General features: G+C 37.8%; 1 protein-coding gene across 5 annotated transcripts; it reads left to right on the forward strand.

The window, feature by feature from the left end:
- The first annotated feature begins 53,116 nt into the window (after nt 1-53,116).
- On the forward strand, nt 53,117-240,126 carry LOC134627645 (protocadherin-9). Of its 5 annotated transcripts, none has more exons than XM_063473931.1 (5): nt 53,117-53,885; nt 54,392-57,528; nt 108,028-108,129; nt 184,152-184,353; nt 237,856-240,126. In XM_063473931.1, exons 2-5 carry the CDS (start codon nt 54,493-54,495, stop codon nt 238,224-238,226), a joined length of 3,711 nt encoding a protein of 1,236 aa, XP_063330001.1. In that variant the 5' UTR covers nt 53,117-53,885; nt 54,392-54,492; the 3' UTR covers nt 238,227-240,126. The 5 variants fall into 5 exon arrangements, with proteins under 5 accessions (XP_063330001.1, XP_063330020.1, XP_063330011.1 ...); XM_063473950.1 differs by having other exon boundaries at nt 184,278-184,353; XM_063473941.1 differs by lacking the exon at nt 108,028-108,129.
- Nucleotides 240,127-288,358: the final 48,232 nt, after the last annotated feature.

The raw sequence follows: 288,358 nt of genomic DNA on the forward strand, positions 1-288,358 counted from the left end.
CAGACCCAGGACACGGTGGAGAGATTATATCTCTCGGCTAGCCTGGGAACACCTTGGTGTTCCCCCGAACAAACTGGAGGAGGTGGCTGGGGAGAGGGAAGTCTGGGCTTCTCTGCTTAGGCTGCTACCCGGCTCCGGATAAGCGGAAGAGAATGAATGGATGGATGGATAGATGGATAGATAGATGGATTGATGTACACTGTATAATCATTTCACCCTAGAAAAATAAGTTCAAAGAAATCATTAAAAACCTAAAATGACCTTGACATTCACACCCATTATATGTAAACTTATGACCACAACTGCACACACGTTATAAAACATTCAGTTCAGGGCAATTCCTGATAAGTTTCAGTGATGTAATCTAAGCACATTAATAAGATGTATGTGCAATTCAGAAGCTAGGTTTATTTTAGTATTAAGGATAATCTAAGATTAGTTTAACTCATTGAGATCTAGCTCCAAGAATGTAGCAGCTATTTTATTTAACACACCTGAGGTGTGTTAAATAAAAAGACAAATGGATGATACTTACTGAAAGACGTGACATAAAAGGACCAAACTTGTGAAATTGGTTATATGCTTTTATTTACTGTATTTTTTTCTTTTTGTGCAGCTAATAGATGCCATTAAGAATTGCCATAAATCTTGATAAACAAACAATTTTTAATGATACTGTGGATGTTTTTTTTTTAATTTTAAACTCTGAGACTCGAATGTAAAGTAGAGAGAGAAAAAACAAGAGCTAGTTTAGACCATATAGAAAAATAAAATCAGAAGAAAAAGTGTGAAAGCAGATTTCTATGGAAGCCCGTTTCTGCCACAAAAAAACAAAGGATCCTTAACTCGAAATTTCGAGTTATCTTTCTCGAAATTTCCACTTATTTTCTCAAAATTTCGACTTAGCAACTCGAAATTTCAAGAAAAATAACTCAAAATTTCGAGTTAGCTCTGCCAATCAGTAATCGACGTGTATGACGTCATTTCCTTGTTACCCGGAAACTGAAACCCTCAGCTACAAATGCTACAGATGTGCTAACAGTATTACAGATACCGATCATGAATTCACAAATTGCTGAGTATTTTCAGCGTGGCTTCACAAATGAGGAGATTCTTGCGTTATTAGCTGAATCACATGGCATTACTATCAGCCTTCGTACACTTGAAAGGATTTTACACAACAACCGACTTTGGCGCAGAAAGAACAAAACAGAGGTGGGAGAGGTGGCAGCTTTTATACAAGCACAATTGGCAACCTCAGGACAGTGTCATGGATATCGTTGGATGCACCAGAAGTGTTGGATGAATGGCATTGTTACTGACAGAGAAACCGTTCGTCTTCTGCTCCGTTTATTCGATGGAGAAGGTGTGGATTTGAGGTCATGTAGACGACTGCGGAGGCCAGTGTATCATAGCAGAGGCCCCAACTATGTGTGGCATATCGACGGCTACGATAAGCTGAAGCCATTTGGGATTGCAATCAGTGGATGCATTGACGGCTTTTCAAGGAGTGTTATATGGCTAGATGCTTACAAGACAAATAATGACCCCAGAGTAATTGCTGGCTACTTCCTGGATGCCGTGATTCAACATGGTGGTTGCCCTGATCGAGTGAGATTAGATCTAGGAACACAAAACGTCCACCGATTTTTGCACTTTACAGACAATGAACCAGAAAGAGAGCACGTCATATTTGGAGCAAGTACAGGAAATCAACGCATTGAAAGATGGTGGCTAATCTTATGAAGCCAGTGTATCCAGTACTGGATTTAACTATTTGACAAACTAAGAGAGGATGGCCACTTCTCAGACTCTTTCTTGGACAAATCATTGGTCCAGTTCTGTTTTCTTCACATTATACAGGTGAGTTTACATAGGTGATTGTGTAAACGACATGTATTGTAACTGACTGTTTAATTTGTAACAACACACACGGTCTTTGCACATTATAGAAACATCAGATATATTAAAGTACACGTGAAAAGTAGAGTGCTTTTTTTTTTAAACTGTTTTTGTAAAAAAATAAATTTCAACATATATATCAAGGAACACAATTATACATTATAACAGATTGATGATTTATATGTGTTTAGGCCTGTGTCTGTACTCAAAACTAAGTGAATAAGTATAAGTAATAAGTATATATATATATATATATATATATATATAGAGAGAGAGAGAGAGAGAGAGAGAGAGAGAGAGAGAGAGAGAGAGAGAGAAGCTACATTAATGGTGTGTAAGCTAAGAAAATCAATGTAGAAGTTAGTTGTGCTTTTGTACATTAACATTTCCATATTGTATGCCTTTTTTGCTGCTGACACTTTTTATATATACTGACTGTTTTCCTGATTATTGGCACTATAATTATATATATTTTTTAGCATATGGATAACCTAACTGAGTGAGATTTATGGACCTATATTTTTTTCAGATTGCTCCTCAGAATAAAAAAAATCCAGAAATTACCAAAATGAAAGATGTAATTTGTTTCATTGAACACTTTATTATAAAACACAGATCTTTTGCCATCATCTTATCTTAAAACAAAATAACAACTGTACTGTATTTACAGTAACACAAAAAACCTTAAAGTATTCTTATAAAAATCAAATTGCAAGCACAAGACTTGGAAAAAGTAAGACGCTACACATAAGAAAAATATGCCATATTTTGTGCAAAAATTCAAGTATTAACAAAATAACAAACTTTCTAAAAACAGAGAATGGGACAAGAAAAAGAGACTGAGGATAATATGGCAAGATCTGATAACAATATCCTACAATTACTTAAAGAATAGGAACAGTGTGGTCTAAAACCACTATGAAGCAAATACATTAGGCTCGAAAATGAAAACAGAAATATGGGAAAATATCTTTTAAATAACTACCCCATCTGCTATGCAGTTTAAAAAAAGGGGGCTATGATAAACAAGACTTTTTTCCATTACAAAAATCAGGAAAAGGCAACCAAAAAATCAACCCTCAGCTAAGCAATTGCTGATTTCACAGAAATCCAAAATAAAAGCATATAGGTGTGCCTTATGGCCATTCAATTTAGCAAAAGTCACCATAACCCAGATGGCTAAACAGAACTGTACGAACATAACTGTATTAAAATACTATGATATAATAAAACCTGACTTGTAAACTGTAAAATGTGTGCACAATGATAAAACATGTAGGAGATATTACATATATTTCCTACATGTACTACATACTACATATTGCAGGGGTCTCAATCTCTAATTTTCTGGTGAGCCACTAGAATACATGTCATCTTGTGACATTACATTAATAAAATTTGACAAATTAAAATTAACCTAATGCATTTTTTAAGTTGATTTTGGATTCAAATAATAGAAAAATTGAATAAAAGGTGGGAAAACTGCTTTGATTGTTCACATGCACACATGCTGACTGAGGAAATGGGAATGCTTATAAATGGTCTCCAGACTGCCACTTTGAGACCTCTGCAGAAATGCATTTTACATGTGTTTAGAAAAATATTGCCTCAGTTGTAATAAGAAAACACACAAACAAAAAGAAGTACCTCAAACTGGATTACAGTGGTATTTCACCACAGAGTCTTTCTTGGAACTCAGTTTTTAAACACCTGAAACCTTTGATGTAACATTCACATGGGAACACTTTAGTTTTAGTTCACAACTCAAATATAATCTGTTGTAAAACACCCGTGGCTTTTAAGCCATTGTCCGTGAATCAAACCTTTAGATAATGTCCATGACCCACACATTTGATTCCAACACACTGTTCATCTCCGATCTGAAGTCAGGATAGCTGTCATAATTTATCGACAGCTCCAGTACACATCCACATGTGTGTGCCACAGGCCGTCTCTGAAAACCTTTAAGTTCGTTAAACCCAGTGATGATGTTCTTTCCACGATGTAACTCTGAACCTGTACAAAACCTGAGGAGCAAACACAAATGTTCCTTCTCAGCATTCTTCACATATGTAGTTAGATATTTCTGAATCAGCTTCTGGTGAGCCGCCATTGTTTCAGGGAAAGTGAGACACTTGAGAACTTTTCTCACATTTGGTTGGAGGGTTTCATAAACTGAAGATAGATCACAAAGGCTTTCCCATGCAGTGCTGAGTGTTCTTGCCCACTGTTCAATAACCAGTAACATCATAGCACCCACCCAGCTGTATAGAAACTCCGTCATGCTAGCTAGTACCCAGTACGAAAAAGTCAGCATAATGAAAATAAACTCCACCTAAACTTGGTTTATATCTGACCCAGATAGACTGCAGGTCATAACTTCTTACCTGAAGTTCAGTTCACCTGACACTCGGACCGGCGGCCGCCTCGGGTCTCTGCTCCTCCTGCCTCCCCTTTCCCTCATCCACCTGCTGGCCTCCACCACTTGCTAATGTTACTGAATCTGTGGAAGCTCCGCGATAGCCACCGCAAGAAGTAGCGAATAACGAGCCTATCTAAATCCCAGTAACGATTAACGCGTTCCTGATTTTGGCATAACAACTAGTTACCGTGCTCGTTACCACAATAATAACGTAGTTACTGTAATGCGTTACTTAATAACGCGTTAGTCCCTACACTGGACTTATGACACCGGCATCAATCTAAAGATGGAAAAATTATTTAATTTATTAAAACAACCAGCCTTGAAAATACAATCCTATTTTTAACTTAAAAACAATGAGGAAAAGTTGCATTTCAACCAGTATCTTGTTGGAATTAAGTACCTTCTCATTCTCCAAGGTCTGTATAATTTCCTCAGAGACTTCTCTTTGTTTCAAGAATTCCATCAAGTCTCCCATGCTGTAAGGAAGGATGTAAATTAAAAATACCTATTATAAAGCCACCATATTATCATCAAAGTATCTGGGCCTACATTATGAGCTATGGTGGAGAAGTAGGAATTGCATTTTTAAGTGTCCATTTGCACTGTAACTACAATCTGCATCACAATACAGTTAATCCCACATTTTCTCAGTTGTCTGGTTACATTTTTATTGGTTTTGTTCCTTATTTATGTAGTTTTCAGTCATATTCCCTGTTTTGGGTGATTCGTGATTCTGTTTTTTACAGTGCTGTACACTTAGTATTTACGCATGCTTTCAGCAAAACGTCGTCTTAAATAAGTTTCATCAGACGTAACAGGTGTCATTAGCGTGTAACAGAAACCTTGTAGGTACCTTTGCACCCTCACGTTGCATTCTATTCAACTTTGTATGTAACAATCGCTGTCACACCGTTGTTGTATACCTTTTATCCAATTATCATTTGTAGGAAGACATTCAAAGCTGAAGAACCTGGCGCCAATTTGTTGTTATACGGTAGCTCACGACACGATCCAGTTTTGGGTGTGCACCCCTTTGAGCCATATCCTTCTGGGTAACAAGGAAATGTTTTTTTTTTAGTGGCGGAAATGGGCTTCCTCAGATTTCAACTGGAAAATTGGGAAATGCAAATGCACAAAGAGTCTGAAAGATAATTTCTATACTTTTTTATTGCTACGTTTTCTGTGAGTTCATATAAGTAGCTAATATAGGTTGACTTTAATTTCTGAAAATAGCCTAATTATAATTACACTATAGACCATTATGCTGATCACAAGTTGTGTCATCCAAGAATTGTAATTTTCAGCATTTTTTTCTTTCCTTTTATTGATGGCTATATCATTAAGCTGAACAGGATTATGTTTTATGTGGGTAAGCACCATAGTTACTTCACCATTACCTTAATTACACGTACAGTTGATTGGTCTGAGAGGGCGTAAAGATTAAAAGTGCCAGGGAATCTAAGTGTGGGTGGCAATGATATAGTGGGGGCATCTAATGCTAGAAAAACCCTGCATTTTCTAATTTATCTGCTTTCAAAAAGCAACCGCTTTAAAAAAGGCACTGACCGGCATGTCCTGAGGCTGGAGTGTACATTTCTACAGTTAAACCAGCTAGAACAGCTAGACTGGATCTCATTGTTATTTTCATGGCCATATGTTCCTGTTGAATAGAGGCCAAGTGTGTTTGAGGGAAATTATACTTTACAGACTTGTTTTGGAAATCAAAGGTTACATTAAAAATGAATAAAAACAAACAAATGAACAATAAAAGAAAATACATATGCCTTCACAGTCCACTTTCACTGAACAATTCAGATTTTTTTTTCCTGAATAACAAGTAAAATAATTGGGAGAAAAAAGTAGATGATGGTACAAGAAACAACAACAAATATGATAATGGCATGTGGACCACATGTTTTAGTACTTCTTGTGAGAAGAGACATCCCTCACCGAGGCGAATGTTAAAATTAGCATCTTGAAAGTAGGAGGTCTAAATGTTCACGGGGTTTTCATGGATCTGCACTCCACCTCTATAGTGAGTTTAAGTTTGCCATTAATCTAAACACACTGGATATACTAAATAAACCACATTAAATTCGCGGACTTCTAACCCTAACCCTCTTCTATGTCACCTTGCCTGTGTTATTAAGATTGTTATACTTTAATATGCCTTGTGTCAAAATTTAGGTCATGTAAATGCTTATGGTGAGAACTGTTCTCTGTTGTAAGCATTTCTGAGTCTCTACAAACATACCTTCAACATGGAAATTATTACATTATGTCATGCATCTTAATTTAGTGCTAGAATAACTAAAATTGCATATGCATTGCCATGGTTACCGTGCGGCTACTGTGGTGGGGCAAAATGCTTTTCGTTTTAGCAATTTCTGCCTTTGAACTCACCAGTTACCTTATTAAATCATAAACTCTCATAAAGCTGCAGGGTACACTTGTTAAATTAGCTTAAGTTAGTGTGGACCACCAAATGCAGCCTACTAGACAGCATGCAGTGTTTGCTAACATTTAGGCAATAAGATATATGCAGAGCTACGTACCAATAAAGTACGAATGCAGTTTAGATGCCGAATAAAGACACTTTTTCTCTCTCGCAGAAAACTCAACAAATGAATACTGATTTTATCTCATTAAAAAATGTTTAACTAGAAACACGATGAAAAAACATTTTACACTCAGTGTGTACAATGAATGGGAGGCTTCAAGTTATCATAAGAAAAGCAACTGCAAAACTCAGTTATTATAAAGTTTTATTGTTATTTGGTGCAGCTGAACCTTGAAAAACATTTAAACATGCTGAGGACTGTGACTTTTATCCCATATCACTCTCACTGAAACCATTTTAGAAATGTATCTTTAACAGTGTGTGCTAAGAGCAAGCAAAGCTTCTTTCAATACTCCTATGGGCCCCTGGCTGCTAAAACAAGAATAAAATTGAATCACGGATAAATATTCTCCCTTAAGGAGATGAATTTGAAAACAGCCATTTACCACCAAACTATGCACAAAACATCATTGCAAATGCAAGAAAATAACTAACTGCAGAGAAGAAAACAAGCATATCAGCATTACAATAGGCCTACTTTGTAATGGATATTCTTGTGCTATTCTCTAAAGGTATGCTGATTAACTATTAACTGTCATCAGAAAAACATGAAAATACAATCACCTTACAGACAAAAGCACAGCCAGGTAAGAAGAGTCAGACTTTAATCTGGCATGCTCTCTATGTCTGTTTGCTGAAGGTTGTGGTGTTCCAGGGCCAGCAGGAATTCACACAAGAAAATAACATATCGTATTTCCCCTCCCTTTCACACAACTCTATCTTTTTGTTTATTATTCGAACAGTGTAATAAGAATTCTAGTTAATTTGCAAAACCTCTCATTCTGTCTGTTTTGCCTAATATTCAGCATGCAGATCTGGAGGTTTAATACGTAACACTTGTGTATACACCACGTTAATTGCCATGTCATTTATCAAAAAAGCAAAAGAATTCAAATTGCTAGTTCTTCACTGAAAGAACTCATTCAGTTGCTTTTGTAGCAAAAGGGACTGTGAAAAGACTCAGATAAAGAATCTCAGGTATATTTCTAATGGCTAAGATATGATGCTATAATTACATTTAATCATAGCATGGGTTAGAATGGCTTTCAGTTTCACTCGTTTGCTAAATGGAATATGGAAAGTCAATCACCACTAAAATGTTAATGCAGCAGGTACACCAACACAATTATCCTCTAAGATAATGACTGCAGACTCTTACTCTGCATGAACAGCAGTGATGGATAAATGTAAAATAGGAAGTTTTACTGCAGATATTGTGTCTACCTATGCCTTCAGCCAGTGTCTGTCTCGGTATTAGTTTAACTGCTTCCAACATACAATTAATTAATGAGAGTATTAAATGCAGTCCCACTGGAACACTCAGCCACTATGGGAATGAACTCAATTTTCCTTTCCATATATGGGCTGGTAATAGGAGAAAGGGTCTTAGATTATCTCTAACCTAAGTAAAACTGCAGACACACTCGTGCATAGTCAAAGTCAATTAACTTTATGGGTCTTCAGTGTAGAGGTATAACTGTGGTGCAATTAGAGTGGCCATCTCGGGGCATCAGGTACTACTGTTCTGTCTGATGTTGCTGGTGACACAGAAATATATGTGTATCTCCCAGAGATAGATATTTTTAAACAAATCATCCAAACAGTCCAAAAGAAACTTAGCTTTGTTTGACTGAAATTACAGGCAGACAGGAAAATAGTAACACACTGGTTGGGGCTGGAGGGCAACAGCCAAGAACTGACGGGACTAAATTGACAATAAACCTGCCTAAACACCTCAGGTGAGATTCAATTCAATTCAATTTTATTTATATAGCGCCAAATCACAACAAAAGTCGCCTCAAGGCGCTTTATATTGTACAGTAGATAGCACAATAATAAATACAGAGAAAAACCCAACAATCATACGACCCCCTATGAGCAAGCACTTTGGCGACAGTGGGAAGGAAAAACTCCCTTTTAACAGGAAGAAACCTCCGGCAGAACCAGGCTCAGGGAGGGGCGGCCATCTGCTGCGACCGGTTGGGGTGAGAGAAGGAAAACAGGATAAAGACATGCTGTGGAAGAGAGACAGAGATTAATAACAGATATGATTCAATGCAGAGAGGTCTATTAACACATAGTGAGTGAGAAAGGTGACTGGAAAGGAAAAACTCAATGCATCATGGGAATCCCCGGCAGCCTATGTCTATTGCAGCATAACTAAGGGAGGATTCAGGGTCACCTGGTCCAGCCCTAACTATATGCTTTAGCAAAAAAGGAAAGTTTTAAGCCTAATCTTGAAAGTAGAGATAGTGTCTGTCTCCCGAATCCAAACTGGAAGCTGGTTCCACAGAAGAGGGGCCTGAAAACTGAAGGCTCTCCCTCCCATTCTACTTTTAAATACTCTAGGAACAGCAAGTAGGCCTGCAGAGCAAGAGCGAAGTGCTCTAATAGGGTGATATGGTACTACAAGGTCATTAAGATAAGATGGGGCCTGATTATTTAAGACCTTGTATGTGAGGAGCAGGATTTTAAATTCAATTCTGGATTTAACAGGAAGCCAATGAAGGGAAGCCAATACAGGAGAAATATGCTCTCTCTTTCTAGTCCCTGTCAGTACTCTTGCTGCAGCATTTTGGATTAGCTGAAGACTTTTCAGTGAGTTTTTAGGACATCCTGATAATAGTGAATTACAGTAGTCCAGCCTGGAAGTAATAAATGCATGAACTAGTTTTTCAGCATCACTCTGAGACAGGATATTTCTAATTTTAGAGATGTTGCGCAAATGGAAGAAAGCAGTCTTACATATTTGTTTAATATGTGCGTTGAAGGACATATCCTGGTCAAAAATGACTCCAAGGTTCCTCACAGTGTTACTGGAGGCCAAGGTAATGCCATCCAGAGTAAGAATCTGGTTAGATACCATATTTCTAAGATTTTCAGGGCCGAGTACAATAACCTCAGTTTTATCTGAATTAAGAAGCAGAAAGTTAGCGGCCATCCAGGTCTTTATGTCTTTAAGACATTCCTGCAGTTTAACTAATTGGTGTGTGTTACCTGGCTTCATGGATAGATAGAGCTGCGTGTCATCTGCATAGCAGTGAAAATTTATGCTATGTCTTCTAATGATGCTGCCTAGGGGAAGCATGTATAATGTAAATAGAATTGGTCCTAGCACTGAACCCTGTGGAACACCATAATTGACCTTAGTGTGTGAAGAGGACTCTCCATTTACTTGAACAAATTGGAGTCTATTAGATAGATATGATACAAACCACTGCAGCACAGTACCTGTAATACCTACAGCATGTTCTAATCGCTCTAATAGGATATTATGATCAACAGTATCAAACGCTGCACTAAGGTCTAGCAGGACAAGCACAGAGATGAGTCCACTGTCAGAGGCCATAAGAAGATCATTTGTAACCTTCACTAAAGCTGTTTCTGTGCTGTGATGAGCTCTGAAACCTGACTGAAACTCTTCAGATAAGCCATTCCTCTGCAGATGATCTGTTAGCTGTTTGACAACTACTCTTTCAAGGATTTTTGATATGAAAGGAAGGTTGGAGATTGGCCTATAATTAGCTAAGACAGCTGGGTCTAGAGATGGCTTTTTAAGTAAAGGTTTAACTACAGCCAGCTTGAAGGCCTGTGGTACATAGCCGATTATTAGAGATAAGTTGATCATATTTAAGATTGAAGAATTAATTAATGGCAGGACTTCTTTGAGCAGTTTTGTAGGAATGGGGTCTAAAAGACACGTTGATGGTTTGGAGGAATTAATTATTGAAGTTAACTCAGAAAGATCAATTGGAGAAAAAGAGTCTAACTTATGGCAGCTCTTATAAATATTATAGTATACACATAGGTCTGATTGGGGATTGAAAATGTGTGTGCGTGTGTGTGTGCGTAAGTCAGGTTAATGGAATTGAAAGGAGCTGCTAGGGGCACCTGGAAGTTGTATAGCAGGAGACAAGATGGAAAATCACAAAATAGTCAGGATCTTAGAAAGTTTTGGTTGTGTCATGACCCCAGTTGTGATTTAGTTGTTTGAGGAAGTCTAAACTTAACCTCAGCTCATGCTGGAATGGTCACAGAATCCTAGATATATGACAGCATATTATCTTCATATTTTTCATGTCTACAGCCAGTGCTGTTAGGTGCCAGGTTATGGCATTAATGAGACAGGTATGTCACCCCCAACTCTGCATTAATCAGTTTGCAGGGTTACTGTTGTGAAGGAGCATATTCTAACCCAAATCACAATATTTTACTAACCTTAAAAGATATGGGTAGATTTTAGTTTCAAAATGTAACCAGTCAGTGAAAACAAGGTCACACAAAAAACACAGGTCTTACCTTGACTCAGCACACAGGCAGTCTAACTCATGAATGCCCAGGCTTTGCGCTAATAGCGCCTATTATTGTTATTTGTAGCTATCTTAGGTTGTCATGTCTCAGTGCTAAATTATACCAGGGTTTTAAAAATTGTTATGATGCCATTCCTTGTGGTGCTATCCAGTTATGGATATAATTAAAATTTTATGTTTTCAAGAATTTTAATACTGACTAAAGTGTTGTCTAATTTAAGTATTCTAAGCAACAGAAACCCACAGGTACAACATTACAGCACATATAAAGATGGTCATAGACAAGTGCTAGTAACCTACACAATGTAATTTTTTTATTGTGTGCATCTGTGCATATTTACTGTAAATGATCCACTGTTTTTTCACTTCCGTGCAAATATGTTGACATTAGTGTTTTTTTATGGGACTATATCTTCAGTCCAATAGCACTTGTGTTTTGTCTCGCATTTTATCTTTTCAGTCTTGTCTCTCCCGGCAGCAGTCTCATCATTTAATTGTTGTGCCTGCATGATTCACCGTGTTGCCTAGCACTGTCACTTTTACAGATAGCCTTTCTTCCTCTGTCCCTTTATCTTTCTCTCTGTCTCTCTCTCTGACACACAAAAACATAAACACACACCCCACATATTTACATTGGTAATTATTCATATCTTGTCTTTATCTGTATTTAGATTTTAGAGTCTGCACAACTTTGAGCCTGTTTGTTAAAAGCTCTTTTAACTTGATGAATAAAATCTAATCAATGCAGAATATTGCAGGTACTTGAAGACTCAGAGACTCATACTAAATAGAAATACAATGAGTTTTCCACTAAGTCTAACTTGAAAAACATCTGCTTGTTTACTTTTTACTTCCTCATCATCTAAAAATTAAGATTGGCATAATGAATATAAACAAATCAGTCAATACAAAGCCAAAAATGATGCGATTAACTTTTTGCGATTAACAGTTTGGGTACAAACAAAGAAAATCAAGCTATATTTTAAAGCTACATTTTTATGCAAATAATAATGAGAGCCTTGTTTGTCTCTTTTATCCATTTTTTTTAACTTAGTCATTCTTTTTGAGATGACAAACATTAGGACACATTCATAAAAATACCCTCTATCTTTTTAAGATAACTTTTAAGAAACTTAGCCAGAGATGTGGCTAACTGCACACAGATATTATCGGATGTCCATTGCATGCTTTTTGTGGCAATTTATAATGTCAGAAATTTGATGTAATTTCCAGAAATTTGTAAAAAAAGAAGTGGCTCAGCTTCAATTTTGCACTCGAAGTAAATTATGAGTTGATGACAGGATTGGATATAGTAACAAATTAAAATCATTATTATAGGATATGGCAAGTTTTTAAATCTGTTTATCTCTAGCAGTAAATTTGAACAAATAATAAATATTGAATAAATAGAGACGTAGCTTAATTATTTAAAAAATACACACAGACAAGGTTTGCTTTATTTAGTTAACTTAAGTCAGCTAATGTTACAGCTCTGAATAGCTCAACAGACATTGTTTCATAGCAGTGTTTCAAAAAATGCTATGTTGTTTAGCTTTTAATGTTGACGTGGTAAATTAATTGAATCCCGATGATTTTGGTACTTCGAGGTAAGTAAACTGACCGACCAACTTTCATGTCGAGAATGACAAAAGGCCCTTTTCTAGACTTTAGCGTTTTGAGACTTTTATCTTGTAATGTTTTTTATTTTTTAAAATGTCCTACATATAACATATTGCATTTGCCACCTGTGAAGCAGATGTTACGTGTTTTTTTTTCTTTTTTCTAGTTCCATTCAGTCTGCAGTGGTACAACAACATATGGTAGCCTCAGGCTGAGGGAGGGAAAAAATAAACTTCACACTGAATAAAATTTTAACGTATCAGTTACATATGTTTAATTTTTAAGAAAATATAAACGTAGTGATAATGCAGTGACATGGCACACTGTTAAAAATTTTGATTACAATGAAAGACGAACATTCTTTTTATATTTTTAAATAATTAACGGTGAGAAACAAATAAATCTTATTCCACAATTTAATTAAGTTATAATTAAAGCTAATGAAATACAGAATGGCACCATTTGAGGCAATATTCTGTAAAGCAACAAACATTTACATACAAATGCTGTATAGTACAGGGCAGCAATACAATAGATTGCAATTTAGATTACAATTTCATAAGATTTTTTCGAATATGCTTGTGCATAATGATATAAGATTATATCAAGCACTAAACAAACATATTCATAGGCTCCCAAGGGCACTATGCAATCTGTTCCAGAGCTGTAATGATGAGGTAGGGAAGACAGAAAAACACAAGGTTGCAGTTTACAATTTGAAATACTGATGAATTACAGGTCAACAACCTCTCACTTCTTGTATGGGTGGACACACAGAGGATAAGACAGGAGAATGGGCTGGGGGCAGTTATGCTGTACAGTGTAATCTGTGCTTACCAGTGCAGCTCTCTGTGGCAGGGAGCAAATAAATCTGCCAAGCAGCAGTAGATTCATAAAATCCCTCAGGTGGCTCTGTTCATTTATCTACATTTTCCAGGGCTTCCAGCTGCCAAAAGCAGGTGGCATACTTTGGCTTGGAAATTGACTGTTTTAAAGATGTAGAGCTGTTTAAATGGGTGGGAGAGCAGACAGGGAGATGCTGCTATGGCTTTAAAGGGAGGCAGTGGGGTATAGGTGACAAGGTCATATGGTGAAGGGTATCAAGGATGTGGGAGTTCCTTGCTGTAACATTAAAAGGACTTACATCAAATTTGTCTCATTCAAAAGATAAATTGAAATTTAAATGCCCTCATTTCTAATTTTCTCCCCTCCAATTCAATTTTGAGATGGGCGGCACACCCATTCAGTTAAAGGCATAGCCTTTGGGGGGTAGTGGGTGGGGATGGGATGGGTTGTGGCAGAGTAAGGGAGAGGCAGAATGAGCGTATGCCACAAGATAAGAAATTATAGATGGAAGCAATCAGGAGATCTATTTCCTCTTCTTCCTTTCTTGGCTTGCTGCAAATATGATGTGGCAAAGAAGGAAATTAAGAGTTACTGTGATGCACCTCATTGCAGCTAGCACTTGTTTGGGAGGTCTTATGCTTCTTGGGATTGGACTTAGGCCTCAAAGAGCTGCTGGCCAACACACACTTACAGCTTGATTCACATTAATCCACTGCTAACCTAAAAAACAGCATCTACAAGTTAGATATTTTAGATATCAACAAATTACTTTAAAACCAATTGAGAAAAATCACTTTTTTCTTCTTTTTTTTTTTACACATAAACACACATTCTCGTGTGTGTTAAAAATAATAGTAATCTGCAAAGCTCTTTTTTGGATGTTGGCTGCCTTTTGTTCTGTTCCTAATCAATATGATCCCACACTGCTTCAATAATGTTGATTATTGGGTTCTGGGGAGGCCAATCCATGACTCATAGTGGTCATTTGTGTTTTTCCATCCAGGTATGCTTTTACTGTGTTGGCAGCATATCTGGGATCATTGTCACCCTGAACAACGAAGCTATTATCAGTCACATTCCAGATGGTACTGCATGGTGAATCAAAATCTGACGGTACTTTTCTGTGTTCATAATTCCATGAATTTTAACAAGATTCCAACATGAGTTGATGAACTGTAGCCCCAAACCATGACACACCCTCTACTGTGCTTTAGTGGAGCTGCCTTTCATACAAGAGTATTTTTTTTTCCTTTTTCTTAAGGACATGACTTTTTAAATCCTTTGTTCTTCACTTGTCCACTTTCCAGCACACCAGGACACCACTAAACAAGCAAAGGCATACCAAATGTTTAGCTTATTGTTCTTCAGGAAACACCTTGTTGTTGCAAATGTAATATTGTATACCTGTTAAACAGTGTCATCATTGATGTTTTACATAGATTCAGCTAATTTTGTGATTTTGTGACTGGGTGCCTTTGCCTAAGGATACATTTAAAATAGGTTATTTTCTAAGTTTGGTGCCTTTTTTGTGCTTGAATGAGTCTTGGGTTAGAACAGTAAGTGGTATAAACAACAACAACAAAATCCAGTGAAAAGCTTCAGATACAGTAAAAGGACTGGACTGAAAATAAGTGGAAAAGCAGTCGATGTCCAGACTTTTGAGAAAGCCTTGAGAAGTATTGCTTAGGACCACATGAGAAAGAGAAAATGAACAAAGACTGCCTCCTTCGATTTAAAAAAAAATGAGGGGTGGCTCAAGACATTAGCACAGTACGGTCCATTGCTGAGCAGTATTAAGACAAATTGGGTACTAGGAATTTTGCCATAAACTGAAATTTTGGAAATGTTTAACTTTTAACCAGATGATGTCATTAGATAAAAAGTAAATAAATACATTATCAAATTAGGTTAATATAGTTTATTTCTTTAAAATTAATATAGTTAATTACATTAAAAGATGCTGATATATACATATAATCCTGGGCCAAAGTGTTGGGTCATCTGGCTGAGAGACTACGTATGTTACCTGATGACATTAAATAACATTACTTTTAGAGGAAAATAATAAAAGGGACTCAGAGCTTTTTAACTAGCCCTTTTACTTCTTTTCAGGATGATGCTAATTCATGTATTTAGTAAATTTCACATAACATTTAATTAAGACTCGCCTCTAGAGTGAGGTCAAGTCTTGCAATGATACAATGAAATCTGCAATGCATGAACATTCACGTTTGGTTCTCAGTGCTTTTGCATTTAATTGCAGCTCCATTTGAATTCAACTGTGGTTCTACTTTGCTCTCAGTTGCCTTGAAACAGAATGAAGTACGAGGCGTAATGAAAAGAGCACAAGCAAACATGGATATGAGTTTTCAAACAGCCTTGCTCTCTCTTTCTTTTTCCAAGAGAGCTTAAAGATTGACATGAATAACTTTAATGGTTTTCTCTCCCCGCTCTTAAGGAAATGATGGAATACATACAGCACACAAGGAGAAACACTGATCAAAGCCATTCATGCTTCCCACCACGCAGTATAGCATAAAATCATCAAGAAATTAGACAAATTCATGATCTTCTATTTCAAATATGAATGTGTTCTGAGGTCTATTTACTGAGGTGTGAAAATATGTCTTCTCGTGCTTTTTCTGTTAAGTGAAGTAGAGTATCACCATCTGCCTAAAATGTCCCTGGATATCTCTGGTTCTTGATAAACTCTCTCAACACTGAAGGCATTATGCAGGAAACCAGTGTGATTACACATCATTAGAGGTAGTGCAATGCTGCTGACTATATTTTTTAAGAGCAGGTCAGGGGTAAGTAACAAGGAGAAAAGTGCTGAATTGGCAGATTTATTCCTATGCATGTGGTCAAGTCTTGCAGCATTGCATCATGTCCACTTTGACTCTTTTGCATTTTTTCCCCAGAAAAATGCATTCATAGCAATATCTTCTTTTTTGGAGGGGATCTTTTCAAAAACATTATAGCTACTAAGATATTGTTAAAAACTTTAAACATTCATTGTGGGATGGTTAAATAATCAGTTTATATTAGTGTACAACATTCCTCACTTAAAAACTAGGTGAGTTTTGGACTCTGTCAGTGTTATTAATAAGGTTTAGATTTGAAAAGCTGATTTGCTTATGGCAGACAACAGTGCCAGTACCATATAAAAGGCATGTTTATGGCCTATCCACCCTCAGAAGCCGAAAAAGTAATGTTAATAATTACTACTAATAAAAGAAACCTATAATTCTAAGATGAATTTTAATATAATAAATAACTTCACAATAGCATTTAAGACTGATGCCCACTTAGCAGGATCTGCTGTCATCTTCCACATTGTCTAAAGAAGGAATCCAGCTGACGTTTTAGAAATGGCTAAGCTCTATTTGTCTCCAGACAGCAGACCTCTGAGGTTATTGTCTTTTTCTGCAGGATCATGTCATGTCATAAGGGCAGTAACCTTTAGACAACAAATCTTACGGTTGGATGGGGTTGGGGTTTGGAGAGTTGCAGAGGAGGCAATTTTCTGCAGTTGATTGCTGGGACTGGGCATGGTATCATATGTAGCTTGGATTAGGAAACTCATTCAGGCTTGGAGCACATGTCAATCCAGTTCATCTTGATGATTCCCTCCCATGTTGTCCAGTACCCTTCTGACTAGCAGCACTACTCCTGCTGTCAACCTGTTGGCTCTTATCTATCTTTTCCAGACCTTCAGAAATGTGATGAAACACTGTGGTTGACATATGCTTGTGTGGGGCTCTGCTGTACTGTATACAGCCAGGACATACGCTAACAAGGGGATTCTCCCTCTATACACTCTCACAGTAAGACAAAGTCTTTTCAAGATGTCTGCCGGATTAATCGGTTGGAACGATCTTGGCCCAGCAAGAAGTTTTTTTCAGTTTTCTTAAAAATCAAGTTTGTGCCAGTTACTATTTGGAGAATGATGGTTACACCATATATGTAGCTACCTAATGTTAGCTATGTTTTGAATTTGACTACTTGCAGTACAACCTGCAACTATAAATGAAGTTGTGGAGGTGGCACATCCTATTACTATAATCTTTGTTGGGGGTGATACCACCTGATTAATACTTCCATGAAGAACATTATGGTGGAAACTGGGATGTAGTGTTGTAGAGGATATTAAGTAATTTGGGACAAACGCAGGCATTCTCTAAGCCCAGACAGCAAGTCTGAGCCAGTTCATTTAGTCCGTGTGGATGTGCTCTCAGATGATGATGGAGTGTTTTATAAAATCTGGCACTCCAGCAGATGTGTCATATGTTCTATCTTCAGAGTCTCTCAAAAGGCTAGTTCTGCATCAAGCTTGTTGATTTAGAATAAATGGAAGAATGACCTTGATCATCCCAAGTGCTGTCAACAGACTCCACCAGAAAGTCCAGTATAATAACTTGTACTGTATGGAATACCATTTGGCCCTAAAGTCAAACAAAATCTAGCTTTGTATACCATGCCCCTGGTTTCATTCAGTGTTGTTAACAAGGTATCAAACTGTGTCACTAGCAGTGAGGCATCAAAGCCTAGTGCTCTCGGAGGCACATCCCACATTACTGCAAGAAATTATTGGGGGGAGGGCCATACTGATTCATATTGCCCAGCCATCACCATTACCATTTTCACACTAGTTCCAGAGATATGTCTTTTCTTCATATTACACTCGGCCTGTCATACCACCGTTCCTGAAATTAATAAATCATTCAAATATACACAACTGACTTAGCTTTTGTGCATGTGTGTATTTATGAATTTTATTTTGTAATTTTGAGGAGGCAATTTTTTAAAATTCACATTTTCATACCTCCTGGTGCTGTCCAGGAGGTATCAATGATCTGATCAAGAGATTCTTCCAGACTTGAGGGAGGGAAAGTGGGGATGAATGCTCTGGGCATGAAAGTCCCACCAAGACTCTTAGTCGTGAGTTAAAATAACAACAAATTATGTAAAAGTTAAGCCAAGTCTACATTAATGAACCTGTGGCTTGATAGCTGAATAGAGGAATTAATTCAATAAAAGCAATCTTATTTTAGTTAGATTTATTGAAAATAACCTGTCACGTTTACAAAATGTTTTATATGTTTTCCGGCTTTAATGTTTATTACATCAAATACTTTATAATCTCTACAGTATGGATAACTAGTAGTTAGCATTATTGTCAAAATTGCTACTTAGAGAAGCATACATTTTAAAGCTCTGTGTCTAATTCTTCTGATTCTTGTAGTACCAGCAATATAGAGAAACAGCTGCAAACAGTGTGTTAGAATTTCAGTGGAAAACCGATTAAGCTAAATGACTGCCTGGATGTCCAATTATTTTTTTTAGCTCTACAATCTTAGGGAGGAAATTGCAATATCATGCGTAGCTGGTACAATATCTTGAACTGAGTTATTTATGAAAATGTGCTCTGACCTGAAGATTATTGCATGGCTTTCTGTGGGAAAATAAAATCGACAGGCATGGAAGCTATCGGTTGAACACTCAATCTGCATTTTGAAACATGTCTCCCAGGATATAAGTGCATGTAATTACAGAGTATATATTCCATGCTTTCTAAACTGGTTTGTCTAAACTGATATTTTATTTATATAGTGTTTGACAGTATTTTAGAAAAGCATAGAAACAAACAAAGACATGCACGAAACGTTTAAAAGTAGAAATATGCATTACAGTTGTGTTAATATAAATACACTCTATGCACATTGTTTGTTTTATACTAACGATTTAACTATGGTTACTAATTTTCCAATTAATTTTCCCCTGCCCGCACAAATGTTCCAATCTGTCACCATCAATCATGATCAGTTTTATAGTGTCTCCTATTGACCCCGTCATCTGGTCTACCTGCTGCTGCCCTTTCATATTCTTTTCATCTCATTAATTTAACAAATTTCAATTGTGTATGTTTTTGACAGGTTTCATTTTCTGTCTGAAATTTTAAATGGTTTTTATCAGTGTGGGATTATTAACCGCCAACTCATGCATATGCGTAAGCCCGAATAAACAATGCAAGGTTAATAACACTCAGTCAGACATTCCGTCACTCCTTCACTCGCAGTTGAGCTTGCAGACATTCACACTTATTAATAAAGACAAGGGTACTTAAAGAAGAATTAAGAGACAAATAGAATAAAAAGAAAAGCTACACACATTTCTGTTCTATGGCATAGCTGGCAAGGCAAACAAGTCAGGGACTAGAGGTTTTGAACTATGCAAAGCCAGATTAATCACCTCGATAGGAGCAATACAATATGCCAGCAATCAATCAAGCTGTGGAATTACCCACTGTGACAGCAATCTATTCTCCTGTTTAGCCTCTTTTGTACATATTAATTCTTGCGGTCAAGCCACCTCCACTCCAATCTGCTCCACTGTGGGAATCCATTTGAGCATTAAAATGTCCTCTGGCTGATATAATTTCAAGGAAAAACATTTTGAATATCTATTTATAACTTAACTTTAAGCAGACTGACAGGCTGTCAATACTGAATGTTATACATAATTAACAACAACAAAAAAGAATGTATATTTCCCCAAGGTTGCTGCTTTCTAACCAAGCCACATGTTTCTCTTGAATGTAAAGTAACAGTTTTGCTGTTAAATTATGATTCTTTTTTTTTTTTTTTTTTTTTTTTTTTGATTTTTCTAATCTGGATACAACTGTGAATTCAACAAACACTATATTGTGGAAATGTTGAATTTTGACTTTGATGATTTTATGCAAAAATGGCTTAGCAAAATCAATTTTTGTTTAACAGTAATGTTATGTGACATCATTAGAACGTAAATCTTATCACTTAAAGTGAAGAAGTTAATTGATATTGCAAAGGAGATCTTATATCTAACAACATCTCAGACAAACTCCTTTGCATGTGAGAGGGATGCAGCTGGGCATGCAATGCTGTAATACTTGCCCAATCTGGAACTGAAACTAAAATGGTCCAAAGAAAAGCTATAAAAAATACAAATTTTTATCTGCAGTCACTATAAAAAGAAATTTCAGTCAGTTCTGAGGCTTTACTTGTCAAAATGTAACATGAAAAATACATATTTATTACCAGGATTTAAAATGAGATAAATGCAACATGTGACATATTACACTGCATCGTTATTTATTTAACAAAAACTAAATCAAAATGCAGTGTATGAAAAACAAAGCATGCCCCATGATACACTAGCTTGTAGAAATACTTTTAATAGTAATAAAATAAAATGAAGTAATTAAAGTAACAGTTAAAAACATTTTCCGTATAAATTTAACAGTCACTCAGATCACTGTGGGGGGAATTTTGTTTCACTCTTCTTTTTAATGTTGCTTCAGTACCTCTTTGCTTACAGTGATTTTTTATTCAAAGCGCTTTCAAGGTTTTGCCACAGCTTTTCAGTCAGGTTTAGGTTTGGACTTTGAGTGGTCCATTGGAACACCTTGATTCTATTCTTTTTCAGAGATTTTGTGTTACGTTTGCTGCTGTGCTTGGGATCATTGTCCTGTGGCATGATCAAACTATGTGCAAGCTGTCAGACACGTGACCTCATATTTGACTCTAGACTACTTTGGTATGCGGAGGAGTTCATGGTTAACTCAATGGCTGCAGGGTGTGCAGTTCCTAATCATCACCCCACCAACACCATGTGTGACAGCTGGCATGGGGTGGTTGTGTTTATGTTTGTTTTTTGCCAAACATGGTGGGTTGCATTATTGCCAACAATCACGACTTTGGTCTTGTCTTTCTACAGGACATTGTTCCAGGAGTCTTGCAGTTTGTTCAGCTGTAACTTTACAAGTCTGAGACATGCTGACATGTTCTTTCAAGAGAAAAGAGACTATTTCCTCTTGAACCCTTCCAAAGAAATCATACTCAGGACCTTTCCAAACAAGTCATACTTTTCTTTTTCTAATTCTACTGTCACAAAGTTTAACAATTAACATACTAACTGAGGCCTATAGAGTCTGAGATGTAGCGTTGAGTTTTTTTGCAATTTCTCTGAGCACTGCATGGTCTGAGCTTGGGGTGAATTTTCTGGGACTTCTACTCCTAAGAAGCATGGCAATTGTCCAGAATGTTTTCCATTTGTGAATAATCTTTCTCTCTCGAATGATGGACTTCAAATTGTTTGGGAATGGCCTCATAATCCTTCCCAGATTGGTGGGCAGCAACAATTGCTTCTTTAACACTATTGCTGATCTCTTTCCTCCCTCACACTGTCATAATGCGCTCCTGAAACCTGCCAAACTAACAAAACTTGTATTTAAAGAGGTTGTCACATTTCCGGATGATTAATTAATTGAGTGCATTTGTTTAACGCCAAATGACTGCTACCTACTGTATGGAAACAGTAAGGGTATACTTAGTTTTCCACACATGTTTCTGCATTTAGACTTAAACATTGCTAAATAAATAGTGACACGGTTTAATATGTTTTGTAGTTTATCAAATTTACCTAATTTCAAGGACAAGATTATTTTTTATTATATTCTGATAACTGAAAACTTAAACCAGGCATACTTTGTACATGGCAGAAGAACTTTCATGGGTTGCAGTTCCCTTCTCTCTACCCTTTTCTTGTTTTTGTATGACTGATTTTGATGTTCTTTGTTCACATATTGTGACACAGATTCAGCTCATATTTCAGGTCCTGACTCAGGACTCAAATTTTTCTTCATGAGATAAATATTAGACTTACTTTCCAAATGTACAAAGCAATAGTTTGGTTGCAGGATCTTCTGTGTCACTAATATTGGCAAAAAATATAAGCATTGTGTTTGGTAATGAACGTTTGCTATATACCAGCACTTTAAAACAAACTGACCAGCTATAGCAAGAGTATATGGTGTTTATAGCCTCTGTGCGTAGTCACATTTTTGAGGAGATGCCATCAGTGGGAGCAAAGAGACACTCTGATGCATAAGTAAGAATCTGACTTCACAGAAGGGCATTGTCATGGGGATATATTTTTTTTCTACGCACACGGATCTTTCGAAGAGCTGACTTGGAAAATGATGGAATTAAAAAGCACCTTGTTCGTTTAGTACTTGTTTGACACAATCACAGATTTAGTATTAAGAATATACGCTAAAGCAACACGGTTTAAAGTGTTGTAGTTTAAATAATGTATGATACTTTTCTCCTCCATATCTCAGGCAGAGAATATCAAACAGAGAATTTCTGATGGACGCAAATAGCACATTTCTCTTATTCATAAGTAAACAAGTGGAATCCATTGATTTTCAAAGGAAGCTGCTTGATTATGTCTTCATTTTTTAAGCATGGTTGATTTTTAAATGAGGTGAGGGAATTTGAAATACAACGGGGAGTCATAGGCTTGTCAAGGTTGCTTGCATGTACACATATATTTGCAGGCTGTGCTTAACGTGGCAAATGGCTTTTGATGCACATTTTGATTTACATAACTTTGGAGGAGGGATGCGGTAAAGGATTCCCTCAGCACCAAAGGACATGGAAGATATTGCGGTGTATTAATGACTGTCTCTTTTCCCCAGCGAAGAATCAAACAGAAATTTCAAGCAGGACACACAGAGAGTGAGGCTGGGCAGGGAGATCTGATAGATTTCAGCATCACACACAGTCTGCCATAGTCTATTACTGAATATGGATATGTCATAGCATGACCTTCTTTTTCAGTTATGCTCTCCTCTCCTTACCCACATTCCAATATATGTGCACAGACATAAATATATCACAACTTGTTGGATTTGAGAAACATCTTCTGAGAAAGCCATGACATACATCTGGTCTTTTAGGGTTGGTCTTGAATCATTTCTGTCATCATACCATCATATATGCAGACACTCAGCTCAGAACCATCTGAAGATCAATAAGGAATGTTTGCATATTCACTCTCCCAGGCATGAGCAGCACAAAGCCCAATAATTTACCCAGACCACATTAGCAGTGAGAAAAGGGCTATGTGTTTTCTTGCTTAGCCATCTGAAACACTGAGGGAATTTATTTTTATTGCCCCTATTAATATCAAACATAACTAATAAGGTGTGATTGTCCTGTGTGCTTATTGTAATAATGATGCAGACACACTGTAATAAAGAGCCTGCTCTCCAAGCAAGGAAAGGCTTGGCTTGCTTTTCAGCTACAGTGTCATTCTTGAATCTGTTTAATACCTGTGAGAATTTGTTACTTCCATAAAGCAGTAAATCAACTGTAACACAGAAGAAAATCTAACAACAAATCAGCTCCCACTGGGAACAAAGTACAACACAGACTTTATAGGGCTGTGTGATAATATGGGACTTATCTTTGTACCTAACCTAAACATGACAAACTATTCCATTATCTGCCATAAGGATCATGCAGTGCAATTGCATGCATGTGCAGCCTGCAGTTAATGTGTGATCACATTATCTCATGCAAGTACATAATAAACATGTTTAAGATGTTCTTCTTCCCTTTGAGTTTCACTGTCTATATCTCTGTCTGTATTCCTTCTTATATTTTGAATGGTCCACCATGTGTTATCTGACCTGACTTTGCCACCGAGAGCTGGATTTTACATGGAACCTGCTTAGATTTAGATTAAGATTTCTATAATAATTATTGGTTAATAAATAAGACCTGACGGAACAAGTATTCAGACCTTTCAGCTAATTATCGCATTACTCTGCCTCTTTGTGTCTTAAAGACCTTTGCACGATTTCAGTATTTAAACAAAGTATTTAAATTAAGTCATCCGAGAAGATTAGAGAAAAAAATATTGTTTGGTGGAAATGCTAACATCCCTGAAGCAAGATATATATTTTTTAAAGAATTAGAAAACCAACATAGTTGGAACACAATAGTTTGATAATGTAACATGGTTTTATTCATCCATCCATCCGCTTATCCTTTTTCAGGGAGCCTATCCCAGCTGGAGCCTATCCCAGCTGTCATAGGGCGAGAGGTACACCCTGGACAGGTCGCCAGTCTGTCGCAGGGCTAACACACAGAGACAGACAACCATTCCCGCATTCACATCTATGGGCAATTTAGATTGATCAATTTACCTATCCCCAATAACTGCATGTCTTTGGATTGTGGGAGGCAGTCGGAGTACCCGGAGAGACCCCACGCAAACACGGGGAGAGCATGCAAACTCCACACAGACAGATCCTGGCCTGATGGTGGAATTGAACTCAAGACCTTGCTGTGTGGCAACAGTGCTAACCACCGTGCCACCATGCTGCCCATGGTTTTGTTATAAACTTTTATTTTTGGAAGCATAATATGGCTAAAACAATTTCTAATGCCTCCAAATTTCACTTAAGTGCAGTGTTTGTGTTGACATAAATTTACTTTCTTTTGACATAATCCTTAATTAATTTCAATTCAATTCATGATCATTCATATAGTGCTAATTCACAACAATAGTCACCTCAAAGTGGTGTACAGGACTGAAGAAAACCCCAAAAATCAAGCAACCCACTGTGAGCAAGCACTTTGAGACAGTGGGAAGAAAAAAACTCCCTTTTGACAGAAAGAAGCCTTTGGCAGAACCAGACTTAGGGAGGAGCAGGCATCTCCTGGGAGGGAGAGCCTTCAGTTTTCAGGCCCCTCTTCTGTGGAACCAGCTTCCAGTTTGGATTCGGGAGACAGACACTATCTCTACTTCTAAGATTAGGCTTAAAACTTTCCTTTTTGGTAAAGCATATAGTTAGGGCTGGACTAGGTGACCCTGAATCCTCCCTTAGTTATGCTGCAATAGACGTAGGCTGCCGGGGGATTCCCATGATGCACTGAGTTTTTCCTTTCCAGTCACCTTTCTCACTCACTCTCTGCATTGAATCATACCTGTTATTAATCTCTGTCTCTCTTCCACAGCATGTCTTTATCCTGTTTTCCTTCTCTCACCCCAACCGGTTGTAGCAGATGGCCCCGCCCCTCCCTGAGCCTGGTTCTGCCGGAGGTTTCTTCCTGTTAAAAGGGAGTTTTTCCTTCCCACTGTCGCCAAAGTGCCTGCTCATAAGCGCTATATAAATGCAATCCATTATTATTATTATATGATTGTTGGGTTTTTCTCTGTATCTATTATTGTACGATCTACTGTACAATATAAAGCGCCTTGAGGCGATTGTTGTTGTGATTTGGCGCTAAATAAATAGAATTGAATTGAATCTGCTATAACTGGTTGGGGATTGAGGAAAGAGAAGACCAAAGTTGAATATGCTGCAGTAGTATATTAACACCTGGGGAATTAAAAAAGGTGAGTGGAGAAGTAGTGCTCAGTGCATCACATGAAGTCCTGGAGCAGTCTATAGCAGCATAATTAAGAGATGGCTAAGGGATACCTGTTCCATGTAACTACAAACTTTATCAAAATGGAAAGTTTTGAGACTAATCTTAAAACGAGAGAGTGTCAGGAGAGGGCCTGAAAGCTGAATCCTTTGCCTCCAATTCTACTTTTAGAAACCCAAGAAGTCGCAAGTAAGTCTGTAGTCTGGGAGCAAAGTGTTCTATTAGGATAATACTATATCTTTAAGGCAGGATGGGACATGAAGCCAATAAAAAAAGTCAATATGGTAGAAACGTGTCTTTCTCATCCCTGTTAGTACTCTTTAAACAGCATTTTGGATTAATTGGAGGCTTTTTAAGGAATTTTTAGAAGAACCTGATAATAATACATTTTAATAGTCCAGCCTAGAAGTATTTAAAACTATTTTTGGGCATACACATTTGTTTAATGTGCATATTGAAGGACATATCTTGATCAAAAAATGACTCCTAGGTTCATCAGAGTGTTTTTGGAGGCCAAGGAAATGCCATCCAAGGATTCAGGTTACCAGACACCTGACACCAGCTTCTTAGAGACGAAGATAATAACCTCAGTATTGTCTGAATTTAGGAGAAGACAATTACAGGACAACCATGCCTTGAGGCCTTTAAGGCATGGCTGTAATTTAACTGATGCAATGTCATCTGCATCTCTTCTTGGACAAATAAAGTTGAGTATTATCTGCAATGAAAATTTATGCAATGTTTTCAATAATATTATCCAAGGGAATGTGATTCATCAGACCAGGCCAACTTCTTCCACTGCTCTGTGGTCCAGATCGGGATGCTCATGGAACACCTCACACCTCACAAGCTCTGAGCCAAATATCTTGCCATAACAATTTGGTCCTCATCAAACTCACCTAAATTCTACTTACCCATTTTTCCTGCTTCTAATAAAGAAACTTTGAGGACAAAATGCTCACTTGCGTGCTAATATATCATCACAACGGAGAATCATTGTTATTCACTTGACCTGTCAGGGATCATATAGTTATGTTTGATTGGTGTATTGTTGTAGATGGCTTACAGCTCTCTACTACAAAAGTCCTTCCTTCAAAAAAATGAAAAAAACAAACAAACAAACAAGAAAGAAACAAAATGCGATGTCAGCATTGTGGTGGCACATGACAAGACCTTGACGTGCAGAGTTTGCATGTTGCCCTGCGCTTTACTGAGGGTCACTCACATAGTTCATTGACATACATATAAGGTTAATTGTTGAATCATTCATGGATGTGAGCTGCAAAGAAAAAATATTCTGTATGAATGCATGGATAAATGTGGCTTGTTAATAACACTAGAAAAGCACTAGATAAATGCAGTCCAAACAGTATGTGTTACTGTGTTACATTTTCAGAAATGTGTGGTAGAATTTGATCTAAAGCACATGAAGTCATAGAAGACGGGTATTTTCTGGTTTTACAGCAGTAATGAAAAATTTCAGATTCCTTTCACCAGTAGTCTGAAATAGATATTTAGTAACAGTTTGTTGGTGTGTGTTAAGGACTGCCCTAAAAAATAAATAATAATAATAAATAAATAAATGATAAATTATGAATCGTACATTAGTTGGCTACAAAGAGAGAAGTATGCTATTCTACCACATTGTACCACAGAACGTCTTAAACAGAAAGTTGAGATAGACTGTGGTCATGCAAACTTTCAGACTTTAAGATGGGAGGCCAAAGGTTCTAATCAATGTCTTTGAACAGTCAGTAATGCTTCCTTTTAAACCGTACCACAGACTCTTAACATTAAAAGATAATTATGGTTATTTCAGCCTGGTATATTTCCCCTAAGTGCAGATATTGTCTGTAGGGATGAATATGTGTGATGACTTGATGGGAAGTTTTTAAAAAATGGCTGACTTCTTACTTTACTTTTGGTAACAGTTTGTTGAGGAATTGTAGGGGATCAAATACTTATTTCACTCAATGACATACAGATCAGCACATAGGTTTTATGTAAATATGACTTTCCATCTGTGTCTTTGGCTTTTGGCTTCTTCTGTTGTCAGACCCCTTCGATAGTTATTCTAGTTTATTTATAATTTTTTTACCTGTAACTACCTACTCAGCAGCTCTATGTATCTATCTTCCACTAGAGTTCTGAAGTCTGTACTTTTGAAGCAAGTCAAGCAACCAACATACTCATATTTGCTATTATTGTTATTGTTGTTCTGATCGATTAAATGAAAAACGTGCTTGCACACTGAAGAAAATACCATAATTAAAATTATAATTTCAATGCTACATGGATGTAATGCATGCACAAAGAAAAAAAAAATGCCATTAAGGACTGATCGCTCTATGTGACATGAAACCCCATGTCACCTAAAAACACTCACCCAAAACCCTTCCTACTAAATCAGTTGCTGTGAAGGCAACTTATAGGATGTTATAATGCTGACAGAAGACCTTGTATTCAAAATAGTGGCACCTCTTAAACTTAAACAAGTCAGCACTGTTAAACCGACTCCTTGGGTCACTGAATCCATCCACAGATTTCCTATAAAACTGAGTACCTGTCGAAAGCCAGGAAACAAGAGGTCCACGAGCTTTATCTGAAGGAACTCTTGTTTACCTATAATAACATGGTGAAAGACGCGAGAGCCTCTTCTATAAATTACTTGCAGGATAAAAAAGGGATCCTAAGGATTCGATACAGTGAAGAGCATAGTTTCTCCTCCAACAGCATGTACATCCATTTTTTCAGATAAGGACCATTATCAGATAAGGAGACCATTATTCCCAAGTTAGAACATCACGGTCTTTCACTGTAAAAGCTAACCAAGGAACTTTGGTTTAATTTTGATCGGTCTTTGCCTTGTGACGCTCGCATAAAGTATCTGGCACACTTTCCATTTAAAAAATATTGCTCAACTCAGTACCATCCCTATTCTTCAAGTTGGATCCTTAGATCAGAAGCTAGAAGTCCTCTTGTGATCCCATGTACCCATCTAAAAACTAAGGGGAATTGTGCTAAACCTTAGCAACAAGATTTTGGAAGAGCTTACCACTTTCTATTCATACCCTTGACTCTGTAGCATCATTTTAAATGAACAACTTAAAACTCATCTATTCAGACAGGCATAATATTGTATTCTGTGTTGCTTAACTTGGTCCATGTGTGTTTATTCTACCCAATTACTTACTAAAAAAAAACTGTGGCTCTTTTTGAGTTATTCTATAATTTCTGTATTAACTACCTCTTAACCCACTGTTGAACTAAATTTTGGAAAAACAGGTCTTTATTTAAACTTCCACTGCAGCCATGACCTCAGTCTGCTCCTCTCTGCTGTAGTCAGGTGGTTTTATTCAGCTTTTTGGCCACCCATTCCTTTTTCGCTGATGAGGCCTTGACACCGGTCACAGCCCTGTAGCTGGGCTCCCTGCACTACACTGTCAATTTCAAGTAGTTCAACCTTTCCTCTTTTTTTTTTTTTTTTTGTTTACCTTCTTCTCTCTGCCTCTTTAGCAGAGCTAATTTGGCAGTGCTTTTTTTCTCTTGTTTTACTAATGGTGAGATGTCTTCATGAACATTTTAAAGAGATTAACCATTAACAGTGTTTTTCATTGTTTTTGCAGTGATTGTGTGAGACAGACTAAGTGCAGTGCAGTCACACTGGGATGCCTCACATTTATCATCATAGTTATCGTGACCTTAATAATATCTCTTTTATGGTGTAGTGTGTAATGTGTGCTGTGATTAATAGCATGTGATTATCTGTTCAGTTTTCATCACAGCACTGAAAAGATTTGCTGAGATGGTAGTTTAAATATGACTCACTTCAGATATTGAGAATGTTTGATTCACAATTTATAGAAAAAAAGTAAAACTATAATAAATTAAGACTTTGCTTTTGTCACCTATGCACAGCATATTCCACATGTTTCCCTACTAACTATTCACTCCTTGTTCCAACTGCAATGCCGCTCAGTCATCAGTAATCACTAATACATGCCGTAGATGGACACAGATGCAATAGGACTCTCTACAGTTTAGTTGAAAGCAGAGGCTGGAGCAGAGGCTGCAGCTCTTATAAGAGATGATTTTGAAACTAGTTAGTTTCTGAGCAGGACACTGAGAGCAAAGAGCCTCAAGGGTTGCTGCTGTGCCTCTTGATTTTCTCCTCCCCTGTCTTTTGGCCTTTTGTTCATCCTCCTCTAATTTGACATCACATTAGTTCGAGATATATAACAATATTTATATATCTCAAGCTTTTCTTTCTTTTGAAGACCAGATCTCCCCTTTCAAAAGCACTTTGTCCTCTAGCGCTGTTTGACATTCTGATTGCAAGTCAAATAACCAATGGGGGGTTTTGAAAGGATGTGAATTACTTCAACTGATGATGTGGTGTCTAACAAGATCAACCAATTTCTCTTCTTATCTTGTCAATCAATAGAACTCTGTAGTGCTTTTCAGAGCCTCCCTTCCTCAGGATGCAAGTTCATTGACTTGTTTTTTCTCCATGTTCTTCTGTCAGCTAAATGGCATTGTGGCATGAGCAGTCGCTCACAAGGAGGCTCAACGAACATCAGGCGCAGAGCACACGCTGAAAAAAATCGTTCTATTAATTAATGGTGTAATTAAGGTTTTGTCATTGACATGGCATGAGCTGACAGGGATGGATGGCGTACTTGGTCCTGCATCAAGCAGTCGCACATTCGATAATGAATGGCAGCTATTACGAGCACGTTTGGGTGGTGATGGGGCCACCTGCAAAGGCTTGGCATCCCCACCTATTCTTGCTCTTTTTCCCTCCCAGAGCTCTTTATCTGTTCCCAACACTTTGGTTTTCCAATTCTGACCTTATCCTTCATTTAGCATGCTCCTAATTTAACACAGTCTCTCCCATTGTGGTCACGCAGACTTACTAGACCCTGCTGTTCTAACTGCCTAAAATTAATACCAGGTAATTTAACCAGAGAAATCCCTTTCTCCTAATATTTTTGTTGGCAATTATTGTCACCTTTTAAAATCCGTTATTTAATTCAAGCTGGGAGAAATGTTCACGTTATTTTAATGCATAGTCCAGCTGTGAAGTCACTGTTCCTGATCAAGACAATCTGTCTCACAGCTTAACACTTAAATGAGCCTGCACAAAAGTGAATTGCTCTTTTTTTAGCTGGATAACTTCCAGCATCAGTCCAGCTGCATGACTTTACCTTAGCAGGATACCATAGATGGCAAAATTACCATTAGTTCTAATTTTAGTCCTAATAATTTATATAACAAAGTAGCTGTAGTTTAAGACAGAACAAAAACCAGACTGTACAGTTACCAGGGCTACGACAAGAAACATTATTGCAAGGCATGGGGTTTTGAGCTGTCAGTCTGAAACCCTAAAAGCAAGACAAGCTATTTTCACCCTCTTTGAAAATGTACATGAATAAGTTGCTTCAGTACACTATAGCAACTCAAAAGGATGTTCAGTGCTGAAGTGCATCAAGAATGTGTCTTGGATGAAATCACATCTAAAGTAATAAAAAGTGGTGCTTTTTACATGCAGCTGTTTTTCGTTATGAGGCTGCTGAAAGCTTCAAATCAACATCAATGGTTCAGGCTTTAATTATTAAAATCAAAAGGATGGCATGTAATATTAAAACATCTTCAGGCACTCCACAGTTGAGGGGTAGGAGGAGGATGGTGGTGGTGGTAGTGGAGGTGAATCTGTTTCAGAGATAAGGCGATATTTTCATTTCCTATCAAGGGTATGATTACATAGGTTTGGAGCTATAGACTACTTTTGAGGACAGTGTAAAAATGGCTCTTCTTGTAATATAGGGGAAGATTTATTAGTTCGCCAGTGATGATCTGAAGAACAGTTTGAATGCTCATTATCCAAATATGTTGGGTAATGAGTATTCAGTGAGCACAGATGTACATATTCACAACCCCACTTGCACCTGTGACACCTTTACCCATCCATTGCATGCTTGTGCAGTGGTGAAAGCAGTGCAAAGACCCCCCCACCCCAAACACACACACACACACACACACACACTCCACCCCACCCCAGTGGGGACAATATGCAAATGCAGTATGGTAAAAACATGGGGCTGCAACTGAAACCTGTGGTGTTAAGAAGCTGTGAGCTGGAGGTGGAAAATGCTGTGCCAAAAAAAGCAACAAGAACAAAAAAATAACAACAGCAAAACAGTAATAAAAAGAAACGTAGGCTTAAAAAAACCTGCAGTACAGAGACTATTTATGATGCTTCAATACCATGCTGCATTATCCTAGCTTAATATGAATGCCTAACTAATACATTTTAAAATCCTCTCTGAATTCGTCTCGGGTACTTCGGAGTTGATTTTTGTCACATCGAAGCCGAAGGAGTATATCCAGACACAATGTCCTACACAAAGGAGATTATACTGTGTACAGTCATTCAATCTTTCATCGATCTTACACACATATAATTCCTCTTCATTATTATCCTTCGAGCCTGGGTCCTCTACCACAGGGCTGGGAGCTTGAGGGTCCTGTTCAGTATCTTTGCTGTTCCCAGGATTGGGCAGCAAAGGGCTGCTTAAATGCCGCAAACTCCTCTGCTCCGCTACTTGGACCGCTAGCACTGGCCATAACTACCGCTTGACAGACTGACCACGCACACCATACACATACTTTTTTTTTCTTTTTCAAATCTTCGAATCACGTGCGTACCGAACCGTGGAGTGGGATCAGTTCGGATTTCGGATCAACTGTGATCCGTTGCACCACTAGTGGATACTGTTCAGGGAGGTTGCTGTGGTCCGCTCTTAGCTCCACTGGCTACTGGGCATTGTTGTTATGTGTTGCATCTTTCTCCTATATGCTCTTCCAGTATTGCAGTGTCTCCAGCCTTGTTGGAGTTGTTGTCATATTGTTCCCCTGCCTTTGAGAATACACCTTGAATGGTTCAGTGGGGGATATCTGGTTTATTCTCCTGGCCTCTAGCCCTCTGGTATACCTCTTCAAGTGGTAGCTAAGACTGTGAGTCTTTGCTTGGCAGTTTCTCAGACCTCGGGGATGAACAGCTTGTTGTATTTGTTAGACACCTCTTTTTTCATCACATGTGTACAGTATATTCATAATCTCTTTTGGGTAGGACATTTTGTGTGTCAATATTTCAATAATATATTTTTACAAAATAAAGAAATACATAAAAACAAGACCTATCTCCAAAAAAGACCTGTGCCATAATTTGTGGAAATATTTCAAGGTGGCTGTTTTCCATTGCAGCTCCTTCCTGTTGTCTTTATTATCGTATTTCTGTGGTAACATTATGTTTAAATGGCCTGAAAACCTATTATGGTACTTTATCATGAAATGCAGGAAGCCTTTGCTATGATACAATAATGTATAGAGTCTGACACTAAATCTTTACCTCAGAGACAAAAAGCGAATTGTCTTATAGACAGCAGAATAACAGATATAGGTTAGGCTTTTATTGCCAGGCCTTTGTGAAGGTTTATCAGTGATAGAAATTAATAATTTCGCCTCAGTGCTGGTGAACAGTGGAACAGTTATCAGCCTCGCAGCTGAGATCAAGCTCATGCATTTCATAGTTCATCATTTTGTCGATGGTTGCACAGGCTTTTTTCATCAGATGCTGCCTGTTTGTCAACATATATCCTTACATTTATGATCATTCAAGATTACCCCTGCTTAGGATTCATGACAAGAAAGCTTGCCATGTGACCTTTCCCTGCATCTTCTGCTGTGTCCTCAAGTGTGTATGTTGTACCAACTCCAAACAAATCTGTCATTCCGCAAATCAATCATTCTCATATAAATTCCACTATCAGCTTGACCTGCCTAAGATGAACTAGAACAAGGAACTAAATTGACTCGAATAGCCTGATCAAAGCATTAGTTTTTTTTTTCTTTTTGAAGATTTAAACAATTTTCATAGTCGGTTGGTTATGATGAGCTAATTTCCATTACACTCCAGATGGTTGTAAACATACACTGAAATAGGGTGTTAGAAATCCTGGGAAAATAATGCCACATTTTCTTAACTAAAATTGACTTCAAATTGTATGCAGCAAGTGCCTTTACCAAGCTAAGTAGAAATATACAAAAAAATGAAGGTATGATGGTGTCAAAAATGAGTCAAACACACAGCCAAAGCCGTTCAAATTTCAATTACTCAGAAGGAGGTAAGAGGAGGATAGAAAAGAAGGATGAAGTGGAATGAGAAAAGAGAAGGTGGGGGTGGGGGGTTGTCACTAAAATGCGAGAGAAGCTATATCAGTCTGATCAGTCATCCGTCCTCCTCCAATCTCCTGATAAAGCAGGTACTGCAGGAGGTGAAACGATGTGTATCAAAACCTCATGAAGATCGATGGCATCCTTCTGCCAGCTTTGAGAGAGACAAAAGAGAATGACTGTGAGAAATAAAAAGGAAAAGACGGCTATCTAAAGTGGTCAACACAAACGTGACAAGAGCAGGGAGACAGAGGAAATTGTGGGCTATTAAAAAGTACGAACAGGAGGAAGGCTTGATTTTTCTGCAGCTTGTTAACACAATGTCAGGTGATGCGGTAAATAAGTCCCAGAGAAATGAGAGAGGGCTATAATCAGAAATTTACAGGATCTTGAGCCAGGTGTGTTTATGTACACAGTTCTTAGGCAAACAGCAGAGCGACAGGTGATATCAGCTCTAAGAGCTTAACAGGCCCGCAGATGTAGAGGTCATGTCTTGGTTTCACAAACAGACACGGACTATAAGAGAGCCTTGATTTCACTCTCGTACTTCACAGAATTTACTCACTTTTCTTTTTACGGTTTAAACTGTGAGTGTACTTTAAGACACTTTAAGAATAACTTGGACTAAAATAAAATATATTTCTTTCAAAGCCAACAGAGGATTAATTAAACAACAAAATGCTATAATAAAAACAATAAAAAAAACAGATGTAAATTATGTCCCTGGAAATATATTTAAATAATGCAAATGCACTTATTTTTAGTGAAAGCCATGCACACTTATCCAACACCACTGTTATCATAGTTAGGAACAAAGACATTCCAGTATAGTATGCCTTAATATGCCTATAATAGATCACAGATGACTTTCATTATACGCCTGCCACGGTTATATGACTCACATCATGAATGGCGACACAGTGACTATTTATTTGCTGTTAAGAGCAAGTATTTTTCATATTCTACAGAGGAAAACATGAACTTATCACATGTGGTGTCAAAACAAATGCTGTTGTGTCTGCGCACACAACGACTAATGTACCATTAAAAGGGCAACCACAAACAAACAGCGAACATGTGAGAAATCCCACAGATGATATTTTTGAACTAGTGATTTTTTAAGATGCAAATTTGTATTAACAGAAAAAAGATCTTTGCTTGTGCAGCCGTGGCATAGGGCTTTTTACACTGAATACATTTTCACATGTGTGAAAAATGAAACTAATGACTGCTCGATTCTATTTAACTGCTTTAGATTCAAGGTCCTGAAATTAAGCATGCCTAGCCACTGTCACACTGTGAATAGAACAGAGCCACCAGCAACACTTTTACTGCCATGTCAAGTCAAGATATGTGCTAAAAGGCCTGTTGTTGTTTCCTATTTGCACAGACAAACTGTCCAAAGCCATCTGCATCAAATAAGTCTCATTACGACCACTCTTCGGCTATGATTAGCTAAACTACTCAGGTGGTACTTTGTGTGAGTTCCCCAAGAGTGAATATCCACAAATGATATGAAGTGGTAGCTAATAAGTCTTAATATTAACAAGCAATACCTCCTTTTACATCCGCATTTCAATTAAGTGTCAAATAGTGAATGCTTAGCTTGAAGAGACTGAAGAGGTGTGATTTCTGAAAGACTTGTTGCACTGTTTATTTGCCTTTTTCAAAAAATAAAAAAAGTTTTCCAATGAGCAACATAACTGACATTATGTAACAAATAAACTGGCCACATTTCATGTTTTGTTACATAATTTTTTAACTTGAACAGAACTTTTACCTTTTCTAGGAAAGTGTCTTTTTGACACTCTTCAGTAGCACTTACATACATCAGACTTCACAGTTTTAATTTTGTATATATACTGCAGGGATTTACACAATGCGTTGCTCATGTGCCATTGACAGTATGATGTATGATTTAGGTACAAGAACCTTCTAGTTTATTGGAGGAAGATAAAGAACAAAATTTTTAAACCAGGCTTTGTCCAACATTTAAACTTGTCTTCTGAAAAGTTTGCATTATTAATGCCATATTTGCATATTTAAGAATTTCAGCAAATTTCAGAAAGATTGTAGAAGAAATACACACACACACACACACACACACAGAAATTAGGTGTCTTTTAATTTCTATTTACTTGCAGTGAAAATAATCACTGAAAAAAGACAGTGGACGAACTGAGTTGGACTGAGAAGAGCACGAAGCAGTGGAACTTTTGTATGATTAACCAGGATCCTCCCCCTCTACACACACACACAGTGATATGAGAATGAGAATAGTCAATTATTAATGCTCATTATATTTACTTTTTCCAGTTCAGTTTATCAACACATGTGCCGTGCAGCTGCTCCCTTGTTGAGGCTGACTGATGATCAGAGGTGGGAGTGGCTGCAGCTGTCGGGGAGGAGCTTCTTAACAGGCCGTGCATCATACCACGAGTTGGATACAAAGAGAAAGGAAACCAAGCAGGGAACAAAGAGTCTGTTACAATCTCAAAACTTGCAGTTGCTCTCTTCTTTGAGTAGCATTTTAGAGAAGTGTGAATCCCACTTTGCAAACTTGTGAAAGTGTTTGTGAAGAAAAATGCATTTAAAGGACAGAGAAATAGGTGTTAAATATTTTAGTACATTACCGAAGACTTCTTGCTGTCAGTCTGGCAGCAGCTTCCCACTGAATAAAACTGGAAATAATTTCTAAAGTGTGCACCAAACTATGTGTTTAAAGTACAAAAGACTTTTGTTGTCTGAGCAATGATTGGATGTCCGCCAGAATAGGCCCAACCGCTCACGTAGCCAGCCACAAGTGATGTGCTCGCTGTTCTTTTTTCATTTTCCTTAGACACTTCACTATCATCTTGTTTGCAAAGTTGCAGGCTTTTGTATTGGGTAATTTTGCCCTAGGACACAAAGATAATGGTCAGCCAGTCAGTCACTCCATGAGATGCATATCAGATGTTTGTAAGGGTTATCAATAGCATTATAATAAGAATCATGTAACATCAACTCAAGGAAGTCCGTTGAATGACACCAGGGACTCAAATACTCTCATTTTGTGCACTGAGTACCCTCGCGTATCATTTTTCAGTGTTGCAGGGATAGTGTAGTGAGGAGGGATATTTTAGCCTAAACAATGATCTAAATTTAACCAGGCAGCAAGTAAAAGCCAAAGTAAAAATAAATGAAAACAAAACAAAAGATACCAAACAGTGCATCCGCCTGTGAAACTTGTGTTACTGCTACCTCTCCTACCCCTGTATGTATATGTTGCTGTTCTTTCAAGCTGCTCTCACCGTCCAGTATTTCTTCCATCATTGTGTCAAGGGTTGGAAGCCAAAGGGCACCTTTTGCATGTCTCTGTGAGGCCAAAAGCTAAAATACAAATGGCAGTATTTGATGTTCTGGAAGGAGAATATGTCGAACAGATGCAAAAAGATTTGTTTTTAAAGCAAAATCATAAAATCTAAATAAAAAACAACATTTACACATTGTATATAATCTACTGGTATATCTATATCCTAAGTTGAAAGCTGATAAATTCTTATTGAGCCCAAGTAAGGTAAGTAATATGGGTTCATATGGGTGTGCAACACATATTGCAAAATGTATCAGCCTCATAATGTTGTTTGTTTATGCAGCTGCATAGTTCAGTTGGTGTAGTTTCTAAATTCTGTACATATTTATTGATTTATGTATTGACTGTAATAATACTGTACTGTGATGTCATGTCCACAAAACAGATACTTTGCTGCCATTCAGTTTCTATAATACAGTATTTAAAAAATGATGTCTCCCAGCTATAACATAAAGATTTCAGAATATGACTGATTATACAGATATAGTTCTCAAATATGTAGTAGTGTTTTACAGATGATACTTCCTCTATTGAATAATAAGGCCTGACCTGCCCTTCACTCTGTGATTCTGGTCCAAAAATGAACAGTATATTCTTCGCGTTATTTTGGTGTTACAAAGGAAGATTTATTTTTTGCGGAGGCAGGCTGGTATTTTGTGGCGTAAATTTGAATTTGAGTTAAAAAGTATTTTCCTGGGTGGGAACAGGTTTGCCTGGGCTGGTTTCCCAGGTAAGGCCTATGTTTTGGAAACACTGATTTGGCATACACAAGCCGCTGGTCAGTTTCCAAGGCACCTAGCCTCAAAACTCACTCTTCACACCTTCCCTCCGCTGCTGTAAAAGCCTAGAGTATTTGCCAAACACAACTAGGCACAGTTGTGGTGGTGATGCTGGATGCGTACAACCACTGATTATGGTAGTTCAACAAAAACATCTCCATATTTATCCATTTTAAACATTGATTTCTATCCCTACTAACACAATAAAAGCAACATTTAAAATTGTAATGTTCCTTCTGAATCCATTAACCCGTCTCTCCTTTCTAGCGTACTTTTTGAGTTTCATTGAGAAATATTTTAATGGCTAAACGGAACCAACGTGGTTGTTATTCCTATGTTTGTGATGATGACATTCATTAACTACAACAAAGTGCAAAAAAATGAAATAAAAAAAAGAATCTTTTAACTTGCGTCTTCATCCTATCACCCCAAATAAACTCAAATGTACTCTATAAGGCTGGATATCTGTGCAGCCTTAAACCTGTTGTGTACCAGGGAGATGAAAGGGGGTGGATGTTTGTCTGCTCAATATTGCAGCAGATCAGCCAGCCACAACACGGATCTGTGTGCAAACACTTCTGTAATAAGAAATTTGTATCTAAGTATACCTCTGCCGTTTCCAACAACAGTCTAATTTCATGGTGTGTCGTGTTTATTCTCTCAAGATGTTTGACCCTTTATGGAACAACTCAAATTTAATTTGTAGCAGGAAGATCCAGAACACTGCAGAGCCACACTGTTAAGCCTCCTATACATGGAAAATCACTGCGAGGGCACAGGGGTCTGGTTTGTCGGAAAAGCAGTTTATTTATAAGGGGATTTGTGCTGATCTGCATATAAACACAAAGGAATGATGAGGCTATTATCCTATCACTAACCTTACTACAATAATATGATTTTAATTACTGTATTGGGTCCCCTGGTTGTATTTAGTACTTAATGGAAATTCATGAGAGCGACTTGGCATCACAATACTAGAATATGTGATGTATTTGATCCTGTATTTTCTATGCTTGCTTAGAAATTAGAAATTAGGTATTAACATTAACTTAAAGTAATAAGGTTTAAAATTGAAACACAGTTGTGGGATGCACTAAAAGACTTTGTTCTTTTACATTGTCTTATAAAGGAAATAAGTAATGCACATGAATCTTGGGTCCACAAACAGTGCAAATAGCTTTAGGCTATTTATTGAAATTTTAACAGTAAAACTAGGACCCAGTTGGATGATCCATCGTGCCGAGTTACCAAAACCAGCACATTTACAACAAATTTTTTTTACCGTTAAATCTGAAATAAATTCAAATCTAACACTACGGATACTACAGTCTTCGTGTATGAGCTGAATGGAAGAGAGGTGGGAGTTAGCTGAGTGGGAGTCAGGGTTATCTCTCTGACCTTTTTATATTGTATTGCAGGTGTCATTTACATATCCTAGGTGATTTTGTTGTAATTGGATAGTGCACAACACATAAAATCCAGATGGAAATGCTTCCAGAAAGCATTAAAAACCTGATTACCAATGCAACCTCAGGATGCTCATTACCATGCAGTCTAATACAGAAAACAGTCTCAAAGATGAGCATAGAGTTGAGTCAACACTTGACCCAAGCAAACAAAATGAACATCAGCAGCTTCACCATAGTATTTTTATTTTTTTGCATTCACGCATCTTAACTGCTGATGTGAAATTACTACTGCATCAGTTGATAACAAGTATTTTGCAGCTTTTCAGATGTGAAGACTTTCTTGCTCTGGGATGATATAATAGAAATGCAATTAATTTTTTTTCACTATTCAGTTCCATGTCCTATTATTTACTATTACTTATTTATGCTTCTAACTTCAATCCTAATGCTGGGTAGAACTCCTTGGTTTTTCATTTTAATGCACTAGGTACCCTATAGTAAGGTTCTTGAGGTAGTGAATGACTTGAACAACAATGAGACATGCTCTGTTTGACTTTGCCACTGAGATACAGTGACAAATCAGAAAATGATGCTGAAGTGATACACCTTGTATCAAAAAAAAAAAGAAAAAAAAAGATGAAGCATCCATATATTGAGTAGACCTGTTAGGATTAAAAGTTTATTGTCATGAAAAGTTCTCTGCTAGTGTTATTGCAATTTCTGCTGTGGCAGCCAAATAGAAAATAGAGGTTTGCTTTTTAACGCATAGTGGTTCTTGTTCTTTTTTCAGTTGCTTCCTTTAAGTCAGGGGTGGGGGAACTCCAGGCCTTAAGGGCCAGTGTCCTGCAGACTTTAGATGTGTCCTAGATCCAACACAGTTGATTTAAATGGCTAAATTACCTCCTCAACATATCTTGAAGTTCTCCAGAGGCCTGGTAATGAATTAATGATTTGGTTTAGGTGTGCTGACCCAGGGTGATATTTAAAATCTGCAGCACACCGGCCCTTGAGGCCTGGAGTTCTCTCGCCCTGCTTTAGGAGATTCCACAGTGGGCTATCTGCTCTCATCATATCCCTAATATTGTTCTTTGTCACACCTACCCTCTGTATGTCCACTACATCTTTGATTTTTTTTTTTTTATTAATTTTATTGCTATGTCTGGTTTCTGCTATCTTATTACTATATGCATATTTGTATTGTACAGCACTTTGGTCTACCAGGTGTGTTTTTAAAGTGCTATATAAATAAATGATGATGATGATGATGATGATGAATATTCTCTGTGGTCATGACCCTGCCTGGCAGCTCATATTAAACATACGTTGTCAAATATATTGACTGTCCCTCCTCTGTACATGTCCAAACAATCTCAGCTTTCCCTTCCTAACTTTGGCTCCAAACTGCTCAACCTCAGCTGTCCCTCTGATATACTCATTTCTAATCTTGTCCATTCTGGCCACTGCCAATAAAAATCTTAATATCTTCAGCTCTGTTTTACAGGTCAGCCTCGTGTCTTTTTGGCAGTGCCACCGTCTCCAAACCATACACCATAGCAGGTCTCAATATCATTTTGTAAATCTTCCCTTTCACTTTTGGTGACAGTCATCTCTACTCACTCCACCCTGCCTGAACTCTCTTCTTCACTTCTCTCGTGCACTGTCTGTTGCTTTGGTTGTTAACCCCAGGTATTTAAACTCATCTGCCTTCATGATTTCTACTCCTTGTATGTTGCCCTTTTGACACCTTCTCATTTATACGGACACGTATTCTGCCTTGTATCTACTGACTTTCATTCCTCTTTTCTCCAGTGCATACCTCTACCTCTCCAATCTCTTTCACCTGCTCTCTACTCTCAGTACAGATCATGCGATTGTCTGCAAAAACCATATACGACAGAGAATCCCTCCTGACGTCATCTGTCAATCTATCAATCACCAAAGCAAAGAAGTCAGAGCTGATTTCTGATAAACTCTATCCATACCTTGTACCTTTTTGTCACTCCTACTGCACGCTTCACCACTGCCTCGATGTGTCCCCATGTCCCTCGCATGTTCTGCACCACCATCATATAATTCTCTGTCACTCATGACTTCCTCATGCTGTACCACAGTTCTTTTCTTGGCACCCTATCGCATGCTTTGTCTAGATCCACAAAGACACAGCAAAGGGCCTTCTGATTTTCTCTATACGTCTATATCAACACTCCCAAAGCAAACATTGCATCTGTAGTGCTCTTTCTGAGCATGAAGCTATGCTGCTGCTCACTTGTCACCCCTCTTCTTAACTGAACTTCAACAGCTCTTTTCTATATTTTTTGAATTGTTATGTATGTCACTCTGTAGTTACTACATCTCTGCACATCATGCTTGTCCTTGAAAACTGGTACCAGTAAGATTCTTCTCTATTCCTCTGGCATGTTCTTACTCTCCAAGATTATGCTAAACAATCTGGCCAAAAAGTCCACTGCCCTTTCTCCAAGACATCTTCACAACTGCACACCTCCACAGTTATGTCATCTGGGCAACCACCTTTTTCAGTCGTCATCCTCATCATAGCTGCCCTCACATTCTCCTTACTAATCCTCAAAACTTTCTGTCCTCCATCTCTCAGGTTCTCTCTTATTTTCTTCACTCATGAGCTCTTGAAAGTACGCCTTCCATTTTCTCAAGACATCTCGTTACTCACTAGTACATTTTCATTTATGTCCTAAATCAACCCAACCCGCTGCACATCCTAAACAGCTTGATCTCTCTGTTCCGTCATCTGATACAAATGCTTTTCCCTTTTGTTACTATCCACAGTGTCCAGCCTCACATGCAACTCACTATTAGAGTTTTCCTTTGCCACTTCTCTCTGGAAGTAGCCTCCCAGTAATCCTGCCCTGCCTACATGTGGTTAGACTTATAAAAAAGTGTGTGCATATGTGTGTACACATTTTTACCCCAAACCATGATAATAGTAGCTAGACGTAACCAAGTATTTGATTCCTAAAGTTAATCTACCAGCATCTAAAAACAAGTGTCCTACACAAGATCTTCAAGTTTAAAGGCTTTTTGTTTGTACACCCACCACGATACTACCAACATCAAAATTTGTCAGTTCATACGCCTTCTTGTCAAGCTATATGTTTTCCACAGCACTGCTTTGTACGTTGGACAATCTCAAACTGGACAAGTGGTGAAAAATTGGGTGAATGGGTAATGATGTTAACTGCTTCCATGTGTGTTATGAAGACAAGGGGTCCTGACCATGACACTTTATGAGGAGTTAGGAGTGAGAATGTGTTGGTAATTTGACTAATTTTCCTGTCTCCATTTCGCATCTGGAGTGTGACTGTAGGTGACAAATGCACTTTTTTCCCATAGTTGTGGCTTGTGTTCCACATGTAACCCAAAGAAGCATGCAGGAGAAACCCACATAAGAAAACTGCAACTAAACTATCAGAATGAACACTGATGAGGGCAGTGGAAGTTATAGTTAACACTAATCTATGCATTGTTTACCTCATTGCCACCACATTCAAAGCATAACTATTAACTATTAACAACCAACCGAAGTGCATTTCTTCTTTACACTGTAGCATCTGTTTCAGAACTGTCCATCCATTCATTTTCTTTACAGCTTATCCAGTTCAGGGTTACAGGGAGTAAGAGGGTGAACCCTATTCCAGCTGTCTGAGAGGTAGGGTACACCCTGGACAGGTCAGCAGTCCATCATAGGGCTAACATAGAGGACAAACAACAGTTTATGTTCAGAGTCACACCTATGGCCAATTTAGACTCATCAGTTAACCTACGAAGCTTGCCTTTGTACTGGAGGAGGAAGGTAGAGTAGCCAGAGATAACTCAGTGAGAACATTCGAACTCCACAAAGAAAGGCTTCAGCCAGCTGATGGAACAGAACCCAGAACCTTCTTGGTATGAGGTGACAGTGCGAACCACTGCACCAATGTGGCACCTTGTTTCTGAACTACTACCCTGAAAATAAGGCCTTTCTGAAAAAACACAGTTTTCAAGCCACTGCTTGAACTACTGTGATGTGTGTAGCACAGGGTTTAGGTATTACTATCACAGTGTCGGTGCTATAGCTACAGTAGATAAGCATCAGGAACTTCTTTTCTCAGAAAGGCTACTGGATAGAAGATGCTTGCATTATTTAAAATAATTGATTATTATAGTCTAAGTCACAGTGCAAGACAGCTGTAATGGCCACAGTTACCATTTCTTATCGAGGTGAGTAAATAGTTTTAACAGTCCTGTCAGCATCAGTCTTGTTATTTATTGCAGATCACTTATCTATGACACAGTTGACAGCGACAACACAAACAGGAAGTCAGCGATATGAGCATTGCTGCAATCCTCCAATCACGACAAGACAGACAAGTAGGCAGGTCTTCATTGTACCTGTTGGCACTGCACTCTAGAAGATGGGCTTCTCCCTGGCCCCTGCAATTGCCATTGCATCAATATCTCCTGTTTAATGAATCTAACAGACTGGAGATAAACAGATCAATTGAAGCTGTCAATGTTGAACTAGTGTTACAAAACAATTTTTGTTTTTTGCATTGAAAGTCTGCCTGAGTATAACTTAACTGCTGTTTCTTGTAAGACCTATTGTGAGATGTATTTCAGCTGAAATAGAAGATGACTACTTGGGAAGATGTTATTTACACTGATCAGAGTTTTAGCTATGGTAGAGACGTATGTCAAGATGACACAGTCAATCTGCCAGCTGGTTTTGTTTGTTCATTCTATTAAAGACCAAGGATTATAGTACTTGTAACATAAATACAATAACTATGTCAAGCATTCTGACATGGTTATTATTACCACCTTAGCATGCTAGCAAAGATTAGCATTCAGCCTAAACACTGAAGTACCCATAGATAGTATAAAAGATGGACAAAGCTTCCGAGTCTGAAGAATAAAAACCAAAGTAGTGTCTCAAACCTGATTTCTATCTGAGAGTCACCAGATGATGATAGTTGTGTTTGACCAAGGCATTTAAACCATATAGAAGTTTACACGCATGCTTTTTTTTTTTTTTTTTTAATTTTTATGATTTTATGGTCCAGGCCACAAATTTTGGGTCACTGTGCAAATAAATACTGTCTTTCAAAAAGAAGGCTTATCAGACATGCTCAATGGTTAATGACTTTTGATGGACAAGTTTATTATTTTTTTGGGATACAAAAAAGTTACAATTTATTACAGTATTATTAAACCAAAAGCATAACTCATTTATACTTAAATAAATTCCACTTTTTTATTCCAGGTGAACTGAAATGGGAACATATTGATTAGATTATATTTCAACTGTCTGACTAAATTTTTAAATAACGAGAAAAAGTCATGGATGATTCAAACAGAACAAAAACCATCCAAAATGAAACTTTCAAGGCATAATGTAATTTTCTGTCCTCTCCAAACAAACTAACACACATCTCTCGTAGGAAAATGTTTTTTGAATGTGAATTCAAAGTAAATAGACAATCTTCTACACAGTTTCCATGTGTAGGCAAATTGCAGGCACAGGGGTTACTTTAACCTTTGAAACTCACATATGACATGAGAGCAGTAAGCCACACGCTATTAACCTCTTAAGCCCCAACGCCCCCTGATACGGGGGCAAAAGGCAGGAGATCAGGTAGGCTTGGGGCTTAAGAGGTTAAGTTCATAAAAAGCATAAGGTCCACATCATTGCACAGAGAGGACTCTCTTTCTTTTGAGAACTTGTGTTAATCATGTGATTATTTAATTCTTCAAGATGTTACTTTTTCCCTCCAAGTTTTCTCGTTAAAAGTTTCCTTGAATCATTTTCTCTGAGAGACACAAAAGGAGAACAATTAGGAAGAAATTTTATCAGATTTCTCTTGTGCTACAGAGTCAACAGTGAGTTGACTGTGGGGTTAAAAAGCTTGTGAGATGCCTAACAATATTCCGTTTTTGTTATGATTTGAACTAGTTATCTTTATTTTTTTGCCAGTGTTGTTGTTTACACTTACAGGTCCAGAAATATATGTATACCTCTTAAAGAACTAGAGGCTGGAAAAAAGATTGCTAAGTGACTGCAGTCTGACAGACAAAACAAACTAAAGGGGGTCATGTAATTCACCGAGTATGCGAGTTTATATTAGGAATGTTTCCAGGGAAGAACACAATTCATTAGTCAACAGTTGTGGTAACATTTTGCTGATGTTTGTGTGTATAAACCATAGGTTGCAATAGAACGTGATCCTCAATTAGTGGAAAAAGGAAACTCATTAGGAAACAATTACAGTCACACATCCGTGCGAATCCCCACTGAGCAGTCTCGCTGCTTGTCCCAGGTTGTGAAATGAAAATCTGAAGATGAAGAAAGTGAAATGCATCACTCTGCACCTGTGATTCCTCTTCCAGATCTCCACCAGCTGCAGCCCATTAACGGCTTGAGGTAAAGGTTAAGTTTAAATATCTATTAAGGATAAAATAGAAAATGGTTTTCGGTGAAAGGTACCTTGTTTAAGTTGTTGCCATCATGACCTGGATACGAGGCAGAAAATAGATCGATGCATGGATGGATGGTTGGAATATTCTGCGCTCTTCTGTGGAACCAGAGAAGAGCAGTGTTTAGATCTCACAGGGTCACTATGCCTGAAAATAGCATTCATGTTGCCTCTAACATCCAAGAATATGGCTTTCTACCTAAGCTTGTGAAGATGTTACACAGGCCAGTGGATCAGTACAATATAGAGTGAAAGAGGTAAATCGCTAGATAAAACATTGATTGGCACAAAGATAGACTTCGAAGACTTCAAGATTTAATATAAATCAGGAGCTACTCATAAAATTTTGCTCCGCCTTGCGAGTTTTCATAGGCGATGTCGGCCACAGTGTATGTGTATTTGTGTATTTGCTCCACGCCAAGTATGGCTTCTTTCAATTGACAAGTCTTTATAGCTGAATGAGACCAGACATGAACATATGAAAAGGCAAGAATTATCCTTCAGGTACCCTCAAAGTTGTCAGTCATGTGGGGTTGCTTGCTATATTCATCATGCAAAAAGGATTTATTGGCAGTCCCCAGCGTCAAACATCACACCATACAGAATGAATAACAACAACACATGACATTATTTTCTTAGCTGAATCTGTGCTTTTGAAAATGTGGACATGAGGGAGAGTGGCATTTTCCATTCTCTGTGTCATCTGCTAAACATTAATTGTATGTTGTCATCTGATTATACCGTATCATTTTGACCAGTGATTTGAATGCTAAGAGCTTGTGTTGCCTGTAAAATGATGTGTAGAGTTACCCTGGCATTTGTTCAACAGAAGCATGCATTAGCATGTGAAGAGGCTAAGAAAAAACAAACAAGAAACAAAGATTTGTAACTTTCCTACCAACAATGTGATTTCTGTGTGTGTAGATTGTTAAATCAACATAGACTTAAGATACAGATACACTAAAACAATATTATGCAACATTGTGTAAAATACAAAGCTATGTATAGTATTGAATAGAATATGACATTTATTCATTTTGAAATAATGAGCATAGTTACCATATGGTTGGAATTTGTCAAGGAGTTTGACATATGGTTAAAAAGTATGCATTCAACAAAGTAGCATTAAATTAAATTGCAGCTGCTGTGAGGTAAATGTGTTAGTCATCTTCTCAGACACATATTTATTGTCAACTTCCACGACAACTTTTAGAATACACAAAAGCCTGTTTTGATTAGCACCGATGGGATATTTACTAGTTTGAAACTGATAAATAACCCATTATATGAATGCCGTAAGAAGAGGTCTGGGTCATTGCTGACAAGCGTCATTTGCTTACGTTTGAGACACAGTTTGTCCTTTTTATTCGCTTCTTCTGTTTTCTCTCCAGTGTCCATTGTCGACATTAGAAATATTCTTTTGCATTTACAGAACAAATCTATGGCACCTCATTCTGAGGTAATGACTCATTCTCTCTTGTAGACCAATGATTAAAACTGATAAGTGGGTGTTTTTTTTTTCTCCTTTTTACATAAAAATCTAGGTGCAACAATTACTGGACACCTACAGGGTGATATTAGCATTTTTCATAGGAGGCTGTATTTTCACTCGTAATGGCTTTATTAACACAAATTCTTTAATGATGACAGGTATTCAGCAGATATAGTGCTATAGCTTGAGATTTAGCAGAGTGTGTGCCTGTATGATGGCTGTCTTCCCTTTAACTTTTCACGATTATTTTTACTATTGTTTTTACAGTGCAATATAAAGTGAAGAAACAAAACTATAAACTGCCTGGTTTTCAAATTTTGTTAATTCTAATTTTCAAATTTCAGCACTTCAGTGGATTTGGTCCAAAAACACAATGTGAATAATACCTGCAAAATATTCTTAAACCTTCTTCACAGTAAAGCCCAATCACACTAATTTAATTCATTTCTGTGTGGGAAAAAAAACAGTGGGGAACCAGTAACACTACCACACCTAACTACCTCGTATCTTACATTTTCATGCAGAACAGAATTAGTATATTACTGGAATAACTGTGCAAATGACAAATTAGCCAGATCCCTTTTGTAAATGTGAAGCCACTTGGCTACTGCATGATAAAAAACTGCCATGTAGAAGTCTGACCTTTAGAATGACACACTAGAGTCTCAGTATGTACAACATGTGGGCATTTTCTTGCCATCCCCTCTCTTCTTCATGAGCTGTCCTCGCTGTCAGAGTCATAATTACTACAAGATATAAATTAGTTCAATGTAGGTTACACTCATGTTGATCCAGACATTTTTTAAAGCTGCAGTTCTCCAAGTATGTACTCGAGTACTGTATGGAATCATTAAATATGTCACAGTTGGCTGGAGTCTAGAAATTTTGCAGCCTGATAAAAGATAAGTGACATCAAACCTCTGAGGAAATGGTATTTAATTGCACAGGGGCTATAAAAATAGTAATCGTGTAGAAATAAACTGACACTTCAAAGCCAGCTTGTGGAGTCCTGCATTTATATATGTAAACGAGTTACTCGGGACAAACAAAAAGAAATCTGAGAATGTAACTCAGGATCACCTGACACATATAGTTAAAGCTTCTACGAATAAAGATGACCTTTGAGTGCAAGATCGCCCATGTCAAAAATATCCAAATCAATTTTATGTGATCTGGAAAAAAAAAGTACTGGTATTTGAGCGCAGTCAAGTATCTTATAACTTTGTATTGCTTCATTCATACTGCACAAGGTCAAATCAGCCTGTGCACTGAGCAGAGAGGGATCTTGCTCGACTCTCTTTCCCTGGTTTGACCAGGATCTATTTCAGCTACTACAGGCAGCCTTCTGGCTTTCACATCAGTAAGAAAAGAGAATGGGAGGGAATGTTTGACCTTTTTCGGTGCACAGTCTGGAAAGTGATATGTGATTCAAATGTGTCAGGGAGAAGAAAAAAATGGGGAGAGACAGAAAGCAAAGGGAGAGAGCAAATTACAGTCCAAGGGAAGGTTTGAAGACAGAAGAGACATTTCTTATAAGGCGTGTCTTGCAACTTCTGACATCTTGAAACTCTAATCCACCTAGAATATCTTTTGTGATCAAACAATGTGTCAATCAATATTCAAGGGATTATCATGAATGGCATTATACCTCCCAAAATGCCAACCATAAGGCAGTAACGGATGTGCTGTGTGCATGAAAATGGTTTTGCAGTAATTAGGAGGGCTCAGTAGCAACTACGGGATATCTTTGGGGTTGCCATATGGTGAATCAAAAAAATTACCTTGAGCAAGCATTTATATTTTAACTCATAAACTCACAGGTGTAAAGTTCTGTCTCAACACAAATCAAAGCACCTTGTTACAGCCTTGTTAAGTGATATAAGGCAAGTTCCCTGGGGGAATTCAAAGATTTGAATACAGTGAAATCTGTTCCAAAGAAAATCATATGCATTTCCTATTCAGTTCACTCGCATGTATTTGGATTTTTAAGTTGGAGATGCCTGATTAGAAGGTCTGATTAGTATTCAGGGTCCACAGCATGTGTGATGCCAATTATCCACCGGGTCATTACCACTCTGGAGAGAAGTCGCACTAGCAAAAGGCATTTAAGGAAAAAGGCCTAAATTTTCATCAGCGGTTGCAGTGGCTCTTTGACAAAGTACAAATGAAACCAGTGTTCTCAGTGGAACAAGAGAAAGAGCGAGCTGAGACAAAATGAAAATTATTGGTTTCTATTTATACAAAACATAGGTACACGACCTCATCTTTGTAAATGCAGCCCAACATTTTGACTTGAGTAACACAAAGTAGTTCCGGCACTGAGTAAAAACCCTCTAAAGACTTGATTATTGCACAAGTCAGTTTCTGCGCACATTTGTTTAGCTGGCAGGTGGTAGAGCGCCTCAAACAGAAGGATTCAGCTTGTGTGATAATAGCCTCACTAATGTTTTGCCTGAGTCAGCTGATTACGTGAACTGCGATGGAAAGCAGTGAAAAATTTCAGCATTCATTAGAGTATGGGGAAAGCATGTTTTTCCAAATAATATAGACGCTTACACTGTGTACCCTGTTCACAGTGTACTGGAAAAGACATCACTGACTGTCAAAGAGCTCTCACACTCTGAGCTGGCCTCTTATTAATACTGCTTCTCACCAACCAGCATAGGTTTTCTCACTTGTACTAGTGAGGGCCATAACAGAAAATTACCCAAATTATGTTTACCCCAATAGTGCTTTTAAAGTTTAAATTTCCCAAATTGTTTCTCCTCCGCATTTCTTTAAATAAAAGGAAGAAGTTTCATATTAAATAATTAAGATGTAATTACAGAAAAACTGCTGCTTAACCCTGCTGATTACAGCCCTCAGCCATGTTTGCTGCTCCTTACTTCTATCAACACAGAAGTTGTGTTTATTACCATCCACCTCCAGCTATACTCAGACCTCCTTTAAGTTTAAATAGATAGATAGATATTACTTGTTTGATCTTATGTTTTGACACACGAAAAATACACATATTTGTTCCTTGTATTATTCATGAAGCCAATTCAAGAGTAAGAACAAGTCAATAAGGTGAATAATCTGATTGACTTCACCTGGTATATGGGGAATCATAGGGCCTAAGGTTTGGACACTTCCCTTAGGCTCTCTCTTCGACGTGAGTTTGTAGGAGGTAAGACCTACATTACATATTAACATATTACATTATTCATCACTTGTCAGTGACTTGACTGGCAGAAACATAAGCTTTAGCTGATTTAAAACAGACTTTATAAGACGATAACAGACTCTAGAGCTTTGGTAGAATTGGAATTATCAGCCATACAGCTACTAACTTTGTCCTTGTCTAGTGTTTATATCACCATCGTGTGACATTTAACACATCTGTGAGGATAAAGACGTTTTACTGAGCCATGGCACAAAATGTCCACATTTCTTGTGTGGAGTTCTGATAGGGTTGGTAATCAATACCAGTGTTTTAACAGTTGCTTCACAATATGGATATTTTTGGCTTTCTGGTTTACTTTTTGTCCAGTACTCCTAATTACTGCTCATTCACCTGCATCACCCACACAGAAACCTTAGAGACTTGACAAAGGTGGAAATTTCTACCAAATCGAAGCATATTTCTCATTTTCCAGATAAAGAAAAAAATAATCCAGGACACACATACCACACAGGTTCCCAGAGAGCAACTAAAGGCAGGTGATGAGTTCCTAATGACTGCAGTTGGCCAGCAGAGCAAGAAAGTGTTTCACCACTACAGACAGTTATGTTGTCACTTTTCTTTCTACATCAGGGTGTCAAGCTTTAAGCTGAAGTGACAGATCACTCCTTTAGCTGCTCTCTTCCAGCTAAGGACAGTGACGGCTGCATCCAGAGGCAGAAAGGTCAGGCCACCAGGTTGGTTGTGCTAATGGACTGCTGACCAGGCAATAAGCCAGCCTCTCAAGAGACATTCGCAGCCTAGTTCTCACCTCAACTGTGCCGGTCTAATGTCCTTTGCATCACTTTCATCACCACTTGCCCAAACTGGGACATATTCTCATTTTGCTTGATTTCCCATTCACACATTGTTTCTTCCTCCTCTGAGCTGCCGATGATGCACTGTGTCATCTTAGTTGTCAAGCTAAGTTGACCCAGGGTTGCGTGGCTGATCATGTTTTAAGACTTGAAGCTCAAATCATGGCTGAGGCATTTGTGAAAGTCCACCTCAAGATGGCAGTGTTCACCACGACAGGCACTGAGCTCAACAGCTTGCCATTTCTCAGCAACAGCAACAGCACTGAGCCCAGGCTTAAATTGAGGGTTATCTCCTGCATTGAAATTAAGTAATGATTGGATGGAAGCAGGTAATAAATGATGTCTGGATCTGTATGGCTCAGTCTGATTTGCATTTTATGAAATTGCTATTTTCTACTTACCTTATAACATTCGGGGCGACTCGGAACAGTTCAGCCTCTTGTTGCTTTGAAACTTGTCACGTAAGGTCATCTGCGTTTATTCCAAAGTCACGCCACAGACTCCTCGGAGCACCACAGCAAGAGGCAGTAAACTTAAAATAAGAAGTGCAATTCACCCGTTAAACAAAGAACTCCGGCCACACGCGGCTTTGTAGCCTTGATGACTAGGATAACTGTCAAGGTTATTTCTTATAAACAAATGCTGACGACTGGCTGCAGGGTGCTAAGTGCGGTGGACGGAGCGTGAATATGCACCCGGCTCAAACATGCTTAGACAACGGATTCTCTGTTTAGAGTGCAATTATAACTGACTCTCACACAAGGCTTGTATTGTATATGCCAGTGTTTATTCTTGGCAAGTCAATATGCACGGGAAACCGCCATAGCGCATCTTTCTAATGTGCTTCAGTCTAGTGGCTTTTATGTCCACCCCAATTAGGCTATTGTAGCCTACCTGACAACAGCCTAACAGGTTGGCGTATGCTTTTGATGCGTCCCTTTAGAGCCAATGAGTGTTATCTGCTTTTATATAATCACACACACACTATAAAAGCTAGAGGACATCCACTATCTCTTTATTCTTTTCTCTCTGTGTCTTTTTTTACACTATCATCAGCAGCAGCTTCATCATCATCATCATCATCGTCATCATCCTCCTCCAGCCCAGCCACGGGGTTTTTGGTTAAGCGTCTCTTCAGCCTGCAGCATCTTCGCGGAGAATCTCACCGCGGACAGCCCTCCGGTTCGCTTTAAGTGACGTGACATCGGGCCAATCCCGTCCTCGCTCGGGTTGCCAACGCCATTGAAAGCGAGGGGCGGTGTCCAATGACGAGGGTCGGCCGGGTGGGGGTGCGGGGTGGTTAGTCGGTGTGGTGTGCATCGCCAACCCCTCCTATGGGTTTACACAGAGTTAGTGCAAGATATTCTGCTCTGGGAGTGAGAGTGCAAGGATAAACGCCACACACACGCTGCGCATCCGTGTCACACTGAGCAGCCGTAACATTAAGGCTGGTGTTTCTAAGTGGGATCGACTCTGAGCTTTTACACCTTTTTTGTTGTTGGTTTTTTTTGTCTTTTTCATAAATGTCCTCGTGATCTTTTTTTTCTTTCTTTTTAACCTTGAGTCTGATTATTGATGGAGCTCCGTGAACTTGAAACATGATGGGACACGCGTGTCTCTTTTTGGGTTCACCTCGTCTGCGCCTTAACCTTCACAGGTAGCCGGGGAGAAAAGGAAAGAAAGAAAGGGGGAAAGACGCCGGTTCTCTCTGGACATGCACAGGAGATGAGCATTGATTTTGGGACCCGTTTAATTGAAGACACCGCAAACCACTGACCACCTTGTTGTGTCTGCTGGAGAGCGACGCTGATCACCGCAATCACCGCAGGTCGCACAATTAGATCCAGTCAATTCCTGAAGTTAAATGGGGGGAAAAGGAACTGCGACATATGCAGCTTCTAATTTACCCCAGTTTCTGCGACCGGCTGCTTTTATTTAAAACCTGTACTTGTGTCTGATTAACCCAGTGCTGCTGGGTGATTGTTGTTATTATTATTTACCTGGAGCCAAAAGCAGATCGACAGAGGAGGATATCTTTACCTGAATGAACTACTGTACTACTGTGGATGAGAAGACTATGAGCTGACATACTCCAGTTTTTCTTCTGTGCTGCAACCGATTTGGGTATGTAATACAAGCATGGGTCTCTTTTGCCCACTAAGAATTCAAAATCTCACTGAGCTTACTTTGTAGGCTTCATTTATGCTTATTCTCTCGTTAAGCAGCCCACTCACAGCCTAAGCTCTTTAATTTTGACAGTTTAAGTGGAAAAATTAATAAGACTGTGTAATGTGTTGTGAAGTTTTGTTGCCGTGGGGGTGTTCGAGGCACCGAAAATTCATAGTGACCGTAAAACGTAGAGGATGTAGAAAGAGAGTAACAGACATTAATGGCTGCTTAAAAGGTTAATGCAGTTTATTTTGGGATTTTCATTTTACTGTTTGAATGAAGTCATGATTTGTGGCTATGTTCAGATTTAAGGGTAAATCCTAAAGAAGAGGGGGGAAAAAAAATATAGTGCATGAATCAGCTGACTGTGAGGAGAGGGACTGGATGATTGTTAATTAAATTTATTTACTGTGCATAATAAAGTTACTTCACTGAAGGGAATCTCTGTCCTGTATTCATAGGTTTATTCGTGGAAGATTCCTGCCAGGAGTCACTGTCTGTAACAACACTGCATAGAAAGAAACCTTTGAGTTTTGAAGGCTGGAAGCATATTAACACTGTTATGGATCTAAAAGACTATTACCTGTTGGGTGCACTGCTTGCCTGCATATGGCTAGATCCTTCAATAGCCCAAGAGCTAATCTACCCCATCAGGGAGGAGTTGCAAGAAAATGTCCTCATTGGGAACATACCAAAGGACCTAAACATTTCCCATACAAATGCTGCCACCGGAACGAGTGCTAATCTTGTGTACCGGCTCGTTTCCAAAGCAGGAGATAACCCACTGGTCCGTGTTCTGAGCAGCACTGGAGAAATATTCACAACATCAAACCGAATTGACAGAGAGAAGTTATGCCCCGGTCCCTCATTTGAGGACAGCGAGTGCTCCTTTGAAATTGAAGTGGTCATCCTGCCTAATGATTATTTCAGGCTGATTAAGATCAAAATAATCGTTAAAGACACAAACGATAATGCCCCCATGTTCCCGTCCCCTGTGATCAACATCTCTATCCCAGAGAACACGCTCATTAACAGCCGCTTTGCTATTCCTTCTGCCACTGACCCAGACACTGGCCCCAACAGTGTCCACAAATACGAGCTGATCAATGGGCAAAGTGCCTTCGGCTTAGACATAGTAGAAACGCCTGAGGGGGAAAAGTGGCCCCAGCTCATTGTGCAGCAGAATCTGGACAGAGAGCAGAAGGACACGTATGTGATGAAGATTAAAGTAGAGGATGGTGGCAGTCCACAGAAATCCAGCACTGCCATTCTCCAGGTTACTGTGACAGATGTCAATGACAACAAACCGGTGTTTAAAGAGAGTCAGATAGAGGTTCATATACCGGAAAACTCCGTTATTGGCACATCTGTAGTGCAGCTCCAAGCTACAGATGCAGACATAGGGGCAAATGCAGAGATACATTATGTATTTGGGACTCAGGTGTCTCCTGCTACAAAAAGACTGTTTGCACTGAATGCAACATCTGGCCTAATTACAGTGCAGAGACCTTTGGACAGGGAAGAAACTGCTATCCATAAGCTCTCTGTTTTAGCTAGTGATGGCAGCTCAAGTCCAGCCAGAGCTACTGTTACCATAAATGTGACTGATGTTAATGACAATCCACCTAATATAGACCTGAGATACATAATCAGTCCCATTAATGGCACTGTTTTCCTCTCAGAGAAGGATCCCATCAATACAAAGATAGCACTCATCACAGTGTCAGACAAAGACACTGACATTAACGGCAAGGTCATTTGTTTCATAGAGAAGGATGTGCCCTTCCATCTAAAAGCTGTGTATGACAACCAGTATCTGTTAGAGACGTCCGCACTGCTTGACTACGAAGGGACAAAGGAATATAACTTTAAAATTGTAGCGTCTGACTCTGGAAAGCCGAGCTTGAATCAGACTGCCTTGGTGAGAGTGAGGCTGGAGGATGAGAATGACAACCCGCCTATTTTTACTCAGCCAGTTATTGAGCTGGCTGTTATGGAAAACAACAAACGTGACTTGTTCCTCACGACTCTTAGCGCCACAGACGAGGACAGTGGGAAAAATGCAGAAATTGTTTATCAGCTGGGACCAAATGCATCATTTTTTGATCTTGACCGTAAAACAGGTGTTCTGACTGCATCCAGGGTTTTTGACCGGGAGGATCAGGATAGGTTCCTCTTCACTGTAACAGCAAGAGATAACGGGACGCCCCCTCTACAAACGCAGGCAGCCGTTATTGTAACCGTGCTGGATGAAAATGATAACAACCCCAAGTTCACACATAACCACTTCCAGTTCTTTGTGTCAGAGAATCTTCCTAAGTACAGTACTGTGGGGGTGATAACTGTGACAGATTCAGATGCCGGAGAAAATGCTGCTGTTTCTCTTTCTATTCTGAATGACAATGAGAACTTTATACTAGATCCTTACTCTGGGGTGATAAAGTCTAATGTATCCTTCGACAGAGAGCAGCAGAGTTCCTACACTTTTGATGTAAGGGCTGTGGACAGTGGCAGGCCTCCTTGCTCCTCAGCTGCCAAGGTGACCATCAATGTCATTGATGTGAACGACAACACACCCATCGTTATCTACCCACCCTCCAACACGTCTTTCAAGCTCGTGCCTCTCTCCTCTATCCCAGGATCTGTGGTAGCAGAGGTGTTTGCTGTAGACGGTGATACAGGGATGAATGCGGAACTCAAATACACAATTGTGAGTGGGAATAACAAAGGTCTGTTTCGAATTGACCCAGTCACAGGGAATATTACTTTGGAGGAAAAGCCAGCACTAACCGACATAGGCTTGCACAGATTAGTGGTCAATATCAGTGACCTGGGTTATCCCAAATCTCTCCATACTCTTGTGCTGGTGTTTTTGTATGTTAATGACACTGTGGGCAACTCAACACTCATCAATGATCTCATTCGACGCACCATGGAGACCCCAATTGACCGAAACATTGGTGAAAGCAGTGAAACCTATCAGAGTGGTGACTATTTAACCATAATGATAGCTTTTGTTACCGGCGCCTTGGTGGTGATTATTGTCATCTTTGTGACTGTGCTGCTGCGCTGCCGCCATGCTTCTAGATTCAAAGCCGCACAGAGAAAAAAGCAGGGGGCAGAGTGGATGTCACCCAACACAGAAAACAAACAGAACAAGAAGAAAAAGCGCAAGAAAAGGAAGTCCCCCAAAAACTCCTTGCTCAACTTTGTCACCATAGAGGGGAACAAACCTGACGATCCTGCCCACGAGCCAATCAACGGAACCATCAGTCTGCCCACCGAGCTGGAAGAGCAAGGGATTGGACGCTTCGATTGGAATGCCACGCCGACCACAACCTTCAAACCTAGCAGCCCAGACCTGGCCCGGCACTACAAGTCCGCCTCGCCGCAGTCGGCCTTTCATCTCAAGGCTGACACACCGGTCTCAGTGAAGAAGCATCACGTGATACAAGAGCTCCCATTGGATAACACATTTGTGGGGGGCTGTGACACCCTTTCCAAGAGATCCTCCACGAGCTCCGACCACTTCAGTGCCTCAGAGTGCAGCTCCCAAGGAGGGTTCAAGACGAAGGGGCCCATGCACACCAGACAGCAGGTAAAAGAGCACTTTTACTGGTCTATAAGTACTGCCTATAACTGCCCTGTTCCACAGTGCTAAAGTGCCAGTCTAGATTAGGGACTGACTCTAAGGTACTGTGAAGCAACAGAAAACTGTTCAGGAGACACACCGCTTCAGCAGGTTTTTCAACCTAAACATAAAAAGAAAAGAGAGAAAAAGTAACTTAAACAACAGCTGATTAATGGAGTTGATTATGGACTCAACAATCACACAATGCATAATTTGGGGGTAACACTTGCAAACCCATGTTTTGTATTTAATATATATTTAATTCATATTTACCAAAATGCAAGTGGACGAGTGACTGCTTTGCCTTATTTTGTCTCTTCAGTACCCAGGTTAGATCACTGGCAAAAATGTACCAACATAACATTAACTGTAACCCAACGATCTTTGTAAAAGAAACATTTTTTTCTTGCCTATCTACTCAGATTGCTGCTTTTCATCATAGACAAATGCTGCACACATTCTCCAAAAAGTAGTTGACTTTTCACCTCTCTCTCTCTCTTTCTCTCTCTCTCTCTCTCTCTTCATAAAACTCTTGAGTGTATTCATGTTTTTTGTTTGTTTCTTTATTTTTTTTTGGTGTGCATTGTAATATCATGAAAGACTTTGTAACCTTTTCAACACCTGCAGCAATAACAACATTCAATAATTAGACTGCTGCAGTGGTATTGTGAATGTCACTGTAGGCTTTGCCACATCATCTGAGCTTGAATTAAATGCCTCCTCTCAAAGCACACTAGCGAACTGAGTGAAGCTTGTCTGGAACTTGATACACATCCAATTCAAAAAGGATTAGCCAATAATGAGCCTCAAATTTCAACGTAATCCATGCTGCTTTTTATCAAAGCCTTATTAATTTTTCTGCTAATAAAGCACCACTACACAACACACAGTTTTAATCTAATGGAACACACGTGGACAAATATTGGGAACTGCAGAAACGAGGGAAGAGAGAGCGCAGAAGGAGAAGGGAAGGCAGAGAGAGGCTGTTGTCGATGGGTCAGGCTTGACGGTGGTACTGAACCTTTAGGTGGCAGTGTTGCGCTGCATGGCAGAGCTTGGCACTACGCCAACCTGCAGTGGACTTATAAATGCAAGGGAGGAGAAGAAAGGAGTGAAACCTATGTTAGTGTTCTTAGTGAAATACTCTCGCCTAATGATGCAGAGGCTGCACAGGAAAGATTGATAATGGCAGTTAGAGATGTGAGTGATAAGATCTATCCGGACGAGCGAGTGGAATTACAGGGGTGACACTGTGCGACTCCTGTCGATGCATACCTCCGGGTCACTGCATCTGGGGTTGCATTTAATGTGTTTCTGTGTGAGAGGTAGCAGTCAAAAGAGGCATTCAGTGTGCCATCATTTGCCAGGCGCCGTTAGTGTGTGTGTGTTTGTGTGTGTGTGTGGGGGGGGGGGGTTGGTGATGTGTGAGAGAGAGATGAGACGAGGCGTTGAAATGGTTGATGCTGGCGGTGGCAGCGGGTGGGGTGAGGTGGGGGCCACTATTCAACCCTAGAGGAGGACACATGAGATATGACACTATACTGTAAGCACAACTTCATTGATTTGCTCAGTCATCCTACAATTCCACACAAGATTTATTGGGATCAATAATTCTGACAAATGATTCAAAGAAGCACACAAACAGAGCCAGTGTGTTCTATATTGTGCCACCGATATTATAAATGATGCACTGTTACAGACGCTTTTGTTCACAGACTTATGTCTGAAATGTTCTGTACAGTTTCGTGTTTTTCTCTGAACTTGTGTAAGTTGCGCCCCAGTCTAATTCTACTACTGTTCTGCTATTACTTACTGATATAAATTAGTTGAAATAAGTCCATTGTCTTTTATTTTTATGAAAAAGAATAAGAGAATCATATCTTTAAAAACTCTAAAGATGCATTTGCTTACATATTAAAACAACAGTATCATACAGATATGCACAGAAAAGAAGTATGAGTTCCTTTTCTTACCAGTATGCATGGTTATATTGCGACTCCATACAACGATGCACTTTATCTCCATTAAATAGTGATTATCCGTCTTTCCATTATTGGCTGATATCAATCTTTCAAATTTGTAAAGAAGGCCCTTACAGCATGCGGTTGGTTCTTAGTCATAATTACTCCAAAAAACATCTCGCAGACAAAGACTCCAGCTCAGATTGGCAGTTATTGATTGTGGTTAAATGATTAGACTGCCCCGACTGCACTGACATGTCTTTCTGGATAAACCAGGGTATGTTATCAATGCCACTGTTCCATCCATTGTTTTGATTGTTTTGCACAATGCAGCCATTTGTATTGACATGCACATGTCATCTCCATTTCATGATCATTCATGCGGAGATGCCCATCCACTAAATTCTATGCCTTTTGGATTTGTGCTGTAGTTAAAAAAAAGGGATCAAGAAAATACCAATTACCTTTGACTGAATCTTTAAACAGACAGTATATCCAAAAGGTAATATCACCGGATTATCATATCATTCTCTGCAGAGTAGAAGCGCTTTAGAAGAAGATAAGAGCTACATTATTAAAAGATTTCTTATATATACAGATAACAAAAACGAGCCAATTTCATTTAAAGTTATTACTGGTTAGTTTTTGGTTGGAAAATGTGATTTGATGTAATATATTGAAATTAAAGCTAAAGGTGTTGAACTGCTGCCATAGTTAAAGGATCCAAAAAGGTATACGGTAGGAAGATGAAATTTAGCACTTAGTTTGCTGCCCTATGACTAACAAACCAACACCAATAAACAACTGGTGCCTGAAGTTAACAAGAAACAAGCGTTAAGTAAAATAGGAAGTTCAAGAGGAAGACACAAGCGAAGCTGTGGGTGGATCGCTTTTAAGATTGACCTTCTCTCAAGGAATTGAAAAGCCATTTTCTTCCAGTTTTCAAGAGTCACTTCTATGCAACATCAGCACCAGTCAAAAAAATAAGGAAACTGAAAGGAAATTGATAAACGATTAGACAGAGAATAAGACACTGAGAACAACAGCAAAGCACGAAGACGTTAGTGCTGTCTTCTTTTTAGGTGATATAGAGCGTATAAGTAAAAGAAATAGCTTATCTGCAGTAGCGTTATTATGCACTAATGCCTAGTGCAATCAGTTTTATACAGATCCTTATAGCTTATAGCAATAGGGGAATCTTTGCCTTTCCTTTCATTTTTCTCACTTATTTTTTTACCCTCTAGGGACCTACATTAGTGTAAACAACACAGAGGAAAAAAAGCATGAAAACACTGTCCTAGTTTCACTAGGCAACACAAGCATCTAAGAAACGGAGGATAATAATCATCATCATTCTTATTCTCATCCTGTCAGTAGTCGTAGACATAGATGTGGCTCACTACCACAACATGAGCCCAGTGGCTATGCATTAACTATGTACTGTGCATCAGATCCCAAGGCTCGTGTTAAGAATACGTTAACATGGTTTTGCTGAGGGGAGCAGGGTTTGAAAGTACTCTCAGAGAGAGCGAATGAAACATCATGGCTGACTGATTGCAATCTACATTTTCCATATATCTAGTCTTCAGAATTAAACTTGAACAAATCTTGTAGTAAACGTGAATAAAGGGATGTTAATTATTACGTTTGCTACCACATATTGACAAGTTCCCACAAGATGTGTTCTCTCTTCCGTCACTTTGCGGAAGCAACATATTGCGTATGTGAGAATCCACAGTTATGGGCCCTGTATGACATATTTCAGTTGTGCAACCTTGTGGTCTGAACACCTAATCTGTAACAAGTCTTAATTGCTGTAGGCCTCTAGGTTGTTTTTTTTTTTTTTCATGCACATGCAAACTCGGAAAGGAAGCGTGCGCTGACAATTAACCCATCTTCTATTGCTGTGATGTGCTTTTCTTCACCCCAAATCTGCCTCAGGCTGGGGGACATGTAACAGCTTTCTATCTGAGCAGTCTCAGTTTAGTTTCCGCACATATAGAACAAATGGCAACATGTGAATATGGGTTAATTATTCAAAATAATACTGGAGGTATTTAAAATTTGATTCAGTATTTCTGTCTACGTCTGACTCATGGATCATTTCCTTCTCTGTGTTGAGCACTACAGTAAAAATAGGCGTATGGTACATTATCTCATAAATAACAAGCAGGGTTTTAAATATCACAGTAACTGGAGTATTCGGTTTAAAGCGCAGGATATTAGAAGACTTGTGGAAAAAAAAGGGGGAATCCTCAGCGAGAAGATTCCTGGAGTTGTCAGTAATGTAATGAATGTAATGAATGGACATTCTATGCAAACAGGAGTTTGTACAGACCATTGTAATTATGGAGCCTTGAGGGAGTCGTCCTTCTTGTGCAGGTTCATTTGCCACATTAATAAGGGGATTAGTAGTATGTACGGGGGCTGATGGCAGCAGGAGAAGTTTGAGAAGATTAATGAACTATGACAATGTTGCACCTGAGGGGAAAAGTCTGTTGCAATATCTTATGGGTTGTGCTGACACAGAGTTTGGCGGTATGAAAGAGGAAGATGGAGAGAGGCCAGTGATTGCTGCCGACTGTGATCATACATCGTTTCTCCCAAGCTATCCTGTCACTTAATCAGGATACCGTGTTTGTGATCTCTTACACTGAGCATGTCCTTCATACCTTTAACTAATGGCGTTCCAACAGCCTTAGCATTTTTTGTAATAAGAGGAAGAATGGAAAAAGGACACCAACATGTACAAAAGGTTAAATTGGGTCACTAAGTAAAGATATTAATTAACCAAATCTGTGAGCAAGCTCTGTGAAGTTAGGTCTGTTGCCAACATCTGCTGAATAATTAAGAAAACAGCAGGTAAATCCAAGAAGACAGATCTTTAGTGCTGCATCTTCTTATTGAGTAAAATGTAGCAGATCCTCAAAACAAATGTAGCTGTCTGGAGAAAGTAAGACAGGAAGTGTGCGAGTGAAGTTTCTATCAAAGCTTTAAATTATCAGTGGAGGATTTGCAAAGCTCTTCACCACAGAGAACATTGTATCTGCGTCTTTAAAAAACTTGTCATGTCCTCTATATTCTAGGTGGGTAAGAGGAAATGAAATGGATTGCAAGCTATACTATGGTAGTGGGTGTGAGTACTATCAGAGTAGATTATTGCCCCAAGGGGGATCCAGTTTTGTCTGCACAAAACAACAAAATAAATCAAAGCTCCCTGTTGGTACACTGGCTGAACTATGGAGTTCATTTATATGTTTTTATTTCCCCCTGTTTCAGAAAAATGAAGTGCTACTGATTTTTTAATATATTTATATATTTATTAATTTATAGGCCTTTTTTTCTTCTTTCTTTGTAACTGCCAGGGACATAATTGCCAAACACAGATGATGGCAAATTACCAGGAATTACATTTTTGTTGTTGTTGTTGTTCCTTTGTTTGTTTGTTTTTTGTGAACATTTCATGAATTTTTCCCTCATCTACAGAAACCTTCTCATCATTGCGCTGTTTCATTCTGTCCAAAATATACGACACAGTTTTGATAATGACAAATATTGTCTCTTATCAAAAGGTCTCTTGCAAGTGTGTTCATATGTGATTTTATTTGATTTTTTTCATATCTGCTTTGTTGTTTGTCCATCACTTTTGGCTGGCAACCCATTCATCTTAAATTTATCATCCATTTCTGCAAATTCTCGAAGCGCATTGATTGATGATCAGTCTTCAGGGGCTTTGCTTTGTGAAATTAATGCACAAAAGTCATAGCGGCTTTTGTAGGACTGTCATTACTTAATTCATCTCCATGTTTTCACTAATCCACAAAACGCATTTCCCATTTTTCTAAGGCAATCAATCAAGTTGACATACTAGCTTCGTGGTTTTTTTTTTCTTTTCCTTTTTTTCCAACACTGCATGATGTGAAAAGACAAACTGCAGCTTAAAACACTTAAGGTATCAACACCTCATCTGAAATTCTCTTGAATTTTCCTTAAAAATAAGAGTAGAGGGTGGAAGAAAATGTTTCTTGACTGCTTGCTTGTCTATAAATCTATCTATCTCTATATATATTATATAAAAAAAAGATGGAGTTATGATGCTACGTCATTGTTTGAATGCCCCCAATCCCCCCTTCCTCCCCACCAACAACAACCCATCTCTCCTTTCCACTCCTCACTTGGCTCCTCCACCCACTCCTTATCTTCCCCGTCTCCAGCCCTAACCTTTCACCCGTGTTTTACTGGGGTCAGCGCCGTTACATACGATGTTAAATCACCAAGGGTGTGTTCACCTTTGTGTTCTGATCATTTGTGACAGATGAGGGTGCTTTGTGTTCAACACATAGCCCAACTTTCGTTCTTTTTTTTCCTGTTACCATCCTCTCTCCGTTTATCATCAGAGAAAAAGGGTGTGCGGGTAAAAGATGGGCAAAGCGGCGCTGTCTATTCTGACATGACAAACCCAGAGGGAGATGTGTCCTTGTCATTGGGGTGTTGCGTCAAATAACACACAGGCCGCTGCTCTGTCACTAGCGTGTGCCAGTGTCTAGACTAATAGTTGTGATAATGGCATTGCCAGCCAAAACCCCCCTCAAGCTAAGAGCCTCACTTGACTTGAAATGTGACTGCCATTGACTGCTTTGCCACTGGGCCTCATAGCTCACAAAGACTCTGTAACCCTCATCGATGTAAATCTTGTATATATGAGATGTTTCATGTAAATTGAACTCCTGGTAATCTTGCCTAATGTGCTGTGTTAAACAATAATGGACTTGTTTTATTTTAGTTTTGTATTATTTATTTCCGCTGCCTTCTCCTTTTCCTTTTTTTTTCATTGCTGGCTATACATTAATTACATCTGAAATAAACTCTTCCAAATCTCCAGTACACTGCAAATCCCACTCTGTTTATAAAGCCTTTATTTGAACAGTGGTATTCTACCTTTACAATTTCATAATAAATGTTTCAAAGAGATCATATCTTTCTTGTTTTGAATTTGTCCGTTTGTTCTGCCTCTGTGATGTTGTGATGGGACATTATGTATAAACTGGGATATGTTTCAGTCAAGTTACCATGTGCGCGCCGATTCTAATCAGCGTTTGCTCATATACATGTGCTTCGGCTGATTACGTTGCCAACTCGTGTATTTTAAGAAGCAAACAGATTTTCTGCTTTGACTGATCTGGTGTTTTTAAAGAGGCATACAAAGTCACTGACACACAGCCAACCCGATAATTCACTTAGAGTGGAAGGGAAATTTAATTCAAAGTTAATTTACAGAGGTATGTCATTTGGGGGAATTTCACTGTTCCTCAGTCTTAAACAGTCACACGTGCAAATGCTGTCTTTAATTTTCCTTCCAGCTGACCTAAATACATGAATGTTAATGAGATCAAGTTAGCAGCTGCTCTAAACATGTGACGGTGACGGATTTTTACACTTACTGTAGTGCTTGTTTGGATAGCACCAGAAAATGGGCTCAGAGTTTTTTCCAAGTCTTGTATGTTTCCTCCTGTCTCTACTGGCCATGAAGAGATCAAATCATTTTTTTAAAATAAATAAATAAAGGACATGAGAGAAAAGCTTTTCCTTTATGAAAAATTGATCCTAAAATTTTCATAAAACTTCCAGCCATGCATCCATCTGACTACCTTCTACAGCTTCAGTTTTATAAGTGTGACGCCCCACAACCAGTATGGACCCGAGGAACCATTACAGTGAGTTTCTTTGCAGTTGCTCACATCCTTCTACAGCAGGACTTTAAAACCAATTCTAAAACATACAGTGTGCATATATTTGTACACATCTGACATGGCTGTAAGCTAAATGTGGATAATAGTCTAATATGACTTCAAAGAACATGAAGCCTTTCATGAATTGTCTGACTGTAAGGCTGCACAGAAAAAAAAATGCCCAAGTGAATTTTCTTTATGGTAGTATTTCAAAATTGAGTTCTAAAGCACTCAGATTGTGTTGCGTCTTCACTCTTTCACATCAGATTTTTGTATTATCACATATACATGTGAACGGGAAACATATTAACCATTAGCAACTGGGAGTTCCTAACCTACACCATCTTCATCATCATCATCATCATCACTGCCAGCTGCATCCTAATAAACCCTAACACCGTGAAAATGTATATATTGTGAAAATGTCTATATATCTATGAAATATTTATGAAAAAAAGATATCTTTTTGCAGCTATTGGCATTTTTGTACTGATGCTTCCATTTTTTAAAATCTTCAGCTGTTTTCCAGTTAAAGAAGTGTAGATGCTTCACCTCTTAACTGGTATTTGGAGAAAGGGTGATGGGGTAGGGGGTGGGGGTGGATTTCAAATTGCCACGACAACACATCCATGGAAAGTAGGGCTAACTCAGCTTAATCTGTCCACTGAGTCTGAAAGCCAAAGGCAGAGCTTAGTCTGCATTTGAGTGAAGATGAGGAGGGGGGGAAGAAAGGATAAATAAATAAATATAGGCTTTAAAGTTTGACCTCATATATATGGTCACTTTCAAAAAAGCTGTCTGCACTTACTGAGTAGAATTTGAAACCTGACTTCTGACCTAAAGTATAATCATAGTGCTGGTCTATGAAAAAAAAAAGTTGGGATGGTGATCAGGTTAGGTAGGCAATCCTAATCTTGCACTTCCAAACATTTTATGAAAAATATATTTTCAGTGTTTCTCAGTCTTGTAAATCATGTCCTAAATTTAGTATCATTTGTGGACAATTGAGGGAACACATTGCATAGAGCTAGAAAAAAACTACTCTCCCATCACTGAATTTGATGAGACTTTCTTTTGCTCCTACAGGCCAAATTTAATGCCTCACATGATCTCATGTACCACCTCTATGTGCATATTCTGGTTAGTGAAAGACTGAATGTTCTTTTTCTCCACAAACCATGTCTTCAATTAATATCCCAGGCGCAAGATGTAATGTAAGCTTTGCCAATGAGGAGGAAAATAACAGACTGCACAATACAAAAGTCTTGTCTCACATATTGAAGCTGAACCACTTCAGCAACCAGATGCATTAAGCTGTGCGTGGATGCTTCGCAGAAAGAACCGTGTGTCTACCACAATAGGAGTAGACAGTCTATGCAGCAAATTTATAAAGCTCCAGCATTCAGACTGTTCTGTTATACAGCTTTGTCATCATGAAACTGCGCACGACAGAGCTGAACATCCACTTGAACAATTATCCACATGTGGATGATGTCACATGCCTTTTTAACCTTGTTTGGGCAGAAAACCAGATTAATTCTGTTCTTGGTCTTCCACCAGCCGTGTCCTCAAAGCAGCACTTGTTTCATTATGCATAGTCACTATGCATTAACATGGACGCTAATAAACATGATCGTCTCATGACCCATAGGTGTTCAAACATATGACTCGCTTCCGGCAGTCGAAGAAGTCTTCACATTTTCAGCAGCAATCCACCTGGTTAGAAGGACAAGTTCTGAATGATAAATGTACAGTATTATCAAGGTTTACATTAGAATCAAACTCATTATGCAGGGGGAAAAAATCCCCCTAGAGAGTGTTTTCTGATTAAATCTGATCACAACAGTAGAGTGAATGCACTTGTGTGCGTTCCACGCTGCTGTTCACTTGAGAGTCTACCTATTATACAGCCCAATTTGGGGAAGATTATGCGTGCTACAACTATATGTTGTAACGACACACATGAAAAACGTTGAACTCTGATCAGAAATTCAAAAGAACTCTAATGTGCAAAAAGAAAAAAAGATTAAGGCTCCAAAGTCTCTTTCGGAGGTTTCCTTTCTCTTTGCTGCATTGCAGCATCAAGCTCTTCTCTGTCATAAAAGGCTGTCTTCATACACTGTGGATTGCATTTTTATAAATATGAGGATGTGTTTTTGAAGTGGTCTGTGAACACTAGGGACTGAAGTGAAAAAGGTTAATTTCAAAACTGACTTCAGCTTTACCTTTGTTATTAAACTGATAATTGCCCCTACATAATGTTGAAATCAATATTTTTATCAAATTTGGTTCACATTAGCTAGGAGGCTGACTTGCACTCTGGGGGCAACAACCAATTTTTCGGAGCTTCCAGTGTAGCCAGCCACTATCAGGGCTGGCACGTTTGCAGGTAATTGTTTAGAAATGCAGATAATTTTAAAAAGGTAATAAAAAGCTAAATCAATGTCAGATGATAGCCGACTGTTTTGAGATTGCTTTCGGAAAATGCAATCTCTCTTCTGCTTCCCAAATGGGCCGCTAACCAGCATGCAAGAAAACCCTGCTCAATCCTGATTGGTCAATAGCACTGCGACTACAAGTGGACTACAAGTGAATGTCCAAAAGCTTCCAGTACCAAAGATTTCTCCCTCTTGCCTACAGATTCTACATATTCACAAGCAGATGTCTTATTATGGAGATTAATAGATTAAACTTAATAGACTGGAGAAATTTCATAGATGCTGGGCTTTTTTTTTCATGTTTTGACAAATTTAGGTGACAAAAAGAAACAAAAAGTTTAAGTAAGTAATAAACAAAACAACAGTTGATATATTTGGGCAAAGTGCAATTTACATTAAAAGGGCCGAATAGCTGCTTTAAGTTTTTAGCAAACATGACTTGACTGAATATTCTCACATATGTTCCACTCATATTTTTCCATGAATTGACTGATGTCTTTTGAAAATTCTTTGGCTTGGAGCGTCACCAAATTATTCATGCGCCCGATGTCATTCCACTGAATTAAAATCAGCATCAGTCAGACACTCGAAATTATTTTTCTGCCATTATTGTTATTATTATTTTTGCACATGCTGATGCACATGCTGTCATATTCCCCTTTAGTCTAGTTACACAAACATTTCCCCACAGTGGGTTATTGATCTATAACCAGTTTATAGTTTTTTGTAATTTCCCATGTAGGGAAACATTACGAATGTTTACTGCATTTCTTATATTTTAATTCCCGAATGTATTTTAACTCTAGACAAAGAGAAAACTGTTCATTTTTACTGTTACAACAGTAACACAGAATCCATCAGGACAGCAGTGTGTTATGCACTGAAGTTGCAGGCAGGGAAAACCCCATCTAGCATAATGTGTCTCTATCTTGGAAGAAGGTCTCGCTTCACAGTGGCCACATTACTTAGGGCCTGAGCCAAATGTGATTTTTCTATTTACCTTTATTTCCAAAGACAGCAAACAACATCCAAACAGCTGAGTAAAATAAAAATAAAAGTGGCCCAAGGGTTCCTGAGGTGACCTTTGGACCGGAAGGTTGTAGGGTCAGCTTTGGCCTGGCAAGATATATTAGAAATAATAAAATAAAACAAAAAACAGCCGCTTATATGCCTGTAAGCAAGGCGCTTTTGTTCCAGCGGGGTTACTTAGTAGATAAAAACTGCAACTTTCAAGTGTAGATGTGTAAACCCATGTGAGTGTGAAGCAGGATAATTCTGGAAAGGGATATTTGCTCGGTGAATCTACCCTGTATTTAAAAAGATAAAAATTCGCACTGAGGGAAAGAGTGGTGAATTGATCTTTATGCTTCTCTTCTCTATGACATTTTGACCCTGGATTGAAATTTAACCGCCACTCCTGGGTCTTTTAAGCACATAAACACGATATTTAGCTGTAGTCTTCTTACAACTTGGTTAGTTGATTCCACATGGATTCTTACGGCAAGCACCTCAGACTTAAAATGCATGAATATCATTTTATAGGGATTTTGAAGGATTTCCATTTAAGAACACAGTAATGAACAAAATGAAAATAGAAGCGATGCTGCAACCTGCAACATTTTTGCTGCCTTTATGAGCATAAACAGCTTTCTACCAAAAATACTCTTAAGTAGTAAATTAAACTTTTGACCCTTTGGCGCTTTGCAGATTTGTTCCTAGACTTCAAAATAATACCACGTCTGTACAGATTCTGTTGGGAAAACATTTAACGTTGACACAGTGACTCCAGAAGGTATCGCTTGAGAGAGGAGCAGCAGCTACGTTGGTATTAGGTTTGGAAGAGGTTTGATCTTGTGATTGAACTGCAGCAGATCATAAAATTAAGCCCACATTATTTCCCATGGTGAAACAGATGAAGGCCATTGATTAAATGGTGTTAAGACTAATTATATATTTCCTTAAATCTGTACTGTATCATTAATAGATTCCCTTCATCACAACAACAAAGAGCAACAACACTTAGCGTGGATGGCTTATTATTTCTTTTCTGGCAGAGAGTACAATGACTGAATTAGCAGACATATAAAGCTCTTCAGGGAGCTAATTAAATAAGAAGTTGTGATGTATGGCTGCTAGAAGGATGTGTGTCAACTCGGCCCTGTCCGACGTATAGACTGAAGATTTGTATTGATCGTATGCTTTGTCTTGTGCCTCAGGCATCAGCACGCCGCAGTGTAAGCCATGCGCCTTGCCTTTGTCTGTTGAGTTGAGCAGATAAGGGTTGTGATAAATCTGCCTGAGAATAAGCTGTCATAGAGGTGGCGCACATGGGAATATTTAACACAAACATAAAAAATGGCTTGTCTGTTGTTTTATCGTCGAGGGTATAAGAAATGGCAAGGTTTTAAAATACTCTCACCTCTGTATTTTTGCACTTTTCTATCTCTGCAGCCCTCATATGCACAGAAGTTTGCAGTCCTGCTCATCTTTGTTAGGCCCATGGAACAGACCTAAAAAAAAAATGGGAGAAGGAAAGGAAGAGATGCTTTGCACAGAATGGTGAACCAGCACCTTATCTTCTCTCAGTAATATGCAGAGGTGTAAAACATTTGGCTAGCTTATTTAGATGAAATGATTTAGTCCTGGTTGCGCAGAGTTAGCGAGGGCTGAATCAAGTAGTGTGTTGGGGATGAGGAGGGAGGAGGTGAAAATTGGTTTCCACTATCTTACGGCACACATAGAGACCCAGCCTGGTTTCCTCTCTCTCCACAGACTCCCTTCTGACGATAACGTGCCCTGATAATGGATATATGCACCCAGATTTATTTTCTATTTCCTGCCACAACTGCTTTTCCAAGAAACTTTTTTTAATGTATGAGTTTTATGGCTGCTTTCAGCTGTGACATTCAGACGGCAGAGTTCCAGTAGCAGAGAATTGAGGGGAACATTTGCCATGCAAAAAATAGAAGAGGGTGCTCTTTTGTGGCCTGAAACTTTTACTGTAACATATATAAAAAGGCTCTAATGGAAGTTCAGATGCAAAGGAAGTGAAACTTCCACTCTGCTGATTTGTCTGCCTCAGTGTCTGCTCACAGAGTTTGTATCCCACTTGGCATCATTGCAAGAAACTAACACAGAGCATTTCATTACAGTCTCTCTGTTGCTGGAATGGTCTCATGGCCATATGATTTATTAGGCTATCATGGATGAAAATTAGTTGGTCATTTATTGGTCAAAATTTGAAATCCAGTCTCGCAAAGTTTACTGTATGGGAGATGGTCTGAGTGACTTATAGATGACCCGAGGGAACATCACAGGCCCTAGTTTGACTATATTTGCCCCTTCCCCCTTAAATCTTTCAGAAGCGTTGGCTTTGTTTGTCATGTGACATGTGACCCCACGACATACTTGCTAGGGCGTTTCAGTGTCCCAGAAACCAGCCCAGTCTCTGTGCTGGGAACAATAAGGTTCCTTCATCACCACAGACTCGGGACTATGGTTGCCCCAGGCCATACATCACATGAAATCCCACATGAATCGAATACATGTGTGTCTGAGTGGAAGAGTGTATTTTGTTGTGGTGATGATGGGACTGTATTCCCTCAACACTTATTCAACACTGCTCTAAGCTGTTCACCCATTGAGATTAGTGACTCCCTTGTTCTGGTCCATATCTTCCCTGTAGGAAGTGTGTGCATGTGTGTGTCCACTTATTAATAGCCCAGCCTCTTGGATGATATTCATAACCAGAGCAGGACAGAGGGGGGTTTTTATGCAGCACACTTGGCAGATTGGACTGATTCATATCTTAAAAGAGGACGTGCTTTGATCTTGTGTTTATTTTGTGATTAGGAACACACAGTTTGCAGTAAAACTCTGTGTGGAAGATGTGCGTTATTGATTTGTAAAGGTCGAGTTGAGATGTTTTTAAAAATTTTAGATTTTAAGCAACTTTACCTTTCTAGAACAAAAATTCTCTTCTTAATATTGCATTCATATAACTATCCACATCTCAAGTGGAGATACTTAAATAAAGAACTGTGAATTCAGCATTTTGCCAAAACTGCTTCCTTTTTATTGCACACACTGTGGACACGCACTTTAGAGTGTTGATGGCTCAGTGAGAGACTAAATGACTTGTTTGGTGCAATGAAGGGTCAGTTTGTCACTTAACATTTTTTGCATGAGTGTGCACACGTAGACACACACACACTCATATTCCATTATTAATGTATCTTACAGGTTTAACTTGGCTACCTCATCCTATCAGTCAGCTCCTGTAATACTGGCAAAATTGACCAGTGCTCTCCAAAGCATGAATCCCTTGGATGCTGGTTGTTCCATGATGTTTTTATAAGTAAGAGTATGAACATTATTAGATCAGTAAACAACTACTTGCTGTGTAAAAACGTGAAGTAATGGTCTTAGTCACACTCCCTCTGTGTGTTTTGCGGTCCAAGCAGTGTTTTGGTAGGCGGTCCACCTGCAGGTGCAGGACAGCTCCCTTTGAAAGTGCATCAATGAAGAAATGATAGGGTTATCTGTGTTTAGATGTAAAATCTCTTAAGCTTTAGATAGATTGTCATAAGAAATTAGATAGACATTCATGTGCCCCTCAGGATAAATTGTAATCACTTCAGTGATTCCCTTTTCACATTAAAAATTCAATTTTTGTCCAATAGCCTACTTTGGTTTATGACTAAATACTTGTAAAACTGCAGTCAGCTTCAGTTTTGATATCTGTTTTGTTTTACCTAATGCTAATACACTTGTACACTGAGGTAAATGTTATAGCTACTAAACTTCAGCATGTCTGGAATGCTTTTATTTCTGATATGTACGTGTCTGTCTAAGTAAAGGCAGCTCATTTTTCTTCCTTTTTTTTGTAGTTCTTCATTGAAGAGTGAAGATTTCAGTGATTTTAAATAATTGTTATTCCATTTAAGAATACCCAGTTTGTAAGAGATCACTGCAAAGGATTTTCAGGTTACTTAAAGTTCCATTATATTTTATCTATAATTCCCCTTTGTGTTGAATAAAGCAAGTAAAACAGGCTAGCTTTATTATACTATCCTCTAAGAATTTAAGGCTTTTTGTATCATTATGAATCCATACCCGAAAGCTTTAGCCTGTTATTTTTTAAGGAAATCCATAAAGCAAGATTTGATGTGACAACTTTTTACTCTGCACCTGACAGTCTGCACTGGGCTTCGCAAGAAGGAATCCTTTCTTCTTTCTTGTGTGTCTGTGTATGTGCTTGAGCTTGTGGAGGGGGTGAGGAGAGGTCACTGCTTTATAATTGAATAATTGACTGGAAAAACTCTTTCTTGCCTGAAAACATACAAAAAACTTGAAAGTCACTGACTTGGAAAAACATTCCAATTGTCAATGAACCCTACAGCTAAAAAGAGATGGCAACAAGCATTTGCTAATTAGATGAAGGCTTCCTCCATCACTGCTCATTGTGAGGATGATAGCAACGCACAGGTTTGTATTTAGTTTTTCAATTCCTTAGGCTTTACAAAATGCCATCTCTAATTTTCGATGAGGATCTGGCCTTGAAGCCCCTGGTAATATCAAGTACAAACAATCAATCCCGGCCAATCTCTTGAGGCCTTAATGGACTTGGAAGGAATATTAAGAGGTTTTGTCTGCAGAGAAGCTTTCTGCCACAGCAGTCGTCCCTCAGCAAATTTGTGTTTGTGTGCCAAGGGAGGCTACACACTGGGACTGCTGTAACAGACTCTCAGTCCTACTTTCTGAGAAGCTGCTGCCAGGCCAGCGAGCAAACGAACACATGCAAATATGGTGCTCCCACGTAGATGCATAAAGACTGCACGGGCTTCATTTTACATCAAATCAATCAGTTTTCACTGAATAGCGTGCATTTCAACAGGATATTTTAATTCTTTTGTGTTTTGTTGGGTTTATGTGACAAATACGGCTGTGCTGATTATTTTGTGTGTGAGGCTGCACAGGCGGTGGCATTTTGCGATGCCAGACTGAATGTGGGGTAACCATGAGATTGTGGGACAAGTGCCCAATCCTTGGGTGGCAGTCCAGTTGTAAATCCGCCTGTTGTTGCCACACATTGAAACTAATGAAACTAATGAAACACCATCCTAGACGTGTCATTGCTTCTCAGCATTACGTCACTGTTCAGTGAGAAAAGTCTGCACCGAGGAGTCTAATTAATTTGGATAGGAGGTTCTATTGCAGGCTTTCTATCCTGGTTATTCATTTTTTAGAGAGGCCCTGTTGGTGTGATGTGAGATGAGAGGGTTGACTTAAGATTCTGACTTAATACTAGCCTGACATTTGTGGGTTTTTTTCTTCCTTTTCTCTTCTTCTCTCTCTGTCAGTATTCATTTTCTGTCTCTGCTTGAGTGCAGGGACAAGACCATAGGCTACCTCAGTGACAAGCTGTTCTTTACATAAATGTATTTTTTGTGCCCTGTGATATCAAAGAATAAGCTATTTACCATTATTTTATTTCAGATTTTTCTCTTTGACCTTGCCTGTCTCTTCATCTCTCTTCTTCGATTTCTAATTTTCATGCCTGTATTTTCATCTCCATTTCTTGCCCGCTGCTCCACTTATTCCTTTCTCCATCTGTGTTCCTCAATCTTCTCTCTTTTTACACTTGCATTTCATTCCTTCCTATGCATTTCTCATTTTGTCCTCTAATTTATTTCTCAATTTTCATCATTCACCATCTGCCTGTCAATTTCCTTTCACCCCAGCCTTCTCTCCATCCCTGTTTGTTGGAAGTGAACATTTCACTCGTCCAATTTGCCACTATTTCACATTTTATTCTCTTGTTTTCAATATGCACTTACCCAATGTGTATAGCACAACATAGTATATATCTATTTGACTTTACCCACCTGAACCTTCCTGTCTAAGTGGCTGCTTAGCCGACTGCCAATTTAGAGTTTAACCTCAGGAGAGGAAGGCTATTGCCAGAGAGGCAGATGGTCAGAGGCGGAGGCAAAAGATGCTGGGAAATTCATCCCTTAACCTCTAATGCTCACTCTGTCATTCTCTCCCTTTATTTCTGTGGTTTTATGAGTGAATGAGGGACGTAGAGAAAGGCAGAGAGTGAGCGAGAGAGAGAGAGAGAGAGAGAGAGAATAGCAGATATATGTGGGAGTGCTTGCTGGGTGGCAGCAGCAACAGCCTGTGCACTTAGAACCAACTTCACAACCTACCTGCATATTTTAAAGCCCTCATGCAATATTGCGTCTTATTCTTCTGCTGATGTATGTTGCTGCTCTCACCAATTTTCTGCCTCATTGTCATTCATATGCAATCTGTTTGTTTGGCTAACCTTCTCGTATTCAGGCCATTTCAGCTGAGCTACTTCATGTCCATGTGTCACTGAGTGTATTTTGTGCTATCTTTTGTATTATCTGCATCACCTTGGTGATTCACACCTTTATCAGAAATGCTGCAGGACTTCTTTACAAGCTCAAGGCTTTCACACCTCCTCGAGGTGTAAGACCACGCATTAAGACTGGAACAATAAAACCTTCCAAGAGGTCTCACAATTGCACAATCGCTTTCTTTCCTTTGCCTCAGTCGAAGGATGTCTTTAGAAAAGTGTTTAATTCTGCACTGATAACCTGTACTCTTGCTTCATGGAAAGATTTAGTGCAGCAACCCTTACCTGTGCCTGCGTACTGATTAAAGAAATGATTTATACCTGCTATTTTGATTGTATATGACCCAGCAGGAAACCTTTTTATTGTACACCGAGCACATGCAGCCATACTCTGTAATCTGGCCCTTCTTATCAACGTCATACTGGTTCTAATTAGCTCTGCAATGTGAATTTATCTTTACAGACATACTGCATGATTTGTATGCTTCAGCTACAGAAAATATTTCAATATATTCAAAACCGTACGTGTTTCAGTGTTATAAAACTCCAATGAAATATGCAAGACAATGACACTAAATTTGGACGAAACTTATGTTTAGTATTTCACCAAGAAAAAAAAAAAACATTAAAAAAACATTAATGTCGCTTTAGCTGGGCGGTGCACTTTATAGCCTTTTAAATTTTCTCCTGTAAAAAAAACCTGCTACACAGCATGAAGTCATCTTTCAAGAAAACTTTTTTCTCATTTATACTATAGTCTTTGTGTACAATGACTAATTTGTAGATATTATTTTTCAGTTTCATAAAACTTCTCCATTTTAAGGTCCAGTGGTAATTTGTCATGCTGATTTTCACATAAAGATGAGACACATCGTTAGCCTTCTGGAAAGCATACAGCACAATATCTGGATCTTAAAATTACACATATTTATTCTGCCTTATTATAAATGCTGTGGTAGTTCTGCTGTTCTTCGCTGCTCCTGTCAGAGCTGGTATGGTTTCTAATGGTAACCGGGCTGGATAAGAGGATGAAAGGCTCATTACAACCCCACTGAGTGGAAATTAGCCCCTCTCTCTCAATAGTGCAGTAGCCTCCTCTTCACTGGACAGTCCGACATATCTGTTGTCATGATAATAGGCCTATTCTCCGTGAGTGGGGAGGCTGTTTTCAGCTCTATAGGTCATTTCCAGGCTGTGAATGTTCAGTGTTTGTGTACAGTGCCCATGTGAGTGTGTATTCATGATGTTCAACAGCCAACCAGTCAAGCTCACTCTAAATCACTCTCATTACTATGACTAATTATTGTGTAAACACTAAATACTTTTCATTCCAAAAATCCTACTTAATAAAAGACTATTGCTCAGTACTGAGTGTTTCATTATTTTCATAATAAGGATGCCAGAATCCTGTAAATTAATGCTATGCAAATCTGGCAACATAAACCCCTGCAAAATAATACCTAATAATTTATGATTGTGGAGTGAAAATATGTTGATGCACTGTGAGAGAATGTAGTTATACATATGATTTAGAGTCATTCGTTGTCCATGAAAGAAGCAAAAAGTTTACTTTCAAACTGACTGGAGGCGAGATATGTTCAGGCAGAGAGTCACAAGACTGCTTTCAAGGGAGTTTAGTTTTCCCTAACCAAGGTCAGACATTATTTTCAACAACAGACTTTTGAATGCTGACATCTTTGGTAAATACTGACAAAATATTTAAAAAATGCAGTTATAGTTATATAAGGACTTTACTTATTGTTTACTGCTTGTTCCTAGTTGTCCTTCTAGAGAGCTTTCAGAATGCTAGGCTTTTTATCATTTCATATTTATTCTAACTATGCAGTTTAAAACCTGCAGTGACTTGTAGCAGACAATAGCACCTTTCTCACAGGCTAGATAACCCTGCCGAAGCCTGCAGCAAAGTAGCCAGTATTAGCCTCTTGTAACTGGAGTGCATTATGAAGTTGGTTCCCAAGACAACCCAGTATCATGGCAAAACGTGGAACAGACACACCGGTCCACCGTGTCCATTTCACGCTTTGCCACTCCAAAGTGTGAAATGTACACGCATGCAGAAGTTCAATTACCAGCAGGGGGAGATATTTATTGCCAAGAAGTCGGTAGTGAGCAAAAAAAAAAAACCCAAAAAACATATGAAGTACATTTCAGGGTCCTTAATCACCAGAAACAATTGAGCTAGGTGTCTGTGTAAATGTGTCTGTTTTCATGTTAGCTTAAAGTAAAATATCTCCCTCTTATTGCAGCTTACTACAACTTAAGTGAGAAATGAACGCGGTGAAGAACCTTTCTGAATCATTATTTTATTTGAAAAAGCAACAGTTGACTTGAGAACTTCACCAATAAGAGCACAAACCATTTTAAGAAATCTCCACACATATTTGCTGCATATTCATCTCATTGGAATATCAGTCTTTGATTTTAGTTATATATTTCAGGAAAATACGCTGGATTGGATGAGCTTTTAAACAAAATCAACATGAGCAAAAAAAATCACAAAAAAATTCATAGTGTTTTTTTAACACCTCATAAGTAACTTGACTCCTACACCTCCTCTGAGTTCCTGATTTTAAGCTTCAAAAATCGAGCCCCTGATGGAGAATTTTGGTTGATCACAAGTCTTTACAGATCACATCAGGTGAGTAGTATAAAGTAGTATAAAGAGACAAAAAAAAATCCATGTAGGAGTTGTGCAATAGGACAGGCAGAAGACTTTCACCTGGGAGAGTAGGGATTTAATCCTTCAATGCCTCAAAAATAGAAAAAAAAGAGAAAACTCGGCAAGCTCTGCCAAAACACATGGCCCTTTACTTTGGTTGCAAGGTTGCTGTTTTGCCGTTTTTGAGCTCATCTGTATCTGTAAATAACTGGCTTGCAGTAGTTTGTTTTGCTTGGTACCTTATTTTAGTTAGCTGTAATTGGATTCTTCTTTCTCTGTAACACAAAACCAGAGAAACTCCATTGGTTTAATCAGGAGGATGGTCAACAAAGCAACCTAGACAGAGGGGATAAGGGATCATTCTATTTTATAGGTGAATCATTGGGTTGCCGCACACTTTCAAATTTGCAAAAAAACACCTCTGCACATGCGTTTCATATTTGACTTTGTTATTGTAATAAAAATGCACAAACAAGTAGATAAGCAGAGCATGAAATAGAAATTCAGCGATCAAAAAAAGGCTTTCTCAAGAAACACCACATCATTTCGATCAGTCACTATTCTGCTGCACTATATCACAAAGCACTCCGAGCACTATGTAGACTTTTCTTTAAATCATTGTTCAACTTGTTTTTGTGTTTCTCGAGCAGATGCGGCAGAAACTCTGCTCTGCCTGTGCTTTTCTTTTTAAGCCTGTTAAAACTTACAGCTTGTTTGCTCGAAAGATATTCATATTATAGTCAGTCCAAATGAATTGACTTCAGAAAATCCCACCGCAATTATACTTAATTCATAATTAATGCGGAGCAGACTGGGGACCTAATTTACACTTGCACATTGTCAGTTTCCCTGCATGTGCTTGTCATTCTGCATAAGAGTAAACATGGCTTGCTTTGGAAAGAGGGTGGCATCTCCCCACCATTACCTAGGCACTGGGGAGCTGTGCACCATGGCACACAATTATGCCATTAGATGCTAAAAACAAAGGAAATGATCTCACTGCCCAGTTGCTCCAAACAAGATCAGGTGTGCACAGCCGTGTTAACAACAGGATGTATGCTCCTATTGTAAAGTAGGCAGCACTGTTGATTATTGAACACCCTCAGAAATGCAACTGACACCATCACTTTAGGTGATGGAAGAAAAACACAAAAGCTTTGTTTCATCTGCAAGATAGAACCTTAGAGACTGTGATAATCCGTACACATGTATTATATATCTATACATGTATAATGCATGTATATATGTAAGCGAATGGGCTTTTTTTTTTTTTTTTTAGCATGCATGTGTATGTGCATGAGTTAGAGGAGATTTGGTTGGTATGTGTGTGTTTGAGAGAATGGGCGTTTCGACTGTCTTAAGGAGTGTCACACTGAGATACTGTGGCTCTTGATCTTTGTTGTTTGTGCTGTTGTGTTGTATTGTGCTGAGCTGTGCGTTGCTGTATAGAGTGGTCTTTCTGATAGGGTTTGACGTGCTGCAGCCGATGTGCACAGGCAGAGGCTGCTTTGGAAAACCACAGAGCATTAGTCCAATCACAGTACTGACAGTCAGGCTGACATTTTGAATTTGTTATTCTCCTTTTTTCTAGGCTTGAACACTCACTCATATCCTTTCCACGAGCCACCTCTTTTGGATCAGACTGATCTGCTTGCACCCTGTCACAGGCTTCCGCTTCGTGTTGTTTATGTGCAGTATGTTGCTCGGAAACTTCATGTTGTCAGAAAAGGGTTGGAAGGGAGGACCCAGCACTGAATCTAAACCTATTCCAGTTTTATTTATTTATTAATTTTCTCTGGTCCTTAATTTCTCGAATGCAAAGAAAGTCCTAACCCAATCTGTTTCAAGCTACATTGCAATTTATGTGTAAGTGCATTCCTGTGCAGTGTTTGCACTGTTTGCTCTCACACAAATAGAATCAAGCATAGAGTAAAATGTACTAGCTGTGCTAAAAGCAGTTTCACGATAAGGAGTCAAACATCTAAAAATCCAAAGTAAAAACACAAGGCATTTACCGTAGCTTGGTATACCACTGACATTTTTATATTTATATTGATAGTGTTAGCTCAAGTAAGAACATCTACAAAGTAAACACTAAACCTGAGCAATCCAGTATTCAGCACAGTTAAATGGTTTCATTTGACATTTTAAGCAGGAAGAATTTGAAAAATGCCATTACTTATGATAGACATTCACATAGGCTGACAGTAAAGGTTGTTCAAAGGTTTTCTTGTCTCTTAATCAGGTGTGCCAAGAGCATAACAACAGTTGGCTTCACAGTGGTGAATAATGAATAATCCATATCCCATATCATCAAAATATTCACAGAGCACATCAGTTTAATAAAATAACACACAAAATATTCCATTTGTGTTTACAGAGTCCACTCAGCATGCATCTGCTTTCCACAAAACAAAAAAATACATTTTGGAAAGCTAGTAGCTTCAATTATAGAAATACTGTGTCAATTATTAAAACGTTAAAGGACCACTCGGTAAGTTATCCAAAAACCTCAACACCACACCCGACCAACCCCACCTCTTTAACATTGTTACCCTTTTTTGAGTCACACGCCTGCACAGTAAACACTGCCAAAAGGAAGTCAAAAAAGGAACATTGCAATGGCGGACACACCAGTGCCCTACTTCTTGGGAGGTAGCAACATAAAATCAACAAATCCATTTTAGGAGATGGTAGTTTAGTGTAGGACTTTCACCAAGCTGACTGAATTTTGTGTCCTGTGATGGACCACTGTTTTCAGACATAGTGCATAGATTTAGCATAGTACACAGACTCAGAAACAAATCAGCTTGATTAGGCTAGGGAAAAGGTTAGCGTAAAACAAATTACATTACTGATCGATTGTTTAGGGTGATGACCTGTGACTGACTGCTGCCTCATGACAGTGGGGACTGGCTCTAGTGACCCTGAATTGGATAAGTGGAGATGAATGGATGGATGGATGGATGGATGGAGAAAAAGCATATGTAAAATCTTTAGTCTTTTCAGAGTGACGTTACCTTGGTGCGGGGAAACAATGCCATCACATACTATGGAGTCAAGAGGCATGGCCATTTGAAGTATATAAGAACAAGTTATGGTAATGAATCAGATACAACCATAGATCACAGTTTCAACGTCAACTTTTAAAAAATGTAAGTATTACAAAAACATCAGATCTACTGAAGGCGACAGCTCAATTGGTGGTCTTTTCCTATTAATATCCTAAGTTCATGCAAATACACACACACAGAGAGATAGGGATACGAACACCTGCCCCACACATTTCTTACACTGAAATGGTTTCTCATGTGAAAAGGTTTAAATTGCAACAGTCTATTTGGTTCTAATCAGAGGGTAGAGGGATAGTCTTTTTAATTTCATTACTACTGGAGGTCTTATTTTAGCTCCGATTGCCTGTGATCCTTCTGGTTTGTAAGTTTGACGAGTCCTATTATTCACAGGGCTGCTCATCCTCTGAGCTTGTACTTTTCAAAGCAACCTTTCCCTCTTCTCATCAAACACATTTTATTACCAGCACATTAAGGTAGCTAGTTGTTGTGATTTTACCAGCAAGCCCGTCTGCTGTGATCTTATGGAGGATGATCTCTTCTCAAAAGGAAAAGTAAGAAAAAAAGTTAGAACAGAAGGAATAATTGGATCATGGTTGGAAAAAAAAAAGAGTGGAGATTAGTGAAGATTAGTGAAGATTAGCAAAGTTAGCCTCAGATGGCAACTTGAAAAACTTTAAATCAATATTTAAAGAAAACATTTTTATGGTTAATTTTACAGCTTGTTTTCGTGTTTTGAAGTTTTGTTTGCTCTTTCTGTTGTATTGCACTTTTCGTAGGTAACTAATTTGGGATTTGGGGAAAAATACATTATGTTTTTGTCTCTAGTTTGCTGAGCGTTTGCAAACAGGCAGAGACTGGCCTACAAACAATGCAATGCGCAATCACTAGAAAACCACCACTGATCATTGGTACTTAGTTCTTCACTGACTAGGCCATGATATATAACTGTTAATTATTATACTTCAGCGGTGCAAGCAGGTATACATTTTTTTTAATCTTTAAACACAATCAGGCTAAATCTTTCCTTTGTTTTCACCAAAAGGTGAGAGTAGAGAGTAGAGAGTAACATTTTGTCAGTAGCAGCCTGTTGCAAAAACATTTTATTTGTTCCTTTTCTGTTTGTTTGGGAGGGTTTTCAAATCTACAAAAAATGTCAAACATAGCAGAGTTTAACAGGCATAAAAATGGTAGTTTTGCATCAACAAGGTGATTCCTAAAGAGCTATAAGATGATAATTACGCATATCTTAATATCTCAGTTGGTGTTCAGTGAGTCCTTAAAAAAGAAAAACACGAGGAAACTAAACAACTGGAGGACAAAAGAAGAAGTGGGAGGACTCAGAAAATATCTACAACAGATGAACATTATCAGAAATTCATGTCCTTAATATATAGGAAGATATATGGTAAACAGCTGTCACAGAACCTGAGAAATGCATATGGTCCTTCACTTGTATATGAATATGGTCAATCTACTGTTGGCCAAAGGCTCATAAGAAATAATCTCAGTGGAAGGGTGCCTGTCATGAAGCCATTCTTAAGTAAGTGAAACAGGGAGAAAAGGCTGAGGTATGCCAAATTACATGAGAACTGGGCTTAAAATCAATGGCAACAGATCTGAAGGAGTGATGAATCCAAATGTTAAATCGAGGTTTAAAGTAGTTTCAGTATGGACAGCATGGTCAGGAGAGAGGTACAACAGCCCATGTCTACAGCCATCTGTACAAACGTGGTGAGGGCTCTGTCATGATTCTAGGCTACATTTCAGCCATTGGTGTTGAAGGTCAAAAATCAATTGAATTATGAACATAGAAAATTATGCCAGATTTTCATTCACCATGCAGTACCATCTGGAAAGCATCTGATTGGCAACTGCTTCATTTTTCACACCGGCCATTTATCCCAGACACTGCAAATGCATTCAAAGCATACCTGGAGAGAAAAACAAACAATCAAACACATGTCATCGATTGGCCTCCCCAGACATCAACATTGCTGAAGCCGTGAGGGATCATCTTGACACAGAAGAGAACAAAAGGCAGCCAATATCCAAAGAAATTTTTATTTTTATTGTTAATAATATACATATGCATATATTTTGCTCATTATTATATTCTACATTTCTCAACACAATGAAATTTACACCAAAGCATCTCTGTGGAAATGTGCAGTTCATATGCATTCATACATCGCCATCGAAATGAAAACCCAGGTGGCTTTAAAATTTATTAGATTTCCTCACTAAGCATTTAATTACCTTTCTCTGGGATGTATGTGTGTGAGTGTGTGTCTGTGTGTCTCCATGTTTGCACTTTTGTTAATGCATTTCAGCTCCGTACATGCACGGCTAAGTACAGAAACGAGTGAGTCATGAGTCGCAACACACATACAAAAGGAATACACGTTAGTGGAGGAGATCTGTGAGGAGGAGGGGGTGCGTGGATAAGAGGTGACCAGGGTGTCATCGATTGCTGCAGGGATGGAGAGATGTGTCCCTCGCTGTGAGGCGAGTCAAGACGAGGCAAAGCCGCGTGCTGCAGGCCATTTTTGTGCCTGATGACTCGCAGCTGATGTCTTATCTTGGCCATTCAACATGGGGGATTGAATGTGTGCACAGGGAAAAAGAGAGGTGGGAAGAGGCAGGGGTGACAGAGTAAAAAAAAAAAATTTATTTAACTTGAGATACAGCAGATGTTCTAGATTTGTTGCAGGGCTTAAAGATTTTGCCTTGCAATCTTTAAATATTACAGTGTAATTGGAGAAAGAGAGAGCAGCATAAATTGCTGGAGAAAACTTTAATGCTTGAGATTTGTCAGCATTTGTGTTTCGATCACATGAGAAATGTTATGTTAGAAGATTGTGAGAGCTTAGTTTGTTTTTTCTCTACAAATGGATATGCATTCTAGTTAATATAATGTGTAGCAGCTGTTCAGGCCAATATTTATATTTGTTTTTCCTAGCAAGTTGTTTGTTGCTGTGAATTTACCATCTTTCAAGCTTGAATAAGTAAATGTCCGAAAATATATATTTTTTGAAGATTCAGCCAGCTAAATGAAAAATCTTGACTACACCAAGTTGCTTTGATTTACCCTTTCTGAAATTATATGACCTGGATTACTGAGAATCTTCATGCTAGTTATTTTTAAGAAAGTTTATTTATTAATTTAGCCCTTGGCACACAGTGCCTTCTCTCCCTCTCTCTCTCTCTCTCTCTCTCTCTCTCTCTCTCTCTCTCTCTCTCTCTATCACACTCTTTCTCTCTCTGCTAAAGCAACTGACATTTACTATATACTAGTCATGATGAAATCTGAACTATTTAAGGGATAATGTAGTACACTTCTCATCAATATAATGGGTTTAGACTTTTATACTTTCATGCTTCTTTTGGACTCTGTATAATATATCTTGCCTTAGCCAACATCTTATCTTGCTGTAAGCAAATCAAAGGGAGCGATCCAAATCCCTGTTTCAACACGGATGTTATTATGAAGTCTCACCATGTACCGAAACCTATTTTAGGAGTTTAAAACAAACTTTTGAATGCAAATAAATTTCTAGTTAAACCACCAACCTCTTAAGCCTCTTTCTAGGAGTTTTTCTGCTACTGAGGTTTTCAGCATTTTATAAAATGTAATCAGCATAGTTGTTAGTTTAGTGAACAACTAAAGCAGTCCCATGTAGTTAAAGCTTCAGCCATTTATTTATGTGGTAAATTCAAGTTTTTTCATGGTTGTCGTGTGAGCAGATGGCTTTCATTGCGATGCAAAGAGGCTTTGTTATTAATGCCAAAACAGTGTACATCAAAATTAAAACATGGTATCTATATTAAAGTGATTTCTGAGATACACCTGTTTAGCTGCCTGTTAATGTAAAAATCCAATGAGCCAATCACATGGCAGCAAGTCAGTGCATTTAGGCATGCAAACATGCACAAGAGGACCTACTGTGGTTTAAACTGAGGATGAGAATGTGTAAGAAATGGGATCTAAGTGGCTTTAAATGCTTATTGGTGGCAGACTTGTCTGAGTATTTCCGAAACTGCTGATCTACTGGGATTTTCCCATATAACAATTTCTACGCTTTACAAAGAATTATTCCAAAAAGATAAACTATCAAGTGAGAGGCAGTTCTCTAGGTGAAAATGTCATGTTGATGCAAGAGGTCAGAGGAGAATGGCAGACTTTAAACTGAGTAGGAAACAACAGTTTCAATTCAGTTTAGTTTTATTTAAATAGCCTAAAATCACAGCAGCTGCCTCAAGGCCTTTGTGCTATAAGGTAAACAAACTAGTTAATGGACAGAAAACCACAACAAACTGGATAGCCCCCTATAAGCAAGCACTTGGCGACAGTGGGAGGAAAAAAAAAACCCTGATAAAAACCTCTGGTCAAACCAGGGTCAGTCTACCTGACTGGGGGTTAGGGGAGAGACACAGGAGAAAATAGACTGTGGAAGAGAGTCAGAGTTTAATAATAACTAATGATTAAATGCAAAATGATTTATAAACACACAGGGTTTGCGCGGGTAATTTTCAGGGTTGAGTGCAATGACCTAATTTTTAACTGATCACTAGCTGTCTATCACTAGTGTCGTTTCTGTACTGTGTTAAGTTCTGAATCCTCACTGAAGTTTGTCGAATAAACCATTTCTATGCAGATAATGAGTTAGCAACAGCAACTAAAATAAGCAGTCGTCACAACCAAGGTATGCAAAAAAGCATCTCTGAATGCAAAACACATTAAACCCTGAAATAGATGAGCTACATAACCAGAAGACCACTTCACAGCAGAGGGTGTTCTGGTCATCTTAGAGCAAGAAACTGAGGCTAGAGTTCCCACAGGCTCTCCAAAATTGGACAGAGGATTAGAAAAATATTGCCTGGTGTTTGGTAGGGCCAGAATTTGGCATAAGTAACATGAAAGCGTGGATCTATGTTGGTAGTGTAATGGGGTTATGGTTTTTTTTTTTAACACACATTGAGTTCCTTAATACCATATGAGCATCATTTAAAGACCACAGACTACTCTTGCTGACCATATTGACCCTTCATGCTGACCCTTCAGATGGCTGTTTCCAGCAGGATAACATATCATGTCACAAAGCTCAAATCATCTGACACTTGTTTTTTGAACACGACCAATCTGGGCAAACCAGCTGATCAACCTGGAGCAACTGTGTGCTGCTATTATGCCAATAATTGAACCTGTGCCACAAAGAATTGAAGCAGTTCTCTAGGGAAAGGGGGGTTCAGTGCAATACTTGGAAAAGGTTTACCTAATGAAGTTAGCAGTTAGTGTATTTAGTATAAATATGATATACAGTTCTGTGCAAATGCTTTAAACTGATTATATAAAATGCCATGAAACAGGTAAACACAAACAACTTAAATAAAATCACCCTGTGCTTTAATTCACTGTAATTCTCCTTAGTAAGCTCTTCAATGTATTTGGCAGGTAGGTTGTTTCACGCATCTTCAAGAACTTGTCACAGCACTTTTGTCTCTTTATGTAATCCCAGATTGACTCAGTGGTATTGAGATTAGTGCTCTGTGGTGGCCATAACATCTGTTGTAGTGCTCCTTGTTCTGCTTGGCACTGAAGAAAGTTCTTAATCACTCCAGCTGTATATTTACAGTCCTTATCACGCTGCACACTGAATCTGAGACAAATCAAACGCCTGCCTTATGGCAGGCGTTTGTTAACAGTTAACAGTTAACAAAAATCTCAACATCTGATCTGCCTAAAACATTTACACAGTTCCTTACATAGATGTAAAAAGAATACAGAAATATACTTGGGTACAGTAAAGGTAATTTATTGCTTATCACCTTTTAGAAAGTAGTTGAGAGGAGTACACTTCCAAATCAGTCAAAAGTAACAGTCACTGGCAGCAACTGCCTTAGCAATTATTAGCAAGTGACAGTAAAAAGTTGCCTCAGGAGCTCCATAATGAGTGAACAGTCATTTCCATTCTGACCTTTTCCTGCTAAACTGTCATGGTGGTTATTTTCATGCACGCTGTCAGAGTAACACACTTGCATTATCTTTAATGTCATTGGCTTTAATGTCAAACTCTCATTCTGATAGAGCACTGCAGACTTTTCCAAAGATAAGATTTATGACGTCAGACTATAATATGCTGATTATTTCTCATTTGAATATTTGCATGGATTACAGATTGTTCGTGGTTTTTCAGAAAAATGTGTAAGAAATATCACCTCTCTAATACAAAATACATGTTAGAGGTATATTTATGGCCATTAAAAAGGAAGATTTTATAGCTGATGTGCTGTTAATAAGAAAGTCTTGGAGTCTTACAAAAGTAGTGTACTGGGAAACTGGCCATTTCTATGATTTAAGAAGCAGCCTTTATTTCAGTAAAGTGTCAACCTTTAAGATCGATATGAGCCACTCACTAGCTCCACTTAAAGTGCATTGCGTTATTATAAGTTGAAAGACTTGAAAGAAATGCTGCAGTCTTCAGACTTTTTCTTTAAAAAAAATGGCTTTGCGGATGACAGATGATGACAAGCTGATCCTATCAATTTAGAAATGGTCCTTTACGCAAGTTTTGTTTGATTTTTGTTTAAACCAAAGAAGAAGACCACCTTTGGTCACATAAAACAAATGCATACTAATTATCAAATCTGTAAACAAGCAAGTTACTAAACATTGTGACATAGTAGTTGCTTCTTTCATTAGAGATCCATATGATGGTTGGGGACCTCAGGAGGTGGCCTGGCTCATATTATCATCAGATCTCAGCCAGGGAGTCAGCCAAGTGGAAATGCAATCTGCACCGTGTGTTTGCATTAGTGAAAAAGTATCCACTGACAGGACACAGACATTATTACCATGTCTTCTTGCCATGGCTCTCACTAAAGAGTCTCAGAGGACAGGTCTTGCTGCAAAAACGGAAATAAGTCTTGGCTCTGTAGCATCCACAGCCCTCACGACACTACACCTGCCCATGTACAGCATGTGACAACACACAGACTTGGCACAGCTTTACCTCTCCTGCACCGTCCTTATTTTGCAAAGCCCTCATAAAAAAACAAGATCCAATTACTAAGCCGACAGATGCAGTCATCAACTTCTATGTGTAAATGCAAGGGCACAATCAGTTTGTTCATTGTCTGTATAGCATTTCCAGATGCACATTACACTTTTATAGTATGTGTAAATAGTCTTACTCCATTCAGCCCTTCAGTCAGCTACACTGCCAGTCAATGCTAGTGCAGGCTGAGTGGAAGGATGAGCACTGGCGCAAACAATCTGCCAGGGACACATGGATAATTTTTGTTTTGTCATCATGTAATGGTAGGCTGACCAGCAAGCTAATCTCTCCAAAATTCAGTAGTATAGTTCAGTAATATAACTCAGTATAGTCCATTTAACAAACCCTTTCCACCTTGACTGGAAAGGGTTACAGAATAAAAATCAATATATAAATGCAACCATACATATAGTGAAATGAAAAAGTCTTTATACCCTTCCTGATTTGTTTGTTTTTGTATATTTTTCACACTTTTCAGATTATCAAATACATTTGAATATTAGACAAGATAACCCAATTAAAAACAAAATACAGTTTTTAAGTGATGATTTCATTTTTTAAGAGAAAGAGGTTATCCAAACCTACCTGTCCCTGTTTGAAAAAGTAACTTCCCTCCTAAACCTAATAACTGGTTGTGCCACTTTTTCTCAGTCTTTCACATATCTCTGGAGCACTGAACTCTTCTTTCCAGAATTGCTTTAATTCAGCCACACTGGAGGGGTTTCAAGTATGAAGGCCCCATTAATATCATGCAAAACCATCTCAGTCTGATTTAACTATGCCACTCCAAAACCCTCATTTTTTTGTTTTGTTCTTTGAGCCATTCAAAGGTGGACTTTGTGGTGTGTTTTGGATTATTATCCTGCTGCATAACAAAAATGCACTCGAGTTTCAGAGCAAAAGGGATGGACACACATTTTCCTTTCCAGGATTTTCTGGTAGAGCAAAATTCACAGTTCCATCAGTTACAGCAAGTCGTCCAGCTCCCGAAGCAGCAAAGCAGCCCGAGACCATCATCATCACTGTTGGTATGATGTTCTCGTTATGATACCCTTGTATACACTTTGCATGCAAGATGTAATGCGACTCAAACCTTCCACAAAATTTTATATTTGTCTTGTCACTCCACAGAATATTTTCCCAAAAGTCTCAGGGATCATCAAGATTGTTTTTTTTTTAAATGTGAGACTTTGTGTTCTTTTTGGTCAGCAGCAATTTTTACATTGGAACTCTCTCATGGATGCCACTTCTGTCCAGTCTCTTTCTTATTGCTGAAATATGAACTCTGACCTCAACTAAAGACAAGTGAGGCCTGCAGTTCTTTAGGTGCTGTTCTGGGTTATTTTGGGACCTCCTGGATAAGTCTTTGATGCACTCTTGGAGTAATGTTGGTTGACCCGTCACTACTGGAAAGGTTCAGCACTGTTCCAAGTCTTCTCTATTTGTGGATCTCACCGTGGTTCATTGGAGTCCCAAGGCCTTAGAAATGGTTTTGTAACCATTTCCAAACTGATAGCTGTTAATTACTCTGTTTCTTAGCTGTTTCTTTCGATTACTGCAAAATGCAATATGCAGAATATCTCCTGTTTTTCCATTTTGAATCATTTTCTTCGGTGACAGACAATAATAAGTAGACTATATTAGGACATCCTCTGATCTGATTTGAAGGTATAAGACTGTGCGTCTCATTATCACATCTTTTATTCTAGGTGTGTAACTCTAGAAAAAAGTAGCCTTTGATAGCTGGACAATCTAAAGTAACTAGAATCAGTAGAATAAGACAGCAGGCTGTCATTGTCAGTAGCCAAAAATCATATTTGAATGATGGTGAAGACTTTTGATCACAGAGAGGGATAAAGCACTATATAATTGGAATTAGGAGGATTTCAGGGTAAAAGATAACCTATAGTAACATTTGCCTTAGCACTATATGCCCCATGGGCAAATTAAAAAGATATTTTACATCTTAAAAAAGGCCTTTATCAGCTATACCCAAGAGGGTATAATTCTTTGATTTTACAACAATAAAGGTAAGTTGAGTTTCAATCATTGTTAAGAAGGTTGATTTTGAACAATAAATGAGCTCAGATCCACTTTCCATTTATATATTCCAGCTACATGTGTGCAAATACAGTGCAACTAAAGAGAGCAATGATAGGATGAATGAAATGAGTGCACATACTAGAAAATAATACATTTATTGGTGGAAAAAAGGTTTGGTACTTTCCTCTTCATCCTATATATTTGAGTTGCTGCTGAACCAATTTATTAAAGGGTGTAACAGAAAACCTAATAACTGTGTTTAAAACAAAAAAAAATCATTTAAAGACCAAATTAAGCACACAGAAGCATTATTGTGCACTACAAAGTGTTGACAGAAGCAGAATTTCCACATATATATATTTTATGTGGTAATGAAAATGTGGCACATCTGCCGCAGAATGACAAACAATATCAAATAAAACAAATATTCAAGTGTGTCTTAATAACACAGAAAGTACGAACTAGTACTATTAGTAATTTGAGATGTAGGTTGCAGTGCTGACAAAGAAATTATATCCATGGCTCTTTTGGCAGGAGCACCAGCACAACAGCTCTCTGGCTTGCATATTGTGGTATTTCCATTTGATTGACAGGTGTGTCATAGCCAGAGACGCATTGGGCAGACCCCCAACTGCCGTTGCCTTCCCTGTCAGTGTGGTTGGTTTGAGGCTGTCTACATGGATTGTCTGGCCAACATGGAGAACATGGTGAATTAGAGAAGTTGACATGGTAAATCAGTGGAGTTGGCTCGGCAGTGCACTGCTATGAGCCAGGCTTTGTATCACTGCAGAGGCTGGGCTTCAGGCTATGAGTAGTGCTTATCAACCAGCAGATGCCAGTGAAGGTATTTGTATCTGTGCATATTTATGTTTTCGGCATTTTAAGAGTTTCCCGATTAGTGTTCTGAAACATCAAAAGCAAATGCTGGGCAAATAATACTAATCATCAGCCAAAACAAAGCAAAATTTCTAAATTTAATTAGAAATATGTGGGATTTTGGTGTAATGACAAAAAAGGGTTGCATGTATTTTATCACCTCTTGCTAACTTCCAGTTACAATATTGCCAATATTGAAAATATTGAAAAATAATAGTCAACAGAAGCCTCTGTCAGTGTCCAATTATTTTAACAGATAATTACTGCAGATGCATATTTCTGGAACTAGCGCTTTATGTCACAGACTGTTGATATAAACTGATTTTAACATCTTTATCAGTGAAAAAATAAAACCAAACTTGAATCCCCAGTAAAGGCATCATGTAAACTCTTGGCTATTTTGTTGGTATTGTCCATTTATAAAGAAGAGTCACTGTAAATCAATAAAACGCTGTCCAAAGTGACGACCTTTATCCTGTGATGAAACATTTGCAGTGCCCCCAACCAAAGGTCCGGAGGAGTCACTGAATGGTTTGATGAGAATAAAAATGTGCATCATAGGCTGTGGCCTTATGAGTCAATAGAGCTAAACCTAGATTTAAAACCAATGTGTTAGACTACACTCTCCACTCTCATCATTAAAACAGCAAATTGAGGAGATATTGGTAAGAGAGGAGATCCAGGGACTTGTAAAATCAATACTAAGGCACAGTGCTTTAGTGGCATGTGGTGTTTTGTGTGTATTTTAACCCTTCAGTAACTAAATGAATTTAAATGAAAATTCTGAAATTTACTGGAGCAGAAGCATAAAGTAGCATGAAATGGCAACAGTTAAGCAAAATACATATGCAAATTCTGTATGCCTGCAGTTAAACTGAATATTTAGGTTCCATTTAGTGATGTACTCTAGATCCAGCTTTCCTAAGGGGAACGCTGGCATAGACCGCATTATAATGTGAACATTGTTCAAAGAATTTTAAGAAAACTTATCAATAATTCAGCCATTTAATTTGCAAACATTCTAATTACTGCAAAATTACATTTGATTGAAATGACACATATATGAGTCAATTAATGATCGGAATTTAGGCCTCTGTTTTCTTTGTGTGTGTGTGTATGTGTGTGGCTTTTTCTGTTAACTATAGCACAATATAAACCGTCATAGGAAACAGACATGAGTGAGGCTAATTGCAAATTGCTTTAGTTAAGTGTAGTTCAGCACCCCCCAGACACGTTTTGGCTATCATGGATACTCGACATAGAAACTAAAAGCATTATGGGACGGAGGAAAGAGAGAGATACTGCAGAGCAAGGAGAAAGAGTGTGTGTATGAGTGAGGAGGAGAGCTTATCCACACAGAGAGATAGAAACATACATTCTTAGAAAGAGATAGTGAGTTTCAGTGACGCAGCAGACAAAGAATTATCAAGGGAGAAAGAAAACTGCAGCATTTTGATTAAGCCCATCACACTGTGCTAAGACCATTTAGACTACAGACATCCATGCTTGGCCGTCTCTCAGCGGTCAGAGTCGTTCACTCCTTCCCTGACCTCCTCATAGCCAGGAGCTCTAATCACTGTAAAACTGATTCATTAAAATCTGCTGTTAGTGAGAGGACACACACGCGGGTGAGCAAATGGACCACAGCCAATTATGTGATTCCCTGCCAGTTAGAAAGAGATTTAGGCATTAACTATCTCTGAGGAGGGAGACAGTGATCACTACAGCAGATCTACACATTATTATAGGTTGTGGAAGTGTGTGCACATCCATACAGAGTACATTGCTGGTCGGCTTGAAAAGACTCCGGTCACCTAGGGATCTGAAACTGTGTCCGAATCCGTGGTGCAAACCTTCGTGGACTGTGCAGAAGAGAAATTGTAAAAGTTATGGGGAATGCAGCAGCTCGGTGCACGAATGTAAACACAAACACAGGAGGAGGATTAGGTGACAGAGACATTCAGGAGGATTATGTGAACCATGGCAGAGAAAGGAGGGATAGCTTCACCACTGTAGCTAACTGCAAGGACACTACTGGTATGTTACCTTAGCTTTGTTGTGAAATACAGTTTAAAGCTATGTCAGTTTAAACACTTTAAAAAAAACCAAAACATTGATGTTGTTGTGTACCGCATGTGTGTGTGTAAACATAAGTTGAGAAAAAGCTTTAGCATATGCAGTAATAGCATGCAAATTAGCTTCAGGCTCACATTACTTATGGTAATTAGCCACGTGAATCTGTGGTGGTTAATGCAGGGTAAAGCATGCTAATCTGGTAAAGGTGGTAAGGTTTAAATGTAACTCAGGTCATTTTTTAATACTTCTACCATCCCAAATGACCCCCCCCCCCCTCCCTTCCAAAAAAGGAGGAATTTACAGATGGTCTTGCAGATCAAGATATAAGAGAAAGTTACAGGTTTGACAGATCCTTACACTCCTGCTCTCCAACACTCAAGAGAACGTCAATGCTTCCTTAAAATGATTAAGTATTTATTTATTTATTTACTAATCACGTTTTGACCAACCTAAAAGATACCTTTTAAGTAAATGAAACGTGAATGCAAAAGTCAATAGAGTGCTAATACAGCAGAGGAATTTTTAAACTGTATATCAGAAGGAAAGAGTTGTGATATAAACAGTAATCACACCTGACAACGTTATCTCAAAATTTTGAATTCAGTTTGAGGCTGCAAGTGGTTTCTGTTTGTGCTGCCGCTGAAGAAATATCCCCATGGAAAATGCTTTCCATTTGCTCTGTTTGATTCTTCAGAATGATAAGACAGGGAAAGGACTTAATCAGAGGCCTGTGGGCAGATTCAACCTCCCAAGAAAGTAAGGAGCCAATATAGTCTGACTAGGTGTGATTTCCATGTTACGTTTTACTATTTGAGGAATGAAGGAGAATCTCAGAACTGTCTAACACCACAAGAAACATGGGCTGTACCTCAAGTCACAAGGGCCCTCCACTGATTTTATGCAAGGCAATATTCTACTTGACATAAAGACTACTGATGTCCTCCTTAATCTGTTCTGTGACTCTTAAAGAAAAAAATACAGTATTGTGCCGGTAATACAATGTGCCAGTAGTAGCCGCATCTTCATTATATTTTGTTAGGAAACTGGAATATAGGTGCAATGATTTAACGAAACACGCAAACATAAACAGGAATAACAAGCTTTCTTGTAATTTCTTTAAGTTGTCTTCAGATATAGTTTACTGTACATAATGTTCCCGATCTGAGCCAATCATTTCACATTTGACTTTCAGATATTATTCATCTTTTGTAGCTCTCATGTAGTTTTTTAGGTCTGGCATCTCTTCTTTTATCCTTCATTTGTGCAGTTTCCTCAACATTTTTAAGGACACTCTGCACACCATGCTGAGATATGCCAATTTGTTAGCTAGTGATTCTTTGTCAATTTACTTGTTGGTGCGAATATAATTTTTAATGTCTGTCAAACTGTGTTATCTTTGGCATTTTTTACATGTTCATGGAAGACATGGAAGGAATGGAAGACATTATATCATTTTGGAACAGAAAAAGATACAATTTGAAATTAGTTCTTGTCTGTCATGTGCAGACACAACACTGATTCATAACTTGAGTAGAGTGTGTTTTTTACGCTTGATTGATTTGATTTGATTGAGGTCAGTTTTACGTGGCTTAAAAACAAGAAAATTTCCTCTGAAAATAGTCAGGTTCAAGGACTGGACTGAAAGTAAGCAGAAAGCAATCAAATCTTCTTCCGAGGAGATTTCGGAAGGACCTTGCGAGACCCCAGAGAACCATTCCTTAGGACTATTATAAAAATTACTAGGAAGTCTGGCATAATAGTATAGCATAATAGAATAGAATAATAACTAAACACAAAGTATTGTTCAAGTTTAAGATGTTAAGTGTGGGAAATGCAGGTGTGTACTAGATAAGGCGGTTCTAACAACGATGTTATTTGCTTACTTTATGAACTGTTAACTCTTCTTGATTAATGTTTTAAGATTTAGATATGTTGGCCAACAGAAAACCATGCTCTTACCCTTCACAATAGGGTGGTGTATTCTATTTTTGCACGTCACTGTAGTACAAAGTAAGAATGTACTACAAGAAGTAAAATTGTTTTTCTCCTTGCGTGAACATAACAATGGACATTTTTGAATGTTAAGTGGAAATTCATTTTTAATCAGGTATTTCCTTACTGGTCCAGAGTGGGATGCAATAGGGGATAAAAGTGCTTCATGCAGAAAGCAAAACAAATACAGCACTTTGGTGGTAAGTAACAGGACAAACATTTTTTTCAAGACGTATGCATTTCCTTTTGTGCCTGTTAAGCCTTGCGTTTAGCTGTCATACTGTCATTTAAAGTTCAGGAATAATATGATGAAAGTATTGTAGGTTAGGTCTCTGAATTCCATTATTTTAAAACAATCTTAAAATAATCACAGAGACACACACATATATGGTGCTGTAGTACAATTAAAATATTGGCAGCCTCTACAGCTTTGTATGCTGCATTTACAACCTTGTGCTCTAGGCTTGGATTTCATGGATAATATGCTGGATCTCACAAAGAAAAGTGCTTTATGGCACTGAACAGAGGGAGAGCAGCTTTTACAATTTATTGTAATAGCAGATGGTGGAACAAGTGAAAGGTTGATGGTAAAATCACATCCAACATTCCATCTAACAGCCCCTTTAAAGTCTAACCGAACTTAATTTCTTCCCAAAGGACTGAAAATCTTGGATCTGTGATTTCTTTCACTTTTATTTCTCTTGTTACCTTTAGGGCATAAGAAATTTTTCTGAAGTGCGAGGCAGAATCAATACTACAATATCAAGTGAACCTCTGTTAAACATCCTAGCTGTATTTTCCCTGACCAGCAATTTGGGGTGTTCATTGTGAGGAGGTGAAAGGAGATCAAGTTTCTGAAAGATGCTGTAGACATCAGTTAAATCTGAATTGTGGTTCAACATTAGTGGTTCAAAAATAAATTCAAAGCACAAAAATATCCTTTCACAGTCCTGACTTCATCACAGGTTAAAATGACATTACAGTTCCTGAATCTATTATTCTATCAGGGACTGTGCTCAATCTAAAGCATTGCCGACCTACTAAATGTTCAATTTGTCTCTGTACAGTTCCAGATTTTCAAAGTCCGGGTGGTTTACATTTGCTGTAAAAATGGTGACACTGACAGGAAGCATTGAATTAGCTGACTTGGGTTTGTCTGCAAGCTACATCAGCCTGGAGATAATCTATCTGGACCATTAGCTTCGCTGACACACTTGACTTCATCTAATTCCCTGACACTAGGGATTGACCAGAGCAGATAACATCTGATGTCTTTGTGTTATTAATTGTGGATTACCTTATGTGGCCCTACTGTTGACTCATTTGAATCCTTTCTAATATTATTTCTTATCGCTTTGTGATTTATCACTGGCTGGATTTGGCCCGCAGCTTTACGTTGATTCTTTCAGGTTCACTGTTGATTTACATATTCATGAGGAGAAGGTTCATTGCAACCCACAGATGAAGCTGCCAGATGCTCCTTTGATACAAGAAAGTGTTTTAATTATAGCAAATTACATATTTTTGACATTCAAACCTTGGTGGATGGTTAACAAGATACTTATCCATAACATATAAAAAGTAACAAGCTTTTAATTTCAACCTTCAGTAGCTTCAAAGGTTACAAATAGACTTTGCATTATATGCTAGTTCCACCTTATATCATATTCTGCATATTTATTGTTTATTTTTGGCTATAGCATATCAGTTCCAGTTATATTTTTAGAAATACTGTATTCCACATTAATAAGAGAAATGATGGGGGCAGAATTGAATACATAATACTATGCTGTAAACAGGGCTGTTTTAAATATGTACACATGTTGTAAGGCTGTGGACCTTATAATAAGACAAGTAAAGTTATACAGTATGATTTAAAATTACTTTGCATATAAGGTTTTACATCAATAGAAAAGATCATTGCAAAAAAAAACCCCAAAACAACAACAATAATAGAAATGTTCTGTAACCAAAGCTGGGAGTGGTGGTTTCGCCCAAGTTTGGGACAGCTGCTGATGAAACAGATGAAAGTTGTTCTTATTGTTGTATTTTCTCTCTGCTTGGAGGTCACACACATAATAGTTACCTATAGGGTAACTGCATCAACAAGTATGCAAGGTCACAACAAATTGGAGGGCATGTGAGTGCGTGGCGTTGCTTTCATTGTCTGATGATGACATTTATTTCATTCCGACTAAGACCTTCAAATACTTTTGGACATAGCAAAGTACAACAATATAACAATATAACGATGTCTTGATGTCACAATATAAGACATAGTGCATATGCAAACTTAAAATGACAGGTTTGTTACACTTTGTCTTGTCACTTGTTAATTTTTCTTTTCACTGGTAAATGTGGAAAGTGAGAAGACCTGTTAGTGGTAGGAAAGAATCTATTTTTGAATAAACTCGAACTCACGAACTTACCTTCAAATAAGACCTATATATCAGGAGCAATTTACAGTTAAACACTGATATTCCTGCCTCCAGAGAAGAATCAAGGATCCCATAAATGAGCCAAAAAAATTACATTACATGTGAATATTTCTTCTACTTCAGCTGTAGCAATAATAAAATGAAGGTTTATGTCCTAACCCTCTCCAGCACACAGTGCAAGTTCGACAACTGCTAAAAACGTGCTGACAAATACGGGTATATTCTGACACTGTCAGCTGAAATACTCTCTAACATAAACATAAAATTTCTCAAACAGCATTCAGTAAGCTGACAAACATAAATCCATGAATCTTTTCAAGCGGCTGATGAAATTTTAATTGACGATCAGTGTCTGATGGTTAGGCTTTTGTCTGAGCCATGTGGGTATCCGCCTTCCTTTTTGGCATCAAGCTGTGACTACTAGTGTCTGATAAGAAAAACCACAGACTAAAACAACTGCTTCCAATAGCAAACTTTGCGCTGATATCATTACAATTTAATGATATGATTCAATTAATTTTTGAGAAGGACACTGACAAAGAACTCAGTGTGCCACATTTTGACTCAGTTGAATGGGAGCAAAGACGACCATAAGATTTCACCTTTTTTTCACGGGGAAATAAACAATGATAGTGGCAAAACAAAAAGAAATGCAAAATAATAAATAAACTATTGGATGGGTGGATGAAATATCTATTCATCCACCCATTTTATAGCATAAATCAGTCACTGTGGTGTTGGCCACAACTGTTTATTCCAACTAAAAGACTGTAGAAGGCATTTGGAGCAGTTACTCTGGTAACAGACATTGTATAGTATGCCACAATAACAAATGCACAGGTGGCCACAGATGAAAGCCGTCTCACTTTTTAACTACTCTACTGCCCTCCTTTTTCTATAGCACACCCAAGATAAAGGACAGAAAGGAGATATATACTCATTACTGTTACTCACCCCAACGCCAAGCATCAGGACACCTCAATGACTTCACTTTTGATTCAGATTTTTAACTTTAAAGGTTCATGTGCAGGGTGCGACAAAATAGGTGTTTATCCATTATCCTTTTTATAAAAACTATTGAGCAACTCAGAGAGACAACAGAGAGATGCACACAGGGCATCCTAAATGATTACAGCACTCTGACTTCTGGGATACTGAAGAATGCTATCAAACAGTTATAATTACTTCAGAATGCTGCAGTACAACTGCTTACTAAAAACCAAAAGGAGAGTATACAACATGCCAATTTTTAAGACTTTTACCGGTTGCCTGTTATCTTTCTCGTTGATTTGAAATAGCTCTTTAATATTTTATGACGGTGGTAGTGTGCACCATAGACTATAGATGATAAATGCTTTTAATTTATAGACCACAAAGCCTTCTCGGATGGTCTTGTTCCTTTTGCTGTTCCTTAAAGCACAGCAGAAACATTTGATGGTGCTTTATACAGCCATTATACTCCAAACCACTGGAGCAGCCTTCCTGACTGTTTGAGAGAAACTGAAAAAAGCAGTACTTCCATATTGACAGTTTAATCTGGATTCAATTAAATGTTTTATTGCTTTTAAAATATTTGAAATCACTTCTGCCAAGGAGCTTGTTTTTGTTGATGTTTGTTTGTCTGTTGGTCATTCTGTTAGCATGGATAGAAACTGAAGAGGCAGTTTTTATGAAGCTTGAAAAGAGATGGGCTAGAGGAAGAACTCATTATGTTTGGTACTGATCTGGTGCTATTTAGAAATGCATTATTATTTTTTCTTACTCTTTTTTACTTTGCTTCATGTTCTTCGTAGCACCACTAGCTCTTGGCGAGTGGTTTGTGAGTATTTGCAAACTCTTCCTTGCAAACTACAGGTGACTGTGGCAACCTGCTGTGACCAAAGCAATTGCAACAAAGTTTTCAGAGCAACGTAGCTTTAGGGACCAATTTCACTCAGTGACTGACAGTAGCCAACTGCAACTACTCACCAGTCAGTTGGGGAATACTGAATTTTCAATACCAGCTGGCAGTTGCCAGGGTGTCCCTGACAGGTCTCTAGACCTGTGTGAGAGGGGCCTAAAACAAAAGGATGGTTTATGTCATGAATGGTAACACCAAAGGTTTCACAGTGTTTTGATGCACTATTGTGAGCTAATGTTTAATGTTACTCTGTTGTTCTTAAAATATTCCAATTTATGAGTGTACCTGGTGTTATTATTTTTTAATAAATGAGTAGGATGTTTAATCAGAGCACTGACTTTTGTGGAAGCCTGCACTCAATGACTGCCCTTCTGGCTTCAAATCAAACCAATTTGAATTACATTTGCAATTCTTTTATGAAGTATTCTAACATTTGTAATTTGAGTATAGTAAAAGTATGTGCAACTTTTTAAAAGTTTCAGCTCTTAATAGCAGTAGTACAGTATAAGTAATATTGCAGTTAAGACATTTGAAGAAGGTGCTGCTTCCTTTTAACTGGCAATGCCATCCTTGGAGCTATGCATATTTGCTAGTGTTGCTGTTCAAGAGTTGACACATAAAAAGAGAAGTTGCTATTCAACTTATATGTATACCGTGTCCTACCTGTAGGCTGTACAGCATTCAATCTTGTAAGCTGGTATTTTTCAAGAATGTAAGAATCCCCATCAAGAAGAGAGCAATTTAATGCACTCAGTGAATGGAGGTTAGAGAATAATGTCCCTCATTCTATAGCTTGAACTGTATGTGGGCAATATCCTTTTTCTTTGTAAGCCATACACATAAATTGGATATAGCAGGATTTAGACTACGTTAAATTCTTACAACTATTCCACCCTTCATTGTCCAGAGTTCGATTTAATAGGGTGGAGTAGAGCAGATCTGAAAGTTGCTGTATTCGACTTATGTGGATGAAAACATTGCTTGGCCTCAAGGGTGAATGCTCAGTTGACTTAAACGCTGCACTTTTACTGCAACAGCGTCTTCAATTCACTGAATTCTTTTGAAGTAGAGCTGCAGTTCCAGATTGAACAAAGAACTTTTGACTAGATGGAGAACCAAAGACAGAGGCATACAGGAGACAGGCAGAAAATGTCTCTGTTGTGTAAGAATGGCTGTGGGGTTGTACACAAACTGTCTCTCACTGTTCTGACAGTGCAGCAGAAGTTTATATTTTTGTCAGTTCTTGCCTTGGTGGATTCCAGAGGAAATTATTCTTGTTTATGGGTAACTTAATTTTTCATTATAACGTTTGGTTATAAAGAGGTTACCATAATTAAGGTTACCATGATTAAAAACGAAACAAATAAGAAGTGATTGTTAAAAAAAGGAGTGACCAGTTGAAAAACCAACCTGATCTCAGAGAAATGAGCTGCACTAAAACAACTTTCCTCTCTTTCTATATATGCCCCCTTAGGGAGGAAAGATGAAGTCCAACACCTGAGAGATAAAATATGTTCTTACAGCATATATGAAGAGCTTAGGCGAAAAAGAAAACTTTGTTTGCTGCTTGAATGTCAAACATTAATGTGTTAGATAGTCAAAGAAACTGCTTTTTAAACAGCTGAAATGTTTGTTCGGCCAGGTTACAATTATCACCATTGCAACTTGTTTCATCAGAAAAGCTGACCTCTCTGGCACCTCGATCTCATTTCAGCATCTTAGAACAGAGGTAATTCCAACTGTGCAGTAATGGGAGAGAATTGTTTTGTTAATGCATTCACTGTGTTCTCTGTACGACCTGCAGCAATCTGCCTTCTAGTTCCTGCACTCCAAATTCATAAAATCTGCTTATTAGAATTCTGCCACAAGTCCAGCTGAATTCCTTGAAGCCATTAGTGGTTGTTGAAAATGGTTTGGGCTGGCCTCAGCATCAATTGTAATGACAAGGACAGGGTGCCAAGGAGAATCAATGCTTCTCTGTGGCTCAAGAATTAAACTGTAACAGCAAGACTGCTCCCGCTGAATGCCGGACTCCCGTCTTTTTCAACCACTTAATTGATCAAGGTTTTATTTATCTTGTCACAAGATGTTAACCTAATTTGTTTTCCCATTTGCTCACAAAGCACCTTCATTGAACAGCCATGTTAACAATCCAGATGTATTTCTTTCTCAGCTTTGAACACAGTTACGAGATTGTGCTTTTACATATAGATGTTACACTTTTAAACTTTTATAAGTAATTATCATATCAAACATCATTTTAGTGTTATTATTTCCCACTATAGATATACATAGGGAGATTTTCTTTGTAGGCTATTATTCTGTTTGTTTGTGAATAGCTAAAATGATTCCCTCTCCCTTTCTTCTTTATGAACAAAGCAGTGGTGCATCATGCACTTGTTTTCTTTTTTACTCTCCAACTATGCAAAAATGTAATTGGGTGATATCTTTTACTGCAATACCTCCTGCATGCATTTCCATTACATTTCTGTCATAAAATACCCTCCTCACTGTTGTCAACTTAAATGGAATGTCAATACTTTGTGTGTGCAATGGGGAGCGTGGAAATGAGCTTAACACTGGGACCCATAAACATAAAGTTTAATGCCACCACCCATGAAAGGGCCAATCACAACATAGCTTTGCAAATCAAAGAATAATAATCACATAATTTCTTGCCTAGCCTTCTCAATAGCTTAATATAAATAACTTAGTAGCACCCTCTCGTGCGCTTTCATTTCCTATCATCACCAATTTCCTTCTATCTTGGCCCCAAACGCTTTGCCTCTTTACCCTCCAAACCCTGTTGTATATTCGTTTTCCAAGCTCTTTTTTCATTTATTATATGGGAAAAAAAGGCCAAAGTATAGAATAAAATCAGATTATCTTGTACATAGAAGAGACTAAATTGTTAAATAACAGAGAGCACTTCTCAGCTGATGTCAGTCCAATGTCCAGAGGGGAATTCCCCACACAGGGACACTTTATAGGCTCATTTGCATTACTAGAGCTCCAACTGTAAGTCAGCAGGCTGCTAAGAAGGAGACTTCCATGCCAGCACAGGGTGATTATAGCTGTAATATATTAACCAATAGCGAACAATTTTAAAGACAAGTCAGATGATAATGTGATTGATAAGCCTTTCCCATAAGTGAACCAACTGTAGACCAATCTACAGTTTGTTCTTCCACTGCCAGCTTTGTAGGTGTCCCCCTATCCATCTCATGAAAGAGATTTTTTAATTAAAATTTCACATCAAATCTTCCTAAATACAAATTGTTTTGATATTTTGATATGATTAGTTAATAAATAAACAAGTAAATTGCTAATTTAATAAAAAATGATTGAAGAAATGCTTGAATAAGTCATCTGCAAACTGTAATGCATTATGTGTCATACCATCTTCATAAGTCTTGCTAGTCACAAGATAAACATCATGTAGTTCTCTTAGCGGTAGACACACACATACACAGAACTTGTTGAGAAATTAATGTTTTCTTATAATGTCAAGGAAGAGTGCATACAGTGGAATCTCCAAGGTAATTAAACAGAATTAAAGGTCTGCTGTGACTGGAAAAGCTTGGCAGGAATAGACTAATGGTAAAGTTAATTAAGGTGTGTTTTATCCCCCTAATGAAACCCATCTTCTCAGCCCACGGTATAGAGGAAAGTTCAAAAGAATAGCTTTACAAGTCCAGAGAGACTTTTAGCAATATGTTGTTATTCTTACCTGTACATGTCGGTCATTAAAGAGCATTTTCACTGGGTTTACCAATGTAAAAACACTACCTTGTAATTGATTAACCCCCACCAGTTTGTCTGTGTGTTTTCAATTAGCTGTTCCAGAAAAAACACTAGACCTTTTTATCTTACATCTTGAAATTTTCAACTTAAGAGCTTCTATAAAATCTTGGTTTTATTTTGCAGATACCTTAAAAATATATAGATCCTACCTCCAAAAGAACAAAACCTAGATCTCAAAGTGTATGTGCACTGCTTCCAAACTAATATGTTACCAGTATCAGAGTGCCAAAAACTAAAGTTCCTTGAGACTAACGCCATAAGCGTGTCAATCCCCATAGATTCCCTTGATAAGAGAGCAGACATGTTTAGATACTGTTACATGAAAAATTATTTCAGTCTTCATATCAAGATTCACTCTTCATAACAACTGTATGAGAGGTGAATATTTTAAATAGTGACCCATTTAAATTTTATTAGGGCTACCAAGGGATGCTAACAACTTGACATTTAAGGCCACAAGTACTTGGACCTGCAGGCTATCTGCTGTGCATCACGTGAAAAGAGTCTCTGAACTGGACCCCTAAACCATGTTTGTGATATTGGTTGGTTTTGAAGATTTTTTATTGCAGTATCAAACAAACAGTGTGGCCAACTCAGTGGTTAGTTGTTCTGAAATTCCATGTCATTAATCAGCAGGTACCTTTGTTTGTATGACACACCCATAAACGAACATGCTAGTGCTTGTAATTCACCTTTTTATTAAAGTACGTTCCCTCCCAGTTCCCAAAAACAGAAAAAAAGATGTGGAAGACCAAATTGTTTGTACAACACGGTATAAGAATCAACATATAGAACAAATTAATACTGTTTTTACTAGTATTCATTTGTGGAAATTTTTTCATGAGAGGACACAATATATTTCGTTGCTTTTGTGCCAGTCAGTCTAGAAGAAAAAGCAACATATATTTTTTGCTTTATTGCTATTAATCATCGGCATACAGGAAATCTTTAACGTTTATATCCAGAGATATTAGGTAATGAGTCTTGATGTAGTGTGAAAGTACTCCTTCTGTCCATCAAGGATCAGAAGTGATACTTTGTTGAATGTAGCAATGGTTTCTATGGAAAGCACAGAGAAACCCTGCTTCAAATTCCCTCAGGAAAACAAGTGAGGGAAGCATATACAATATATTCACTTGTGATGATTGCTACCATCTCTCATAAAAAGGGGTCTTTTTGTCTAACAAGGGTCTTTACTGGTCATGGCAGATGAACAGCCTGAGCCATGGCAACAAATAATGCATTTTTCAACTGCTCTTTCTGTGTAACATGGTTTTGCGCCATTTTTGCACCATGCCTCTAGTCATAAATTTCCAAAAACAACTACAACAGGCTGATGTGATTACTCTGTGATGTGACATTGGTTTAATTTAGTGTTTCAGTTTTTTTGACAACACTGTAAATTGCTGGAATACTGCCAATGTGAGATTTTCACTCAGTCATGTTAACCTTGGTCTCTTTAGGCTCAAAACCCATTCATTAAATTGTAAGACAAATAAAATTCCCCTTCAAAGATCAACATCATCATCGCTATTTGCCATTTACCAGTTTATCTTTTGAGATAACATTGTGTTTTATTTGTTTTAATAGATATAATGATTATATATAATGATATGAAAATGAGAGTTAGAAGTCCAGTTATTAATGCTAATGGTCAGTTCTAATAAATTTGCACACCACTAAACTGTAGCATTAGCAGTATAAAGAATAAAATATAAATGCAAGAGCAGAGTCGTTACTAATAGATCTGATCTTTTACTATTTTCTGTTCAGGTATTGGGAAGTCTATTGAAACCTACTGTTACTGCCAGCACTTAATCAATCTAAATAACCTGCTTTATTCATGCACCTTATTTTTGTTGTCAGTGTTGACAGAATCACACACTGCAACCAAGAGTTTACCACAATCACTCTGACTATATCGAGTGAAAAATGATCAATTACAATGTTGCCAACTCTCACTTCCCCTCTCTCTGTCACTTATCACACTGGTGATAAATGGCTAGGTACTAATAAATAATCTCACATTCTGGGCGGTTTATGGAGAAGGACAGCCATTAATTAGAGTGACAGACAAGCGGAATATATTACAAAGATGCATAATGAAATTGGGGTTCTAAGTATTGCTGTACCCTATTCACCCATTTCCATATCTTTCTCAAATAATTGGAAGAATTTGTTGGGGAACATTTGTGAGGAAAAGTTTGTTTTTAACGGTCTAGTAAAAGCAACACCAACACAAGTCTGCACAGTTCCAGTTTATTTAAACTTTTAAGAGATTTATACTGTTAAAAGTTTTAAAGGAACTAAAATTACTGTTAGCCACTCACAAGTACTAGTTAACTGCTTACTTAAGGATACAGTGTTTCTGGTAAAATACTTCACTAAGGAGTAAATCTGTTGTGTAAATTGATAGCACATTTTGAAAATTTCATAAAGATGACACATCTAAGCAATGTGGACTAGGTTGCTGTCCCAACTGGTAAACTATAAATGGAGTTGGTATATAGACTGCGGCCCCAAAGTAACAATAAAATGACAGATTAGAAATCTGTATAACTGTTTTAAATATATATTTAAAACATATTAAATATAATTTAATGAATATTTGTAATTATTTAACTTGTGAAACTCCCCAAATTTTTTGGACTTAATGTGGCCATTTGTTTCACAAATGGTTCACCAAGATGGTCTTCCATCTTTGCTTACTATTAAAATGATTGTTGATGAATTTTTTGTTATTACAGGCTATAGAGCAAGATATAGGTACGGTTTATTGGTTGATACTCCCTAATTTCTCCCTAATATTAAAGGTGATTTTATGTGTTTTTGTAGTATGGTGATTATATATAGGGGTTCACTAAAGCAATTTGAGGTTGTATACATTCTTCCGGTACAGAAAATTAGATATTGCTAACATAGTCAAAGAGCATGTTTCTCGCAGAGAATGCTATAATAAAAATATTTCACATTTCCAGTGGTGGATCTAGAAAATTTCACATGGGGGGGGGGCAAAGAAGGAGCAAGAGGTCTAGGCAGGGTGGAACCTACCTATTCAATAAGTATAGTGTAAAGTAGTGAAAATCCCCTATATGTAAATCAAGTCAACTAAATATCCACAAAAACACTTAAAAATGATGTACTGTGTCATTTTCTCTTCTAAGAAAACAAAGGCTATAAGATGCTTTTGGACAAACAAGCAACAAGCAGTATTTAAAGACATAAAATTTGGGGGCAGCTGGGGGGAGGGCAAGGCTCTTACTATATAAGAGTATTTATCTATGAAAGGAAAAACAAATATAAAAGTAAAAGTGAAGTAAAATTAAGATAAAATGAACACAATAAGCAGTCATGATAAAAGCATGTAAAAAATGTGGGAAATATACATATGCGGATATAACCCTTAAGAGAAGATGACATTGTTTCTACCCAACTATGTATACAGTCCATTACATTTTTAAGTAGCTGTATGACTATAAAAAACCCCTCTTTCGTTAATATTCAGAATATGTTTCCAGTTTATGTGTGTGCGGCAGCAGTTTACTTGTTTATGACATTTGATTATGATTATTTGTGTGAGTCAAGGCAGTTTTATGCCAAGAACAGCATGCAGCCTGATGGGCTCACTGGCATGTTTCCATTCAGCATAGATGAGCATAGCTCCTAAAAAGTCTCCACCTGTGTTGCATAGCTAAATAAAGCTGTGAGAAGTTAATACATTGGTAGACAAGCTATAAACAGATACCTCTGAATAAGTGCATGTGAGTTAACAGAGACAGACAACTGTCTTAAGTGAGCAAGCTCGGCTAACAATGTGGCCTTTGCTGATAAGAAGCACAAGTTGGATGCTGTGGTTCTGCTACCCAGATAACCCATTTCCTCCTTTCTCTCTGCTTCTGCTCTGTGTTGTTGGTCATCTGGAAGTCAGTTAAAGACAGTGATTTATGCCTGGAACTTCATGCGGCATAGCCTCATTACACACAGCCATTTTGAGAATCAGCAGATAATTACAGTATACATCATAGAGCTCATGGGGCCCAGCAGATTCAGACCATTCCACTAGCCTGTCATTTAGGGCAGAAGGCCCAAGGAAAAACAGGATTCTAACCTCATTTGCTCTTCATTTTATAGAAACTTATGTTAAAATGTGTTGTATATATAGAATTTACTTTTTTTTTTAAAGAAAATTGCTCTACTATAGATACTCAGTAACATTTCTGTACCTCCATGATGGTGACTGTTTCTTTGTGTTGTCCATTTGACTGTCCCATTCTTCACTCAAAATCAACTGATTCACTTTTAGATGCTGAAGCTTACTCTCACACTTCCAAATTCTAGTTTTTGCAACTCTGTGTTTTACTAATGCTATAGCTATGACGGCATTCAACACAAATATCAAAGGTAAACTTCACCGTGAAAGTATAATGTTTTGAAACTAGACTTTTCTGACAGTTCTTCAGAATCATAACCCAGGTTGCTCCAGAAGATAATTTAGTCAAGTGATCTGAACTGAAGTGCACTTAAATGAACTGAATTAATTACATTCAGATTTGGTGCTCACCTCGAAACTGAAGCACGCATATTCTAGAATTTGTAACTTCATTGCAGAAGCATACAGATCATATCTGCTGTTGTTTCTACAGCTATGCTTGTAATCAGAAATAGATTTTTTTGGTCAAACACTTAGAGACAACAATTAAGAACAACATATTTTCCTGATTTCCATCTTTATTACATATATGACTCTTGACAGACATGGATGTAACCTGAACATGACTGGCTGGTGGAGACAGAAAACAGCGAGGCTTAGTTTGTTCAGTCAAATAAAGGTGGTATAGAGTTAATTTGAACAGTAAATTCAGTTTAAACAGTGATTAGTAAAAACATATTGTGTTTTTTACTGTGTTTAGTTACCTTATATTGGGTTTCGTGGACTCAACTACTTGTATAAATAACAACCAATCTAAAATTACACAGTGAGCAGTTCTAACCTTTTTTTTTCAATCTTCCATGAAGGGAACATTAACTCGTGCCCGAACTGAACTGAACCCTGAATATCTGGACCTTCGTCCTCGAGCTGAGCTGAACCCTGAATATTGGACCCCTTGCACCCCTTTAGTGAGTACTGATGGTCCCATTTCTACTAATCGCTCACTGTAGATTCACTTCATATAGTTCATTATTTTTTAAAAGCTCTAATCATTTTGTGTTTCATTTTCACATCAGGTATCCATGAAGTAGCATATGAAAGCCTGTTATGATGATGATTTTCTCATTCATGTTTCCATCCTTGTTCAGGCATGTTTCTCTGTGAGACACTGCAGTGAAATAGATTGCAGTTTCTTCATATTTCCTCCTTCTTCTCTATATAATGTATAAATATGTTTTGCCTCCGAGTAACAGTGACATATTGTACTTACAACATCATTAAATATGGGGCCTAATGTGATGCTAATATTCATGCCATTTTTACTTGAGTAATAAGTATTTGTCTCATTACCTCCATGCTTGGAAAACACAGTGCTTGATAGTCATCTGGGGGTTGGAGGAGGTTGGCTTGTGTTGCTTTGCTTGCACAGTTGTGAATCTTAATGATGTCAGTTTTTCTTACTGTTATCAACCACACTATATCAACATGGAACAGGGGGTTTTGTAAACTTGGACTCCAACCATATTCTGCCTCCATTGCAATCTGCAGTTTATTGAAGTTTATTTATTTTTGTCCTGTTTTAACGTAGGAATAATTTGCTGCCTGTAAATTACTTACTCATCAGTGTATATTACACACAGCGGTAGTTAGAGGTTAATTTTCTGACCATTTATACAGCATATACCACCTTTGTGTAAAACTACTGTGAATGATTTGATGTTTTTCTTGAAGTTACTTAATGGGAGGCATCGATTAATTGTCTCGTGGTGTAAGGGCATTGTGGACTAATATGTTTTGCCTTTTAAATTCGAAAGTAGATATATTACATTTAATTTCTTTAATTATTTATTTAACAGCAATATTGTTCACAATAGTTGTACTCCTTTTCTCAGCATTAAATATTTATTGCAAGTTGCTCACCCTTGGGGTTCACCATCAGCAAATGGGAAAAGATAACAAGGTGTTGGTATAAACACAATGAGGTCTCTCTTACCTGAACTCCCCTGGGTGGGAATCAAGTCCTGTGGTACACCATCATGTTGCACTGATTGTACTTCTAGTAGCCAGAGTCAGCACAGACAACAGTTGGAATATTTTACTATCATGGAGCTTGAACCCTCGGGTCATTGTAAAAGCCAGTTTTAAAAATCATTCCTACGTGGACAGTTGAGAGAAAGAGCAGACACACCATAGGAAATTAAATTAAACGAATGGTCTGCAATGTTTGCCACTTCATGCCTTCTTTGATACTTACATGTCTTTGAGCATAAGAATTCCTTTCACTTCTCATCCCTTCATTTATAACTGCGCTATGTTTAACTTACAGCATTACTGGCCTCAGAGAGAAAGTAGGTGATCAAAATTCCTGAATAAAGTTCCATTCATCATCATAATGTGTATTAATGAACTACAAATGCTGTATATATGTATATATCTCAGTTGGTATTTTGGAGCAAGCAAAAGTCACAAATTTGAACCAATACATTAAACCTACTAGATAAATAGAAACTCTTTTTTTCAAAGTTTGAAAAATGATTCTAATGATTACGGATCCAGCAGTAACATGGCTTCCTTTCAAACAAAAGGATTCGTCATTGTGGATCTCTTGTTAGACAATAATTCATGTTGCATTCCAATAACAAGTGGTACTTTTCTTTTTCGTTAGAGACAGGTTTCTTTTATCATCCTGAGACATATTCCCCAAACATATAAATGGCTGAGGGACCAGTAATATGATAAATGGGGCAGTCCATGTTCTGTGTCTCCCTAAAGTTTATAAAGTCAATATTTGGACTTTAGCCTGATTTAATGAACAGTATTTCTCAGACATCTCTCCCAAGCTGTATTCAGTGGGAGATCTATCTTTCTTTGTTGTAGCACTATGCTGTTTGCTTATTGGGCCTCACCGGACTAAAAAAAAATCTCAAAGACTACTTGCATGCGCATATACACAAATGCATGTGCAAACACACACTATCACCACTGAGGAGGCCCCTTTCTTCCAGCCCAAGAGGGAATGATGACTCTCATTATCGCCTCAAAGCAAGAAGGCCACAGTGCCCCTACTCAGCAGCCCTATTAAGTTACCAGACAGCTTTATTGTATTGGTGTTCGATAATTTCCTTTCCTCTGTCATTCGGAGTGCATCGGGGAGTTGTTGCATGGGGAGAAAGGGGTTGGGAATGTGGCAAGAACTAACGTGAAATGGCACAGCTGGCTGAAAATATTCCCTTCTCTGGTTGGTAACTGCTTGGGCTGATTGTTTATTGTTTAAGATTCCTTGGCCACACATGTACATTCATTAATGGTTTAATTGTATTCAGAAATCATGTCTATAGAAATGGAGTATTGCTGTTATCATGTAAACTAGTCACAACACACATACATCCTCCAGAGTCATTTTAACAGCTGAATGAATTCATTAGCAAATCGGAAAAGTATCCTCGTAGACTGCTTTTGTCACAACGATTTATTGGGAGTTTTGTCACTCTGCGGTCCTTGAAATCATAAAGATCAATGTATTTACTGCCATGTGATTATATCCATTGTAAAGTATTGGGGTAGGGGGAATCTAAAACAATCAGGATGCAGGCCACATGTCCCTGTAAGGATAAAAACTACTAGATAAAGGATAAAATTACTAGAATGCATTTGAAAATCAGTTATTTTTTTCATTGTAAATTGCAAGACAGATGCCCTATGTAGTAAGTAACTGATGTTTCATGCGACTTTGTTTTTTCTCTATGACATCAGATTACTCTTATCTTGTTTCTGATAAGATTGTCTTTAATTACTGTAGTGGCATACTGGAAATTAAGTTTAACATCTGTAATTAAGTCTCTGAAAGTACAGGACTGAACAGTAGGTGTAAGAATTTGATGAACCAGTCTGAGGTAACTTACACTATAGAGACAAACCACCTACATATTACAGCTGAGAGAGGAAGCCTGTGCCATGCAGCTCCCAGCACACAGTTTTTGTACTGATGTTAATTCCAAAGGAGGTTTGGGTCTCCGCAGTTGCTGAATCATCAAAGTGTCAGCGAAAGTGTACCTCTGTAACCCCTCTCTATAACTTGTGGCGGAGCTGCTGTAGTTCCTGAACAGTTCAACTTTGCAAAAACACCACATAGAGTTTATCATGTAATATTAAGTAGAGTTGAGCATGGTGGTGTGATTTGTTCACAAATCTTTGTAAAGATGCTGCAAAGCTAGATGCTTTATTTTATACATCTGTCTGGAAGAGACTGTGTGGCCACTTATAGTATACCTGGATTAGAGGATGAAACTAATCTAACTGATCTAACAATGGAGAGAATGTATCGTTAAAACTATGGTGCATGTTGTTCGGAATGCAAGTTCAGCTGCTAAGCTTAGATTATTGATGTATTACTTACAATTTGATTTAATCAATCTAAAAGTGTCTTGACTAAAAATATTGATAAGACTAGAAAGGAAAGTAGACCTTCAGACTAATTTTTGTACTCATAAATTTAGGCAGTTTACTCTTACTCCATATAGCAGATAAAACAGCATGTGTGTGTTTTTACATGCTTGAAGTAATTATTGATTTTTGGAAAATTGTGACATATCAGCGACTTTCAGGATTCATACAACATTGCGGTTATGCATGCTTCCTCTTCTAAGGTAACATTAGGCATACCGTCAGGGACAATCTTTGTAGGTGTTTCTTTGGAAGCTGAAATGAACCAATGTCAGATAGAGTTATAAGGTATACCTGTGTATAGGGCAACAGTTTTATTCTGTGAAATGTGCTTTATTGTCTGAAATGTACTTATTGATCAAGCTGGAAAATCACATTAGGAAAATGCTATAGATGTATACATCTATTAATGATGACAGTATTTAGACCATGATGAACTGCTTTAAGCAGAGATGAGGAAGAGTGTTTGGCCAGCTATACAATTGCAAAGGGCATTGTAAAATACAGCTACACAGCAGTAAATAATGAATTAATCTTTTTGATGATGATTAACTCCTTTAGTCAGTTTTCAGATTGTGAGATCTCACATGTTTTTAGTTGTTTTGTCTTTGGCAAGTATTCTGTCCAAAGTCAAACAATATCACTAAAAATTAGTCAGTTTTGAATTAAAATGTGTGACCTAATACACGGGTTTGACACCTGTTTAATAAGATAAGAATTCCTTATCTTATTATACAGCTTGTCATGACATGTAACTATTTGCTCCTAGTTTTTGTAGTGTGGTACCCTTTTTATGGGCACTTTATGGACACATTTTTAAAATATGTTTGGGCTTTTCAAATTTTTACTTGGGTCCTATTTACGTGTATTTTCTTTTTTCTAGGTAGTTTTCATCTTTCACAGTAACTCCTGCTACTTAGAGAAATAATGAATTAATCAAGTTTTTTTAAAGTCTAATATAAAAAGACTGCAAAAGAAACTAACTACCCAATAGTGCTCTTTAAGCTCTTACTATAATCTATGCTTTGCAGCACAATAAAAAAAAATACCACAAAAAAACTGTTCTATATTTTTACAAACCATGTTGACAGAAAAATAAATAAATAAATATAAACTTTAAGGGGAGATTCAACAGTAATCCTGAGAGAGGTGCAGTTGTCATTGTGAGCGTTTGCCTGAGACTATGTCTCAATCAGGTATAGCAGAAAAATGCTCCACAGACTGCAAAGTGGAAAGATGTGATAAAGACCAGATAGTGGAGGATATGCCTGGGGTAATTTTACTTTATATGAAACCAGCTCTGTGCTATCCTAAAATTTCAAATGATATTGCCTATATACAGTACATTATTATGCTTTAGTCAGCCTTTCCACTTCTTGAGCACTGATGTCAATTCATGATGGAAAAACTCACAAGGTAGATAAAATCATTCAAATTATGCCGCAAATTTTTGCCTTAGGAAGAATGAATTTGTTTACATTTAGGAATTACCAAAAAATACAAGTTGTTTAGATGTATTCCACTCTTTATGAGACAAAAAACCCCCCATATATGGTTTATCCCTTGTTTGTCTGATCCTATATCATTTTTATCTTTTCTAATATTAATGTTGAAGTTGCGCAACACATACTGAGCAATCAATGAAATTTTAACTACTTGTTTAAAATCATAAGGCAGTAGGAAAGTCTGGCATAATGGAAATAGCCTTGATTAAACTGCAGTGGCTTAGTATGACACACTACTTACTCTTCTTACCATTTGACTTTATGTGAAGGTCAGTTTGGCCATTAGCTAGATCAGCCTAACACTGTCTGCCCCACCTCTCCACTCCAATTCTTCTCATCTACTCTCTCCTCTCTTCTCCTCCCCTCTCCACAGTCTGAAGAGAGATGTGATGGGGCTAAATTTATCTTCACAGAAACCAAAGCTAAGATGTTAAAAGAGAACTCCTGCCAGCTTGGTAACTGACTGCTGATCGTGATCAGCTTCACCTTTGCGAGGCGCCTGTCAAAATAACATGCACCCTTTTCTCTTTTACCCTTCTCTCCATCCTTCTTTCTTTTTTATCCTCTTTCTCAACTCAATCCTCCAATCCCCTGTTTTATTAACAACAGAGCTGGTGGCTAGTGATAACTGGTCACTCCTCAAGGCGCTGAAAGGCAAGGACACTCTATTATCCTAGCTAGATGGATGGGTTGAAATATTGCCTGCAAGTGGTAGAGCCTGCCAAATCATCCAGTCTTAAAACCCCTTTGTCTCTGACAAGGAGGAACATTAGTGAGAGAGCCAGGTTCATGGATAAAGATACACTTCTCTGTATTCGACATGGAGAGAATAAAACCGATGAGGAAGTGCATGTGTGTTGAAAGGTCAAGAAATTCAAAATATGCATAATGGCTCTGTTTTCTCCCTGTATCTGCAAAACGTCAAGTGCAGGTATTCATAGTTTGTCTTAAGGTAAAGAATAGTCGCTTAGATTCCTTAGTTTTTGTGCTCATTTCAATATGAATCATGAACCAATTAGCAACCACTTAACAAAAAACAGGGCCAATAATGGGGACTAGAGAAGATGCAAAAATGTCTAGGTCAAATTTTGTGTTGCAGGTGGACAGAGGTAGCAGTGGCCCCAGATGCCATAGATATTTATGTACGCCATGCATATACAGTATGTACTGTACTGTACCGTACACATGGCATATAGACATACCAGTGGACGCCATGCTACATAACTATAGCCTCAGACATAACACAGACACATAAACATAGAAGATGCAGAATAACCACATTCATATTTTTTTGCCATTAAAAGCCATACAATTTTCTTGCTTTGTTTCAGACTGCAGTTAGTCAGTAAAAATGTTTTAACTTGATATTTGGGGTGAGCATCACAAAATTATTGTTCGTGAAAGTCAGTAATTGTGAATGTTGTACACTTACAAAAACAGCAGCACAGCAGCAGCACCTTATACAAAGTAGTGCCACAGTCTTGTGTTTGTGTGCTTCTTAAGGTTGTAGACAGACATAGGGTTTTCTGTTATTTTTTCATGTATTATTTTTGTATGCAATATAATTTTGCTCCTATTTGTATTAAGTAATTGAATCAAGAACATTGTTCTACACGTCAGTCAGCAGTCAAACAATCATGCACAAGAACAATATATGAAAATATTATTTATAATGAAAATATAGTAAGAAAATTTGACCTGAACATTCACTGGTACTGAAAATCCACTTTAAAAAGACCATCTAACATCTTTCAAGGAAATATAGAGCTGTGAAGTTTATCACTGCTCCGAGGTCTTCTTTTTGCATGGCACGCTCATCGTCCATGCTTTTTAATTGAATTAAGGAGCACTCAGGGAGGTTTCTCTGTTATTGTTGTCTTGTAGGTGTACAAGGTTATTAAAGAGGGAAGCATGTTAAGTCATTTGTTATCCCTGGCATACTAACAAACATGTTGGCTTTGGGCAAGGTCTACAGGTTGCATGAGCAGTTCAGATTGATACTCCTGCCATAGCCACACCTAGATACCATGTTATCCCAAGAGGATGCTTAGGATGAGACGAATATGGGGGAGTACTGAAGGAAAAGCACTAGAGAAGGAAGTGGGTACTATACAGTATTTTTTTCTCATTTCAGATATAAGAAATCTCAAAATGTCAATAGTAAAAGTGATTCAGCTTTGTTGCTACTCACTATTACATATATGATTAGTAAAATAGCGACTAAAGGGACTAACAACATATAGAATATATAGAACAAAGTCATTTACCCCAATGTCCCAATTATTCTAGACTCAGATCTACGCTTACGTTTTCTTTTCTTTTTTTTTAACTCTAGTATTAGTTCTTGACACATATAACCCCATGGGTTTTTCATCAGCAAAGGCTTGATTTTACTAATTGGTACCAAAGCTGTTAATTGGAGCTGTGGAAACAAGAAATGTAAAATCAGAGGACACTCTCATGGGAAATATGTGTGTTCAACCTCATTTTCCACCTTTACTCATTGTTTTTTTTAATTATCTAACTGCAGAGAGGACATCATGTTGTTGTCATAACAAAATACACAGTTAAAAAAATACGCTGTTCAAAACAAACATACTGCATGCAGCACTGCATTTGTTTACAGTAAATATAAAGACAATATATAAAGAGGCCATAACAGCATATTCTTATAATTATGCTACAGGAAGATTTATGATGATGCAGACTGTAATTTCATTCAGTGTCAATAGAATGCACTATTTTCTCACTCATCAGTCCTATATCAGTGCCCTTTTCTCTTCTTCATACACGGTTCATTCACTTATATATATTTAACCTACTAAGCTATTAAGTGTTCTTCTTTTTTTGGGGGGGGGTCACCCCTCATATTGTGCTCATGTATTTTTTCCACAGTCAAGCTTTTGCATTTATTGCTTGCTGATTAAAGTCATGTTAACATTTCTGGTCTCTCTGTGAGTGGAGTTGTTTTTTTGTTTTGTTTTTGTTTTGTTTTGTTTTTTTGCAATGACAAAAAACTATGTTACTGTGGATTGGATATTACACTGATACTATCTTGGGGGTTGGTATTAAAAGTGATCTTATCTTGACTGAATTGAACTGCTTTATTCCTAGTTCATAGTAATTAATTGCTTTCATGTGTTCAGTTATACAGTTGTCCTTGCTGTGGTGTTTGTGAACTGCACTTTTAAGAGAGCTCTTAACAGTTATGCCTTTTACCTTAGATGTTTTCTTAATGAACTGGTTTCTGAGCCAGTAATTATGCTGTTAAGTGCTTCTGCTATTGAAATTTGATTTATTTCTATCTATGAGGGCCAGTGATAGATAGATAGATAGATAGATAGATAGATAGATAGATAGATAGATAGATAGATAGATAGATAGATAGATAGATAGATAGATAGATAGATGGTTTCAACAGCTGTGATTGCTTAATCTCCTCCAGCCACATTACATCCTCTCAGGGGCCAGTCATCCCCTGAAATGCTCAAATGATTTTCTGTTGTCAGTCACATTAGCAGCTTCAAACTCCTTGTCACTCAACAACAGCCACGTGCTGTGCACCTTGGGAAATACAATACATGCAATTTATCATGGGAAATCATCATCAAAAAACATCAACTTTGAAATTGTAAGAACATTCCTTCTCTCTACCACAGCAATTCTTATTAATCTTTTGTTTTTAGTTCACTCAAACCCGATCTGTTATAACGCTGACAACGAGGAAACATTTTTTATTCATTTATTGCTCTGAATTTGTTCAGAGAAACACAGTTAAACTCACCTAACATCACCATAGCAGCTTGTTAGTCACTATTCATTGAATACTGTTTGCTATTGGGCTTTGCCAAAAAGAAGAATTTAATTTTCTGATAATTTTTTTTTGTCTACATCTAAAGGGAGAAGTTAGATGTTCTGCTACCATTAATCCTTCTGACAGCAACACAAAAGATAACTGACTGATTGTTACAGTATGTTAAGGTTCATCCATTTCTACAGCATTATATAGTTAGATGAGATCACTAAAATTCAGCCTCAGAGGCAGAGCATATCGTGGCAGCTTTTGATGTTTTGCCCAGTACTGTGAACACATGCAGTTCAAGTCTAGATACTAACAAAAAAAATCTTAGTATGTACAACATACCCACAGTGCAGTTGACTTGTTGGAATATATCCAGGGTGTGCTGGAGGAGTTTCAGATGTCTGACCTATAAAACTGTTCCATGACCATTTTTGAGGTTATGAGACACTGGAACATAAATTGTTGCACTTTCAAAATAAGTTAGCAGAAAAAGCACATTCACTTCTTGGTGCTTATCTAGTGCTTAGTAGTTTTGTTTGTCTGATATTTTCATCTTAATGCTTTTTCACTGTGTTGGAGCAGATGCAGTACAGTATGATAGAGTTAATGCCTTATTTATCCAGAAAAGTAATTAAGCTATCAATGTTCTCAGGTGCTATAAAAAACCATCTGAATTAAAAATAATGTAAGCCCAAAATCATTCTCTATATATATCATGCTATATATCTATCTATATATATATATATATATACATATATATATATATATATATCTATATCTATATCTATATATATATATATAGATATATATATATATATATAAATATTAATATATATATATATATATATAGCAACAATCGTGCTAAGAAGTAAGTTTTAAAGCCCAAGCTGCACAAGATGTATACGTTACTACAGTAACTGGTGAAAGGTATGCTACGAACAACCTTACTGATAATAAAATTTAGCAGAAATTCTGCAGTAACAATTATTAGCTATAACGGGTATCATCTGATTTGTTAAGAGTTCATTTTATTCAGCTGGATAGTGAGTCACAAAAATGATGGTGATTCATCGCCAGTTCACAGAATTGCTATTTAAAGAATTTTTAATTTTAACCAAAAAAAGCCAAAAAAGGCCAAAAAAAAAAAAAAGCCAAAAAAAAAAAAAAGAAAAACTGATGAACCTCAAGAAATCTCTTACCACTGAGCTTGTCAACAAAGGTTTCTCCATCAAATACTAAGTCATATTTTGCTTGTGGATTAAATACTTGCTTCTAAAATTCAGCAGCAGATAAACAAATAATAATAATAGATAATACTTAAATTAATATTTTCTCCTATCAACATCAACAAATATACTAATGCATTCAAGTGTTGTCGTGTCTGTACATGAAAACTGATAAAACAATTCAACACATATGTGTCCCTTTGAAATCTTCTATAGAAATAATCACTTTTACTTTTACTTTTTATGAGTACACACGATTTCAAATCAAGTGCAAAACTATTTTCAGCATAAACTCAGTGGGAGATTGGCTTTAATTTCAGCAAGCTAGGTGGGAAACTACCTGCCTTTAAAAATCAAACACAACAGAATCTTTTGATCTTTGAAAAAAGAAATTTCAACATATTTAAAGACTTTAAATATGTTTAAATAGACGCTAAAATCTATTTAAAGAAGATTTTAGCGGTGTTGCCTCACAGCAAGAAGGTCCTGGGTTCAATTCTGACTGGGGCTTTTCTCTATGGAGTTTGCATTTTCTCCCTGTGTCTGGGTGGGTTACCCATGCAGTCAGTGGGGTTAAGTTAACTGGTGGCTCCAAAAGGTACATAGTTGTGAATGTGAGCGTGAATGGTTGTCTGTCTTTCTGTGTCGGCCCTGTGACAGACTGGCGATCTGTCCAGCATGTACTGTGCCTCTCGCCCTATCCTAATAAGGATAGGCAGAAGAAAACAAATGGATGGATATATTTCCAAGCATTTAAAAAAAAGAAAAACCGGTTCATTCACCCACTTTCAGGCTTTTATTTTTTGCACATTGAACTCTGTGGAAATGTTTAAACAAGCGTATCTCTAGAACTATTAAAGATAATGCATGGGATTTTTTACTGATCTTTTTTACCGTTAAAATTAATCAGGATTTGTACTTTTGGAATGGACATTAAACCATGTTTGACTAGTTAAAATATGAAAAAAGGGACAGCACTCCTGCAAAGTTTCATATTTGAGCACACACAAATTAAAAACTTCAAATTGCACAAGGCAGACAGTCACAATTTTGGAATAGTATGTAGTTGAATCTCACAATACTACAAAATAAAGCATGCTTTAAATTCTCACATAAAAGAAGAAAATGGCATTTTCATTCAATTTTCATGCAGGATACAGCAAGTTGTACCAAAAAGTGCAAAAATCTTAAATAGTCTAATCGAAATGAAATGCAATTCTTCAGTTTCCCGAAGTTTCACTAATTACAACTCAGAAAAGTTAAATAAGTGCATATTTTTCATTTTCGAGACCCGTGTCGCTCCATTTTAGAGAGCTTCTGAATTACTTTTTCCTGAGCAGAGCAAGAAAACATCTTGTTGTCAGATTAGAAGGGACAGCAAAAAATGTGGAGTACTTGTGGAATTAAGAAAAAAGTATGTTTTCTACTAACACTGTGGAAAACATACTTACCACATTATTGCTCTAACTGCAAATTACAAAGATGATACTTCTCCAGCTTTAGAATAAATACAGATTAAACACTCAACACAAAACTGATGCAACAGCAAAAACTTGACTAAAATATTCGTTCAATCAATTCATTTAGATTATGATTAAAATTACAATCATTTCCCTGAACAAAATACAACTAAAACTGATTCTTCACGCTTGCATTGAAAAGGTTATGGCATGCACAGATATAAAGTAGCTTGTTTTGCTGTTGATTTGCAACTCAGGAGTTATAAAAAAGGCACCGTTTTTAACTTAGGCAAGGGTATGTTTGTTGCTATAAAAAGATGTTTATACTTCTCTCCTTTTAAAGAAAACCATCCAGTCACGTCAGGGACTTATCACATCTACAAATTCACAATAATCCTCTCACAAACACACCCACAAATGTCAGTGATGTTCATTGAGCCGAGGCTAATTAGACCTGCCAAACAAAATCAACTGACAATCTGAACAGATTTCATTGATGAATATTAGATGTATTCATCTAATAGTGCAAAGGATTAAGTTAAGGTGAGGTGGGGGGGGGAGGTAAATTAATAAATTAATGGTTGCATATATATATATTTATAAATATTGAAATAAAAGAAATTAAATCTCTTGTGGTCAGCCTCTATAGACCTAGTGGTCTTTGAAGGCATCATTAGCTGGTTTTATCAGAACATTGACCCTAAAACTAGTACCTGAGGGGCCTGACTGTAGTGGTGCAGACATGAGCATATGAGTCTTGGATGGATGAAATAAGACTTTGAAGTGGATTTTCTATTTGAAGGATTATACATCAGGGATTTTGATTCATACCCATTCTGTGTCCATGAGGCTGTGTGCTTGTGTGGGTGGAAAGAGTTAGCATTCACAATATGATTAATCTATTTATTTCTTCCTCAACTAAAACAATACAATTTAGATAATACGCAGAGAACTTGGCAGATGGTTCATTTGAATGGGTTAATGAAAAAGAAAAGAAAACAAATGAACAACTACAAAAACAAAAATCATCAATGGAAATATTGTTCTAGTGAGGGAATTTCAGAGATTGAATCCTTTCAGGTTTCTTGTCCATAATAGTCACAATCTTTTAAGCAGATAAGACTTCATGTCTTGTGATAGCAAAGTTGACTGAAATGCTGAGAAAGGTACATTTGTGATATGGTTTTAAAAGCACTAAAACCACTGTTTCACTTCCCTTTATTTTCTTTTGTTTTGATTATGCCTTAAATTGGAAGCATAAATAGCTTACAATAAAGATGATTATTTTAGTTTAGATGAAAATCTCATAACATAGTCATTTCTATTTCATATGGATTTTCCTAATCCTAGTGTAAGTTGCCATGACCTAGTTTAATATTGAAATTTACTGAATACCTTTTACTTGTTAATCCTTGAATATAATATAAGCACCCTTTCAGCTTCAGTGACCTATTTTAAGCAAAATTTGTTTTGTTTTGAAAAAAAAAAAACCTCTCTAAGCCATGCCATCAAGAATATGAAGCATGTTAGAGAATCCACCACAATTTTAAAGTTTCATTACAAAACATAAATTGCAACGTGAAGAAGCACTTACACCCCCAATGTCAGGAAGAATTACAGTGTATATGGATCAGATATATTGAAAGCCTACGTGAAGAGTATCCCCCGTGCTTGAGGGAGATAGGTTTTCTATGCTGTAGCGGCAACACCTTAATTTCCCTGAATAATTTCCATAACAATGGGGTCTTTGTATAGTAGCACATTGTTTTCCTTTGCTCAAATAGTGGAGGGGTTATTGTTTCCAATATGTTAATGCTGTTATTTCCTAAAGGAATACTGTCTTTGAAGTAATCTCTTTGAGTGTGTTTGGTTCAAGTACCATTCTCCCGGGAGGAGGTTGAACTTTTAAAATGTAATTTTCCTCTTACCACCCTTGAACAGTCTTAGTATGGCAGTTCTAACCTTGAGCCGTCAAAACAGATAAAGCCTTGCAGATTGTATTCTGATTAGATTATCTGCTTAATCTAAACACATGCATGTGGAACTCCGAGCAGCAGGAAATGCTTCTAGCAAGTTAAAGTAAATGCAAAAATAACTGGATGCTAGTAGCTGTTGCCTTATTTTTGATGATACAAGCAAATATTAATTGACCACAGTTCTGCCCGCTAGCAATATATTTTTAGGCACTTTTTGGTCCAGTAAGTATTTGGTTGAATATTTCAAGTCTTCAAATCCCTGGCCAGTCGAAACCCCCATGTTCAGTAGTGTCCAAGTAACTCCAGCATTGTCAGTCTACAAGTAAGCATCAAATGTTATGCTAATTCACATAATGAGTGAGTGTCTTTGTGTCTTTGTAAAAGCAAAACTTGATTAGATTTTACCCGGTTATGGGATTCTTCTGAAGGTTTGTATTTGGGATTTGTCAGAATGAAATGGCCGGCGTAGTTTAAATTACTGTGTTTAACACAACTTTTCTAAAAAAAATAGAACAATTAAAAAAATAGGTTCATCTGGACGTAGCATTTTCAGTGGGAGAAACGTTTCGTCACTCATCCAAGTGACTTCTTCAGTCTCAGCTGACTGCAGGTTTCCCCAATCTTATAAACACTGAAAATGCTACGTCCAGATGAACAGAATCAACTTTTGGAGATTTACTTACCTGGATGATTGAGAATGCATCAAGACATGATCAAGATTTCTTTTCCTTAAAGTAAAGTCATTGATTTCTCAAATAAAATAAGAACCAGCTTTGGGTTTCAGAGATTACTTCTTCACTTTTGTTGTCTTGTTGAAAAAGTCACTGATGACTGATAGATGTGATTCTGTAACTCTTCTGTGAGCTCCATGCTTTTTATCTTTGATTAAGGTTTTTTGCTGTATAATTTTGGTACTTGCTGCTGTTCTGCACCACTCAGCTATGAAAAGTTCACTAAAATCAGTGGTTTAATCTTAGACATAGCAGCTATTAGGACTAAAATTGTTGCCTGTAATGGTCATTTCTACCTGTGCTGCTTGTTTTTAAGTAATGAAAATCATTTGATTTGATTTGTTTAGATATTTTAAAAGTACCCAGTGAAACTGAAGCATGTTTCTCCTTGTTATTTTAGTTTGAAGTCCCAGTTTTTAAAAACAAATACAAATGTTTGAAGCATGAATGTAGTGTAAGGAAATGTTTGTATGCATTAAAAGAGCACTAAATAAGCACTGAATCACTGTGCAGTAAAGGCATCAGATTGCCTTTCTCTTTTAGTTGCTTGCAATGCAATGATCTTTGATTCCAGTCCATGAGCCTGAGAAGAAAACTCAAATTGCACACTCTAGTCACCATAAGAGAAATATCTGAGGCAAATACTTTTTTTTGCCACATTTAACATTAATAACAAAACATTATAGTGTGTGGGTTAACTTTAGGTTATAATTTTAGAATTTATACTGCTATTTATAGGCACACAATTTAAAATGATTACCCAAGACAGTGTGTAGCTTGTGCAACTGGAACTTGTTCTGTTATTGCATATATGTAAAGTTAAAGAGTATAGTCACACTGAGATTTTACCCTCTTGATTGAATATGTATTAAAGCAGCTAAAAATAGTAATCAGTATGGCCCCCGGGTGCTTATAATGTACTGACAACATTGCTGCATACTCTTTAATGTGATGATGGAAGAGGATCTCTTCCCAGATCTGGACCAGGACTCCAGGAGTAACCTGGTGGCTTCGGATGGACCAAAACATAATGTCCCAGTGCTGTTATATTGGACGTAAGTTAGGCAATTGTTGTGGCCAGTTGATGGTATGAATTCCTTCATCCTCCAGGAACTGTTCTAAAGTTGTTCCCATCCATAACCAGACCAGCTTTACAATTTGGAGGGGATGAATCCTCTCTGGTGGTCGCATTTATTCAATCTTTTACCAGATTCACAGCTATAAACTTGAACATTTAGCCTACTTACATGATACGTGTAGTTAATGGATGAATAATCTGATCTTTACATGTTAGTGGAAAGGGATTAATAGTGACCTTTAGTAGAGCAATTAAATATGAAATGCTGCATAAATACATTTTGTTTCTGAAAAAAAGGATGATGCAAACATTGCTGTGTTTAAGTAAGCTTAGGAGAATTTTTTTCCCTGTTTTTAAATAATACAGTTGCAAAATCACCATTAATGTTGAAACTGTAAACAAAACAAAGCAGTTTTGATGTTGAATATTCACTTTGATGGGCTTAGATAAAAAAACAAACACATTTCCTGTTGAAAGAGAATACTGAATTGAATTAACTCAGTACCACTTAATGGGGGGCAGCATGGTGCGATGGTTAGCAAGAAGGTTCTGTGTTCAAATCCCTTATCTGGCTGAAGCCTCTGTGGAGTTTGCTCTTGTTCTGCCCATGCATGGGTTCTCTCTGGGTACTCAGCTTCCTCCCACAGTCCAAAGATGTGCAGTCAAGGGTTAGGTTAATTGGTGAACCAAAATTGCCTATAGGTGTGACTGTGAGTGGTCGTCTGTCACTCTGTGTTGGCAGCTGGGATAGGCTCCAGCACCCCTGTGTAAGCAGAAGACCTCTTAACAGTTTGAGAACAAGAGGGAATGCATATGAGACAAGAGAATAATTATAGCTATATGAGAGCTTATAATATATGAAGTGTATGTATATTGTAACAGATTAAAACTGATGAAGAGTTTTATTAGAGTATCACGAGTGGTTACATACTATAAAGACTCGATGGCTATTTGAACTAAACAATGTGGTTACAACAGAGGAAATAATTATTAGATCTCCTGGTGAATTTGTAAATTTGCTCATTTAAGAAATTAGCAGTCTCTAATTTTTATTGTAGTTTACTTTTAATGAGATCAGGGGGATCTTTAATTGATTGATTGATTGATTGTAATTCATGGGAATCAGAATTGAGGGCTGGGTTGTAGGGGATCAAATACTTATTTGATCAATTTATGCAAATCATGCAATCATGCACATTTTAGTCAAATATGACAATGTTCTAGCTATAACTTTACCTTAATAAATATACTATATCACTCAACTGTCGATATGCTTCAGTTTATGCACATAAATAAAGGAAAAGAAAAAAGAAAATCACATAATCTCTACTGTGGACACCTGATTGTTTTATAAATGATTTTCTTGATCACCTGATCTGAAACATACCTGGATATGGCCTCAAGCTACAAGAATTTACAGACTTTTTCGCCCCCGAGTTACCCAGTGTATGGCATCGGACCCTCAGGCAGGGTTCTTGCTACTCCAAAGATAGGGTTGAAGACCTAAAAGTAATCAAGCCTCGGGGCTACTACTTCTCCTGTCTTGGGGAACAATAATACATAATCTTGTATGGAGTTGGAATCAGAATATTCATCTGGCAAAACTACCATTCTGGTGACTAATTGGGGTTTTTTAACCACTTATAAATTAATCTATTATAAGTGGTAAAAGAGAACCACATGAAACAGAGCTACAAGAAACATTCTGTTAAACCATTTAACTGTTGTATTACTAAAAAACACCAACCACATATTTCAGGGCAATAGGAGTGTGTCTTTGCCATTTGTCATTACAATTTTCATTTCTGTCTCACTAACAGTGATGGGAATAACGGTGTTACTAACGGCGTTACTTTTTTCAGTAACGAGTAGTCTAAATAATTACTATTCCTATCGTTACAACGCCGTTACAGTTACTAACAAGAAAATGCGGTCCGTTACTATTTTTCAACAAACAGACGGTTGAAGCTGTGTTCAGCTTACCGCATCTTATATCAGTTGCACGGAAGTAGCTGACTACGTAAGTAATCTGGACGCTACAGCTTTAAGCAGCTCCGCGCGCTTCCGCCGACGGTAATCATGATCACTGTCTAGCACAACACCTGGAGCTAAGGGGGCAAAACAATCGCACGAGTGCTCCTGTTTGACTGAGGAAGAATAAAGTAGTCGTGGTAAGCCAATCACATGACCACTTAAAGACAAAGCAACAAGGTGATATATACCAGTTTTTAAATTATGTTGATAGGCCACGTAAAACCAGAGTCATGATAAACAATATATACACGGCGTTTTTTCCTCAATAGTTTCGTCACGTTTACTGTCTAAGGACAGCTCTAGCAAGCACTCTCTGCTTATGAGCAAAAAATAAAAAAACAGGGAAGTTTTAGGGGTGACGGCGAGAGAGAGAGAGAGAGAGAGAGAGAGAGAGAGAGACAGCAGAAAAAGAGGGAGAGCGAGTTTTGAGATTTGAGAGATTTGTGACGTTTAGCGTGTTTGGAGTGTGTAGTTAATGTGTTGTCTTGTGTAGTTAGTGTGTAGTGTTGTGGATAGTTTTGTGTTGTGTGTCAGAACAATGAGGCGACTGCTGTCTCCAGGTAGAAAAAGGAGTGATACACCTGCTGCTGTCAGACCTGCAGGTATCAGGCTGTGATGTTCTCCTTCATAGTGGACAGAAATTATTTTTTTGGAGTGGCACAAATAATTTGTGTGGCATCTTATTGAATGCAGAACAGCTGATTTGTCAGGCTCAGGAGAGACTCGGAGGCAGACCGTCACTAAAGTTCACAATTTATTTACACACAGACACCAAGTGCGGATATATACAAGTGAGGGGGCACAGGAAGAGGGTCTCCGGGGAATACAGGCACGGGAAGGGAACGGGCTATGTACACAATCCTTCGCTGAAGCTCAGGTTAGCTCGGACTCCGGCTTTTAGCTCACCAAACGGCGGTCCTCAGGCTGGCGAGAAATCTGGCACAGGGAGGAAGAACAGATAAGTTGCAGCACGAAAGAAACTCGGGAAACAGTTCAGACTTGCAATGACACTGACGAGTGTTACACAATAATCCAGCGAAGAAGCACTCTCAGCAGCCGCCTTAAGAAGTGAGCGTGGTGATGAGATGATTGCTTGCAGGTGTCCGAGCCAGGGGCTGGAGTCGTCATGACTCCGCCCCGGTAGAGCGCAGTGTGCTGGAGGGGAGAGAGAGACGCAACCACAACAAAAACACTTGTAGCCATACAGAGTCAGCCGAGAAGGCACAGGGTCATGACATGATTGTTCTGTAAATAGTTTGAAATGGTTATTTAAAAAATCAAGGTAAAAGGTAAATGGATGCAAATAACTTTGTTATTTGTTTGCAAACTTTGTTTGCAAAACTTGTGCATAGCATTTTAAAATTGACAATTTATTTTTGCATTTAAAGTTATGAAATATGATTCATTAAACATGTTTGTGGTTGTTACCGTAAAAAAATAACTTCTACTCTGATTTTATGTTTTTTGTCTGATTTTTAGATCAATTGTGTTAATACAGTATGTCAAAATGAAAACATAACTGTAAATTCAGACACGTGAGGTTGTGCTGAAAAGAATGATACCAAACAAGGCAAAGCAAATAGTTTTTAAAGGTAAAATGTAGAGGGAAAATCAAAAGTAGTTAAAAATGGCCAATTATACCCTGGACCCCAGAGGGTTAAATGTTTTTTTTAAAGCAATGCAATAGTTACTTTTCAAGTAATTAATTACTTTTGGAATATTGTAACTCAGTTACTAACTCAGTTACTTTTTTGAAGAAGTAACTAGTAACTATAATTAATTACTTTTTCAAAGTAACTTGCCCAACACTGCTCACTAAACAGCTGAAATTTGGCTGTGTGCATGGATTTCTATCAATGAAGCAAGATGAAAAATTAAGATCCTCTCAAGGTCAGTGACAAAAAAAAAAAATCAAGATTTAAAGCAGTTAATATGTGAATCTTCATTACTGCATGTGCGCTGTTTAAACAGCGGTTTATTTCTTTTAATAGTAATATCCATTTCAGTCACTTTCCTGGAAAACTTACTTTATCCACCCTAATACTCAGCTGTCAGTCTAGCGTGCCAGTTTTTTGGCATATTATGGCTATACTGAATATTACTGCTTTGAAAAAAGGTACTAATACTTACAGAAGTACTTAAATATCTTAAGAATGCCTTCTTTAAAAATCAAGATTTCTGTCAGTGGGGCCTTCATTTCAGTGTTACCCAGAAATCGAAACCATCCCAGCTCATATTGACTCGTTCATCTTTGAACCTTGAGGAAAGTGGATTCAGGTATTGCAGAAGAAAGTAAAAGATAAAAACACATTTGAGTTTGTAACTTAGGCTTTTGAGAGCTGAAAGATTGCATTTCATGCTTTGTAACTCTCATTACGTACCACCCAGGGGGTGAGAAATCAATTTGTGAATCTAAACCATTGTTTGGGGCCACTCAAATGTAAATATGTGAATTAAAATGATCTAAATTAGTCTATGATTCATATGGACACTAAATCAATATGCTATTACTAGTATTAAGTCATTAACGAATAAATATAAGTTTGAACTTTTAATGTTTAGAAAGAAGTTCCTTACTATTAAATTTAATTGTCTAGTTTCTAGCATCCATTGTTTTAACTCTCTAGCTATGCATGAAATACTTTAACTACATATCAAAGAGGACATGGGAATTATCATCTGGGTCTATATTTTTAAAAGTACTGAAAACTAGACTATACCACGTCTGGAGAACTTGCGGTGGGAGTGTTGCTACCAGCAGACTCGGTCTGTAGTTTGTGCAGCTAAAATGTTGGTGGTAAAGAGGTTGACTAACAAAATTGAAGGGAGATGGCCTATAGCATAGCTACTTTAATCAGCCACATGTGTACTGTACCTGAGATAGCAGCAACTCTATACGTTACCTACTTTCTCCTTCCATCTATCCATTCGCTTCCGGTTATCCCTGTAAGGGTAACAGAGGAGGTTGGGGGCAGCTAGCTAACACAGAGAGACAGACAACCATTCGCACTTACATTCACAGCTATGGGCAATTTAGATTCACCAATAAAGTATCCCCATTGACTGCATGTCTTTGGACTGTGGGAGGAAGTCAGAGTTCCTGGAGAGAACCTGCACAGACACAGGGAGAATCTGCAAACTCTACATAGAAAGGCCCTGGCCGAATAGTGGACCTTCTTGATAATTCTTTTTTCCAATAATTAGGATAATACTCTTTCTTATCTCTTTCTTTCTTTTTTCCCTACTGCAAGTTTGTTATTTAGCTTGCTAAATAGTTGAGTTACTGCAGAGTATGACTGGGATTGGTTGGTAAGCACTGGATTGGAATTGTTTCGTAAAAAAAAAAAAAAAAGGAAAAGGAACATAAACTGGCTGGGAAAAATAGTAACTAAAACCAACAAATCTATATCAGCGCAGGAAAAGGAAAGTGAACTTAATAAGCATAAAAAAATTTCATCAAAGGAGAAGCAACAACACATTGTTGTATTTTAGCCTAAAAGCACTCAGAGGTCAATGTAGCTATTTATATTTTCTTATTATAAAACACAGAGGTTACCAGAAATACAATCTCATATTATAAAAAAGTGCTTATTCAACCTACACTTGAACCTCTTGGACCTTCTTTTTTATAAAATGCAATTTTGCACTAAAGCGCCAAACAAGAGACTTGATCCCATTTTTCAACTGCGACAGCTTGTGAATATTACATATTTAAATATTCCAACATCTCAACCAGTGATTAGATAAGTTGTTATTTGAAGCAGATATTACATACCTCACCACAAGCTTATAAACAGTAGCAAACACATGGGGACATTTGGTATGCATGTACTGTGGCATCCTTCTGACTCTCTTAGCATTTAAATATATTGTTTGCTTTGGGTTTAATAGTTAAATTTTTACTAAAATATTATTATCCCTTGTCTCTGAAACCTAGCTATAGCATAGCTGATGTTTATATTTCTAATCTATGATACATATTTATCAGGTTTTTGGTGTAAATCTATATTGTTTTTTCATTATGTCACAAATTCATGTCACTGCATGTTTAATAATCATATCGCTGGAAGAATCTTACAAAAGAGTCTACTGTCAGAGGCTATAAGAAGATCATTCATAACCTTCACTATGGCCATTTCTATGTTGTGAATTCTGAATCCTGACTGAAACACATCAAATAAATAATTTGATAAGTTATCTGTTTCACAACTATACTTTCAGAAAAAATTTTAAATAAAAGAAGTGATAGCTTTTTAAGTATTATTTTAATTACTCACACCATAAGATGACTGTAATAGAGATAGACTGATCATATTTAAGATAGAGGCATTAATGAATGGTAGGACTTCTTTGAGAAGCTGTAGGAATGGGGTCTAATAGAGATGTTGATGGTTCAGAGGAAATAATCATTAAAGTTAACTCAGAGTCTAAATAAATATCAATCATATTGAAAATTGCTGTACATAATGATACATCTGTGGGATGGTTATATATTTCTTCTCTAGTGGTTAAACATTTATTTGTGAAGTTGTTACTAGTGTAGTTTAAAATAATGGTTGGCCCAAGAGATGTCTGATTCTTTGTCAGTCTGGCTGTAGTGCTTAAAAAAAGGATGAAGTTGTTCTTATTTTATAGAGGGCTTTTTTTAATAGAATATCAAACTCTTTTTCCAGACGAAATGAAGATCTTCTAAATTAGTGAGATGCCATTTCTCCAGGTTAACAGGTTTATCTGCACTTGTGAGTTATGCCAGGCAGTCAAGCACTTCTGATATGAGGCCCCTTTTTTCAGAGGAGTCAGAGTATTCAGAGTATTCTAATGCTTTATAGTGCCACAGTTGTGTCACTTTGCACGTACAGCAGATAACAAACCATCCAATCCATACATGAAAAGCAATCAAACCACTGGTCTTCAAATCCTGATGGTTCTGTGGGTACCTTCTATGAACTCTGAGGTTTAGTTCTTTCCATAGATTTTCAGTTGGATTCAGGTCACGTGATCGGCTGGGTCATTCTAGCAGCTTTATTTTCTTTCTCTGAAAAGAATTGAGTTTCCTTGACTTTCTGTTTGGGATCATTGTCTTGCTGAAACGTTCACCATCATTTCATCTTCATCAACATCTGGTAGATGACAACAGATTTTTATGAAGAATGTCTTGGTTAATTTTTGTACTTATCCTTGCTTCAGTTATTTCACAATATTTTGCAGGTTTGTCTAAATGCTGCTAGGCAAACTTTAAACGCACCTCAACCTGCTTTTTCTTTAGCAATAGATTTTGGCATGAGGAGCGTGCATACAGCTCAGGGCGGTTGAGTGCATTTCTTATTGGTTTTTTTTTTGTAACAGTTGTACCCGTGATTCCAGGTCTTTCTGTAGAACTCCACAAGTGGTCCTTGGCTCTTGGACAGCATTTCATTTTAGAAGAGTTGTCCAATCTTTTAGGGGAACGTAACAGCATTTGTGGATTGGATGGTTGATGCCGACATCTGCGAATTTCATTTCAGTAGCACTTTTAGAAATACATTTACTTTGAAAAATTGGTGACATGTTCAATACTTCAAACATGCTCTTGCACAGTCCTCCAGGTCCTTGCTGCACCCTTCACTCTTCTCCGCAGCTGGCCAACAAAGGTACAGGAGTACCCTGGTTGTGCCCCATATTTATTTATAACACTGCCCCCATCTGACAACAGATGCTCTCTGCAGGTAGACAGGCAGCTTCCTGTGAACCAACAGGCTGCCAACGTGTTATCACTGGCAAATTCTTTAGCATTCTTTTTTCACAAACAGAGTTCCCAGGTCACTGTTTGTGATTGTTTCCTGCTTATTAATAGATCACAGCTCTATTTTCAACTACTAACCTAGTAACCTCTAATGGTTAGCAGCATAGCTAAAGCTAATATCGCTAATTAGTCCCAAGAATGCCCCTTTAAACTCCAATTACATTTTTCAGCAGTCGAGTAAGGTCTTACAAAAATACTAATTTGGATAACAGGCAAAAAGGTTACTTACTAATACAGCATTACAAAAAGACTGTACAGGGTGGGCCATTTATATGGATACACCGTAATAAAATGGGAATGGTTGGTGATATTAAAGTCCTGTTTGTGGCACATTAGTATATGTGAGGGGGCAAACTCCTCAAGATGGGTGGTGACCATGGTGGCCATTTAGAAGTCGGCCATCTTGGATACAACTTTTGTTTTTTCAATAGGAAGAGGGCCATGTGACACATCAAACTTATTGGTAATGTCACAAGAAAAACAATGGTGTGCTTGGTTTCAACGTAACTTTATTCTTTCATGAGTTATTTACAAGTTTCTGACCACTTATAAAATGTGTTCAATGTGCTGCCCATTGTGTTGGATTGTCAATGCAACCCTCTTCTCCCACTCTTCACACACTGATAGCAACACCGCAGGAGAAATGCCAGCACAGGCATCCAGTATCCGTAGTTTCAGGTGCTGCACATCTCGTATCTTCACACCATAGACAATTGCCTTCAGATGACCCCCAAAGATAAAAGTCTAAGGGGGTCAGATCGGGAGACCTTGGGGGCCATTCAACTGGCCCACGACGACCAATCCACTTTCCAGGAAACTGTTCATCTAGGAATGCTCGGACCTGGCACCCATAATGTGGTGGTGTACCATCTTGCTGGAAAAACTCAGGGAACGTGCCAGCTTCAGTGCATAAAGAGGGAAACACATCATCATGTAGCAATTTCAAATATCCAGTGGCCTTGAGGTTTCCATTGATGAAGAATGGACCCACTATCGTTGTACCCCATATACCACACCAAACCATCACTTTTGTTGTTCCAACAGTCTTGGAGGGATCCATCCAATGTGGGTTAGTGTCAGACCAATAGTGGTGGTTTAGTTTGTTAACTTCACCATTCACATAAAAGTTTGCCTCATCACTGAACAAAATCTTCTGCGTGAACTGAGGGTCCTGTTCCGATTTTTGTTTTGCCCATTCTGCAAATTCTGTGCGCCGATCTGGGTCATCCTCGTTGAGATGCTGCAGTAGCTGGAGTTTGTAAGGGTGCCATTTGTCAGTAGCTAATATCCGCCAAAGGGATGTTCGACTAATGCCACTCTCCAGTGACATGCGGCGAGTGCTACGCTGTGGGCTCTTGCTGAATGAAGCTAGGACAGCCACTGATGTTTCTTCATTAGTGACAGTTTTCTTGCGTCCACATTTTGGCAAATCCAACACTGAACCAGTTTCACGAAACTTAGCAAGCAGTTTGCTAACTGTAGCATGGGAGATGGGTGGTCTCGTAGGCTGTCTTGCATTGAAATCTGCTGCAATGACCCGGTTACTGCGTTCACTAGATATCAACACAATTTCGATCCACTCCTCACGTGTTAACCTCTTCAACATGTTAATGGCTGTGAACAAAGAGAAACTTGAAAATAACTCATGAAAGAATAAAGTTACGTTGAAACCAAGCACACCATTGTTTTTCTTGTGACATTACCAATAAGTTTGATGTGTCACATGGCCCTCTTCCTATTGAAAAAACAAAAGTTGTATCCAAGATGGCCGACTTCTAAATGGCCACCATGGTCACCACCCATCTTGAGGAGTTTGCCCCCTCACATATACTAATATGTCACAAACAGGACTTTAATATCACCAACCATTCGCATTTTTTTACGGTGTCTCCATATAAATGGCCCACCCTGTAGTATGAATAAGACCTTCTGGATGTCTGTTTTAAAACAACCTAAATTTAGAAATTCTTAATGTAACTGTTTGTTCAAGGTCTTCCTTTGTCCCATCTTCTGTCACGCTCTCTTGGCTCACTGTACTTCTTCTAATTAAGTAGCTCTTTTATTTGGGATGGCTGTGTTTCCCAAGGTGGTATCCATTCTATCTACCATGTCAACTAACTAATTATATCTCTACCTGTAGGAGATAACTGTTTCCAGGTTTGTGTGTACACTTACTGACAATTTGCCATAAAAAAATCTGTTACTGCTTTTCTTTTACATCTAGTTTAAAGGAAGCAACGTCACTCCTGAGTTGACTGTGTTGCAGTAGTAGCAGAAAAGCAAGGGGAAAAGGGTTTTCTTTTGGTCCCAAGCAAGTAATAAACAGTGTACCTTTACAATACAAATTAGACATGCATATTTTATTTGTATACACTTTGGTAAAGATCAGATTGTTTACATTTATATTTTTTAATTCTTTAAAGTAATTTTTATATCACAAATGTTTCAGATTCTTTTTATGTATCCAGACAGTTTTAATAATCTATGATTTGCATGTTTAATTCATTTTGGTAGTCTCAACTGAACATCACAATCCAAACTCTTGCACCAACTATGTCTTAAAACATCTCATCTCGTTTTTCTTTCAATATCCAATTCATGGGCTAGCTTCTTTTCTTATAATCTGTTTTTTGTTGTCATCCCTCTTATGTTCCTATCTATTCCCAACCTCAATTTTCTTCCATCTTCAGTCTTTGTTCTTTTCCCTGTTCTCTCTCCTTTTTTCTGTCTGCTTAACTCATTGACATTGATGGCCGCAACTCTAATAAGTATTGAAGAATGGTCACAGTTTTATCTTTTGTTCCTGACTCATATCTACTTCTGAAAGCTGGTTAGGCCTACCACATGAGAGATAAATGGAGGCTCAAATGCAATAAAGTATTTTGTATTTCCCAACATCCTCACAGGGGAGGAGAACGGATACAAGTCACTTAGACTTGACCTTGCATTGCATTAGGAGGTGGGGAAACTATAAGAGTTTCAAAGTTTCTCTTTTGCAGTGGAATGACGACATGCGTATTTAGTATAAAAGGAGAATTCCAAGGAAAAGGAGGCATTGGTTATCTCAAAGGAAATTCTATATATTATCAGCTTGTTAATTCTGACATCATTAGGGCTGTTAGGATGCCTGGGTCGTTGACCCAGGGTTTTGAGTTTATTATATTATTTATCATTTCTAGTCTTTGGTTTCTTTGTTAAGTTCTGTCTTATGGTTTATGTCTCTGTGTTCTCTAGTTGCTGTCTCCCTGTGTCCAGTCAGAGTCTGTGTCTGTAGTTCAGTCTGTGTTATGTTTCCTGTTTTACTTTGAAAGTCCGTGTCTCATGTAAATGCGTCTGGTTTTGCTTCCTTTGTCTCGTTAGGCCTGATTTGCCCCAGCTGTGTTTCCCTCCTGTTACCCATTCCCTGATTGCTCCCTCTGTGTATTTAAGCCCTGTGTTTCTCTGTGTCTGTGTCGTGATCTACCGTTTATCTAGCTGTGTGTTCTGTCTGCCTGCGTTTATTGTTTGTATTTTGGAAGTTGAGTTCAGCATTAAAGCTGTTTTGAGTTCACGTCTGTTTCCGGAGTCTGCACTTTGGGTCCTTTTCCTGCCAACACACAGCCATCCCATAACAAGGGCATTCAGATCCAACTGGCCTCGGGTTTCCAAAATCAAATAAAAAGTGAGAGACTGAAAGTTAAAAACAGTCCATAATCATTCATCTTTAATGATCACTTTGGCTTATCGCAACAATTTTGCAATGAAGTTCAACTTTAGGGCATTCATGAAAAACGCTATTTGCAAAGTTTAGAAGTTGGAAGTTAGCAGTAAGTTAGCTAACTGACTTCTAAGACAGAAGTCCATATTTTCACAGTAAGTATTTCTGAAAAACTACAATCTACATCTCTGGTACTTTGGATGTAAACAAAGACAGAAAACTAAACATCAGTTAAGTTGGACCAGCTGACATATAATTATATACTAGCTATAGCGCTATGGTTAGGGTAATATAACCATTTTAGAAAGGGAAGATGTAGGATTAGGCTAAAACTGTTCTCAATAAAAGTTAATCTTGAGGCTCCCCAGTGGGCAGATCCAAACTTCAGCCAAGCAAATATGTGAGATAATCCACAACATGAACCTAGTCATTGTTATGTTGTACATTTTGGATTATGCGTTTTGAAACAAAAACCCTGTTCCTAAAATGAATGTCTACAATAATGTTTTTGTCAACCAAAGTTCAAATATTTGGTTTCCAGACATGTTACTATGACTGTAGTGTGCAAGTTTTTGAAAATTTTAGCCTAAAGATGTGCTACACAAAAATAGTGATTTAAAAAGCTGGATTGTTCAAGAATGACTGCTAATTATTTTGGGAGCTTGTTTCTATTAAATTAACAAAAAAGACAAAACACTGCAACACGATAAAAGGATTTTGACCTCAATCAAGGCAGGGGACTCTTGTACCAGGAAATAGGCATTTCATCAGGATAATATCTATAAATTAAAATTAATTTCTCTCCTTTTATTTAGAAAGTGCTTTTACAAAGCTCCTCAGCTCTTTGCATCCATCTTTTACATTACTGCAATTTTGTTGCCACAGTTTGGAATTGTTACTGAAATCGCTTGTTTTGTACTCCTAGACAACTGTAGCTGTTTCCATTTTATGTGCATGTCTGTAAAATATTCACATTCTCTAATCTACACAACTAGCATTAGCCTGTAAATGAAATGATGAACTAAGCTGATGAACAACTCTTCCAAGATAGTTGGTCCACACAGGGCAGCCACTAGAAACATAATTTATATAATAGGATGCTAGACAATAAATAGAATATAAAGTATTTTAAATGAGCTAACCCTTAAACATCTGCAGCAGTAATAAGAACTTTTTTTCTGCAGAATAATTATACTGACTTTTTAAACTTTATGTGCAATTTTGTTTGAAAAAGTTAAAAAAATCTACAACTTGCCATTGTCTGCTAATAGCAATTAATTTTTGCCAATATAATAGATATTTGATTAACCATATAAGTAATTGTATTTTACAATTCTTCAACCAGGAAGGAGTACAGAAAGGTGAAGACACGCATGCAGAATGCAGAAAAGAAGCAACAATGGTATTATAAAATTTGATCCAGTTTATCTTTTCAAATAATTAAATGGTGGAAAGGGTCTATAAAATTGACTACACCTTACTGATATATAATATAGCAAGCAGATATTGCTGTTTGAACAATGAGCATTTTAGCCTTTGTACTGTACATTTTTACCTCCTTCTGATGTGTGCTTTCATGTCTCACATGCAAGCTGGTGTGATGTTCAGTTTTCGTAAAAGCTCTCAAAATATTTTTTTAAGTATCAGCCGGGCAACACTGCTTGTAGCTATAAAAGCATCAGTTTGTGTGTTTTTCGGCAACATTTATAGAAAATCAGTGTCTTTTCAGTTTGCGCTGATCCTCAGGTCAACCATGAAAATAGCTCTGAGTGGGAGAAGCCAAGGGTATGGCAAGTTTCAGTTGTATCATAGTGAGGTTTTAACTGTGTTGAAGTTCCATTAACGGTGTTTGTATAGTAAATACTACATTAATAGGATTCATATAAATGATTGTTTTCATTGTGTGAGCCTATATGCATTCCATGCACATCTAAGAAAGTTGCTCTTTTATTACTTCTATAGAAGGACATCTGTCCATTCATTCCATGCTTGTAGTGGATTAAGTTATTTTATTTACTTATGTTCAAACAAAAGACACGTCCAAATACACTTATGCTATTTTGTTATTTGTTTGGCCTTCACAGTTACTGATGGTAAATCACATTTTAATGTCAGTATTAGCCTCATTATCTGTCACATATATTAAGCTTCTTTGTAACCAGGGACACATAGTAAAGGTCTGCTTGGTTTTCACAGCAATGTTAATTCTTTTAGAAAAAAACATATGCAGGTGGACTAGATTTTGAAGTGTATGCTATTGAAAGAAAATAGATTGTTAAGCATTTTATCTGTGTGCAGCCAGCATCCTTTCTAGGAGCTTAGTCAGAAGGGCTGCTAGTTCTTGTTCTATAATTCTTACATTTTTATAAATAATGGAGGAGACTTTCAGAGCGAAGGTGCATCCTGCACTCCTGAAGCCCATGGTTCCCAATTAGAAGCATGGATTGTTGCCAGAGCACATGTTTCTCCACTGTATTTGTTGGCACTTTTGAGATATACCCTCCTGAAGAATTAATGAAACCAGCAAACAAAGCAGCGCTTGCCACAGATATTTCATGCTGCCTTCACAAATTTGCCACTGTGCAGCAAGAGATTGTCACATAGCAGGCCTTAGTACCGCTGTTTTTCTAAATGGCTGAGGGAGCACAAATACATTGTCTTTCTAATTGTTTTGTTATGTGATAGTGCTAAGTAGACTGTTTCATGCTCTATGCTATCAACAAACATTATAATTCCAAGTCACAGGGCAAAGGTCACAGTTTATGTCACCACAGCCGAATCAGTAGGAGTGAAAGTCAGCAAATTTCAGCATCTTTTTTTCCAAAAGAGCTAAAACACTTTTTCTTTTTCTTGAGTCAAGCAATAAGTCGAGACAGAATATAAAGGGGTTTAATGCGTTTTAGTCCTGGTAGGGGATTATATTGAATGCAGAGAAGTCTCTACCATCCTTTTATTTTCTGAGCATCACAGTGTGAGAAGTCCTGGCCCAACAAAATTTAGCTGGCACCCCTCAGAAATATGGCGTATATTTAAGCAGCATGAGAGTTCATTGAGGTCTTGTTCATTTTATATTTATAGAGAAAACATGGCTTGTTCCTTAAAGAAATAAAGCGTGTCTTGCTAGTAAGTATGCCTGCTGTCTTGTTTTCCGAGAATATAGACTCCCATGGAGCACAGCAGCTACCTCTAAGACACACTGTGACAAAACTTTGAAGAAGAAATTAGGTTTTGGGCAAGTGGTCGTGTTACCAGCTGTCAGAAAGTATCTTCTGCTTTTGGTTGACATCCTTATTTCCTTATTGAAGGTTTTATTCTACACGGCTTTTTTTTATTTTGTTCTTGCATATTACATGATGCATCCTGTTGGTCTGATCAGCCAAACAACATCACCATTAAAAGCATTTGTATGTCTGAATGTCTAAAGGAGATTAATAATTAAACTCCTCATCATTCATTAACAACTGAAAAAAGAAAACAAAACAACTTGCAAAACAACGTTAGGAGCTACAAATAGGGTAAGCAATCAACGCTTTTAAGGTATTATTATTTATTTGTCTGCAGCTGTAATGACAAGTGCCAGCTGATGGAATTTGCAACTTTTTCTACCACATCACTGGATTGGAACAGACAGTTGGCTGGTGTTAGACTGCTGAAGGAAGTTGGGGAAGATCACGGTCATGGTTAAAAGATTTCAGGGCTTTAAGATATTTCAGTACTGATTGGCAGGTCAGGAAACCAGCACACAGAGTTTGACGAAAATGCTTCTCTATGCCCAATTACTAAATACGTTACACCGCATGCTGCACCGACACTGAAGGATGTCAGTTATCATCGAGAGAAAGTTTGATCAATTTATATATTTATGAGGCGCATAATATTCCTGCCCAGGCCAGGATGGTCAGACTGCTGATCATCAAACGTTAGATTTTTTTGTTGTTGGTTTTTTTGCCTTAGAACAATACAAACTATGGTTTCTTTTGCAACAACATTTGGCTATGTAGTATATTTTGTGAGTGTGAATACTTGTGGCTTAATTATGTTTAATATGCTTTTACTCATGTGGGTGTATTCCAGTGTTCTTGGACCTTCAGTAGAGGTTAACTACCACAGGTTCCAATTTTACCCCAGCCCACCCCACTGTCTCTGTTTCCCATCCTCTCTTTTTTGTCTGTTTCTCTGTCTGTCTGTTCAAAGGTCTGTGCTCACCCTGCAAGCGTAGCAAAAAAAAGAAAAAAAAAAACTGCAGTCGCCTTTGTAGGTCGGGCGAATTACACGACGTGTCATGTTGGTCGTGTAGCAGGTAGCAGGGCCCATGGGAGATTTAGTGGCTTTAATTACATTTCTCTTGCTAGCCGTTGAGGAGAAAGGAATTAAATGGGACTGTTTTCTTAATCAGCTCTCTCTCGCTCAGTGGGTAACCACCCTAGCTTTCCAAATGAAAAAGTGCATTGAAGCGTAAACTCTTTGCTGCATCCAGTCATGCTCATGTGGTAAACAATAGTGTGTGTGTGTGTGTGTGTTTGTCTGTGTGTGTACTTGCCTGCGATGTGTTTTGAGTTTTGAGGATGGACATTTATTGCCATTTCCATGCTCTGTTCAGTGTGGGTTTTACTTTATCTGTAGTGTTGGATGGAAATATGTTTCTATTGATTGCTGTCCCTGGAAAGTGAGGAGATGCTGGCGGAAGAGCTGAAATAGTCTCAGCGAGGGGAACATGAACCTTTTGTGTGAGAAGATAGATCTCATAGTGAAGGGCCAGGCAGGTCTAAGGAAGACTTTAGGAAAAAGAATGCATGATTCATTGGATGTACAAAGCTTATTACAGAAATACAATAGATAATTGTAACAATGAGAAAGTCAGGCCCAGCTGGCTTTCTCCATTTTTCCCTCAGCTCTTTACTCTGTTTTTCTCTATTTCTCACATGCAACCGCTGCTCACTAGAGCCCCCTCTGAGTCACATGCTTTCCCGTCTTGGCCTTTTCTATTTTTTCATTTAATTCCAAAATTTTCAATTTTTACTTGTCATTGAAACTTTTCCTTAGCTTTAGCATCAATTTTTCCTCTGGATGCACTCTGACGGTTGAGCTGCAGCTGTGAATTTACTGCCCCATCAGGTACTTCTAATGTATAAAGTAGAGCATATAATGGTTATTGAACAGGAGAGAGTTATGGTGCGTGGTATTTATATCCTTGGCCCCTGAGTCCGATAACATGATATTGAGATTGAGCTACCCGCCAAGAGCAGGGTTGATTCGAGGAATACAGGACACACACACACACACAGTAAAGAGTAGAAAAGGAGAATGGGAATCCTATAAATGAAATAGAGCTTCCGTGGTTTAAGATAAGAAAGTCTATAGGTAAGGTAAGGCATTAATCCTGATGTATTTTGACATAGTAATATCAGGGGTCAACAAAGAGGTGAAGGATAAAGTTGTGACCTTTAATCTGAGAGTCATGCTGAGGTTATTTTTGACGAGGCTTAACCTCGTTCCCAAGAGGAAAAGCCAAGGAAGCCAGTGAAAGCAAACCCTCTTGCAGGACAGCGAGAGCGGGACATCTGTGTGTTCCTTGTGTAGGAGTGTTTCCAGTAGCAGCAGAGGTGTGTTTGTAAACACAAGAGAGAAACTTGAGAGGCTGACGATCCCATGTTCAGTGCTGACAATAAGAGAAGGGTGCCATGGTGCGGATCGATAGCACAAAGTGTTGGGTGGAAGGCGCTAGGGGGGAGCCATACATAAAGAGCAGCAGAGGAAAGGAAGTTAACAGTAGCTATATGATAAGTGCTGGCAGAGAAGTGATTAGGACACAATCCATGAAATGATGTGGACTCTTTTTTTGCTTTTGTGCTACAGGACCGACAAACAACAGAGACAGTGCTTGACCTTGCTTGAAAAATTAATGACACATGTCACTGAGGATGTAGTACTATCTTAGTTTCATAGAATACCAGTGGGTTATTGTTTGTTATATGTATTTTTGCAAAAAGGAAAAACAGAAATACTTCATTGACTGATGAGGAAGAAACTGCAAAAAACAGTGAAATATTTTGTCATTAAAAGAAACACAGACGTATAAATTTTTTTTTTGGCAGTCTTAGGGTAGTATTTATGAGCTTTGTGTGGTTTTTTTCCTTTTGTCATTCTCAGACAAGTGTTTCAGTGGTGCTCCAACTCTGGTTGGGGATCTTGACCTCTGCCTCCACGGGCTTCTGACATCTAGATTTGGGTCACCAACTTTTGTGTTTCCCCTCCAGTGTAGCGCTTTTCTTCTGATGGATCTATTCTGGCTTCTGATGACATGGCAAGACCAGTTCCAACATCTCTGGCTCAGAACGTTATGCTGTAGTCAGCATGTTAGCAGGTTGACAAAGTCCTTATCCAGAGGATGCCCGGAGAATTCCTTTTGGTGGTAAAAGTCATCCTTTATCCTTGAGCACGTTGGTGCCGTTATTGTACTCTGTTGACCATCAGACACTGTTCGTACTAACGAAAGCTAAATAAATCAACCCTTGAGTCATTAGCGTTCTCTTCATGTTGCTGGCAGCACCTCCATCTCATCTAGCCACACTGCCCAGATATTTTTTTGGATATTTCTGGGATGTACACAAACATGTAATTTTAGATTGCCAAACTCACAGAGTGGCGTGTCAGTAGTGTTTATCAGTGGGCAGAGGAATACTTGCTCCACCGTATCTTCAAAAAATAAATCCTGGCTGTCACTCTTCCGAAAGACAAATACATCTACAGAGGATGCCATGGTTTATTGATTATGCTTACATAAATAATACAGCCATTATGCTAGCTGGTACCCAAACATTGATATACAGAGATGGTGCTTGTGAGTCAGAAGTGGAACAAAAAACAGGGAAATAGAGACCCTGTAGGCATTATTTTTGAAACAAGGTCTGTCTGTGCTTTCTGCTATCCTTGTGGATTATTTTTTTATGCATGTGGTGTGTGGGTGTTTGGATGGTAGTCGTTTCATCAGCAGGAATGGAATCAAGGTCATCCAGGCAGCACCCAATTTCAATTATCCCTTGGTCACTTGAAACATCTAAAGAATTAAAACTCGTCCATTCTCAAAGAGATTGCCCAGTATTTTCGGTTGTTTCTGTGCAGCTTACACAGAAATAGGCAACGTAGCTCCGTATGCTTGCCTTTTTAACAATTTGCTTTCATTTTTATCATCTCTTGAACCATTCATATGACCTCCAACCCCATCTGGCCTTTTTTTCATAAACTCATGTCCTTTTCAATCCCATTTGTCATGCAGGGATAGTTGACCCAATCAGTCAGGCCAGAATATTTTCAAATATGCTTCTGGTTTCTAACACCAGCGAACCACTTATGGTAATATTTTGAACTACCGTTTCCCATGTGGTGTTTCTGTTGGACTATTTTGCATTTTAGGAAAAATACTGATACTGTCCACAGTGTTGACGTGCATCTGGAATGACTATAACTGCACACTTGTGTGTTTGCTCAGCAAACGCGAAATTCATTATGCAATATAAAAAGGTGTGCTTGTGTTAAAATACAGCTTACATGGCCCAAGTGCTCTTCTGTTTTGCTGACATTTTTATCACTTTCAACTTTTGTATGATACTCAGATAACAAATGTGTAGTATCAGGCCCAAATCTTCTCATATTTATCACAGACATAAGCAAGTATAGACTTCCAAGTCCAGTCTGGATAACATTCCATACTGATGAATGAAATCAGACTTTGCTCAGGTCAAATTACTGTGTGAATTAATTTGAATAGCAAAAAAACACTTAAATTGAAATTGTATTACGAGTAGGATTATTTGGCAGTGTGCATAATTTGTATTATTTTCCAAACAAACAGCCTGAAGTAAATGAACTTGGGCCTGGTTACTGTCTACTATAAAACCATTCTGCATCTCTACTTAAAACACTTGATAAAAAGTTTAGCTGTTTTGCATAATATGTTAAAGTTCTCAGCTGTCTCATAAATTTGGATTCCACTTGTGCTCTGTCCCACTTGTTCTTCTCTTGTCAAAGCGAATATGTATTTCTGAGTTATGGATTGAAGAGCTAGGTTGACCGCGAAGGCCATTTTGAAGATGTGAAGCAGTGGACAATTATCACCACTTTTGAATCAACAAACAACTTCAGCTGGTAAGCATTCTGACCTATGTGTGTGCCTGGGATGCTGCATGCCAGCATTACAAGATAAGATCCTCCTACAGCTTGAACGCGCAGCTAGACCTGAATGTCATACTTTTGCTTAACAATGAGATATTTTTCCACCGCTATCCTTTTTCTCTAGAGAAGTGAATACGTGACTACCAACCCGAGTTAAGGTGGGAGGCATCAGGTGATTCCGAGTTTAGCCTGGTGTGGCCTCAGATTTGCACTGAGATTTAAGGGTATATTCTGTGTGTTGTCACAACCGCCTGCGAAGCCTCAAGAAGACAAGCGTAACGTGGTTCCCATAAGCCCCCTTAGACAGAAATCAATACCCTGTCTTCCTTCACAATGCTGACCCAAATTAAATCCATAGAGATGTAAAACAGAGGAAAGCAAAAACAATGAAACAAGGAAATTGATTCTGGAATATATAGCATTATAACGGACATTAGTATATACGCCAGATCAGTCATTGGTGGTGACAGAAATAGTAATAAATCGTGACAATGGAGTATTGCATCATATAGATGTTGGTTTTGTGTAACATTTTTAGTTCAGCTTTCTTCCTATCAGCCTACTGTCTTGTTTTATTTCATATGAGTTGCTGTAGTAGTCAGAGTGCAAAAAGCACTTTTCTGTCTCTTTGTCCGGTCCCTGATCCCGACCAAAGGCCAGGGTGTGTACAATGGGACATGTTAACCTTGTCACTGTCTCTGTTTTCTTCCCACCCAACACATTTGTTATTTCTCTAAGGTGTTAGTAGGCCACAGATACAATATGACAAAGACCAACAGGACCAATAATTGCTTACTCACTATATGTCACTCTCAGAGCAGATCAGGCTTTGTAACAATGTGGGCATTCTTGTTCGCTTTTAGACCCATTTTATTTTCTATCTCAGAGTTTCGGATCACGGCTTTGAACAACATGCTGGAAATAATTTTAATGAGTGAGGCCACTCAAATAATGCAGCTTTATTCTGGACACTGCTCTTGCAAAGATATGAACAAGGTGTCCTTTGGCATTCATAACAGTGATACGTGGGCTACTGCAGCAGTGAGACAGGCACTCCCAACTCACATGGAGATGGTTGTCCAGGACTACTTGGGGTCACATTTAAACGCCATTAAGAGTCATTTATCTACAAAACAGAAACCCCACAAACTGCATACTAACCATAGTTTGCAGCTTGGACACACTTCCCGTCTCCTCATCTTTTTGAACAGTATTGCTAACTCTTTGTATCCAGTATTACCACAGCAGGTGGCAAGTCACTGACTGAAAAGGACACCTTCATCATCTTTATGACTCCAGTGGCTTCTGACAAAACAACCGTGCTGGATGCACTGAAATGATAATGTGCTGGATGAGCATGTCCAATCGTTTTTTGGGGGGGGGGGATTTTTACAGTGTCTTTCAGGGAGCCGCTAGCTTCACAAATCAATAATTTGAACCTCACTCTCCCAATAAGAACTCAAAATAAGTTTGCTAATGGTTTAAGGTCAGGGGAAAAACTTGTAGACAAAGGAGTTTGTTTACACATTTTGTGTATTTGCTAAATTGTGCCCCTCTTGAGGCAAAAGCTACTTGTGTCTATTTTTATTCTACCACTTATCATCCTTTGTTAATAGCTGTTGCTGCTGTAAATAATGATTTTGCCTCGAGGTACCGTTTATCCAAGTCCTTATACCTAAGCTGAAAAATAGGTCATTTGTTATTGCAGTTTGAAATGGCCCTAATGAACATTGGAGAAACAAATCACAGAAATGTTTTCTGATTTGAAATGAGACAATCTGCTGAACAATCTAGATGCAAATGCAAGTCTTAGGTTTCTAAAAAAAATTATAATTTTTATTGAGACCTAGTATATTATAGGGCAAGGGTTTTTACGTGTACTCCTTGGTCTTGAGGAAACATCAGATACAGACCGCTACTATGGTACATGCTTATTTGACTGGTAAACAAGATAGCAAATAGGGACTTTCCAAGTCATAGGACACAAACTTGTGTTTAATGCTCATTTCAGACTTGTGCCTAAAGCCATATCTGTTTCAAGACTGTTTAAGCTTGAGACTCTTGTGTACTTAATGCCTTTGAAGTCAGAAAGAAAAAGCAATGAAGTCACCAACAAACAAGAAAAGAGGGCATTCAGGGAATTAAATCGGTGGCTTAGGCAGGCATGGCTCAACCCATTCCTGGCATGTCATAAAAATCAGAAATCTTCACGAGACACTTGAAATCATCCTTGAATAGCTGACAGAATGGGGACCTGGTATAAATAATTAGAACAGTTTTCAGCATGTTTGTTATTAGAAGTGGAAAAAGCCTGGCATACAAGGCTGCAGATTAGTAGACGTAAAGATGATTCCACTTGATATAATGGACTGAACTGGAGCAGACATGACAGTGCTTTAGACAGAAAATTGTGAAATACTGAAGAAATTCAGTCTCACCACAGCTGTGTGTCACTCTGGATCTTTGAGTGGCAGTGGCACATTATCGTGGTGTCAGAACAGAAATCCTTCCTCCCTCCTTTTACTCCCTCTAAAACTAGCACAGGTCCCTCGAGGCCATAAGGGAGATAGCTTCAAATTGATAATCACCAGTATTCATTATCATGGTTCCTGGATTTACTCTTGAGTTCATTTCCTAATTACTTGATTATGTATCGAAAATTATTCATTAATGTTTTCCACTTGCAACAGTTTGCGCAAGTCATTAATTACTTTGAGTGTCTCTCGATAAGTAATGATTGGTTCCCTCTCTGATATACCCCCCTGCTGCTCAGCTCTTGTCACATACAGGCACATTGTTGTACATCAAGTGTAGAGGCATTTTCTATTATACTGAAGCATGACAGAATGAAAAGCCACAACATCACTCTCGTACTTTGAAATGTGACATTTCACAGCAGGTCGTTTTCGATACAGTTTTTTTTACTTTAAAAATAATGTTAGGCTCACTTTTAGTTACATAAAATGTAACCTTTGATTATATATTATATATCATCTTACAGGCAAATGCTTCTCATTGCTAAAAACAGTGGCAGATAACTCTGTCAGAGAAAACAAGAACAGGGGGGAAAAAAATCTGTATTTGCAACAATAATATAAAAAGAAAAATCTTGTTCTGTCTTTGGCCATCCTTCTACTCTCCAGCTTCATGAAACTTCATGGTGGCTTGTTGTACCATCTTTCTGATTGCTTGATCAAAACCAATAATCAAAATCATCCATCTTTGCTCTCAGAGGAATAGCATGACAAGTAGCTGTGGTTGGTAACTTAACTACTCTTCAGACCCGGCATGAAGATTGCAACCAGCAATCGATTATGACTAGTATGACATTTCAACACGGCCAACATTCAAATTTCAAATGGAAAAAAGGAAAGAAAGTAAAGAACGAACATTACATATGGTTTTAAAAGAATTGCTAATTCTTTAGATAATCTTTATCTTCAGACTTTGGGTTTTACTGGTTTATATTAATGACATAATTAGTATTTTGATAGCATATAATTTTCTTTGAAAGCTGGATGGTAGCCAGATTTCATGACTGGATAATTTCCTACAAAATTAAATTAATTAATAAAATAACACACCAGAAATCATTTCTTAAACTTATTACTGTATTCTGTGAGTTTAGAAGTGCACTTTTGTTCTTTCTACTGAAGTATTCAGAAACTATCCATAATGCATTAGTCCTTGGTCATTTTCAACTCTATGCAGCCACTCTCTTATCTTTTTTTCTTCAGAGTAAAATCAGCAAAAGTTGCAATACCATTAGAATGCTCTTAGATTGATATTGAATTGCCGTACTTCCTCTTTAAGTGCATTTCAAAGCATGGCATGCCTCCTTTGGGAGAACACAGATGGACTGTTTACCATCCCTGTGTCATCTCATATTTTCCTCATTTCACATGTTTAGTTTTAAATCCTCTCCGAAGGACATCTCTTCCCCCTTTTTTCTTTTTTCATTATTTAAAAATGATTCACCTCAGACATACGGCATGTGACATTTTCGGGCACTACTGACTAAGAGACACATTCAGGCTTAGCAAGAAATGTTGACAGTTCTTTAAAAGCTTTTATTCAGCTGAAAAATTTGACATTGGGTGTGGGCAACATGTAGTATTTTTAGCTCTTATGATCAAATAAGCCCTCAAAACTGTTTAATGCTGCTGATAATATAAGAGGAAATTATCATGTGGCTTAATTTGCTTATTTGGTCTTAGTTTCCAAATGCAATATTATGAACGGCATCATATTACAGTGAATCACAATGTGGTCACAGTGTAAGATTCTGAGAACCGGTACGCATGTTTGTGGGTGACATACTCTTCATTACACTGTATAATATAAATCTCTTTCATTTGCATTTGAAGGTCTGAAAAGCTGGTTGCAACAAAAATAAGTCATTACATTTGGTCCATGTTAGGGTTATAAGAAGCGTCACGATTGTGACATGATTAAAATATGTGTAGATTATGTATAAACTCAGGATGATGAATAGAATTTAATCATGGAGATGATAATAATAAAGAGCTCTGTACAGCAATATTTGTATTTCCATCCATCAATGCCCATGGACATACTATTCTTGTGTGTGTATGTGTGTCTGTGTGTGGCTTTGTGCGTCTCAAGCCCTGAGGAGTCTTTGTATACTTACAGTACGTGGGTGCAGTTTTGCATTGCTGCCACTCTTTACAGTTTGAGAGACTCAGACACAGAAGGAAAGAGAGAACCATTTGGAGGATGGATAAAAGAAGGGTCTTCTTGGGTTCATCTTGTTCAAATTTAAAAAGGCCTGTGGAAAGTATAAGGGAGGTGCAGTATATATAATCCAACATGCTATGAGTCATCTTCCACATATTTTCTGCTAAACATGCATGCATCAGTCTTTTTTTGCTGCTCTTGTAAGTTGATGTTCCCATCCCTTCAGAAGTCAGGTGAGATCACTGTAAAAGTCCTTTTCACTCATTTGTAATTCAGAGCACTTTAGAAGCCCAGAACTGTGTAGCCAGTGCCTGAACTTATCAGAAATTACTCGGTAAGACAGTAACAGGGGGGAATTCTGCCTCCTGAAAGTAAGAGTACTTTACAAATATTATTTCTGCCCCATTTGGCCAAGCTTCTCAGCGTCCATGCACAGATATGCTGACTTAACTTGCCTGTCTGATGGTGGAGTAGTTACTGATTTGGACAGCGGTGCACCATTAAATGACAGTATCAAATAATAACTTTTGTCTGAGGTTAATCTGCTGTGCCACCAGGTGGCACAGTCATGTCTCCTTAGAGTAAGTCTATCTTCTTACCCAATGTGTAAGGTAATTTCTGCACTGGTTAGTGAGGCTTTAAATTACTTGGGGCATCATAGTTATGTTATTTAATTAAATTCCTTGTTATCAGGGTAATATAGATGATAGTCGAATGTCATGTAGGTTGTTTAAGGACTGCAAGGGAAATTATACACTTGATAATACCTGGATTCGTATCTTTGTCACAAGACTACTGGCCGGAAAGAAGACATATGTTTTTCAATTGAGAATAGGAAAGTGCAATACTGCGAATAATAAAAACGAGTGCAAGTGGAGTTATTTTTCTCTGCATCACAATATGTATTTTAAAGGAGCAAATTCAGGTCAGCAGTCTGCCCTGTCACCTTGTATTCAGTCAGTTGAAACATGGATGTTTACGTGGCTACATAGTGTAGCACACTGCAATGAAACTAGTGAACTAGAAGCTCCAGAAAACCTGAAGTGGAGAGAAGGTTTTTTTTTTTCATAAGAGAAATTTATGTTTAGGAACTGCTGGCAATAGGTATATCTTTCTATTCACAAACAAATTAGCTTTTTTTTTTTACTCTTTTATTTAAAAGAAGAGTAGTCAGTTATTTATCCAAGCTTCCCATTACATGCATTATACTATAAAGGAGCAAGAAGGTGACGTATTGAGGTATGACTTTGTGAAAAGCTTGTAACCTGCTCCTTTGGCAGGTTTAAACACAAGGTGCTCAATGTTCATGTGTGCCAGGTAGCACATGTAGTTACATGTACCACAAGTGAGATTCTCCCATTGCTTAATGGCAGTAATTGACATGCAAGAGTGTGCTTCAGTGAGAGAAATGTTGTTTTCTACAAGGCTACAAGGTGCACCTGAGTCACTCGTCTAGCAGTTCCTTTATCAGAGCAGAGCAGCAGGATGAAGGAGAACATCTTGGACTGATAGTGGTGCTGCCGCTGCTGACTAATCCTGCTCACTGCTGGTGAAATAAAGAAATACATAACCAAGGACTTGAAAAAGGAGCGGAGTGAAAAATTCTGTTGTATAAAGAGCAGTTCAGAAGCTTTCAGTCATACAGAGGAGATCACCACTCCTGATCTAGAAGTGGCTGAAGACAGTGCCTCGGATTGGAAAAACAGAATGAACGAGAGATAGCGAGCGGTGTATGTGATCGCATAGTACATTTAAAAACATCCCATTGATTTTCACAAATCAAATTTTCAGGATGGCACTGTAAGTATATTTAATATGAGAAGACTTTGTGTGTATTAAAAGAAGTGCATTCAATTGTAATGGCTTCTACATAACCTTCTGGTGTACCTTTTATGGTGTCTGAGTTCAAAATCTGTTATTGCATTTTACACTCGACACACACATTAGTGTGGGAGATGGAAGGAGGTGGAATGCAGCAGTTCGATCATTTTCTTTCTCTCGTTTGTTTGCGTAAATCACATTTCTAAGCCTTTTAAAGGGAATTCACAGCCACACATTTTTGCAGTTGAAGACGGCCAATATTCCAGGGTGGCTTTTATGTCATGTCTTTGCAATATGCAAAAAGGAAAATCACTACAAATCTGCGCAAATATGTCTTAAGCAGGATGCAGCAAAAAGGAGAGAAAAGAATGATTGCTTTGCTGGATGAAATTTGGGAAATGAATTTAATGTGATTTTACAACAAATACAGACGGTATGAGAAATGAAGTTCGCTGTCAGTGTTTAACAGTGAATAACAGCACATCTTCATGATTGCAAAACCCTCAGAGTCCCTGTAAGTGATGGGAAGTGGGCTATGACTCCAATCATGTCAGACAGAAAGAAAACCTGGATTCAAAGTCATTAAAATGGTTCATTGCTCTATTTTCTAATTTACTAAGATTAATAATAGGCAATGAACAACATATACTCCAAGGATTTCTTTAATTTGCAGAAATTTACACCAATACATTCCACAAGGACACTTTCTGGTTAGTGAATAAAGCTAAGAAGAAAGACCGGAGGAAAAAAAGAAGCTGAAATTACAAACTGATTATGACATGATTTAATAGCACATTCCATAAAACTTATAGCAGCGACTAAAAGCTTTGTACGTCAATTTATACACCCATACTTTACCAATAAAAGCATTTCAGAGCAAAGCACTGTTATTGAGATGCTGAAAGCACAGATTTGTGCAACGCAGTCGAAATGCACTGACTGGAGCTTTGGGAAGTATTGTACTGCTTTGTAGTGTCTTTTTGCCACAATGAGTATTTTCAATACTAAATAGATAATGCAGAAGTCTAGAGGCACGGAAGTACCCTTCCCCTCAGCCTGTGCAGAGTGTGCTGAATATGGGTGATGTTCTGCCCGGAGGCAAACTGTGGCAATAAAAAGACTTTCAGGCGGACAGGTTGTCAGCACACGCTTAGTTACTGATGGTGCAATTGCTGCTCATTCTGGAAATCTTGAAGGCTCGGATGGATGTATGATGAATGCACCTAAGATGTCCACAAAAGATGGATTTATGAAAAGTGCAGTGATATTTCTTACAGAACCTGGCATAAGCAAAAGCATGACAGCGTTTTCAATGTACAAACTAACCAGCCAGCTGTAAAAAGTAACTGGAAAGTGAAAACAGCACAGCCTTCCTACGTCTAATCTTCTTACCTTGACCAGAACAGACTCTTACTTCTCTATTTAAGACGTCTTAATTGTTGCCCAGGTTCAAGCCAATAGAACAGGTAGATGGCAACAAAATCAGATGAATGCCTTAATATTTTCACTTGTTACTTTTTCATGCCCTGCTCTATATGAATTTTTCTTTTGGTCTTCTTCTAAGGTACTGCAAGTGAATAGCTAAGATCGAGGTCAACCTACTCAAAAGAAAAGCGCCTTGAATGGCATGTTGAATTAACACCGGGCTCAGCATTCTTTCCATGCAGATTGAAGAAGAAGTCCTGCATCTTCCTCTGGACTTCAGAAAAGCTCAGTGAAAGACATGGTACATGCACCCATTTCCCCTCGCTATCCACTTCCTTTGAAAGGATGACAGCTACATCACAGTGAGTCAAAATTTTGAAGCCAATACTTGGCAGCGCAGCAATATTTTTTTTTTCTTTCACTGAGCAGAGGAAATCAGGGATCCTACAGACATCACAGAATTCACTTTATTTCCCTTGCTGCCTGTGCTCCCTCTGTTGTTATCCTCTGAAGGCTCAGTATGACCCCCAAACACAGCAGACTCACTTTGTTGTTATTTTCAATATAAAATATCCATTCAGGGATTACTTGATGCTTCTCAGTGTTTATTCTCTTCTCCGCCTACACAGTTCCCACTAAATGCAAGACAAATTGAGCATTTTCCAAACAGGCACTTCAGTAGAAGTATTTGTCAGAATCGTGCCCCATGTTAAAGCATTTGACAGTTAATAGAGCGTGTGCACACGGCCATGGCGATGAGTTTTGAGCATATTTTAGGGAGAGCGGTAGCAGTCGTCCTTATGGCTATTAACCACTCAATTAAGACTAAATAGAGAGAAAATCATGAATGCAAAAAGTGACGAAAGAGAGAGGAGAAAGAAGAGTGAAGATGTTGGCCACCCAGGAAACTCAGAAGACACTACATGTTGTGTTCTGCATCATTGATCTCCTCCTGCAGCCTCACCCACTAAGCTCTGGACATACTTGCTATCATCCCACATTTCTCATTGGCTTGCCCAATGGGTTTTTGTCTCATTCGGTTTCCTGTAAGCCAGTGCAGTAAAGCCCCACCCCGAGCTACCCCTTCTACAAACACACACAGACAGACTATAATTTGCATAATCTCCACATCAAATTTCTGTTTTTACACTGTCGCTGTTACTTCTGTTATATTGAAAAAGTAGAGTCATCCATTACAATTACTCTCTTTGCAAAAGAAAAGAGGAGAAAAAAAACCATAATCTTGTCATCTGCTGTGTGTTTTGTGGCACCTGTGTGAACTAGCAGTGCTGTTTGCAATCAGAATGAATGCTTTACAGGACACTCACAAGGGTAAGGCCAGGGTTCTCAAAGGTGAGCACTGCCTCGGTGTTAGGCATTTATCACCACCACTGTGGGGATGGAGGAATCATGCTCTGAATGTAGAGTGATATTATGGGATGCTGGTCTTTTGATGTTGCCAGTGATAAACATTATGCTTGAGGCCAAGTGTGTCTTCCGTCATTATTTAGAGGACGTTGAATTGGAATTCCTTGCCTGTAGGCTGACCTGGATTACTTAGTAAATGGTATGTTTACAAACAAGCAACCGTGTCGTCGTGGGAGAGATAAGGGGTATTATGAATATTGTTTCCTTTATTTGGTAGTACTTCACTATAGAATCCATGCTGCTAAAATACGGTAATGTGCAAAAGTCTTAAGCTGCGCCCCATTTTTTTTATATTTCATTCCTTTTCAGTCTAATCCTTGACCATTTTCTGACGAATGTTTGTTGAACCACTTAACACTGACCTCAAACATTCAAGAATAAAAAAGGCAACTAACTCAAAGGATGAATTAGTGTCTACACATAACTGACAACTCGGCAACAAACCACTTTTAAATCTTGTTTTTAAGTGTTTTGTTACAGCGGTGTGTCAGAAAAATAGTTTTTTGCACTAAGATGGTGATTCTCAAAGAGCGATTGGCAAAAACTTATTTGGAACGGTGTGTCGTATGCCCCTAAAAACTATCTACGATGGAACGATTTCAAGGAGAACAATCTATACATCTGGCCCTTCAGTTGATCCATCTAATGTTCTCTGAAGCTTCATCAGAAATAATCTCGGTTGAAGTGGCTGCCAAAAAGCCATTCTTAAAGCAGGAAAATGGTGAGTGGGAAGGAGTCTGAGGTGTGCCAAATTACACAAGAACTGGACTGAAAATAAGTGGCAATACATCTGATGGAGCGATGAATCCAAATTTTAAATATTTGGTTCAAATTGTTGTCAGTAGGTATAGAGGAGTTTAAGACAGAGGTACAGCAATGAGAGTGTAAAACATCTGTAAAACATGGCCGAGACTCTGTCAAGGTTTCGGGCTGCATTTCAGCCAGTGGTTTGGGAGATCTTGTTAAAATGTATGAAATTACGAACACAGAAAAATATCATCAGATTTTGATCCACCATGCATCTGGAAGGCATCTGATTGGCAGCAGTTTCATATTTGAGCATGGTAATGATCCCAAACACCATGCCAATGCAGTAAAAACATGCCTGGATAGAAAAACACACAGTGGAACACTATCAGTCATGGATTGGCCTCCTCAGAGCTGGAACATTCAAGCAGTGTGGGATCATCTTGACAGAGAACAAAAAAAAAAGCAGCCGATATCTAAAGAAGAGGCTCCTTCAAGAAGCCTAGAAAAACTATTCCTGAAGACTATTTAAAGAAATCACAAGTAAGCTTGTCTAAGAGAGCTCAGGCTGCGTGGAAGAATAAAGGTGGTAATACTAAATATCGACTTTCAAGCTTGTACAATCTCTATTTTTGTGTTATGTACTGTATTTCCATGTGTGCTTGCACTTGTTTTAATAAAGTGCTGCTCATATTTCCAATTTTTCTCAGAAAAGGTAAAGAAATGAGGGGTGGTTCAAAACTTTTGCAGATTAAATGAATACAGTTTCATATAATAAAAAAGGTCATATTAGTTCACCAAAGTTTTGTTTTTCCAGTATTTTTATTCATGCAAAACATCTGTAACTTGTTACACTTTCAATCACCGTATGTGTTAATGTTTACTCTTCAGTTTTTTCTTTAGCTTTTTTAATTCTTCATACATTTTAAAATTGCACTCATTTTCTGAGCTTTAGAAAAGGCAAAAACACCTGTGATCTAGCCGGCAAGAGTAACCTGATAATTGCGGATCTTTATTTTTATTTCTCTTTTCACAGTTTCTGATAACGTAGCAGTTGGAATAGCAGTTTTTATTCATTTCGTTTTAATGGCAACAAAAATAGATGCATTAAAACGTGGAATTATTACAGAAATATTAGGCCAAAACAAAGACATACAAACTGTTCACATGTGCGCCATTGTAGATAACGAGTTTAAAAGAGCATCTGTTGCTATGCTCTGAAGATGGAAAGGGTGCTGGAGTAAATGTGTGCAGTTATGGTGAATGTGTCCAGAGAATAGAATCTGCATTCTGTTATCTGGTAATGACCACAAATCTGTGAGCAAACAAAAATCATTTCAAATCCTAAAATAAAGTAGTTACCGGCTGTCGCAGGATCAATTAGTGATTCCTTTTTCCGTTAAAACAGTGGTAAATACTGTCGGCTGGGGTTGATTGCAGACCTTTCAGTCTAGTTCTTCCACTTCTTGTCACTTATCAAAAGGACACATCTGACTGGCTTGTAAACACCCAGTTTCAAAGTTCCATTCCTGTTTTGAGCGGTACGGCAAAACAAAAACAATATATCCCTCAAATTCTGACAAAGTCTGATTCAAAAAAAAAAAATAGAAAAAAAGAAAAGGGGGGCAGTTTCATGATCATCCGTTACAAAATGACATGCTTTCATCCCTGCTACATCCTCCCTTGGTATGTCACTGTATCTATCCCAGCTTTCTTTTGCCCTCCTTTTTGCTTTTGGCAGGAAAAGACAGGAGACATGAAACATTTCCCCATTTTTTTCCTTTTTTTTTTAGCTTGACAAGGCTTGTGAAGACAAGTCGGAGAGAGGAGGTGTGCCATTTTTCTTCAACCGCACAACCAACAAAATATAACAGCTTCTCTGCTCTGGAGAGATCACCTTTCCCTCAAAGGCCCAAAAAGCAGAAGCAGCAACTTCTTTGAGATTTCAGAAATGAAAGTTGTGAAGGGACATCAAGAACACACAGTATACTATACTGCATACTCAAGCTGCTAGCTTACACTCAGCATCATATTTGTCTTATCTAACGTAGCCTACTGTACTAATTTCAGATATTTGATATAGCTCTTTTATAGTTCTTATACTTTATGAGTCCGAGATACGTTTTTATTACATGTTTGCCTTTTTTTCCCACAAAGAGATTTTGATCATATCAAGCTGCTTCTACTCTCTTAAAACCTTCTGCTCACACTTCCTGGTAATAGGCTTGTCTCAGACACAAAAGGCTGAACTTGACATCTACCTTGTGATGTCAGTGGTTGTTGGCAGGTTGATGGACAGCCAAGAATGGCAGAGTTGCCCCCTTTCTAGCTAATTAGTTCATAGAAGGAAATGAATGCAGTTTCAGCAAGGTTAGCGCTTATCAAAAAAATTCCATTCCCCCTGCAGACATGATGATAGACAGGCCTTTTTACACCAGCGTGGCCTTCTAGGCAGCACTATTAAAAGGAATTGGAGCCGTTTGAATAGGCACAGTAACTACAGATGTATCGAGAGGTTAGGCTTCTCGCACTAAAAGATTGTAATGAAATGCTAGATATTTTAAAAAATATATATTATTACAAATGTTTGAGCTCGGAAAAGCTGAATGCGAGTTTTCAAAATGTCCAGAGAAAAGATTAAAAGGGCAAAAAAAAGAAATTTGGTTTTATGGGACACAACATTTATCAGCTCAGCTTCCCACAGAAGTGGAAGCCAGATGACCCTGAAAAACCTGCCAGCAAAGCACCGGGCGAAGTAAAGAGTCTGTTTTGTAATGGATGGAAGATTTTTTTCTTTATATATTCAGTACACATAAACACATCAGAGCACACCTCGCTTGGGGGAGGCGACAGGGGCTGCAGAGAGAGTGTGTAGTGGCATAGAATTACCATGAATAATTAAAAGACTGGTGTGAGCATTCTGGTAGCTCTTTGATTGACTCTGAAAGCCCCAGGAAGAAATTGGCAGATGAGAGCAAACTGCAAAATGGCCAGCTCTTTGCTCTCAGCTCCCTGCCTAAGATTTGCTTGGCTAAAACCTTGAATCAGCAGTGTGCTAGGAGGCCCTTTTTGTGTCTGCCTGCCCCCAGAGTGAAATCCAAATTCTGCTCATCAAAAAGGAAATAAATAAAAAAATAAGATTAAAAAATAAATAAAGGAAGACGGCAAAAGCAAAAGAACATAAGTTGGCATGTGGACACTATGAGGTTACATGCTCGGCTTCCTTGGTTTTTGCTTGTTCATTTTTTCATCAGTGCAGCTGAATGACTGGCAAACTGTTCAAGGTAGGTGGTCATTTCTTACATTCACAGTGCCATATTTCCAACAATTACAAAAGAACAAAAAAAATGGCTGACAGAAGTCACTACCGGTGAGGCTGGCCCGTGGGGTGTCATTGGCAAATTTGCTGAGTGCTCACGAAGGAGAGGTCATCAGGGACTGGGGCTTGGCAGCAGCCCCTCACCTTCCCAGAGTGTCCGGATGTGTACGGCATCCCATTACTCATCCATATCATTTTGCCAAGCCAGCACCAATGTCCTATGTGACATGAAGGCCATTCAGCTAAATGAAACCTACAGGTGACTCCCTCCTTGTGATTTTGTTATGCTCCCTTTTCGATGTCAAAAAATCTGTTGCTCCGCTGTGCAAGTATTTCAGCCTGCTCGTGGTCTTGTGGATTTCTTCAAATACCATTTGCTGTAGCCTTCGGAGTGAGAGAAGGACTGAACATTTCACTTGTACAATATGTTGATAATGCAGTATCACCATGTTGCCATTGTTAGTGCTGGGAATAAGAGCTGTATCTCTGTATGAGATTCAGTATGCATGACAGGAAGGAGAGAGACTATAAATAGGAAAGCTGTACAAAAGGCCATATTGTTGATTGTTACCTCTCTGCCGCTCTGAGGCCATTGTGTCAAAATCTGTTAACCACTTTCAGGATTAATACAAAACACTTATCAATTTTACCATTATTATACCATCAAAAAGACCTTCATTCAAAATAATTATCAACCGTTGATCACATTGTAATTGGAAATGCTGAGTTTTCTGCTTTGCGTCTTATTTCGGTTTAGTTTTGGGATGAACAGTTTGCATCAACGTAATTAATAATTTTAGTATTTTCAATAGATTCTGCTCTCCTTCTTTTATCTTTCACACAGTGGATTTTCCTTACGAGGCGCAAGCTTTTAAAAAGTACACACAATAAGCTCAATTAAGTTGCTGCCAAATATAACCACAGATCTGCAGAAGGACGCCATTAAATATGAAAGCTTTATTCACTAACAATTGCCACTAATGAAATGTCAGCTAGCTACCTAAATACCTGACTGGCTGGCCTGTCAGCCATGCACAAAGCAGATGCTTTGTGCAATATGTAAACAGCTACGGTTAAAGTAAGCTTCTTTCAAGAGCATTAGTTCAAAAGGTAAATCTTGATTCAAGCTTTCTCATTGTGATGTGTCACAGTTCATTTCTATCAAGGCTATGCTTTAATTGGTGTCAATTCTGTTTATTATTATATGTGTGGTCTTAAGGTCAAGCATTTGCAATGTTTCCATGGTGTCTTCTAATGCTGGTTATGTGAAATCAGCAGGTTTTGTTCATTCTTTTGTTCAAGAAGCCCTTTAGCATATGCACATTAAATGCAGGTGAGTTGCCGCATCTCTTCCACATCGGGGTATAAACACTTAGCTCTCGTCAAGCATTGCTATAAAAATATGGATGTTAGAATAAAGCTAAAGAGATGCACAGGTAGTCGTTTAAAAGATGAAAGGTCATTTAAAATACCTACCTGTCTTCTTTTTTTAAAGTAACACACGCCGCTTAGGAGTTAGTCCTTGACAAATATACACACAGACACACAAAACCCCTTATTCATAGCTTGTAAACCATTTCCTAAACTTTAGCATGGAATAGAAATGCTAAATCACAGTCATTAAAGGTACAGTCGTTCAGTTTTGGATAACAGAAAATTTAAAATTTAAATCACATTTGCTGATTTGTTCATATGACAAAACACTTTCCTCCGAGTCTTTTCCCGTCCATCCATCCTCAATACGACCCCATAACTTTTGCTTGTGTTATATGCCACGTCTCAGCAGCAGTGTGTCTGTTCTTGTGCCGAACGTAAACATAGGTCATTAGCTCTTGCAGTCGCAAAGGTCAACTACCCATCCATTATCGGAACACGGTGACAAGGAAAATAACACATGATGAATATAGCGGAATAAGTAAATAACACGGGTAACCAATTTAATTCGCAGAAAGATGAATTATGGCGGATGAACCATTGTTCAACCAAAGCAATTTGATCAGAATTTCATATATCTGCTACTTTCCAGTCAGGTGTGAAAGGTTTGACAGAATGATAGAACAATAAAGAGAGGTAGGCTGATACAATGGAAAAGGTGTGAAAAATTGTTATATGTCGCTGTCAGTCATACGTAATTTTTCAACCTGTAGTATCTGATTGCGAGCGTCGGCAGCACGGATGGCCCACAATTTTCTACTCCGTTCCATATTACCCATGACCACAAGAAAAAAGCCTCTGGCAAAATATACCTTGAAAGTAGCTTGAGAGTGAATGGAAAGTGTGTGTTTGCGTGTGTGCATGTGTGTGTGTGTGAGAGAGAGTGAGAGAGAGAGTAAGAGGTGATGGGAAAAAGAAAGAAGAAACACATAGCGAGAGCACTGTAGGTAGGCAGTGAAAGTAATGGTGCTGTTTATGGATTGGGGCTATTTTGTACATCAAAGTACACAGAAAAGGAGGGAGAGAGAGAGCAAGAGACAGAGAGACAGAGGGAGAGAGAGAGAGGAGAAGGTCTGCTGCAGGCCATTTGATTGTCATTGTTTCTCCTAGGTCATGTGGGAGTGCATACGCCTTGTTTCTATTCTTTTTGTTTTCCCTCTTCTGTTCTTTCTTTCTCCCCAGTAATATCAAGGAGCACTGTTAAAAATGCCATTGACATAAGGATATAACAAGCACAGCTAGCTCGTCTTTGTTGTTTCCATGGATCAAAAACTCTGTGCTCTGTGTCCTGCCTCTCTCTGTGTCTCTCTAATATGCTGTATGCGACCTACCCTTCTAAGCCTTTCATAATCATTTTAAAGTAGTCAGTCTTAATCGCTTCATCCCTTTCCTTAATCTCATCATACCTATTCTTTAATCTCCTCAGAGAAATACTCTGTCTGCATACACAGTTATTCTTAACATAATCATTATGGATATATAGTCCAAATGAGCATGTTTCAGTTTTTTTTTCTTTTGGGGCTAAGATTTGATTTCATTACCGCTCGCTAATCTAGGTAACCACTGAACATCTGTGCGAGTATCCACACCCCATAAACACAGGAAACACATGCAACGTGCAGCCGACTGTCCGTTTCACTTTAAAGGTTAATGTATAGGGCAGAAATGAAGGCATCTGAGGCAAGTGACTGGTGCAGGAAGTTAATGGAAATCAACAGGAGAACGCCGGCCGTGCTTTGACATACGTTTACGCCAATGTTAATCACAAAGTCGCAAAATGGATGCTCTTCCTTTTTCTTGACACTCTGCAGAGTGTCCTTCAGGTCTCCTTCCAGCGTCATGTGTGAGAGCCTGTCCAAAGAGATTTGACAAGGGCCCTGCAAGGAGAAGGAAATAAAATCCAGAGAGATGAGGCAAACATATTAATCTTGTTAAGTTAAACGCCGACCCCCACCTCCTCTTTCAGTGCTCCTCTGCTCGACTCCTCTCTCCATTCCCCACCCAGATAATGTGCAGTGCTCACAGTGAAAAATCAGCTAATTTCAGAGCACGACTCAGTCTGGCTTACAGAGGCTCTTAGGGTGGTGCTGAGCTCTGTACAACTCCTCCATTAGTCGCCCCCCACCACCGTCTCCGCCTTTGTCTCTGTCACTGTTTCTGTGTCTGACTGTGTCTTTCTCCAACACACACACACACATTCTATCTTTCGTCCCTGTCTCTGCCTCTCTTTTCTCTCTCTCTATCTCTGTCTGCACAGACATTTACAGGAAAACACACACACATTTATCTCAGCCCCTCATCCTCGGTCCATCTGTGACCTTGAGATGTATGATGGATGCTGGGCTTTGATGTAAGTGAGTTTTAAGTTTTAGATTGACAGGGATGGAACGTATTGATTACGTTACAGAGAAAGTTTGGGAGTGGGGTGAGAGACAAACATACAATCCCACAAATTACAAGGAAAAAAAGAGGAAAAAAAGAGTGGCTTGTAGTGAGAGTGTAGAGTTGATGGACAATGTTTCCCCCTTGTGGTGCTGGAAAGCAGGTAGGATGTCTTTGTAGTGTGTCTTTAAAAGCCAAGCAAAGCATCTGGGGAAACGGGGGCTGGAGTTTGCTGAGTGCAGTGACTGTGTGCCCCCTGGGGAATGAAAAGGACATGGAAATTAAGCCCAGTGTTCAATTTTGATCTCTGTTTGTTTGCCTTCTCAACTAACCCACTCTGTCTCTTTCTCTCAAACACCCTGAAAAATACAAATATCTTTAATTAGTATGAAAGGAAACAGCAAACAGATGTGACTCACATCCGATCAGGGACTTTCTGTTGAAGTGAGACCCACTGTAGACTTTATGTTTGAGACTTTCACCCCTGATTGAACCATTTCAATGGTTCAAGAAAGCCGGTACCCATTTTAGCCTTTTTTATTTCTTTAAAGAAGCCTAACTTGAATATATTTTAAGAATATGTAAACAAGATGTTAAAACGTTACTAGGATAAAACTTAAAAGTACATGACCTTTCAATCCTGCATCACAAACAAGAAAGAACTGAACTCAGTCTCTCAGATATTCAATTTTTTTTTCTTTCAGTCGAGCAAATTGGGAAATCTTATCAGTCATCACTGGCAGATGTTGTATAGCAAAAGAGAAAATTGCTTTTTGAATTTCACTTTAGTCACTATCTCTTCCATCCCATGCTTTCTAGTGATACAGTATGTGGTCTCTACTGAGTAATGAGATTAGTCTTTAGCTTAAGTGACCATTGAAAAGCCCACATCTCTGTCATATCCGGCCAGATTTCCTTTTTACATCCCCTAGATCTTCTTGCTCCTGCAGAACTATAGAGGTCAGGCCACTTATGCTGACGACCGGTTTTTAGAGGGCACCAGTGAAAGAGAAGACAGACAGACAAAGAGATTAAGAGAGAGTGAAAGAAGCTACTGCAGGAGACGGTACGGCACTAAGTTTTGAAGCGTTTCATCTCTGAACTTTGCAGACATTAAATGTATACACTTAGTCGAGCAGGTTTGGTCTAAATGTAAAATTAGAAAGTGGAGTATGCTAAATTTCAAAGTTACCGTCACTCTTTGTGGCCTCGTGGATTAATTTGGGAATTTAACAAAACTGACCGACAGAAGGAAGGGAGACACGTCAAAGCTGGACCTTGTGTCACTTCTGCTGTTAGCAGTTGCTGGTATAAAGTGTGTGAGCATGCTTGTACGTTCACCAAATGTCCAAGCATATGGCCATCCCATTGCTGCAAAGATGCCATTAATCCCGTACTGCCCCAAGAGCTTATACTATATGGCTGTCATTCTAAGATGTCTCGATACCACTGCGCGTCTCCACGGTTATGGGGCTGGTTTTAAGCTCTTGATGACACTTTACAATGAAAGATGGAGATTATTCCTCAAATGCGCAAGCGAGATGGGGCAGATTATCTCTGTGCAGCTATCTCTACACTGCTGAAAGTTAGTACCAATGCTCTCAGTTTTCCCTGGCAGCCTAATGTTCAGCTGCATGGAGCTTGGAGCTTTAGTTTATTCATGATATCAGAACGTGCCACTTTTCTGCGAGCCTTCTGAAAGGACTTACATAACAAAACAACTGCAGTGCTAATGCTGCGAATATGACCGCGAACTGTATTTAGTCTGACAACAACGATACAGAGAGACGATATCCCTATGAATATATTCTCTTTAGTGACCTCATGTGAGGATTAACTCTATTTTAGGTCAGAGAAAATCTGCTTGTTATGGATTGCATAAAAGTGTCATTTTCCAACAGGAAAATCTTTGCAAAGATTATGTGGAGATTGACCAATAACACCACTGGAGGGAAAAGTGTTTGTGTGATGCTGGGTTATAATTTAAACAGAGTGAGGGAATAGAGAGTACACTTTTTGGTTCATGGTAGATATTGAAAGGGTGTGTCGAACACACATCTACACTCTCAGAGTAATTTTTTAACACATATTTTCCTTCATTTGTGCTTTACTTTACTAATATTTCCAACGTACGGTAGCTTTTGCAGAAATGATAGCATAAAGGAATAAAATACAACAAATTATGTATTATGTAATTTTACGTTTTGTAGAGACAAACAGGGGAATCTTATAGTGCTGGTTGGCTCTCTAATTGCTGCACCAGTGTTCAGTTGTGACTCTATAACTGATTAGGGCTCACACATTTAGACTGAAACATCTACTCTATGCTAAACTACGTGTTGAATCAATTTCAGGTCAAATAGCATTGAAATGTGCATTTGAAAATGGATGAGCTTGAAGAGATGAACACTGGAAGGCCTCTGAGGGTCCAGCAGAAATCACAGGGGGCATGACATTCTTTAGCTAAGAGAGAGGCAAGAACCCTTTCAAGAACAAGTACAGGAGAATAATTGGAGTACAAGTGCTAGACTCGCATTACCGGATCATGAGGGTAAGTGCTTGAGAGTATGTGTGTGGTTGTGTATGTGTGTGTATGTGTTGGCAAGGAGAGAAGGAGAGAACAGAGACAGATCAAGAGACAGACAGATGAAGATGGAGTCTGAAACACAGAGACAGATAGCCCTAAAGGTTGGATACCCTGGGAAGCCAGAGCAAAGGCGGTAACATGAGCTAAAACCAATGCTTTACAGCTGTTGAGAAAGAGAGAGATGGGACGAAACCTCTCGAGACGAGTTGGGGGTTAAGTGTTAGCTAAATGCCCAGTTTGTGAGTGTCATTGAAATCATTTACCCCATCATATCTCTCAGAAATGAATGGGAATGTTTTTGTTCCATCACTCCTCATGGTCGTGAAGTTAGCCTGCATCCATGTATCTCTCGGGGTGGGGTGGGGGGGGTGGGGTGGGGGGGAGGGGGTTAAATTTGCTGTAAATATTGAATCAACCGGTCATGTGACCCAGCAGTAATACATTCAGCTGTCATGTAGTAAAATTTGTTTGTGAATATCCGAGTGGGGAACGTGACATTTACTCTGTTGATATTGAGAGTTTGGCTGCTGATCAAAAAGAGAGCATTTAAATGGAAAATGTAGACACTGTGAAGATAGGGAAAGGACTGTGCAGGTATACTTTCACCGAAAAAGTATAACATCTGAAAAATACATTGAAATTGGAATCAACACCCAAGTTACAAGACATGAGAGGAATCCATTAGGTAAACATCAAAGCTTGTGCGATATTTCTGCTTGTGAAAAATACTAAGGAAAGGCATGATTTGAATGGGTGCTTTATTGCATTAACTTTACTCATTGATAGGGATGTCACATTATGCTTTGCTGAGCCAGTCCCAAGTCCTTTTATAATTTTGTGTCTCTGCGGCGATGTAGTTTCTTATTGGCTTGGAAAGAAAACATTATCGTTTGTTTGAGCAGTTTAAAAGTTGCCTCTTATTTTAGTTTGTATCATTTCCCTTACAGCTGTGCTTTAGATGGCTCTTGAGCTGCTGTGGCTGACATCAAAACTGTAAAAAACTCTTAAAGTTAAGGGCTGGACAGCTGAAAAATCTACTGTAATCTTGTAAGGCTGTGGCCACAGATTCAGGTCTGAATTAATTGTAGTTTCATCACAAGTGATGCCATTAACGTTGTCTCAGCATTCTCACACTGATATTTGATGCATCTTTATATAAACTTAAATCATATAGCTTCTTCTTTTGTATGAACTAACAAGAATTTTCCTGGGCTAAAGTCTTCTACACTCACCTCTGTGTGGTATAATGAACCTGCCACTCTTTGTTAAATTGATTAATAAATCACTTTACTGAACATAACAACATTTTTGCGCAATGTTGAGTTTTGATGCAAAGGAAACAAAAAATTGTGAGCTGTGTACCTTTAGTGTACGCCTTTCCAGTGGAGTTAAGCCTAAACATTCTGTCATCTCTAGTTTTCTGAACAAGCAGGACCTGTCAAGCTCACATCAAAAACACCACTAATTTGTTATAAAAGGCCACGAGGCTTGTTGAAAGGGTGAGTGAGAGAGGCAGATGGAGAGGGAGAGACCAAGAGAGATGTAGTTGTCGTGGATTTGCCAGATGAAAGTACAGAAAGACTCTGCTTCTTTTGTCACTCTGAAAACGTAAAAAGAGACCCTCACTTCTTTATATAATGTGAACAGTACACGCCTCAATATCTCAGCCACCAACTGAAAATGTAAAGTGTTACTAATGTTTTAAAGTGTTACTGGGCATTAGAAAAAAAAGAAAAAAATAGCACAATTTGCTTCAAAATATCACTAAATACATGGCAAGTGTAGAAGAAGTTTGTAAAGCTTTTCTCTCCCATTGCCTTCTGTTGTTTGGAGCCAAATTACATTGAATATATTAAACTGATTTATGAACTGCTCAATTCAAATGTTTCATTGGTGGTGATAGAATATCTTCAATTATTTATTCAGTATCCATCGTTTATGAACGTCCATTATTTGTCTAGACATTTTGTATGATCCTTATAGCGTTCAATGGATTCTTCCCCTGTCGTGCCAGTGAAGCAGATTCAAACTGAACTGAATTGAGATAGACAGGAATGAAAAGAGACAGAGATACAGGGAGATATTGATAGACCGATAGAGTAAGTGTGTTGCATCTTTCGCTCTTCCTCACTCTCCCTCTTCATGCTGTACTTCATCAGCTGACAGCTGCTGTGAAGGGTTATCATGATAGCCAACCAGTCAGCGCTGTAGAAAACAAAGGAATACACTCATACTTACAGGCTCCTTTAGTACATATTTGCTATAAATTGGAATTTCATTTGTTTCTTTTTTTCACACTTGACTTCTCTCCCTCTCCCCTTTCTAATCTGTCCTCGTACTTTTTTTTCCCCCTCTTTTGTCTTTTCCCTTTATCTCCTTGAATTTTTGCCTTTGTTTGCTTAATTCTCTAAGTGATTTTGCCATTGGATATTCGGAAACAGATCACAGTCCACAGCTGTACTATTTGAATAAAGCACAACATTATTTCCCATGACAAATGATTAAAAATTAAACTTTTTTTTGATCTACTTGAGACAAATAGCATTTTAGGAACCTTGCGATTTTACTCCCTCTGTGGCTTGATAAAAGAGAGCGTATACTTGAGATGATTAAAGACCCAGACCTCTCTCTATGTGTATTAATTAGCTATATCAGTTGTGCCTGTAATTGTGTTCACCTTGGGTTTCAGCGTACTTTTGTCATGTTAAGGTGCAATGTAAATCCATTTGTATCTTCAGTGGTAATACAGTTTGAAAAAGCCATGCCTGGAAGACAGCTTTTCTAAAAATCTCTTTGATGTGTATGCAATAGATTTTCTGATTAACAAGACTTTTTGGAGGCTGGAGCACTGAGATGATTGATACTTAGAAACCGACCCTCAAGATGAAAGCTGCTGATGAGTTAAGGATAAAAATCCTCTGAGCTGTCCTCTACACTGCATAGAATGGCTTTTTTTCTCAGTCCGAGAAAGGCTTGGTTGGAGGTTAGTCCAAAACCCTTTTTTTTAAGATTGTCTTTACATGAACTAAATTTATTTTGCTTTCAAAGAGCTACCCTTTCTTGCAATTTTAAAAATTAGTCTTGAGCAATATTCTCTAGGTTTTCTGGAGGTCTTTCAAAATTATTCTGCTTTTTTCTTTTGTAGTCCAATCCTTGATTGAACTGGCCTGATTCCATTGGTTAAGACACTCAACACTGACTTATGAATCATTCGGGCATGAAAAAAAGCACCTAACTTAAGGAATGTACCAGTGGTGCCTAAAGGTGATAGGTAACTTTTCAAAGAACCCATTTCAAATGATATCTCTGGCCACTAGCAGCCTAACTAGCACCCTACTGCAAAAACATAATTTGTTCCCATTTCTTTATCTGAATCTATTAAAATGGAGAAAATAACAAAGACAGGCATACAATAGTATTTTTGCACCAACCAGGTGATTCCCAGCTATTAAACCCCAAAAAATCCATATATTGGCATGATGTGCAGTATGCCCTTAAAAAATGTGAGGACCAAAGAAGAAGTGGCAGACCTAAAAACTGTCTAGAGCAGATGATCAGTAACCCAGGACATGATCTACTGTTCACTAAAAAACATCAGCAAAGATGGTCTCGGTTAATGGCTGACTGTCAAGAAACCATTCTTAAGGAAGCAAAATGGGGAGTAAAAGTTAAGCTATGCCAAATTACACAAGAACTGGAGTGAACATCAGTGGAAACAGGTCTTATGGAGTGAAGAATCCAAATATGAACATACATCAACATTATTAAAGCTGTCTGGGATCATCCTGATGATAGTGAATGATAACAGAAGCCAGCCAACATCCAAAGTAGAGCCTTAAAATGTCCTTCAAGAAGCCTGGAGAACTATTCTTGAAGACTACAGTACTTACAAAATTTCATGAAAGCTTGCCTAAGAGAGTTCTAACAGCTTCTAACAGCATAAATATTAACTTTTAAACTCATTATAACTGTGCAAACTCTTTCCCCCCATTTGTACTGTATTTTCATTTATGTTTGTGTGTTTCAAAAAATGACTGTACCTATTTCCCATTCTTCCAGCAAAATATAAAGAAAAGAAGGGTGTCTCAAGACTTTTGCACAGCATTGTAAATACCACTGACATCTCTACAGAAAAGTTTTTATTGTCCATAGATTTTTGCATTTATATTACATATAACATGCAGTGTTTACCCACTGGGACATATTGTAAGAATACAGATACGGACAACAGTGAAAAGCCGAATGACATTCATATATAAGCATTGCCGAGGTGTCATCACATCCCACATTTCATTGTTATAAAAATACAAGGTTCCTTTTTCACATACACAAAAAATAAGCAAGGTGCATTTCATACAGTACAAAGTGCATCGCCTTTTTGTGAGTACAATCATATTAGAAAGGAAGTGGCCTGTTTCTCTGCTGTCGTTTCACATTAACAAACCATAATGTAAATGGGAATCTGTTGAGTAGATCATTTTAGTAGTTAGAATTGGTATTGAGAACATGGACAGCAATATTGTGTTTTTCTGCACATTCAATATTCGAATGACCAAATGTCCAAAATATAATGTCTAACTGAAAAAAAGAATGAATTGTCTTGACGTGACCGAAGTTTTTACTTCCATCAAGATGTAGCTGTCATTTGGTTTCAGACCCTGATTAAAAGAAAATCCTCAAATGAAAAATACCTTGTGGGATTTTTTTTTTAATTTGGCCATATTAAAATGACTTCCAGGTCAGGCATCTGACTACCATTTGATGAAAATTCGTATTAAAATATTCATCTACTTAAGAGAAATAAAGAGATTGTATCATATCTTTGTCAAAGTGTAATTATATGCTGGTTTGTCCTCTTGAACCATTGTCAACCTGTCTTTTATCTGAGTATCTCAGGAGAAAGGTTTCATGGTAAGAGACAGAGATAGGCACGAGTCTCATGGATGTGTGTTTTGATATTAAGCCTGTCTGAGGACAAGGCTACTTGTCAGATCAGGTCACTTTAATTGATTTATCTGCTTGGCACAGCTGTGTGCGCAGTACAATCTATCTTGTTTTAGAATGCAATTTAACTGGCTGCATCACAACAGCACCCTGACAGAAAGTCAATACTACACAGAGTATACATATATATATATATATATATATATATAGTATGTATATATAAACACATACCAGTGGGGATGGTGTAACGGCTTCTTTGGGAGGCCTCTTTTCTTTTATTCTCTGACCTGCACGTACTGAACCTGTGTGCCCATTGCTTCTGAAGGTCAGCTCATCTGAAGTGAACTACTCCCCTTCTGCTACCATGCAGCTTTGCCAGCTTCACTTTGTATTTCCCTCTACTTCAGTTATTTCTTTCTACCACCAAACCTTTCAGGGTGAGAAGTATTATACACATCACTACCCTTCAAAAAGAGACAGGAGAAGGAAACTGGCTTGTTGCTACAGAGAGACAGCGCTTCACACTATTTTATTCTGTCTCAGGAGAAAGTCTTCTCGATTCATGTGAACATTTTTGGTTCCTTTCTTATAGTAACTTGCACATGATTTCCACAGTGTCTGCTGGAAAACCTTTGCTAAAAGTCAAGATCTGCTGCTCAATGTTAGCGTTATATAAGCCATATCCATTTTTTAATGCTAAATTGCTAATAGTTTAACATAGTGGTCAGATAGTGCAGTGACGGTAATGAAATTCTGCTATGCATTTACCTTAAAAGGTAGACTAAATGTAAAAAAACAAATAAATAAATTTAAAAAAAAATTAAGCCTTTATTGAATTCAGTTCAATTCAAATCACAACAATAATCACCTCAAGGCATTTTATACTGTAAGGTAAACACTCTACAATATTAAAAAGAAATCCTAAAAATCACATGACCCCCTTTGAGCAAACACTTGTCAACAGTGACAAGAAAAAGGCTCCCTTTTCACAGTAAGAAACTTCCAGATTACAAATTAAATTATATATAAGAGAGTTGCTAACTATTTATTATACTTTTAATCAAACTGGATGGATATGGTAATTTCCTGTAAAACCTTGATACTACTTTAATATATTTTAACCTACATGATAAAGAGAGTAATAAGATTATGAATTATTGTAAATGCGTAGCTGTGATGTGCTGGATGTACTACATGTATTTTTTTCCAAGTAAACTCATAATTATTTTTAAAGCAATCCTACTCTCAAATGGCCTTAAAATAAAGTGATATAAAGTAACAGAATTTAATTCATTTGTATATATGTTAAATATTTCCATGTGTATTTTACTCAATACAACACATAATTCAGTTTAACTGCAGCGCTATTGTAAGACTTTAATGGGTGGATTTACTAATTTGTTTCAAGAAAGACAATAATGAAACATTATTAGTGAACAGGGAAATTACCCTTATCCTCTACAAAATCACAGAGTATATTTATCTCAGGCTGATGATGGGATCGATAAGATAATGAAAACTCTCATTTCACCATGAGGAACAAATGGATATAGAGAATCACAAGAAAAGAGTATTTTTTGGTGCATCAGTGCAATTTCTTACCATATATACGTGCAGTTTCCTTGAACCTAAGTAGACCTATAAGTGTCCAACATGCTTTTTTCCTTTGTTGCAGTTACAAGGTGCTTTCTCCTTTGTTCCCCGCACACAGTGGCCAAACTTCTGGGTTTTCCCCTCTGGGTCTTTTTGATTCACTTGAAGAAAGTCAGAGCAGACACCTCAGCTGATGGCAGGGCATAGCATGTCTGTACAAAGTAAACACACTTTTTTCTGCAAAAATCATCTTTGCTTTAGCTGATCAAACAGCTCAGAAGATATAACACTGCCTATGAATAGAATATGAGTTCAATAAATTGACCAGTCATCAAAGTTTCGTGACTGTAGCTTGCATTGTTACAGAACTATTGTATTGGCAAAATCTGTTCGCAAACAGACAAAGTGTTGCGCTGAAAACCGCCTTTGTGGTAGTTCACACAGTAGGTGTGTCCGGTACAACATTTGATGATGACACACAAGAAAGCAAACAAACAGGCAGGCAGACAGACAGTCAGACACACAAGGTGAAGACAATACCAGCCACAAATGCTTAAAACATAGACCTAGAAAAGATTCTGAAATACTCAGTCATTTGCTTCCAGTGTCCAGTCAGTATGCATAGTTATATTTTTAAAACTATTAATTATATATACATTTATATGAAAGTTATAGAAAGTTTTACAAACACTTACAAAAAATGATTGTGACTGTGAGTAATGAAACATGCTGTTGTCTTTTAAATGATAGTTTCCAAAACAGCCGTTGGTAGCCATCTTCAGAGGGACTTGGGTGCATAAAGATGGTGATAAATTGATTGACTCAGTTTGCTATCAGTCTGCAGCCAAGTCTGACTGCAATTGGTAGGAGACAGGTTATCTCTCACTAGGCAGCCTGTGCAATTGCCTTGCGATCAAAAGTGGTCGCCCAGAATTTGAGGGTGGGCAACCGGTTGGTTCACTGCAACTTCTTGCAGCTGGTCACCAAGTGCAAAACAATTCAATACAATCAACATGCAAGCACCTGAAACTGGGTCACGCAACAGGATAATGATCCCTTGCATAAAAGCAAATCTACAACAGAATGGCTGGAAAAGAAAAAAATGGCCCAGTCAAGCCCAGACCTCAACCTGATGGAAATCATGTGCCAGGATTGTGGCTGTGCATAAACAAATGCATGCAAATTGCAATGAACTCAAGCAACTTTGTAAAGAAGAGTGTGCCACAATCATGTAGGAGACTTCAAGCTACTAAATCATGGGGTATATTTAGTTTTTCCAAAGACTGCATAGAGCCCTGTAAAAATCTTCTTTTGTATATAACTACTTGTTTTTTTTATATATAAATATACACACACAGTATATGGTAAACAGGTATAACATGAAACAACAGCAAGAAATCTGTCTTAATATAGCAATAAATTGGACTGGCTCACAAAGCAAGATGGAAAAAAAAAGCATAGGTTTGAAATTCCCCAGCTTGTTTGTCTGGCTGAGCGGCCTTAATTTGGTTGTATCGCATTTATGCCTCGTGGTTGATACTGAGCAAGATGAATCATTGTAAAATATGAGCAAGATCAGCCGCTTGTTTCCTGGAGGTAAAAGCTTGTAAGACCGCTGGTAAATACACCCAGAAGAGAGCATATCCTCTGAGATAAAGGGGAGTAAAAGCAAGAGAAAATGATAGAGGGATGTTGCAAATTCCTCTTGGCTTTTTTTGGATTCCTGATAGAATATTCTGTGTATGTGTCAGGAATCTTTTTTTTTAAAATGTTATATTATAAACTATGTTGTTGGCTATCTTTAAGACCTCCCATTTTGCCAACCCTTAATCTCCTGCCAGTCACTGAGATCATCTAAAAGTGCTGAGAGGCTGACCCCTCATCCACAGTTTCTGAAATCAGGGCAAGATCTTTGCAGTTGTAGCACATTTCTGAGGCCAGCTAATACCCTCAGAACAATCTGCAGGTCTCTGATAATGGCTTGTAAAATCTTTCATCTTGACATAAGCTGGCATATGCTGAGTGGCTCTGCATGTTTATCTTAAAGCAACAAAAGCAGGGCCAAAACATGTAAGGTAATCACATCAAAGACCTCTGCTCAACTTCAGTGTTAGATCCTGTTTTCTTTCTAATCAGCCGTTGACCGTGTGGGCATTATGTGCATCGGAAATTAGTTTACGAAATGTTGCTAGAGTATGTTGGGAGAAGCAAATTGGGTCTTTGCTCCTGAGAAATGTTGCGGAAGAAAATAAGCTTTGTAAAGCAAGACCTAAATTAGTCCTACCTTTGATGACTTATTCTTGAATAACCAGCTTAATACTGGCATGAATAATGACACAAAACCGATCTGTAAAATATCTCTCCACCAGAGTCTTCCACTTATTTCAGACGCCACACCCAAATGGAGCCAGGCAGCATGTTTATGTGGACTTTACTTTCTGTATTATGTCTTTGCTTTCATCTTTTGACACCCTAAAAAGGAGCTTTTCTTGAAAATGTGCTCTCTTGCCTCTTTCTCATCTACAGGGCAGAAGAATAATCAAGCCCCCAACCCTCCTTTAATGAAAACAGAGTGTACTGAGGTTCGGTACGGATGTTGCCAGGCAAAAACTGCAAATTATACTATTCCAGGAAAAAACTCAAACGACCGCGTCTTAAAAACAAGCCTTTCTTTCCGGTAAATGATGGTAAGCGTCGTATGAACAGAACAAGGGACAAAAGACAGAAACTGTGACAGGGCATGAACCTCCCCTGTTGAGTAATGAAATTAAATGACAGCTCTTGAGCGAGGAAGGGATGCTGAGAGAGAGAGAGCAAGGGAGAGAGGAGTGGGGGGATTTTGTCCAGCCAGGAAATTGAAGCCATCACAAGCAAATTGAGTTCAGGTCCTTTTGGTGGGCAAGAGCAGACCAATCAATTTGGCCTACTACTCAGTGCCTGTCAGCCTCACAGAAGGACACCTTGGCATCCAATAATAGGAGCACAGTAAACAACTGAAGCCCTGGCTCAGTTAGTCTCAGCTAACAGCTACCTATCCCTAGTAATTTTTCATCAAGACAAACACATATATGAAGATAGTGTGCATCATTCTCCAATTTTTTAAAAAAGTGTCTTTGTATTCATGTGCACGCTAGTTAATGGGTGCCAAATTAAAGGCTGGATCATTTCCACTAATTGTGGTGTCTGTTCATGAAGAGAACAACGCATTTCACGAGATGAAATAAAAAAATTATCTTTATGTCTCTCTCTTCCTTCAGGACACAAATAAGGTAAATGAAAACCAGACGTAACCTCTGTCAGTAAATAAATCCTATCAAGTCTGTCTAAGTTGGAACCACATTTTAATGAGCCTGGTTTGGCCTTTCCCTTTTGCTAATCTTTGGACAGTGACACAACATTCTTGCTAATTATCTCGATTACACAGCAGGAACACACTACATCACAGTTCTGAGGCAACAGTCGACGAGGGGTGGAATCATACAACCCCAAAGGCCTAATTATCTCTGTTGGTTCCCAATTAATCCATTAAGTTGTTTTGGCTCAGCTGCAAGACCTGAGGCACCATTTTATGTACCAATACAGTGCACCATCAAACAACTGCGGTACGTGAGCTTTTGTTTTGCAGCAATTCACTCTTAATTCTTAATTGCTCTGCCCTCACTTTTACCTTTAATTCGTCCTAACAGATACATCTAGGAAGACATGATGAGATAAATCAATACGCTTTCAACAGAATATTCTCATTTACGGTAATCCAGTATAGCCCACGTTCAATTTAAAGAAATGCATCTTATTTTAGAAGCTAGTGTAGCACTATTGCTTCTCAAGCGTCCTGCCTCTACTGGCTTACAATGATGAAGTTGCCTGGCTTACCATATGTAAAACTGCACTGATCGTATTGATGAGTTGCACAGCAGTCAATAATCATTTATGTGATAAGCTGCCGGACTCATGGGGGAGGCTGAGAAAAGGCTTCAGGGCCAAGACGGGTTATGAGATTCATGGTGATACAGGCTGTAGACATTAAGTTTGTTTACACGCTGCCAGTGAGCCATTGGAGCCGGTGCTTGTGAATGATTGTTTGAATATTGCAGCTGTCTCTTTAAACTAATATTGGGATTTTCACTCTACATCATTTTTTTTTCTCTTGGTCCTGTCTGTCATCTCCATTTTCCTCACACCAATATTGTCTTTCTCCCCTTGCACTTCTGTCATAAACTGGTAACAAGAGATGATGAGAGGGAAAAGCCAATATACTTTGCTTTTTTCTCTCTTTCTTTTTTTTCTCTGATGGCAGTGCTGTGTCTCAGTTGGATTATTATTTGCCAAGTTGTAAGAGAGTCCCAAGTGAGCACATGCAAATTTATAAACACTTATGTACTAGTTTTTCTTAGTCTATGCCATTTAGTTTTCTTTTATATGGATAGGGAACAGAGGTAACCATCTTTACAAAAACAGCTGAGCTTGTGCTACAGCTTATGTAACTTCCAGACATCTTTGTTTTTCTCTCTCTAGGGATTTTATTACTAGATGTGTAATAAGTTATTGCTCGAGGATATTCTTCAACAGCAAATAATATTTTGAGTGCGTATCCATGCCTTGCAAAACACATATTTGTGCCAAACTGAAATTATTACTGAAGGAATGACACCTCTGTATAATAGGGGTATGTGACAAGCCTGCAGTCTTCACCGGGAATGCTGCATATCTCTAGTCTGATTCTCAGCCTTAGGTGGCAGGATTCAAATGGGCTGTTTTACTTTGTAATAACATAAAATTACATGAATAATTGAGATCTGGTCAATCTGTCACCTTTTAATTTTCTTTGTCATAGTCTGTAATTGATATTGTGATTCCTTATTTTAATAGTTTCTTTAAATAATGGTAGGATAAATGTTTGAAGCAGCCTTTTCTTAGATTTACTTTTCTTTTCTTTTAAATCTGCCAACAAACAAATAAACAAATCCAAAAAGTACTACAGGACGCATGTAATTTCAGTGTTCAGCGAGCATTAACATGACTAAATGTCTGATTGTGCTTGTTTATTGCTTAAAATTCTTCTCAGAAACAAGAATGCTACCTTATTGCTGGAAAAAGCTATAGAAACGTAGTCAGTGGGCATAGTGGCTAGAGAAGATCAGCTGTTAAGTACAACTATCTACTGCCACAACCTCAGCACCCGTATAAAAGACACTGCCATCACAGGCAAGCCATTTTCCCTCTATGGGAAATCAGGGCATCCTGCCTTGGGCTGTTGGTGTAAGTACTTAGAGTACAGAAGCTGCCACTGAGCAGGTCAGGAAAACACGCAGAGAGAAAAAGAAAGGTGACTAAAGAAGAAAACAAAATAAAAGCTGGAACTTGAACAGGAGGAAGAAAGTAAACTTGGTGCTGATAGAATGCAATACATATTTATCCATTTCACACAGTCATCTCACATCTTGTAACAGTAGAGCCACTGGGTACCCAGTACAAGAAGAAGCTAACTCTGGCATGCATTTAGTGATGTTATTGGGATTCTAAAGTTACAGACCTGCCTTGGTTAGGCTTGTTTAGTTTCGAAAAGAGTTGTTCAGAGTCACCCATATTTTACTGATGGTGTAAGTCAACAGTGCCCCTGCTGCACATTAACTGTGTATCTGGCCAGATTTGGTGAGGAGACACAGCTGAACTGACAGCAGAGACCGTGGTGCTTTCTGTACAGTTGATATTGTTCAGAACTTAGCAGCATAGCAGATATTTTCTGTTTACAGCCAACTGTCAAACCAAGAAACAACAACTTACTCTAGTGATCAAACCAGAAGTTTCACACCAGGGGGCATTTCCAGCTATAAAGATAAAGTGCAAAGGATTGTATATCAGTGTTAAAGCACAGTATCAGTCATGCTGGGGGCCAAGGAACGTGTATGGAAAACTCTTGTTATTTACATTTGACCAATGAGGAGCACATTAACAATAATCTCCTTTACGCTTACAGCCATTTTTAAAAAACATGATCAGAATGAGTTGCCATGGCAACAGTCCTGTGCCCCATTGAACTGCTTAGGTTCATCAAGACTGCTTATACCACCAAAAGTGGGGGAAACTGACAGAGAATTGGTGGCTTGATTCATTTTTGCATGATTTATATTGAACCACAGTTTCTAGGAACAGTCTGTGCATGTAGAACAATCTTAAATTACTGGTCATAGTTGGAGCTGCGGGTCATTGATCCTGATGAGCCAATTTCCATCTGTTCATTTTCTTAACTGGTTACCCAACTTTGGGTTGCCATGTGCAAGTATATAGTATAGCAATGTTTCATCCTATTGTGATAAGCTCAGTCAAACGTAGAACAACTATATCATGTTGATAATGAGTTCTGCCCATTTATCTGGACCCCTAAATAGAAGTCAGAGTTTTTAAAATATACTGTTATATACTGTAATATTTGTTTTTTTTTATTTGAGCATTGTTCATCTGTATTCATGTTTCTTTTTTTTTTAATATGTCCCAAAGAATCTGAACATAAAATAGTAATATATGGCATATATATAGAAAATTTGCAAAAAACAGAGGCGTAAGTGAGAGGTATACTCAGGCTAATGCTGCTGCTTGCTGAACTGTAAAATGATAATTATTCTCTATCAGTGTTAGATCATACCTCAGGAAAGGAAAACAAATTATCTTCTTCAAGATCAGCATTAATTTGTATCTACCCACCCCATATACAAATGTATATATGTATAAAGCAGCAGCTGAATGGTTTTCCTTCTGAGAAAGAAATGCAAAACAGCAGAGAAACTGAGAACTGCTCCTTTTTTGTCACACTCTCCCCCAAAATGCAAACAGGCAGGCGATCACATACAAACAAAAACAAATTATGCACTACGACACACACTATCCACCACTATGCATTATGCTGGCACCTTGCTTTCACTAGGAACGGTTGGAGGGAAATTACTGGCTGCTTGGCAACAAAACAAATGGAAAAAGGGTCTGGGTGATTCTTTTTTTTTTTTTTTCAGATGATTAGCTGCATCAGAATTATTGTTAGTAACATCATTGGCCATAAAATTAATTATTATGGCTAGAGCTTAATGATATGTCTGTACTGTGAATTCCTGTCAGATAAAAGAACAAAAAGTTACTGTAGTTCTAATTTTCTGTAACTTGTACTCACCTGAATCCACTGAAAGCATGTAGGTACAGAAATCCACCATATGCTTAGAGGTAAAACTAAGCTCCAAAGTACACTGAATATCATAATTTCACTATTCACATGTATATTTTATAGCCAGAGCACACACTTTGGAAACATTTTGAAGGATTTTCAGTAAACATGTTAGACGTGTAACATCTTAGTGTATACAAGCCCCAATATGTCTAGTGTGTAGGCCCATGTAGCACCATAACGGCTGACACGTACCGCAAGTGCAGGGTGTCGATAAGGATATTTGGTGGCGCTGTCAACACCTTGCCATGGTGCTTCAGTATCAAACATCCCTTCCGTTATCACTTTCTTTCCATTACCAAGTGGCATGAACATCTGCTGCTTTTGGGAGAGGTTGCAAGTTGCCTTCTCAAGTGTTTTAACACGAACAGAGATTACAAAATGTCCTACTCTCTCTGGAAAAAGGTTTTCTTGGTGTGGCATAAAATTCAGCAAAGGTTTTTCAACTCAGACCATAACTTAAAAAAAACCCAAGTCTGATTACAAAACTGTGCAATAGCCTTTTACTGTTGTGCTTTGTTTAAACAGCAGCTATCCCTTCAGATTCCATTTAAGCTGCGTTATCAGACAAGCTTCTTGTTATGTTGTAAAACTTTGTGGCGCGTCACCAGTTTGGTTAGAGTTACCTTTTCGCTGACCTGATAAGATGGAGGAATCTTTCCAACCAAACTCTACTTGACTGTTTATCTAATCATGTATTCTATTCATTAAAACTGAGATTAAGAAATGAAGATTGAATTTGTTTCAGTGCAATTTATTGTATTGGAAGCAGAAATTACATTCTCAGAACATAATGTTGTTAAACTTTATGGCTATTATTTTCAATTAATATGCTGGAATTGATGAACTGACTGTGCAAAAATTTTCTTAAATGTTTTATGTTATGTATGTATATAGGTTATTAATTATATAAACTAACGAAATCAAGGAACCATTGTGAAATTTAAATTACCAGTTGCCAGTCAACCAGACTGCACTGCATTGATTTACATTTGATCTCTAAAAGCTGGATAATCATGGCTGTGTAAATAGCCATTATTTCCACGGGATAAACACAGATCCAACTAAACAAACGTGTGCTTCCACCTATTTGATGTAATGGACTCACAAATAGGATTTCATGACAAGTAATAGGGTTGTAGGTTATTGTGAATTATAGTGTACATTGTGATAATACTATATTTCCCTACAAAATAAATCGGTGGTTTTAATGCAACATTAACATGTTTTATTTGATTTGGTTTGGGTTTTTTTTTAGTATCCGTCATTCATTTTATCAGCGGAGTACCACCGAACACCAACTTCACTGTCTACAGCTGAGTGTAGCAGCGAGATCACATGGACTGTAACTCATAAACACATCAAGATTCCCCATTCAGTGCTCAGGGCCTAGCCTGCTCTGCTCTGTAGTTAACTGTCTCTGAGTGTCAAATCCTTCATCCTGATGCAGGAGACACACATAGAGAAGAATTGCTGTGTCTCTCATTTTATGGATTTGGATGTCGGCAGAGGGTAGAGCCGATGAGTGAGTCAGTAGTGGTTAACTTTGTAGCTAATGCTCTGTGGCAGTTGCACAGGTTTCTTCAGCTCAGCTTGAGGCGCATAGGGAAGCTGGTTGAGTTACAACTGTCTCACAGTTCTCACTTAGCCAAGTCAGGTTCTTTAACAGCATACCAAGGTTAGGATGAAAAGGGAGAGGTAGATGTATAGGGAGAGGGGAGTGAAACCTCCTACAGAAAAGAACGGGCTGCAGTTCGGAGAGGAAAATAAAAGTAGATGAGTCTAAGATGTCCAAATCTAGCCCCAGGTAGAGTTAGATGACATTAATTATGAATGAAATTTCACCCTTCTGAAGAAGCCTTTTCAGGTCAGATCTTTTTAGTTTAGAGATTTTCCTGCTCTTTTCAGAGACAAAAAAATGTTCAGTCATATTGTTTTACTTTATAGCATGCATCAATCTATCCCTCTATCCTAATGGCAACGTCAGTCATTTCATGTATTTATGTCACTGACTGCTCATACACATTTACTCTTTTCAGTCTTTTTATTTAAGTATTAATTAATTCTTATTAGTTATTGTGTAGAGATTGGTCATCATGTAACCAAGTATTCTGTTTTTTTATTGGCTGATATACATTGTGAGTGTATTTAACATTTGAAAAAGTGGGATTTCCCTCTATCTGTATCTAATAACATATATATTACACTAAGTGTAGTGGTTTCCATATTTGCCTAATTAAATGAAAGATCCTTAGTTTGATTGTGGGAGGCGACACAAATCCCTTGGGGGGGTTTGTGTCAGGAAGCGCCATGTGGTGTAAAAATCAACCAAATCAAACATTCAGTTTCCACTATTTCACAAGGGGGCGCCACTTGTTTGTTTGTTTTTTAAGTCAGCTAGTGACCAATATGCAGGAAGGTTAGTGCAAAGTCCTGTGTTCGAATCCATCCTGGGCCTTTCAAATTTATTAAGAAACTTTAATATACTTATCAGTTAATCGGACTTGCAGATATATTTTTTCATAGTTGTATATACAGTTTTTTTTAAGATTCTTGATTTTATTATGTTTTTATGTTAGATTGCTACATGTCATAAACATGGTAGCCTCCTCAAAAATATAGAGTAAAGCACTAGTATCTTTCTTTTTTCATTTTAAACAAGCACACACAATGGAGGAGCAGTATTCATGATAACTTATGAAAGTGGGATGAGATGTAGTTTATTAGGGAAGTGTTGGCAGATGAAAATCAAACAAATTGGACTTTGGGGGCACAAGCAAGAAGGAGCTTGTCACAGCTTTCGTCATCTGTGAAAGATGACAGGTGAGAGTGTGAGTCTGGTGACAAGCATGCTGTATGACTAGGCTAGATTTATGCTTTTTGGTGGGGAAAAAAAGTCCCTTATGTCAGTTAGACAGTAAACGGATAAACAAACATGCAATCTATGTACAGGATCCATAAATCTTTATAAGATCAGTTAGGCTAGAAAGAGTCAAAATGATGGACTGCGCTAATAATCACATGCTAAGCTTGTGTTCTGTAAATGAAAAAGAGAGAGCACAGTGCTGATAGACAATACAAACACACACTCACATGCACTCACATACATGCCCGCTTTTCCAAGCTTGCAATTTGGGAAATGGGTCAGATGTGACTTAGATTTATGTATCTTTGTGTTTTTTCTTTGTGCGCTCGTGTGCTTGTGGTAAGCTAAAAAGTGAGGGAGTGACTGAGCAGGCTTTATTGTGGATGTGGCAGAATGCAGATGTTTCTCAGAACTGCCTAGCTATGATTTAATGATGAAAAGCAGAAGGCAGCAGACTTAGACTCTGGAGAGGCAGTGGGAGCAGACTACGTCAATATTAGAGTCAGAATCAAAGACGGGGGAGATTGTGATTTATTTGTCACTTTTTATTTGAGTGTTACTTACAGAAACACGTTTGGGAACTCTTTTTATCTCTGTGTCTTTCATCTTTTTTAAGCAGTTCGAAAAGCTTGTTTTTGACTGTGTTTATGTCATCAAAATAGAGCAATGCCTGACTGCGACTGTGATGCATTTTATGGATGAGCCCAAAGGAAATCCAAACGTTACGTTGACAGGAGGCAGTGTCTATCAGCTGCTAATATGTCACTTGATTTGATGTTTTGCGAAATGCTACAGCTTGTCAGGATTGTGGATGAACACCGTGGGGAACAGAGTATGATGCACGAATGTACTTTTTTCAAAACACAATAAAATATCAAACAAGGACATGCATTTTTTTCTATTTGAGGGTTAGAAAAACTCAGGTGTGTCATTTTGTCATGTCAGGAAGAGTTAAAGTCAGCAATAGCAGCACAAAAGTGTGAGATAGAGGGGATAAAATAGAAAAAAGGGGGGAAAAAATCAATCAACACTCGCTGTGGAACACAGAAGGGCAAACACTTCAGTGGCTTTTTGTTGATATTAAAAAAATAAAGTTTTTCCCAAGGTGACCAGCAGATGGCAGAGCACCTTTGGGCTCTAAGGCCTGAGCAAGAGTGAGAGAGTAGGGCAGGCAGAGAAAGAGATCTTTTCGTGAGTTTTGCTTTCCTGGTTGACTGATCTCCCTCAGTGGTCTGATTGTGAGAACGGACTCGTGGGAAGTGTTCTCTCACCGCAGGTGTCAGACTGCTGTTAGATAAGATTATTTGCGGTAGTGAGGAGGTTGCATTATTTGTGTGTGCATGTGTGTACGCACGCATGTTTGTCTGCGTGCGCATGCACCGCTTCTTGGTGTGTGCTTCTTCTCATTAAATGTCTGCCTGATAGAAATGTAGTGCTACATTGTGTTCGGTTGGAACACAGTACAACACAGAAGTTGTTTTTGACTTGCACACTGAGCTCCATATGGTCAAACTCAGGAGGAGAAAGACAGGGAAGCGAAGAGAAAGCCTGCGCTCTGTGTCATAAGCCCTATCCCTGTTTGTTTCTGTTTTACAAAACCAAAAGTTATAATGCTTTTGTGTTCTGTGGGATTCAGGCTTTAGTGTGGAGTCATTCTGATAGTGATTTTAACAAAAAAGGCAAAGCGTGCCTTGAGAAATCATTGTATCTGCTACGGTACTTTTACAATACGCTTTGTGTGTGTGACTCCCGACTGTGCCAAAAAGAAAAATAATAAAAACAGAATAAACTAAGTGCTTAGCTTGCATTTAGTCTTTAAGAGGCAACAGCAATTGAGATCAATGAAGCTGCTGTCGAGCTTTCCAATAACTAATAGTGTTAATAACGCAAAACACAAAGGCAGACAGACTGGTTTTAGAATGCAAAACTTCACATTTATGCTTTTTAAGAAACACGTATAAAGTTGGAGCTGGTGTCAAATGAGACATTTATGGTCCCCTGGCAGTTTTTATTTTCCCTTTACTTAATATTGTGCTTTCTGTGAAGACCCTTGGGCAAATGCTAGTCCTGTTCATTTGCTGGCTTGCTGGAATTTAAACCTTCCAGCAGCAAAGTGCTGCTAGTTGCTTTGTGTTTGTTAAAGTGAGTGTGTTTGGTCAGGCAAATTATAAAAACAAGCGGATAACAAGGGTTAGCAGGCGTGATAAGCCATAATATCTTGTAAACTGGCAGCGGGGATAGTTTAAGCTGGTCTTATGCTAATGTTACTACAAGTGACAGTCAGCAACAGAGAAATACAAACATCTTCAAACATGCTTAAACCTACAAATAAACATATGCAAAAACACAAGCAGAAACATCCACAGAATCACTGTGTGCATTTTAAAGCCTTACAGCTACTGTGGTAGTGCAGTTGCATCCTAAAATGTTACGCATTTATACATTCCTCTGCTTGTAACGATATTTTTTTAATTGACTTTTTTAAAGAAGTCTAAATCATTTTACGGTGTATGTAGAATTATTTCTTTACACTGAACTTCTCCACTTTGTCCAAACAGAGTCTAGAATCTTTTCAAGGTCCCACCAGTGTCTGACAGCACACACTACCATTATCCCAATTAATTATAAACCATTTCTTCTCTGCTAGAAGTCAGAATCAAAGGAAATAACATCTCTAGAGTACTGTTCTATTAAATAATTTCTTGCACTTGTCATATATACAAGTAGACGACTTTGTAATATTACATTTGTCATGTCATATAGTGCAATTAATATAAAATGTAGATTGCTGTTCGCTATTCTGGGCTTTGGATAATAGCAGACATTGTTTCCAGTATGGATTTGGCTTTTTATTCACCCAATCAATTAATAATTAAACTACATTCATGTCTAGTTTAATGCCACATAAATCACTTTATAAAACTGTAATGCTTTTATATAAGCTGCATGTGACTGTGTTGTGAAATATACAGTGTTTCCATAACTCTGACAAGAACTGGTAGAAAAAAAACTGCCAGTGTTAGTTTTCCTGGCTGGACACTCTCAGGGCTGCCAACAAATAGATGGCTACCTTGCCTAAGGCCAACTTCTTTGGCATTAGCAGCAATAAAAACATATGCAGACACTGTTAATTAAGTGCAGACACACTACACCTGCCATCTTCCATTGCTTTTCTCTTTCGCTGGCTTCATTTTCTTTATAAATTTTTTTCCAGGCTTCATAGACATAGCGTGTCTCCCCAAATGTGAAACTGATAGCGTTATATTACCATATCAGTATACATTAGCTTTCACAGAAACAAACAATGCAATGAATTCCTTTAGAAAGGTCTTCTCCCTGTTATCTTCATTCAAAAGGCCAGATCTGATCATCGGCCGTTTTTAAATTACTGACAATGACATTTACCCAGTTTTACCTGCAGTTTTACAAGGCATTTACAGCCAGTCATACTTTCACTTGCAATTGTCATTGGAGAATATGAGTTAATTGTTCAAACCATCCATCCATCCATCATTATTAAATTTACACACCATATTTAAATATGAAGCCAGTTTTTGTGCTAGTGTCCTGGGTCTAACTGCAAATCCCCAGCCCCCCACCATGCAACACCCCCCCCCCCTTTATTCCCTTTCTTTATTCTTCCTTTTTGCTTAATTGAATGTTGCATGCTTTTGGAGCAGTTCTAAAATATATAATGAGGTCATTTGCATTAGACTGCAGATTGGGTGACCTTTGCTTTTGCCAATAATTACTGTAAAACCCGTCTCTGTCTGTCATCACCAAGGATGTGGCAGGGACCTCTCTGTGCTCACGAAAGGTTAGCTGGAGGCTTGCGTCTGGACTTATGAAAAAGCCTGAGGAAAATGTCATTAGAGCAAGGGAAAAGACACTCAGAATTAACAATTGGAAATTCAATCAGGATGGCTTTAAGGATGGCATGTGTGTGAGTGTATATGTGTGTGTGTGTGTATGTGCAAGACATAGTCCCAGGAAAACTTGTGTTTTCCTTTCCATGTGAGACTGCAGAATGTGATAGGAAGGGCACCCTGGGGGTGACTTCTGTTAGCTCCACAGGCCCCTTTGACTTTGCTAGCACCAAACAAATTAACAGCACAAACTAAACAATCAGCCTGTAAAAGTCCCTGCAGTAGAATTGACAAACATGATAGAATTTTGCCTCCATTATTTTATTGTCCCTTTCCAGTTATGTAATACTTTAATGAAAACACAGTTTTTTTTTGGTTTTCTTTTCAAAAGTCAAATTTTACACTTTTCACTTTGATGAATTTTTCTTGTTTATTTGCATGCAGTTAATGGTTGTCATTGTGCAGTGAAACGTGACTGTATTTACAGTGTGCAAACTCTTTTCCCATCAATATCTGGGCTTAAGTCAAAATAGACGTTTTATTCGACATCAGCGGTGATGATATATATTACATTTTACATTGTTCAGGCAAAATGAATTCACACTGCAGTCCTGATCAGCACTCAGTGTGCAAAAGCAGCATGCTTGAGCTTGTTCAGCTCAGTGTCAAATAAAACTGTAAATAAAAAAGAAAAAAATTAAATTAAGGGGGCAGAGCAGAGCACTAACATCAGAGGCTCTGTTTTGTGCTCTTGGTTCTAGTCACAGCGGCGCGTCACGTTTCACCTGCCGGATGGCTCCCAGGAGAGCTGCAGTGACAGCGGTCTGGGGGACCACGAGCCTGTAGGCAGTGGCTCCCTCCTCACACAACCTCTCCCTCTGGTGCAGGCGCAGGACGACTTCTACGAGCAGGCCTCCCCTGATAAGAGGACTGAAGCTGATGGAAACTCCGATCCCAACTCTGGTAGGTTGAATTATATTCTTTCTAGCATATATGCATAGTTTGGATTTCCTTATCTAACTTTAAATCTACCATTCTTCTTCTTCTTTTTTCAAACTCTGTAAGCTTAAATCACCATTAGTGGCATTGTGAAACAGCTGCAACATGTTCACTTTGACTCAATTTGGTGGACATTGTGCGCATAGTAATGGTCTCTTTTCTTTCAAATCCAATATGATTTTATTAATTTTTCTACTTATTGTATGCAGGATGGTGAAATCAGAACATTCATTGTCTACAGGTTGAAGAAAATGAAAACGTTTCATATCTGGCTTTGAGGGATGACTAAAACCTCTTGAAAAGAGATAATAAATTCTCATGAAAAGCAACATCTGTCTCCATAATGGACTCAACACACCAAAAATCATTTAATTTAGAGTTATTTGATTGCTCAAGTAGGTTTCTAGTGGATACATGAGCAGGTCATTCATTTCTCAGTTAATCATCCAGACTTGTTCATTCCTCCCAGGAGCAAACCTGGGCCTCCCATAGGCTCCTCACCTATTTGTGAAACTCATTTGATTTATTTAGAGATGATTTCCCAGTTGGAAGCCTTGTTCTCAGCTGAAGATGTTAACTTCCCACTATTTCTGGTGGGGATGTACATCTCCGACCCAGTTTTCTCATTTTATCATTAAGAGGTGAGGCGTGCGCAAAGATCAAGCGCATCGCCTCAAGGTCGATGCCAGCTTGCCTGCTGAGGGTGGAGCAGCTAGCACCGCATAAATATAAGTGCAGTGAGTAAACTGTGGGTGCATATGATTTAAAACAGATTTAACTTAGCAGATGCACTCACAGTTGGCAAATGTATTCAGTGAGCTTTGTGTAGGCCTACCCACTCACTATCTTCAGAAACAACCCATTCTCATTCCCAGAGACTTTAAATACTGCGATTTTGTCAGAGCTGCTGGCATCTCTGAGATATGCGCAAGTGTCCTTTGGAGTTGCTACACCAGTTATAGCGATATTTGATGCTGGGCACAAATGTTCCTACAGTATGCAAAAAAGGTAAAAAAGTCCACAAAGCTTGGTTTGAAAAACTGGTGAAGCCATAGCTACGATTCATCTCTTGTTGTTTCACACACTGTTTTTAGTTATATTTTTTTTTAGTTAAATTTGGTTTGAATTCACTGTTTTATTTGTTTTTTTTTCTTCTTTGGTTAAGTTTATTGTTGTCTGTACTCGGTGAAATTCACCTGTTGGGATGACAGCTAAAATAACTGTTGGTAATGTAGTGACTTATAGTAACTTCATGCTAAGCACCTCAAGAAATGTCAGAGTGGAGTGAAGAATGCTGTTAACTGATATGTGACTGACATAGACATATAAGAGGATTACCTATTAGCAACAAGGAATCATATCAACTTCAAAACAAGTGATTACCAAATAGATTATTGGTGAACAGGGCTTTAAGTTATCCCATACTCAGAGTCAATAACAAATTTAAAAGTATTTAAACCAATCAAGAGCTTAATCAAGTGGTTTGGTTTACAGAGCGCAACCAGTCAAACACTATTTTTAAAACCCAAATTCATACAGTAGAAGAATAATAAAAGAAAATTAATTAAAACAGTTTCAGTCAACAGTCAACATCCTTAAATGTTGACTATCTAATTAACAATTAGACAACGTACTCAGTGGTCCAGCAAATTTACACTACCTTTGAACCACATTACATATCTTGTACTGACATCAGGGGGCAATGTTCATGAATTCATTGGAATCTCAAAAGAATAGAGATGGATGATTAGAGGCAAAACAAATTTACAGTTTTACATTATATGAATGTGGGATTTTCAAATGTCATGAACTATTGGCTAATGAAAGCATTTCATTCTATGGCAGGTCAGAAATTTATGCTATTTGTTCAACTGGTATTTAACCTGCATAACAATTAATGAATAATGAGCTGTACATATCTCACACCTTCCGTCCTACTGTCTATAAATACAAATAAGGCTATGGATATGTTTACACAATTTGGTGCGCAGAGACAGATAAACTCTAACTGCCTTGGCTTTTTGAAGCTCCAAAAATAAAAGAAATAAACAATTAAATAAAGCAAAGTGATATAAATAAAATAAAATTGTATTAATTTCATTCTGCTAGTAGTATTTTACAGGTAAGATACAATGTAAAATGCTAATTTTAGAAGCAGCACCTCAAAGAAGACCTCATCCATTAAACATGACTTACTAGCTTAAATATTTGTAGTTTTTCAGCACACTGCATCATTTTTGTCCTTAATCAGCGGCCTTCTCTTTTGTTAGTGTTGTTTACCTGTCAGCAAACTATTAACAGTGACAGCAGTGGTCTTTGATCATTGACCTGCTTCTTGGCAGGATAATGATTTTATGTCCTGTGTATGAGCGATATGTTACCTGCTGTGGCACTCTCTAATACGTGAACTCAGTGGACCCAGGTTAACTAGTTTTGAGTAAGTCTCTGTCAGACTTAAAAAGCCTCACACTGTTTTCCTACTAGCTGTACAATACGAGTCATTCTGTTGACAAAGGCAAACAGTATCTAAAAGGTGTTTGACACTTTCGTGTTCTAAGCTCCAAAGTATCTTCTAACGCTATTGAAAAGAACCCCATTCAGTGCAACATTTTAAATGCCGACCTTGACAGTAGGTGGTCTTTCCACGAGGCTTTGTTCAAGAGTTGACAATAATATTACTTGTGCCTTGTTTTCTAAAATGTTAAGACCGTTCAAAAGAACTTCAAGAATCAAAATGACAAAATGACATGAATTATTAAATTATTACAAGTCTCCAGTTGTCGTTTTGCAAGCAGAATATTGAAAAATGATTTATTTGAAGTAATGCAGGAAAGTTATATATAGGTTGCAGCTTTCATCTAAATTACAGAAATACAGTGTGCATACTACAGGGTATCTGATAACTTCCCTTTTTCCTTTTTTTCAAGAACAACATAAAGACTCTCTTTGTAAGTTGGAAAATTTTCCTTAGTCTCACTATGATGAAAACAAATTTTTAAAAAAACAACCCCCCCCCCCCCCCCCCCAAAGAAATTAGCCAAACAGGAAAGTGGAGGCAAAAAGAAACAATAACAGATGGATGGTAATCAGGGATGTAGCAGTTTCAGTCAGCATTATAGTTTTTTGATATAAAAAAAGAGAAAAAAACCTCACAGTAATCTATGAGCCAGTGCTACATAAGCAAATGTAGTTAAATCTTAAGACCTCGCAGGGCCCTGTTTCCCAGCAATGATTGATTTTAAAGGTTAGGAGTGTTTTTTGGAGCTTTTTTTTATATATAAAAGCTGTTGTATTTTCTCAAAACAACACTTACAATCAAGTCCACATGGAGTTCTGTTAATGCTGTTGAGGAGGAGGATGAATTGATTGAAACTAACCTATAACATTGAATACTACATAGAGGAGTTCTGGATATTAAAATATATAAAATTTAACATACGACACAAATGATACAGTAGAACGATCAGCTTGATTGCGTAGCAGGAAAGAAACGCATTTTGCAGTCAGCAGTGACAGCCTTCAGCCTTTGGCATTTTATGTTAGTGGGTGGAAGTAAGTTTCAGAGTAAACTTTGTGAAATCTAATTTGATCGATTTAGCTGGTGCTCGGCGTATCCTTATGCACACATTAAGCCATTTTGTTATTAAATTAATGTTACTGTATTCAGATCACTTGATAAATGGACACTGAAAAAAGAAAATAACCAGCAATTTAAGCATACAACTGTAAAATAAAAACAGAACAAACAAACAAAACAAAACACATAATTAGGATAGAGAGTAGATGAATTATAGAGTATTAAACCTACAGGCAAAATTCTCTCAACTCTGATTTAAAGGAGTACAAACAAAAACATGTAAGCATAAACATCATGTTGCCAAAATCCACTACTCTGCACTCCCCCTCCTGATAGTGTTTGCAGTCATCATTTAGAAAGCTATGAAATCTGTGAGACTGATGTCTGTGTAATGCACATAAAACAGCCCACTCATCTAACAAATTAGTTCTGAATCAGACTTTTTAAGTGGATTAATAGCACCCAGTAAATGTAATACAATATTTTTTTGAAATTATTGGATCTATTTACAAACCAATATCACTTACATTTGCTGCTAAATACTCTGTCAAAGTCACTACATAATTACACATAAAAATGAACCTGGTTCTTTGGGCATATTTTATTTAGTAAGGTATTTGTTTAATTAAGTTTGATATTATAAATTTGATCCATGTTCTGATCCAAAACTGGAAAGGAATTGCCCAAAAATAATAATTTAAAGCTTATCAGTAGTTCATGTATCTTATTATGTCACTTGTATTGTAATCAGGATTTTTTTTACTCCTGAACTGGCTCAATACAAGAAACTCAATACGTTCATTAGTCATTCCAGTTACTGTTGTTTTGAGCTTCGACTCCAGATGTAGAGTAGCAGAAATGGAAGATCCTGGGGAGTTTTTAATGAAGAAGTTTTAATTGTTAGGTTATGTGAACTGTTTTTAATGCGTCTGCCATCCATAATTTACAATGCGTTAGAAACAGTAGAATAATTAAACGTTTGAATTACACATAAGCGCAGAGATTCTTTATGGTTATTTTGCTTTAGTCTTAGACTTAGATTTAACCAGTGGATCTGTAATGTGTAATTATGGCTCGCTTGTGCGCATTATCACAGACATTATTGCAGATGGAGCAGATACCTGGAGCCTTGGGATGGATGCAAAGGGCAAAGAAAAAGCTGTCAGTGTAGGCTCCTAAATCTTACAGATTATTGAGTTGGTAAGAATTGTTCAGTAATCTCTATTTCGACTGTCTGGCAGCAATGCTGTATCGCATGTCAGAAATTTAAAATAGAATGTGAGCAAAATGCAAGTAAAAAAAACCTGAACATATTTTAAAGAGATTTCAGAGAGGTTTACATACAGCGATCAAAATATTATGGAACACAAACATGCAAAATTTTGTTCTGAGCAGGAAAATGGTGGGCGAATGTGTTCATTCTTTGCCTCCGAGATTACAGTGCACCGCTGGATTGGCATCTCCATGGCCTGTACTGAGGCATTCCTCCTACTGTGGCCACTGTAGTGCGTGAAGAGTCAGCAAGATACGAATCTGTTGCAATTTAGGAAATAACCTCAGCACACCCTCGGGAAATACCAGTTTGTGCAGGGACACTGTGTTTTGCGCCATGGCTGGCAAAGTTCATAGAGTTAATATACAAGTTGCATGTGGACTGAAAACATTTGATTCTTTTATTTCCTATGAGAAAGAGTTTCTAAGAGTATCTAAAAAGTGTTTTGGAGGCACACTAGAAATCGCCAGAGATGTGAGAAATAGGTTTAATATTTTACCTTAATGTGCATTTAGGTAATAGAGCCCAGGAGCATTTCTAACGTCCATCTTTCATCATAGTTTATATTTTAAAGAATGAACTTTACTGAGTAAAACTATTGACTTGAAATTAAAGTTTCTGTCTTTATTAGGTTACACTAATAAAAACTAATGCAATAAACGATAAGGGGGGGGGGGGAGGGGGGGGGGATGGTCTTCATGTCCCTTTGCAATTGTAAAGTCATTCTCAACAGTTCCTTCAAAACAAACACAAGAAATCAGCTGCAGTACTTGAATGTCTATAAAAAGTTGCTTTCATTAATAGGCGTTTTTGGTCTTCCACACTGGATGTGCATGGATGAGGCTCCCTCGACTGCAAAGAAGCTGAAATAATACATGATTGGAGAGTGCCCAGAATAAACAGAGAAACGAGTGGGGTGAGCTAGATAAACCAACCATTATTGACTAAAGTGCTACATAAATTATTTAAAAACGTTGGAGACAAGAAATATAGAGCAGTAAGACAAAAAAGATCACTTGCACAATCACGCATACAGAAATACACACACACACACACACAAAGTCAAAGGCCAATAGATATAGACTGTGAGATGAAATCTGAATGAAGTTGTTGGAGTGGGTGGAACTGATGTAATGAGAAAGGTTGTTTTTCTGCTCCAGCAACAATCCTTAAGCTTAAAATATAGACAATAAAACAGCCAAGAGTCGCATGCCTGATGACCTTAGCGTTCTACGGAACAAATGGGATCAAAACAAACAGAAATGTAATAAATCAGTCTCACAAACAACAACAGAATCTTTAAGTAGTTTCTGATTTGTCCGAGGACAGTCTGAGACGTTGAGGAAAGCCAACAAAGTGAGTGATGAGATGATGCTGTGCCAGCTGGGTAGTCTACCTGATGTTTATCAGAAGACTTTCCTAAGACAATAGTGTATATCCAAGTGAGCATGCATGAATAATTTCTTTTAAGTCAGAAGGCGATGGAGAAACACATGCATATTTAAAATATATAAACAGATAGAAATATCAGTTACCCTAAGGAATTCCTTTCTGTGCATTTAAAAATCACATATGTGCAATATATGATAATACCACTGTGTGCAAATTACATTGTATATTATTATTATTATTATTGTTATTATCATTATTACATCTCTGTTAGTTAGCAAAATCTAGAGCTCATCCTATAATAGAATGACACCGGATGCATTGACTATGGATTCTTCTACCATGCCATTGTTGAACTGTTAGTTTGATGTGTTATACAACATAACAAACATATACCATATGGGCAAGTTACGCATAGAAAAGAATATTAAAAGGCTGTGGAAGTGGAACTGGATTGTAAAGTGGGAAGGATTCCCACCAAAATAGGTGTCTCCAGGACCACTTTTTCATTGTGACACTCACATACACAAAGACAGGTTCACAGAGTGATAACAATACCAGCCACACTGTGTTGTTGATAATTGTCTTGGTGGCAGCAGGTTTGTGTGGCTGAGCAATGACTTATACTAAATATAGAGTACTTCTAACAAGCAAAAGTGTGCTCATACAGTTTAGAAGAGCACACTCACATAGGCAACTTTATCTTATCATGTGCAGTGTGGGTGTAAAGCTTTAAATCTGTAGTTAAATACATTTTAAAGTGAAATTATTTTTTTAATTTAATTTTGCATTTTATTGGTTCTGATGGATAAAGACCAATCAATGTTCTTAAATGCTCATCCTATTCAGGCCCGGTGGGAGTCTTTCCTGGTCATAGGGCAACAAAGGACAGGTTGCTAAACTATTGCATGGCTACACATACAGAAAGACATACGATATATGACCAATTTAGAATCACCAGTTAACCTAACCAAAGTAAAATTAATTGAAAGAAATCCAATATTGCAGGAATTCCATATCATAGGTTGAGCTTATAACCATTGAGCTTATACAGCATCACCGATACTGACACAGTGGCAGACAAAAGTGCTCCATGACATGTAACCATTCAATTCAATGGGCTACCTATGAATTAATTAATGAATCAATCAATCAAAAAAGAAATAAAAATAAAAATAGTGTGGGTTCCTCTGAACATTTTGCTCTTGGCTTGAGCATTTAATTTGATTGGGTGAATAAAGCATTTTTTTCTATCTGTTATATACTTTAAACATAGACTTTACTCGCAGTCTAAACAGCTGTTTAGAACCATGCTGAAATTCATGAGCTGTGATGGAGCAATTATCATCATCAGTGACAATATAACTGAAGTAAGGAACACTCTCTTTTTTAATAATAAATAAATACACAATACATAATACATCAAAGCTGTTTTTTAAAATGAGGAAATTGCAGTATATTGGTAAGAATGCCATACAACTAAGGATCATTGTTTTCTGACATGGATAAACAAGTGAACAAGCTACAAGTAACATGTTTAACTTTAAATGAGAAACATTCATTTATCAGCTGACAACATGTTTACAAAAACAAGAGTTGTGTGTGACAAGGGTGTAATAAACCTAATAACTGTGATCATTAGATTAGTCAAACAACACTTAGAACAATGCAGAACAGTATTTGTCATAAAGAAGTTTGTCAAGTGAGTTTAGCATTCTGAAAAATCATTGTCACTGATTATTGACGTTTCTTGTTTGACACAATGCAGACATTGCTCAAAAATTGTTCACTGTATTGGAGGTGATACACCAATGGATGTATCATGTAAGGAAAAGTGAGCATTCCCTGACTGTTTGGCAATGGTTCCTGGAGGTGCCTGGCTGTCACTGGTTGAAATCGGTTGGACAAGCAGAAATGTCCTTATGATTGCTAGCAGATTGCTGTAGCAGCTTTTTCAGCTTTGTCTGAAAATACTCACTAACTACTAGTCCAGCTTTACTAAAATCTGATAAAGTGTGAGACATATTGGAAATGGAGAAGTACCCCAACTCCATGCATACTATGGGTGACTGAAGCAGTATGATGGAAACCAAACTAATCACAAGGAGTTTCTTGCCAACTTGGGAAATACACTTTTGTTTTCTGTTATTTGCCAGGATGTCACTGATTGATCTGTAGGCCTGTGTAAATGGGACTTCGGCAATCCCTTTCCCAGGAACTGTCATCAGTCTCCAGAAAAGTGGAGAAATACTAATTTTTCCTTCGTTACCAGTGTTTGGCAGATGGCTGTCTCTAGACCTAGACTCTAGACCTTATTTACTTGATCCCACATTGTCACATGTCCAAAATGGTGGGCAAGTTAATGTTAGATGATTATTGGCAAGTGATTATTCTATTCACAAAATAGCAAATGATGTTTAAGACCCTAGTGGAAACTGCATCCCTACAACTTTCTTTGTGGTGGTTAGCACTGACAACTTACAGCAAGAAGTTCTGAATCCAGTCTGAGCCTCTTTTGGCATTCACGTTCTCTGCAGGTTAATTAGTGTGAATGCTTGTAAAAGCATTCACAGTATTGTTGTTGAAATCTTTATTCTATTTTATTATTATCTATTCCGTACGTTTTTTGTACTCTATCTCCTTCAAAACCGTTCAACTTAGAAAAACCATTCAAACACCGTTAGAATCCTCTTCTTTTGGACATGACTGCTTCTATTTTTCTCATTTTTAACATTTATATTTTTAAAATTATTCAACTTTTTTCAACAAAAATTTCCCATGTATTTCAATGGGGAGACCCTTCAAATTCTCCTTCAAGTTACTCCTCTTTAAACTGTATCTACTTCCACATACATTGACGTAGAGCCACCATTCAAACTTTAAAACGAAGACAAGACATTCAACTATTCAACTTGTATTTATCTTTTCAATATCTATTATACTTTTTCTTCAGTTCCAGTTTAAGTTTCATGATGTTTTTTCACCCGTTTCAGAGTTTATAATGGGTGTGTATGGGACGGAATGTTGGGGCTTGAGTGAGACAGCTCAACTGGTAGAGTGAAAGGAGCAAAAAAATTAATCTTAAAATCTTTTTAAAAACTGCTGCTGTGTCCGCAGCGTTTGGTCTACAGGTATGATTTTACCCTCAAAACGTAGCCATCGCTGTCCTCTTTCATCCAATGTGTTTACTATTGTACTAGGTGTTATGGTTCTTTCATAAATGTCACCAAAGCACAGCCTACTCCCTCCAACTCTTCCATAGACTCTAATGTTAAAATGGCTCAGAAGGTTCGTTTGAAAATCAGAAGAGCATGGTGTCTTTACACTGTCACCACGTCCATATAATAAACTCCACAGGCATGAAAACCGAGAATTCAGTAGACTAGACATTGCTGCCGCTCACGGTGAAAGAATTTTGTCAATACGACTTGTACTTTTCATTTGGGAGCGATTTGTTTCGGCTTGACTTTTCTGTTCATTTTAAGCCGCAAAAGTGAGGTGCATGTCTGTGTCCGTGTGTATGGAGCCATTGGGTGCAGTCACTATAGCAACCAGGCTCACACCTGCCTGCCTAACGAGCTCTGTCTCTCACTGTGCCAAGATTCATCTTAAACACTTCTCTTTCAACTGCTGCTGTGTCCACAGTGTTTGCTCTACAGCCATCATTTTACCCTCAAAACGTCGCCATCGTTGTTCTCTTTCCAGCACCGTGTCTTTCAAAGCTCAGACATTTAAACTTTTTAAACTCTGTGGATCCAAGTGGAGGGATCACAGTTTAGTCATTCAGTTAATCAAAGAATATGAACTTTTTATATTTATTCAGATGTTTTCTGACGCAAAATTTTCTTTTCTCATTACTTATGTTTTTCTAATTTACATTTAAAAGATTTTCAGCTATTTTCCAACTTCTTCTTTGTGCACTTCAGCTTTTAGCAGTTTAGCACTTTTGTTTTCAGGTTAAAAATTCAGTTTTTTTTTCTCTCATTCAACATTTTTAACTTCAATTCAGCAATTAATTCATTTCAGTGCATACATTCAGATTCAAGCATTCACACTGCAGTTTCTTCAGAAAATGCACTTTCTAGTTGGTGATTCTAATTTGACCATAGATGTGAATGGTTGTCTGTCTCTGTGCTAGTCCTGCAACAAATTGGCAACCTCTCAAGGGTGTACCCTGCCTCTAGTTCCTAACGTACAAGAAAATGGATAGATGGATTGATGGTTCATATTGAGAAATGCTTATACTTATTTGTTGTGTAGTTGATCATTAGCTGAAGTGTATATTTGAAATGTTTGAAGATTAATGAGCTTAACAGAAACATGAGGAACAAAATACTCAAATGCAAGATTGTTATGTCGTCTACAGTGACTGTGAAACTACATTAGCCATTAGTCATTGATAAGCAGGAAATGATGACTAACTCCTTTGTTCAAGTATCCTGCTCCATTGCATTCCACCCTGCTTTCTCTAAAACATCAAAGCATCTTTTCAAGCCCCACATCCATCAAGTATCACTATCCCTATTTGATTCTCAATTTGGAAAGAAGAAAATATTTCATTAAATATTTTCAATTTTTCATCAAATATTTTTTGTTACTGTGAAATATCATATTTCCATTTTGTTAATCACCAACACATGTCTGGCCATTGGGATTAGGTAATATAATTTTGTTTAATTTTCTAAGGATATTTTTATCAGGGTGTTGGCTATTTAGTTCCTCTCAGTATCATGTAAATATGCTTCAGGCAAGAAAGCTGTCACAGTTCCATGTTTTTGTAATTCTTAGTGCCAAATTTCTGGTGCTATATTTCAAAATCCATTCCAACTATGTCTCTACTGCAAAAACAATTGCCATCTTCTTCACTGCATTTTACTTTTGTCAGTGACAACAACAAGACACCAGGCTTCTTGTGAGTGAACACGTTTAAGATCACGTTTAATTCTTCACACAAAAACAGAACTGATTTACTTTGAATTTATTGTATTTTCTTTTTCTACTGCTTTACTGTAGTTGAGTGTGGCAGTACAAAATAGCTTTGGAATACATACAGTAGAAACTACAAGTGGGAAGTTTCTGTATACTACTGTGTATAATTATTGAATTTCAACACGTTATGGCAACATTCAGATAGTAAAGTTGGAATTTGGCATGGACAACGTAACAACATTGATCTATCCAGTCTTATCAATCATTTAGGCTGCTGGTGGTGGTATTCTGGTGTGGGGGATATGTTCTTGGGGATATGTTCTTAACATGTTCATTTGTTCATAAGTTCTGGAACAATGCCCAGTTGGTACTGGGCGTTGTTTCAGTGTCACATGTTTTTTCTGATGGCTTCTTCCAGCAGGATGAGTGATTTCTTGAACACGGCAGTCACTTCACAGTACTCAAATGGCAATCTCAATTCAGTAGACTACTTTTGGGATGGGGCAAAACTGGTCATGCAGCCAACTAACCTGTTGGATCCATATGACGGTGTCACTCTGGACCATAATCTCTGAGGAATACTTTCACCACCTTGTTGAATCACCTGATATAAGCAGGGTGTTCCTAATAAAGTGCCTGATAAGTTAATGCAGCTTCACAATCAGAAGTAAAATACTAACATATTCACAAATAAAATGAGACAGAGATAACTAATGAGAAAAAAATGTAGCTTGGTAGTGAAACTATACAAGACATGAACTATGTATAATTGTTTCTTAGCATTACGGGAAGCAGCTGGTAACTGCTGTGAGATGTTTTGAATCATGCTGTTATAAAGAAGACAAATTGTGAATTTCCCCTGAAAGCAGAGAGTAGTAGATTTGGGCTCTTGATGCTACCAGGACTTCACTGACATTAAATATTACATATTTATCTTTCAAAAATACTGAGATATTACTAAATAATTTTAACACAGCATGTAAACTATGGAATCTGACAAAATACTGATATAGTTAACCATTCAGACATAGATTCTACAGTAAATCTTATAATATGGTATGTTTGGAGAGAGGAAGAGAGTTAGTGCAAAGAGATAAAAATACCAAAGATCATTATGTATTTTAATTATGATGACTTCTTCTCAGTGCTGGGGTAAAATGTGTTTAAGGCTTGTGAATAAAATATCACTTTGTGCTTCAAAGCGGTGGAAAAGTCTGTCATCTTTTCTTTGTTCATTTGAATTCACAGCAACGTGATGTACAGTATCATTACAAGTTTCCATGTCTGGGCAATTAAATTGATTACCATATCACAGTATGGCCTTTTCCTAGACTTCTGAGGTGAAGTAAGAGTGTCCTCTTGCAGGTTTATCCTTGGAAATTGGATACCTTCCATGTTGAGTAATATTCCATTATTTTATATTCTGTGGAGGGAGGGAAGTGAAGGTCATTGCGTCGAAATGGTAAGCACATATGACAAGACTGCAACATTAATTTTTAGTGATGTTCCATCTTCTGGCTCTCACAGGTAAACAAACAAATATAAACACAAACAAAAACATACTTTCGTGGTTTGGGGATTTGACTGCAAGGGTGATTCGTGTGAGAAGGGTTGAGCAGAAAGTACTGGCCTATTAAAGGGATAGAGAATCTCCCATGCTCTTCCAGCAATCTTTTATGGTATATTCCATATTTAATTCTATTCATGCATCATTTTCTTATACTCTGTGTCTCTAAGACAGAAGCAGTCTCTTACAAAAACTGTTTTCCACATCATGAAATTAATAAATGATCACAAGACAAAAAATGAGAGATACACATGAACTGCTTTGGTACCGTAGTACCGTTGCGTGACCCTCTAGAAGTTCTTTTAGTACCCTGAGGCCTCCACACGTGTTTTGATTGCACCATCAGACATATGTTGCAAGGATATTGCCAGGTCTATAACTGTCTGATTTTTTAGTGTTGCACTTGTATTCATAATTCATGGCATAACACATTGAATTGCTAATTTGTATAGTAATTCAGTGCTTTACTACACAAATTAGAAGAATTTTAAAACACCCTCTCGACTGAATAAGAATAATAGTCTGCTCGGTGTATTAGTCTACTGATACACTGAACTCTTTGCCAGCAGCTTTGTTGTTTCTGTAGTACAGATGCTCAGCAATTGACTATCCAGGATGAACAAATAGCAGGCTGTCACTCAGTCTGGCAGCCGTCCGACCACCTCAGTCACAGACAGCCAGTGATGCTATTGAGATGGTGGGATGCCAAAAACAGTAGATGGCTGTCACAGATCTTTTGACTACATCTCTATATTACAGTGACAGATCTAGAGTATCTATTTACATATCATTTAACTCAGTTAAAAAGATAGTTTTCTAAATCATTCAGCTTGATTCTGTCTAGGCCATATCAAGTTTACTTTAGAGTTTGATTTTACCTTGTTAACTGACTCACGAGACAGCCAGTTGTACCCAGGTCATTTATGTTTTCTCTTCTCTTGAGGGAAATTCAGAGAGATGATCTATGCATATTCCCCTTAAACCCACTTCTGCCGTATGTAGGGAAGTGTGTGTTTGTGTTTGTGTGTTCCTAAATCCCATTGTGAGAAGAGGAAGTAGCAGGGTAGAGTAGCTAGGGCCCCTGACCAAGCCTGTGGGTGGGTGGCATGGATTCATAAATCAGGGAGCAGTGTTAATCTCTCTCAGGTATTGGAAAGCCAGCCCTCAGTAAATATGTTGCCCTGGGATACAATGGGGTTTAAAGGATTTCTGTCTCCAAAGAGAAATTAGGCAGGAGCTTCAGAAGTGAGCTAAATGGAAATGCTTGCTGGAGCATACAGAGAGAGCAGGGTGCCGCTGTCAGCTAGTAAACATAGTCTCAGAGTAGCCTCAGTCATTATCATGGCAGTCGGTGCCAACAGCTAGGGTGAGCAGACGGGTGGGTTGATGAAGAGCATCTTCTATGCAGATGATTAGTCACAATAGGGAGGAGGAAAATCTGAGGTCTATTGGATTATACTGCTGGGAATGAGAATTGTCTTTGTTATAAGTAAAGTGGCTAATTGCAACAAATTACATATATTTTGACAAATGTTGTGCTATCGAATTTTTCAAAAAATATATATTTTTCGTAATTTGTCTGATCCCTTGCATAGCAGCATTTTCATATTTCAATTATTTTCACATTTCAGCAGTAGCACCCAAGGGTGAAGTGAAAAACACCTTGTTATGAAGCTCTTCGAAGGTGGAATATATTTGGCATCAGCCAAAGCCAGACAGTTCTTTCATTTGTTGAGATAGGCACAAAAAATTGGCAGATATAAGCAATTAAAGACAAAGTTTGCACCAGTAAAAACTGTTCCTAGAAAGGAATTCTGGCAAACCACCAAAAGGGTCGAGCTCGTGCATGGGCAGTGAAGGCAGACTGCGTTATTCAATCCCCGAGATGACTTATTGTAGCCCAGAAAGGTGACCTGCTGTCTTGTGTTCATGATCATTTACTTGAAAAGAAACAGACTGATGAACTATAGGAAGGCAAGTCAGTGGAGGTGGTATGATGCTCTGGTAAATGTTCAGGCAGGAAGCCTTGAGTTATACCATTCGTGGATTTTATAATGATAAATCTAACCAGCCTAAACACTCTTGATGACCACATTTAATTCTTGGCATGCTTCAAATTTTGTTCAAAAATGGTCTCAATAATATGGCAAAGAGTTCAAGTTGTTGTACCCACACTATGCATGACAGAAGTGTACCATTCCTGAGCACAATTGCCTATGTTCCTTGCAAAGTCTCGATTGTCCCCACTGGCTGTCCTCACATTTTGCTTAAAACTCCCACTCTTGAAAAGCCCTTTTGCAGAATAAGACTTAAAAACTAAGTTAATTAATTAAGGTATTTTCAGTTAAATAGCTGTAGGAAGCACTGGCATTCCATGCTTGGCCAAGACTAGCAAACACACTACATGCATAATGTGCCTGACTGCAAGTGAACCAGATGGCACAGTAGCGTGTGTATCCTTAGCCTCCAAATACCCCTGATCTCAATCTAATTGAGCATCTACAATATGGGATCCAATGGAATAGCCAGACTGACTAAAATGATTTGCTTTTAACTTCTAGATGCCTGACAAAACAGGATGTCTTTAGAGGTCTTGAGGTCAAGGCAGACAATTTTAATATCGTAGCTGATCAGTGTATAAGTATATTTCATTTTAATATTTACTTTTGGCAACTATATTTATGTGTATGTATTAGTCAAGTCATAGTGCTTGGTCAGCCATTTGTTTGTGTAGAAAATAGAAAATATAGAAAAAGTTAATGTTTTCAAGAAGCTTGAGAGTTTTTTGACTTGCCCTGATATCATACTCACAGTTAAGGGGTAATTGCCACAAAATGACAGAATATAACTATTTTATCACATTTCTGTAGCCACTGATCTCTTTTTAGGATTTCTGAGACATGAGGTTATCACAATATATCAAAATGCTTTGGGCAAAAGTTGGCATGCCAGATTGCCACAAGAATATCTAGTGACATTTTAAAAAAAACCCCAAAAAACGAATTTAGTAACATTCACAATATTCACAGAAAGGCAGAGTTTTAAATGTCTGTGAGGGGCTGGAAAAACACAAACTTACAAACATATTAAAAATTTATACATTTTTAATATGATCATAATTGTTCTTGCATTTGTAAATTCTTAATAATCAGGATTGTTGACGTATCTCTTCGTGAAGTGTTTGAATGCTCGATATTACTTCTTCCTTTTTAGTGCCATTAGAATCAAATGTTGCACTGAAATAGATGAATTCATTTACCCCTAAAAGGAAATTTTGAATCACAAACTTGTGAAAATATATCTCTGTAGGAAATGTACTGCAATATGCTGTTACACTGTAGTGATGAAGCAAAATTTTAAAAGGTGTATAATGGCCAAGACAAGTATATAGAAGTTGACAGATGTAACCGTTTGATGAAAATGTTGAAAGGTTTGAATCTAATAAAACATTTTAGAAATTCGACTGTATGCACAGATGTGTAGGCACATATGAAAAGATGTAGTTTAATAATGCCTATTAATTGAATATGATGGTCTTATGAACATATAGGAAGCATGGCTTTTACTCAGTGTAATTCATTTTTGTTGCGTTATATTGACCAGGCAGCATTATAATTTTATTAATATTTAAGTAGACCCTGAGCTAGGAGCAAAGTTAATGTTACATTTTAATGTTAGTAGCATGGGCACTGGGTGGTCATATAAGAAGACTTTATATGATGTTCTATATAAGCAGATTGTACAAATGTGCTAAAAACACATTTTTCAGACAGTTACAAAAATAAATATCAAACTTGAATTATCAGTTGAGAGTGCCTGGAAAATTCAGAGCACCCAAAAGTTTAAGACAAAAAAATTCATATTGCAGACAGATGTGGACTGTCACAGCTAATGTTTTCACATTTACAGATGCCGATGTATAATTTGTGCTTGTTTATATACATAATCAGTCGACATATAAAGTTCATTGAAGAACTTAGGTACACCCTTTCATTCAGTAGCTTGCAGAATTACCTTTAAACCAATAGGATATTATCTGTCTCTCGCTGATGTCTCTCATCCCTCACATCAAATTTTGGCCCATTCTTTTTTAAAATGCTGCTTCAGTTCATTGAGGTTTGTCCATCATTCATTTATGCACAGTTCAGCACAGGTCCTCCCACAGCGTTTTATTCAGGTTGAGGTCTGGACTGAGCCATAGAAACACCTTGATTGTTTTCTTTTTCATCCATTCAGGTGGAATTTTCTGTTGTATGTGTCATCATTTTTCTGTTGCATGACTAACTTTACTTGTCAGACCGATAAAGTCACATCTGACTTTAGAATACTTTTGTATACAGAGGAGTCCATGGTCAACTCAATGACTGCACGATACCCAAGTCCCGTGGATTCAAAACAAGAACAAATTACCACCCCTCAACTAGCGTATTCGACAGTTGGTATGAGGTGAGCTTATTTACTGTGGTTGGTTTTTGCCAGACATGACTGTATATTTGCTCTTGTGTGCTCAAAAGACAGTGGCCCTCATTTCATGCGCATAGAAACATCCAACAATTTTGATCTTACAAAATTCCATATGTTAGTAAATAAGAGCAGTCAATCAAGCAGTCTGCATACTATCGCTGTGCTGCCAGATAGTATACAAATAGTATGCATGCTTACCTGAATGTGAGGTGGAGAAAGCACCAACAATGTAAGAGAGAAGCCGGCACCACTGAGGCAGAAAAGGAGGAGAAACACTGACTTGAGAACATAAGATAATTATGTCTGAGGTCCAGGGAGGAAGCCAGAAAAGGGGCAACTTTCCGAAGTATTTCTACAGGAGCGACAACCATTAAAAGATAACTAAAATGTGATGTTTAGGCTGAAATAATGGGGACGCTGAATAATGTTTCCCCTGAGAAACTTACTGTGGTTCAAGTGACTTAAAAAAAAAGTTAAGTTATGAGAAAAGACTAACAGACTGCTAGAAAAAGAAGAAAGCAGGTGGAGGACAAAAACGGAAGGAGCACAAGATCTGTCGGACCATGATGAGAAAATCACTGCAATGAATAAGTCTGAGATGCAGCTCTTGGACTTTTTGCATTTTCTTTGAGTATTGCACAGTTTGACTTTGATGAATTTGCTGGAATGTCCACTCCTGGTAAGCCTTTGGCTTCAGACCATCAAATTGCCCAAAAAATTGCTATAAAAGCAAATTGCTTCTGCTTTTATAAAGGTATTCGGACATGTTAAAGATCAATTAATCAAATGGATTTGATTACCAGCACCTGGCTGCTACTTACTCTCTTAATTCTGTGGAAGCAATATGGGTGTGCTTAGTTTTTCACAGGACTGCAGAGTCTGTGCTAATCCCTGCAGTCCTGTGAAAACTCTTTCACATGACCATATGTCGGATTTTTCTATTTGTCTTTCACCCATGTCATTGATGTTTGCTATCACATTTAATACTCCAGATCCCACAGTGCTTTGATATATATAAAAATATGTTGGTATATTCTAATACATATTAGGTGAGATATATATTAGAGATTATCTTAAATATTGTGTTTTTTTGCTAGAGTGTAATGGAGTAATGTAAACCTACAGACCCTAAGAGTTAAAGAGACAGAAGGGGAGACAGACCAAAAGTGTGCAATAGAAAGAGTATTTATAGGAATGCAATTTAAATAGGTTATGATAGCATTAATGTTCCACTTTGACTGGTCTCCTTTAATGCGTCACTATGAGAGTTCTCACAAAGAAAAGCGGTATCTTCAGAAAAAAGCTGCACCTTAACCCTGGTGAACTGATCTGGGGGTAGTGAGTGCTGTGATAGGGACTAATCCCCTGCTGTGCGCTTTGAGCGGGACTCAGGGTAATACACCAGAGGACACCAAGGAGAAGTGAGGAACAAGTGCTAAGAAAGAGACTTCTGACAAACTGAAAAATGTGTTGAAGTGGTGCTGTCACCGTGATGAATCCTTTCAGACATCTTTTCAAAATGGGATGGAATCTTAAACCGTATGCATTGCATGATTCTACAGGAAGACTGTGTTTCTCTCTGTGTGTGTGTGTGTGTGTGTGCCTGTGTGGGTGGGTGGTGGTGGTGTGGGGATACAGTGAATTTCTCAGTGAAGCATATGGCACAAGCATATTTAGCTTGTGGAAAACTCCACTAGGAGTCTTGCTGATGCCTCCTGGTTAATTGCAGAAATTTACCAATTTAGATTTCAGATTGTGACACTGAGAACTCTGGCAGATGTTTGGAAGGTTACATTAAAAAAAAAAAAAATTCCCAGGTGCACATTAGACAGTGCAGTATTAACACGTGAAGCAAACACAGGTTTAATTGACAACTATCTTTTATATACCTACTTGTTTAATTAGTATGATAGTAGAACCTTGAAAGCTGTTTTATTTTTATTCTTATTTAAAGACTGAATGGCCCACATGATCCTTCATTCGCATCCAAAATGTTATTTTATGATCCTTTTTTTTGTAAAGTAATTTGCTTGTGGTTTCATTAAGATATTAATTTCTTATAATGATAATCTGTTTTTTGTACTATGAGTACAAAACTTCCACTCATCTACTACTTCACCAAATATGAAACACATTAGGAAGCATAATTGAACAATACAGTTATAATATATAATCCAATAAGCATTTGATGCTTGTAAATGTCAGTTTAAAATAGGTTAGTGTTACTGGGCTAGAACCACTTTGACATTTTCTATGTAAATACAACATGTAAATACAATATATTGTCAGGCATCGCTTGTGATGAGTGAGATCTAAAATAAGTCCTAAAGTATTGCAAATGCAAGAAAACATAAGAGGTGCTGAATTATTTGTTTGCTCGCCCATGTGTCAAGCACAATATCTCAGGGACTGTTGATCTGATTTTGACACAGCGTGGTAGCATGATGCATCTCACTGCTGCACTCAAGTATTTAAAATGACACTGAATAGCTGAAGGCAGATCAACAATTAAGGGTCAACAAAGGTGACATATTTGTTAGTGACAGGCTGACAGGGGCTTCACGGCAATAGAGGACAACATGTTTACTCTTGGTATTCGGTAGATACTGCTGCATTTTATTCTGTTTTCAGACAGAATAGTGGCTTAGATATATATTTTTTGTTTTACAAGAAACGTTCAAGTACTTCTTACTCTTATATTCGTGTGAATGATGATGTTTGTGTCATACAAACTGGTAAAAGCATGAAACTAATGTACTAGTAAGGAGTATTGCTCTAATTTGGAATGTTTACGAGTACATTCATAGTTTTTAGCACTTTTTAGGACAATATTTTTATGATTTTAAAGTAAAGGTAAAGCTTGCCTGTGGATGCCGTATGAGGAATGGGATTAACATTTTTTTTCTTCAGTTTGTGTTGGGTTCTTTTTCATTGATATTTAATGAAATAATTAATATATAGTTGAGGAAATAGCTGATGAAGTTGTGTGTGTGTGTGTGTGACAGAGAAGGAGACAGAAAGATGAGTACTTAACACAGACTCAGATAGGCACAACTAATAAGAGGTGAGAAAAAAATAAAAAATAGACAGAGGGATGACAGGTGAAGTCAAGGTGAGCTGACAGAGTGAGAAGTAATCACTGTAGGAGTAGAATGCATACTGATACTGCAAGCGATAAGAGGGAAAAGGTCATAGACAAAATAAAGCAGATTTGAGAAGAGAAATTCTTGCAAACACTCAGAGCTTCTCTGCGTCGACAATAGCACAGCGAAAGAATAAAGGTAGAGTTTCCCACAGGCTGACACTGCGATGGTGGTTGATAGTATAAGGGAATGTATAGTAATTCTGATATATCACAGCCTGGCATGGATCATTGATTCAGTTATTTACCTACACTATTGACAAATCCTGTGGTCAATAGCGAGCTCTGCCACATAGTAATGTCACAGGTAAACACAGAGGTTTTCTGTGGTTGGCTTCACTTTGTGTATGTGATGATAATATGATGACTTTTACTGTGCAAAATTTCTGTCCATGGTCCTTGATTGCAGAATATATCTTATAAAAATGAAAGCGAGGCCACTTTATTATAAAGTACATTTAGAGTTTAAATGTGGACATTATATTCATGGTAAAAACAAACAAACAAACCACATTTTACATTTTTTGTAAAACTGTAAAAGAAAACTCAGATCAGCTGTATTTTAAGATGCTTAATGCATATTCATGTTTTTGAAGTGTACAGAGAACTAGTAGTGGTGTTTTGTCATTGGCTGTAGTGGTAAATAAAAACAACCTTTAGGATAAAGATTTTCTCTTCGTGGTTCAACCTTTCATCTAGTGCTGGGCGATATGACGATATATATCGTGTGGACGATAGAAAAGTGTCTATCGTGCCATTTGTCTTCTATCGTTTATATCGTACTAACCCAAATTTTATAAATTATTACATAAAATATATAATTAACCCTTTACAACCGGTCGGAGCAGGCACACTCCGTTTTACCTAACTATTTTTAAACCCCTGTAGAACTGGAACCACGTAAGGTAGCGCAATATTTTTTTTTTTTGCATGTGAAACCGGAGGAGTTGTACTTACATCTTATTCCATTAGCTTGTCCAAGGTCACGGTTTCCTTCCACATATAACTTTGCAAAAATTGCATAAGAAGCACTTGCAGCAACAAAAACATAATATTCCAAACTTGCAGCAACAAAAAGATAATATTCCAGAAACACGCTTTGCCGACGTTCATAAGACTTCCTACGTTGGCATACACGTCAGCGCGAACTATCACATGTCCGCCATTACCTGCCCGAAACCGGAAGTGACGTCATTTTCGCGAAAGGGCTTATAAGCCTATGTTGGTGTTTTTAAAAGACATGTTTGACTTTATGCTTTTCTGTATCGTTTCTGGGATGCTTAGAACTCAAATTACACTGTTGGAAATAGTTTATTTTGATGCATTATAATATTTATTTTCATTTTTCCTGTAGTATACAAAAATTAGTGTATCTCAAAAATAAAACTATGAAGACACTCAAAATAAATTTCTCGTGGTTGGAAACTTTTGTATTTACAGTTTTGAGGGAAATACTAGAAATATATGTAAAAAACAAAACAAAAACGATTTTCAATTTTTTTGTAGTTTATTGCACTACAAGTTTTTGCAATTTATGTAGTTACTATGGACTTAATGCATACATATTATTAAAATTTGGGCTATAACGGTTGTATTGATATATGGAAACTTGAAATACTCCCACAAGTGGCACTACAGCATGTAAAAACATAAAGATAAGCTCTGGCGGACTTGGTTCTATGGTAGGTCTTAAAGGGTTAAATAGCCCGTGGCAAATATATTAGTGTTATCTTCTCACTATACATGCTCTTAACTTTATGCAAGAAAAAATAAAGTATAAAAAAAAAGATATTTTTCGCAAAGAAACTCCATCTCGTGGTTTGCGAGCTGGTGCTGCTGTACGTGCACCCGGATTTGCGACATACTTTACGGTAACTCAAAACAAAGACTGCACCCTCGGCACTCGCTGTTTACAGACTGCGTACTTTCTAGATGACCACAGGTCAGGTCGTATATCGTGATATATATCGTTATCGTGATATAAAATAATTCATATCGTGATAAATATTTTTTCCATATCGCCCAGCACTACTTTCATCATAGTGATTTTGCACATTAGAGGTGTCTAAAGGGATCCTATAGTTCCCAAGCTGACCATTTAAATGTAATTCATCGTAATTTAATTCTAGGAGACCGAAAATTGATTGACGGTATTTTGACTCAGCTAATGCCATTGCCTTTATGTGTATACTCCAAGCTGAAGCATTTTGCGGAGGTGCAACACCCTCCCTATACGTTCTCTTCTGTTCACTCCACACATCAACTGCTTCCTTTCATTTATCCCTGCTGCTTTCGTCCATCCTCACTTCCTCACACCATCCATCATTCCTCAGACCACATTTCCATCATCAGCATTAATAGTTGATTTTGTATAAGAAGCTAGAGTGTAACTTTGCATTGTTTTCACTTCCCCTCTCTCAGTTCACACTGTTGCGCTAAAGGCAAAGGGTCAAAACAAAGGTGAGGAATATTCTGAAGTACAAGACCCAACTTGACTGAAGAAAGAAGAAATGGAAATGCAAAATAAACAAATGCAATGTCATATCTGCATGCATTACCCTTATGAAACAAAACAAGAGGCAAGGCTGCGATATAGGCACACTTATTTGGAGACACACATACAGAACAAGGCAATCAGTTACTGACTAAAAATAAAGTCAGGAGCCAGTAAGTAATTGTAGGTTAGGGTCCTCTGAAAAAAAGCCACATTTTTGATTTTCTCATCTGTTCCAGTTTGCATCCATGGCTTTACACTTAAGCTGACAGTGAATACATACAGTAGAAATGTAGAGGTACAGGAAGATGCAGCGTCTGTCAGTTCCAGCACAATGCTTTTTCAATAATGTGCTTTGAATTAATTATTTAAATTAGTTTGTAGGATTTAGAGGTTTTATTAGAAATATATATAAGTTAAATAAAAGGTAGTATATGTGTGTTTGTTAGAGTGGAGTATGTTATGATACTGTCCCTCCCACTGGGTCCTGCCTCAACCCCTAACATCATGAGCTAATCCCTAGAAATGTCACCCAGAGCTTGGCAAGTCATTTGTTGCTTACTGGTGTGGAATTTGCCACTAGGTGAGAGTGATTCCATTTAATCTATCCACCATTACAAGCTGCAATTTTGCATGGTAGACAGTATTACTCAGATAAAGTGTTTAATGGAGTTTACACTATGATTTACAGAGGGCAATCCTTAAGGGACTAAACTCAAACTTTTTAACTTTAAAATGGTCAGCATCTCACTTGGAAATTCTTTTTAAAAAACTAATGAGTTTTGGATACATTTTCACATTTTCAAATGATCTGTAGTTTGCATTTTGGTCACCTCTAAGCTGGAAGATTTTGTTTTCAGCTAAGTAGGTTTTGCATTCTGCTATACAGACTTCTCTTACGTTTAATGTGCTCCATGTCTAAGTTACAGCAAATATGGACAAACTTTACTGTATACACTAAATTACCTATGTTTTGTTAAAGCAGCTACCCTGTGTAATCCTTTACTTCTACCCAACTTTTACACCTTTAGCTTCTCCTCCCTAGAATCCCTGTCTGTATTATTTCTATGTCATAGATTTATCAGTCAGTCAGTACTACACAGTAGTTTTGCTGGGGTTGAAGTGCTGACCAGGCGATTTAAACCACAAGTGTTCCTTGCCAACTTGTAGCCATAACATTTATTGTATAAGACATTCCCTTTAAAAAAAAGAGCTTTACAGTATGTGTGCCAAACTGTGATGGTTCAGGGTAAGGCAGTATAGACAGTTGGCAGAAAAAACTCACACCCATCTCTCTTCCCTCTACCTGGCACTTCAGCACTCTCCTTATGAGAGATGAGAGAGTTCATTGTTTGTCTACGGCTTTGTAATTCACACATGAAAGAACTCAGCTGAGCATGTATGTCACTACAGCTGTCCAGTGCTGTCTCAATCACTGAAGAAATTCCTATAATGTATGTCTTGATGTCTTAGCCTTTCCACTGACAAAACTACATCATAGACTACACCATGTTGGACTGAAAACTCGGTCCCTTAAATTGAACCTGAAAACCTGACCTACATCAATCATGCAGATCGTTTTTTTAATTATTAGGGGTTTTTTTATTACTGTGGTGTAGGCTGAGTAATTGAGCTTCTGTGTGTGTGTGCACAGTTCAAGCTTAACCTGCCAGCTGATGTTATCTTGGCTCTTTTGTGACTACACGCGAGAATTTGCTTGGATAAGTAACATGGCAGGGATTTCACTCAAGGGAGGAATCGCCAGCAGCGTTTGGAGAGTTATTTGCATTGTGTGTTGTAAACTTATGAAATGTTTTAATTTAATTGAAAAATACTGGCGTGTTGCAGTGAAATTACATTGCTACCTGCATTTTATGCGACCTTAACGATTATGTCTAGAAGCCGTGTTTCTCATCAGTGCTTATCGAGCTGTGGCCTTTATACAGTTCTTCATTTTTTGTTCTTTCCTAATCACACACCTTAAAAACTGTACTATGATAACTACACAGTGTGCAGATGGTCTGCAGGTTAATCCCAGGTCTTCACATCACCGGATTCCTGTGTTTAAAATACACCAAACGTATTAAATTCAGTACTACATACTAGATAACACGTAGCACTTATACTAACTCGGAGACCTTTGTAATCAATAACACTGTGGGAGTGACAGCTGTTTAGATGACTAGCATGGGCTGCCGTCGATGTAGAAGGAAATGAGAAATGTCAAGACTCAGCCCACCTCTTTCAGCACGAGCTGTCACACATCCCACTTGCTCACTCCCTCAGTTTTACTACGCAAAAGTCAGACAGTGTAGGAGTTAAGAGATTTAAGGGGCCCTCAAAGCTGCCACACAGGCACACTGTTGATGCTCTGTATCCAAACACTCAGAGTCTTTAAAAGAATGCAGAAGGACTCCATACGATGACTCCATAATTTTCTTTGCATTGATCACGTGCCACGAGATGAGAGGTTTGAGACTTTGACGAGTAACTATCATTAGTGAGTTACACGTTATAAAGCATGTAAAAGAATACGTATTGACTCCTCACAGTCAACCACCCATTTTTAAAATGTTTTAATTGAATTTTTTTAAGCATGTTGCCCTTACAGCAACTTACATTGAGTTCCAACTGTAAGTGAGAATATGTTAACTTTAGAAGTTAATGTTTGAAGTTCTAATCCATATTCTAAACCACATTAAAAATCTGACCGGAGTTTCCTTTAATATGGCAGCAGCCAATAGGCAGAGAAGTTTTCACACACTACTTGGGTCCCTGGTGTGTTAATTAATATTTATATTTGTCCACTGCCTCAAACTCTGCCTTCAGGCATTTATTAAATTATCATGAGTTTGGGCAGAGGCATAACTGTGTGTGTTAGTGAGAGCACAGCAGTGCGGTGTAAGTACGTGCACCATCTGTGACAGGACTGCTCCCTGATCCACCAATCAAAAGATTCCACACAAATTAAAAACAGGACCATTATTAACACCACGTACAAACAATATCAACGGCAGCAGTAAATTGGGGGTGTGGCATTAAATTCTTGTTTGTTTACCCATTTATTTACATAAGTCAGTGATGCAGAGAGTTGCCTTTGGCAGCTTGAACCTAAACACCCATAGCTTTACAATCTCCACAATTAGAGCCAGTCCTGTGAGGTATCTGACAGCGTGACCAGGAGGTGCACACTACCTAGTGCTGAACACAGTGCTACTAAATGCAAGCAGCCATGATAATTAGTGTTTCTAGCCAGGAGCTCCTCACTGGCGTCTCACCCCCGCACTGACCCAGGGAGATTGGAAAGAGGCCCAGTGGCTCCCAAGAGACTGAGCCTGTCAGGTCCGTCACTTCTCCCACGACATAAGAGTGAGCGGAGGTGTTTTAAATGCCAAACAGGACACACTTGCCAGGCCTATCGGCTCTGCCTGAATACAAGGCCTGTCTGTCTATCTAGTGTCCCTACTCTGTAGACCCTGAAGCAGAGCCGAGTCTCACTGTCTGGGGACAGTTAACCTGCTGTGAGGAAGGGAACAAATCCAAAAAAAAAAACAGATGAAATGACAGTGTTGCTGGTTTGTATGCTGCTTAGTCTTCACACGCTCAAATGGAGTGCTGAATCACCCCAAAATATGTTTGTCTACGGCTATTTTTCTTTCTTTTTTGGCCATGTATGTCTGTCTATTTTAAAGTATTATTAAAAAATTTTGAGTGCAAAGCTTTTGTCAGATCGTTTTGCTGGACATTTATCTTTGCTTTGTAAGTGAAGTAATCGAAAACGAAAAAATACCAATGAACAGGAATGAAGCCTGATCACCATGGTGGTTATACTGAGCCACGTATGGACATACGATCATGTTTCTTTGCACTTTTTTCTCACTCTGGCACAAAGCCTAATAATAATGAAATGCAAATTCCACTGATGAGAGGGCTTGTGCTTCAGGTTAGGTGAAATAACAGCACAGGCATGCATGCTAAAGAAGTATTTTAACCAATATATCAAAACTGGTATACTCACCTATTTGTCCAAACAAATATATTTTCATGTCAATTCATTGTTTTGTTGTTTCCACTTTAAGAGCAGTGAAGACTTGTTTCCATTTTTAAGGGTTTTTTTTTAATTAAAAATCAAAATAAAAGACAGAACAAGAAGGGCTTTGAACATGATAGAAATAGAAACAAATATGTGACAGACACTGTATGTGAAATTTATGAGATGAAAACACAATCTCCTTAAGAAGATCTCCTTAAAACCTCAAGTATAATTTCTTTTTCCTGCCTGAGATGTCAGATTATTATAGACTTATTGTGGCTATATAATGCTTTTAAGATATCACACATCAAAATGTATTTATTCCCTCGAGCCTACATTACCCAGTGAAGGAGAAATGTGTACATTTCCGCTATAAACATACACACAGTTGTACATTAGTGTCCACAATGCAGTGTGTCCAATGCATCTTCCAACGCGTAAAGCCCGTCTGTGTTGAAACGTTCTACACAGAACTTACTGCTCCAAGACCAGTTCATGATGTGAAAAATTATATTAATTTACAAATTCTAGTAACAATATAGCAAGGACACCAAAATGACTACATCTTGATTTGTCATAATTCAAACAACAAAATCACTTTGAAACCCTGTTGGAATTACATGTCTGTCTAGATTTGTCTATGAACACAAACAGTGATGGTGCCTGCGACAGTTAATGACAGTCCACCTTTGCGCAGCCTGCTACTTGGGTCATGTGGGCCATTGTGGGGCTTCTACCTCTATGGATTTGTGGCTTAGGGCAGTTTTTCTGCTGCCATGATCAGGGCCTCTGTGCTCTCCTTATGCTAGCCTTTTATAGCTACTGGTAGAATTTCTTGATGTCAACCACTTCTCAATCTGTCAGTGGGGCATCACATGGAGGGGCACCGTCTTCCATGATTCTTCCTGCTCCTGTTTCTTATCAGACCATCTGTCTTCAGCTGCCTGAGGCACTCTTGTAGCAGACCACCTTGCTGATGCATTCACGGATGCTTCTCGTTTCATCCTGGATTGTGACTCTGACACATTCCTGCCTCTTACCGTTGCTCATAGTGGTGGACCTTTGGTTGAAACCTCTGTGCATTGTGAGTTTTCCTGTCTTGACATCAGCAGCTTCTTTCTCCTCCTCTTGCTAGCTGGGTATCTGATGACCAGTAGGGCATAAAGTCATGTGAAAAGGAAACGCTTCATAGAATTCTATGTCATCCTATGAAAAAAATAATTACACCCATACTGGGAATTAATTAAAGTCAGTGGCAGCTAAGAAATTGCATGATTAGTTGATCAAATATGAGGACATACTCTATAAAGGCAGATGTTTTGACAGCTTTGACAGTCTAGACCATTCAGATGTATGATAACAAAACGCCACAAAATGCCCCCCCAAACAAAAAGAAAAAAACAAAAATCTCTCCATCCACAAGATGCATTGCCACTGGAGGCTCTCACTGCATGTATTCTTCATCTTATACCAATTGTTTCTATGATAACTGTGGCAGTGGCAGATACATGCTCATTGGTTTCTATGATACTGCAGGTCCCCTATTTTTGCATTTAGCTTCTGTCATGTGATCAGCTGTCAAATCAATATTATGTTCTCAGTCCATGCATGTCTTATTTCCTGTAGTCCAGTTTTATCAGTATGTTCTGGTTCCTCAACAACTAATGTGGCTCTTGTTAACATCTGAGCAAATATGGCTTCTCTTGCTCAGATTAAAACTCCATTTTCCAGAGGCAGTAATGGCAACACTACAACATCCAGCAATATATGTAAACCCCAAGATACTTACAGATACTTTGGACACAAATATATTGAGATCATAAAAGTCCCAGTTATCATAAAAGTCTCACTTTACAACATAATCTTGCTCAAAAAATAAGGAAATGTAGAGAGTGTGCAAGAGTAAAGCTCACAAACAACAACCACACACTCACTGTTTGCTGAGTGCAAGTTCCTATGTCACTCACTCACTGGCATACACCCACACACCCCAACAAAGCAAAGGGCTTATTTGGATAGTCCTTAATCACTGCTGAGGGCTACACAAACATCCTGAGCTCAAAGGGCTTCACAGTGCTTCCATTAGAACAACAATTAATGCAAAACAATATTAAAAATTAAATATTAATCACATAATTGAAAATAAAACACAATGTGTATTTGGAGAATTCACTGAAGGCACAGGGTATCAAGGCCAACCTGGTCATTATCATCCTCATCAAAAAATGCTCGCACAAGCGTGTCAGCATCAACCATTATTATTATTAATACATGGTAAATAAATGGTAATGCAGCCCCTAAAAATTGTATCACTGGTACGTATTGCCCAGTTCTTTTATTTCTTGCACAATGGCGCTAGATCATACACTGCAGGCAAATGAATATGTCTGTTACAGATAGAACAACAAATTGAGTAGAAACATTTTTAATCAATTGTTGGTAACTGTTTTTCATAGATAAATAAATCTTAATCCATTTCCAATCTCTTGTTTATTTGCTCTGGGGCTCCTGCAGCTGTCAAAAATCTTCATTTGAACTCCCCTAAAAACACTGGAGCATCTACTAACGCACAGGATTGAGAGCGAGTGAACCATAGAGCACACAGCATCCAGCAGTTTCAGTTAATGATATGTCTGCAAGCAATGCAAGAAAGAAAAATATGATAGTTTGTCTCTATTTCATGCCTCTAAAGTGCTCCTGTTGGTTGACAACTGCATTTGAACTTTTTTTTTATTTTGTTCACGCCTATGGTGAGCAAAGTCTATCTAAGTTTTGCCACAACAAATCCACACTGACAATGCTAATCTTCCCCTATTTTTCAATATAATATAGTGGCACTATGTAAAAACAAATAAAATTCATAAATGAAAGGAAAGCAATGATGAAAGCTATACTTTTTGCAGTCATTTACTAATTAGCTGTCACCCTTTTCAATAGCTATTTGTTTGCGTGGGCTACATAAAGGAAGAGATGTGAGCAGGGAAAGAAAATATATGTAAATAAAGTAAGAGTCTGAATGAAGACTTGAAGTATTTTGTGTTTCCATATATTCATTTTAGTTAGAATTATTCTAGAATGGTTGATCTGATTAATATTGGGAACCCTTCAGCTATTTTGTAATTCAGCCTCTTGGGACAACAAATTTTCCCAAGAAAATTGGGAATTTTCCACATTATTAGATAAATAAACTATTTCATATCACATCACATCAACCAATATTACAGGGTTTTCATTTGAGCCTGCCTATCGGGAATAGTTGGTAACAAATATCCAGGTCAAGATTTCCAGTTTTACCTGTCATTCATTGTTTATAGCTGCTGGTTTCAGATTCCATGTAGTGGAATGTAATCCTTCTCTTTTTTACTCCACAGAGAGTAAACTGTACAATCAAATCCTACTCCAACTTGATTGTTCAACAGAACTCAGTGTACAAGAAATTTTCCAGTACCAAAAATGTTGTGTGTATATATAGATATATGTGTGTGTGTCTGTGTGGTTTTATAACTAAATGCTTAGGCTACTTTAAAGCAAGCCACATTAACATATGAAAATGAAACACATAACAGGAGTCACAAAACTAAAAGAGTCACAAGCACTAATGACCATTACGGGTTGTGATGGCGTCAAACATGATGTGGTTACTAATTTACATATTTTAATTTTGAAACTAATTTGGAAGTAATGTAGTGTCACACAATATGCAAATATCATATAATGAATTGAAGCACATGAAGCACTATCCCTTTTGATGCCTATTATTTGCTGCAGTGGATGATATGCACAACGCATGCTAAATGATACAACAGTCGAGTTTAGGCCCTTCAAAATTAGCCTGGTAAATTGGAATAAAAAACTCTCTATCCTTCCCTGTTTCTGCTAGCATCAGATGTTGATCTTTATTATAAAAAGCACACTAAATGTATCAGAATTACTGCTGCTCCATTTACATATCCATGCACATACATGAATGCTCATCACAAATCAAAGTATCTTCCTGTTGAAGCAATTATTTGCTTAAAATAAATAAATAAAAACATAAACAAATTCTCATTCTTCACTGTAACAAAATGGCTGCTTGGGGAAAAAAAAATGAAGTTGAAGTGTACAAAAAGGCATGATGTAACATAGCAGCAGATGGGTTTACAGAAGAGACAAAGAGTAAACCTACCCTATCAGGGGGGCCATATGTGCTTTGGATAGCATCCCAACTCTTGGTGCGTAAAAGTGGCAGATGTTTGCTTTAAGATTGCACTTGCACACTTTAAAACAACAGCACCAGAAACGACAAAATGGAAGAAGTAATTCTGTTCGCATGGTGCAAAACAGCCAACATATTGTATCATAAAACTTTTTCTTCCTGACAAATTTCATTATATAAAATAGGGGAACATATTGCTGAATGATTAGAACAAAGCTGATGTCATCCTCACATTTTATCTACAAATCAGTTAGAGGATGAGGCTATAAATTATATGACAAGGTTTTAAGAAACACACAGAGTTAGTACTTGAGATGTATCCTTTATTACCTTTAATTCATTAATGTGACTGCTCTTTTTACTGGACTAAGATCACATTGGTCTAATTGAGGTCGTTTCAACATTAAAGCCCAAGTTATCACATAAAGACGTTTTGCAGATACAGGCTAAGGGGGAAAACACAGGAAAGGCTTGAAATTGAGTAAATGACAGGGACTCACTAATGTTGACAACTGCCAGTTACTGCCTGGGGTGTCACATGATCAGTTATGATGGACTCTGATATGAGTCACTTGGAGTTAAGGCTCTTAAAATGGGACACTGTGACCTTTCTCTTGGGTACAAGAGCGGTCTGGAAGAGAACAGCTGATGCAGCTGTTAGTGCTGCAGCACTTTTGCTATTTACAAAGCATCTTCAATGTTCATAACCTTTTCTGCCAGAAGCTCTGTTATTCACAGTCTTCATGATCAGGGTTGATGGGCTTAGCGTGCTTAAATCTACGCCCAAATGACCTCTACTATCAGCCTTTCCAATTGGTCTCACTTTTTTTTATGAGGAATTAATGTTTTTGTCTTGAATATAAAGGTGTCACATATAAATGCGTCATTCTGGATTGATAGATAGTGTCAAATTGATGCAACATATTACTGTCTTAGCACTTACTGTGTTAAAATGTAAAGTACCCCAAGCTGACTGTTGTGAATTGGCTGGTTAAAAAAAATAATAAATTACACACCACACACACCCACGACACATGTGTGTGAATCCCTTCCACTTCACTGAGTACGGTGTGTTACTAAACACATGTGACTGGTTCTGTGCACCCAGGCTTGTATTGTGTGAATGTGTGTTCCTGCATGTGAGAACGAGAGTGAGAAAAGGGAGAGAGCTGCTTTATATCTGATACCTGTGTCACTTCCACTTGCCCTAAAATGGAAATTATATTGATATTTCATACTGTGGATGTAGATATATGTAAGATTACCCTTTGGGGACTTTGACTCTTCTTTGAATTAGGACTTGGAATAATCAAATACTATGAATTTTTATTCTTCTTAATCATGAAAAGGCTATGTGGAAATAGCAGAGCCAGAGTTGATTAAATGCAGCTGAGATTCATTGAATCTGGCTCAGAGCTCGAAGGAGTGTTTTAAATAGGAGTCCATTTAACAAAATGTTATGTTCTTAATGGGAAGGTAATAAGATGGTCTTTATCTTTTATTGAAAAAAGTGGAGTCGTTTTTGAGCATGATGATGTATGCTTTGAAAGAGAAATACTTTGAGCAAAGGCGGTAGAGAGAAGGGCCAGAAATATCATGAAAGAGAGTGACTTTTGATCATGTGCTTTGTGCCTGATGTTTGTCAAATTTAAAGCGGAGGTTATATTGAGCAGGGAGACGTTAAAGGAAGTGAAAAGGACCATAAGTTACATTATCTAAACAAGTATTCTTTTAGGAAGGTTTAGCTAAAAAAGCTAAATAAAGACAATGATTTAAAAAGTTAATTAGCCTATAAATATTACTGCCGTAACCTGACGCATTTTAGTGCCGCTGAATTACAATAAAACATGCAAACAGCTTAGATGCAGTTTCCTCCCCAGGGCTAATATACTAGAACCACTTTAATTGGGAGGTATTAGGTTAATTATCGCACTGAGATAATTTGTGATGCTGCCAAAGTAATAGAGAAGTTAATTAAATGTATCTCGCAGTTTGGACATGTCAAAGAATCCAGTGTGGTTTTGTTACCTTGTCAGGTTCAGTATCATTTGAAAGAACAAGAATTTACTGTCTTATTATTTATATTTGTGTTTGTGTTTGAGGTCTACATAATTTAATGTTCAAAAAATTGCTCATTTTTCGCACTTTTTGTTTGTTTGTTTTTTTCACTTTCTAGACTGCTGTTTTGGTGCATTGTGTTTAAGGTCTGTTGTGATTGGTCAGCTGACTCAGCGGAAACAAGGCACTGGTCGTCTCCCTAAAGTGTGTCACTATTGGCCCAGCTCTCTAGTATCTCCCAGAAACAAGGAAAGACTGTAGAAGCTGCTGCTTCACATAATGTGGAATAGTTTCATGCAGTGGTACTGCCAGCATCACAATTTCATGCAGTGCTTTAATGGAGTGCCATTGCCATTTCCTAAATGGTTTGCACTGTGACCATTTATTCCTTGCAGCTGAGGCGTAGGCGAGAGCTACTGTACCGAGACTGGTCTCCACCAATACTGGTGAACCTGCTTTCATTGCTGCAACTGCTGTAGTAGCTTATGCTTTGTGCAGCATACTGTGGTTCCACCTGGAGTGAAATGTGCTATGTACTGCAATTATTTAAATATTGTGATTTTGTCCTCCTCACATGATTTATAAAGGCGGGTTTTTAAAACAATGTCGGTTTTAAATCCTTCTTCATGTTTTCCTCGCTGAATTTAGAAGTTTGACTTTTTTCTTTGTCACTCATATAAAAATAAATCATCATTCACAAAAAGAGAAAAAAAGAAATGTGAAGCAACAAAGCTTCTGTCATTTCATGGATAACTTCTAATGCCAGAAGAACTGGATATGGCAGCATAACATATCAGCCTGCTCTTATTAAAGTCTAATTATACTCCTTTTACATGTGTATATTCCTACTTAAGTAGAAAATGTCCAGCATTGTGGTGTATTGACAGCCCCACTGGCTGAGATGATGTTATGTGCAGGTTAATCTAGCAGGTCTTGTTGTAGTGGCACGAGATGAAGGGGAGGATTTAGACGTGCCCTCTTGTGTCTGTTAATTAACTGGTACAGATTGTTCCCCTCACCCCACTGCATCTACACACCAAACAGTCTACGCCAGCCCCTCCGCCTCTTGCAACCACACAAAATCTTGTGTTCTTTACAAACTCTTGACATTCATTGTTGGATATTCAGGCGGCTTCACCTTCTAATGAATTTCCCTGGGGCCGAGAGGTCAAGTCCTTAAATAAACACAATTAGATGTGTCAAAGGCCTTGACGCAAGCTAATGTTATACCATTTACTCCTAATTACTCTTTCAACTTGTCTAAACAGAGTGCCTGTGAACACTTTTTATGGTGACAAACCTACTTTTGACCTATGATCCAAAACACCATTCATGACTGCATTAACTTTTAATGCAACTTTGAATATATATCAATGCTTTTTTTTCTGGCCAGAATATCTTTATACTATTGAATTACACACATTTCAAGCATCATCCGGACTGTATATATTATAGCCATAATGCCCCAGCAATGCTGTGAATACACATTATTGTGTGTCACTACCAAACGTATGTTTTATAGGAGAGTATGAATAATTTTCTTTTTCCTTTGCTTTAAAGAGATGCTTTAGAGAACACCTGTAGGCAGGCTGAGGAGGAGGATATGTATACGGTATGTGTAAAGTGTCTTTTGAACAGACAAGTTTTTGCTCTTGATGAGTAACTCTGCTGTCCTGACTTGAGTGGGAAGTTCATTTCACTGGAGAGGCAAGAGAGGGAAGAATCAAGGCCAGGTGATGAAGTAATGACAAGGTTACCCGTACGAATGAAGAACCATTGGTGGAGTAAGAGCGCACAGCTTAAGGGCTTTTGTGGGTTGTTCTTTTCATTATTATATTAATGTGCAGGATTCGGGAGCATGCACAGATATTTTGCAAAAACAGCACCCCTGCATCTGCAATTATCTGCCACTGCGCTGTTGTTAAAGAGTATTCCTTTGGAAAGATTCATCTCTGTCATTCTGTCTTTATCTCCCCCTCCTCTACCATGTCTATCTGTGAAAGATGAAGTCTTTAAGACCCGCACTAATCCTGTCATTATGCTGTCGTCTTCACTGGCATATCTTTTCACTTTCTTGGTTATCCTGTGGACTAAAGCAATTATTGCGCTGCAATTGAAACATCAAGTAATTAATTCATTTTGTATGTTGAGCATACTTGGGTTGATGTCACACTTCAAGTGTGAGACGAGTGTGTTTATGGGTCAGCTGTTGAGAAGGGTAAGAATAGCAGTCAGGATTTTATGCATCTCTTGGCACATGGGACACCCACCCAAGGCCATGAAGTATATAACATGCAGAGTAATGTCATTTAGACCTTGGCAAGCTTCTTGTGTCCCACTCAGGGGACTATCTCGCCTCCACAGTGCTATCTTTCTCATCCTCTCTATTCCCTCTATGTTTCCCCTGCCTCTTCTTTTCATCTGCTCCATTGCTGCATGCCACATTGTTGAATTCTCTTTCTTCAGTCTGTTCCTATTCTCCATTTCCTTCTCTCTCTCGCTTCTCATCACTCTTCTTGGCCTCCCTCCTTTCATCTTAATTGTCTAGCCCTCTCTCTGTACATCTTCTGCCTCCTGGTGCATGCTGTCATCTGCGACCAGCGTGGCACAGAACGCCGCAACGCACTGCAGTGCCATGATCCAGAAACCCCACATTAACACTGGGATTTCACCCAGAGATTATTTAAGTGTGGCATGCCTGCCAGGCAGGGTTCTTCTCTGTAATCTCTACAGCCCCATGAATAGAGTAGGACTGGGAAAGAGGGGATTTGGAGGAGTTTGAGGGCTGATTGGGTTCTAGAATGGGTACAGTATGGGCTTTTAGGCATTCTCAATATTTCAGTTCCATATGGAGTTGGATTTAGGAGGTGGGGTGATAGCTCAATGTGTCACAGAGAAACTGAGGTTAAATCCCTGGCAATATGATCCTCTTCTTCTCAGTTAGCTATGTATCCTTCTGAGGTTTGCAAAGTAATTTAATTTGAGGTAATTGTAGCGAGGATCCATAATTAAAAGGATTAAAATGCATGCCATTTATAGATGGGCTAAAGGAAATGAAATGATGAGGCCGCTGGCACCATTTCTGCTAATGCCCCATACATGTCTTTCCTTTTCATATCCACTCCTTTGTCAGGGAATTCAGATTTGCATTATTTAATGTGTCACAGGATTCAAATGTAGGATAAAAATAACAACTGCAGACGTTCACAGCAATGACACCACATGTCTGGCTGTTAGCTAAATATTACTATCTTGTGCACATTTCATTTCACTTATTTTATTTTTTATCATACTAGTCTACTCTTTGAATTATGTCTCAGGAAATGTGTTTCTCTGTGTCTATTTGTGATGACAGAGCGTGTCCTCGACTCAACATGGTCACCCTCTCACAGCGGCAAAGGTCTTTGACCCCATCAGAGAGTCAGAGTGCCTGCTGATTTTTTGACATTGAGAGGGGAACAGACAAAGCTACTCATCAAATGTCCAATGACTGAGAGAACTGTAGGAGGAATGGTTTTCGATACAATGCCATTTACAATTTACTACCTATTCTTTGCCACAACAACAGCTTGAGAAGGGTTTGTGTTGCCGCTTATTATTATTTAAGTATTAGTTTTCCCAGCATATCTTTTGTGAACATTTCCGTGAGGTAAACATTAAAAGATCTGTTTTTGTTTTTTGCTATTTTTCGCTGGATCAAAAAGGAAGAGGCTGGACTCAAATAAATACTGCAAAGCAACCTATGAGGATGCATAAGCACAGAAATGTCAACAATAGGGCAACTTAACACCATATTAGTTTAATTGTCAACAACAAAAACAAACAAAATGTTAATGCTGGAGAAGATTATGGAGTGGAATTTCATATTTTGGACACTTTATGGTGTGAAACATCTGCCTTTATAATACCTACTTTATATTATCTATTTAACTCTCCATTTGTTTGTTTATTCTTTTCAGCTGTTAAGAAGGTGAGCTGAAGATTTCTGCACTAAAATAGAATTTAAAGGGTTTTTTTTTAAACCAACAGATATGTTTGATAATTGTAGGCATAGAGTTGTCTATAAAAACAATATTACATTTGTATTTTCATCTACCTTGTGGTTTTATGTTTCTGTGGCATACGGGACTGAGACATGTGTTCCAAACACACCTGAGTGGTGTATTACTTTGCTTTCATCCTCATGCCTCATGTTCTGCAGCTCCATGCTGGAAGAGCTATTACAACAGGAGTAGCAAGGGAGAGTCATGATGGTAGGCACAGATGTAAGGATTTAGGAGTACCTCAATGCCTAGCATTTACACAGGCAGCATGACAAAGGTATTCTCTTAACAACAGTCCCTTAGAGAGCCAATGAGGGAACATAATCCTTAAGATTAGTTTGATTGATTTGTTTCTTCCAACAGGATTCAAAATAGCAAGGTTGTTATAATCGTTCTCCTCTATTGAAACAAGTGAGGTAGAAAAGAAGCGTACACTGACAGCATAATGATATCTGTTCGACTGTTGATTTTATGAGTACCTTTTTCAAAACTGAAATGGTAGAATTTTTAAAAAGCCTTACGTTTCAAAAAGAGCCCTAATTTCCACATTTACAATTATATTCAAATTTGTCAATATCAGAAATGAATGCCAAATGCTCCTTTTCAGTAAAGTTGAACGTCAAAGTGTAATGGGAAAAAAAAACAAAAACAAATCTACACTTAACAGGTCAACTGAGTATTATCACCAAAGCACATTTGAAGTAGCAAAAGATGCAAGATGTGTAAAATTAGTGAAGGAAAAGAAAAAGCATTTTGATGAGTGGGAGTTATAATGAATATTTCATATTTTACTTATTCCAGATGGTTGCATTTCATCTAAACAGTGACTGCAACCCACCATATCTATTTCTTGTGATAAACAGAGAAAATCATACCAGATTGCTTGTGCTGGTTAAAAGCGAAGCATTGTCATTTGTCCAAATATCATTTAAAAGGTTAACTTCATGCAAGTGCACATTTTCAATCCCTACTAACCGGCGCTTCTGAAATCTACATCTTTGAGCTCTACTGCTTCTTTTTTTCACTTATTAATATTCATGTAACATAAAAAATAATATTTTTCCATCCTTATATGCTCTGTTGCTCTGAAAGCTGAGTGATTTGTTAAGGGAAGAGGGATATGGCTGCAGAGGATGTGGGTAACAGTTTAAATGTCCTTGACAAGTGCACAGTTTGCAAAGGAGCAAATTTAATTTCCATGGTTTGAATTTTCAAAGGTATCACCTGCTGTAATTGCTTGACTGGGGGATCCATAAATCATTGTTCAGTAAGGTCATCTTGTAATTTCTTCCCTAATGCTGGCATTTATTTTCTTAGCATCCTCTCTTTCTTCTGATTTAATCTAGCTAGGTCATTTGAGAGATTAATTGCTGCCATCTTCAAAAACAACAAATTAGTTTCACACATGTTCTGACATTAAGACTGAGTAACCCCACGTAACAACATCTAGCCTGTCACAAAAATGCCCGACCACATTGGTGCTTGGTGTCATGTGAGTTTGCCACTGTTACAAAGTAATCACAATAAAGTGGTTTTTCCTCTTCATCTGATAAAATGTAGATTTGACTTCTATAGAACTGGTGGGCTGAATTAATAATATACCACCTTCACATAGTTGTATGTTCTCCTTTTGCTTTTGACATGAATGTCATTAAAGGTCAGAAATGATGTAAATTAAATCAATGTTTTTGATTATCCCACTTCATCATTAGTTCTGATTAATTTCTCTCTTCAAAAAGATGAAAATGGGAAGCTGATCTCCTACTATTTCTAGTTCGACAATCACACTTTCATCTTCAGCCATAAATTAGACTTCCCTTTTATCTTTCGAGTAGTGAGGTAAAATACATCAGCCCATCAACAAGTCACATTTTCAAACTCTTAATAATTGGAAAGACTGAATTTAGCCTGGAACCAAAAGAGATGTAAAGGTTCTTATTCTATTAAGACAGCTTTGTTCATCATGCAGTCTTATTAAAGTTAACATATAGTGTGTTTTTAAAGTGTGAGAATAACTGCGAAAACACTTTCTTCTCAACCATCGTGACATATAGTTGTTACAATCTGACAATGAAAGATTAAGTCCTGGGACTAGGAAGTGTTGTTTTGAAACTTTTGATATAACTAAGTAGGTCGCTGTTACCTCCTGCTTACTTAGATCTTTTACTCTTCTTAATTTGTTTGTGCTTTCAGCTACAAAATGTCTGTTACACATAAGAGGTATGGCATTAGTGGTATAGAATATAGTACAGTACTTTTTAAACAGATTTCTTTGGAGAGGTTTAAACAGTCTCTCAAACTAAATATATGCTATATTTTTACCAGTGCATCTTTTTGTCTATAAGAATATATATAGCAATCATACGCGGGCCATATTGTAGATCCAGTCCCTCTCACAGATGGAGATTGGAAGAGACTTCTGGGTTGCACAGACCTCCTGCAAAGATGTGATGGACACTTAATTACTTGGCTGACAGAAGTTATTCGCCACCTGCACCCAACAGGGGTTTCTGCCAGGCCCTGACCTCCACTTCCTCCCAGTGCACCCACCAGCTCACAGAGCAGATTTCTGCATATGGCTATCAGTCACATTCCATGTTATTATTATCAGGTTTTATTTCATTTTTAGTCTTGCTTTGTCGCTTTGTGCAAACACATGCACTGAAATACAATACGCATTTTTCATTACTGCAATAAATCTGTAGGAAATGATCATTTACTGATGATTCTCATTAAATTTACGTTTATCAAATCAGTGGGGATTTTTAAAGAAAAGCTTTGACACAGATGACTGAAATGTAAAAGTTTTATTTTTCAAACTTGCATCGCTTTGACTGTTTCTTATTTAGACTTTGCATTTTTAGTACATTTCTAATATTATTTTCTACTACTGAGGACACAGCTTCATGTGATCCAGTGGCTTTAAATATATAACTGCCAATTTTTGTTAACACCTTAACACCACTGTAGCCGAGGCAGACGGTTCTCACAGTTGAAGAGGAGGTGCTAACTTTTCTGTCACTGCCAATTTAATGCCTGAACAACTTGCAAATTTTGACACATTTGCTTATTTAACAGGTAGAAATCATTGCGAACTACATGGTATGATGTAGCTACAAGCTTATGTTTAGATGTGAGGGACCAAAAACAAGTAGCAATAAACTGTTAATGCCAAGAGTACAAATAGCATGCAGTTACTTTGAAGTAATCTGCATGAAATGAATAATCCATACAGTATATAGGTGACCTTGGAAATAATAAAAAAAAAGAGTCAACCCTTCATTTTTTTACAAGCTGAAGTTTTATACAAAATCATAGATTATGGGCCGCAAGTTTTCAAGCATACATTATTTCCATTTGATTCAGAATATTTTAATAGACACTATGGCACTGTCCTCTCCCTCAGGTAATTATGAATAAATGTATATGTAGGCAGAACGTTGTCTGAAATTACAGTTATTAACAGAGAGGAGATGTACCTCAATATTGCAATTGCAGAGCTCTCCTGGGATTAACAAAATTCTGTTTTATTATCAAATTCCTTCAGGCTCCAGGTACTGATCAACACAGAGAATTACATGTCTTTCTGTCATTACAATCTATGCCTCCCACCCGCCCCACCCCCATCCATTTTCATTTTTTGTGCTACCCACTTGCTGTATCTCTGCAAATGAGCATTCACTGGACCTGCTGTGCCCTTCAGTAGCTTGTTACATACTTTAACGGAATTGACATGCAAACCTGCGCTTTATATCACGGGATGAAGCTATAAGTTATAAAGAGTTGGCAAAAGATTTACCCAGTTTTAGAGACTTAAGAAAAGAAGTGTGTGTGTGTGTGTGTGTGCGCGCGTGTGTGTGTGTGTGTGTGTGTGTGTGTGTGTGTGTGTGTGTGTGTCAATTAATGATTAATTAATGAAACGTAATTATGGCTTTACAACACATTGTAAAATATATGATGAAAGGCAATGAATGTTATTGAGGTACATGTTTTGTGGGGAGCCATGAAAAGAAAATTGCAATATAACCTAATGCATGCACTGCAGTAAACCACAGGGGTCAACCCAGTCTCCTACAAATTATATTATGCATCTGATTTTCAAGGGTTATTTGATTATATTTTTTACAAGCAACATTTCATGCCTTTACAAAAGTACTGTGCCAACTTAAGCAAAGAGCAAAGTAAGACTGAAAATTGTAGAAATGGATGGAAATACAGTGTTTTACTAGAAAAAGAGGCTTATTAGTTATACTGCAATACCATTCTATGGCATTATTTGGTCTGTGATATTAGCATGTTGCTTGGTAACATGATACTGCTACAGATACTCCCCTACACAAGGGTTCACCAAAGGCGATTTGTGTCTTCTCCAGCTGGAATTAAACCAGTAACCTTTTGCCTGACAAGCAAATGTGTTAACCAGGACACCAATGGAAGCACTTGCTAGGCAACATGATGGCATAATATAGCATACATAAATCAAGCAATACTGAAATTAAAAAAAAATATATATATATACATATAATACCAATATATATTGGTAGGTGGCTACTAGCACCATGATAACATCATAATATGTGATATAGAACCTTCAGGGTCCTCAGGTGTAGCCATGTGCCAAGTTTGGGTTCTCAGCTCCTGAGAGAAGTTCACAGACAGACAGACAGACATTTTGAGTTTTGAATATATATAGAGCGAGTTTTGACATTTGACATTTTTGAATATAAGTTTATCTAATATTATTAAACAGAATAAAATCTTTGACATATGTTAATCAAATGTATTGCAATTCTAAATACCTTAGCTAGTATAGAAGAATCAGTTTTAAACACAACTCTCAGGAGAGACTCTTTAATGTGAATTAGGTGAATAATATCTGTAAATTGTACCTCCCAACTTTGAAGTTTATTCTTATTCTAATGGCTGCTTCAATTCGTAATAATCTACTTGCTGAATATTGTTTCAGTACATACAATTTGAGATGCTGATTACCAGTAGTTTACATTGTTACACACCACTAAACAAATTTTTTTGGCTCACATGAAATGTAATACATAGCGATTGTGCTGCCAGTGACAATTTGTTTTCTTCTTATCCCTTCAAGATTAAAATCAATACTCACTACATAACACAAAGATCCACATCACAAACAAAAACATAAAGACACGCTGCATTATGGCACGCCGTGAAGCAACTGAACTGAACCGCTGAGCTACACTGAAGCAGTCATTATTTTCTTTCATTTAGATTTTACTTTCTAATGTCTTCTTTAATACAGGAAAGAGAATTAGGGCCTTGGTGCACTATTACTTTTTTATGGGGTCAACTTGATCATTATCTGTATGTTACATTACTTACATCATTAAAAGCACAGCAAGCCCACACTAATTAAAAGATTATGCTCTTGTTTTCAATTTGAAATCTATTCGTCATATGGCAACATAATAACCATCATCTGGGTGGGGGTTTTTTGTATGTGTGTTTGAGGACAGGATTGTAATATATTTATGTCCCTCAATAATTGTGATTTGGACTGTCAGGGCACCAATTTGTCCAAGCGTTTTCCAGAAAATTGGCTTAATAAAATTTATTCTCTCCTGCCATAAAATTCGTTCACTAGACTGCAAGAGGCAACTGTGAAAACTGTATTTATCATCACATACTTTATTCGTTATTGTAATCAGCTATAGTAATATAAAATATGAATAAATGCATTTGTGTCATTGTTGAGATACTCACTGTCTTAGATGAGAAATCATATTAAAAGGTCAGTGACTGAGTTTTATGTAGTAGAAGATTAAAGAAGGAGATGAAATCAGTTACATATGCCAACTGTTGTCATGGCGACTGAACACTTCCACAGGACTGTACCAAACTTTGTATTTACACTGCCTTGCACAAGAACTTAATAAAGAAAGTGAATTACTAACAAGAAAGAATTTAAAAAATGAAAAGAAATTTAAAAACAAGTCTTTGTTCAATTAAATCATTATGGTACTGTGTATTTAGCTAATATAATTCTTAAATAAAATAAGAAAATCAGTTGTTTAAACTCAAGAATCTTAAGAAAGAATAACTATGCAAAAGGATTAGGGATTTTCTTATCTCAGTGCCCTACAAAGAATCATTTCAGTAGCACAGCTGACTTAATTTAACCATTCAGATTTGGGTGTTCAGACAGATAAACTGTAATTAATTAGGCCTACTGCTGAAAAATGACATTATTGTTCCAAAGCTAGAATGCTTCCAGCAAATTTGTCATTAGCAACCCTTTAACTATTCATTGCTCAATAAACATGAATAATGCGCTTTGTCTTTGGTGTTTTTCTTCTGGTATTGATGGGAATTCTTTTGGTACTTTTTTGGGAGTTATATGTGTTACTTATGTTAAAGATAGCAATGCTGTCAAAAGTAAAATAATTTTCTGTAAAAAATTGTATAGTACAGTATAGTTTAGTAAGAAAGATATGCAGCGTTTGTCTTAAAACCCTGTGCACTTCATAATATATAAAAAAAAACATATAACATTTTCTGTAATTGTAACTGTGCACAAGGTAACACATCAAGTCACACTAGGCATGACCAGAAATTAGTATCATATATCTTTTGAGGATTTTTTGGCAGTTATGTAGGTTTACAGTATGTCATGTCGTCACATTAGCAAAGAATTCCAAAGTCCATCTCTCTGTACTCTCTATACTTTCAGTTAGCTTTAGCTAGTTAGCCATTTTTTGCGTCCTCTGTCTTTTTCTGTTAATGTTAATGTATCTACAGCAGTGCTGTAAAGTGCAGCTTTGAAACAATCTGCATTTGAAATTATTCTTCTAAACATTGTAGTGCAAATGATCCTTACAACAAAAAGCGCTTGTTAGCCCTGAGTAACACATATTCTTTGGCTGTCTGTGGAGCAGTGCCCTGGGCCCCGCCCACAGTGAAAGTTGACCACAGAAGCAGTATGACAAGAAATACCAGCAAAAGCTAGGTCACAGTCATTTCCTATTTGACAATGTAGCATTATATATGCTGATCTTACAATTTTATCTTATCTAAAATTCTATTTTACTGGCTGTATTTTTCAATTTTCTATAGATTATTTTAACTTATGTTGACTATGAAAATAATCATTTACAACTGACAACTTTAACCTTTTAAACCTTGGACTTCACCTTTGTCTACAAGCAACCGTGACCTTAATAAAACATTCTTCATGCCATCTCTCTTGTCCTAGTCATCAGTTTCTAAATCTAAAATACACAATTTTTTTCTCCTTTTTGTAATTTTCCATCTACATTAATGTTACTTTTGTTTAACCTTATGAAAGATCAATGTTGATTACTGCACTTATACCTACTAAATTTTTGTAAACATGTATGAACCCTTACATAGCCACAGACACACTGTGGATTTTTGTTCTAATCTGTGTATGCTTACAGGATTTACTACATTTGGCTGCTTTTGACCACAAACTGAATCATCCTCTATTAACACTGCCAGTGATCAAAGTGTCTCAATATTCTGTGCCCTATTTGACAGCCAAGGCTCATGTGTCTGAATATTCCCACACAAACAACCTGGCTGATCCCTTCAACACAGTCAGCGTGTCCTCATTGAATATCATTTCACTTGTTAAGACTATGTCATACTTTTATTTAAGACTTCTGATAAACCGATAAATCCATCCCCATCTTTCACTTTTGCTCATCATGAAATGTTCTTTTCTTTCCTTTTTTAAATCCTATTTTACTGATAAAATGAAGTCACTTAGTATTTGATTACATCCAACTTACTTCTGTGTCTTTGATTAACAAGTGTACTGTTCAAACCAGTTTTATTCGATTACTTTGTCTGTACTTTTAGAAGTGCTGTCACACATGAGAGTGCTTTCCTTTAATATATACTGCCTTGAAGTAATATATACTATTGAGCCCAGTCTTCTTGGTATTTTTAATATTTCCTTGTTAAGTAGTTTGTTCCCGAAGACTTGGGCTAGATCCCTCTTTCCTTTAAAATTATAGGCCAGTTTCTAAATGACCTTTTTATCTCAAAATGCTGATGTCTCCTTTTTATGCTGATGACACAAAGATATATTTGCCCATTAAATTATCCTATCCAGATATGCTGAGATTGATTAATAATGGTGTGAAATCCTAAATTGGATGTCAAGCAATTTTCTCCAACTGAACTCAAAACTTAAATTACTGTCATCGAGTCTTAACTCATGAATGTTTATGTCATCTGAGCATGAAAAAGTGAGTAAGAGTGAAATTAATAAATTAACCTCATAGTTGCATTATACAAGTAACTATGTAATGTGTCATGCAAAGAATCTGCATGCAACATCACAACAGAAGCCTAAAAATATTTTGAATTTTCCAGTGTAGAAAAGAGTCGCTTTCTGCAGAGTAATGTAGAGATCCTTCCTTAAATAATCTTTCTTTAATTTGCACTATAGTTGTATTTGGTCACAAACCTAGTACTCATCCTTACCCTGGGTCATAGTGCGATGTACAGCCTAACAGTGACAAAAGTGCAGATGCTGAGGTGTTTTGGATCTCACTATAAATAGGATGCAAGGTGTTTTCTACAGTGAAATTTAGTTCAGTCCTCATCATCCCTTTTTACTGTTGCCTCCAGGCCAAACAGCGGTTTTTCACCAGTTTATTAATTCCTTGTCGGTACCTTTTCTTCTTCGTCGTCACAAAGAACAGTGTTGCTTCCCCGAGCTGATACTGTACGTATGGTCTGCTGCATGCACTTAAGAGTCAGAGCTCAACAACAACAGTCTAATCTGCCCTTCTTCTCCCCAACTCTCTATGTTATCAGCACAGCACAGTTTGTTTTTAATATGGAAATCTCACCACGTTTCCAAATGCAGCTTCAGCATATTTTCACTGTGCTTACTCACATTCTCAGTTACTTATTCCTCTAGGAATATATTTATTTCCAAAAACTCAGTAGAGGCAAGTTCGTCAGTTGTCGATATCTGGTGCCGGTGTTGCTCTGGGAGTTGATGTTTGCTGTGCATATGTATAGTATTAAGGCAAATATAGGAAGATATGAAAATGCATTTGGTTCCATTCATATAAAAATCAAATATTTTGATTTTTTGGAAATCTTGAATGGAGACTCTGGTCTCAGAAGGTCATTTGTCTTTCAGCCATTCAATCATTCTTTTTTGCTTATCCAATTCAGGGTTGCGGTGTGCCTCGCACAGCTGTCATAGGGTGAGACACACAGGGCAGGCAACCATTTACAATCACAATCGCCAATTAACCACGTCTTCAGACTGTAGGAGGAGACATGGGGGAGAACATGCAAAGTTCACACAGAAAGGCCCCGGCTAGTTGGTGGAGTCGAACTCAGGGCCTTCTTGCTGTGAGGCAACAGCGCTAACCGCACCACCGTGCTGCCCCCAAATGTATTTCAGACTTTGAGGAAATTTATTTTGCTTTCCCACACTGCCAAAGCTCTTCATGTGTCTACAATCCAATTCTCTTCTCACAAGTGCTGCACTGTGAAAAGCAGTTTCAGCTAAGAGTGGTTGTAGGTGGCACGACCCAGAAATTTGTGGTGTACAGTAGATGGACAAAAAAAGCTCAACATCTTTTGTATTGTCCCTGTGCTATTACTCCAGTAACCTTAAACTTGTTTTCCAAGTGTGAGAGCCCAGATGATTTTAATAGTATCTGTTGTATCACTTTTAGAGAGTCATGTAGAAAATGTAAGAGCAAAAAGAGGAATAACAAATATGGTATGTGATTACATAATTTGTTATTGTAAGGCTTAGCAGTTAAAGCAGAATGTTGGAAAGTATAAAGAAGCTGAAATAACTTTTTCTAAGATAACTCTCTTTTTCACTAAGGCGTAGTAGCTCCAGATTTAAACCTTTATATCATGCCAAGGAGTTTAATTGAGTTTTTAACAGAGGTGAATAATGAAAATGCTCACCAAATGCTCTCACGTGTTGATTTGTTGAAGGAAACTTGTAATTTGTAATTTATGTTACTTGGTAATGCGAGCTATCAGACCACATGCTGTTTTAAAGCACTCTAGGCCATTTAAGCAACAAGCCATGCTACTGTAGAATTAGCACTTTAGTGTGCTTCCAAATCATCATTAATCTTACTAATCAGGCAAACCATAGTCCAGGGCACATATTGGAAGAATGAACAGGAGCAAATAGGAAGTTAAGAGACTTCTTCTTTGAAAAGTGAAAAGGAGGGAAAATGCTAATTACATTTCTCGAGGTTCTTTTCCAAGAAACACACAAAGTTCAATTGCACACATATTTCTTCACACACCATACTGTACAGCTAACATTAAAAAAGTCTGGTCGAGCAGAGAGTAGCTTTAACTGAAAATTTGAATTACAAATTGATCTGAGAATAGCTTTAAGTGAGGTCTAAGATAATAATATTTACCACTGATCATGGAAAATTATGTAAATGATAGTCATTTTTTGACAGGCTTTGTGTTTTTTTTTCTTACTATTGCTCACCTTCACTTCCCTTTTATTTTTCTTCAATTTTTTTATCTGACCACCCTTCACTTCCATTCTCAAACTTTGTCTTTTTTTCTATTTTGACTCCATCCTGCGCTTCATCTCCTCTCATGAGAAGCTTCTTGCTGGCCTCAAAGGGAGCACTAGAAAGGATCCATCAGCCAGACTGGTATTCTCAGGAGAATGCATCCAGTGTTTTGCTCTGTTCTGCTCCACTCACTATTATATCTATCCAACCCTAGATAGCCTTTACTGTAGATCACAGGGCCTGTTTTCAAATTTGCTGCATAGCAGTATGAAGCTGTGATTCCATGCCTCGTTGGTTACCAACCACCATAAGACTCACACATTTCCCCAGGCTATTTACAATATATATATATATATACTTTTACTACAAGACGGATCTTTATGTATTGGTTATGTTTATAACATTGTATGCCATTACATGCCTTGGTGTGCACAGTGATGGAAAGGAGGCATGCGTATATATCCTTAGTAGTAGAAGATAAAAGGGTCACAAAGAAAAAACTTACACCAGAAGCATACAGAATAAATCTGTCTGACATATCTTGAGGGTTTTTGAGTGGTAGTGGAAAAACAGCACTATGTAACTTTTAGCCTCCGTGCTGGACTAAAACAAAGCCTCATTCATCCCCAAATAACAACATCTGGGCATGCTTAACAGCATGGATAAATAAACAAGCCCTGTGGACACTAAATCCCCCACACTCAATCACTCTCATTCCCTCTCCACCCGTTCCCCCTTGCCATTCTCAAGGCTGTGAGTTGTTGGTGTGGGACTGGCACATCAGCACTGATAGTGTGCATCCAATTAATTAGCCAAATGTTATCTCATTAGTAATAGCCAGAAGACTAAAACAAGACTCCCTTATAGTTGCAAACAACCTCTGGTCAAAAATAAGGATTTCTCTCCTCCTCTGTAACCTCTGTGATCTTTTGATGCTGAGTGGGAGGAGAGAAAGAGAGGCATGTAAATACTTTTTTGGTCAAAGTGTCCATCGTTAAACAGCTATTTCTTGTAGCTCACATTTATTCCACAGCTTCCGCAGAATTAAGCACACCAGCCTTTAGCGCATCCTAATGACATCGTATCAGGAGGCAATCTAATGGTTTCTTTGTCTTTAAGGTATCTGTCTTTGTGGACATCTGCAACATTTGCACAGCGCTGTAAGCAAAAGTCAGCACCATCTGACACAGTTCTGAATCCCTTGCATTCCTCAACACCTGTGCCTCAATGTTATTTAAAGTACTCAGGGGCTCTGCACCAAACACAAGCCACCGGCTATTTGCTTCTTTGTGCGTTTGTGTGTGTGTGTGTGTGTGTGTGTGTGTGTGTGTGTGTGTGTGTGTGTGTGTGTGTGTGTGTGTGTGTGTGCGCGCGCACAGGGAGGAATTTGACTTCCTGAGCACAGTAACCATGAGCAACACACTATGCAGAGATAAAGTAGAAATAAATAATGTGAAAACAATTTTGTATGAATGAAAGGAACATTAATTTACATATACTCTATACTCCTTATTTATGCAGTAGAGCCATGTGCTTGTGAAATCAGCTGAATTAAAAAGCTTAAAAAAGCTTAGGGTATTTTGGTTTTGTTTCCAAATGACACGTTTTTCACAATATTTTTCACAATTGTCTGCGTTTAGAAAAACCCATGAACAAAAGCGCAACAATGTTAGGCAGGAGATTCGGAAAACATTTCTGTTTCTCTATCTATTTTTTCATAACATCAATATATTAAAAGAACTTCTCTGTGACTTAGGAAAGCTATGTTTATAGCAAAACTTTAGCTAAGGTACAAAAGAGACACTGAGGTGTATTTTCTCTACAATTACTTCACAAGTCACAAAAGGAATTCATACTGGGTCTGTTGACGTTGTGACGTTATGGTTTGTTGGTGCTTTTCGTCTGTCCAACGCTCTTCAGGATTCAGTAGGAGTAACAAGATGTTATTTGACATCCTCTGGAGTATTCCCATTCACCAGTGACAGGTTTTTGATTACACGTTTGGCATGTGCAGCCATGTTATTATGCAAGAATGTTTAAATGAATTACAATCCAAATAGGAAACTGGGTATCATGAATTATATGGTCCATCACCAGCCCACTCCAAATTGTAATACATGACATGAGATGTAACTCTGAGAACAGAGTTGGGAAGTCAGAAGGTAATGAGGCAAAAAAGGAAGCTTTTCTTCGGAACAAGATAATCAGGAAAAGTTAGCAGCTAATAAGTGCTGGTAGTCAGTGTTATCCAGTTCGGTAATTGAGCCCGATCAACAGGTAAGATTAAAATAAAGAGCAATGAAAGGAAAAGAAATTATTTTAAAAAATGCATAATTAACTACGTGTGCATATTGATTATGGATATGGAAACTGAATGGTCAAGCAAAAAAAAGGACATGACAAAAAGTATTAAAAAATATAAAGAAAAATAATAATGCTGGCTAAAATGAGGGTTTTGTTCTTAATAAATGGGTTTCACCCACTCTAAGAGGAGACATTCTCTTGCAGTGTCAAAAAGTCTTCTCCAGGGCAACGTGGACTAATGGGATAAAATTCCTGCTCTTACAGTGTACTTTCAATTAAACAGACTCACATATTTCCGCACACTTAAGAACAGGGCTCCATTCGCGTGCGTGCATCAATGGGGAGCCAGTAAAGAAGGATTGCTGGTGTTTTGGTTTTGTTTGAAATTGGTCTGCTAAGTCTGAGTTTTAAATACTCTCCATTTCTTTCATTTTTGGAAGTGTGGAGTCGGGCTCCTGGAGAGTGATATACCACAGAACTTTTATTAAGCTGGTAATAGAGAAGTGATATCCTGGAGTTGTTGCTGAAGTTTAAATATGTTGCTTTACTAACAGTGCCTCAGATAAATGTTTTAAAAAAAGACTAAAAACCTGAAGGGACAGTGTTCTGATAATCCTGTCATATGTTTTATTGGATTGCTTTACTTTGCAATGTATGGTCATGTTACTGTATTTTCCATAGCATCTCTTGGGGTACAGTGGAGTGTGGACATTTCAATCTTTTATCCTTTATAATTAGGTATCCACTTTATTTTGACTTCCCTACTCATTTGCTTTCCCTGTATGGGAATTACAGGCCAGTATTATAAGACTCTTGTATATGAATAGATTTTGTAACCTATCAGCTCTATACCTCAAGTGGTCTTTTCAATCAGGCTTTGTCTCTGCATTTTCTCAAACAGCAGGTATACAGAGATTAACGGTGAAAATGGCTGATTCAAATTATCCTCTGCTGCCCACTGGGGCCACTGATTGTACCAATCTGCATGCAAATGGTCATGTTTATTACACCAGGGGAAAAGCAAAGCACAAAGTGTTCTTGATTAATGACTGGCTCTGCTTTGTTAAAAAAGGAATCAAAATTAAACAGGAAACATAGACATTACAGTCATTTGATCCTGCTGTAATCAATACACAAAGTCCAAATTCATCATATGTATATAGTCTAATTTGCAACCTTGTGTTATTACATTATTATTTCTCAAGTGTCCAGTGATTGCAAAGTTAGAAGAAATGCCATCAGAGACATAATGATTTTAATGTCGTCATTATTATCTTATTAAAAAAAAGTAGATGCAAATGGGAGCCTTCTTTCTTGTTCATTTGTTCTCAACTGCACACCATGTACTGTATATGTACACAGCCTTTTCCCTTCTTACCATCTCTCTTCCTTAAGAGTTCCCCAGATATCTACTCACTCATCTACAATTTCATTTGAGGAATTCATCTTGCCGTCTCCTGGGTACCATGTATTATTGCTCTCTGTGGTTCTTCATGCAACTATGATAATGTGTATCTTGGTTATACTCCTCATATGCCAATTATGGGTGTCTGTTATTGTGATGGACTCTACATTCACGCAGAAGAGTGACTGACTCCTGCTCCTGCTTCTGCTTTCTTCACATCATTTTGCAGTATGTGCTGTAAAAGTCAGAAAGCAGTATTAAAGAAGCGAGGCTTAGTGGAGTATGAGAAAATGTTCCCATTTGGATCAGAAGACATGAATAATTATAGCAATAGGAAAAAAATGCTCTCCTCATGCAAAACAGTTTTATTTTTGCCCAAGATGAGCTTTATAAAAAGGTTTATAGGCCAAGCAGTGACTGTCAGAAACAAACAAAATGTGAATCTCCAAATAAATGTAAATGTCAATTTGTATGCTGTGTTGCATAATCCAAGACTATCATGTTAGATTACAGTTACCTCAACATCAATTTTGAAAATATGATAACGCAATTTGAACTACACACTCAATATTTTATATGAAGTGGGTGTTTTATGTATCAAAATCCCTTAAAAGTCAGTGCTAAACATACACATAATTGCATTTTAGCATTAACATTTACTAATTATTGTATTGTCATTATATTGATCCATCTAGAAGTCGTTGATAGAGCTCACAAAAAACAGTTTCAATATGAAAGTAGCTGCCCGGTGTAGTGAGTTTGGTTCTTAGACATTTCCAGTGCTTTTCAAAATTAATCCCAGAAGTAAAGAACAGCAAGGTTGCTTTCAGTGCAAAATGTTTAACTGAGCTTGAAATCTTTACGGCTGAATTTTCTGATCACATGGGTACAGGATAAAGGTTATACAGACCTTAAAGGTCAGCAGACTAAAACAGTAAGGTGATGATGTTATTCTAAGCCAAAAGTGTTTGTTATGGATTCTCAGTAGAACTAGCACACTGTAAACATTGCAGCAAGGCTTTGACCATTCACTGATGCTGGCATTTGAATATTAAGTTAAACTTTAATTAGCAAAAAAGTTTTACCACTCTACTTACATAAAGCCATGTATAACTCTCACTGTATTTTCTGGTATATCTTTGTAACATAACTAATCTGAAATTTTATATATGTAAATGAAGAAGGAGAAAAACCAGTTCATGCACAGGTTTGAAAAAAACAAAAACAAAAAGCAACCCTTTTTAGCTGATGCACCAGCCGATTAACAGTTTGTGAAGCAAAGGGACAAATTAGGACAAATAGTTATAATTTTCTCTTTAGGTAAAACAGAAAAAAAAACATATGAATTAATTACCCACTAATGCTTGCTATACAAACACAAACATGACTGCTTTGTTTTTCATTTTAAGAAAATAAAACAGATTCAGAGAAGGAGATTTATTCAAATGGGAGAATTCCCTTACTTTTCATGCATTATGCATGTTTTCTATCAAATGAGATTTCAACAAATACCACCTGAAATATTTACTGTTTGATGGTGATGTATGTTCAGCCAAGGAGTAGCCAGATGGTGGCAGAGAGCTGGCAAGGAAAGATGATTTGTTGTGATGCAAATTGTCCTTCAACTTTCTTCCCCCCACCCCCTGGTTTAGGTGAAGTGAGGTAGGCTAATTTCCAGAAAATCATTTATAGTGGAGACAGCAACATGATTTACAATAAAGAATTAGTGAACTTCTATGCCTTTGAATAGCTTATAACATAACAGTTGGCTGACGTGTTTAAAAACCTGTTTAGATTAACAAATAAATAATAAAGACTATTAGAAACAATTTTAAATCTGCCAAACGGTGGCTTTCCTAAGATCTATAGCGCTACCATGTTTCCCAGTTCCCCAAAGCATAACTCCTTCTCATTTCTGTTACATTCCTAGCTTGTTTTCTGAATCACTAAAGTACGGAAAGTTCCCTTCTCATATTCTGGGCTATTCTGGAGTGGAGAACCTTACATTCAGCGAGAACAGCAAAATATATAACAACTCTCTTTCTGGTTCTTCTGTTTTAGATGGCCCCCTTGGACCACGCGGTCTAGTGGAAGCTACAGAGATGTGTACACAGGAGTGCCTTGTCCTGGGACATTCAGACAACTGCTGGATGCCGCCAACACTGGGAACATACCAACAGCCCAAGTCACCTGTAACCAGCTTCGGGTCTCAGAGGGAGTGGGGTCCCAAGGACAAACTGCTCAATGGACATACTCTGAGCAGAACCTGGAAAAATGAGAGTGGGCGGTCAGAGCATTTTGGTGACAGAAAGCAGTTTGGAAGTGGGGAGGGACACTTCACCAGCAGTGGCATGGCTGATATTCCACTGGTGAGTCTCAAGTCCTGCCAGCCAGCCTCTTGCCCAGACAGCCCAAAGGACCAGCAGCTATAAGGGGGACTTTCCTTCTGTGCTGTTAGATGTCCTTACATCTGGACACAGTGAACAGGCGGAGCATTCATCGGAGCTCCTCCCCATTTTATTTTTTTCTCTCTTATTTCTGTTCTTCGCGCTTAAGTTGATGCTTCTGCAGTGTAAGAGCCACATTTACTATGGTGGTCACAAAATAGTGCTTATGCTGTGTTACCATGGCTCTAGAGGAAACTGTGTGTGTGATCCTCTATGGATTTCTTTAACATTCAGCAAGGTTTTTTTGTTGAGTGTGAATTGGACAAGTGCCACGGGGACGTGCATAAATTAAAAGAAATTAGAAGAAAGGAAAAAAAACTACAATGGCTGACCAATATATACAAATATTTGTGGTGTGGTTGTTATTGAGTTGTTCAGGACTATATTTAATCGACACAATCAAAGAAAATGGAATTACACTTCAGAAAGTGTTGTTCTAACACTGTTTGTGAACACTTGTTTATTCTGTCATTGTCTCTGTGTTTGTAAATAAGACTTATTAACCACTATCATGTATCTGTAATATCCAAAGTGAATAGGACAGTTTTTGGCCGTTATCATTATAATGCCTTGTCATCAGAATTTGGGATTTTAGCTGGACTGAGCTCTATAATATGGGAAAATGTACAACAACAAGACATTTATGTATTTCTTGGAAAAAATACTGTTGATTTTGAAGCAAATTTTCCATCTCGTAATATACCCAGTGTTGCCCATATTTCTTAATAATTTTCTTCAAGTAATGCAAAACCACAACCAAATCTTTTTTTCTAAAAAAAACAAAAGAAAAACACAAACAAACAAAAAAGCAAAATGTTTTGTATGAAGGATGTCAGTGCTCAATATGTGCATTATAAAAATGAAAAGCTCTGAAAGCTCTCCATAAACCGGTTTTGAAGGTGTTCAGTACAAATTAAATAGCAATATATTTGTAAATGGCTAAATGTTTTATCTAATGTTGATCTTATTACTGTATAGATTTTATTCAAATTGTGATTTGACTGAGAAAAATCCCTCAGTAGTATCTGCAGTTTCCTGGCATATGTATATATCTGTATTATTTCCACACAAACTATTATTTTCCATACATAAGAAAACACAGGTTAAGATAACACTTTAATCACTGTGCCTTCATGATGTTTCTTCAAATACTGAATTGTGCTTATTTCAATGACAACATGTTGGCTACAAAGAATATTCTGTATGATAATCAAATGCCTTACGCATTGAATGTTTGCCAAATTTAGAGACATAATCACACACGTGTTAAAGTACAAAATCAAGTAGATGATACTGAAGAAAAACACAAAGGCATGTGCAGATAATGGGTTAACCATGAGAGACCATTTTCTGTCATTCCACTGTCTGAAAAGGTTTGTTTTATTCCACAGCATGGAGGGCAAATTACACAATGGAAAAAGCATGCTAAAAGATATAGCTTTTAAAATTAACTTGATCATTTTTGTGTCATTTTACTTTGTTGGAATAGCGTTGATTTGTGCATTAAGGAGAGATTCAGTTTGTAAAGCACTTTCATATTTATGTCACAATATAATGAAGTTAAATGGGATGGAGTGATTTGCTTATCGCAGTATGTTTGTCAGTTGTGAGGGTGTTTGACAACACAGATACTGAACAGTTAATCCTTGTTACTACTCTACAGGTATACAGCTACTGCAATAAATGTTTTAATTACGTGTATGCTTAATTTGTGTGCAGGATAATCGCCTCAGCAGCTATGTGTGTGCTGTAAATGTATTCCCACTTGGGTCATTTTTCCTTAATAATTTAGTGTAAAAAAAGGAAGCCAGCCCCTTTATTTTGAGAGCACAGTGCATTCATGAGGTACAATTTAGTTTTTCCTAATTTTTTTTATTTCTTTGAACACAGCGAGATTCTTCCTGTTATCAGGTCCCATTTTCTGCTTAAAATATTTTACCTTAAAAAGGTGTCAAAACAGCCTTGATACGACTGATTCTTGAGTAATAATCCCTCTGCCTGTTGCTTTAGTTTGCATGTTGTGTCCTTACCATACACATAATGCTTCCTTAAAGCATTAATGTCAGGGTCACTGTGTGTCAAATCCTGAGGGAAGCAATACTAGGAAGGTCAAATTTCTGGAAGTGAGTTGCCATGGAAATGAAGACGGTTTAAACATCCAAAGAACATGAAAAAAAAAAAAACTCCCAGTAGTTTCTTTCAGTAACTTTTCTTTGGTTTTCAGCTTCACTATGTTTAGTAACAGTAAAGGACAGGTCTCTTTCTGGATTTTTTTTTGTATCAAACCTGGTACATTTTTTGCTGCATATCCTTGATGTGACTCTCCAGCTCCACCGTATTCCAAAGGGTGCTCTATTAGATTGAGATCTAGTGACAGTGCACTCACTCACATGTTCAAGCAATCAGTTTGATTTGTGCTTGTTACATGGAACCTTATTCTGCTGGAAGCAGCCATCAGATGGGTGTATTGTGGTCCTGAAGGAGTGGACATACACCATTACACCGCCAATTTTAATTTCAGCATGTCATCTTGAGCATCAGAATGGGGATGAAAGTCAGTCACATGATGGCATGGCAGGTAGCTCATGTAGCTTTGACCAAAGACTACAAATAAACAATGGCTGAAACCACCATACTATCACCAATCAGTTAGTCAAGTCCTGCTGTGAAGACTTAAACTCAGCATTTGTTATTGCCACCTTGGTGTCTTAAAACTTGATGTGATGAGTGACGAATCAACTGAAGGACTCTTTTGTCTTTTTGACTTGCTGTCTTTTTAACGTGTTTTAATTCTTTATATCCTGCTCTAATCTGAACAACCCCCTAAGAATAGTCAATGAGCCTCTCTGGGTTTTTATCATCACTATTCATCAGCATGTTTTAAAGCTCAGTTTGTAAAACTTTGCGATGTAACTACAGCCCGTTGCCTCACTGTTTGCCAGACAGCAAATATTTGAACAGGTCAGAAAAGAATCACTCTGAGACTTACAAATCTTTGAATGGGTACATGGAGCTGAGGATCAGGAATTTTTCATAGAAAGTAATCCAAACCATGCAGCACTATATTAATGACTTACCTTGTGCTGGAGATTTCAGCATCTTTTTCCTGCCATGCGATTGCATTTGGATCTGCCCATCAGGGCCCTCACATTAACTTTTACTGAGGGGAAAAAAGTTAGCGTTTATCCTCCAGCTTCACTGTGCTAATGTGTTTATATTATCCTAACTGTAGCTCTGTAGCTAGCCACATAACACACCATGGTCATGTCCAAATTCATGGGCTGCATCCTCCTGAGGTCGCATTGGTAGGCCTCAGGAGGATGCAGCGACGCGTCACAGCGACGCGACGAAGGCTGTCCAAATTCGTAGACTCCTCCGAATGCAGCCGACAAATGCGTCCTCCTTTTCCCCGAATTTGAAGGATGGGTCGGATGTGTCCTTCGTGGCCCACCATATCCCAGAATTCATAGCGCGGCCCAGCCAATTCCAGTTTTTAACAATGGAGGCCGCTACTAAGTTTTTAACATTACTCTTATTACTCTTTCTGGGTCAGAAAACAAAGTTTTAACAAATTTTCAGGCGAGAATGTAGCTGTGTAAACTTCAAATATCTGCTCGGTTTATCAAGACATCGCATATTTGCAAAAGTGCTCCGACGTTTTCGGAGACGTCTGTTACCCACCAGCTCGATAAGTAGCTGAGAGCTCGAGAGTCACTGGAGCCGCTGAGAACGGCACAACTCCCGGCACATCATATTCAGATCACCACGGACTTTTGCTACTCAGGTTAAACGTAATATATAAGTCACTTAGATAACCTAAAAATGTTATTCTTTGGTTTTTTTCAGTGTTTTATATGTTCGTGAGTAAATCGGTTTGGCTGAGATTAAAGTTATTAGATTAGATTAGATAAAATAAAACTTTATTAATCCCCCGGGTGGTTTTCACACAGCTGAATAAACGTCAAACAGAAAACTGATTAAACAGAAGTGTGAGACGGTCGAGAATTTACGCCAGTGTCCTGTTATATTTTAGATAGCAAGGAGCAGACGGCTGAGTTTACTAAACTCCACCGAGACAGCGGTGACACTAATCTGAAGGCTAGACCGTCCAATTTCACAGCCGTTTACTTCCAGCCTACCCGACCTTCTGAGGACCCGGCCCACGTAGACCGCGAAGGCTGGGTCCTCAGGAGGATGCAGCCCATGAATTTGGACACGACTCATGATAGCAAAGCTGTACATTTTAATTTTTCAGAAATCCATTAGTCAGAACTTGGTACAATATATTATCTTTAGATGGAAACTAGCGAGCTAACTCCCTGCTAACTTCTAACTATGTTAAACTTCCTAAATCCTGTTTTTCATGGATGCGTGGATATTAAACTGATGTTAGCCACATTGATCATTTTATTAAAGATGAAAGAATTAAGACAGTTTTTAACTCTGTGATGTCACAGTGTTTGAATTAGGGAACTGAAGAGGAGTTTGGACCCAAAAATGGCTAATGATGTCAGACTTAAGAGGCAGATTGCACTGATTTTACGTGTCTGATATGTGAAGGCCTTTAAGCTTGAGAAAAGCAGCCTACACCATAAAATCATCAGGAAAGCCAAGGGCTGTATTCCCATATATAGCCATTTTTTATTTTTTATTTTACTTGACAACCCTTTGCAGATGTGTTTGGGAACATGCAAGTTGCTGCTACAGAGATTTAAACTTTATTTTTATCCCTTTTTGGATCAATGTTACAACAACACATTTATGGGGCATCCGTAAACAAGGAAACTCAGTCTGCATTTTACTGTAATTATATCTTGATTTTTTGTCACTGGAGTGGAAAAAACAGCTTAAGTGGTGAATGCGTGATAACTCTCGTGTTTCCTCTTGTAGCCAACAATAGAATGTGCTTACTACTAGCGCCACTGTAAAATTAGGAACACGCAATACTCTTGTCTTCATAATCTCTGCTCAGAAGCAGGGGGATGGGCTATGAGCATTTTGACATGGCAAATTTAAAAAAAAAAAAATTACTTTGTTGTAAATATAAGCCTGCAAGGCTATTTGAATGATGGTGGCATATTTTCACACTGCTTAATTCATATCTACAAGTTAATAACCTTTCTAAAACACAATCCACACTCATTTTCATGATATTGAGCCTTTAACAGCTTCTTGCTATGCTCTATCTAAGCGAAAAAATAACATGAAATGATCATACCCTTTTAACACCACATTAAGAAGTGGTGATGTGTAATTGGTTCGAATTAGATCCGAGCAACATGGAAAACAAGAACCTTTTTTTCACTGTCAAGTGTGTGTCAAGTTTCAAGTTCCATAACAAGTAACATAATGAAGTTGTGGCCATTCGACTTGTTTTTAAGTGACAAGATTGCAGTATACACCTATAAGCTTACAATGATCAATAAATCAGGTTTGTAAAAACTCTGAGAAGATATTTTGTTATAATTTATCAAGTCGGGCACCTAATAAAAAAAAAATCATCAAACAACCACATGAGTCTCATCATGCGTTGAAACATGAACATGTCTGAGTGGTGTGTTCATTTACAAATCGCATAGAGAATGAACATTCACTTAACAGTATACGGTAAGTTAAATGTATGTATATTCAGTTTTTCTGGTGTCCTAAATGCCTGCGTAGGCTGTTCCTTTACACAAAATGTGCTTCAGTGAACGTATCATTACATGGTTTAATCATCAAAGTTTCCTCACAAAAAAACTTGCAGTTTGTTGTGCTCATCAAGTCAAAGGCAGTCAGATATAAATTTTCATACCTCTGGCCAGTAATGAAGGGCCAGGCAACCAGTGAAACTGGTGAAGTAATTATATTTTCTTTATTCTTTTAGGTTTCTCTTTTTCAGTGTAACCTCATTTGATATATTTATCAGCTGTCGCCCAATGGACCTGCTTAAATTCTTACTTGCCATGCTAGCTATCGACTGGTGCAAGAATAGTTTCTGAGAAGCTTCAAAGCTAATTGCCTTGGAAGTGTGAGGCGAACTAAATTAGTGTCACGCCACAACCAAGAAAAAAGGTTCCCAATCGCATTTGCTTTTTATATGGCTTTGAGAATATTTTTCAGACAGGGAAGTCTCTGTGCACAAAGTGGAACTGAGTGAATGTTCAGCAGGGAATCAGTCACAGAGAGAGCATGCACATCAGACAGAAGTAGAGAACTCTCCATACGGATACAGTAGGCATAAGCAGCAGCATCTATATATTGTTAGAGGTAGATTTTAGGATAATAAAAGCAGAAATCAAGCTCAGTTTTCTGAAACACTTAAATAAATTTCTTTTTTATGTAAATAGTATGGGAATATCTATTCTGAATTTTAACCAATCTAAAAGACCCTGTGGCCTTGTGAACCTCGTGAGTTAGCAGAGATTCCTGGATGGCTCATTTAAAAAAAAGAGCTCTGCTGGAGACCAAGATCTAAAAACTGGTTGCTGTGGAAATGTAAAAGTATCACATTTCTCTGTCAACTGTAGTGAAATGAAGAGCAGTACTACAAAGCTTTGGAGGCCAAGCAGCCTTGTTTGGCAAGATAGGTCTCCCCTCTACTCATGCTTTAGATCAGGGGTTGGGAACTCCAGGCCTCAAGGGCCGTTGTCCTTCAGGTTTTAGATATCACCTGAGTCAACACACCTGAATTAAATGATGAGTTCATTGCCAGGCCTCTGGAGAATTTCAAGACATGTTGAGGAGGTAATTTAGCCATTTAAATCAGCTGTGTTGGATCAAGGACACATCTGTAGGACAGATGTGTTCCCCACCCCCACTTTAGCTACTTGTACTAAATACTTTATTTTCATAACATTAGGTTGACATGAGTTTTGCAGAGATTGAATTTATCAAAGACAATTTCAAAAGTTTAAAACATTTTTTAGGCTTATTGTTCAAAACATAACCATTGTTGGTTGTTTGCAAGAAAAGCTTCATTATTCATAGCTGAACATTTGTTGAATTTGTTTGAAGAAAACATCATGCTGTCTCTCTATACTGGTATGGACTGGATAAAGTGTCATTTCATGTCTGTCAAAGGTTCTAAAGGTGAACCTGCTCTCATCCGTGAAAGTGCCATTGGTGGACATACCAATTCTGGTGTTGTAAGGCAAATGCCAATAGGACTCCATGGTGGTGGGTATTTAGCACAGGGCCCACTGGAGGCCCTCAACCGATCCTCATGAAGTCTGTTTCTGATTGTTTGGAGACATTCACGCTAGTGTCATTTTGGGCTGTGGCGGTGCTCATCCTGTAATTCCTAGCACAAAACAGCAGATACCAGTTTTGCTTATGGGTTAACAATCTTTAACACCTCTGTCCAACTCCTAGAGCAACTGCCTGACTCCTGGAAATCTCGATGCTCTTCTGACTGTGTTGGAAGACAGAGCAAACCTTCTGGCAATGGCATATATTGATGTGACATCCTGAATGACTTTGACCACTTCTGCAACCTCTGTAGGTCTGCAAATATCCTCATGCAACAAGTAAAGTCACTGACTCTAGCCAAATGCAAAACTAGTGAAAAACAGTCAAAAAAGATGAGGAGAGGAAAACTGTCAGTGACCTCCATCTGTAGAACCATTCCTGTTTTGGGGGTTGTCTCGTTGTTGCCCCTGGTGTACCTGTTGTTTATTTCATTAACACCAAAGCAGCTAAACTGAAACAACCCCTTTTGGTATTTAATTGACTAGATCAATATCCCAGAAGCTTAACTGACTTGATGCTGTACTCTGATTAAAAAGTCATCCTTTAATTTTTTTTGAGCAGCGAGGAAAATAATAGTTTGACCCCCTGCTGAATTTGTACTTTTGTTCACTTCGAAAGAAATGAAGAGTCTCTCATTTTTATGGCAATTCCATTTTAATGGAGAGAGACATAACAACAACCAAACATCTAGAAAAATACATAACATAACAGTTATAAATTGATTTACAAGTTACTGAGTGAAATAAACAATTGTGGCTCCCACAGACTGGCTGTGCGCCTAAGTGACACACAAATTACAATCAATTAATCATTTACAGATACTCTTAATTGTAACTCGTTCAGTTTGTTCTGGCCTTCAACACCGGTTGAAAGTGCAGTACATAATTGTAGTGGGTTTTCTTGCATTATATGGAAATTTCTGAATACCTCCCAAAAGCTATAGATTATATGCATTTTGTCTATAACACTCTTCATAATGGTCAGAATTTAAATAAACAGCAGGGCATATATTAATTTTATCTACCCAGTAAAAGACTTGGCTGGCCAAATGAATCATGAAGGTCAGTGGAGAAGATGATGAGTGAACAGGAACTGTCATGCAATAGCCACCGCAATAACTATGACAGATTAAGAGTCTGTCAGAAGAAATTGTACCTTTACCATTCCCTCTTACTATGACCTTAAACCACAAATCTGAGGCATTTGAGTTATTACATTCCTAGAGGTCACTACTGTAGGTCAAAGCTGAATACTGAGGGTGTCACTAAAACGCTTCAACACCTACTGTTTCAAATGCAAACAAGAGTACCTCTGTAGGGCTGAAACTGTGCTGAAAATATTCACTGTTTCAAAACACTGACACAGCTAGAAAAAAAAGCCAAAGCGTCAGTGTCATTTTTGTGTACTGTGTGTACTGGTTCGTGATGTGGTGTAGATTATCTTTGAATATTTTTGTGTAGCCTTTGAGCATGGCCCAGTGAATAGGTGTATTCCTTTTACACGATTGCTACTTGTAGCACATTTTTCAGTGTAAATGAATAAAAGTTCACAAGTTTATTTAGGGAAAAAAAAGTGCAACAGAACATTGAGGCAAAAATAATCTAGTTAGTGCAGGTCCAGGTCCACAAACACAAAATTCCAAAGTATGGTCTTTCCACAATAGGTCCTCTCTCAAAACTCTCCCAGAAACCCAGTTTATGGAGAGACATTTGTCTCAAAATCGTTACAAATGCAGTTACAAACAGTATGCTCCACAAGAGCAAACTGAGATTTACAAATGTGTGCAGTAATCTTTTTTTTAATAACGTTTGAGGTCTCACAAGCATGTGCTTCAATCCACACATAAATGCAAAGCAGTTTTACTACACGTGAAACTGTCTTACAAATGTTTACATCAAAACATGAATAAATACTCATCATTTATACACAACTTATTAAGTTCAGCTTCACAAATTGTAAAATTTTATTTTGTGTGCATAAAAATGTCAAATTCCAAGTAACATCCCTCAAAAGTTACACACAAATGACTGCATACATTCGTAAATCTTAGTTTATGTTTGTGGATCATACCTTACACATTTGTAACCCTTTTCAGACATATTTCTCTCCATACAGGTTGTCCTACACAGAAAGAGAAACAGATAAGTGCCAGTCACAGGACAAAAACATAGCATACATACAATGGTGAGGAGCCAACTGCACTAATGGTGTTAGTTAAATGATCAGACATCTTCTGATGAACTTCTGTCAGTTTAAGTAAGGGAAGCAGGATGAGCTGATGACACACAGGTGTACTCATCAAGTCCAGGTGTAAAAGAACTAAGGTCAGGAAACCCAGGGGGATCCCACCCCTGCAAACAGAGGACTGGTTAATCACACACATTCTTAAAGACAGAGAGAAAATAAACAGAAAGGTGAGTCAGCTGGGGAAGACTGGAGGGCTGGACTGGAGGAGTGGGCATATGAGTTTGCTTTCAAGGTTTACATTGTGGACAAGTGATAAATTCACCAATGACACATTCATACCATTCCTGAAAAGATTTCACATACTTTTTGTTTTATAAAAATGTTTTAAACTTTTGAAATTCTCTTTGATAAATTCAAATCTCTGCAAAACTCATGTCAACCTTTTTGTTTTATAAAAAAAAATAACCCATTCAGAAGCAGTGGGTACATGAAAAGTAAGTAAAGTAATAACTAAAACAAATGAAATGTAAAATATATAAAATATTTACAGAAAACATGAAAACTTTATACCTTTTGATATAACATATTCTAATTAATAACCCTTTCACAGTTAGGTTTGCTGTACCAGCACAAAAACCGAACAGAAAAAAATCCAAAGATTTTATTAGCTATAAACGCTTAATACATGAAACCACATTTATTAAAACACATTCACCCACACTGCTTGTGTCACAAATAAATTATACTACTTCGGTTATAGCAGCCTTATTGCTGCTTCTTTTAATATATAAAACTATCATGATACCCCCCCTCAGGAAAAACATGTGTCCTTATGTTGACAAAAAGTGTGGCAGTATGAAGATTGCAGACAGTGAGCATGAGCCAATTCATTAAGAATAATTCACTGACACATTGATTGTAGAAGAAACAAAATATGCTGATATGCATGTTTCCTGAGTTTGACCGTAACTTTCTACATGCATTTATTTTTTGTGCAAGATAATAACGTTTCCCTGTACGTTAGTGAACGACACCTGTTTTCTTACCAACAGTGACACCTTTAATTCCAAATTGCAAGCATCACATAATTTAGGTATAGACTCTGTCACACTGGGTTTAAACACTGCAAGAGTGATATTACTCACAGATCAAAGCTATGAGTGAAGAGACGTTCCATCGTTTTTCTCCCTCCCCTTGTAAATGGCTTTGTAATCAGACAGTTCACATGAGTAGTGCACGGATTCAGGCATGGGTCAAGATTGGCTGGAACAATCCGGAATGAGATTCTTGCACCTTCAGTAAATGAGCATTTAAATATGATTGGTAGTTTATTCCTTACCAATCATTTTAGTATTGGTGTTTTGTCAAATCTAAAAATAGACAAATTAAAAACATACCAAAGTAAAGTGCTCTTTTTCCTCTCATGTAAGAAAGGGCTGTCGTGAAGCTCCTTACCCGTCCTTTGTATGAATTTCCCCAATGAGCAACAATAAAGGATATTTATATTCTATTCATAACTGCCATCATGTGGCTCCAGTTAGCTATTGTCGCTGAAAGCGCCGCTTGTCTTTTACTCATAGAGAACTGTAGCTGCCTCCATTTTATGGATATGTCTGCAAGCTGTGAGGCCAGCGTGTGAGACAAGCTGCTCTGAGATCAGTTGCTATCTGCGTGAATTTGGGTGAAACCCAGCTGGCACTAAACGAGCTTCAGGTATTTATGATCCCAACAGATGAGTTTTCACTTGCTAAACACCTAGGTCAACATATATGATGTAGAGAAGATGCAGTAGCCACTGCACCAGTGTTGGGTCTGGTAATGGGTCCATGGATTTCATCCCGATACCTAATGACAGTCAATGTGCAATTGTCTAGCGTGTAGAGGTCAGTATGTCCCACCATGACCCTAGATCATCAGTAACCCACCACCGAACTGGGCATGCTGAATGATGTTACAAGCAGCATAACAATCTACACACTTTCTCCAGACCATTTTACATCAGTCACATATGCTCAGGGTGAACCCGCTCTCATCTGTGAAAAGCACAGGGTGCCAGTGGTAGACCTGCCAATTCAGGTATTTTATAGCAAATGCCAGTCAGTCACTCCATGGTGCTGCGTAGTGAGCACAGGGCCCACTAGAGGACGTTCTGCACTCAGCCCACTGTCAAGTCTTTTTCTTATTGTCTGGAGACATTCACACCAGTGGGGTACTAGAGGCCATTTTGTAGGGCTGTGACCAGAACTTATCCAGTTTCTCCTTGCACAAAGAAGCAGATACTGGTCCTTCTGACCTTTTACAGTCTTTTTCAGTACTCATAGAGTAACTGCCTGATTCCTGGAATCACTTCCATGCTCTTGAGACTGTGCTGGGAGACATAGCCAATCTTCTTGCAATGTCACGTATTGCAATCCTGGAGGAGTTGGGCAACCCGTGCAACCTCTGCACGGTCCGGATATAGACTCATGTTACCAGTACTGACACTGACCCTGGCCAGATGACCAACAGTCAAAAAAGATGAGAAGGGAAAAAATACCTGTGGCCTTCCCCTCTAAAAGTATTAAGTCCACACTAACTGTGAAAAACGAGAGGGAATAATCAGGTAATTATTCTGCTTTCAAAACTCAGAGTTCTTCCACTAAACTAACTCACTTGAACAATGGTAATACTATTAGGCTAACTGATAAATTTAAAAAAAAAGAAGTTTTGACAGGCCCTTTTTGAGCTTACTGCTTGAAATAATGACATGCCCAAAATGAATAGAGTATTTCTCTGCAATTATAAACTCTGTGTAAACAATCTTGGTATCAAAATAAAGCTAACACTTGTGAAATTTCATCAGTGGTGTAAAAATTGCGGCAGATGTTAGTGTGTCAAAGTTACTGAGGCTGGAACACAGAAAAAGTAAGTAGATTCTTTCCTTGCCTAATTTATTTATTTATTTTATTTATTTTTTAGCATATAACCCTTTTAAAAATATGCTTTAGTTTACATTTTAACCCAGAAATTCAGTAAGCAACATATAAACATAATCTGTGCAAAGATTTATGTTTCTAAAGTGAAACAGTGAAAAATTACAGCATTTTTGATAAATAAATATTCAGGCGTTGTCCAGCCCTGTCCAATTTTGGCACACATTGGAAACTATATGTGAGCTGAATTTTTTAGGTATTAAACAGCAGAAATTATTTAATTTCATTAACATGCCTAAAAATGCCTGTTTTCTGAATATTTGTGAAGAATTAAGCACACATTCACAGGTAATGGACTCTTTCTGCCCTGCGCATGGAGTATTTAAATGGCCTCTGGTGCTTAAAAGTCTGAGGGTCTGTAGCTCTGTCTTCTTTTAGCTGATTTGTATAATTGATGCCTCTTTTTAATCATTTGAGCCAATAGAATCAAGGTAACAATGCTGCATTCACGTCACTTCAACCAGTCAGAAGTTGCAAGGCCAGACCCCACGTCGCCCAAAATTTACAACATGTGCGTCTAGTTAGCCCTCCATTATCAGTAGCTATGCGGGCTATTGGCTACCTGCGAAAACAGCGGAGGAAACTGAGACGATAAGACAATTTCTGTCTTAGTGCATTTGCGCCTCTACGTGTTTTTGTGCTCTTCTTTTGCAGCTGGTTCAGTAAAGGTCGGAACATGGTGAAACTTGGTGTTTTGGAACCTGTGAGGTCTCTGCGAGTTAACAAGCCATTGTTTACCCAATTACATGAAGTCTGACAGGCTTGGTTGTTTGTGTTTAGCGGACTTTTGCTCATTTACGTTCCATAATTACGTTACCAGATTCTAAGGTTTCTTTGGATACTACACATGTTACATGTTGATATTTGCATAAAAGGCATGGAGGGTTACATAACTCTTGAACCCCATTGCCCCCGGTACCAGGGGCGTTGGGGCTTAACTGCAACCAAATCACCAGAAAAAAATGCCTGTATTTCCTTCATGTCACCTTTCACCTTATTTTTTCTCAAAATATTATGAGTTAAGCAGCTGCGATCTAAGGAAAAAAACAATTAGCTTTTTTAAACAAACAGCAGCCCTGGGAAGACCAACAACCATCTGAACAAGTCTAACTTGGTGGCAGTGTGAACTCTTACTATAGTTGTGCTCTGACTGGAAACATCTAAAAACAACTAAAAGTTCACCCAGTATCGGAAGTTATAGCACGCTGTTTACTGTGTACATATTTTACTCGGGGCATACTGACAGGAGGAGCAGTTACTACCTTTGTGTCTGTGTTTCAGCAGCAAAGGATAACATCTTTTTCAAGACGATTTTCCACTGAGTATTGGACAGTTACATCAGCAGGTGGAGTTTTCTATCACTCCCAGGAGGGTCATTGCTGCATGGATTAGGGCTTGCAGTGTAGCAGCATCAGCTCTCCTTTTCATGTACAGCATGACCGGGGCATCTATATGTCTCAGGTAGATTGGTAACATATCCAGCATTCTGATCGCATCCAGGTTGGAAAGTTGATGATGAATTCAGTAATGGCATCTGACTTTTTCTTCTTGAAATGGACTGCCAGCATGGCCCTACCTCTCTTGATGCTATGTTATACTTTTATTTTGGACCAATTATAAATATTAACTGAATAAACAGTGCAGTTCAATAAAACTGCATTGATGGAATTGGATGCTTTTAACTGGGTTCTCCTCAAGAACATTTTTATTTTTAAAAAAGCAGAAGTAGAAAATAATACATGGAACGTCATTAGGAGGAACAAACTGATTGTCAAAGTAAAAAAAAAATATCGGATGACACATTTAAAAACATAGACTTATGAAATGTGATATAAAAAATATATACTACTCTGCAAGAACCCCAGTTGTTAGGAAGAGGATTAAAAAACATTTAATCAAACAGCATTTCAAGCATGCATTTTTTAACAAAATCACCTCTTTCTTTTACATGCATTTATTTACAGCCAGTGACTAATGTACGTCTGTCACATTCAAACATCTACCCAGTTAGTTTACAAAACAAGAACAAACAATATGTTTTTGCGACCCAATGACATGACTGTCTTAGATCCTGTGAAATGAGGTGCTCTGATGTACTAAATTAATTTTGTGATGTTTTAGAATCCTATATAAATTGTCAGTCCATTAATATCTCTAATCACTTACCCTTGGTTTTCCAAGGGTAATTCTTCATTTGTCAGTGAGATTAACAGGAATGAAAGGGAGATAGAGCCCAATAAATACAAAAGACAACTTCACATTTGTTTATGGTGTGAACGTGGGGTTGGGGAGGGGGTGTGCAACAACTAGTCACTGGGCCTAAAACTGACAATTAACACACAGTGACAATTCAAATCAGTCTCACAGGAACTTAACAAATTTGGATATTTTTAGGCACTAAAGACTACTTTGTTAGATTCAGGAAAACTGTGACTTGGGCAACATATTTCTGCAGAAAGTAAAAGAAAACATCACAATTGCAAAAACTCTAATACAGAAACTTAAGCACAAAAGCTCAAGGTTCATGAAACAACTTGGTAATGAAAAATGTAAACACCCATGTCTCCAATACGTTTGTAGTTATGCAAGTTCAATTTAATTATTTGATTCACAGTAGTTTAGTGCTGCAGCAGTTGTAGTAAACATAACTGTGGAGGACACTGAGTGGATGGGCCTAAGGGGAGCTACCCTTCACGTCCCTTTGAAACTAAGGAAAGGTCATTCATGCAGATAGTCTTAGCACTAAAAACACCAAGGGGGGTCATTTTGACCCGTTGGCATTTTAAAAATCCCGTAACTGTGATGAATTAAAACCCCATCATTTCATATTTCATTACTTTTCCTAAAATGGGCAAAATGTGTAAAATGTCTTTACACACATTTGGAGTGAAGGCTGCTACATGACCGAAGCTAGCTAACCTTGATTGATAAATAAATATACAGGGAATTGTACAAGATAAATAATTAATGCTGTGGTGATTTTGCTCTCGCTCAAAATCCCATCTTCAGGGGCGTGTTCGACCAAACACTTGAACCAGGTGAACCAGGTACAGTCAGGTCCATAAATATTGGGACATCGACACAATTCTAACATTTTTGGCTCTATACACAACCACAATGGATTCCAAATGAAACGAACAAGATGTGCTTTAACTGCAGACTGCCAGCTTTTATTTGAGGGTATTTACATCCAAATCAGGTGAACAGTATAGGAATTATGACAGTTTGTATATGTGCCTCCCACTTCTTAAGGGACCAAAAGTAATGGGACAATTGGCTTCTCAGCTGTTCCATGGCCAGGTGTGTGTTATTCCCTCATTACCCCAATTACAATGAACAAATAAAAGGTCCAGAGTTCATTTCAAGTGTGCTGTTTGATTTTTGAACCTGTTGCTGTCAACTGCCAGGATGAGATCCAAAGAGCTGTCACTATCAGTGAAGCAAGCCATCATTAGGCTGAAAAAACAAAACAAACCCATCAGAGAGATTGCAAAAACATCAGGCGTGGCCAAAACAACTGTTTAGAACATTCCCAAAAAGAAGGAACGCACTGGTGAACTCAGCAACACCAAAAGACCCGGAAGACCACGGAACACAACTGTGGTGGATGACCAAAGAATCCTTTCCCTGGTGAAGAAAACACCCTTCACAACAGTTGGCCAGATCAAGAACACTCTCTAGGAGGCAGGTGTATGTGCGTCAGAGTCAACAATCAAGAGAAGACTCCACCAGTGTGAATACAGAGGGTTCACCACAAGATGTAAACCTTTGGTGAGCCCCAAAAACAGGCAGGCCAGATTAGAGTTTGCCAAACAACATCTAAAAAAGCCGTCACAGTTCTGGAACAACATCCTATGGACAGATGAGACCAACATCAACTTGTACCAGAGTGATGGGAAGAGAAGAGTATGGAGAAGGAAAGGAACTGCTCATGATCCTAAGCATACCACCTCATCAGTGAAGCATTGGGGTGGAAGTGTCATGGCGTGGGCATGTATGGCTGCCAGTGGAACTGGTTCTCTTGTATTTATTGATGATGTGACTGCTGACAAAAGCAGCACAATGAATTCTGAAGTGTTTCGGGCAATATTATCTGCTCATATTCAGACAAATGCTTCAAAACTCATTGGACGGCGCTTCACAGTGCAGGTGGACAACAACCCAAAGCATACTGCAAAAGCAACCAAAGAGTTTTTGAAGGGAAAGAAGTGGACTGTTTTGCAATGGCCAAGTCAATCACCTGACCTGAATCCGATTGAGCATGTATTTCACTTGCTGAAGACAAAACTGAAGGGAAAATGCCCCAAGAACAAGCAGGAACTGAAGACTGTTGCAGTAGAGGCCTGGCAGAGCATCACCAGGGATGAAACCCGGCGTCTGGTGATGTCTATGTGTTCCAGACTTCAGGCTGTGATTGACTGTAAAGGATTTGCAACCAAGTATTAAAAAATGAATGTTTGATTTATGGTTCTTATTCTGTCCCATTACTTTTGGTCCCTCAAGAAGTGGGAGGCACATTTGCAAACTGTTGTAATTCCTACACCGTTCACCTGATTTGGATGTAAATACCCTCAAATAAAAGCTGACACTCTGCAGTTAAAGCATGTCTTGTTCGTTTCATTTGGAATCCATTGTGGTGGTGTATGGAGCCAAAAATGTTAGAATTGTGTCGATGTCCCAATATTTATGGACCTGACTGTAGGTAGCTGACTGTTCAAGTAGCTGGAGAACCATAGCTAGACTAAACAGAAAGTACATACTATGGAGAAGTAATCTAAGCAAATAATGAATGAAATTCAGGGCACAGAACCCAAACAGGTTTTGGGCTAGAGCTTGTTTTTATAAGAAAAAAACCAAAACATTAATGATTTTTTTCACTTCTTTTATTTCACCTGATTGTCCATGTCCTTCGAGTGGGATGTAGACAACCAGCATCACAGTTTGAGAGTCACTCACAGTTTTGAGAACCATTAATGGGACCAGAGAGTTGAATGAGTATGAATACCACAACTATCTCACCTATCTCACTGCAAACTGTATTAAAGAACTGCTATCTTATCTACTTAGCATTCACTTAACGACATTAAATTGCCAATATAATACTGTTTGAATAACGCAAAATTATTACTTTAGTCTACTTTTAATGTTATTTTGTATAACGAAATAACCAACAACACATGATGTAGAAATCCACTGTCTGATTAAAAAACTGGAGTTAACAAATATCAAGATTTTCACAATGTTACTTAGTGAACAGTTATCTTCTAAAAACAAAAAACAAAAAAAACAAAAAACATCTCATCTCTCTCTGAGAGTGAACTGCACAAAACGAAGTTTGTGTTTGTTGATATTGGTTAAGCTGTGTGAAACTTTTCATTAGAAATCACCTGCCACTTTAAACACAGTTACACAGTTTATGCTCCCCACCATTTTGCAGCTGTATCATCATGACTAAAGCAGAATTTCCATAACTACAACTTTATTGACATCCGCATGTGTTAATGCATAGCTGAGATGAGAAGCACAATAAATGTGTAGCTGGTCCAATGAGATCATGGGATGATTTTACTTTCTAACTTGTTAAGCCAGTAGCTTCATGGCATAAGCTGAAAGGACCACAAGACTGCAGCACACACAAAATGAACTTGCTTGACAGTATTTTGTATATAGCTGCCAGATTTAATTACACACTAACAGAAAGTGCCAGAACACCATTCCAGATTGTTCTGGCACATTTTAACCCCTGCTTTTGTCTGCTAAAATTACAATGGAGCAGTCTGCAGCATTCGTTAAGAGGTAAGTTGTGACCATTTTCTGAACTATCAATTTTCAGTTACTTTTTAGTTTCCTGTAGCAGGTTTGTATTTTCTCTCTTGCATTTTTTTCTGGTTTTCTCTGCCCACAGTTTATTAATAGTCATGCCTGGCCTATCGCAGTGCCTTGTTAACTTGCATCAGTCAAGTTTCTATGGCTCATTTCCAGTTTGCCCAAAATGCTACTCATAAAACCAATTATATGGTTCCTACTACTTTGACTCTTCACACCATCTAACTATGAGATCATTCTTTGACTTTTAAATTATTTAAACTGTGTCCAAAGTGCACTGGTCATAATCCCTGTTAAACAGTTTTTTCTGAAATATTATATCTATTAAAAGCTGTTGTAAATATAGGGTCACAAACATGAGAAATTCCTTTACTCTCTGCTCTTCTTCACTGTTGCTGACAAAACATCAAAGAAGAACATATTTTCCCCCAAAATTGATTTTTGAGATAATTCTAGTTTCCTTATTAGTGGGATTATCTTTCTATATGTCAGCATCATTGTTGACATGAGTTTTTCCTTGAGTTTCTTTCCTTTTTTCTAGGGTGACACATGCAGTTATGTGAGCAACACACAGACCTGTGTTGCAATCAAATGTGTGACCAACTGCAGACACACATTTGTAACTTGGATGTGGAGCAGAAGTAGCACCATCTTAATGTCTGCAAAGATATTTATTAACAAGCCTGTTACTCAGTGGTCATGAGATTTGGGTTCATAGCTACAACCTTTAGACCAAACAGCAGTTCTTCCAAGTAAGAGAACCCACTGTCTCCTTAACATTCATAGTACAATGTGAATTCACTCCTCAGATGTCATAAAGTGTGTAAAGGAGTGCCCACTATCAGAACTGTGGCACAATAGTAAATGGGTGCTCCATCAAGATAGCCCATCATGACCCACTTGTAGCACCTTACAAAGTCTTTGAAAATGAAAAAAATATACCTCAAACACTCTAAGAAAAAAATAACTTTTTGTGTTAACTGTCACATCTGTTTTATTTGTAACCTATAGCACATTAAAACAACAAAACCTGATCCAAAGTGCTTTAGAGACAGGCAAATTTACATTAGAAGTCTAAAAAAAATCTGTTTTAAAATACATGAAAAACTGACAGGTATGTTTTGCTGTATTAAATAATTATTATGGAAAGTAAAAATAAAAGTGATTTGGTGGTCGTTGAAATGTGTTCAGAATTTGCAAATTGATGATGATTCATCTCACAAATCATGACACGCTGCTCTCCCCTACATAAGCTGCATTTATAGGTTAATTCGTTATCTGAGTAACACCAAAATTTGCATTATTGCACAGCACTAGCAAAGAGATGGTGGTCAATTTTAAATCAGGTACAGTTTTGTCACTAAGCTTTTGGATCTCAACTTACATTATGGTGATTTTCCACATTGCATATTGAATGTTGTTTTTTGTTTTGTTTTTTAATCCTGTCCTGTCTGGCAGCTTTTACAATCAGAGTTATGATCTGAACGCACTGTTGCGCCATAAACTGTGAGAAAGAGACTGTCTGTGTATGTGCGTTTGTCATGAAATGTATTTGACAAGGGTGCGCAGTTGCAATAATGACCCCTAGGAGCCAGAGGCAGATGGAGATAGATCCAGGAGATTCAGGCCATCCACAGCCCCCAAGAGTACCTAAGACCTGAGGTGGCACATCTTGGTGACAACTGTGCGTCCATCCCAGCAGGAGAAGTTGGGAGGCCCCAGATGGGGTGCCCACGGCCAAAGGCCGAGAGTTCCAGAGAACCAACCCCAGAACCAACAAGTACCCACATCCCAGGGAGGAGGATTGGCATCAAGCGGAGAGTGGTACAGAGAGGTAACTCCACCCTCTGTGAACATGTCCCACAGGGGCTAAAGCTCAGCAAGCCCCAGACCAAGGACCAGCCATGCACACAGGCACACACCCACCCCATTCGCTCACTCACACACACATATGACACACAAAGACAAACATGTACACATTAACCCCCTCCCCCTGAGGTGTAGGTGAGCAGACGCCCCCAAACCACCAGTGGAGCCTCGCCCCAGGCAAGATGTGTGAAAGAGGGGTGTATGAAGACACCCCCCAACAAACACACACACACACACTTTCTGAATGTTTTTTTTTTTTTTTTTTTAACAGATATATATGTAAAGGAATATTAAAATATTACTAATGTTAACTGGTAATTTTCTCTGTACAGCAGTTAGAGAACAGGGAGTGATTTGCCTTTCTTGCTACTTTTTAAGTATATAATGTTATTTTTATTGCTGTACTGTAAAGAAAGAAAATATTAAAACGGGACAGCTCATGAAAGTGCTGACAGAAAGTCCTGAGTATTTCATCAAGACTTAATGCCTTGGTAAAGATCAATGATCACTCTTCTTTAGGGGCGAGCCATTCCCTGGACCCTGAGGCCATTTACAGAGAGATCTGATGGCTTCAGTCTGTCTTGGTCCTTCCAGAAGTCTGATCCACATGGGCACAAGAGACACATCTGTATGGATTACTCCCGCAAAGCCAATCAAGGAACAAACACTCTGCCAATATTCCCTCCAGATGAGTCCTGAGCTCTCAACAGAGGACTGAGATGAAAGAGAGAAACCAGAGAGGGATTGTTGATTAACCCCTCTAGTCAGAGGTAAATCTGTACACAGTAAAGGAGAACCCCAGTCACTGGTGCAGGACTCAAACATGTCCACCACAGCAATTTGTCAGCACCACATTTCTTTAAATACAGTGTTCAAAGCAGTTTCCTTTTCACTTGTTCAACTAAACTAAATCAAAATTTGAATTTTCTTTTTTTGTGTGCTGAATGATATCAAAATCTCAAGTGAGGGTATTTGACTAATCTAATCTATCTGTGTACTGGTTTCATAAGACGCAGAAGCATTGTCGTGTGTGTCTTAGTGTGTTAGCCCTCTTTCCTCCACCACCAGGCTTTCAGTTGAATTTTGCAGATTTGTTGAGAATTATTAGTTGAGTTGGGACTTACCAGCACTCCTGTTTTTTGTCTGGGCTTCATTAGTTTTATTTATTTATTTTTTATATTAGTTTAGGGGAGAAGTCTGAATTCAATAGTGATTGCTTAATCTTTAGAAAGAAAAGAACTTGATTAGAAAAAAAATGCTTTGGGTAAAATGTAGCAGTTGCCACTGTTCCCTGGATTTTCTTTCAAATCCACCACATTTGAAAACTTTTAGTACCACAAGCAGAGTACATCCTATTGGAATAAATTGGTTTCAAAGTCACAAGAAAAAACGGACATTGTGTGCCCATTTACACAAGCAGTAGACGTTTTCTTGACCATCTCAAGTTTTGCCATCAGACAGGAATGAAAATTTCTTTTTAACTGTTGTGCACGTTGGCCTTTGCTCAACATTTTGAAGTGTTAAGTTCAAAATAATTTGGATGAGGGATCCTTGTAGCTTCTTCAGTTCTCGTAGTTAGATGTACTTTAGAGTAGACAGCTTTGTGTGCAAGTTCAATAACAAAAATCTGACAAATACTCTAGGGTCTGTGAAAGAAAAATATGACCACGATGTTAACCTTAAGCATAATTTGTATAAAGCCCCATTGGGTGATCATTGTGTATAAGTTTAATTAATTATTGTAAAACCTTAAATAATAATACCAATACTATAACATTCTATGCAAAAAACACAATTAAATAACTATTAGTATATAGTAACCATGATAATAAATAAATATTATCATGGTTACTGATGGGATAAGGCCCGTTGTAATCTCCAATCACTATATCCCCACACACTCACCGTCCGTATAATTGAAACCAAAATTTCATTTTTAACCACCTGCCAACATTTGAAATGCTCACTGTCACGTCACCTTTTGGCTGAATTAAAATGGAATTAGCTGTAATTGCGCTGGCTTTGGGGATTATTTTACTTAATGTAAGGTCCTTTGAATACCTGAAAGACAGGACATAGATAAGCGATTTCCATTAAAATTCTAATGAAAAGACTGTGGTGGAGTATTACCAGAAATAAGAGCGTTTAGTCATTCACTTGCTAGTAATTGGACAAGAAATTTTCAGTAAATTCCTCGGTGACATTTGATTTAGAAGAGATTGATCAATTAAGTTGCAATACATGAGGAATCCACAGTATTGAAGTATGGAATTGATTGCTGTGAAATATTTGATTCCTTCATGTGCATGTCATTGCAATGATGTGGCAGCTTTTGTAGTTTTAAAATTCACTTTTTTGCACTTCTAACAAAATAGTTTGAGGGTACATTAATTAACAACTTGTAACAATAAGCAAATAAGTCTTTCCTTTCAGACGGAAAGAGCCAATGTGATTTTATTGTAATGTTTACATTCATGTATCATTGCTCTCCTCATTATTTGGAAACAGAGCAAAGTAGGAAAACTTGGCTTACTTAACTCAGTAGAGATCAGCTTAGACACTGGACTGCAAAGGCCCTTTCTACTCATTCTACTTATAACATTTTTTTGCTTTTCTGTACCTCACAACTCTGCATAACTGATAGGATTTTTCTCACTTAGAATTTATCTTATATCAAGTCCCAGTAACATTTTATTAGCTTTTATTGAACTCAGTGTTAGAAAACTTGAATAATGTTCAGACCCTGAACCAGAACTCAGTGTCACATAAAGCTTTTGTAAAACACACGTATCCATCACCCACTATCTTTCACGCACATACATACATGCGTGCACACACCTGACAGAATGTATATAAAGGAGTCATCTATTCATCTGTATGATAAATAAGGACAAGATCCCAGCTGAATTAAAAGCAGATAAAGAAATCTCATTTCTATATCCCACTGACGACGCACATCAGGTTATTGATTTGTATCCATGACCTGTAACAAATCAGTAATGTCGTGCTCCGATGACCCAATGTTAAATAATGAATGTGCTTTTAGAGTTAGAACTTTGCCATTTAAAATGAAGTACATGACTCGTCAAACTTTTCTCTGTAGGTTTATTCTTACAATTCAATGACAACTACAGTACAGGAGCAGTTTTTATTGATGTTTCACTAGAGCAAAGAAATAGGACGCTTCCTTTACTAAAAACACTTGAATAAAGTGGATTGATAATATGGGGATTTCACTGACAGATGGCCCACATTCCCTAAAAACACAGCTGAATCACAACCTATGTGTTAAGGTGATTTAGAATGTAAATATTCTGCATTTAGCCATTCAAATGCACATGACAAAACTTGTATGAATGCCAGAAATCCATATAAGGATAAATGAAACAAGTGAATGGAAGAATTCTAAAAATCTGCAGATGTTAGTGTATTTTCCCCTCGGTTCTTAAACATTTAAAGTTGGATCATAATGTTTTGAAAAGCAAAGGAAGGAAAATTTCCTAAAGCACACACACACATATATATATGTCAAATATATGACACACATTTTTTGGGAGGATCTTTATAATTCCGATAAGACCCTGTTAGCCATCAATTGCTGCTTAAACACAAATGGTTTACAAAGTTCAAATGAACTCGGTCCTTTCCTTCATGTTTTCATTAACATTATTAACATATAACTCAACAGCGCTCACTCTTTTTCCCTTTATCCCATCTTCATACTTAAAATACATAATCTCCGAGGAGAGCCAATGAGCGGGAGTCATTTTCCGTGCAGCATCAGCATCATCATCCTAATTGTATGCAGAGAACAGAAAGGGCTTTTCCTGACCTTGTGCTTCGTTTGTAATCTCCTTTGTGGAAATTACACTCTCACTTTATGAATATATTGTAATTAGGCATATGTATTCTAACAGGCAGTAAGATATAGTTTCTGCCTAATCTCTCATTTATATGCAAAGGAGCACCAGTTAAAGAGCTTAGACTTTCTTCCGTCTTACTGCTTCCTTTTTCCCCTAATCAAGTTACTTTTTTTATTTCTCTTTTCTTGGGCTGCTGTATCCTTTGCCTTTTTTCTGCTAGCAGAGCAGCACCCATTACCAATTCTTCTGAGGTTATGTGAGAAAAATGTAGATGTCTACTGTTCCAGACGAAAGTCCAGAGGCATGGAAGCAATTACAGCCTAATGACGTTTTGTTTTTTTGTTTTTGCTTTTATTTTGCTTTTTTTTTTTTTAATCTAAAAGTATAGCAATAAACATGTGGCCAAGCAAGGTTTACCTTTGTTAATTAAATGAGTGGAAATTACATTTTATACAAAATATTCTTTTTAAAGTGTTAATTGTGCATTTTAAATAAATATCTGTTTTTAATGGATAACAGTGTATTGTATAAATATTATTAAGTTAATACAATTAATAAAATCCTGTGAGTGCATTTCTTCCTCTTCACAGAGAACTACTCTTCATGTGCAAAATCATGTAAAAGGGTTGAAGTTACTTCATATTCTAAGATTAAAGTTTAAAAAGAGTGAGTGCCTGAAGGGCAGCAGGCCAGCAGACATTTTTGCTTTGATCAAAAACCACGGCAAGGCTAAAACAGGAACAAAAGACATAACACGCATAGATGATGGCTTGTTGAAAGCTAAAACTATTCAAAGGATGAAAACAAGTGTGTAGTTTGCTTTTAATAAATCCAAAGTATTTTGCCTAATTGACTGATAACCTTACAAAGATTGAAAAAGCTGTTTCTGTTTAGAAAATATATTTCATTACACACAGCAGCAAAAACTAATAATAAAATAAAAGGTAAAAATGCACCAATCAAGTATCAAATTAGGATTTCAATTAGGGGAAGAAAAATCTCTAGTAGTAACAAACATTTTAAGTATTAAATAGGTAGCGTAAGGCTTGTTTAATTATTGACCTATTCACTGGAATAATATTTCTCTTTCAATTTTATTGTTTTATTTCATGTAAACTTCATATTCTGGCCTAAAGAAAAGAAAAGGCAAGCAAACACTTTTACTTATTCATTTTAAGAGTTCATGATTCCATAAATGTCAATGAATTCATCTGAGGCTCAGTCATGAAACGCATATCCCTAAAAGAAAAAAAAGAATGGTCCACCTGTTCTCATAAATATCTTGGTGAAAAGCCTTCAGTCACTTGGAAATTAAGCTCCAAACAAGTTCATTTACTCCCAGACGTGTTCAATTGATTTTGCACCTCAACTTCAAAGGAGTGCCAGTCAGTCTCTGTGGGGCATGGATGGAAAGGCAGAGGCTTTGGCCGGCTGGTTTTGCAGACCTGATCAAATTCCCACCTACTGGCTACACCTACTATCCCTGCAAACACAATTAGTATTCATGGAAATGCTATTGATTTATTATACCATTGGGTGGATACTTGAGGCATAGAAAATGAAATAATTAAATTGAGCCTTTTATATCTTTCTACCACAAGTACTGATGAAAAATGTGCAAACTGTCTAGCCTTAGGTGCAATTTACTCTGGTAAAACATCAAGCAACACATCAGTTCATTGCTGGATAGATCCATGCAATTAGCATTTTAAAATCCCATTTAAGTTGCTGTTTACACTACTCCTGAGAATTTTAACGAGTAGCGAGTTTAGACACTTCTATTAGCCTTAGCACCCGAGAGTAACAACATTTTTACATGCACTGCTTAGACAAGGTTATTATTATTCGTTTTCAGACTCACAAATGACATCACATTTCCAATGCGAGAGTCTTGATGACTATGGAGACATTTGTAATGTTACAAATGGTAAAGTATTAATTATTCCTGCATGTGAAAGAAAGAAAACTTTAGACACTCACACAGCAGAAAGAACTGAAGCATGTGGACACTAAATAAATAAATAACAACTTAAATGTTGAATGTCTTAACCTGGGATAAATGTGCAAATTTATTTTAAACCCTGATTATGTCTTCACTGACAAAGTGGGGCTAAACTGCATCATTTTAGAGATTACATTGACAAAAGGCTTTTTTTAGGCAGGTTGCAGAAAAAAAACATAGACAGCTTAAGCCAATCCAAACTCTTAATTCTTTATAAACAGTCCTTCTTTTTATGTGTTTTATTTCACATCTTTGCGCTAAAATCCTCTTTTTGTGTAATTGTCATGACTAGGCCATGTAATGAATAAAACTCCCAATGCTCCTGCTCCTCTGTGCTCAGTGATTGAAGTTTGCTTTTGTGTACAGATGTCTGAAGATTTCAGCTGTTATTGTTCAGAAAGCCTCACATTTTTTGTGTCGAGTACACCTCGAAATTTATCCATCAGCTATTTAAAGTCTAAAATCGCTACAAAAAAGAACTTAGAAGTGAATTATTAATACAACAGGTGAAGGTCACACCATTTTCAATGCACCACATCTGGTATTATGGCTCAATGCGAGAGAGGTGTTCTATACAAAAATAAATGAACAAGATAGGGAAGTTGATGAGAGCAGATTTACTAATTGCAGTAATATATTTAAATAAAATTGCATATCCTGAGCATAAAAAACTCCCTTAACTTTCAAGTGTCAACTTTGCCTCTATTTTTTTCAATTCCAACCAAGTGTTACAAGAGTCACTTGTAACATAAATATAATAACAATAATGGTCTGTAATAAATTCTTCATGGCCCATATACATGTCATGCTGTGACAGTTTAAAAGCATTTCAGCATACAGGCCACTTTCCTTTTTTCAAATAAGGTGAAAAGGAAAGTAGGGCATTTCAGGTTCAAGTTACATGACAGATTACAACATTTCTAAGTAGTCTTTAAGTGTATGTAGGCGATGTATTCAAAGCCACTGGATTATTTAATACTTGTTAATTTGTAAAACACATACACTATCGCTCAAAAGTCACTTAGGTCACATAGAAATTGTCTTGTTTTTGGTAGAAAGGTCCATTTGCTTATCAATACTATACCACAAAATTGTCAGTTGTTGGGAATTCTTATTAAAAGAGGAACAAATTTCAGTAATTTGAGTAACTGGAGCATTAACTTTCGCTAGTTTAACAAAAGGTTTGTTTTCTCATGTGACTCCCTGGGAAAATTAATTGCCCATCCCTGGTTTAAGAGGAATAGTGCTTCATTTCTGAGTGTGAGACAGAGATGCTTCACTGGCAGTTTGATTAAATGGCACCCAAAAAATACCTGTCAACAGAGAAGAGATGTTGGCCTTCTAGGCAGAATTTAAAAAAAAAAATTAGACTGGAAAAGAAAAAGAGGAAAGATTAAGATGGCAAAAAAGTCCACTCTTTTTCTGCCTGTAATTGAGTCAGTCATTGGATCGTAACCTTATTGAGCTGTTAAGGGAACAGTTTGACCAAATGCTACATTGGAAGTGTCTATCAAACCAGTCCCACTTGTGGGAGGTAAGCACGGGGTGACATTTCTCCAGATTACCTCAACAAATTGATTTTGATTGCTGCAAATGGATGATCCCTTAACAAAACTTTGAAGGACAACATTATTCTTTCAAGTAATGTCTAACCTTTTCAGTGCCTACACTATAGTCCCTTTTCACTTTAAAACTGATTTTATGAATCGAGGCATTTGGAGTCTATTTTTTTGAGTAACTATTCAGCACTGGTGTGTAAATAATCAATCTCATAACAACTGGCAAGTGTAAAAGAACTAAAAAAAAGAATCATGGGCTCATTAACTCATAAACAACTATTTTATCAGCAACCTACAACTGTGTACTAACAAAGTGCCAAGATACAGAGTTTGCTAAGCTAGAGAAAGACTTGAGCAAAAAGAGATAATTAGGTGAAGATGTTGAAAGTTTAAAACTATTGATTCAAAACCCAATTTCTGGGGAAAGTTTCTCTTATACAGACAGTTTTTAGTTCAAGGTCAAAACTGAAACACTGGAGGTGAGATGCATGGGAGGTGGAGGATCAGCCACATGATAAAACATGGTCTAATTATTGCAGTGCATAATATTCTCAAGGTCCTTTTTTTTGGTGTGTCCTACTCTTTGACATAGATTTAGAAAATGAAGTACAAATCCTTTTATGTAAGTTGACAAAACTCTGGCTTGAAAGTTGTATTTCATGGTAAAATGACACACTAGCAGCAGGCGAGTTTCTTTACTGCTTGTGCTTTCCTGCATTATTTTCTTGTTTGGGGACTGCATGAAACCAAAGTGGCCAATTAAATACATGACATATTTAGAAGATTGCGATGCTGCTTTATTTAATTGTATTTCCAGTTACTGCAAAAACCCACGGTCTCTAACTAGATGATACTTTGAGCTTGGTCTACTCTTATTAAATACCCTTTTTCATAATATCTGGGGAGAGTTTTGTAAGCGAATGCAGCACTTAAGCCTCTGTTTGTCCTCACCTATAACTTGCTCCAGGCTCGTCTTGCTGTTTGTAAACCTTTTGGGAGGCAGAGCCAAATTTTCTCTGCAGTTTGTATGAAAGACAAGCGCCAGATATCATGAAATTAGTAAGTTGATAATAATATGAATAATTCATATCCCAGAGTGGGATGAGTCTCCGGCTCTCATGCCACTCTGGATTAATCACAGAATTAGCTCACAAAAACACACAAAGAAAAACAAACAAATTACTGAGAGAGAATAGGACTGACACAGGGGAGAATTCGGAGCTGGTCTCAAAGTTTCTATGACTATCAGAAATATTCGCTTCCTTTCCCTTCAGCCACTTCACATACCATGATGGAGGTTATGGTCTAATAATTTGCTACTGGGAAAAGCATCCATCCCCTGTGGTGGTGACTGAAATCTCTTGGCACTGGAGGGAGTCCCCGGAAGGCGTTGAAAAGGGGTTGTCAAAAGGCAGTGGGGAATATGGTGAAATTACTAGTGGCCTATTTCAGGCAGGTCTTATATGGATATGGATGTTTGAGGCTGTCCAGCTCACACTTGGACTACTCAGTGTGCACACTGAAGATTTCTTGTGTTGGTTTCACCTGTAAATGATTTGTTCAGAATCTGCATTTCTTCATGTACTTTTTTAGACCAATAGAGAGAAGTCTGCACTGTCCAGTGTCTTTAAATCATAGCTTGATTTTCTAATAAGCAATGAAAAAGTGAAGCTTTGGCTATTTTTGAAGTAGATGGGACACATACACATATCTATTTTCTATTATTTCTCTGTTTCTCTATTATTTCTATTTATTTTAGGAGTCATACTTGTCACTGGGCCAAGCTTTCAAAACACTTTGGACTGCATTAGTTCTCTGATTATTTCAGATAAGAGTAAATCTTTACAGATGATGTAATCTATCTGTAAGATGTTTTGTTGATAGCAGCAAACAAATTTGGAAAGTCTCTGAGAACCTGTGTCTTTCATGCCTTTGATCATTAATGTATGTATAGGTTATTTTCATTTCATTAACTGTGGGAGGGCTAAAGTGTAAATTACCATAAGGACTGCCTGACCTCTTTCTTGACCACACACCATGACAGACAAAATGTTTCACAGCTAATATATTTTGGTGTTTAGCAACATATAAGGTAAACAAAGGAGACTTTGTTTAGGTAAGGGGGAGTCTCCTTGCTGACAGTTTATGATTGTGTTTCCCATTATACAGCTTTTATGCATAATTAAGCATCTGTTAAAGGTTAAAATGCTCCTTTACAAGATATTAAATTCATCCTGTGGCAAACACAGTTTAACTGTGTTCATTTTGTGGCTTTGGCTACCCTTCATTAACGCTTAACTCTTAAAACTGTCACCTTGCCATCTTTATTTCCATGTACCACATTCCACCCTTCATTCATATCTAAATTCTGTAGAACTTTGTATATGTTTTATGTATATTGTTTGTTTATGTGAGTGCTTATAAAACAACTTGATTGTGTTAAACTTTGATTATTTAAATTGTTTTTGTTTTGCATGTACAGTGCGTTGAAAAAGCAATGGCCCTTTTTCTAATTTCTTAGTTTTTGCATTTGTTCAATCAGAAATCTGCTAAATAGAACCTTTCTGACAAAGTGAAGTAGGCTAAAATATCTCAAAAATGTCTCGCCCTCTGTGTGTTTATAAATCACTTTGTATTTGGTCACTAGTATTATTAAAGTCTCTCTTTTGTCCTGTTTGACACACAAGTAGTTTCTAGGTTTAGGAGGTGTTTCCTTTATCACATGGGCCAGGTAGGTAAGAAAACAAACAAACAAAGAAATCCTGGCCCTGTATATACTGTATATATTTATCAACTCAATCTTTTCTGTATTCCTGAAATTTGTTTAAGAAAAAACTAACCACATATTGGAGTCTGGAAGAGAATCCCATCCTATAAGCTGTTTTGAAACCATCTGTTTTACCTGGGAAAGCAAGTGAGGTGGAGTTGTGTACTAAGACAACAGTCTCAAATTGAAAAAAGTTTGAGAATATCAAGCTTGAAAAACTGAAATGAACCGAGCGAAGAAATATTTTTTTGAGTTTCAATATAGACAGCACCACTTGCAAAATGTGAAACTTCTCTTTACACTGTTGGTGTTAAATGAAATCCCCTGAGCGGATACAAATATTGAAAAGCAGATGGTCTGACGCTAATCTGGATTTCATATTAATGCCTTAAGTCACTAAGAAATGTATACAACAGAGAGTTTTCTTGACAACTTAAAGAAAATCTGTTGGTGTCAGTTAAAATACTGATGCAGATTTATCCCTCACTCCACCCCACCCCAACGCACCCATTCCTGCTTATTTTTCTTGCTCTTCCGCCGTCTCTCCACCTCCATCATTCTTTTTTTCCCTCTAAATCAACTTCCACTGTCCTGAAAAACGAGTTACCCTGAGGAGAAGGATAATTATTAACAATTAATATTCATAATGATGTCTCCGTCCCTGGACAGCCTTCGCCTAGTCTCAGTCAAATGGATTTAGAATTCAATTTTTATTTTACATAATCCAATCAAAAATGTGAATGCACCCCTCAAACACATCATTCCCTTGCTGCTTGCAAATCCAAATCTGGTATTCTCAAAGTTTGACATCTGCTAGGTTTAATATTTGCCACTATATATTGAAGAAGAAAAATGAGAATGTTCATTGTTCATTGTTAACTAATTATCATACTTTGGTGAACACAACATCAAGAGTATATGCAATAAGTTACCAAGAACAAAAGGTTCTGTTCAGAAGTTTCAGGCCAAAAGGTCAAAGGTCAAAGTGTTGTTAAGCTGGTACTCTCAAAAACTAAATGCCTGCCTGCATTTACCTTACAGCACAAAGGTGTTGTGTGGCTTGAACTGTTATGTTGTGTTAAAATCTGCACGCAAATTAACATTCAATTCAAACGCTAGCCTAATTTAACCATCAGTGACAGGTTCTGCATGTTAATCACAAGCTAAAAAACACAATCACTGACAAAATTTTTGAACCTTTAGCTTTTGAGTCATCAGTGCACTTTGGAAGAAAAATAAAAAATGCAACTGAATTAATTTAAAAACATCCGGTATCATCACACGCATAGGTGTAGTACATTATAGCCAGGGCTGGACTGGGACAAAAAATCGGCCCGGGCATTTTGACTCGAGAACGGCCCACCAGGTAAAAAATAAAATAAAAACAAATGCTGTTGTGACACTGATGTACACTGTCTTGTTGGTATATATGTATGATTTCTATACATTTTACATCAGATAAAAACTTTGGTCGTAAGATTCAGATAATTATTTGTTAAAAGCTAGACATTTTAAATGAAAATAAGAAAGAAAAGTATTTCTTTGTGCCCCCCTTTCCCTGTTAATGCCCTACCTGGCCCCCTGGCAAAACTTTGCTAGACCCGCCCCTGCACAGTTACCAGCTGTCAGCTGCGTAAAAAAGGATCCTGGTGTTATTTGTCTCTCAGAAACAGTTCATAACTTCCCTTCAACTCATCCATGTCACCTAAAAGGTAAACTTGTTTCTCCATCACCTGTTCAGCTCTGATGATTCAGTAAGGACATCTCCTGGTTTCATCTTCATGTTTCCCTCTCACCACATATCATGACCAGCAGCTTTTACGGCTGTGGCTCCAGCAAACATCAGCTGATACTAGAAAGTAATATTTAATAAATTCTAAAAACAGCTGATCAAGGTTAAACGTGCTGCTGTTGTTTAGCGCGACCACTGCTGGTTTCCTCTTTCTGGCACGAAGTGGGCGATAAACAAACAAGAGAGAAAAGCCAGTTTCATGACTGAAGTAGCATCAACAGAGAAAGGGAGAGAGAATGAGAGAAGAAGAGGCAGCTGACAGCGTAAAGACACAGAATAACTCCAGCTTTGTGTCTTTTTTTCATTCTAGCTGAAGTACGGGACAGATCGCGTTCCTTTTCAGCCCAATACGAAACGCGGCCGGCCCGGCGGCCACCACGGGTCTCTCCTCCTCCTTCCTCCCCTTTCCCTCATCTACCTGCTGGCCTCTGTGGAAGCTCCGCCATAGCCACCACCAAACATCAGAGTAAAACAACAAAAAAAACCCCATCGGCCCACAAAAACGAAAAATCACTGTCGGCCCACTGGGCAAATGCCCGGTATGCCCGATGGCCAGTCCAGCTATGATTATAGCTGTAGTTATAAACTACATTTAAAACTGAAGTACTGAGTCTGATGTCAGACCTGGTAAGGAATGGCAGAATATGTGTTTTTGTGCTTTCCAACCAAATAAAATCCCCAGAGATTTCACAGCCTAAAGCACACGTGTAAATGATTCACAGAAAGCAATCAATATAGTTTACTCGCAGTTCACTAAATATCCCTTTTTGTTTGCTTTAAACACTCAGGTATTTCATCCAATTATCACCTTGTTTCTTCATTAGAAGTTGTATTATTTGTTTTGTTTTGAAGTAATTCACTGAGGCTTTCTAATACACCATGAGTGCTGTGCATGCTCTTTCCCTGCAATCACTGAGACTTAGAAATCATTTTTGTTTTCGACAGCTTTTAAATCACTGTTGCTTTGCACCTGCTTTTTAACAGGCATGAGGAATTGGGAAAGCACTTTATCAAATGTGCACACAGCACACTACACAGGAGGGCCAAGTGATATCCCAGAATGAAGTGTTTAGAAAATGCTGCAGACTCATTTCAGAATATCATTTCAACATATTTAAAATATCTTCTTTATTTCCATTGCATAAGAAGAGTGCAAAAAAACATAAAGGAGGCGCTCTAGCAACTACACAGTGCCAGACCCCACAGCCTCGTTGATGGCTGCTTCTGGCCCACATATTTGAAAGACATAAAATGTGCTTTTGATGAGCCAAAAACATCACAGCATGGAATTAATACTTACAGCGTTTACAGCTTAAGAGACTGTATTCAAAACTCAACATTACTCGGATTTTTTGCAATTCTATCAAAACTTTTCCGGGAACTCCATAAAAACAATAAAATCACACATTAAAAACATCTTTTAGGTGAAATTTGTACATTGGATTAGAGAATTATACTTATTATTGTTAAAAAGATTTGAGGCTCATTTATGTTCACTACTTATGGACTATGTAATTCTGTAGTAGTTTAGTTTTAATGTAGATAACTTTTTTAGCAAAAGAGCAATCCCATTACCCTTCAATTAAAAAGAAAAATCAATTTGTGTAAGATGCATCATTGACTTTCATAGAGATCTTTTTCTTTAAATCCCTCTTCATTTTCAGCATGCACTTGTCCTTGCTGCTTTGAGAACCAAATTATTCTATAATCAAACTCTTATTGTTGCTTTTTTATTTGCATCTGTGTGTTTTTCTGCCATCTTTCCCTCGCTGCCCTCTTTGGGGTTGATTAGACAAGAGAGGGCAAAGTTTGAATATGCAGCAAGCCTCTGCTGTGTTTTGCATCAAACTTATATCAAGACATAATTGTGATAAATGATGCATGTAATCAACCATTAAATAATGCTAGAATATGCAACCTCCAAAGTTAAACTGTGACCAGCATGTCTGTGTCCTTCGTCCCAAGTGGATAGGTACCATCTGGCTGCAGCCATTACCACTGACCCGAGTGCCAGACTCCTTAGTGTGCAAGGAAGCTCAACATCGACCGGTCAAGCCCCTGCACACCTGACCACATGGAAGCAACCTTGCCAGAAGTGTTAGGGGACAAATTACAGATTCAGGATGGTTGTATCCTAAAGGTTGCATTCAAGTCTCTGTACAGCCTCATCCATATGAACAGTATTTTTTTCCTAAGCTGTGTGTTTTTCATTGTCTTTTTGAGCATAGTGAAACCAGCGACCTGTCCAGTCTGTACCTCACCTCCTCTGTGACAGCTGGGCTAGGCTGGGTTTTTGAAACTTCACTGAAATCACAGTTTAACTTGGCTTTACAAACTATGAGGTTAAACTCTTGGCCTTGTTAAAGTCAGGGGTGATCATCTTTTTTGTCAAAACATACCAACTTCTTTTATCTTTTACTAAACTTGAAAAATAGTTGGAATAAAACAAAACAAGCTTTGAATTTATAATAGGCTAATCTGACGTGTAAACACGGGGGCGAGATATGAGCGCCTACAGTGTGATAGAATGTCACTTGGTAAATGCTTGCTCTTGTGATTACATATTTTTCTGCTGGTCACACTGCATTGAAAGGGATTTATCCTGTGAAGTCTTTCTGATCGGTGTTTTTCCAATGTTTTTACTTTTTATGTGCATTTTATTACATAAAGTAATATTGATTTGCTAATAATTTAGAATTTTATACATAATTTTTTATATTAAGGTGTATATAAGATTGTATTTTAGTGTTTAATATGATTGTATGGGCAGTGTGATCAGCATCTACTACAGCAACTGCAAATGTCTCTCTCATGTGGTTAACAAGTCATTTGCTCCTGGGACTCTGATGCTTTTTTCTGGTATGACCATCATGTTCATCTCAAACTCCCTTGCTAATCCTTCCACCTGCCTCTCTTCAAAGTGAGATTTTACTGCACGGCACAATCTGGGCGCGATGAGTAAAGCTGAACTGATGGCAGTTGTAGATGTGTTTCTTCTATGGTTTTCCCCCCCCCCCCCCTCTTTTCTTCTAACTGTTGTTTCTTCTTTAAGCCTGCAAATTCCTTCCAGGCATCACTGCTTGCATGTGTTATGGTCAAATCAACAGTAACCAGGTGGTCTAGTAGTTGAATTGTACATTTTCTTGCTATCTCTTCAGTTCTTTTTGATGGTCAAACACAAAGAAAAAGAGATTTTCTTTGCATTCCTGAGCATATCTTGACTATATTGTCGGAAAAAAAGTAGGATTATTCCTTTCCTATACTTAGTCAGTTTATTTGCAGCTACCCAAAGCCTGACTGACACCCCCCCCCCCCCCCCCCCCACACACACACACACACCTTCGACTTTTTTTCAGGAGTAATTTATTCACATCACCAAATACAGATCTGTTAATCTTGAGCTGTTTGTTGCATGTGATATGTACCACGTTTTTTTTTTTTAATGTATCTGCTCAGTGGCCAACAAAGCTTTATATTAGAAGTTTAGCCAGGGAGGTCATCAACCCAGCACTATTCATGCAGACCTCTTATCATTTCATTAAATCATTTAAAAGATGTGTTTCTATTTTTTAATCCCTAATAAGTCCTGACCTCTCAGTAAAATACTTCAGTGTTCATCATTTTTTCAGAGCACAAGAACATGCTTCTCCATTCTCCTTGGCCTTCATGGGCTTTAGCAATTTGCTTGTAATACAACATACTCTATGTAAAACAACACACTGCAGACGAATTGTAGGTGGAGAGAACTTTATGTAGATAATTCATTGGACTTTATGAATTATCCACATAGAATGGATGGTGAAAGGGTACAACATTGAACTAAAACACAGAGATAAGAAGGTTATAAAAATTATTATACTCCATATTACTGGCTATCTATCCATCCATGTTTAACCACTTCTCCAGTTCATGGTCACCTGCATATTACCATCTTCATTTATTTATTCAAAACTTAAGGAAGAGCTTTAATTTTCTAAAACACATGAAAGAAATACAAACACAACCTAAATCAAACAGTAAATAAAAAGAACACATTCAACACAAACATAATTCTGCTAAAAAGAAAATGAGCCATAACTTCAATGGGGCAGTGACGTAATCAGACTAATAATACAAAGAAAAACAATTTGAAAATTGTCAATATAATTTCATCTAGGACATTAATAAGGTCAACACATTTCTTTTTAAAGGATATTTCTTTTTTTTTCTTTTTCTTTTTTTTTTTTAAAGGATATTTCAAGTATAAGGGGAAAAATAAAAAAGCAGATATTTGTAACTAGAAATTTTTAGCTGTTAGCTTTTATGACAGCATGTTAAACATATTGTTATTTAAATTGCCTAGATAGTTTTAGCAATTCACTCTCTATTATGGTAGTGAAAGTATGACATATATCTTAGATTAAAAAAGAATCTGTATATTTTTGGGTTTTAATGTTTTTATCACAATAAAGTTTCAAAAATAAATATTTGCCATTGGCAACAAGTAAAAATTTATCAGTCCAAGAAACTTCACCCTATATTTGCCCTAATATATTTATATATTTTTGTCTGTCTGTATACTGGGGATTTTTGACACAGACGAACTCTACAGCAAAAGACTATTTTTCTCACGGAAAATTAAGTTTCTTAATTCAGCTACTCCATTTTGGTGTCATATTTTAGAAAGATGGAAGGAAATGTTTCAGTATTAGAATTACCAACAGTATATGAACCACTTCTGAATTCCTAACTGCTACTTAAAATGCTTTTCTTCAAACACTAAGGGTTAGTGAATATGCTACCCATGTAAAAGATCCTAAGGTTAAAACTGGCATAGTAAAGCTTTTACTGCTAGTCAGAAAGAACATCTGTGGTTTTAAGATAACAATTCATGCCTTTCAAGGGAGAATTGTATTGTTAACCTCGAAGAATATTGTAATTGAACAAGAAAACTGAAGTTGCAGTCAAAACATGTAACAATCAAAAGCTGAGCTAATTCAAAAATGCATTGAATCAAGTTCACTTAATATTTAAAGTTTTCTGGGCCTTTTCTATTTAGAGTGTGGCTACTCTAAGTTGCTGTCATTACTCAATAATTTCTTTGAATCAGTATTACATGTATATAAGATGACAGCTACCATGCAACTGTATGTCAGTACAGATGCTTGAAAAATCTGCTGCTTCTTAATGTGAACAAGTATCCACATTGAAAAACAGGCTGAACTGGGGGACAAGCACAGAGGCTGTATACAAAAATGGAATGAATGGGCTCTATTTCCTGCAGCTGAGATTTTCTCAGCTTTGTGCATCTAAATGTTGGAGATTTTCTATGACTCAGTTGAAGTGAGTGCGATGTACTTTTTTGTGGTCTGCTGGAGGAGGAACATTGGAGGTGGTGACACCAGCATACTGAATAAACTGATTAAGAAGGCTTGTTCTGTGATTAGCTACAAACTAGACACACTTGAATCACTTGTGGAGAGGAGGCCACTGACTCATTCATGTTATCCATCCATCCATCTTCTTCCGCTTATCCAGAACCGGGTCATGGAGGCAGCAGCCTAAGCAGAGAAGCCCAGACTTCCCTCTCCCTGCTCACCTCCTCCAGCTTATCCGGGGGAACACCAAGGCGTTCCCAGGCCAACCAAGAGAAATAATCTCTCCAGCGTGTCCTGGGTCTGCCCTGGGGCCTCCTCAGGGTGGGACATGCCCAGAACACCTCGCTTAGGTGACACCAAGGAGGCATCAATACCAGATGCCTGAACCACCTCAACTGGCTCCTTTCGACATAGAGGAGCAGCGGCTCCACTCTGAGCCCCTCCAGGATGGTTGAACGTCTCACCTTATCTCTAAGGGAGAGGCCAGCCACCCTTGGGAGAAAGCTCATTTCCACTGCTTGTATCCACAATCTTGTTCTTTCGGTCACTACCCACAACTCCTAGGTGAGGGTAAGGAATTAGATCGACTAGTAAATCAAGAGCTTTGCTTTTACACTCAGCTCTCTCTTCACCACGATGGACAGGTATAATGTCCACAGCACCAATCCATCTGTTGATGCCCCACTCCCTTCTCCCGTCATTCGTGAACAAGACCCCGAGATACTTGAGAAACTCCTCCACTTTGGAATCCCTGCCAGGGTTGCCGGGGCCCCGCCCTGGAGCCATGCCTGGGGAGGGTGCTCGAGGGTGAGCGTTTGGTGGCCCGACACAGCCCGAAAAAGGGACATGGCCCATCCTCCTGCAAGCCCACCACCCGTAGGAGGCGCTGTAAGGGTTGGGTGCAATATGTGCTGGGTGGCTTGTCGGCTACCAAGATTCATTAATGTGAACATTTTAAAATTCTGTAAAACTTTGTTGAGTTTCAAAATGTTTAATCATTATTATTATTATTATTGCTGTTGTTGTTATTATTATCATCAATACTAGTAGTTGTAGTAGTAGCCTTCCATCTGCTGTAACAGAAGTTATATTTCCTAAATAGGGGATTTTCTTTCAATCTTATGTTATCTTCTATGCATGCAGAATAAAATGAAACCTGGGTATAATGCTGGTATTATTAGCTCAGCTAAATTAACTAGCAATTAATAAAGTTTAATAAAGAATAGTAACACTAGCTTGCAACAGCACTAAGACTGCCAAATAACTGGGAGGAAGCAGCCCATCAGTGGTAGAAACAGACATGCTAAAAATACCCATATGTAGATTCTCCTAATTTACTTGTTTAATATAAATGAGTAAAATAGAGCAGAATACAGTCATTTAGCTGATTGATAAGGTTCACTGCTGACAGCAAAAGTGGAATTCACCCTCAGTAGTCTTTGAGGAAGCCATTGATAAGTGTCTTTGGTATGTTTAGCCAGAGGGATTGCTTGGCTTCTGTGAAATCAGTCACAGAGTTTAACAGTCAACCAGCAAACTGAACTTGTTTTGTTCAATTTTGTTCTTGTATTTTTAATATATGTTAATTTTAAAGAGTTTAATTTTTGGATTGTGGATTTTTAGAGTGTAGTTTTCACTAAAATAAGAAATATTATGTAAAAAGATCTAGTCATTAAACATCCCACAACCTCCTCCAGGGGGGTAGCATTTACTCTATCCTGCAACAGTATCTGCAATGGCAAATGTGCCATTTCTTGGAGAGGTTAATTTATCCATTTTCACCTATTTTGTATTATTATAGGTCAAACTTGACAAAATAACTATTCAAGGTTCAATTTAAGAGAATCATTAGTTTTAGTTTTTTTTTAAAAAAAATATGCCCTTGGTGGTCTAAAAACATTTGTAAACTGATGAATAAGCTAAACCTAGGAAAAGTCGGGAAAAAGCCAGATGATGGGTATGTATTTAAAAGAAACAAAGGTGTATGCACTTAAAACATCAGAGGTGGAATTGACCTCAGTGATGTTTCTAGTGCTCAGTGTTTCTAAGTGTTATTTCCTCTTTTTCACATTTTCAATACATAAAAAAAAGACCAAAAAAAACCACAAATGCACAATATTTCTCTGGCCTGTTTGATAAGCTAAAATATTTTGAGCTTGATATGGTGGGCTCATTAAAGCTAAGATAACTCAAATGAGAAATAAGCTGCAACTGCAGTTGAGTAGAAATTCTTTAAGATTATTTGATGTCAGTGTAAGCTGACCTTAATTGAATCCACTTCTTGATCAACGAATTGTGCAGTTATTTCAGTCAATCTTTACAGGGGTTCTCAAGAGGCAGAAAAAGACTTGAAGTCACTGTTTAATATTTATGGGTTGTTATTATTAGACATCAAACATCAATTTTCAAAGAAATAAATTCAATATATTACAAAACTGTGGCTGAAGTTATCCCAATAAAGCAAGAGATGAATTGTCAGTGCTGAAAATAGTAAATATACAAACAGCAGTTTGCAATAGTAGGTCTGGCAAATACAAATACCTAATCGTAAGAGGCCACTTTTAATGGAGTCTTGAAAGTGTATGATTTTCTTTAAATTAGAGTCTTTAGTGACAAGCTATAAAGTAGTTCATCTTCAGGATGTTGAGCTACATGCTCTAGATTTTGTTTTGCAAATATCATAGAAAATGTGTAAGAGATTTTCATAGGTATGTTGAAAATGTCTTTGTTTGTTGCAACTCCAAAGAGAAATGCTGTAACCTGTGTGTGGTGGGGCGTGGTCTGCGGGGTCATGCAGACGCACCTGCACAGCATCCGCAATCACGCCCGCCGTGTTAAAACACGGGGAAGCAGGGGTTGGGGAGTGTTGTAAGTTGTGTGGAATGTGATGTGTTGTGCAATAAAGATGGCTCTGAATAACAACCTCTGGACCCGCCGTGTCTCAATTACACCACACTGTGTTTTTTTTAATAGATTGGTCATTTAAAATCATAAACAGTATAGGATGGTCTACCTCATGTCTCTGAGGAACATCTGAAAGGATTGTTTAATTTAATAAACTGGAAGATAATATGGGTGGAGACCCTTTCTACCAAAAAGTTTTCCCCATCCCCAGAAGATGTTAAAATAATTGATATTGTTTTAAGACACATGAGTAGAGGAGAGCTGGGAGCTCAGATGAGCGGCCTATTGAAATGCTCCAATCCACACACTTGGCAGAAGTGGGAAGTGGTCGAGAAATATATACTATATTTTTAATGTATTGACTGTATTCAGGACTGTTGCATATTGTCATTTGTGTCAACATGAATCGTATTCATGTATACTTCTCAGTTGGAGTTTATTATATCTGGGACACAGCAATGTCAAATTCTTTGGCACCAGGATAGCAGAGAGTGCAAGGCCTTTTAACTCAAGCATTTTTTATTATGGAGTCTGCAATAATATTTGTGCTCACAAGTTTATTGTGAGGTTGTAAAAAAGTGGCATTGGCAGCAGCCTGCCGGCCAACAGCAGTATCCTGCTGAGTCATTGATAGCTACCCTTCCCAAGTCTAGATGCTCCCCTGAGGCTGGACCAGAAATGTAGACAGTGTGCTCTGTACCAGCCAATGGTTTATGGCACCTATACAGCTTTTCTCTTCACTTGGATTGCACAAAAGCACTACAGCATCAGGTGCAGAGCCGACAGTGGGGAGCAGATTGTCAGCCCCAGGAATCAATGTGCAGCTGGAATAAGTGTCTTGGGTGGTTGGGATCAAAAGGCCAGTGAAGGGAACTCATGAAGATCCAGGATGTTGAGTATCACGACCACCTGCCACTGCGTTTTATTTTCCCATGACAGACAGCAAGCTTGATATGGTTATAAGATTTTATTTTTCTTCAAACCCCTGGATGATCCTGGGATGCGCACCATAACCCAGCAGGCTCCAGAGCTCTGAGTTCTGGTGGCAGGACCAGGTAATCTTGATATTGCTATCCATACCATTGTGGTGCGAGGAACCCAGGGCAAATTGCTGTTTCAATAGCTGAGGACTCTCCAAGTTCACTCTCTAGACTGAATCTGAAATAAAAGTCAACATGGGCAGAGTTTTAGCTTTAATCCATCCATTTATCCTTTTTTGCTCAATCCAGGGTATCAGGGGGCCTATCCCAGCCAACATTAATTCTCACACCTATTGGCAATTTAATATCACCATATCACCCAACCCCATTAATTGTATGTCATTGGACTGTGGGAGGAAGCCAGAGTATCCAGAGAGAACCGACACAGAAAAGCTCCACAAAGAAAGGTCCCAGTCAGATGGTAAATTGCTATTAGGCAATCGCTCTAACCACCGTGCCACTGTGCTGCCCCAGCTCTAACCCAGAGAGTTTTAATATATTATTATATGGACATGCTAACATCATTTTAAATATGAGGATTGTTTTTAATATTTGGATGAACATTTTTCCACTCAATGACTGCATTAAGTTTAGAACCAGCCCATGGACAGAACCAAATGCTGTATTTCCTCCTTTGATGCTCTGCTAGACCTTTACTGCAGCCACCTTCAGTTGCTGCTTGTTTGTGAGTTTTTCTGCTTTCCATTTTGTCTTCAGTAATTGAAAAGCATGCTCTATTGGGCTGAGATCAGGTGAGTGACTTGCCCATTGAAGAATATCCCTTTTCTCTACTTTGAGAAACTCTTAGATTGCTTTTGCAGTAATGCTTTGGGTCATTATCCATTTGCACTGTGAGGGACTGTCTGATCAGTTTCTGCAATTTTGCCTGTGTACTTCAAAATTCATCCTGCTACTTCTATCAGCAGTCACATCAGCAGTAAACACTAGTGACCCAGTTCCACTGGCAGCCATTCATGACCAGACAATGCCTCCAACCCCTTTGACAGATGATGTGGTATGCTTCGGATCATGAGCAGTTTCTTTCCTTCTCCATAGTTTTGTCTTCATGCCTCATCATTCCAGTGAAAATTAATTTTGGTTTAATCTATTGATTTTCTTCACCAGAACTGTGCATGTGCAGGTTTGTTAGGTGCCTTACATAAAAACACCAAAACAAAAATCTAAATGAACCTTCCTGTTTCTGAGTGTAAATGGGTGTTTGGCTCTTGTTTTGAATGCCCTGCATTTCTATTCATTGTGACTCTTGACTGAATTTAACTATGGATATCTAGCTCCTAAAGAGTGTCCTTGATTTAAATAGATATTATCAAGGTATTTTTCTCAACCAAGGAAAGATTTTGCATCATCCACTGAAATTATCTTCATAAGTCTTCGGGTCTTTTGGCATTTCTAAGCTGACTAATGCTTTCCTTGTTTAAAGAATGTTCAATCCTAAACGGTTTTTGCTGTCTCTAGGTTTGTTTTGGTTTTTCAGCCTGGTGATGGCCCCCTTCAAATGCACTGATATAGCTATGCATTTCATATATTTAAATGAAAAGCTACAAGCTACAAGTTAAATACTTTTAATCAACTCAGGTTCGTTCATCTGTTGATTTATCATGGATTAAGGAGAGAAAAGGCCTCACTGGGCCATGACAGTGCTTGTCAGTAAATTGTCAAAAAAAGGTCTGCTCTTCAATCACTTTGAATAGTGTGGTTAATGAACACACCTTGTCATTTAATGGTTTTTCATTATTTTTACTACTTTCTACATTGTAGATACATAATGAAGACATCAGATATATGAAGCAATGGAATTATGTAGAAAGGGGAAAAAAAAGATAAATAACTCTAAATATGTCCTATATTTTAGATTCCTCAAATAGGAAGTAGCGCTGCAAACCCTTGGTCTTCTCTCAATGAACTTCATGATGTAGTCACCTGAAATGATTTTACTTCACAGGTGTGCCTTGTCAGGGTTCATTTGTGGAACCCATTTCCTGCGTTCTTAATGGGGTTGGGATCATCAGTTGTGTTGTGCAGAAGTCAGGTTGGTACACAGTTGACAACCTTATTTGACAACTGTTAGAATTCATGTTATGGCAAGAAGCAATCAGCAAAGCAAAGAGAAACAACAATCCATCATTAATTTTAGAAATGAAGGTCAGTCAGTCTGGAAAATTGCAAAAACTTTGAATGTGTCCCCAAGTGCAGTCCCTAAAACTATCAAGCGTTACCTTGAAACATGAGGACCGCTCCAGGAAAGGAAGACCAAGAGTCACCTCTGCTGCTGAGGATAAACTCATCTGAGTCACCAACCCCAGAAATCACAAGTTAACAGCACCTCATTTATCTGAGCTCTAGGCCAGATAAATGCCACACAGAGTTCCAGTAGCAGACACATCTCTACATCAACTATTCAGAGGAGGCTGTGCAAATCAGGCCTTTATGGTCAAACAGCTGCTAAGAAACCATTAGTAAGGAAAAGCAACAAGAGGGGAGATTTGTTTGAACAAAGAAACACAAGGAATGGACATTAGACCATTGGAAATCTGTGCTTTAGTCTGATGAGTCTAAATTTGAGAGCTTTGGTTCCACCAGCTGTAACTTTGTGTGACACAGAAAAGGTGAACGGACGGTCTCTACATGAATGGTTCCCACCGTGAAGCATGGAGGAGGAGGTGTGATGGTGTGGGAGTGCTTTGCTAGTAACACTGTTGGGACTTATTCAAAACTGAAGGCGCACTGATCACGTTTTCTTGCTTCAGTCAAACTCATTATCAGCAACTCTGCTCTAGATCTGTGCGTGGTAAATCACTGAGGAATTGGAATTTAGTGGCCTGGACTAGTAAGTCCCAAGAATTAGTTACACATTAATTACACATTATTATTATTATTTTAAGATTATCATATTAAACAAGTTACCTGATTTTAACTCATTTGTTTTGTTTTGTTTTGTTTTGTTTTTTCAAATGACGGACAGAGAGCCTAAAAGGTTAGTCAGAGTAAACCTTTAGTATCATGATATGATTTGATACTTGATAACGTGTAATTTTGGCATTGTCAGGAGTCAGATATGCGCAGGAAATGTATCTAATCCAGGTTTGTCAGCTTGCAACATTTCTTCACTTTTCTCAGACTGAGAAAACTACATCAAGACACCCTTAGCAACCAATCAGTTAAACCTAGATACTTTGTGACTGTGACATGAGTCTGATAAACCCATGGTCTTCACTAACATAGTCATTATGTTAATTTTATTCTGAGGGATTTGGTGTAAAAGATTGATTTTGACAGGAAGAAGATCTCCATTTCAGCAATTTGTTGCTGAGCATCTGAGTGTTCAGACAATTTGCAAGTACTCGAAAATGCAACACAGAGGAAAAAAAGACAAAGCTGCACAATGTAGTGCAGGAAAATTAAACCTACAATGCGAAGCAATCTAAGCACTGTTTTTATATATCTTTTGACAAAAAAGATGAATCAATTTTCTTGGTTTTAACTTACATAACCACTCTGTTATAGGAAAGTCTGCAATTGTCTTTTTTCCCCTCATTTAAAGGTTTTCCATGTGTGCTTTTTGTCTGTTCGAAGCCTATTCTTGCTCTCAGAAACTGAAAGGAAACACATTTAAAACATGCAGAGTTCACCATGTGTTTAAACATTGCAAAGTATATATTAATCTATATATATACTTTGTGTATCTATATTTTATTATCAAAGCTATAAGATTACTGATAAATGTTAGACATCATTTTAATTTCCCCGGAACAATATTAGTGCTTGTTTGCAGGACTATGGTATTGCATCTAATGTATGGTCTTCTTTTTCTTATAGCCAGTTTAGTGATCCACTCCATGAACTGCCACCTTATCATGGTCCATCACTGTGGCTGAGGCTACCAAGGTAGCTTAACAAATCTCTGGTGGCCCCTAGGATTTCTGGGATTCACATACTACTGTCCTGGTTAACACGCCTCTGCAATTTTATTTGGAAGTTGAGTTGATAAACTGGGGGACGAGACAGTATATTCTAACTTCAAGGGGACCACAAACTGCATCCCTGAGAAGGTCCATGCCACAATACTGGAAAAAGAATTGAGCTCATTAGTTAGTTGTTTTCAGGAGAAACAGTGCAGTTTTAATCTTGGCTGCAGAACACTGGAAATGCGCTTTATCTTCTCTACGATATCCAAGGGTGAATTTGTCCAAACACTCTACCTAAGAATTGTGCTTGATGGTTTGTTGTAGCTATGTATGTAATCCTTACCTTTGCTAACACCGAAGAATTTCTTGTTCTTTACCCCCCACATGGTGACATTATTATTATTTACACATGTAATTGTGCGTACTTTGAAACCTTTCATCTTGACAGCAGTGTAAGGTGAGCAATTCTCTACAATGTGCTCGTAGAATACGTTACAGATAACTACACAGACACATAGAGCTCAAGGAGAGACTTAGCCAGTTTCAGGGATTTAAATAAAGCTGCCGGGGCAAAATATGGATCACAAGCCCCCAAAATTTGCAGTTTCCCTTTACATCTTTGTTTTTCTTCCATGGATAGATGATCCAAGGTGTCTTCGCTTGAGACAGGTGAACAAAACAACACTTTTGTCCTGCAGTACTACCGACTTTCCACTATTACAGAACTTTTTCATTGGGGTGGCCATATGAAGACCACTAAAAACACGAGTGTGGCTCAGCAAAAACTGAATTTCCAGTTTTATTGTGCTGTTGTCAAATATAGGTTACTTATAAAAGAGAGAAAGAAAAGAATTGCATGCCTGGTTAGTTTCCTCAGAACCAGAATCAGAATACTTTATTAATCCCTATGGAAATTATGCTATTAAAGTTGATATCACTGAAAATAGGCACATATGAAAACCAAATAAGATTTTTAAATCCAGAATAATCTGTTTGAATTGATTGAATGATTTACTGGAAGCCCCGGCCATCACTGTAATGATTCTCAGCAGAGTTGAGCAGAAGCAGCTTAAGATTCAGTCTCCCAGAATGCAGTTGTTCAGGAAAGACAAATAAGCATTAGATCATGTAAGAGTGTGAAGTGTTGCCTGTCTCTGTGTTGGCCATAAAATGCACCAGTGATCTGTCCAGGGATTGGCAACAGCTTTTCTGCAGCCTAATATGGATAAAATACCTGTAAACAATAACACCACACAAAGACCTCCATGTGTTTCAAAACCAACTATTTACTGGTACAGAACAAAATAACCTTTTGTTATTCAGAACAGTTGTTTCTGTCTGTCACATTTATTAGAGTTATTACATATAGGACAGTCTTGCCAGGGGGAGACACTGAGGGGTGTAACAAATTTGTGGGGGTGGCCAATGCCCCCTGTGCCCCCCCCCCCCCCCCCCCCAGTGGCGCCTCTGTATTGGAGTAATGTTTTGGCTGCCAGGGTAGAGATTCATCTCACGTGACTGGAAACAGTGGATACTGGAAAGACCACAATTCCAAACTTCCTAGAATGTCTTGGTCATTCATTTTGATCCCATCCCACAACAGAAGTATTGACAAACAGGATTTTGCTTGAACAAGTTAATTTGTTAATTTGGATATACTTTTTAATGTAAGTAAGATTAGACAAAAGTACTTTCGATTTAAGTTTTTCCGGTTTTATTAGTTTTACAAATAATTTTGTAAGTAAATATTAGAATAAAGATAACAAATAAAGATTACAACAATAAGTAACATCTGCATAATTTAATTAATGTATAAGAAAATCATAGGTAGTACCTGGGCTAAAAAAAAAAAAGAGTTGCGCTTCACCAGATCTGCAGCCATTCATTCACAGTCCACACTGTTCTTCCTCAGTCTGCAGGCCTCAGCTCTACTTCTTAGGCCTGAGCAGTCTGATTTGGCTGCTCTGCTCTGGATTTCACTCTTTATTCACTCAGATTAGTTCTCCATGATCAAGGCTCTCTGCTTAATTCAGTTTTGGTTCAACATTTAGTCTGCGACCCATTCAGTCCTGCAGTAATTATTAAACTTTAACTAACTACAGTCCCTGATATATTTATTTATTTATTATCATGTACCTTCATATCAAAATATGCGTGAACAGTTTTATTGTTTTTTTTAAACTTGTTATCTCACTGTATTATAAATAAGTCAATTTTAGGAAAAGTCGTAGAGTATCAGATGATTTTTAAAATGTTAAGGTGTCAAAATGAGTTCCTTAGTGGTTCTAATGTTAAAGAGTAGGAAGTATTGGGCCAGTTGTTCCAGGTCATATGATTCCTGTAGAACCATGGTGAAGACCTGGTTCACATTACTGAGAATAAGTGACTCATTCTGGGATAAATGGCTGTTTGACTACTTTAGTAAGAAAATAAATTATAATTACATATCCTTATAAGGTGACAGATTTAGTTGGTGGTGAAGCAACAATACACAGACACTGGCTCTACCTTTAAAGATTAGCTACTTCAGGAACATCAAATTACAGCCCTCTCTAGCTTTAGACTGCTGCAATGACTGGTACAAAGAGTACCAAAAATATGACTTAAGATTTTTTGTGTAACGATCAAAATAAAATGTGTGAAAGGAGATTTTATTGGCTAAAGCATTAAAGGATCTTTGAAATTTATAGGACATATGACACTTGTGATTCTTATCCATCATGGTGATTCATAGGATTTAATTAGAATTACTGCCCCAGTATTAAGATCTGAATAAATGTACTCAGTCAATGTTTGTGCAGTAACCTTAACTAAAGCTAAGTGTTGTCCTGCGCTAATATATTGCAACTAATTTCTGATGCAATATGGATCCTCAGTGCAGCTTGACATTACAGTCATTTGGACTTGGCATATGTGTTAAAGACTAATTAGTGAGGAAAACACTGTCAAGATGCCATATGGTGGCAAAGACAAAGCAGCTTGCAGAGGTCTGGTGCCATCCAGTACACTTAAGAAATTTAAATGCTAGAAAGGCAGCCTGTGTCTACAATCGAGGTACACCATATGTAAATGAGGTCAAATATTATCAAAAAATTGACATTTTGTATTTCACATGCACAAAGAAGAAAAGTGTGTGAGTGTGTGTGTCTGTGTGTGTGGTGGTGGTGGTGGTGGGGGTGTTGTACGCTAGACCAGTGGGCTCGGTGTGACTTGTAAGGTTAAAACAAATTTAAAACTGATGTAACTATCTAAATTACAGTAAGAACTACTAGCAACTCACATGCTCAATAATCTTAACCATCAAAGCATGCAGTCATTTCTTAGAGCTGCTCTATAGATGAGAGGGCACAGCATTGGGTCAAATGGATCACAGGAGATTATGCTAATATTGAAAGACGGAGCACAGAGTCTTGTCCTCATTCAGCTGAGACAAATCCTTGTGCAATGCGACATTATATAACAATTCTTACCTCGTTGACTATCTCTACAATTGTCTTGTAAGAACACTGACAGAAGTGTGAAGATAATGTGGTTGAGATCTAAAGAAAAGGAGAAATGTAAGCATAAAATATGTTTACATCATTTTCTTCAAAGGGGATTGTTGACATGTTGATATGAGGAAATGTTCAAATGTTTGCTACTATTAGAGTTATTTACCCTGATACTAAAATAGATTAGATTTAGGATGTTTCACAAATTTCCCATGTAAAGGGACATCATTAGCATTACATTGGGAAGATTTGCAGCTCGAATATTGCTTATTCTTCTGGTTTGTGCAAGATTTTTGCTGTCATCAAGCTTAAACGCTAATCAAAAGTTAAAGTTCATCTTCAGTCACTTTCTACTGAAGTGATTAATCTGTTAATAATAGGTGGGCAGACTCTAGCCTAGCTGAATGCAGGCTGCACTATTTTAAGTACAGGTTTAATTAAAAGTGTAATTTTAGTATAAGTCATTAATGTTCGAGAATCATTTTCATCAATTCAAACTTTTTTTTTTCCCAAATAATTCTTCTTTTTAAAAGTTCGATGTATGAGATCCCTTTCTTAATAAAAAATCTAATAATCTGTTAGTGAATACCAACACAGTATGTAGTATAGTAAGTGAATCAGTCTATAGAAGTGTCAAAAATATGGAAATGATCAATTCATTAAATATGTTTTTTTTCTTTCAAACAACTTTACATACATTATATCAGTATTCAATATAACAAGAAGCCTTTACAGTAAGGTGCAAAGAAAATACAGCCTGTTTAAATTATAAGGTTTTACATATCAGGACATAACAATATTATTGTCCTTTGTAGTGCTTACAACTGTGTAAATACATCTGCAGATGAATGACTGAACTTGATGTTTTGTCATGACATGTCCTCCTCCTGTGCATCTCCTGTGCCACTATGTACTTTGTAAAAATTAAGGCAAAATGAAGAAGCAGTGTGTGAAAACTATTGTAAGTAGACACATACTGTTTCCATAGGTAAATGAAAGCCAAGTCTTGTCATCAGCAAGTGTGACTATCTCTAAAAGAGCATACGTTTTGTTACTTTGCTAGTGTGGATATGTGTTTTAACATAATATCATGGAGGAAAGACAGTTATCAAAGAGATGCGGCTCCCCTACCATCTGGGAAGGGTTATAAGGCCATTTAAAAATAATTTGAAGTCCATCATTCAGGAGCAGATATCCCAGCAAATTCACCCTAAGGTCAGAGAGTGCAATGTTTTGCAATGAAACCTGCAATATAAATAAATAAATACGTAGATAACACTAGAGCTTCACCTCAGACTCTTTAGACCTTTGTTAGCATGTAAAATGTTAAAGTTCACGATAATAAAAAAGACTGAAAAAGTATGGCTTGTTCGGAAGATTTGCCAGGAGAAA

The sequence above is a fragment of the Pelmatolapia mariae genome, linkage group LG1, assembly GCF_036321145.2.
Source record: "Pelmatolapia mariae isolate MD_Pm_ZW linkage group LG1, Pm_UMD_F_2, whole genome shotgun sequence".
NCBI classification, from domain to species: domain Eukaryota; kingdom Metazoa; phylum Chordata; class Actinopteri; order Cichliformes; family Cichlidae; genus Pelmatolapia; species Pelmatolapia mariae.

What these genes read in the sequence shown, in the direction of transcription:
- LOC134627645 (XM_063473931.1), top strand. Translation starts at nt 54,493, where the DNA reads ATGGATCTAAAAGACTATTACCTGTTGGGTGCACTGCTTGCCTGCATA. An exon ending in CCATGCACACCAGACAGCAG is followed by an intron (nt 57,529 to 108,027) that starts GTAAAAGAGCAC and finishes TCTTCCATGAAG; the next exon opens with GGAACATTAACTCGTGCCCG. An exon ending in GGACCCCTTGCACCCCTTTA is followed by an intron (nt 108,130 to 184,151) that starts GTGAGTACTGAT and finishes TCTTGGTTCTAG; the next exon opens with TCACAGCGGCGCGTCACGTT.